Source organism: Hermetia illucens, chromosome 1, assembly GCF_905115235.1.
Source record: "Hermetia illucens chromosome 1, iHerIll2.2.curated.20191125, whole genome shotgun sequence".
In the NCBI taxonomy this organism is placed as follows: Eukaryota; Metazoa; Arthropoda; class Insecta; order Diptera; family Stratiomyidae; genus Hermetia; species Hermetia illucens.
Window position 1 is genome coordinate 146,102,043 of NC_051849.1, and position 252,209 is coordinate 146,354,251.

Here is a 252,209-nt window from a genome sequence, read left to right on the forward strand (position 1 = left end):
ATTATATTATATATCATATTATAAAAGCGGTTGATGTTTAACTCGGGAGATTCCAACTTTCGAAGTCTGCGTGGAATCGCGAAAGTAACACGCAAACAAAGGCCAGTGACCATTAAATGGTAATCCCTTTCCGCCGGCCGGCCGATGTCGGCACCTCTCTTGAAACGCACACCCAGAAGACAACTGCTAAATTTATTGCTGATCACAATGTGGCTAATCTGATTCCTTGTGCCTTGCAGGTCAGTTGACGCTCAACTGACCTTGTGACTGGCTCAGTGTTCAAACAAAGCACCACCAAAGCTGAGGCGGTAGAAGCTGCAGAAATCCACAAAGGTCCCATTATTATTGTTACAGACGATGAGATGGAGTTTCCACATCTCGTGTCAAACCAAGGTATTGTCAGAGCACAGCTTGACATTTGAATTACCCATGATGATCATAATGCGACTTTTAGGAATCCTTTCCCGGAATGCAAACAATTTCTCATAGAAAGCCTTCTCCTCCTTTGAATCGGTGTCCATTGGAATATAATGCTGTATTACTGAAATGTTCTTCACTCTGGCTTGGAATCTCGTAGTCAATAGTCTATCGAAAACCGAGTCTAAAGGAATAAGAGCGCGTCTTGTGGATTCCTTAAATATTAATTCAACACCAGATCCCCGCGCCAGGCTTTCCGGAGTGCAATAGTACAGTCTGGCAAGAGGGAGAAGATTATTCGCCAGAATCTCACCATTTAACCTCACTTAATTCCAGCAGAATACCGTATCGGTGAGCGTACGCATATTCCAAAAACAAACTTCTGTCGTGTTAGGGTAGCCAAGGGCTGCTTGATACTCTAGCGTATCACCCTTGACCCTACTTTCAGTGCTCAAGCATGCAAAGAGGTTGGTGCAAAATCAAGTTAATTCTAGGAGGTTTGTTATATCCTAGCTTAAATTCATATTCAGCCAGTGACAGATCCCTTCCCTATCTAAAGCATAAGTTTGTGTAAGAACATTATGGAGATAATCGGAAGGTGTACCCCACTAAGCTCTCTTCACCAGAAATCATTAGTTTCTTGAAGTGTCGTATTACTACGGCTAATCAACCAAAAATCTACTTGTAATTCCAGGAAGTACATAAGTTTTATCACTTCCTCTACTACCGCTGTCGCTATGGTAACTAATCTATCCTCTCTCCCTCAATACTTCCTCTAACCACCAACATAATAAAAATTGTGGCACTTCTAATACAGCATCTGTATGACGACCGACTCGTGAACATTAATCTTCCAAATCTCCGGTAACTTGGGTCGACAACTGAAAGATACTTTTGTATGTTGGGCGACCACCAATTAAGGTGTTGGGAGTCTAGGCCACCGGATTTATTTTCGGGGCAGACAGAAAAGGTTTACGTCGAAGAAGTTTTGTATCGCCAGTTGTGCATGGAAAGGATACCTTGGAGGCGAAACTTGGACGTGCGCTGAAAGAAATCGATTGTACGAGACTGTTGAGAATAAGCTAATAAAAGGCTCTGTTATAAAGGGATTAATAGCAATTACATACTTCATTCGATTCTTTGATTGGATTTGTTGTGTTTGCAAGAAAATGATTCGCTGGAAGGGATGAGACTTTGTTAGTCGGGTTGGCTTAATCCTTACGACTTGTATGTTCTCCGTGTGCACTTAAAGTAACATTATTATTACAAGTGCGAGTTGGTAACATTTTGTAGTTAATTAGAATCTACGAAATATGACCTGAAAGTTAAGAAAAATTGGGGAGCAAATATCGATTACCACCCAATTCTACATTCAATTTCCATTGAGCCTGACATTTGTATCTACCATTGCGCCCCCATACAAATCTCACAATTTATATTCGCCACCCTCCACACCCCCAAGCTAGTATCTGTAGCTCCTCAAGTAACCAATGCATAAAACATACAAACCTCCAATTAGGGGATTTCTATCTTATCTGAATTTCATCAGCAATAATCAACAATAACCGCCATATTATCCGAAAATTGATTATAGGCCATGACGACTTCTTGCTCCTAAAGTCTTCTCGGTATTGGCGATGACATATGATATCGCCCAGGATGGAATCAGAAAAGTTCAAGATATTTCCGAGGAAACTCTGCTCCATTAGCAGAGCCCATATCGGAGTTCTAAACAACAAACAAGGAGCAAACATACGCAGAAATAACTTCGCAAATTAGATGTTCCCGTTTATGATGGCTAGCAGGGAAACGGTTGACTTCATGAGGTCAAATGCGTCCAGACTGTCACGTACAGAAGGAGCAAAAGGACAAAGTAGATTGACCGGAAAAGTTATCTCAGCGGAACGGGTAAGGCGATTTCGCAATATTTTGTCGTTAGATATTTTTTGGGCTTTAATATTATTCATGAGAATTAGGTTGTGTATTGGAATGACAGGCGATATAAATTGTTCCATTCGGATGAAGTGTGTTTGGTGCTTGGGTTTACTTTTAGGCAATAATGTTTTCTGGTGCCTTTGTCAGCTTAATTGCTGTGAATGATAATCATAGTGTCAAGGGAAGCTGCATTTGAGGAACTATTGTGCTACTTTAATAGTTATAGTATTCCTGTTAACCACAGCATGCCGATCAAGCTTATAACCGACAATAATTTCAAAATGATCTTTACTGTTTCAAGCTGGTATTTGCATAAGTGCTAGATACGGTCCCAGAATATGTACGGAGATTTTGTGGCTCTCCTCATAGACTCTGTCTGCAGATATATCTAGCTGTTTAGCCGTTAAATTTTACGTTATATATCTACCGACTAAATGCCGCGAGAAAATGGAGTCCTAACAACTAGGAAAAGTTTCGTAATAAGTATAATAGTTCGCACTGTAGTTGTCCATCGAAGTTGGTTCCTCACTCAGCGTTGGCTTGTTGTCACCATCAAGATTTATCCTTTGTTTTCTGTTTTTGAATTTTTCATAATTGGCTGCCAATGCCTTTGTTTTACGGGTGAAAGAAAGTGAATTTCATCAGAGCCCTTTTTTCCGAGGCAACGCTAGTTGAAACTGGAGGTCGACTGGTACTCCGAGCTCACTATTCAAGGCCACATTTTAACCCCTGTGACAATTCAGCTCTATAATGTTTCAAAATTCTTGTTGAATGAATGCTTTGGTGTTAGTAATTGGAGATACCACCAGAAAAGGAATGTCTATTTTAATAGTAATAATCGTTGGCGCAACAATCCATATTGGATCAGGGCCTTGAAGTGTGTTAGAGCACTTCATTCAAGACCGTACTGGTACACTACAGAATAGTCTGTAGGAGGCAATGTGGTCAGCATTGCGCTCGCCCGAGATTATTACCCTGATTTGACTCAGGTACTCATTCACAGCTGAGTCGACTGGTATCCGACGTCTAATACCGATACAAATTCCACTGCCACCAGTGAGATTTTAACCGCGACCTTTCGTACGATAGCCTTGTGCTCTAACCACTCAGCTATCCAGACTATGTCTATTTTCCTTGCATTTAAGTAGCACTCCGCCTCGCTGATACCCGCGGACGTTCTGAAGATTGCGCGCTTCGGCAGTATCTGTATCTGAAAATGGAAATCGCTGAACTTATTGTCCCATTAATATATACGCAAGCCACTCTTTTAAAGGGCGCTCTCGGCGTCTCTCAATCTCGCTGCTCTGGGTTCGAATGTCATGGAAGTCTGTGTTCCTCTTGTGTTTGTTTCGCTGCTGTAAGCTTATCACTTGTACAGCGTTAAGCGATGATTGTGAAACTGAAGCACAATCTGACTGTGTGGATGCCCTATTGTCCAACAAGGAGTGAACAAGAAACACTAATCTTTAAAACGTATGTTAATCCCCGGCTCTTATGGAGGTGGGAGTTCTATGCGCCCACCCTGGGCTTGTCCCCAGGTTGATGGTTATTGTTCAAGATAATAGAATTTGCCCTTATCGGCACTTCAATTTACCTGCTAACTAGCTTCCTGACCATCCAGAAAGTTAGGGTTTCTGCGGACACTTTGCTGATTAGGATATCTCGTATTTCTGCAAACAATATTTTGTCGACCGCTCCCATGCCCAAAAACGCACACAACGCTATTTTTTCAGGTTTTATGTAAAACCTTAAAAACCTTACTTTTTTATACGTTGGAAGGTTGAAAGATTCAAAACCTCCTGCCGTACGGTGATGTGAGACTTCTACTGACTAAAACTACCTCCTTCTCCTTCGCTTGCTCCGCGGAACTGCCATTTCGATACTACGTCACGGGGCAGGATCAGTTATGAAGGGGCTCCTGTCGTTATTTGTAACTTTCCTCGAAGCTCCTCCCTCCTCAGCAGATTGTTGATCGGCTTCATTAATTTTTCCACCGCTCTCCAAGATGTTTCAGAGGCTACCATGTGGTCCACGATATTCTCGGGTGCCAAACGTGCCCCGGCGTCAATTTTCGCCTCCGCTCTGTGTGCAGCGAACCACGCGCATTTAAAAACAATATGTTCCGCATCCTCCGGAATTATCACACATCTCGGGCAATGCAAGGAGTCGCCACGTCTGAAGCGATAAAGGTATGCACGGTGCCCTTCGTGTCCGCTTAGGGATTGAGTTAGGTGGTACCTAACCTTACCGTGCCTTCGTTTGATCCATTTAGAGTCATCTGGAATAATCTTGTGTGCCCAGCGTCCTTTTGGTGAATCATCTCATTTTTTTTTGCCATTCCAAAATAGATTCGCTTCGTGCCAATTGCCGACGATAGTTGTAGGACTCGCCGATTGCGTAGAGGCGTCGACCCTCGTTCGCGAAGATGTCGATGGGTATCATGCTTGCTATCACATAAGCTGCGTCGTCTAAAGTTGTACGATAAGAGCACGACGTTCGCAATGCAATCGGTATGGGGCTGCGATTTTCTTCTATTTGCTTCCAACTTCAAAGACGGTGCCCAGACTGGTGCGGCATAAAGCATGATGGAGTTGATAACTCTCGAGATCAGGAGCAGATAGTTTTGCCTAAAACCAGCTATATTTGGTGACATTCTTGTCAACAATGTAACCACTCCCTAAGCTTTGGTTATTAAATTTTCAAAATGGGACTTGAATTTCAGTCTTTGGCCAACCATGATATTTTAGCGTTGGTTGCGAATGTACGATGTGTTCACCAATCCTGATCTTTATTGACGTCTCCTTCCTTCGCTTAGTAATCAAAATTACGTCGGTTTTATGCTCCGCGAGTGTCAGACCAGCCTCCCCTTGCGAAGGCCTGATTTCAAAAATTACCTCGTTTGTGAGTACCTCGATTTCATCAATATCTTGCGCCACGATAGTCTCTCCGATATTGACTGAGAAGCCGATGATTGTCACTCCTTTGGGTAGTTGCAACTTAAAAATTCCGTCATACATTATTATTCACAGGAGAGGACCGAGAACTGATCCTTGTGGAACCCCGCAGGTTGTTGTATACGTTTAAGGTCCATTGTCCCAATCGTAACACGATATCTTTTCCCGGAGAAATTCCATGACTATGTGGATCAAGTATTTAGAAGCCCCCAATTTAACTAAAGCCGCAATTATTCTACTCCATTTTGCCGTATTAAAGGCATTCTTCGCGTCGAGAGTAACTACCGTGCAAGATTTATTGGCCTCCATTGCTTTTTCCGCAATTTTCGTCACCGTGCTGATAGTATTGACAGTAGATCTTACCTTTCAGAATCCGAAATGCCTGTCTGAGAGACCACCCTCCTTCTCTGTGATTGGTATAAGCTTATTGAATATGAGTCGTTCGAAAAGTTAGTAAGCATATAGGTCTATAACACGAAGGATCACCCAAAAGTTTCTTTGCCTTCGGGATTAGCACAAGCTTCTATTTCCTTCACTCTTCTGGGAAAATCACATCTCTGAGGCATATTGCAAATGTTTCAGCGAGCCACCTTGGAATTGTTTCGACGGCCACTGTCAGTGCTTTATTCGGAATGTCATCTAAACCCGGGGCTTTATTTTCGACAATCTTCTTCGCGGCTTCCAGGTTCTTCAGTAGTTACCTCGGAAATTTCACCGAGATCTATCTGGAGAGTGGGTAGGCTTGGTTCACTTGAAGCTTGTGGGAAGAGAGTGCTAATGATATCCCGCAGCAAATCAGGATTGGCGGCGGTGAGCGCTTACCCTTGATTGATACCATAACTGCCTTGTATGCGTCTCCCCATAGGTCGAAGTCCACTTCCTTGGGTAACCTCTTGAAGTGTTCAGTTTTACTTCTAGAGATGGCTGCTTGCAATTCTCCCCTCGCCTTCTTATATCGGTTGTGCAACTCTTCAGACTCAGATCGGTTTCTGCTACGTTCGCTGTGTCTTCTGACTTTAAATCAAACATTACGAAGTTCTTCGATCTCAGCATTCCACCAGAAGTTGAGCATTCGTTTCTTGAGTACCGTGCAAGAACCTGCGCCACCTTTTCTCGTGCATTTCCCACCGGCATCTCTTCAATTTTTTTTTATGTCCAGCGATACTGCAGTTTTCTTAATTAGCTTTGCCTCTGTCGTACGATCCATCTGGATGATGGTCACCTGCCATTAAAGATCCTTAGATAATGTATCGCTAAGAAACGTAAGGTCTATCATCGATCCCATAATCCGTCTTCGAAAAGTATTGACGCCACCAGTTTTTATCAGAACGACATTCAGACGTGAAAATACTTCGAACAATATGCGGCCTTTAGCATTTGTTTCGGGATTACCCCAATCTTCGGCCCAAGCGTTGAAATCACCAGCTATTATTATTGGGTTGTAGCGGCTTGCTTCGGAAGCTAATTTTTCCACCCTCAGCACGAATTCATCTAGCGTGAGGCTCGACGCAGCGTAGCAGCTGACTATGCGAATGCCGTCTACCTTAGCTCGTGCGAATCCGTGTCTGTCCGCATTTTTCTGGGAGACTGTAGCAGCGATTGACATCAAATTTGGTGGAAAGGTGGGAGCTGTGAATGCTCACGCATACAGTAAGTTACATCCTGTTACGTCGAATTTAAGGAGAGGTCCCCATACATGTAAAAGGGGAGTGTAAATTTTTCTTTCACCAAATATAGTCATCTAAGGTATCAAATGAAAGGCAACGATTAGTATTTTCCGGAGCTGGTCTTAGTTTTGACATTTGTTGGAAAGGCGCAGAGTTCGGGGGGGGTCGAAAGTGATCATTTATTTAATGAGGTCATTCTCAGAAATTGCTCAACCGAAAAATCTGAAAAAATCAATAGGCTGCCACTACATAGTGGCTAGGATATTCTCACATAGTATATGCGTATATTACGTGTTACGTACTAATGGGACAAATTGACACTTAAATTTCTTTATAAAGGAAATACACAAAACCTTCCATACCTGAAGCGTGCAGTTTCCGGTTTCCCGACTTGTTTAATCTCTATTGTATCTTGTAATACATTCGACAGCTGAAACAGATCAGTTTCGTTTGCCTGCGCGGTGAGCATGTTGACATGGGTATTACCGTTTTGCGCGTTAGAATACTAGATCTATTATATTATAATTAAACTGTTCAAGACCTTCTCCACGGCTTTGAATACGAATGATGTCAGGCAAGTTGGTCTGAAAAATTTAGTATGAAAGTGATGAAAGATCCTTTTTGCCCGTTTTCATCTTCATGCTCTTTGTATACATATTAAAGCTATATCCCTTAGCAGCCTTAGGAGATGCTTTTAGATGATTTCCACTCCGGGCAATTTTAGTACTAGTTGCTCCAGTTTTCGAGCATACCTCTTTTGTAGTTTCAAATATTTCTTCTTCCTTCTTCTATCTATTATTGGGATGTCAGGCAAGATGTTGTTTGTCATTCCCCATATAACTGGTGTCCTGGAAATGAGCCTTGGGAAGCAGATAAACTCCGTCCTGCTCATTCACGGTACATATTTTTTAATATTTCAGACAGACAGAATATATTGCCCGATTTTCGGCTATAGTTTGTATAACCTGTATGTGTTTGCGGTTTATTCAATCTTTCCACAGAATTTCCTGAAGCTGTTACACTTTGTCTATTTCATTGCGTTTCTAAACGCTGCCAGTGTGTTTTTGTGCCTCGACAATTCCCCGGTGTTTCGTCCGATTGAAGAGTTTTCGAATCTATGTTCTTACTCTGGCTAGGTTGCTGCTCCATTAGGGAACATTCTTTGATGACATCTTATTCGGAGATGTGGCTTCATATGCATTAATGATGACTTTGTTGACTTCTTTGCTATTGCACCTTTGATGTCATGAGTCACTCAGGTTTCTTAGGTGCCTTACATGGAAGTCACAGTCTGTTCTCATGGAATTCCTGACAACCTTTTCTATTTCAAAATTGCCTGAATCTCGAGTGTTATTATTCCCCCGATTCACCTGGCTTTGCAGCATGCAGATTGTTTCGTTTCTTTTTTGTCCCACCATGAGGTTACGAAAGAATCCATTTGCGGGTATACAACATTTTGTCTTTCTCTTATATCGTTTCCATTATTCTCTTTTCAAATTAAAAAAGAGAAAAGGCAAGTCTTTATTATTTGATATTAATTTAATTTCTAGAAACATTGCGAGATTACACTTGGAGAGTGGAGTGCACTTCCCATGTGCTGCTCCCATATAAAATCACAGAAAGAACATTGGCACAGAATAGCCTCAACTTGATCCGCGAAAGCGGACCTAGGGCTGTTAATGCATCGGGTATCATCCAGCCCGGTGCCACCGTTCGCAGAAATCACGATTTCTAGATATACAAATTGATAGACACGTTCGGTGTTGTTTTCCGTTGTCTGTCCGTTAATCTAGATATGAAGAGTACATTGACCGTCTGGCTGAGGACCTTAGTTTTGTTGGTGTTCATTTTTAGTCGAATTCTACTTGACCCTCTTTCCAAAGCGAGAGCCATTTGGCCAGGGTCTATGACCCGGCGAGAAAGCAAACAAATGTCATGAACGTAGTCGAGGTGTTTGAGGAATGTTATTGTCTATTTAACTGCTCCACGGCACAAGGCAGCATGCCATTCGGACGCACGGATGACGGAAGTGCTAGTGGATTGGTCACATTTTATGGAACAGCGACAACTGTATTGGGGGCTACGCTATGCAGTATCCACTCTCCCAAAAAGACGACGAGTGGGTCGTTCCAAGGGCACTTAGCACAAAATGCTAAAGGAGGTGTTCGCTCGTCTCGGGATGTCATAGGGGAGCTGAAACCATTTCAGGTAACCGCGAGCTACGGGGCTGGTTGACGCGCTATAACTCACCAAGCGATGAATGGTAACCATATGTTGTGTTATAGTGCTTCACTTGAGGACAATTAACTTTTCGTCAAAGTGAAAGTTATTTGCACGCACTTCGACTGGTTGACTTTCATCTTTCACATCTGAAGACACTTTGTTTTTGTTTGTTTTTATTTTGTGTAAAACAAAACCTTATTAAAATCAGTTTACTGTCTGTCTGTGTGTCTGTCTCTCTGTCTGCCACGACAATTTTTCTCGGAGATGATTGTAGCGATTGACACCAAAATTTAGTGTAAAGGTGGTAACTGTGAACGCTGGCGAATACAATGAGTTACTTCATTCTACATCGAATTTATACATACATGCAACAGCGAGGAGTACCTTTTTTTCATCAAATGTAGTCATGTTGGGTATCAAATGGGTGGCCAAAGGGTTATAGAGGGGTGGGAGTATAGGTCCCAGCGCGAAACGTCGATTGGTACCCACGATGGAGCATAAAACCTGGGAAACCCTATCTCCATCTCTACGTGGTGATCGCTGGGAGCTGCAGACGGAGAAAGATGCAAGTGAGTCTCCCGCGCCTAAAAGCGCATTTTCTCATAGAACGTACGCTCCCTGTACAGAGATGAAGCTGCCAATAAGCTAGCCAATACCCTGTCCTAATATAGGGCTGATGTAAAAGCGTTACACGAGATGCGTCGAACAGGTATCGGTTTCCTGGAGAAGAGTCGCTACACCATATAAAACAGTGGCCCTCCAGTAAATCATGTGCTCGGAGTAGGTTTCTTAGTCAGTCAAAAATGAAACCTGCTGTTATCGGCTTTGAAAACATAAGCGAAAGGCTATGTACTCTGCGCTTGCGAGGCAAATTTAGAAATATAGGCCTCATTACCGTTCACGCCCCTACAGAGGAGACTTCAGAGTCGGAGAAGGATACCTTCTACGAGGCAGTAGAACGAACCCTCGAAGCCTCTCCCAGATATGATATCAAGATCATACTTGGAGATTTTAACAGCCAAGTAGGGACGGAACCCGTATTTAGGCGATACGTTGGCTTGCACCAAAATACAAATGATAACGGACTGCGGATCATTCAGTTAGCAGTGTCATACGAAATGGTTGTTGGAAGTACCTGGTTTGCACGGAAGGCGGTTCACAAATATACGTGGGCCTCTCCAGGAGGGACCACTTTCAACAACTACGTGCTGATCAAATGCCGCCACCTCTCAGCCTCGATGAATGTCAGAACATATAAGGGGGCCAATATAGGCTCGGATCATTATCTCGTTAGCATGATGCTCCGAGCTCGAATAACAACACCACCCAAAGTCCTCTCTGACAACCTGGTGAGAGTTAACACTGAAGCCATCCACAACACAGCCCTCCACAACACTTATAAGAGGGAAATATATGGGGATGCACCGATCGTGGAAAATCTGCGCGGGAGGCGTCTTCGATGGTATGGCCACGCAATTCGCATTAACCAGAAGTCACTTGCGAAGATTGGTCTGGTATCGAAGTCGATGGTAAGCGACCAAATGTCCGGCCGAAACGACAGTGGCTTTATACGCGGGACGAGGAATTAAAAGCCTCCTGCTTGCATCCAGATCAGGCATTTGATAGGACCAAATGGCGAAAACGATCACGACAAGCCGACCTCACTTGTGAACGGGACAAGGATTGAAGAAAAAGAAAAAGGCTTATACTTTGGCTTATTATGAACCGTGATGATCATGGAAGAATGGCCTGACGACAACTCGTAGATGTTTTGTGCCATTGTACGTTATTGTAAATTTACTATAATAATTCGGGAGAAATATTTCCTGCTATCTTTTTTAGATGTCCGGAGATCGATAAGCCTGGTCAATGCACGCGGTGTAGAGAAAAAGGCCACTTGGCAAAGGATTGCGAAAAAAAAACGTTGACTGCGGCAGAAAATGTCCATTATTTAATAGGAAGGATGAGCAAGTAAGGTATATTCAGGCACACTTCAATCACTGTGAGGCCATACATGATGTTTTGGACTAGTTAGTTCGAGAGCTCGTTGTGGACCTGCCGATTATTAGCAAACCGTACAGAGGAAATTAAGTTTTCGAGGTGTTTTTTGATGTGTTTCAGGATTATTTGAGCCAATATCTTTGTTATAGGGACAACCACTCAAGCAGTTGTTACAGTGAATGTAGATGTGCTTTACTGGGCCTTAACGGTCATTCCTTTCTCCTATTCTTTAGATATCAGTCTTCCAGGATTACGAATGAGTGGAAGTAACAACTGGGCAGAGATTACAAAGAAGGTTTCGCTGGAAGGACGTTAAGGCCAGCGGATAATTTTGCTTGTTTGGAGGAGCAGTTCGTATCAGCCTGTTACGGTGATATCTTACACTATCCACAAGAGATAAACCTTTGCTGGACGGTAAGAACCGGCCTTATATCATGAAGACACGTTTCCGCATCTGTTATCACTAAGCTTTCAAGAGTTCCAAACAGATTGCCGGAAGAGGCCTATATTCCCATAGTTCTCATAGTTAGGTCCCGAATTTGCAACTTAAGTTGCTGTACTTGGAGAAAGGGTACATATTCAGAACCTGATGAGGAGCGTTTGGAAATTCCACAAACCAAACACAAATCCTTTCTATACCGAAAACCCATAGTCGTGGGATCAGTTCCAATCGGAAACACAGCTGGTATTTCGGTAACAATAACGTTTCAAAGCTTGCAGGTTGTCTATCCCTTTTAGTCACTTTTTATGATGATCAGCAAATACTTTGAATGTGTTTTCCTTTCGCATGTCGTTTGCGAATAGAAATATTGGTCCCAGGTGGACAAGTGGATCTGTACCCACGATGGAGCTTCAAACCTGGGAAACGCCTGCGGAACTAACACCACTAGCTCTACTATCAAACCCTATCTCCCCCGCTTCCCCGTAGTGATCGCGGGGGTTTCAGTCAATGAAAAACTGCGAAAAGAGAAGGATGAAGGCGAACGCGTCTAGAAACGGGAAAAATGTACCAACTGGTCCTCCAGGTTGGGGGCTGGGTAGAAGCTACGAAAGGGTCCTCGGGCAGGATGGCTTCTACAACGATGAACCCGGCAACGAAAACGGACCAATGTTTTGCGCATCTTCTCATGGAAAGTACGCTCCCTGTACAGATCGAATACTACCCAGCAGCTAGCCGATACCCTGTCCCAATATAAGGCTGATGCAACAGTGTCCCAAGAGACAGGGACAGATTTCGTAGAGAAAAGGCAATACACCATATATTATAGCGGCCATCCAGTAAACCATGTGTTGGGAGTTGGTTTCCCAGTAAGCTAAAAATTGAAATCTTCTGTTATCGGCTTTGAAAATATAAATGAACCTCTATGCGTGCATTTCCAAGGCAAATTTAGAAATATAAGCCTCATTAAGGTTGAAGCCCCTACAGAGAAGACTGTATAGTCGAAGAGAGATACCTTCTACGAGGCAGTTGTACAGATCCCCCATGCCCGTCTGAAGTATGATCTCAAAATCATACTTGGAGATTTCAACAGTGAAGTAGGGACGGAGCTCGGATTTAGGCGATACGTTGGCTTCCATAGCTTACATAGGGATATCATTGATAACGGTCTGCGGAGTATTCCGTTAGCAGTATCGTACGAAATGATTGTTGGAAGTACCTAGTTTGCACGGAAAGCGGTCCACAAACAATCTCCTCTGACAACCAGATGAGAGGTAACACTGAAGCCATCCAGAACATAGCCCTCCGCAACACCTAAATTGGGGATGCGGATGGAGATGAAGTATCAACAAATAATCTTGACAATCCCTTGAAAAGCGTTATCGAAACGGCTGTTTCAGCGAAGAATGTAAGCTAGCAATGGAATGAAGAATGTTGCATATTGGGTAATGCGGCACCCACAAAAAACGCGAGCACGCGCGGAGGCTCATCGGGATCTCCGTCAATTGGAGAAGCGACTTCACAGACAAAAAAAGGAGAAGCAATAGGTCTGCGAAGTCGAGAAGTACTGGGAAAAACCTCACGCAGAAGTTTTACCAACAAGCCAGCTGGATCAACACTTATATACCAGGTGTTCATCGTGCCGAGATAAAGAGTGAAATCTTATTTTCGACAGAATGGGCATATTAGAGCGATGAGTTGAGCACTTTGATGAACTGCTCAACAAACCAAAATATCAGTGAGTTGGAGGTCTTGCCAACTGACGATGATGGACAAATGTCGCCACCACCCAACATGGAGGAACTGTAATCCGTCATCTTAAAAATCATGAATCGCCAAGAGCCGATGTAATTACAGCTGAATTAGTTAAATATGGAGGCGGCCAATGACACCAACCAGTTCATCAACTGGTGTTCAAGATGTGGGACAGCGAATCAATGCCTGACACTATCAAGGAGGCATTATCTGTCCAATACAGGAAAGGGGCGATGCAGCAATTATAGAGGTATTCCATGACCGGATAGCCCCATATGCCCAGAACATCATTGCCTCATAACAAAGCGGGTTCACTTCAAACAAATCAGCAACAGATAGTCGCAGTGCCTATCAATGAATTTGTTAGAGTCAAAATTAATCGTTTTCATGAACTTTTGGAATATGCAGTTCCACCATTTTGTCAGCGACTTCAAAGCAACTCAGGTTCAGCGTAGAATTATATACCACAAACTATTAGTTATTAATAAGACCAATCAAGTTGATCCGGAGCAATGTGTGAGGCTAGATATGAGCACAAAATCACTCGTTGATACTTTTCACCATTAACAACGGTTCAAGATGAAGGGATTCTGTATCATGCATCCTTTTTAACGAGATCTTAGAAAAGGCCATCTGCGACGCTAATGTAAATATCAGGGACACTGTCCTCTTTAAGTCTACCCTACTACGGGCTTTTGGTGGTGCTAATAATATTATGGGAGAATAACCCGAGATTTACAAATTGTCTTCATCCAGATCAATGGCAATTACTGCAAGATCTTGAACTGCACATTATTGAGGGCAACACGAAATATGAGTACATGTCGGCTACGTCAGCACCAGGAACGAAAACAGCGGCAGCACCGAATTCACGCTGGTCAACGGAAAACAATAAAGATAAGAGAATGCAGCTTTGAAGTTGTTGTCTTCTATCTAGGTATAACCGATAATAGCTATGACGGTGGAATCCGCGAGTGGTTCTGGTAATCCGCAGGGCCTATTTCAGCTTACAGGAGCTGTTCCACTCGAAATATCTTACTATATGGTCAAAACTCTAATTGTATAAGAATGTGATCTTGCCAGTCTTCATGTATTCCTCCGACACTTAGCAAGAAAAATTGTGAACTTTTCTCATGTTCGAGAGAAGGAACTTCCGACCTTGCGGTGGTCCGAAAATTTAACTGGAAGGTAATAATGGAGGCTGGGAAGTCTATGCGGGCAATATCTGCGATTAAAAGAAAACATGGCACACCTTACTTCACAGGAAGAGGTGGCGTATGCCAGCATGACAGACACCTGCTGGGTATTGAATTAATGGACTTTATCGCAAAACAGGATTGGGGAACTGAACCGGCTACCCACTATGGTGTCGTTGATGGTGGTGACGATGGCTATAATATCTGTCCTCTGCCAGCAGCATTTGGCCTGGAATCAGTTAAGGGCTCATAATGATATCAATAAAAAGCCGACCAGTGCCTAGAAGACGTATGCCCTTCACTGAAATTCGTCCTGATAATAACCGAATCCAAAAGCCCGTCTGGAGGTGTTTTCCCTGAAATATCAACTCGAAAATCAAAACATTATTACCAGCGATAAACTCCCGACATAAAGTGAGTTATGTTGAACTTCATATACTCATTGCATTATTTCCCATCATCAGAAAAGTGAAAGCTCCCAGGCACCTGAACACATGCTTTCAGGATTCACATTTCATCCTGCTATACTTGTAGTAAGCTACACGATTTCTTGGATTCCATGAAATGTAAGTTTCGCAGCTCGCAAGACCAAGAATCCTGTCTACCGGTAAACTTACCTACCTTAACAGCTGATTATGCTGAAGCAACAGAGAGAGTGGAATATTTTTAGTCTCACATCCGGAGCATCTCGTTTGGATCCAAAAAAGAGTGAGTTCTCTTAGTTCGGTTGGATTTAGGTTCCACTGGCAAGGATGCTTCCAGCTGAAGGTTGCGCTTGAATCAGTTCCCGATAAGGAGCCTGGCGGTTATGACGTTCCGAGAATGATCCCGAACCCGCACCAGTGCCCGAAACAGGAAACTTAAAGAATCTTTAAAGAGTTCTCCCAGTCAATTTGTGTTTAAACAGGTGGTGGGGCGAGAGTCCTGATCTTCCTTCGAAAGGTGTTGTTTGAAAAGGTCAATTTTCAACTGAAAATTATGTGAATTGTTATTTATATCTTTGATTGGTAACATTTTGAGCACATTCCCGTGTCTGATTTTTGCCAACGGCCGTTGGACCCCTGCGGATGTGTTAGCCTGAGTGATTTTTCCCGGATGTGATGTGACGTTGAAAAATTTGTGTAATAAAGAAAAGTTCATTGGAAGCCAAGCTTTGATGTTCCCTAAGTGAAGGAGTATTTACTTATAAGAAATTAGTGGCGTTCACCTGGATCAACTTGTGCAAGTACTTAATTGAGTTTAAAGGTCATTTGGTGTTTGTCGAACCACCCTGCTCAGGTGCTCGTGCCCAGGCTTGCGTTCGTGTTGATGTTTGTGTTTACCTTGTGAAGCTGACGACTAGACGTTGAACAACATGTTGAAAGTTTGCGCTGCGGAAGTTTTAATTGGCTGCAAACTTACAATTTTACCTTAGGGGTGAGTTTGTTTCAGTGAGTAGATCGTTACTTGGCGGAGGTACGGCTTTATTCATTATGATGTGAATAAATTTGGGGTGGGCTGGACCCGATTAAATTTGTCTCAGGTTTGAATTGTTTAAACATTTTATAAGTTTTCGGCGCCATAAGCTAAGTTATCTGATGTAGCTCAAAGTATCTTAGACATGAATTATTTTAAGTTTATCAGCAGAAACAAGATATTCCGGGAGAAAATCGACTTGAAAAAAAATTAATTGATTAAGAGGAAGTTGGAACGATTAGTTTTCTTTATATTAAACTAATCTGCCCCTAGTATTAGTATCTCAAAACACTGAATAAATTCCCTGCCACTGCTTGTAGGAAAAGTGCTACCTTGGGGGTGATATTCAGCCGCCGAACAGATTGCCTTAACATGCTTTCTTCTCATAAAAATAAGATGAAGTGGTTAATTTGCTCCGGTTTGAATAATAGATTTTCTCGAGCGAATAGAAATCATTTTAGTCTTTATTTCATCAGAATGAATGCTTGGTTGACTTTGATGAAAATCGTAATAGGAAAATTAAGGAAGAAAACATGAAATGTACATTGATTCACGGATTCAAAAAAGCATTATGTGTTGGGTTTTCGGCTCTCAAATATTTTTGTCACTAAAATGAAGTTATTTATTTGATTAGGTTCGAGTTCGCAACGGAAATTGATACTCAAATTGATTCATTCAGACGATTTGAAGTATTCAGTGCTTTGTTCTTGGCATAGACCGTTGGAAAGGAAAAACTAGTATCCACTATAATTTTGTCCTAACTACTATAGGACTTTATTAGAATTGCGTTTTAGTAATACATTTAGAAGATATTAAAGAAAACACATGCATAAAAATAGGAGCATCATCAACGGCGCAACAACCGGTATCCGGTCTAAGCCTGCCTTAATAAGGAACTCCAGACATCCCGGTTTTGCGCCGAGGTCCACCAATTCGATACCCCTAAAAGCTGTCTGGGGTCCTGACCTACACCATCGCTCCATCTTAGGCAGGGTCTGCCTCGTCTTCTTTTTCTACCATAGATATTGCCCTTATAGATTTGCCAGGTTGGATCATCCTCATCCATACGGATTAAGTGACCCGCGCACCGTAACCTATTGAGCCGGATTTTATCCACAACCGGACGGTCATGGTATCGCTCATAGATTTCGTCATTGTGTAGGCTACGGAATCGTCCATCCTCATGTAAAGGGCCAACAATTCTTGGGAGGATTCTTCTCTCGAACGCGGCCAAGAGTTCGCAATTTTCTTGCTAAGAATCCAAGTCTCCAGTAAGAGCCTTGACCCTATGGTGAGACGTTTGGAGCGGAACAGTTTTTGTAAACTGAAATAGTCTCTGTTGGCTGACAACAACCGTGCGCGGATTTCATCATCGTAGCTGTTATTGGTTGTGATTTTCGACCCTAGATAGGAGAAATTATCAACGGTCTCAAAGTTGTATCCTCCTATCTTTATTCTTCCTGTTTGATCAGTGCGGTTTGATGTTGTTGAAATAGGAGCATATTCTATTTTTTTTCTGAAAGAGATGTGAATTCTTCAAAAAAGTAGCCTCTGGGCTAACGTCCCTGGGTATGTGCGATTTTTACCCAATAACACCAGAAAGTTTATTCTTTATGAAAGTGAGTATTTTTGCTTTTACTGATTTCGACAGGCTCGTGAATGAGCGGAGTGCTTTTTATTGACATCACTAACTATCTTTTTCGAAGATGCCTCTACAAATGCTGCTATACTACGCTTCTTAACGCTATGTTTTAAAAAGTTTGCACAATTTTCAAGTTAGTTTCGTTGGCAGAGCCACAAAGTTTTGTCACACTGAAGCCTATATTCAGAATGTGTTTATAATTTAACAACCTGTAGTTAATGGTGACCTCGGAATTCCCTCCTTGCCTGTATTCTATTCAAAGGAGAATATCGCCATGTGAGGTATCCAATGGAAGGGTTCGATTACTACTTTTCGAAACTGAATTTAATGAGCGCTCAAAATATGTCCACCAAAAACTGAAACACGTTTTCAAAACCTATTCAACTGAAAAATCTGGAAAAAAAATCATAATGAAATCTAGGCCGTTCCGATATATATTTTGCAGTATTAGCTAAGTGTACTTAATGGAGAAACGTGCATAGCGAGTTGCTCCCACGAGATGAACATAAGACCTTTATATCTGAAGAGTCCAGCTGCCGGTATCCCGACTTGTTTTTGGTTCTCCTCCAATTGTAGTGTCCGCTACTTCGCGGCAAGTACAATATTTCGTTCGCTTTATCCTGTGACAAGCTGATGATGGACTGCATTTACTAATATGCAACATTTTTCTTTTTTAAATTTTACTTATATTAAAAATTAGTTTTTAAAATAATCGTTCATATTTTCCTTTTTGGAAGGCTAAAGTAATTTATGTTTTGAAGTGTGACGCAAAGTACCTATGCATAGGAACAAGGAGAGCTCAAACTGCTCTGCTGATTACTCAGCGGATGATTTCGGTCAAGTAATGCTCAGTCCATGTTATTAACATAGTATGCTGATCCCAAGCCCAGGTGAAGAGGAGGGTTTGAGGCAACGTACTTTGTACTATCCTCAGTAAAACAAAAATAAAATGCTGAGATCAGGGAAAGAGATAAATAGAGTATAGTTGGATTTATTCTACTATGCTAAATCCTACCTGATCTCTTTTGGTGACAGGCCCCGCGACAGGTTGACCAAGAAAATGCATACAATGTCGTTACAAACATGATGATCGGATTGAGTCACAAGCCAAATGGCGAAGCCGATCTCGACGAGTCGACCCCGCTTGTGAACGGGACAAAGGCTGAAGAAAAAGAAAAAGAATGCTCAGTCGCGAAGTGTTGTTGAATCATCGGTTTTTTGTGTAAGAGCGAAGTTTGGAACAAAATAGGACCTCAAGTGGAGGAATTAATTGCTGTCTTGGGTTTCCACCCAATGGAGGTTGAGATATTCATGACGGTTGTAAATAGTGCATTTTGTTGGTGCAAGTGACTCATACGGTTTGCTAGTATTATTGCGTCGCTGACGGTAGTTAGCGAAGTTAGAAATAAGTTTCAATATACTTTGAAATTATTGTGCAGGGCGTGAAGAGGAACCAATCTTCCATCAAATGGTGGATGTGCTACTACGAGGAGAGTTGTCTGGCATCTAAACTGCATCTTCTTCAATCGCGCGTACCTCCTCTCGAAAATTACAACTTTACTAGACCATATATAAATTCACATTGGTACCTCTGGAGCCTAGGCTATCAACATTCATCAGCCGTAGCTTCAGAATTTTTAGTGTTAAGGAAACGTCAGGCAATTACTGAAGACTCAATTAGGCGCCCACTAAATTTTGTCATTTATTCGAATTTAATGACGAATTTCATCCCTTTCCGAATAATTTCTTATTAGATCTTGACACCAAAAGATAAACAAGTTAACGAAACTAAGTGATTTGAAATAATAAAAACTTGCTTTGCCTATTCGCTATTGTTGATTTATTGGTCTTCCAAAAATCGATATTTCGGGAACCATTTGTTCCCTTCAGAACTCCCCGCAACATCGAACACGTTTACAGAATGGTGTACTTCGGCATGGTTTGAACAAGATTGTGTGAGAGTCCCAGGATATCAAGTGAAGCCGTGAGGGATTTTGGTACAATACCCGTAGCAGACAATATTATGGTTACTAGAACCACCCGCTCCAGACGCCAAATTTCTTTGATTTTGCGAGTCAGTGGCTCATAGTTTACTTTCTTCTCCACGTATTTCTGTTCAATGTTGCAATTATGGGGAATAGGAACATCAATAATATACGCGGAGCGAGCCGCCTTGTCAACTTACAGCATGATAGGCTTGTTGTGCGAAATGTGGCGATCAGTTTGAATTTGCCGGTCTCCATACATGCTGTAAGCAGAACTATCAAGTACTACTTGCGGCTCCAATCGGTAAACCGGACATGTTCCTGTGATCAGTCCATGCTTGTAAGAAAGGTTTTGTGAACTACCTTACGTACAGCACAAATGAGATGAGATACAGAAATGAGATGGTCTAATGTTTCTAACGCTGAGGTGAACCATACGTTCTGTACTGGTCGTTCTCCACCCGTTCCCTTATTATGAGCTTTTTACAAGCTCGTGTTCTGACCACGCCGTCCTGAATGGCACACATGAATTCCTCCGTCTCAGCATGGAGCTTCCCAGCACACAGCCATCTGTTCGTCAATTGCAAATCGACAAATGGGTGCTAGAGGCAATTCACGTGTTTGCCGTGCATTGCCTTCGACTTCCATTAATCGATCTGCTCCTGATCTTACTTCACCCCACTCAGAGGATTGAAAAATCAATTTTTAAAATTAAGTGGAGACAGCCCGCAATTTGGCTTACAAACAGCCGCATGGAAGGATCTTGCCTGTTTTTTGCTGTAAAAATATTGGCTCGTAGCGGGTGGACTTGGCAGTGATGTTGTGTCGCCACTTCAATCACGCCCTGCCGTCGATATTATCTGGCAGGTTTACCTACTCTACGGCAGAGTTTGGGTGATGTATTCGGAATTCTGATACTTCTTCTGATGCTGGACGTTTTCCAAATGGGTTCTCATATACGGCAACATTCCGAATTGAGTACAGGGATAGGGAATACATTCAATTTCCTTCCTTCTTGCTCAAGAGATACAATTTGAGCATCAGCTTTACATGTCGCATGAATTCGAACAGCAGAGCATCCTGCAGATCACCGATTCCTTGTAGAATTCCTAGGTACTCGTAGAAGTCTGTCTCGGTCATAACTGCATGTTAAGGTCACCAATGCTATCATTCGTAAGATCTTCGACTGGGTTTGTTGGAGCATTTTGATGTTAATAATTTTTGGTTGCGTCCCATAATTTAATTCTGTGGGTTCAGATGGGCTTAATAACTTATAGCATACAGAAGTACCTTATTTTCTTGTGATAAACTAGAATTTTGGTTGATTAGCTTCGTTGTGTCGTCTAGAAGTAAGACGTCGATCAAGGAGGAAGTCAAGAATGTTGATTCTATTTTCGATTTGGAGTCCTTTTCCTTTCATTTACACTAATTTTCCATGCCGTTAGCTATTACTTTAGCTTTTTGAGAAATAATTCCAAGGATCTGGTGGCAGCGTTTTTGTGAGAACTAAGGGTTGCGGTAAGGTCCGTGAAAATAGATGTAATGCCAGAAACATATACCAGATACAGTAGTGGTCCTAGTACGTTTCCTTGGGGTACACCTGCTTTGATAGAATGGTCTTTGGAAGTGAAGCTTCTGTATTTTAATCGGAATGACTACCCTTCGTTATAAAATATCTTACCCGTTTTCCAGTAGGAGTTTTCTAATTTTATACATAGCCCTTTAGTCTGGGCAATGTCAAGAAAGACGACGGAGCAACATGTTCTTCTCGTAGTGCACTCTAAACAAGTTTATCTCCAGATAAGATAACAATTTATGTGAACAGTGGGATTTTCCATTAAGTCACAATTTTACTAATGCAATTTGTTGTCGTTTATTATTTTCCTTTGTTGGCAGATCAACCGAAGTACGAACAAAGAAGCGACAACATCAAGTCGCGCTGGCCAAATAAGAACAATAAAAACAGGAGGCTAAAATTTTCAGACCGTTAATAATTTCTCCTATCTAGGGTCGAAAAACACAACCGATAACAGCTACGATGATGAAATCCACGCACGGTTGTTGGGTTTCAGCTTACAAAAGCTGTTTCGCTCGAAAAGTCTCACCATGGGCTCAAAGCTTTTACTGTAAAGGACAATGATCTTGCCAGGATTCCTCGGGCAAACTCTTGGCGGCGTTCAAGAGGGCCTGAGCTTTCTCTGAAGAATTTTAAGCCCCCTACATGAGAATAGATGATTCCGTAGCCTACATAATGATGAAATTTTTGAGCGATAGTAAGACTGTCTGTTAGCGGATAATTCCCGACTCAATAGGTTGGGGTGGACGGGTCACTTGATCCGTAACCTATTGAGCCGGATTTTATCCACAACCTGACGGTCATGGTATCGCTCATAGATTTCGTTATTGTGTAGGCTACGGTATCGTCCATCCTCATGTAGGAGGTCAAAAATTCTTCGGAGGATTCTTCTCTCGAACGCGGCCAAGAGTTCGCAATTTTTCTTGCTAAAAACCTAAGTTTCCGAGGAATACATGAGGACAGGAAAGATCATAGTTTGGTACAGTAAGAGCTTTGACCCTATGGTGAGACGTTTCGAGCGGAACAGTTTTTCTGAGCTGAATAGACTCTGTTGGCTGACAACGCGCTGCGCGGATTTCATCATCGTAGCTCTTATCGGTTGTGATTTTCGACCCTAGATAGGAAAAATTATCAACGGTCTCAAAGTTGTATTCTCCTATCTTTATTCTTCCCGTTTGACCAGTGTGGTTCGATGCTGCTGGTTGGTTGATTTTCGGTGCTGACGTTGCCACCATATATTTTGTCTTGCCTAATTTCATCAGTAAAATGAAGTCGCTCTGCTGTTTCTTTGTGGGCGTGTGCAATATCTCAGCAGCTGATCTCCTTAGAGGCGACATTAATACATTGTGGCTTTTTGCTGACTCCATCTATTCCTCTTACTGATCTTGTAAATATTCCAGGAATTTTGGCGCTTTTAGATTTTTCGGACCTATAGTTTCCTTTCTGACGACGCCGGTTGTCTTAAAATTAGCAAAGTTAATTTTTAATGGTTCGAATCTCTGGCTCAGTTTTTCAAATTTCTCGTTGACCTCCTTTGCTTATTGATCATTCTTCAGCCGAACGTCTCTTATCTTCAAGTTATTTTCACTTGAAACTTATCTAAAATCGCTCGCTTGTTAATTCGTATTGGCATTGAAGTCACTCTTCAGCTCACTTTGGTAACTTTTCAGTCTACTGAGGCCACTTGTTTGATAATTGAAAATCTTTTCTAACATTTTCGACAACATATTTGTCATTCCTGTAGCTTCCTCGCTCTCCTCGGGATCGTCTTCAAAAACGTACGTGCCCGGATCATGTCCTTCCACTTCAATAAACGACTGACAAGCTCAGCCTTACTTCCGGCAGTTCTACCACTTTTAAGCCCTTCACATAACTCCTCTTCCGATATGGAGAAATTCACAACAGTATTTAGAGATAGGAATTTCTTGAGATAAACGCAAGCAGTGCATCTCATATTAGATTCAAGCAGGATGCATTTTTTTCCGTCTTCTTTAATAGTCACTTTCCAATCAGCTTATTTCATATCAAGTGGTTTTGATCCTAAAAGCAACGCTTTCAATATCGCTATGAAACCACCTCGTGGTTACCCTCTTACATATTTTTCTGGATTAATTGAAATTTGAACTAATTTCAATTAAATTTGCTTTCTGGGAAAACATTCTGTGAGATTTAATTCAATTTGCTTAGATTTCTAAGGTAACTTAACGTTGCATAGCGTCATGTATAAGATTCCTGAGAAAAGCCTTAATTTCCGGCTTCCTGAAATCTTTGAGTCATTATTCTTAAATTTGTCACCACCACAATATTCTTGTAAACATTTCGAGCTTCTGTTCCACCAAGTCACCTCAAAATATGAAAGCCACGAAATCACGTTAGCTATCCACTGCGAGCGGGATGATTCCATCATTTTACTCGACAGTATCAAAGGTTGCAGCCCCTCGTTCTCCCTTGCTTATGGCCGGAATTCCCTCGATCCACAAATACCATTTTCCTCTAATTTATTTAAAATTATCAACCACAATGAGAATTTATAATCCCTTAACAGGCAAAGTCTAAAATTAGGACCCGCCGAGCCACGCAGGGCGCCCGGATCACTACACCTCGCCAAAGCTTACGATATCTCTCTTTGATTTCTATAAGTTAACCGCAACGAGGGATTTCTTTATCCGGCAACGAAAAAGTACAAGGAATGAGATTAATTGAAATTCAGAGGGTTTCTAGCAGTGACTTTCACCGTTACCGTATGAAAGGAAATTGAAAAAGGGAAATATTTCAGCTTTTCTTTGTGGATAGTAAAGTGAAATGAGTTTAACCCTGCGGTAAGGTGAGACGTAGTGAGAGGGGGTCTGTCTAGGAAAAAAATGACTGTGTTGCGAGACTTTGCTTCAAAATGGAATTTTAAAATCCAGGATAATATGCAGGATGAGAAGTTGGAAGGTATAATAACTCGTCGATGAGAACTTTCATCGGAAAAGTATAAAAGATTTTTTCAGATTACAATATGTACTTTTGAATTGTATTGAGTATAGCCACATTCCACGTCCAGTACAGATACGGGATAGGGATTTTTGCATGGTTCATGAGATATTTTTAAATTTGCTTAGCAGATGTGCAATGTTTGCGTAAAGCTTGGCATATTGGAGAAATGTACCCACTCGAGAAAAATATTCTGAAAAATTGGAAACTTAAGAAAAGGTCAATTCAGTTTGTGAGTCCTTGAACAGTGAACGAAGTTGCTGGTCTGAAAAGAAGGAATTTCGGAATTCCAAAAGGAAAATATCCAGTCAAGAGGCTAATTAGGGAAAGGCTTTAAGTTAAGTATCTCATTGAAAGAACTATGTAATCAAACTGTTCAAGAAATACGTAAAAGATAAGAAGATCAGAACCTTTTCATATTCAAATCGAGGTAAGAGGTTACGATGAACACTTTCATATACTCATGCCCTTGCTGGCACTCCTGATATTTTCCATTAGCAGGCTTTGGGTTGTGGCTACAGTTCTCTTACAGGCAGCGTGGTTGTTATAGCGAGCAAAGGAGTCGCTATCTTTTCTTAAAGTGTGGTATATCCACTGACACCTCCACTTTCTCATCAACACTGCATCTGATGCGTCACAGTATATGGCGTATCATGGCACATGGCCTGTACATCACTTTCCATATTCTACTCCCACATAACATATTTGATTTCATCACTTCAGCTGGTTTGATGACTGTAAACGTAGGATGCGCCCTTACGTTCATGGGACCGGGTAGAAATGAAGTAATCGACCTAGCATCTGTACTTCAAAGGCGTTACAGCCGATTGCAGACTGGTGGGTGCTGGACCAAGTCTCACTGTCAGATCACCGCTGATTATTGCGGACGAACAGTCTCTAATAAAAGGACAGAACCCTAGGAAAACGGATTGGACAAAGACCATTTAACTTCTTGACTATAAAGTGCAACTCACTAGGCGATTACGGACTCGTTTGGCGCTTGAAGATGGATTGAAAACTCTGAATTGGACACTCTTAGAGTGCTATGAAGAGGCTTGTACTATTTGCTGAGGCCAAAGCGGTAAAATGCTTCCATTGTGGAACCGAGACTGAGAGTACTATGAGGAACTGTCCTTAAGTGTCCAGACTGGAATCATTACAGGTCTTCTTGGAAGTACACCAAGTGGTAGAGAAATTGTAGGGGAGAGAGTTGGCGGTACCTGCAACCCTCCAGATAAACTGGAGCACTGCGAAAGGGGTTGTTACCAATGAAACCATGAGAGCTGCCATTCTGTACTTTGAACACTTCAAAACACATGGCATGGATGGCATCTATCCAGTGCTGCTAAAAGGTGGAATAGAGCACTAAGAGCAGTTTCTATGAAATATTTTTCGAAAATATCTTGCTCTGGGCTACGTGCCGACTTCTTGATATAAGGTTAAGGTAGTCTCCATACTGAAGACTGGGAAAGATGACTATTCAAATCCAAAGAACTTTAGACAAATTTGCTTCAATTCATTCTTCTTGGAATGTTTGGGAAGACTGGTTGAGTGTCAGATTCGAGGGAAGGCACTTGGGTCGCACCCATTGAATGAAAACCAACATGCTTCCCAGCGTGAAAAGTCCTGTAAATCTGCTCTTCTTTCTTTGTGTTCCAAAGATAAAGGATGCCACTCTGAAGGGTGAGTACACGATGGGGTGTTCGTGGACGTGATGCCGCCAGAGCCCATGGTATCGATGATACTTTAATTAACTGGATCTTTATTATCATTGCTGTGTGTTGAAGTGGGTGTCGATCATTACTTAACAGCAGAACCAACGAGAGGCTGCCCCAAGGAATTGTGCTATCGTCACTTCTGTAGAGTATGCTGATCGACTCACTACTATGCGGACTGCAAAATTTGCCAATACGCGCTCGAGCTTATGCTAATGAAATGGCTCTGTTTGTTGGTGGACGAGATCTCGGAATGGCATGTAGAAAGACACAACGCGTCGTTAATTTGACAGCCTCAGGCATGGACTTTCAGTTAGTCGAAATACAACCAAAATGGTATCATTTACAAAAAGGAAAAGTCTGGATAGACTTTGCCTCCCAGAGATGAAGGATACAACCCCCCAACTCTCCGAAGAAATGAAATATCTGCGAGTCACTCCAGATAAGAAGCTTCTTTGGAACAAAGACATAGAGTTGAAAGGAGCTCTCACAGCTCTGCAGAGGGACCTTTGCCTCGGCACAGTGACTCACGCCTTGGGTGGTAATGTGGCTATACGTTGCTATCGTTCGGCCGATTTTCGCTTATGCATCCGGGTTAAGGAGAGATAAAAAAGTTTTTACTGAAAACTAGCCGTACTGCAGAGAACTGTTTGGGAATTAGCGGTGCCATGAGCACGTTTGCAGCCGCTGAATATATTTATTCAATACACTGCAATGAGAGCAGCTGATAGACTAACTTGCTTAGATCTATGTGGAAACATAGAGCATTGGCAGTGTTACTGGCAGAAGTGAATCCAGTTTTTGCAATGCCTTCTGATTCTCGGGTATCAATACATCTGCTTGGTAGAGGATATGAAGTTACCCAGAAGCGTAGAGAGAATTGGGAAGCCTCAGAGATATACGAAAGCTTTCTACACCGATGACTCAAAGAGAGAACAGGGTTCTGGGACCCGGAGTATATCTCCGAATAAAAACGAGAAGTGAGCTTTCCTTTAGGACAATATATAACCGGTTTTCAAGTTTAAGTATATCTTTGCGATCCTAAGGATGGTATACTGGGTGATTGACGAGCGGTTGAACGGTAGGCGCATCGCAATCTGCAGCGATAGCTATGCTACAATTAGGGCGTTAAGTTGTCCTTTTATCACTTCGAAAATCGTTCAAGAATACAGATACCGTTTTTAGTCCGCCTCTAAATTCACTACTACATGAACTACTCTGGGTATCTGTTCACTGTGGTGTAGAGGGAAATGAGATCTCGGATGCATTAGCAATAGAGAATCTGCTAAGGCTTTCTTAAACTAGGAAGAAGTTTCCCATAATGACAGCTGGCAGAGCCTAAATGCTGTTAGACATACCAGCCTAACATTCATACCGCAAAGTTTATCTTGTCGAAAAGCAAGAGAATTATTTTGACAGACGAAAATAGCTGGACAAGATGATACACATCTCTCCTGTAATGAGAAAGCAAAATCCATGGAGCACCGCCAATTGATGCATCAGACATCAGATCTTTGGTGCTGATGTGCTCCAGCTCCAACGGATAGCATCACATCCACTAACGGAAATTCATAAACGAATCCGGGATATCCCGTTAAACGAGGAATCGAGAACAATGGTCCACCATGATCGGAGTGCTCCGTGGCTGTAGCTTCTTACCCACCACAAACCCACACGCATGCACTCACATAACATCACTGAGACAACATTGGCCGGGAACAGCCTCAAGCTGACGATTTTATCGAGGTTCCTGTATTTACAAACTATCGAGAAAATAGCGAAGGCCCATTTAGCGTTGTTAAAGCATGGGGTAATATCAGGCTATGTGATATCGTCAACAACCTCGAGATTGAAAAATTGATGGAAGCCCTCAATATTCTATCCGTTCATGCAAATAGGAATAGTACGATGACACGTTAGACTTATGTAGGTGAATATTTTCAGCCTAAATCCACTGGCTTACTTCCCCACTCAGAAGCCAAGGTTCATGACTCACTAAAGAAAAGAAAAAAAAAACACCTCCACGAGGTGACCGCTGGGAGCTCTTTCTTAACGAAAAGCCACAGACGGAGAAGGATGAAGCCGAGTCTCTCACGCCTAAAAACGGGACAAATAGTGCCATCTGGTCCTCCAGGTTTGGGGTTGGGTCGGGTTGACAACCCTACACGGAAAACAATTTGTTACAAAGCCACAGATGGAGCCTCGGACTGGACTGATAACACAACAACGAATCCAGCAACGACAAAAGAATAACGATTTGCGCATTTTTTGTCATTGAACGTGCGCTCCCTGTGCAGAGATGGAGTTGTCAACCAACTAGCCGATTCCAAGTCATAATATAGAGCTGATGTAAAAGCGTTGCAGGAAATGCGTTGGACGGGGACCGATTTCCTGGAGAAAAGTCGCTACACCATTTGTTGTAGTGGCCATTCAGTAAATCATGTGCTCAGAGTAACTTTCTCAGTCAGCCAAAATAAATGAAATCTGCTGTTATCGGCTTTGAAAACATAAGCGAACGGCTATGCACTTTGCGCCTGCGAGCTAAATTTAGAAATATAAGCCTCATTAACGTTCACGCCCCCAAGAGGAGACTGCAGAGTCGGAGAAGGGTACGTTGTACGTGGAAGTAGAACGAATCTTCGAAGCCTGTCCCAGATATGATATTAAAATTTTACTTGAGGATTTTGTCAGCCAAGTAGGGACGGAGCCCGTATTCAGGCGATACGTTGGCTTCCATAGCTTACATCAAAATATAAATGATAATGGACTGCAGGTTATTCAATTAGTAGTGTCACACGATATGGTTGTTGGAAATACCTGGTTTGCGCGGAAAGCGGTCCACAAACAAAGGTGGGTCTCTCCAGACGGGACCACTTTCAACCAAATTGACCGCATGTTTGAGAATGTCAGAATATTCGTTTTTTCTAAATGATATTTTTCCACATGAATGTTTGTTTTCTTTAGGATCACAGCAAGGGTTCAGTTTTTGGAGCTACTATTGTGCCTTTTTCCCTTTATGCGCCCTTTTATTCCCCAGAAGATCACCATCTTTCTCCCGCACTTTTTTATTTACAAGGCACTACGGCTAGTTATCACCTGATTCGCCTGTGATACTATACCGTAGCTTTCGGCTTTCACCTGAGGACCCTAACGGCTTTCATCACCTTTTTCATAGCTAGGTACTCGTTTTGCTTGTTCTCGCTAAATTCGGACAGATCAATTAGTTTTGGCCCAAGTGTATGTGCACCTCCATGTCAGGGCTCTGTTCCTTATGAGCCCTGACTGGATCACCTTTTTCAAACAATCTGTCTCCTTTAGCATTTTATTTGGTTTCTATCCTTTAGTATGTTCTGAGTTTGTTTCGCATAGCTATTTTAGTGCACCTTAGAGATGATCATGCGTTTGAGCGCAAAAAAAAATACATGAACACACCTTATGAAGCCCTTTCGGGACAAGGCCGACGACCTGTCTAATACTCGAGAAAAAAACATTTTTTATAGTAGCCCGATGCTTATCGATATTATCGGACAGGTTACTCAGCACATCTACGATCCGATCAGCAAGATAGCTGTCCCACTATCGAACGGCAGTTGGATTATACAAGGGTCGCAGGTTCCCAACCCTGTGAGAAGTGGTGGACGCAACACGCAAGCGAACGTAAGTTACCATCAGATGGCGATCGATTTCGAGGCCGATGTTGGCGTTTTTGTTGGTGTTGCCCGAGGCATTAACAGCGCTTAATCCGTTTTAGCTGCCCTGTCTACAATCTGGAAATGCGGTTACCTCAGCACCAAAATCAAGTTGAGACTGTTCCTTATGTGTTGCTATGTGGGAGTAGCACATGGAGAGTGAACTCTACTGTTACTCAAAAACTGGAAGTCTTCGTCAACTCCTGCCTGCATCTTATCATCTGAGAACGCTGGCCTGATACTATTTCAAACAAAGGACTTGGTTGGCGCACATTCCTGGCACTTATATGCACTGTGATTGGAAAGGGCAAGTGGCAGTGGATATGTCATACATTAAGGAGCTACGCAATATAGTGGAATCTACTCTCCTAAGAAGTCGTTGGGAGAACAGAATGGAATTTCAGATAAGCGGAAACGATGATGCGTAGGTGTGCTCACGGGATATACCGCAGAAAGGTATGATTGGCGACCAGATATATGTATATAACTTTGGTAATAATACTAGTATTTCTATTTTACGGGTCTAGGATGGACCCCCAGCAATTTAAATTTACCTTACAATAGACCAATGTTATTCACCGCATATATGAGTATTCACGGTTCCAATCTTTTTACCAAACTTCATGGTGGTAGGTGTTACTGTTTGTGAGAAGACACAGACAGACACACAGATGGATGGACAAATAAACAGATTGTCATGTGCATGTTAACTTGCTGATCAGATGGCAGATGTACTGAGAAACCTACTCGTGAATATCATTGAGCTGCCATAAAAAATGCTCTTTTCGTGGGTGTTAGACAGGTCGTCGGTCTCGTCTCGGAGGGGCGTCATAAGATCTGGCTAACTGCCGATCGACGTACGAAAGGGATTATAGGCCCTATCAATAACTGCGGGTAATAGCTAGATAGATAGATACTCTCGAACTCCAATACCGAGTGAAATTCCGAGAACTTCAGCGCAGTGTACGCCACGAAAAGAGAGAATTTGCTATTGCTGAAGAGGCCGTGAAAAACAATGATTTCAGAAGTGTATACGGTATACATTCATGAAAGAATTTGTATGTGACCGCAAATCTTCCGATGACCAACAACTAAAGAAGTGGAAAGGACGGTTCACCACTTGTCCGCTAGGTTCGAAGGTCTCCCCACAGAGTTATTCATCCTTTCACCTGCACTTATTGCATATACTTCCACTCGCACGGAAATCTTGGGAATCCGAGACCATTCCTAGAGAATGCAAGAAGGGAATGATCGTGAAAATTCCACAGAAGGACACCCGTATTGAGTGTGACAATTGGAGGGGTATCCGCGTGCTCAATGCCACAGAAGGACACCCGTATTGAGTGTGAGAATTGGAGGGGTATCCGCGTGCTCCATGCCCTTTCAAAGATAATGGCTACAATAATCTTGGAACGCATCAAAGAATATCTCGAAATATTGATCAACTGGGGGCGGGCCACTTTCCGCTCCGGATCTTCCTGCATTGATCAGTTTAAACCTTTGTTGCACTTGCTCTTCGTCGATTTCGAAAAAATTTTGGATAGCATGAACAGGGAGTGTGTCTAGAGTGACCTAACAACCATTAACAGAGCGACATCTCTCAGAGTAAAATCTGCCACCAATATATTTTCTTCTTGTTATGGGTGATGTTCGTCATGCTGTCTTATCGGGAGGACTTGGGGGAATTCGATGGATAACGACACCTTTTCTCAAAAACCTCGACTACACTGAAGACATCTGTGCGCTCTTTCACTGGGTCATAGAGGTAACGAAATGGCTCTGGAATTGGAAAGAGAGACAGGTGGCGTTGGAATGAAGATAAGCAGCAACAAAGCCACGGTTCATAGCCTGATGGGTCATCGCCCTCTCCTTATCAGCCTTAGTGGCATCGAAGGCGCAGGCAAATTATCTCTTCTCATAGTATACACTGCGCTAAACTTTTCGGGATTTCGCTCGGCATCATAATTAGAGTGTGTCACGCCCGCCTTGACTCGCAGCGGTTAATAGGGCCTTCAACCCCTTTCGTGCATCGATCCGCTTCTACAATTCTACAGTCAGTGGGAACTTATGTTAGTATATCTGCCACCCGATCAGCAAGATAGCTTTCCCACCGTTGAGAGACAATTGGATCATACAAGCGGTCGATCTTGAACTTTGAGGATCGCAGTTCCCCAACCCTGCGAGAAGTGACGGACGCAACATGTAAGCGAACGGAAGTGACCATCAGAAGGCGGTCGATTTCGAAGTCGATGTTTGCGCCTCTTTTGTTACACGCATCTAGGAGTCAGCTCTTAAATTTACTCCTGATCGGAAAGTTATCGATCTGATTGCTTATACGGTGTCGTTGAGTTTAAAGCGACTTTATGGCAGACTCAATGCTGGAACAATGCGCAACCAATCGCAAGGCAGTGGAGTGTGCAGAAATCCACAAACCCCTCACCATTGTCGTTACGACTGTCAGAACCGTGTTTCTCTGCCACATATCCAAGCAAGGTACTTTCGGAACCCGCTTTCTCATTCAAATCACACATTACGGTCAAAATATAAGCTATGGAAAGCCTTTCCTGAACTGCGTGAAATTTATCGTAGAAAAAAATCCTTCCCCACTACGTCGGATTCCAGTCAACCCGTCGGGGAGTGCCATCCTGATCGATCTCATCGGCGATCAGACCCGAGTCTGCAAGGGACTCATCTGAAGTGGCTCTTGCCCCGAAGCCTCATCCTCTGGCACCGGGAGAACCGCGATTGCTCTCAGAGAGCGTATGCTCCAGGAGAATTCCTGGAGGATGTGCTCTCGGCCTTGTTATTTGCGGTTGGCTCCGTTGTGGGAAGTTTATGGTGGTTGTGGTTATGTCTACATCACGAGCAGAGCTCCTTGGAGCTCATGCATGGAGTTGCGCGGTACAACTCAGGTGCCGTACCTCTTAGTTGTGGTAGAGGTGTTAGATAGGTCTTTCATCCACTGGTATGAATGCTGAGCCTGCACTCAGTGTAAAGCGGCACCGCTGTGCCAGTCATGACGGGGCTCTGATTGGGGTCTCCAAATCAGTCCGTATCCGAACAGGACTGTGGGATTATTCCTACTCCGCAGGTACTCACGTTAAACCCACAGGACCTTCCACTACGTTATGCCTAATTACGTTGATGCCTAACATTATATATTTGTGATGCGCCTTTACCTGCACCGTAATCTTCCAATCAGAAATCTGTCACAAACCATTTTCAGGTTAACAGGGTGCACCTAACGTTAGCCGTTTGAAGCAATCAGAGCTGTGGATTCACGTCTGTTATCACTTAGCTTTCTGGGCACATTGCCATTAGTGTGGCAACAGGGAGAGGAGTACTCTCCAGGGCCCCACCATCCTACTTCGTTTACGCCCAGAAGTTTATTTCGTTGGAAATCTTGGTCAAGTTGGAGAAAGCCAGCGTTCTGAGCATCCTCGCTACCATCGTGGAGGAGCGTGCGTACATTTCAGAAACCAATCATTAGGGGGCGATCATAGTAAAACTGGAGGACAGTCTACCTGAAATTAAATGTTGAAAAACTAACAATGCAAAGTAAGATACTCTGTGGGTTCACATTAGGACCCGAGCTTTGAATTACAGGTAAACTCCAATTTCTTGCAGACGCGAATTTCATATCTAATATTTTAGGTACAAATGCGTACTTGTTCTTCTTTGTAAAAATTTTCCGTATACTCTGAAAAGGAACCCGAATCTAAATCCGATATTGCATTGTATCCGTGTTCACAGTAACCTCAAAGAGCTACTTAGCCCAGATATTTCACAAAACCTGAATCGTGTTGGGAAGTGAAATATAAAAATTAAGCACATTGTGGGTGCTGGGTTGGGAGTGATTTCCATTCAAAAGGACTTGGAAGTTGGGCTATATGCGTTGTTAAGAAGAAAACTTTTGAGGAGCTTCAGTAAAGTTTTCATGAACAGGGCGTTTAACTGTGTTCCAGACTAGAGCATTTTAAGCCTCTTTAAGGTACCTTCCCGGCAATATAAAATATAGTATTCCTACCGGTATGAATTCTAAGTCCCTTCATAAAAAAGCTACGCAGTGGTCCCTGCAGAGCAAAAATGAAACCGTTTAATTTTCACTTTCTCTCTTTATTATGCCTGATGTAACCTTTAAAATCCAATAATGTTTTATGTTGATGAAAAATACGAATATGGAATCCTTTCAGTATGTTTTTATAATATTCCAAGTTTTCTCACCAAATTTCAGGCAATAAACATAAATTCAACCCCAGTAACTAACAACCAAAAATGATATGATAACAACACCCTGTGTTCAGTACTTGCATACATCACCCCGCCATGTACACACGAGAGTTGCACGTTCACCCGGTGCTGTATTTTCCAGGACCATGAATGAAACACAATGCCCTTAAAGAAAGTGAACTTCAATAGTCAAAGCCATAACCTTCGTCATTTGACCAGTTTGGGATTCATTCTGTTTCAAAGGTAGCTAAAGGTGGGAGCACCATTACCCCGCACCTAAAATTGAAAATGGAGAATTCTGGATTTCATATGATGAACGCTTTTCACGACTTCTCTCGTCTCACATCCCTTGCGATAACACGAAAAGCGAAGGGAAGTGAAATTGGATATACTCGAGATGTAGGTAAGAAGGTCACTTACACAAGAAGCGAAATATGTGGAACGAAATCTCCAAAGGGGCGAAAGGATCCCAGCGTATCAGGAGTATGCCATGTCAAAGCAAATATCCGAATCGAAATCAATCTCTTGTTCAATTTAAAGTTCTCCATGCTTGGATTCCAATCGGTTTTTAATGTGGTTAGGATTTAAGAATATCCGAAAAGATTTCGAGAATATATCCGCAAATCCCAAATGTAATTCAAGAAGTAATGTTTCCATGGGTGTATCTTCCACGTTCAAGTGCTGCATGCATGTAGGCTGTGGAATCCTGCTCAGCCAAAACCAAGCCAGACTGCGTCAACATCAAAATATTTTATTGCGTTTCATTCGCTCACATGGCGTGTTCCTTTTATTATCCTAAATGGGATAAAGACTTGGAATGGTCTATCGAAGGATTGGATTTTGACCTTCTTGCCGGCTTTACGGTCCAATCTTTTTGTTGCTGATATTCGAGTATTGTTTCGGATGCAGACTACCGTAAATTTTCATTGTTCAGTTTTGTGGTAATCATGCCGCAAGGACATGTTCCGTTCTGGCGCTCTATGGGAAATTGGTGACCGACTATAACCATTTCAATCAAGCAGAAGAGGCACACAATGAAAGAATATTATTCCTTCGTTGTTTTTTGATGTGTTTCGAGTGACGCGAATAAATTATTTTTCGTTTATTGAATTCGTACGAAATAACAGATGAAATTCCATGAACTATTAGAGCGGCAAAATGGGTTTGGGTATTGAAGGCCTTCTACGCGTTCGTTACTGAGATAATTGGCCACTACGTGCAAGCCTCAACATCAAATATTGCTGTCTAACTTGCAGGATCTTGTTTGCTGAATTATAATTCACGCTGAATCTGGATGGCTGATTTGGATTTGTCGTGGCCAATTAAGAGGCTAGACCTGTTCCATCGACTTAAAGGAAACTGCCAAAGTCGACCGTGTGGGCCGACAACCACCGGAGTACCACACCATTGACATCTCCCGAAAATACACGGGGTGGGGGGGCTCTTTAGTCCTCCTCAGATGATGTACGAAATTGTACGTGTCCTTCGTCTGGAAATATCGCGGAGAATTTTTCACTTTTCAGAAAATACACGCAGAGCGGCAAATTGGAAAAATAAATAGACAATAACCGCTTGACCGCATGTGTCGGGCCGAAAAGCTGGTGATCTGAATACTCGGTTGGAGAGGAAAGATCCACGATAGATAGCACTTCAATCAATGCCTCTTCTATCTCAGATCTCAATGACCTTAGCGGTCTCCTCCCTACCTTGGCGTCTTCTGACCATTACCATTAAAAATGCCCTGTTTTTGTGTGAGTTTCCCGGAGAGCTAGCAGGATTGGCAGAAGAAGCGGATCCCTAAATTAAAGAATTAGTTTATGTTTATTCAAAAATCCATTTGCATACCTAGTTCAAAAATTATAAAGCCCCTGGGCTTGACGTCTCCACGCTGAGCTATTTATTGCTTCACCTGCAATTACTGCAGATTAACTATTTCCACTCGTACGGAAATCCTGGGAATTCGAGACCTTTCCCGGCGAGTGAAAGAAGCGAATAGTCTTTAATGTTCCGAAGAAGAACACCTGTGTGGGGTTTGATGATTGGAGGGGTATTCGTCTAATGCTTGATTCAAGATGGCCGATGAGTGGGTCGTTCCAAGAATACTTGGAGGAGAACACAAGAGGACGAACGCGAGGATTTCGGGGAGTCCTCTTTGTAGCGGAAGTGCATTGCAGTGAGCCGCCTTAGTTAGTTAGTTTAGTTAGTGGGCTCTCAGACTCAAGCTCTCAGACCTTCGTTACGCCCATTGTACTATCAACGGAGATCTCCTATTCAACGGCTCTTCGACTACGGCGTTCGCAGGCTTTCGCAAGTCTGAGAACATTCTTCAGAGACAGAAAGTTTCGTAGACACTTCGTTGAAGGCAACCTAATCAAGGTATCTTCGTCCGAGGTCTGTGGAGGCGGAGTAGCTGCATACGAAACGCAGAGCGGTCTATTCCTCCTTTCCTCGTGGGCTGCATAGAGCCGAGACCATCACTCCAATCTTTTTCTTGTGTTAGTTTACGGAGCAATCGCCCTATTAAAAGGTAGGGGTAGGGTTTTCATGTTCAACTCCCTCAGGGACAACAAAAATGCCATTCTAGCGGCCCCGGGTTCCTTTATTTTCGCCTGCCGGCGGAAGTTCGAATTTCTCCATTCGACCGGGTGAATCCTTGCAATTTCCCTCGTCAAGGTGCATTAGACAGTAGCCGGCCGAATGCGAGAAGCTGTCAGCTTCCCCATTACCAGCAATGTTTGAGTAGCCTGGCATGCACATAAGGAAAGTTTTGTCCATTTGGCCAAGTTTCAGCGGCATCTGATGACAATTCCACACCAACTGCCGTGATATGTCGTTGCTGTTCAAGGCTGATAATGCGCCTGGAACATGGTCGTCATTATTCCAGGAGATCGAGTCAGTTCCATATTCGGATTTCCACCTCTGCGCCCGATTTGTCTCCCATGACTGACCCATCGATGAATGTTATTATGTCTGCAATCCCAAAAGACTCGTGGCCATTCAAGGATTAGTCTTCTATTTTCGTGGTTACGACGGAATATGTATTTTCAAAGACGAATCTGAAGACCGTTAGATGGGCGGGCGTCAGAACCCCCTAGATGATTTTCAATGAATTTCCAGATGAACCCATGACCGTGTTATTGGCCGCCTTTCCACGCACTAATATCAAGCCTATATGCGTCGTTAGCTGCTTTTCGTTTCACCTCCAAAGGAATGCATATTTAGGATGGCTTCGAGTGCTGCGGTCGGCGTACTACTTATTGCTCCAGTAATATTTAGGCAACCGAGCTGTGGCGCGGCAGGATCTGCAGCATTCGAAATTTATTTCGGATGTTGCGGATGCGGACGGGTAGATGGCGCTGAACGTGGAAACTCTCCACTCACGCGTTTTCAGAACGCACCGGGGAAGTGGAGAGCCAGCGGTAAAAAAGTGCCGTTGGTTGGGACAGTAAGGACCGCATGGAAATAAGTCGGTCTCTTCTGTTCCCAACCGCGAGACAGAACACTTCAGCGCGAGTAATAAAAAAAATATTGTAAGAATTAAATAAGTAAAGTAAATCAACTCAAATCAGTACAAGTCCAACCTTTTGATTTCTTTCAATCCGATCTCGACTTTTCTATTTACTGTCCTCGACACCCGAAAGTTGCAACGAAAATTCCCCGGGCATCTCACAAGAGCGAGCTTGTCGTGCGAACGGACAATTTTCGATTCCGCCTCGTGAAGTGTGCAAAAATCCAGTTTGATAAAAGTCTGAAGAGTTTCAGGACTCCATCGGTCAGTCTCCTACAAGTGCAGAAAAAGTCATTTACTAAAGTGGTGACCCCGAGAAAGAACTTTCAAACGCCTTTCACACACCGGACCAGCCATCATTGCCACGAGATTCCGACAATCTTTGCAGGAAATACTATCGGCGCTTCAGAAGTGTTCCCAATGTGTGTGTGCGGATTAAGGGCGTAAAAATCTGACGACGTTCGTCAACAAAAAGAAAGTGTCGACGAGATCTCCACATTGAATTCCTGTAAACGCCAGACATTTTTGCTTATCGCTTTGAATTGTGGCTGTGTCGCTCGCAGCTGTTCCGAGTCCGTGCCCAGCCCGCGATCAGGTTCAGAGCAATTGGGCGCTGCAGCGTTCGGAAAGGATAAGTTGAACAACCGCCCGGTCTCCTCGCCGTCAGTGGCCGCGTCATTGCCGTCGTCATTGAGCAGCAGAATTCTACATCATCAGCATCGACATCTCTAACAACCGGACCGCCAACACTTTCATCATCATCATCATCGTCGTCCTCGTCTCGTCAGACACAGCCACCACCGTTGCCACCGCAGACGTCGTAGCCGCTGCAGACGCCGTAGCCACCGCTACCACAGCGGACAATTAAGTCATTTACTAAAGGTCATTTACAGGTCATTTACTAAATTACTATTTACTACTATACTACATTTACTACTATTTGCTAAATTAAGTGATTTCGTGCATACATTGTAAATATAAAAAAAAAAGGAAATTAATAAAATTAAAGCCGCTGCAAGAGACGGCGTTGAGGTGTTTCAAATCGCAAGTTCTCGGTTTTCCCGGTGTTTTTGGTCTGCGCTGGAGAGCGTCCGCTTCGGTCGTCGTTTTCTTTTTCTCGTTTCGTGCGTGCATTTGTGGGTGCGGCCTGCCGTGTCGGTGTAAATTTCACCGCGTTTCAGTATAAACTCACCGCGTCTGCATCACAATCTCGTACTTCTCGTTAGGAAAAATGTCGTTTGAAAATAAAGACGCGGCAGGCCCATCGGACCCACAAGTGACCGCCCTCGCCGTACGCGTTCCTCCGTTTTGGCGTCGGAACCCCGAGCTGTGGTTCGTGCATTTGGAAGCACAGTTCCAAATGTCCGGTATCACATCGGACGCGACCCGTTTCAACTACGCGGTGGTCGGCCTGGACGAAGAGTCCATACTTCTGGTGTCCGACGTGGTGAAGTCGGCATCGTACGCTCAGCTCAAGAGCGAGTTGATCAGGCGCCTGTCGGCAAGCGAGTCGGCAAAATTAGACCACTTGCTGGCGGGTTTAACGTTGGGTGATCGAACTCCCAGCCAATTGCTTCGTGAAATGAGGCAATTGGGTGGGAGCAAGATCGGCGACGACCTGATCAAGTCGCTCTGGCTGCGTCGGCTCCCGGAGGGCACCCAGGCGATCCTAGCATGCGTCTCCGGTTCCTTGGAGGAACTAGCAGCAACGGCCGATCAAGTACAGGAGGTGTACGTTCGCCCAACCATAGCGGCCGTTCAACCACCGTCGGACGAGGTCAGCGACTTACGGCGCGAGATCGCGGCCTTAACTGCCAGCGTGGCCGAGATGCGGGCGACGTTGGACGCTCAGCGTTCGGGCGCCAGATCGCGAGCACGCTCGCGGTCTGCCATCCGAAAAGGGCGATCAGGTAGCAGGTCGTCAAGACAGTCCACGGACCCAGGGATTTGCTGGTACCACCGCAGATTCGGGGATAAAGCGACAAGATGTACGCTACCGTGTAGATTCTCTCCTACCGCAAAAAACTAGGTCCGCGGGGGGTCTTGGCGGCGGCCACCCAGAACGCAGCGCCACGTCGCCTAACTATTTTCGACCCCCTCAGCGGGCGCAACTACCTCGTCGACACGGGTGCGGAGGTTTCGGTTCTTCCCGTACCCCAGCATCATCAACTTTTCCCTCAACCGCTCAAACTTGCGGCAGCAAATTCCTCTCGCATAAACACGTACGGGTATAGGCAAGTGGACGTGAGTCTTGGCTTGCGTAGGACGTTTTCGTGGCGTTTCATCCTGGCGGATGTCAGCTTCCCCATACTAGGCGCAGACTTCCTGTGTCACTATGGATTGCTGGTGGACTTGCAAAACAAGTCTCTTATAGATTCCACGACCAAACTTAATTCGTCGGGACATATGGTATCTCACCCAGGCAATAATCTTTCCGTTCTTTTAGAAGACATTACCGACTCTCGTGTTCGGACACTTCTCCAAAAGTTCAGCCAGATTACTACCAACTGTAGTCTCTCCAAACCAGTGAAGCACAATGTGCAGCACCACATTATCACTACTGGTTCCCCGATCTTCTCGAAGGTGCGTCCTCTACCACCCCAGAAACTGGCTATCGCGCGGAAAGAATTTGAACAACTTGTTCAACAGGGTATCTGCAGGCCCTCAAACAGCTGTTGGTCTTCCCCTTTACATATGGTCCCTAAGCCAAATGGCGTCCCTGTGGGGATTACAGAAGGCTAAACGCACAGACTGTTCCTGACCGATATCCAATTCCACTCATCCACGACTTCGCGCATCACCTCGCGAATTGCCGCATCTTTTCGACCTTGGACTTAGCCAAGGCATACCACCAAATCCCAGTAGCTCCTGAAGACATTCCAAAGACGGCAATATGCACACCCTTTGGACTCTTCGAGTTCACCCGAATGACTTTCGGATTGTGCAATGCGGCGCAAACCTTTCAAAGGTTCATTCACTCAGTCCTGCGAAACCTCGATTTCTGTTTCGTCTATTTGGATGATGTTTTGGTCGCTTCTTCTACTGAGTCTGAGCACTTAGCCCATCTCGAGTGCATTTTTCAACGTCTCCTTGAGGCCGGTTTAGTCTTAAACGTTGAGAAGTGCAAATTCCTTCAAAAACAGGTGAGATTCCTCGGCCACTCCATTTCCTCTGAAGGAATACAGCCCGACCCAGACAAGGTGCAAGCAATCACAAGCTTCTCGCGTCCAAAAACAGTGAGGGAGTTGAGGAGGTTCTTGGGCATGCTAAACTTTTACCGTCGTTTCCTGCCCAAGGCCGCCCATCACCAGTCCGTTTTGAACGCGTACTTGTCTGGCCCCAAAACAAAAGACACACGAGAGATTGTGTGGTCTGAAGAGGCTGTCTGCGCGTTCAATAAATCCAGACAGCAACTGGCTGATGCTACACTTTTGGCATTTCCTCATCAAGATGCACCCCTAGCCGTTTTTGTTGATGCCTCTGACATCGCAGTAGGTGCTGCCCTTCACCAAAAGGTAGACCAAGTTTGGCAGCCGTTGAGCTTCTTCTCGAAGCAGTTGAATCCCGCTCAACGGAACTACAGCACCTACGATCGCGAACTGCTCGCCGCATATCTGTCCATCAAATACTTCCGTTTCTCCCTAGAAGGCAGGCCGTTCACAGTGTTCACGGACCATAAGCCTCTCACGTTCGCTTTGAAACAGAAGCCCGACAAAGCGTCCCCTCGTCAGCTTCGACACCTGAGCTTCATAAGCCAGTTCACGTCAGACATCCAGCACGTGTCCGGGAAGGACAACATTGTTGCTGACGCTTTGTCTCGTGTCTCCGAAGTCAACATCCCCGCCTCACTCGATTTCTCGGCTATCGCCAAGGCGCAAGTGGATGACGCAGCACTTCAGAGCCTCAAGTCCAACCCCAAATACAAATTTCGGGAGTTGCCCATCTTCGGCTCAAACCTCTCGCTCTGCTGCGAAGACTCGGAAAAGGGACCTCGGCCATACATTCCGGCCACATTTCGCAAGGAAGTGTTCCACGCAGTTCACGACTTGGCGCATCCCGGCATCAGGACAACAAACCGGTTAGTCACCGGAAAATACTTCTGGCCCTCCATGAACAAGGATATCAATTCCTGGGCCAGAGAGTGCATCGCATGCCAGAAGTGTAAAGTCTCCAGGCATGTAAGGAAAGAAGTGGGCTCATTCCCCCGCACTACCAAGCGTTTCCACACAATACACCTCGACATAATAGGGCCTTTGCGAGACTCGCACGGTTACAAGTATTGCCTCACAATCATCGACAGGTTCACGCGGTGGCCTGAGGCAATACCTCTGAAGGACATTACGGCGCAATCTTGTGCCGAAGCCCTCTGCCGAGAGTGGATACCTCGCTTTGGCGTCCCTGCAGTGATCATCACTGACCAGGGAATGCAATTTGAGTCCACCCTTTTCTCCGAGTTAGGCAAACTCCTGGGTTTTAAACGCCAGCGGACTACTGCATACCACCCGCAGTCCAATGGGATGCTAGAACGTTGGCATCGGACGCTGAAAGCCGCCATTATGGCACGCGACGACCCGTCCTGGACTCAAGTCTTGCCTCTCGTCCTACTCGGCCTTCGAACAACCCGCCGAGAGGAATTTGCTGCCAGCCCCGCGGAGCTGGTTTACGGGGAGAACCCAAGACTCCCAAGCGATCCGGTCTTCGACAAGAGATCGGGTCTCACGGAGTCGGGGTTGGTGCGTCTGCTGAGGGACAATCTCCGACGCATCAAAGCGCCACCACCCACTCGACACTCGTCCATACCTGCTTGTTCGCCCAAGGAACTGGACACATGCACGCACGTGCTGATCAGGACGGATGCCGTCCGGAAGCCGCTGCAGCCTCCTTATGAGGGCCCGTACCGCGTTCTCGAGAGGGGAGAACATTTCTTCCAGCTCGAGATCGGTGGTCACAAAAAGGCGGTCTCTTTGGCCAGGCTGAAACCCGTGTGCGCCCCGAAGCAACGTCGTGTCCGCTTTGTGGATTAACGGCGAACGAAGTTCGGGGATCCGTCGCCGAAACCCCCTAGGTTTCGTCTGGGGGCGGAGTGATGTGGCGCGGCAGGATCTGCAGCATTCGAAATTTATTTCGGATGTTGCGGATGCGGACGGGTAGATGGCGCTGAACGTGGAAACTCTCCACTCACGCGTTTTCAGAACGCACCGGGGAAGTGGAGAGCCAGCGGTAAAAAAGTGCCGTTGGTTGGGACAGTAAGGACCGCATGGAAATAAGTCGGTCTCTTCTGTTCCCAACCGCGAGACAGAACACTTCAGCGCGAGTAATAAAAAAAATATTGTAAGAATTAAATAAGTAAAGTAAATCAACTCAAATCAGTACAAGTCCAACCTTTTGATTTCTTTCAATCCGATCTCGACTTTTCTATTTACTGTCCTCGACACCCGAAAGTTGCAACGAAAATTCCCCGGGCATCTCACAAGAGCGAGCTTGTCGTGCGAACGGACAATTTTCGATTCCGCCTCGTGAAGTGTGCAAAAATCCAGTTTGATAAAAGTCTGAAGAGTTTCAGGACTCCATCGGTCAGTCTCCTACAAGTGCGGAAAAAGTCATTTACTAAAAGCCTCCGAATCTGCGTCAGCAGCTTCCCGCTCTTGGCAAAGTTCAGTCTTGGCTACCGGATGATGCATGCATTCATCAAAATAGGTTTTACTATGGATATACACATCCAATGGATCCATTTTTTTAAAGTCCCTAGGTCTTACATGCCCAGAGCAATCTGCAGGATTGCTTGTATTGTTCCTGAGTATGGAGTTTCAAGCATCAACTGCGGATTAAATGCAGTGCTGCATTCAGGTAGTGCACTCCAAGCAAATGGTTTCCCGTTTCTTCATTGCTTCCTACATACCTCCCGCTCTGTACACGTAGATAAACCAGTTGCTGGTTATGTTCTTTGACAAGCATCCGTTTCAGCTTTGAGGTTGCTTCAATAGACATTGTCTCTTCCCAAAGTCGTCTCCATGACGATCGTTTAGCCATCCTTATGCTCTTCTTTAGAGCCTTGAGCCTTTTTGTACCGTCTGCAGTCAGCGGTTAAATCAGACTTCGGAGATCGGTTGAGGAGCACCCTTGTCGTTTTTCTATGTGTCTCTAAATCCGAGTTCCACCATGATGTTTTACACTTTTTTGGCATCTTGAGTGCACAGCTCTCTTCAAAAGTTTCTCTCGTGTTAGTTGTGATCATCTGGACTGTTTTCTTAATCCCAGCGATGGATTTGATGCCAGGGATCGTAATTCCTTGAGAAAAGTGGGTTCATTACCCAAACTGAGGATCTGCAGTTCGGTTCCTACCAGATAGTCCAAGAGTCTCGATCCTCTCCCATTGATGTAGGAACTTCCCCAGCATATACTTTGGGCGTTAACATCACATCTTGCTTCTTGGCATATTGGCTAGCTCTGAAGAATGTTCCACTGGGAACTTCGTCTACCTTATAAGGGAAATAAGCAGAGCACTATAGAATCTCCTCATCTCACTGTTAACTTGTTACGATGTTGTGATGCGGTGTCGCTACCATAAAGGTCGTTAACCAAGATAGCTTCGAAGTGTTTTGAAACCAGTCGGTACATCACTTTCACTGGCATACAACAAGTCAGCATGTCGAAAGTTTAAGTCCCTAATTTCCTTACCGACAACCTATGGCTCTTGAACGAGGTATATATGTACATGTGTTGCAACTATTGATCCGACGACTGACAAGTTCAGCCGTCACTTTACAATGCTGCAAATTTGTTTCAGAGACGTGGCACCTCATCTTCGATTCACGTGAATATGCCAGCTGCACGTTTCCTTCGATGGCTTTAGAACCCGACACTTGTAATGTGACGGCCGCAAGCTCCTAGCAGAGCCGCAGCCCCTTTGTTTCCGAACCATCTTCATATCCGGTTCAGGAACGCTGCTAGTAAGGTAAGTTGCCAGCCTATCGGCTCTTTCCCTTGGTTTGCTGCCTAAAAACGTTCAGGCGGAGGTATTGAGGATATTCCGGACACCAAGTTGTTCCAGGACCTCAGAACCATTACGCCCCTCTTCTGGAAACCAGAGAAAGCACTCTTTAAACGATACTCTTCAGATTTCCACCATCTTACTTCCCTCAGGCTCAGAATGTCCATGTTATATCGTTGGAATTACCCCTCATGTTGGAGGAAACGTGCATTCTGAGGAACCTAACTACCGTTGTCGAAGGGTGTGAGCGCATTTCAGAAACCAATCATAGTCCGTTTTCGATCCCGATTTTCGGCGTGAGATCAGTCATCTTCCAAGGTGTTGTTGGCGTTTCGGTATCAATAAATTTATAAAAGGTTATTCGCCCAAACATTTCTGTCCCCTTTAGTCGCCGCTTACGAGAAGCAGGGCACAGAGCGATTCCAAGAACGTTGAATAATTTTGCACTGTGATTCATAGAATTGTCGAGGTCCATCTTCCCCTAAAGGTTCAGCTTCTTCTTTTCATATGGCAACTGTTTCAAACTGACTCCGCAGTGTTTGAATGGTGTGGTGTGGCGAATTCTGATGTCTAACTCTTTTATATTTTTGCTATTGCGTGCTAGTACCGCTGTTCAAAGTATTTATGTTCCGAATTTTCCTCCAGATGCTCTCGAATCTCCTTGCTCAAAAGTCTCCCATATATCGAAAAGGCCTTGTTCTCTTCGTAATAATTAAGCGTTTTTAAGGTTTTGTGTAAAACAAAGCTCTATAAAAATCTGTTTACTGTCTGTCTGTCTGTCTATCTATCTGTTTATCACACGCATTTTTCTTGGAAACGGTTGTAGCGGTTGATACCAAATTTGTTAGAAAGGTGGGAATTGTGGAGGCTTATGCACACAGTGAGTTACATCATTCTATATTGAATTGAAGGGGGTCCCCATACATGCAAAAGAGAGTGTAATTTTTTTCACCAAATATAGTTATGTGGGGTATCAAATGAAAGATTTCGGTTGGTATTTTCCGAAGCCGGTCTCAGTTTTGACATTTGCGGAGCGGCGGGTCGAAAGTGATCATTTCTTTCACGGACTTTCAAGGACGAAAAACTTGAAAAAAAAGCATGAGACTGCAACTTTATGGTGCTCCATACCGATATCTATTCCAATAAAGTTAATAATAATATCTTACTATAATTTTTAATCGATGGTGGTCTTGTTATCCTCGAACCCCTATCAAAAGGGTTGAACGACGTAATGAAAGTCCCCCCCCCCCCCGGATTTCGTAGGACCGGCCTTCTGAGCAAGTTAATTTTCCAGTATATTTTTTTCAGGTGTAGTGGCCGCTATATTAAAATGTGCGCTGGTGCGCCACTCACGTTGACAACACTACGGATATCTAGTGGTTATATAGGACTAAGACTGACAGGTGTGCGTCGACTGGATTCACAATTAGAAACCCTTTCCATTGGCTTTAATAAGCAAACACCGGAGGCGTTGAATACCGCGGTGTTTCTAAGAACGATGACACTAAACGATATATTGATCATCACCAACGGCGCAACAACCGGTATCCGGTCTAGGTCTGCCTTAATAAAGAACTCCAGGCATCCCGATTTTGTGCCGAGGTCCACCAATTCGATATCCCTAAAAGCTGTTTGGCGTCTTGACCTATACCATCGATCCATCTCAAGCAGGGTCTGCCTCGTCTTCTTTCCCTACTATAGATATTGCCCTTATAGACTTTCCAGGCTGGATCATCCTCATCCATGCGGATTAAGTCACTCACCCACCGTAACCTACTGAGCCGGATTTTATTCACAACGAGACAGTCAAGGATTTCGTCGTTATGTAAGCTAAGGAGTCGTCAATCCTCATGTAGAGGGCCAAACATTCTTCGGAGGATTCTTCTCTCGAACGCTCCCAAGTGTTCGCAATTTTTCTTGCTAAGAATCCAACTTTCCGAGGAATTCATGAGGACTGGCAAGATCATTGTCTTGTACAGTAAGAGCTTTGACCCTATGGTGAGACGTTTCGAGCGGAACAGTTTTTGTAAGCTGCTCTATTGGCTGCCAACAACCGTGCGCGGATTTCATCATCGTAGCTATTATCGATTGTGATTTTCGACCCTAGGTAGGAGAAATTATCAACGGTCTCAACGTTGTAGTTTTGGGATATGAACAGCGCTAAATTTGTTCCCGCTGCTTCGACCAAAATCTGAGAAAGAAGCTAGTTACCACAAATGCTCCTGTGATAACGTTCTCTATATGTTGCCATATGGGAGTAGCATGTAGAAAATGACCACTGCAGTTACTAGAAAATTCCAAAATTTTATGAACTCATGAACTTGAGACAATACCAAAATAAAAGCCTTGTTGACATACCGATCGAATAGCCCTGATGATGATGAGGAGTTCCAGGAGGGCTGTACTGTACTACGATGGTCGATGGCCAGGTCACAGTACATCAAATAAGTCGTATCCACACTAAATGTTCCGGACTTAAAAATATATTGAGGATGCTTATCCGTACACATCATAGTCGCTAAACTTCGAGTGGTATCTACCTGTGGTTTAGTGTGATGTGTAGGGATACGATTCTCCAATTATTCGCAAGTTCGGACTATTTGGTGTGGATAAGACTTATTAGTATACTGGGGGCCAGGTTAGGATAGAGCTAAATGGCATGGGGGGAATAGTACAGGTTTTTTAGAAAGTTTTTTAAGGTGGGTACTGAAGCACTTCGCTAAAAGCCAACAACGATGACGCCTTCTGAGGGTTCAGGCTCTATGTTCACATAGGGGTGGTAGGTAATGCGTGATTTTTAGTTACGTTTAATGAAAATTGTACGAGCTGCCGCCGAAGCAGTTATAATTTCGTGTTTAAATCTCACAACTAAACAACTTGCAGGCATCGATACTGGTTACCAGGCAACTAGACCAGGTCAATTGTCAATGTTTGCCCTTCCAGAGAGAGATGGAAGAGATGCTGAGGACTGCTGACAGCTGGAACCGTGTTGCCCATTACGTTCGGGCCCTTCTCGTTGCTAAGAAGATAGAACTCGACCGGTGGAGGAGCCAGATGGCAGGGGGTTCCTTGAACTGACAGTTCCCTTCCTCCTCTCCCTTCCCGTTGGTGAAAGGAATTCCCTGATTTGAAGGGAGAGTTCGGGGGCTGGCCCGAAGTAATGTGACAAACGGTTCCAGGCTAGCTCTCTGACGATGGGGAGGTGTTTAGTTGGTAGTCCGACGACGTACCGAATCGGGAGTCCAACACTGTGTGCGTAAATGCATTCACCTACCCCCAAAAAAAAAAAATGTTTGCCCTTAAAGTTTTTACTGTTTAAGTATGTACAAAACAAGTTGGGAAACCGAAAGCTAGACGCTTCAGGTATAAAAGGTTTTATGTTTCCATATACGATGAACGATGAGTGCATGACAGTTCCTTGTGTACATAGTTAAAAATTCCATTACCCCATTTTTTAAAAAGACATTTACGCAGACAATTTGGCCTAGAAAGCACTACATTGATAATAAGCAGTCTCATACGCTTTACACTAGGAGTTCAATATTATCAGCAAAAATGAAGATGTTAATCTACTACAGATACAAAAAAGGCGGAATACCGGAAGCTGGACTTTGTAGGCATATTTTTGCATTCGTTTATGGGTAAAAACCCAAAACATTCCTTCACACTTTTTTCAAACTACAAGATATACAGAGGTAGATATTATACTCACCCGAAACAAACAGGCTTTTACCGAATACTATACTTATACATCCACGTATATAAATTGATCGTATCAATGAAAGGTATGAAAGGTTTTGTTTGCTTCTTCTGTGAGTATATTTGAGTGCAGAACTATCCCATTTGTACGTAGCCCGTTATGTACGTGCATTTAGTATGTCAGACTACTCACTTTAGTGTGATATTGTCAACATTTGAGCTACTGTAACTTTCATGTTATATCTATACTACCACCAATTTTTATGACTCTGGGATAAACTGAAGGGGGATTTTACTCAATTTCCTCAAAAATATGGTAATGGACTATTATTAACTTAATTTGAAAAAGACATCGATATGGAGAGTATTTTGGGGCGTGGGCACCATATAGAAGCAGCTTCATGATTTTTTCACCCCATCATCACTTTCCACCCCTGCCACTCCCCACTTTTCTAAGAAATCCTAAAACTAATACCGGCTTTAAAAAGTACTAATCGAGACCTTTCATTTGATACCCAACATGACTATATTCGGTGAAAAAATGTTTACACCTCTCTTTTGCATGCATGCTCCTCTAAATCTCAAGGTAGAAGGATACGATTCACTGCATGTCTCGGCGTTCGCAGTTCCCACCCTTCTCACCACTCCCACCTTCTCGTGTCAACCGTTATAGGTGTTCCTAAGAAAAGTGCGTGTGGCAGACAGAGAGACAGACATCTAACCAATTTTAATAAGGTTTTGTTTTGCAATCAAAACCTTAAAAACTAAAACGAAATGTTTCCCTGCGAACCCCTATTCATATAAGTTCATTTTGTTGTGATATTGACGAATTGCTATACTATGATGACGTCATACATGTTATAGAATGCTCAAAACTAATAATGGATGTTATCCATTATACCAATGCCAAATTTTATATTATTCGCATGAACTCAGAGGGGAAGGGGCGGGGGTTACAGGTTAAATTTCTAAAATATGTTAATATACTATTATTAACTTTATTTATGCAGATATAAGAACGGGATGTATTTTGAGCCCTAGATTTCGTTCAGATGCGCAACTGTTTGATTTTTCGGTTGGATACCTTCTGAGAACGAGCTCTGCTACCCGTTTCACCTAATATCAGAAATATGATCTGTACTAATCGAGCTCTTTCATTTGATACCCCAAAGAACCATATTCTGTGAAAAAAAAATTATGAAAAATATACCTTTCGCATACCCCGCCCCCCTTCAAACTCAACACAAAATGGCATCACTCACTGCATGTAAATGGACACACAGACCACATGTTATCACCAAATTCCGTGTCAATCCGTTCAGCTGTTTGCTAGTAAATCGGGTGTGGCAGACAAACAGGCAGCCAAATGCCCAACCGGACAGACAGTCGTTGAAGCGATTTTAATAACGGTTTGTTTCACATGGTTTATAATGCAGTAAAGTCCCGCGAAATTGATAAGTTTGAATTGATTTGGGTTTGGCAGTTTCCGAAAATGAATCCTGTCTTACTTTAAGTGGCCATATTTTGGCTCGTCACTCGTGGATTTCGAAATTAACGTCAAAACTTAATATCAGTTTCGGAAAGTAATCGAGGTCTTTCATTTGGTATCACGACTAGATTGAATGAAAAAAAAAAAATTAACATCCCACTTCGTATGTATGGGGAGCCCCTCTTTAAACTCCACTCCATTCATGGTTCCTATATGTCCATCAAGTTTCGTTCAAATCGGTTTAGCCGTTGTGGAAGAAAGTGCCGCTGACAGACAGACAGAGAGTGAATCGATTTTAATAAGGTTTTGTTTTACACAAGACCTTAAAGAGCAGCTTTTAACTACAAACCTAATTGTTATAAGTGTGTGGTTTTTTAATAGTAAGTAACAACGGAATATAAAGGATTCGTTATAAAGTACAAAGTCACGCATACACTTGATATATCAATCCTTGCTGTACTTTCCATCATCTTGACAGAGAAACAAAACAACTCTTTTTGTTATCCTGCGTACAAAGCTTGTCATCGTCATGTAAGTTTGTACGTGACAAGTCTGCGAGTATGTCGTAATCCCTGATTTACTTGCAGTGTCAAAATTAATGTGAACCGTTTGCAAGACAGAGTCATTGCAAAAATGAACAAGTACATGTGGTTGCTTTTCAACTTTCCGGAACATAATCGGATCTCCCTTGCTCAGTTCAAATCAAGCAAAAAAGGCAAATTTGATAATTCAAAAATTTCATGGAGAACTTCATCCACTATGCAATTTTCCCTTTTATTTCCAGTTCATAAATTTCAGCTTTGAAATATTAAGTTCAAGTGGAAACTGTAATTAAAACATAATAATAAAATATTGGAGGAAAATGTGGCAATACAATTTGGAATTATGGTTGAATTAATCTGGCATGGAATTTTGACTGAATCGCAGTAAATTCTGTTCAAACATGATCACATGATTCGCTTAACACAAATGAGCTCCCGAAATTCAAATTGTTGTAAATATTTTAAATAAAGATTGCAACAGAGTTAAAGCCGGAGATATGCGGATTTCTACTAGTTGTAAAAAAAATTATTTTAGTTGAAAGATTGCCCACCAAGATATTTCGCGTTTTATAGAAAGATACCACGGGTATCTGTATGTGTGGGAAACACCCTGGCATTCTGGATGGGAAAAATGCTAGAAAGCAGGCAAATAGAAGTACCGACAGGTACAAATTCTATTGTCATGAAAACTACTCGAGGTTGTCCACAGGGCGGGGTACTATCGCCGCTTATATAGAGCATGGTATGGACGAATTCTTGGACATGCTAACAAATAGTGGAATACAAGTTAAGGGTTACGTGGACGACATTGTTTTAATCTGTAGGAGAAAATATGAAGATACCCTACGTGATAGAATCCAAACTGGACTAAGGGTTGCTAGCGCCTCCTCTGAGAAGGTGGGATTGCGGATCAATCCAGCCAAAACCATCATATTACCATTCATTAGGAGACGTGAGCTTGATCACCTGAGAGCCATAAGGTTACTTAACATGGAGGTGGAATGTCAAACAGGGGTCAAATATTTGGGAATTACGTTCCACGAAAAATTACTCTGCAAGACGCATGTCGAAAACGCTAGTCGGAAATCTACGAATCATCTGATGACTTGTACGCCCATAGCAGGAAAAAAATGGGGTTGCAGCGCGAAGATACTACTTTGGATATATACTGCAATAGTAACGACAATGATTACCTATGGAGCGGTAATCTGGGCAGAAAGAACTGAACTCAAAACACAAGCCAGGCAATTACACAAGCTCCAATGAGGACATGCCCAACGGCATCCTTGGAGGTCCTTCTAGTATTAACCCCTATCCATCTGAACATACAGATGCACGCAAGGAGGGCAATATTCAGGATGGCCAGGAGCTGAGAGCTGCCTAAACCTAAGGAAGATTGATATCATCTCTAGGCGGTATCCCGAATTACTGATACCAACGGAATAACATGACAACGGGGTTTTACTTTGGTAAGAAGTATGAAACATGTTAGAGTAACAAGGCGAACTGGGAGAGCATAGCTGAAACATAAGGCTTAAACCAGCAACTGATTACTTGGTACACTGACGGATCCCTCACAACAGAGGGAGCGGGTGCCGGTGTCATTGGTCCAAGCAAAATGTACTTGGAGTCAATGGGTAGGTACACTAGCATATTCCAGGCGGAAATATACGCCATAGACAGATGTGCCTTCTTTGATCTCCAAACGAACTACAGGGGGCAGAATATTGCTATTCTCGCCAACACTCAAGCAGCGATCAAGGCACTTAAGTCCAACCAGGTGAACTACCAGGGATGGAGTTGTCCAGGGTGCTTATTGGGGGATGCGAACCCATGCGCACAAAGAATTGCTTAAACCTCACCAAAAAGAACCTTCGAATCATAGTGGGAATTTTTATTGGTCACTGTCGGTTAAATTATCACCTAGGCAAGCTAGAAATATCTACGGACTCTGCCTGCAGGTTTTGTGCGGAGTGTGATGAAACCTCTATAGATGTCCTGAGACAGTGTCCGGCACTTGTGCAAAGTAGGTCGAGGCATCTGGGAGAACACTAAATAACAGATGCAAAGTTGAAAGATCTGGAAGTAGGTAATGTACTAAATTTCCTGACAGTTATAGGCTTGCTTGAGATACTATGATTAATAGGTACACTATAACCAGTAAAAGGGGCGTAGCGGAAGGTCGCGGTTCAAATCTCACTGGAGGCAGTGGGATTTGTATAGTGATTTGACGTCGGATACCAGTCGACTCAGCTATGAATGAGTACCTGAGTCAAATCAGGGTAATAATCTCGGGCGAGCGCAATGCTGACCACATTGCCCCCTACAGTATACTGTAGTGTAGCGTTACGGTTTTGAATGAAGAGTTCTAACACACTTCAAGGCCCTGATCCAATTTGGATTGTTGCGCCAACGATTATTTTCCTTTGCTTTGGGAGTGGTATACCATGTTGACACTATCATAACTTTGTTCTTTTTAGATACCAAACAAGAAACAAGATGTGTATCTATTCGCTACTAAGAATAGCTACGTGAATATTAAAAATAACCAAACTGGTATTCTCTAAACAAAATCGTATATTTCACATTAAATTCAAGTCATTTGAATAACAATCAAGGATGAATTTTAAGAAAATATTAAGCCGACTGCGGCTTCGTCCAGGGTAGAGGCAACTCATCAGATGCTGCCTCCTGGAATGAATTTCCAAACAAATACAGAAACAACAGGACCGACGACATTGGGATAAATTTTAGATTTGAGACGTTCGTTGATACGTCGATCACAAAGAACGCCAGTTGTAGAACGCCACTTCATCCAGGTTGCGTTTATGCGTGAAGCAATTCCATAAGGCAGTTCGAAAGATATTTAAATCGCTCAGTTCTGAGCAGTCACTGATAGTGCCTGTTGCATGGGGATCGGTGGTCAGAAACTCAGTTTTATTCAGATTCAATCTGAGTACGTGTTGTATGAGGTGATCAATCCATTTTTGGACAAGTTTCTCCAGATTATTTTTGTTATTAGGCGCTTGAAAAATATCATCTGCATAAATCGGTATATAGACCACTAGATGTTGGATGTCCCGTGTGACGGTGTCCATAACAAGAACAAAGAGAAGTGGTAAGAGGGCGTTTCCTTGATGAACACCAACAGAGATACGAAGCGATTTTGATACACCCGCCATATTTCGAACTTTACTTTTCGGATTGTGGTAGGGCAATTGAACCTAGCACACAAGTTCTTCTGGCACTATGTGTTGTCGCAGAGCATACCAGAGGAGTTTGTATGGCATAAGGTCAAATGCTTTCTCTAGATCCAGAAACGCAATGTAAAGAGGACGATGCTTCTCAACTGTTCAGCTGAAATCTGCTCGAAATTTTCTCGCCATCTATCCGTAGCGGCTCCACGGTCGGTAAGCAAATTACCGTTCTTATCATTAATGCATAAGAAGTGTTCGATATCCTGTGTGCTTTCGTTTCGACTTTTGGCAGATAAATACAGAGCTCTTTCGCAATCCCAAGTATACAGTGTATTGTAAAGATTTTTGTAATGGCGCCTTCGGGTGATAGCGATCGTTTTCTTTGTTTCCTGGTTGGTATCATCAAGAAACTTGTGGTAGAGGCGTTTCTTTTCTTGGACCTTTATTTCAACCTCGTCATTCCAAAGCTAAGTATCTCGATTGATGTACCGCTTACCTGCTTTGGTGTTCCCGAGGGTTACAGAGGCTGCTTTGTGGATTGTGTCTTTAATTTGGTTCCACGATTTTTCCACATTCGTACTGGTTGGTAATCGCGTAAGTGAGACAATTTCTTCTTTCTTCTTACGAAATTGTCACCACTTAATGCGCGGGGGAGGGAGCCAGTGCGTTCCTCAAGCTGTTTTTTCGGTGGCTTGATTTGCAGGACGACAATCAACGGTCGATATTCAATCAGGGACGGTGGGAAAATGTCGGCGTTTTACTTTGTACGGAACAGCGTACATACCAGTATATATGTATGCATTTAAATTGAATATCGCCGAATGCTAAGAACATGAATCTGCATCTGGAGTAACTGAGACTGATTTACAAACACTAGAAACACGGTTCAATTTTTAAGTTTTTTTTTGAAAACAAAACCTTATTACCGGCTTACTGTCTGTTTGTCTGTCCATCGCACAATTTTTCTCAGAAATCGTTACACTCATTGGCATGAAATTTGGTGGAAAAGTGGCAACCGCGAATGCCCCTACATGCAACGAGTTACATCATTCTAGGTTGAATTTGACGGGGGTTAAACATTTTTCACCGAACGTAGCCACGTAGGGTATCAAATGAAAGGTCTCGATTAGCATTTCCCGAATTACGTCTTAGTTTTGAAGCTCGTTGCGTTCAGGTTTTTTCGCCAATCCCAATTTTCATCGCCATTTGCTTCTTTCCTTTGGCGATTAGAACTACCTCTGCGTTATGCTCTGCAAGCGCAGATCAACACCTTCTAGCCAGGATTTGATTTCTTAAATTGCCTCGTTTGTCAAAATCTCGATCTTCTTGATGTTTTGTGCCACAATAGTCACTCCGATATCATTTGCGAAACCGGCAACGGTCTCCCCAACCGCGCAGGATTTTGGAGCCTTCATTGCTGCTTCTACAATTCTCGTCACCTTAGCCATCCCATTTACAGTACTTTGCGCCTTTCGGAATCCGAATTACATGCCCTTTTCAGTGATCGGTATAAGCCTGCTGTAGATGACCCGTTCGAACAGTTTGCCGTTGCTATTTAATAGTCACATAGTAGTCGATAGATTGACCAAAGGCTTATTTTGTTTCGAAATTAGCACTAGCTTCTGTTGTTTTCACTTTTCCCTTCTTTGAAACACGCCGTGAATATTTGCGCGGGCCAATTTGGAACTATCTTGACTGTCACTAGCAGTGCCTTATTCGGGACGCCCCTCTAAGCCTGGAATTTTATTTTAAACGAGCTTCTTTCCGTCTTAATGCCTTCTGTGGTTACCTCGGGATCCATGTGAACAGTGGGTAAATTCGATTCACTTGGGAGTTGTGGGAGGAGAGTACTGACCAGCAAATCCAGCAAATCACGCTTTCTGATTGGCAGTGCCGTGGTCGATGCCATGACTGCTTTGTATGCACCTCCCAATAGGTCGGAGTCTGCTTTCTTGCATAGACCTTGAAGGGTTCAGTTTTACTTCTAGAGATGGCTGCTTGTTGTTTTTCTATCGCCTTTCTATATAGGTTGCACAATTCTTCAGACTCAGGTCTGCTACATTGACTATGTCTCCTGGCTTTAAGGAAGACCTTACGACATTCATTAGTTCCGGAATTACACCAGAAGTTGGCTATTCGTTTCTTGAATACAGTGCGACGTGGCGTGGAGGTATCACATGCTTTCTATATTATACACAGCCTGCGTCACCTTTTCTTCTGCGTTCCTGCTTTAGTATTGCTTCGAACATTTGCTTATCGAGTTTCTTGGATGTCTAACCCGCCATTGCAGTTTTCTTAGTATATATATATATTCCGCTCCTACGCTTTAAAGGGAAGAAAATACCCTGCTGGTGGTTGCGCGTGTATTCCTTGCTCACCCACGAATTCAGATACTTGGATAGTATATCTCTAATAAACGTAAGGTCTATTACCGGTCTCTTATCTCGTTTTCAAGAAGTGTTACTCCGCCTGTATATGGCAGGACGATATTCAGACGTGATAATGTTTCAAGTAATATGCGACTCTTGCGTGTGTTTCGCGGTTTCCATCTGATATCTAAACACTACTGTGAAGAACTCTGTATTCCTCGCATATGACAGCGCATTAATTTTCGAGCATATTTGGGAGAGCAAGTCCTGGGCTGCTGGCGATGGTCCAAGTTCAGCTGTGGGAAATTCATTTGCGTAGAGCTGTTATCGCCTTCTTGTACGCCGAACATCTACCACTGCCTCTGAGATGGTCGATGTCGCCGTTTTCTGTTTCATCGCATAGCAGCTATTTGGGATTAATTTTGTAGTCCTTGGCAACCTTCCTATTCGCATCTTTGACATAAATGAGACCTATCAAATTTACTTGGAGGGTTTCTCGCGATGTGTCCAAGTTCCAGACATTTGAAACACTTCTTAGGTGATACCTGATATCTTAACCGACAGTTAACTCAACCAATACGAATTTTGTCAAGAAGAACAGCTTTTTCGCCGCTTCGATTGAGAGGACTATTGTAGTAGTCTGAGTACCATCGTATGAATTCCGTAATCTTATTTGATTGGACAGGATTTACATCGAGCTGTGACTTTAGGGCCTCAAAGATCTCCACCTTTGCAGTGATCTCGTCCAAGTCTTTGCATTCAATCACCATTGAATCTTGATTCACTTTCACCTCCGCGGCTACACCTAAGAATATTTCTATTTTTTTATGGAAGCCCTGTAATTTACCTTCGCCAGGCTTGAGTTCGAGTAATAGATCGCCCTTTTGCTTACACCTTATCCGGTTCACGCGTTCGCCCAAGTCCGATAAAGAAGCGTCTGCCTGTGTGCCTGAAACTTTTTTCAGAAACGGTTGTACTGATTTACACGAAATTTGGTGGGACCTGCGAACACCCATTCATCGTTCTATAAGAAACTAGGTATATGCACATTTTTAAGGTTATGTGTAAACACAAAACCTTATTAAAATCGGTTTACTGTCTGTCTGTCTGTCCGTCACACGCATTCTTCTCGGAAACGGTTATACCGATTGACACCACCACCAATTTAGTAGAAAGATGGGAACTGTGAACGCTCACGCATCCAGTGAGTTACATCCTTTTACGTGGAATTTAAGGAGAGGTCCCCATACATGCAAAAGGGGGCGTACATTCTTTTTTCATTAAATACAGTCATGTGGGGTATCAAATTAAAGATCTCGGTTAGTACTTTTCGAAGCCGGTCTTAGTTTTTACTTTCGTTGGAAAGGTGGGGAGTGCCGGGGGTTGAAAATGATCATTTCTTTAAGGGGCCTTTCTCAAAAACTACCCATCCGAAAAATCTGAAGAAATTCAAGAGGCTGCCACTATATGGTGCCTAGGCTCCGAAATACCTTCCATACCGATATCTGTTCAAATAAAGTTAATAATAGTATTACACTATAATTTTTAGTAATTGGCTGCAAAACCCCCCTTAAGTTCACCCTAGCCCCACGAAATTTTGCACTGATGTAATATAAAACTGATGTGATATAAAATATAGAGCATGATCTTACCAAGTTTGTTAGAAATCGCACTATTACTAACAAAGTTATAATACGTCAATATTGTAGTTTCTTTGAAAATTCGAGACTATGGATGTCAATATCATCCGAAAGTGGATACTCTCACATAATGTATGCATATATTATGTGCTACGCGCTAAGAAATACACAAAACCTTTCGCACCTGAAGCGTTCAGTTTCCGGTCTCGAGACTTGTTTTCCATTGAATAAATATATATATGACGTCTAGGCTCCGCAATACTCTTCATAACAATATCTGCTGAAAAAAAGGTAGCAATAGGATATTATTACATTTTTTGAATTTACTGCCAACCCCCTTAAGTTCATCCTACGCCCGTAGATTGCATGCATTAATATAGCCTACTGTAAAGTTTGGTGGGAATCCTGCTATTATTAACAAAGTTACAGCTGGGCTCTTTTGCGTTAAATTATTACTCCCTAAGAGATAAAATATCAATACCCCATCGAATTGAATGTCGGGTCCTTTCAAACCAAACACACTACGAACTATGTACAATAGGAAACCATCGTGTTCCCGAACTTTATTACATGAAACATCAAAAAATCTTTCATCCCTGATGTGCCGAGAGTTCGGTTTCTCGACTTGTTTATGATTATTTCTAGGGTTTTTATCACCATTACAAACGTTGCTAATTAGGACAACATGGCAATCTTTCGAAATTGCCATGCAGTAGTGGAAGTATAAAACCCCATGATTAGTGCACGCCTTCTATTTATTTGGAAATAGCGATGCAATCCGTGAAGATGCCGTGGACTGCACGCCCCTTCACTGGACTTATAAACCGATATTCATAGCGTCAGGCGCACAAACCAGTAGTACCAGTTTTCTTCCTTATCTTACTTATATCAGGCTCAGCAAAACGGATAATAAGGAAGGTCGACTTAGCAGCTGCTTCTTCTGCTCTGCTGTGTAGTAACATTCAGACGATAATACTGCTTTTATCAATTGTTCGCATTTTCGTCTGCAAAGCTAAGCTGCAACATTTTACGGTATATAGGCGAGTCTCCCGCGCCTAAAAATGGGACAAACTGTACCAACTGGTCCTCCACGTTGGGGGTTGGGTAGGACTGACAACCCTCCACGGAAAACAGATGTTACGGAGCTACGAAAGGAGCCTCGGACAGGATGGACTTTAAAACGGCGGACCTGGCAACGACAACGGATTAAAGATTTGCGATTTTTCTCATGGAACGTGCGCTCCCTGTACAGAGATGAAGCTGATGAGCAGCTAGCCGATACCCTGTCCCAATATAGGGCTGATATAACAGCGTTACAAAAGATGCGATGGACAGGGAAAGGGTTTTCTGGAGAAGAGCCGCTACACCATATATTATAGCGGTCATCCAGTAAACCATGTGCTCGGAGTAGGTTTCTTAGTCAGCCAAAAAATGAAACCTGCTGTTATCGGCTTTGAAAATATAAGTGAACGGCTATGCACTCTGCGCTTGCGAGGTAAGTTTAGAGACTTACATCATTAACGTGCACGCCCCTACAGAGGAGACTGCAGAGTCTACGAGGCAGTAGAACGAACCCTCGAAGCCTGTCCCAGATATGATACCAAAATCATACTTGGGGATTTTAACAGCCAAGTAGGAAAGGAGCCCGTATTCAGGCGATACGTTGGCTCCCGTAACTTACACGAAAAAACAAATGATAACGGACTGCGGATAATTCAATTAGCAGGGCCACACGAAATGGTTGTTGGGAGTACCTGGTTTGCGCGGAAAACGGTCCACAAACATACGTGGGCCTCTCAGATCGGGCCACTTTCAACCAAATTGACCACGTGTTGATCGAACGCCGCCACCTCTCAGCCTTGATGAATGTCAGAATATATAGAGGGGCCAATATCGACTCGGATCATTACCTCGTTGTCATGGTTCTCCGAGCTCGAATTACAATACCACCTAGAATCCCCTCTGACAATCAGGTGAGAGTGAACACTGAAGCCGTCCACAACACACGGCAAAAGGAAGCCTGGGAGAACCAACAAGTCTGTGAACTAGAAAAGTACAGGGAGCAACCGCACCAGGCGCGGAAATTTTACCAACAAGTCAGCAGGATGAAGCCTTATACACCTCGATGCTCATCCTGCCGAGAAAAAGAGGAAAATCTGATTTCCGACAGAATGGGCATATTGGAGCGATGGGTTGAGTACTTTGATGAGCTACTGAACAACCAGAACATCGGCGATTTAGAGGTCCCGCCAACTGAAGACGACGGACAAATGCTGCCACCACCAAGTTTAGGAGAAACAGTCGGTGTAATTCATCGAAGCGACCAGTTACAGCAAGTGGTTCATCAGCTTGTGCTCAAGGTATGGGACAGCGAATCAATGCCTGACGATTGGCTACGAGACATTATCTGTCTCATACATAAAAAGGGAGATATCACACAGTGCAGCAATTATTGAGATATCACGTTGCTGAGTACCATCTATAAGATATTCTCTATTATCTTGCTAGGCCGGATAGCCCCATACGCCCAGAACATCATTGGCCTATACCTAAGAGGCTTCACTCCAAGCAAATCAGCAACAGATCAGATTTTCTCTCTCCGGCAAGCGATGGAAAAACTGTCGGAATATGGACAACAGTTGCATAATCTGTTCATCGACTTTAAAGCCGCCTATGATAGCATAGCCAGGGTAAAACTTTACACGGCCATGAAAGAATTCGGTATCTTGACGAAATTAATAAGACTGACTAGTCTGACCCTGACCAATGTGCGAGGCCAGATAAAAGCAGCAGGATTACTCTCAAGACCATTCGACATTAACAACGGTCTACGACGAGGGGATGCGCTATCATGCGTCCTCTTTAACCTGGCCCTCGAGAAAGTGATCCGTGATGCTGAGGTAAATGCAAGAGGTACGATCCTCTTCAAGTCCACCCAACTACTGGCCTATGCTGACGATATCGACATCATGGGAAGAACCACCCGAGACGTACAAACTGCCTTCATCCAGATCGAGCAGGCGGCAATTGGCGCGAGATCTTGGGCTGCACATCAATGAAGGCAAGACAAAATATATGATGGCAACGTCAGCACCGAAAGTCAACCAACCAACAACATCAAATCGCACTGGTCAAACACGAAGAAGAATAAGGATAGGAGAATACAACTTTGAGACCGTTGACAATTTCTCCTATCTAGGGTCGAAAATCACAACCGATAACAGCTACGATGATGAAATCCGCGCACGGATGTTGGCAGTCAACAAAGCCTATTTCAGCGTACGAAAACTGTTTCGCTAGAAACGTCTCACCATAGGGTCAAAGCTCTTACTTTGCAAGACAATGATCTTGCCAGTGCTCATGTATTTCTCGGAGACTTGGGTTCTTAGCAAGAAGAATTGCAAAGTCTTGGCCGCGTTCGAGAGAAGAATCCCCCGAAGAATTTTTGGCCCCCTACATGAGGATGGACGATTCCGTAGCCTACATAACGACGAAATCTATGAACGATATTATGACCATCCGGTTGTGGATAAAATCCGACTCAATAGGTTACGGTGGGCGGGTCACTTAATCCGTATGGAGGAGGATGATCCCACCCGGAAAGTCTATAAGGGCAATATCTATGGTAGGAAAAGAAGACGAGGCAGACCCTGCCTAAGATGGAGCGAAGGCGTAGGTCAGCACGCCAGACAGCTTTTAGGGATATCGAATTGGTGGACCTCGGCGCAAAACCGGGATGATGTTGACTTGTGATACTAAGAGGCGTTTCTTCCTGAGCTATAGAAACTGCTCACCAAATGAATGACTGGCTTCGTTTTGCGAAATTCATCTCTCGGCTTCGACAGCCTTGGCTAAAAATGAAGACCTAGCTGTTGCGATTCCACCCTTTCCTGTTATTTTGGTTGACAGCTTCCTTGTTAAGTCCCAGTCGTAGCTGCACTCTAAGAACGAGATGTACAGCCAGCGATGTGAATGACAGCTGTAGTTGCAGAGTAGTGCTTCATCCAGTCTAAATAATTTGAATTTATTTTTATTTATTTATCTTATTTATTTATTATGGAACTCGATTACTATCTTGAATTCGAAAATCTATCTGATGAATCTCAAAACAGAACTAGTTTTTGTTAACTTTTTTCTATAAAATACTTTCATACGCGTCGCTCCTGCCTTCTCTTTAGCTTCTCATGGAGATTGTATTATGCCTACAAATGTTCAGTACATCTCCCATTATTTATTTAATGTTAAACACTTTCTCGACATTAGATTCAGGAAGATATTAGGAGGCAGACACTAACATGAAGGTACATAAGAAACGTCTCAGATGAAATATAGTATTTTGTCTTCACAAATTAAATATGAGGCTGAAGCCAGGACTACGGTACAACAACAGATACATACTCTTTCAGCTATTTGCCCCGAAAACGCTACAGAAAAACATTCCCGAGAAGCTGAAAAGTAACTTGAGCAATTCCATGAATTTCGGTATTGCAAATACGTACTTCTAATTAACCGACTCACTTTCTAGTAACTGGATTGGATCCCATCCTAAGACCCGGCACTTTTCTCTTAACACTGAAGATTAACTCGCTCCAACCTGGGTCATGCGTAGAAACAGCATCCACAGGAGTCAAATGCATCAACTCTCTCGATGCAAAGTATGGTCCAGTCAGAATGCTTACCATCAGTTTGTGGATGTCCTTCCAAGGCGCTAGAAGTCGGTTAGTCAAGCTCCTTCCTCGGAAGCAACTCTTGTACTAAGCGATAGTATTTGTGCTCGTTAAGCAACATTTTTAATTGAAGTAAGCCTTGGGACTACTACATTACTGACCCGAGGGCATAGCATGCCTTGTACACCCCGCAACGGTGTCCTTGCTTATTCGACTCTGCTGCTTAGCCATTTCCCAGATCTTGGGGTTGTAATTTGCCACTGAAGTTGCACTTCCTTCAGTCTGGCATCGTTTAAGTGGTTGTCCTTTTCGGGGGGTAATCTCAAGAATTCCGAACGCTGCTGAACTCCATGAAAGGATATCATATAGTGGATCCTTGTGAACTAGTTTCGACTAAGGCTACCTGGGGAGTTTTATTTCCGTGGCTTTCTGCCAACGTTCTCTAAACGCTGCAAGAGCACCATATTGACACAGATTGCTGGTGGAAAGTCGTTACATATGTACTTAAGGTTAAAGCATCCTTTGCTTTTCCGGTGAGGTTGAGCGTATTTCTCAATGTCACTGCTACGGATCGTTTGCCGCCAGTCCCGGAGTTCGCTTCATTGTGCTGGAATGTTGTTATAGTGGGTGTTTCGTGGAAGTGTTTTTGGTGTGGTGCAACTTCGTGCAGACATTAATGACCATATAAATAGTGCATGGTCATTGTTTTTTGCAGGAAGCATTTGTGCAAAAAATAAGCAAATTTATCTGCCCGTATTCCTGCTCTACCATCGAGTATGTACGAGCGTGTGTGTTGATTTTATACAGTGGAGTGTTTACAGTACATCGGTGCCAACTCTACTAAAAGTGTTCAGATTAATGTGTTTGCATATGTGAGCAATTAAAAGCGTTACAATGGGGAAACAGAAAACAAAATGTAATTTGCCTCAAAATTGAATCTATTTAAGCGTGAAGTGTACATATTGATTCTGCTTGATCCAGGAGGAGTCCAGTAAGTATTGGATGAATAGCGACTGATTTGAAAGCTTGTGAGGACAACAATGACTGTATGGAAATGCTTGTGGCAAAAGATATCGCTAAAATCATTCGTAGGAGGATTAATAGGTTTGTTCCTATTGATGTACATTGGCTTTTTGTTCTCCGTTACGTTAATGATGCAGTTGGTGGGGTGGAAAAGGAACCAACCTTGGGACTAATATAGATAACCTACTTTATTTGCGAATCCATGAGTGCTCGCATGAATATAAATATTGGAACAATATCTAAATAACGCAAAAGGAAGAGAGTGTTTGTATGTCCAGTACCACAAGTGAAAGTAAGATGTTTAGCAAAACAATGTCCAAAACGCATCGCTTTCTTCGGATTGAATATCTTCCTTCATTGAGATTAATTTTATCCTAGCTTTATTGGCAAAGTTTTCCGATGTCACCGTTTCAACTAGTTACTTTTCTAGGCTTCTGTTTTCGCCCATAGATTTTTGATAATTCAAAGTCTCACGGAGCATCTACATTTTCGGCGACGGTATAAGTATCTTTTACTGTTTCTTGGAGAGCAAAATGAGATTATAATTAGTTTTCCACAATCTACTGCTGATCACTAAGTTCCTTATGAAAGCCACGCGTTGCTTCATTTGTCAAGATATTGACTCAGAAGGAAGTCGGTCGCCTAAGGAAGAGAGTCTAAAGAAAACATCATCAAAGTGTTATGAATCCTCGTGTCGGTGTCGACCAACTTAGGCTTGCTTATGTATTTCGTCATATGAAGAATTGCTGAGCGAGTCGGAGGAGGAAGACTGGAGGCGTTTCTGTTGTGCCTTGTCACGTGAACTGTTGCGGAGACCCGAGCCTTCGTTGCTTCCTGGTACTGAAGCGGCGGGGGGGGGGGGGGGATTAATCCTTTTCGGTGTTGGGAAATCGAGGAGAGTATGGTGAGTCTCAGATCTCGGAAGTTACCCCTCTGGGATGTCATGTCCGGTGTCTGAATCTTTGTTGTTTATGAGAGGGCTATTTACCTACTTTCTGCAGAACTGCCAGGGTTATTATGCTCCTGAAGTCCCTAAATCAGAATAGAAGTAATCCTGGGTCATACAGGGCTATATCTCTTCCCTTGGCTTTTAGCAAACTCCTAGAGAGGATTATGGTTCAGCGAGCTTCGGAACTGGCAGGTCCGTCGACGACTTCTTAATGAGTGCTAAAAACTTTGTTGTATGTTATGTTAGCAAATACGTTTTTGGCATCTTTGTAGATTTCAAAGACACATTTGATTACTTAAATTAATCGTCCTTGTTGTTAAAACTTTGTTTGGCTGCCAGGAATTAGCTCTGTCAAAGAGCAATTTCCATAGTAAAAAGCACTCATTCATGGCGTCAACGAGGTGCTTGCAAAGATCTATCGCAGGCACATTTACATATATGAAACCTAACGATGGACGAACTGTTGTTGTTTCCGCTCAAGCCATGCCCTAATATTGGAGATGAGGTTATGTTTCCACCGACCCTTCATAGACTCAGCCCATCTGCGTTGCTTGCGATCATTCGACTATGACCTTGTCGTATTCTTGCGTTCTGTGTGCTCTCCATACATGGTATAGCACACTCATTTTTATCGCATGAATGTCAATTGGGATCATCCCCGCCAACACCAGTGCCGCTTCATCGGAGGTGATTGTAAAAGCACTGGAAATCCTCTAAACCAGAGCCGGCTTTGACATGACACTGACTTCAATTTTCACAGTACTTTTTTTTTCGTAAGACTGCTTCCATTTTCGTGTCCACCAAAGTCAATCCAGCTCTTTCCAGCCAGTACTTTACCGCTCTCACTGTTTCCGTCACATAGACCTTCATACCTTTTGGGTGCTCTGTTGTAACAACCACAACTAGATCGTCTGCAAAACCGAAAATGGTAGTCCTCTTTGGGGCGGGAAGAGCATACATCCAATTATACATGATTTGAGTTTGAGTTTTGGCATAAAACAGGAGACCCAGTACCGATGCATATTGCACCCCCGCTTTTACAATGTACCTTTCGGGGTCCTCATCCATCCCTTACCAGAAAGTCCTCTCTGGAACGTAATTTTCAAACAGATTCGCCAAATAACTCAGAACGCTTATGTGAGTCAACGGCCCGTAAATTTTGTTCCAACTGGCCGAGTTGAATGCGGTTGTGACATCCAATACCAACCCGGAACAACAACTGCCAGAAACTAGTGTGCCTATTCCTAGATTCACAACCATGCTTATTGCTTTCACAGTAGAGTAGGAATCAAACTGGCGCTCCGCTCCTCTGCTGTTTTCAACGATGGATAGGAGTCTGTTGCAGATGACTCTCTCTATTATCTTCCCTATTATATCTAGCAAGCATATTGGACGATCTTATGCTGGGTCTCCAAGTGGCTTGCTGGGTTTGGGAAGTAACACGAACTTTTGTATTTTCCAGTGTTCGCGAATAGGTCGGGCATAGTTTTCACTGCCAGCTTCAAAGCTCGGTTAGGAATACCATCCAAACTCTTCGGCCTTGTTGTCGCCGATCTTACCGCATATTTCCCGTACCTTTTTCGCAGTTATTATTCGCAGGTATTATCCTTCGTTCAGCTGAGCAACCTGAGGTGATCTCCGCAGACTTTTCGTTACCAGTGAGTAGACTTCACTCTAAGAGTTTATATCGACATGGTCACACAATTGTCTGAAGCAGTTCTTTTTACTCCTCAGAATGGCTTCTTTTAAGCGGCCACGCAGTTACCTGTGTGTCTCCTCTCGACCGTCGCTAGGGAACTTTCCCTAGATTTCGTGGTTCCAATCACTTCCTGGGCATAGTAGCATATTTCCGTTATCTATTGAGTGTTTTGGGTGACTACTTCTACCTTAGCTCTTTAGTTCCACGAAAAGCATGTGCCCCACCAAAGTTTTCGCCGTCGAGTCGAGCAAACCATGCGGCATTCTGCGAAAGTTTTTTTCGAGCTCGATTTGCTCTTCATTTCTATGTAGATTGCCTGGCGGCTACTGGCTAAAACGACGCTTATATATGTATGGTCCATTATAGTCCCCAAGCGAATTTCCTGAAATTGTATGAGACCTTAACGTTTGCGAGTACTCCGTGACCTGCTATGATTATCGGTCAACGTCCTCTTACATACAAAGCGCTCAGTTTCTGCTCATACTAGGCAAGTGTAGCGGTGGGTGGAACATAGCACCTGTAGATGTGAACTCGTCCCAACTTCGCTTTGAAGAAGTTTTCGTCCGGGTTCTGCAATATTTTCTGGAAAGCTTCTTCTCTGCAAGCCTATAGTGCTGCTTGGCTTGTTTAGTCTTTAATTCAAATGCCATCACAGTGGTATCGGCATGGCTCATTAATTATCGCCACACCGATGTTTTCCTCGCGAATTGTTTGCGAGAATAGGTTCTGCGCCTACCCGGAGTGGTTGAGGTTTATTTGTATCAATCTCATCTGCGATTTGCGTTGAGGCTTTTCTGTATTTCGAGCACTTGCTGTTCCAATGTGACGATAGTCCACTCCCCCCTTCCTTCTCTTTGCACACTAAGCATTTTGGGTCAGCTCCACAGTCCTTGCTAAAATGGATTCCAGTCCGCATCTCCTGCATTGAAGAGGCCTACGATCTAAGGCATCCTTTCAGTGTCCATCCTACTCGTACTCTCCCTGCTGCTAGCAGTCTGAGTGCTCCCTCTCCTGGTAGGCTGACTATGCCAGTTTGTCTTTCCGCAGTTTTTCGCGGCGTTTTTATCGCTGACTCCTGTAGTGCAATATATTTTTACAGATTTTAGTCCTCCCCGCCGTTATGGTAGTTTTTTACATAAGGTTTCTTTCTGGCACCGTATAATGCGCTGACATTGTCTTCCAAATTGGTAAGTTGGGGTCTGTCTTGGCTCCCCTGAGAATACCAGCGTGTGACTCTTCACGCACTTTAGAGGTGATAGTCATCTCCGGTCATATTTTACTCTGATCCTTTGTTTTTCGAGGTGCAATCTTTCTCCAGGCTTCTACATTCACTTTGAGAGATCCACTCCTTTTTTTCGGAGTCGCTCTACGTGGATTTCGCAGGCAGCTTCAGGGTTTGCTTTCCTGTTGATTTGGTCAACTTCCGCGTGGCGTCTTCACCGGTTTCCCCTCTTTCGTTACTCGTATCGCCTGACTCACTTTTTCGTTCGACGCCTTAACCCCTCTTTCATCTTGAGCCTTGCCGTACGCTAAACGGATGCCTCTTATCATGATCCTTCTATTTCGGTGAATATTTCGGGATTCGTTCGTGAATTCTACTCAGTGCGATAGAGGCAGCTCCAGATCGATCGCTGGGTTTTGCGTCCGTATGGGTGGTGGCTTGAGAGGAAGCAAGCTTCTTCAGAATCGATGCGCCGATAGAGCTAGCTCTAGCTCTTTCCGTGCGCTTGTAAACTTAAATGACACAGTAGCCAAAGTTGCCACTGCTGACGGCTGGGAGTCCGTCTGCTCATTCCTGAAAACCGTCAGTATTGGGTTTTTGAAGCCCAGCAACGTAAGAAAAGGAATCAGCCTTCTGCTCCTCCATGTTTGGTTTTTTTTTCTGTATATCCTTTCAAGCGCCATTTTTTATCCACGCGCAGGCTGTTTGCTCTCGCCTACCCGGCCTGGGCATAAGTACGCCCATACACGCATTTTTCGGGAGGGGTGTGCCTTTGCTGCAAATAGATCTATTGAGTGTTGAACGGGAAAAGGATTTAAGTCAAACAGATGTTGGCGCTCCCCTGATATGGCATAGTAGTTTAAATGACTTTCCCTTCGCGCCCCTAGTCGGGGTTGTGGTGTGGGATAGAGGACTGTTTTCCTGTCCTCCGCGTCGGTTAAGGATACTATGACATACGGAATCTAGATGAATCCGCGTTCATGTATGAAACAGTATTTATGATTTGAGCCAGTGCCTCGCTAGCAATGATACGGTCCGATCTGCCAATTCATACAGACAGTGTTCCTTCTCGTTGTTTCATCTGTAGTATGATGGGGGAATGGCCATAGTAGCCGTGGTGGACATCCACCAGTTCCGTGTGTTTTGTATAAGTGTTGCGTTGTGATGCCTGATGTTGTGTGTTGCACCCAGAACCATAGTTAACTGATGGAAAAATTTCGTTACTATGGTGCGCATCGAGCCGAGCCACTTACTCGGGGACCGGAATGGTCCTGTGAGAGCATATGCTTTAAGACAGTTCGTCGAGGATGTCTTCTCGGCTCGATAATTTGTGATTGGTCACTTGTGGAAATTTCATGGTGGTTGTAGTTGTGCCTCGTGAGCTCCTTTTGAATTGAGCTGTACAACTCGGCCTTAGTTGCAAGAGAGATGTTAGATGGTCCTCGCATCCACTAGTGTGAATGCTGAACCTCCACTCAATATAAACCAGTATCGCTGTTCTAGTCAGTGGCTGTGAAATAAACCAATCCATCTCCGAAGAGGATGGCACACGGCAGGTAATCACATTAAATCCCCAGAACCTTCTTGTGATACGGAAGTGTAAACATTTTAAGGGGACACGTTTAGTGAAGCCCCCTTACATGTTACTCCCGGCCGACAATAGGTGTTACGAATTTCATTAAGGTACCTTTGTTTTCTTGATTATGCCTTATTAAGTACTACTCCGTAGGCTGGGTTTATGTTCAGGCTCTTATATTTCGGTTCTAATATTTGATGGAAAAAAAAGCTTTCATCTAAATCCGTTCATTTTTCTCTGGTTGTCTGAATATCCTCAAGAGAAACTCCGGGAGATTACAATCAATCTAGCTACCCTTCCCTAAGTGCTCCAAAACGCTTCTGCTATCGTTCTTTCTGAATTCTTCGGCTGACAGTTGCATATTGCAGGAAACATCCTCTCGCTTGTGCACGCTTCGAAAGACTCAGCAAATTTATGCGGCCTGCATTTCATAGTAAATTAAAGGGTTAAATTCGATACTTCCGCCAGAACCGGAGTTTCGTTGTCGCATATTCCGGTGCAGATCTCCACTAGTTTGTCTGTCATTATTGCTGGATTTTCCATCACGTTCAGAGATATCAGAAAGGTTTCAGCGTTCCTGTCTTACTGATGAAATAGCCCCTGGATAATTAGTGGGTTACCCTAGGCACACTGCTATCAAAGTTTGTTCATTTAATACTTTTTTTAGGCTAGCCTGATGTCCTTCTCTGCCTTGGGTATGCTGTTTCCCTGGAACATGGTTGCCTCCATCGGTAGAAGATCATTGGTGGCCGCTGTAGGTGTAATACTCACTAACGTTCCAGGACTTACCACGAACCCGTGCGGATCAATGCGCGGATAGATACCTCTTATTTTAGTCTTGTTCTTTCAGATGAGAGAAAACCCATCCGATTTGAATTTTTTTTTACCACCACCAACATCTCAGCTATTAAACTTCCAATAAGCTCTACTTCAACTCTCTTCCTTCAGCGCAAATTGTCATTCTAGAACCTTTCCGAATGCCACTTCTTCAAAATTTTGATTCTCTCCAAGGAGTTTCTAACTGGGTCACGTCATCAGTTTGACCCAGCGATCATTTTCCGCTTGGGACATGAGGTCGCCTTTCTGAGTACTTCGAATCTTTTAACCCCTTAGGTTAGCGTGAGCTTCAATCTTTCTTTATCTGCGCGTACGAGAAGCCCCGGGGCGAATCCGCACCTTTGCTCTTCCTTCGCCTTTTTGTTAATGGCTTGGTGCATTCACCATTTTTGTTTCCCTTAGATTTCATTTTGAATGCCGAAACCCGCAAACATTCTCCCTTGCATGCTTTTAGTCCAGTCTTTCGAAACTAAAGGTGCCGTTTTTTCCTATTAGAGGTTGGCTGCCTCTTTTGTTTGCTGACCGGTCAATGATATAATACTTTGATTAGCTCCTATTTCGCCTGCGACACTGTTGGGATGGCAGTTTCGCCTTTTCTTTGGTATTTTTTCCTCCCCTTGTGCCTATTACATTGGGTCTTAATGGTTTTTATGACGTTTTTAATAGCTTGGTGTAGGTTGTCCTAGTCTTCGATAAACTCGGACACTTCAACTGTAAGTTGTATGAAAGGTAGTCACTCCGTGTTGTTTATGATCCTTGACTGGATTACTCCTTCTAAACATTCCTTCACTGTTGGCATCCAGTACAATTAAAGAATAGATCGAAGAATTGAGAATTCGTTTTCCTTACATTCTGGTCACGCGCGAGGGTTAAACTGAATTCTAAATATCGGGGGTCTGACAATATGACTTAGTTTAGCACCGGCCAGTCTGTAAACACCTTCCCTAGTTCAAAAGCGATCATCCACAAATTTTTTAAAAGTATTGAATACGTGCCTCAAAGTAATGCGGCCCGCGATTAAGTAGATAGCGGGCAGAAGACCACTCATCCCAAGATAAAAGTAGGTAGCTTCATGGATTGCCTTTAAATTTAATTCACACATCACAAACATGGAAACATTTCTGCTTTAATATTTTTTGTGCTTAATCTTATAGTGGATCTAGTAGAGGTCTTAACTTTAAGCACGTTGCTTTCGATTGCATATATATGGATATCAGTGGCCGTCCCGAGAAGGTCAGTTAGCAATGTGATGCCAGCCTTGTAACACGTCGCCGGTCTTCCACTATGTTCTGGTTGGAAAACTTTACAGCAAAGATTTTCGTGAAGTTGCATATCGCTTAGCCCATGGGAATGCCCAGAGTTCCTGAGATACCTTGTGTAGGATGTTTCTATCGCCATAGGGTTTTGCAGTCCAACATTCGGACTTACTCCACATTAAATGTGGAGGTCTAGGGGAGGAGCTTTAGGAGTACATTGAGGCAGGATTGCAGAGCCCCGGTTGAACATTCGAACGCGGTTATTTGAAATCTTATTAAGTTTCGTTCTATTGTAAAGAACCGTACATTAGAATGGGACATTCCCGGCTATGTATATCGAGAGAACCATCCTCAACTGGAAATACCATCTCCTTGAAAGCGTCCTCTGGCAGGTTTAGAAGGTTACACAGGCCTTCTCAACTCTCACTTCTACATGTCCTGTTCGATATGGATAGAATTCCGCCCATTTCGTCGCCACCCTGGGGCGTACCTCTGTTCACAGCTCTCGTCACGTGGCTACCTCCCAGATCAGATAGTGTTGTAATATGACAGGCTTACGTCATCTGGGTTCGGATATTTGTGTGCGGAGAAACCGTTTATAGCCCAGCCGATTTTATCCTCGGTAATTACCAATTTAATAGTCCCACACGACTGGGGCTGCACACCTTCCGAGCAAGGCACAGACTCGCTGTTCTACTCACAACTGCAAAGTTTAAACAGAAAATTGCGTCCAGGTGCCTTCGAAGAAAGGATGGGTTCCTATCTTCCTTCGAAAGGATCCTTCTAAGTCTCGCAAATTCGGTGGTGTTTCAAATTTTCTGGCAATAGTCTAACCAGCACAGCCTCCTGGTAGGCGTAATAGCCGAATTTTACTTTTTCAGGTAATTCTGTTGTGCTTGCAGCAGATATTGAAGATCTCCCTGATCGGTTTCTTGAGGGTGAATAGATTTTTATTCCACCACGGCGAAAATGTTTTCTTGCTGTGCTTAGCAGATTACGAGATTTGGAAGAACATTTCGAATTCCTTTACAGAGCCCCGGCCGTCAACTCCAACCGTCACATTTCTCCGAGTGGGGAAAAGGGAGGCATTTATACTGACCGACATTCTAATTAGCCCTTGTTTTGAGGGAAATCCCGACATCGATAGTTTGGGGGTAGAAATACTATGGCTGGTACTTGCTACACCCAATTCAATGGCAGCGGATTCCAAACTGAAACCCCATATTCTGTCAGCGCCTCGCCTCCGGAGGTCCTTGTTGTTATTTGCTGTACAGCAGCTATTTTATTGCCCTAGATGGCTTCAGCCTCCTTGGTGAGTGCCAGCATGTCGTCCTTCGATTATTCACCTGCCATTTCCACATTTTCTTCTATCGGCCGCTTTTAAGGTCTTATTGGAAGCAACACTTTATTAAAATCGGTATACTGTTTGTCTGCCTGTGTTTCCGTCCGTCTATCACACACATCACAAGCGATTACTGAACTTCATGTTAAGGTAGGAACTGGGAATCCCTCTGCATACAGTGAGTGACATCGTTCTAGGTTGAGTTTAACAAGGGGTCCTACATGCACAAGGGTGGAATCAAAATTGTTTTCGCTGAATATAGTCACGTGGCGTATGAAATGAAAAGTCTCGATTAGCAGATGTTCCTTTTTACATTGGTTGCAAAGCGGAAGAATGCAGGTATGGATTTTTAATTTCAAGAGCACTTTCTCAGAAAATACCTAACCTAAAAATTTGAAAAAAAGCACGCTCGGATCAGCATGATCTACTAATACCAATTCAATGTACTCTAATAGACCACTCTCCAGAAGGAACTGGGTCCTGATACACAGTATAACTACCACCTGGACAGAGGCAGGCTACCGCGTCAACGACGGTAAAAAATTGTTCATGACTCCGAGGGCGTGCATAGATACTCGCGGATTATTCACCAATAGATTTTTTCATAGCAACTGCTACTAAGGTGGTGTAGAACTGTTTGTTCAGGCAACCCTCAATCAATCGCACCGATCCGTTAATAGGCCGGGGTTAGATATCTATGTTTGTCTGGAAAGGACTAATGACTGCTGACGTGGTATTAAACCTTCTATAAGGTCTACAAATAAGTTCTGTCGGTTTTCACAATAGATGGCGTAGCTTGTTTTTTATTCCATTGATCCACATTTCCAAACATTCATCGGAAAGCTACTGTCAATAGGCACAAACGTCAGTATAAATTATTTAATTGAAGTGTAAACAACAATACTTTTTTCATAAATGAAAATGGCCACTTTTGTACCAAATAATGTGTTTTTGCGGGGAGTTCTACTTCATTATTTCAATATAAAGAAAAAAGCAACCGAATATCATGGCATTTTGGTGGAAGTTTATGGTGACCATGCTCTATCTGAGCGAACGTGTCAGAGGTGGTTTGGACGGTTTAAAAGTGGCAATTTTGACTTGGAAGATGAAGAGCGCGCCGGACGGCCAACAATTTTTGAAGATGAAGAATTAGAGGCATTGCTCGACCAAGATCCATCGCAAACGCAAGAAGAATTTGGAAAAACACTTGGAGTCACTCAGCAAGCCATTTCCCATCGTTTAAAAGCAATAGGAATTATCCGAAAGGTCGGAAATTGGGTTCCGTATGAACTGAAGCCAAGAAACGTCGAACGCCGTTTTTTCACGTGCGAACAACTGCTCCAACGACAAGAAAGGAAGGGTTTTCTGCATCGAATAGTTACTGGCGATGAAAAGTGGATCCATTACGATAATCCCGAGCGTCGGGCAACGTGGGGATACGCCGGCCATGCCTCATCATCGACGGCCAAAGCGAATATTCATGGTGAGAAGATCATGCTCTGTATATGGTGGGACCAGCTAGGTATGGTATACTATGAGCTGCTAAAACCGAACGAAACGGCCATGGGCAAACTCTTCTGACGTCAAATGATGCGTTTGAGCCGCGAACTCATGAAAGAACGGGCGCAATACCAGCAAAGGCATGATAAAGTTATTTTGCAACATGACAATGTTCGTCCACATGTTGCACAGCCCGTTAAAACATATCTAGAAACGTTGAAATGGGAAGTCCTACTCCACCCGCCGTACTCACCAAACATTGCTCCTTCTGATTACTATTTGTTCCGGTCAATGCAGCATAGCCTGGCTGACCAGCACTTCTCCAATTACGACGAACTCAAAAAATGGCTCGATGAGTGGATAGCGGCCAAGCCGGTAAATTTTTGGCGCGATGGTATCTATGAATTTCCTGAAAGATGGAAGAAAGTTGTGGCTAGCGATGGGCAATACATTGAACAATGAATGTATAACCAATTTTTCACAATAAAGCTTCAAATTAAAAAAAAAACCGACAGAACTTATTTGTAGGCCTTATAACTAAATACTACTACTACTAAGTACGAATTCACAAGACAAGGCTTATTTTCGCGTATGTTTTTGGATTTCTTTCCTAGCAGGAAAGAATAATTGGGATTCAACAAAATTTGGACATTATATTGCCCATATTCCGAGGGATTTTTAAGAATTTTTTTGAAAAATTTGCGCTGAGGAAAAAAGGTTACCTGATATTATTCTGCTGAAGGTCATAACTAGAGTTCTCCAACTGCGGGATTTGTAGGGACTTCAACTTTTATATGAAACCGAAAAGCTTTTAATTTTACATTATCAACTTATTTTTTTAAGGATATGAACCTAAATGTAGGTAAAAATAATCAAAAAAATTGTTTGAAAGTCGCCTTTTGGATATGAAGATATTTCTCACTCTTGCAAACAAAATGCAATTGCAACAAATCCAAATCCACTTGTAGAAAGCACATACGCTAATGTATACGCATAAAGCGAGTATATCCTGGGCGCCCGAGTTTGAGCCTGTACCCTATAAGGGCTCAGTTACACGCTCTTGAGACAGGAACAGGAATTGTGCTTTGGAATTTTTATAGGATATTCTGAGATAGTCAAATTAACGATCTACGCAATAAAAAAAGTCGATTATGAAAACCTCCTAATGTGGTTTCGCCCTTAAGGGGGTCACCCCGTGTGTCAGATCCGAGGAATCGATTTTCTTTTCCTTCAATTGTATCTAGATATAGTGTAGAATAGATGGGCAAAGTGACTTTTTGCTATTCTGAGTCGCTCGGAAATTATAGTGTTAAATACGCCATAAGTCACATGCCAGATTTATGTCGTTCGCCGTAATAAAGCGCGTATTCATCGGTCCGAATGACGTTCGAATGACTTCGCTAAAAGGACAAGAATTGAAGCCAAGGCCATACATGTATTTCTCGAAGAAACGTAAGGTTTATGGACTAGGTATAGCAGATTAATGGTCAGTTAAGGTTTTATGGCTAAAAATCGCATTCTAGTTTTCAAGTGCGTTTTTCTGGAAACTGCATATTGAAAATCGGCTGCCACCATAGCCTAAAATCTATCCAACAAAAACTTTTCATGACTTATTCAGAACATGTTTCTATGGTCCACAAACTGGAATAATTGCGATTCATTCAGTATTTTTTTTTTATTCATTGCCATTGAAGCCTTAAAAAAACACCAAAATTCACAAAAAAAAAGTTTGACACGGCAAGAAAAATTTAGCTTTTTAATATTTTTTAATAATCCTAGTTTGTGGACTGTAGCTAAGTCTACACGTTAAAACGCCGTTTACTTTTTTACTTTAAGATGATCACAGCGCCCTCCAGTGTGGCAGCAGAAAAACACGTTTTTTGGAGAAGGGTGTATAAATTGCTCTGTATTTCAATAACCGACTAAGCGATTCGACTGGAAAAATTACAATGCACGCTCAAGATATTAGTAAATATATGGTGAAAAATTCGTATTTGTATCTTCATCCAGTTCTTCACAAAAAAATGCCAAAAAAAAGCCAAAAAACGACCTTCACGGTGGATGACCCCCTTAAGTCGGTACTTTTTTCGTTGTGTTCATTTCATGAATGAAAATGAAAAATGACATTAAATAAAGAATTGCAAAGTTCGGTCTATATTTCAGATAGTTATTTTTAAATCAATTTCGATTTCTTCAAAATTCGTTGCCTAAATTCGTTGTTCAACGCATGAAGGTCTCCGGATTGAAGGGTTCAACCATGATTGATTTGTGGTTACTTGCTGAGAGAATAAGTACATATCTCTCATATTATTGCTATCTAATTTACGAATGTGTGCAATCTTGCAATCTAATTAATGTATGTTATATTTGTTCTTGTTGTGCCTCTTGTCCTCCGAAAGCACCCAAAAGTATTCATCTTTGCTGGGTAAACTATGCATTCCAAACAAACGAAAGTTTGCAAAGGAAACGCCATTCAAGGCAACGGGGTTAATTAAAATATTGAAGAACACTTGCGGCGGTGTTTAATTTTCCGGACTGAACTGTTGGGAATCTGAATGTTGCCCCGTTTCACATTTGAATGGCAATGCAGCTGCCAGGGGAAAACCGCCTTTGCTGGCAAATTTCAATGGTGAAATTTATAGACGAACAGAAAGAAATGAGTACATGTGCAAGAAAAATAATCACTTTTAGGAAAATGATGTTGAAAACTTTGTTTTTGCAGGAACTTTTCGTGGTTTGACGTGCTGCTTTTTTGGGGTTAGGGAAAACCACCCTAGGGAAACCAACTAGTACAAAGTTTATTTTATTGCACAACATTAGATCATAGAAACGAAAATCCAACTTTGGTATTGTGGAAACCATCGATGAGAAAAATGATGGAACAATGTTTATTGGGGTTGTTATTTGAAAGAACAACAACGAATCCTGATTCCGGCTGACGGAAGACTCTCGCCGAAGAAAAATAAAATCAGATTCTTGCGGATGTTTGTGACCTAAATTCTATGAAATTCAATTTCGAACAACAACAAATGGTTGAACTTTAGTTGATTTTCCATTGCGGAAGTGCAATTTCGAATATTCAGGAACTGAAAACGGATATTGAACTTAGAAAGAAAATTAAATAAATTGAAGCTGATCTAATTGTGTATAAAATTGGATTCCAAGTTATTTCAATCTCAAGGATGAAAACCAACGTATAAGTGGATACCGGTATATCAAATTTTGGAGATAATATTATATTAGGTTGTTGCACATGAAATGGGCGATTTGGTACTAAAATTTGAAACGACTGTAAAGCTTACAAAAATTTATTTAATTAATCAAACTAGGTGCCAGTGGATTCAAAACACTTCTCCCAGCAAGATACAAGAGCATGTATCCCAGTTTCGTAGAAGTCCAATTTTCAGGGCTTGATAAACTCGTCGAAGGCAATTTTGATGACTTCTTCATTCCTCAATTGTTATTCCGCCAAAAAATGATCCAAATCCTTAAAAAACTGGTGGTCGGTTGGCGAAAGGTCCGGTGAATATGGTGGATAAGGCAGAGACTCATACTGCAATTCGTTCAACTTTTGAACCGTTGTTCTGGATCCATGAGGTCATGCATTGTCGTGTAGGAGTATCATATCATCTCTGTTGACTAATCTCGGCCATTAAATACTCAATTTTTGGGTGCATTTCCTCGAGTTTGGCCCAGTATTTCTGTGCATTTATCTTTTCTCCAGGTGCCAAGAAAAAATAGTGGATAAATCCAGCTGTAGACCACCAAACAGTCACCATTACCTTCTTCGGATGGAGGCTAGGTTTCGGCATATGCTTCGGCGGCTCATCAGCATTTAGCCATTGTGCTGGTCGGCGACGATTGTCGTATAATATCCACTTTTCATCACATGTCACTATTCTTTCAAAAAGGGATCGCTTCTGTTGCGGGAGAGTAAAAAACTGTAAATTTCCATTCGAAGAGCCATGTTTTGCTCCGTAAGGGATTGCGGAACCCATTTGTCGAGCTTTTTTACCTTACGGAGTTGTTTCAAGTGCCGAGAAACTGTCGAATACACCAACTTTCTCTGTAATATCTCTCACAGACTGACGTGTGTCATAAACGACTAGTAAGCGTAGCTCATCGTTATCAATCGATGGTCCTGGATGTCCACGTGGCTCACTTTAAAGGTTTACGTCGCCTGACCGGAATTTTTCGAACCACCGCCGTGTGGTTCGTTCGCTTGCCGTATCAGCTCCAAATGCGCTGTTAATGTTCCTGGTCACCTCCGCTGATTTATGACCGAGTTTGAACTCATAAAGATAAAGTATACGTTCTTGGCTTTTTCCCATCCTTTTTTAAGGTTTTGTGTGAAACAAAACCTTATTAGAATCGAGACGGTGTCTGTCTGTCCGTCTGTCCGTCTGTCTGTCTGTCTGTCTGTCTGTCTGTCACACCCGATTTATTCGGAAACGGCTAGACCGATTGTTACGAAAATTGGTGAGAGTATGTAATCTGGTGATCCCTTTACATGCAGTAAGTGGCGCCATCTTGTGTTAAGTTTGAGGGGGGGCTCCCCATACATGTGAATGGAGGGTGCAAATTTTTTTTTCACAGAATGTAGCCATGTGGGGTATCAAATGAAAGGTATCAATTAGTACTTTTCGAAACTGGTTCAATATTTGATATTAGATGAAACATAGGGGAGTGAGGGTTCAAAATATGACCCACAAAAAGTGTAACAGGTCTCGTTCTCAGAACCTATCCAACCGAAAAATCTGAAAAAAATCACAGTGGTGCATCTCTACGAAATCTAGGCCTCAAAATATATCCGGTTCCGATATCTGCACAAATAAAGTTAATAATAGTATATTTCCACATTTTAGAAATTTACCCGGCACCCCCCCCCCCCTTATGTTCATCCCAGAAGTACAAAATTTGGCATACGTATAATGAAGAACTTAGTGCACAGTTTGGTCAAGTTTAAAGAAAATCCAACTGTTATTAACAAAGTTATAGGGAGTGAAACTTTACAATTTTTTGTGAATTTCGTGCACTCTACAACCCGCATGACATCATCACATATCAATTCGTCAATACCACAACGAAATGAGTTCTTATGAATGGGGTCGCAAAGAATCATTCTGTTTTAGTTTTTTAGTTATCTGCTAACCAGACATGTGTGTATGTAGGTATATAATAGATGCGTGCTAATGAACTTTGCGGGTAGTGCCTAATTCAAACAGATATAAGAAGTAAATCGGAAATATGGGTACGATCAATTTATATACGTGCATATATGTGTACAGTATTCGGTAATAGGCAGTTTGTTTGTTTAGGGTGAGCGTGATATATCATATATGGCTGTAATATGTACGTATGTCTTGGAAAATATGAAGGATTATGTTGGATTTGTAGCTATATACGGACCGAAAAATGTGCGTTGAAGTTTCTCACATAATATGAACACAAAACCTTTATACCCGAAGCGCGAGCTTCCGGTATTCCGACTTGTTTCTTTTTATTCACTGTTATCACAACGATGGTCAAATCTGAAATGACTCCTTGAGTATATGTAGGAGTATTTATACTTCATTATCCGATACGAACAGCACCAATTGGTGGTGGTTTGATACAGCGAAATCGCACCTAATTTCACTTGATTGCCAAATCGGCATCATAAGCAACAAAAATACGGAACTATATTAGAACCACTCACAGCTTCACGAGTAAAGCTGACTTTTTTTGGAAAACTGACTTGAAAGTTGCTGGGCTGCTTAATAGAAATGATTGACGACTTCCGATTTTGCATCATTTTTCTAGCTATGAAATGAAGGTGGCAGATTTTTTGCTAGCTTTTGATTTGAAATCTTTACACCAAAAGTCTCTCCTTAGCTAATTCCTTCTGAACTTCAATTCATAAAAGCATCCCATATTAAAGGGTTCAAGCACACCAAATTCAAAAATAGCAGCTTTGACTTTCCCTCCGAAAACTACGACACACCCGGCTTCAACTGACATAATTCACAGGAAAACACAGGAAGAAAACTCAAATCTCTTTGATTTCTTGTATGAGAGTATAAGGTACTCCTATGGAAATCTCCCTTCGCGCCATTTGAAGCTGTCATTTAGCTTACTTTTCAAATTCCTCCTAGAAACTGCCAGAGATTATAGGTACCCTCGGTTTCAACTTATCGCATTTCCTACCATTAGGGAAGCGGCCGTTGGAGGATCAGCAACTGAGAGCAAAGTGAAGGACAATTATCGCAATAGATTCCTCGGCCACTGGGACGCCACCGCAGTGAAAGCTCGCTCGTCAAGTGGCTCCAGTGAGACCTCAAATGCAGTTGTCATTCAAATCAGGCTTGGTCCAACATCTTTCCGTCATTACTTGAGCACGGCTTTCATTCGACGATAGAAGACCAAGCAGCACCACAAACTATCCAATGTGCTTCTTCTACGTACACCACCAATCCATTTCTGCAGGTCGGTTCACTACCAAAGCAATTTTTTATATCCTGCTTGGCTTATTCTAAGAACACTGATGACATACTATATTACATCGGCAGTAAAGCTAAAACATGGCCTTTCTCTTGTGTGATGCTGATGAAAGGTGGCATCACCGGCAGCGTAATGGCTTGCTTAAGGGAAACTCATCCCTTTGACTTCAACGTCAGCCGTCACTCTTCTTTTGCCGCAGAGAAAATTTAGGTTTTGGATTCTGGCCTTTTCGGAGGTTACTCGCTCTTTCTCTGTGACAAAAGTTGATAAGCTTTATGCTATGCCTCAGGCGAGATCGCCTTGATCGCTATAAATTCTCTCTTCCATGCTCAACCCATCTCTTAGTCCTCGTCGTCATCTCCATTACTGCGAGGGGTTGTTTATTATTTTTTATAATTAGCCAACACCTAGAACCATAGTCGGCGACAGGGCGAACGACACACTGGTAAATTCTGGATTCGAGCCGTTCGTTGATAAGCTAGTTCCGGAACGCCACTTCATGCTTGTCGTGCTCATGGTGAAGCAATTTCATAATGCTGGTTTGAGATATTTAAATCGCTCAGCTCTAGTTAGGGCACGGCCACTGACAGTGATTGTGCCTGTTTCATTAGGATCGGTCGTCAAAAATTCTTCTTTATTCAGAATTAATCTGAGACCGTGTTGTATTAAGCGGTTATTTCATTTTTGAACAGTTTGTTTGAGATTAGCTGCTATGAGACGATAGGAAAACATCATCTTCATAAAGCGGATTGTAATTGGTGTAAATTCGTCCTGTGTTGCCCGAGACGACTAAGAAGGGAGAGCCATACCAAAAACCTAAGAAGCCATTCACTGATAATTTCGCCGGACTATAAAATTGAGGAGTTTATAGCTATTTTTGTTGCAGATTATGATACCATACTATCGAATTTCTGATAAAGCGCAAATATGGATGCGTCTTTTTCGAAGGGCTCTTACGAGTTCTTTAGTCTTTACGGTAAATTGCTCAGATTGTTCACAAATTCGCTATGCTGAAAATCCAGTTTTGAAGGTTTGGTGTGTCTTTTTCTTCACTGTATTGAAATGCGGCCAACCTTTCGAGAGCTTTTATACTATTGTATCTAGCCTCTTTTCTTATTAAGTCTTCTGTCAATAGATTGCTGCGCTCTTATCGCTTTTGATTCATAAGAGAGATTCGTGAGTATATGAAGCGACTTTGATTTTACTCACTCTTAAATTTAGAAACCTTCAGAAAATTTACTGACATTTGAGTTCAGGAAAGAGTATTTGACTAGTATTGAGGCCGCTTCTGATCTTTTCTCTCTTCCCCTACTAGATGCAATTTGTCACCATCATATCTGGTAATACTGGACATGTTTGAAGGCATTCCAGGGATTATAGAAGTTATAGACGGTCGAAGTATTGTATTTCACGTAAATTTATTGCACTCTAACACGTTTATGACATATATGGTTACCCTTGACCCCTTGGTGGGATATAGCGCGTCAACCATACCCGCCGTCAAGACTTCCCGAGATACTCGCACTCCTTCTCCACCGGTCTGCGACAAGGGCCTTAGGGGCGACCGACTCGTCGGCCATCTTGGGAAAGTGGATTTCACAGAAGGGCTTTAATGTGTGACCTATGCAATGCCACATCCGTTTTTCGATCGGTTCGCGCATCAGTGTTAAGGCTGTCTCCACTTCGGGCTGATTCCAGTCAACCCGTTGGGGAGTTCCGTCCCCACTTACTCGAGGAGCGCTATCAGACCCGAGTCTGCAAGGGACTCATCTGAAGTGGCTTCGGCCACGAAGCCTCACCGGAGGTTATCTGGTACCATGGGAACCGGGACGGCCCTCTGAGAGCATATGCTCCAGGAGAGTTCCTGGAGGATGTGTTCTCGGCCCGGTTATTTGCGGTTGGCCCCCTAGTGGGAGTTCCATGGTAGTTATGGTTATGCCTACATCGCGGGCGGAGCTTCTCAGAGTTCAAGCGTGGAGTTGCGCTGTACAACAGGGGGTACCCCTTAGTTGCGGCAGAAGTGTCGGCCTCGCATGCACTGGTATGAATGCTGAGCCTGCACTTAGTATAAATCAGGACCACTGCGCTTGCATGGCGGGGCTCTGATTGTGGTCCCAAAATCAATCCGTGTCCGAAGAGGACCGTGGGATTATGCCTACACGGTAGGCACTCACGTTAAACCCCCAGGACTTTCAGTGCCAAGGCTGTGCGCCGACCAAGTTGTTTGAGATACTTTAACGCCGGTGTACTCGGATGATTTGACGCAGACAGCTATTGAGGTATTGGAGCTTTCGGGTAACAGAAGAGTTTACTTCCCTTGTGCTATTCCCATATAGCAGCACAGAAAGAATATTAGAACAGAGCAGTGTCAACTTTATCTTGGTGTTGCCATAAGTACATTTCCAGATTTTAAGGCAGGGCAGCGAAAGCGAGTCTAGCGTTATTTATTCGTCGAGCGACATCTAGTTCGGTGCCACTGTCGAAAGAAACGACACTTCTTACATATAGAAATTGATAGACGCCTGCACTACCCATTATACAGATGGGGAGAGCGTGATGACCCGTCAGACCGAAAGCCTTGGTTTCGTTGATGTTTATCTTTAGTCCAACTCTACTCGCTTCAATTTTCAAATCCAGAGCCATTTGGCCAAGATCCATAACCCTGTGAGAGAGCAAACAGATGTCATCAACCAAGGAAAGGTGTTTAAGGGAATAATGGGAGGGAAAGGGAAGATGGGTGAGGGGAGATGTTATCGGCCATTGAATCAATCCATGTCCTCCGGACAAGGCAGAATGAAGAACGTTACCGATAATAAAAAGAAATAATAAGACAGGATGCAACTCTGTCGGATTCCGCTTTGGCCCTTTGGAGTCAATTGGATTGTTGCGCCAATGACCGACCTCATGGCGACGACCTTTGACTGTCGGAAACGGACTACGATTGGTTTCTGAAATGTGAGCATGCTCCTCGACAACGGCAGCGGTTCTCAGAATGCTCGCTTCATCCAACTCGAGCGGGGATTCCAGCAATATAAGCTGCGGATTTTGGGCCTAAGCGAAGTAAAATGGTGGCACTCTGGTCTATGTTAAGGAGCACCGAAAGTGTACAATTCTGATGTAGTGAAGAAGGATTTTTTCTACGAGCAATTAAGAATAGTTCAGGGAAGGCTCTTTAAAAGTGACATTGTAATCATGCTGAATGAACTGAATGGCAAGTTAGAATCCGGCAACAATTTGTTCGGATATGTGATGGCGAAACATGGTCTTGGTGACAGCAACGGTAATGGTGTCGGGTCCGTGGATGTCTGGAACTCCGCTGCCTCATCATTAGTGACATATTGTTCGAGCGCATAGCCTGCATAAGGTCAGTTGGGGGTCAACTGACCGAAGCCGTTCGTGCAATTAGATAGGACACTTCGCGATCAGCAGTAGCTTTAGGAGTTGCCTTCTGGAGGTGTGTAACAAGAGAGGCGCTTGCATTGGGCTCGAAAGGGATTACCATCTGATGGTCTTTTACGTTCGTTTGCATGTTACGTTCATTACTTCACGCAGGGTTAAGGGGTGGGGGAGTTGGCAACTCCTCAACATCGACCGCTTGAATGATCCAGCTGTCGCTTGACAGTGGAAAAGTTATTTCGCTGAGCGGACCACAAATATACTGAGTAACCCACCCGAGAACATCGATGAACATTGGGAGTCATTAAAAATTCTCTTTTCTTGGATCCTACATAGGTCGTCGACCACATTCCGAGCAGACATTATAAGATCTGGCTGATTGCGGAATCGTGGAAAGGGGTTGAAGAGTACTCTCCGCTGCGAGTGATGGCGGGCGTGGCGGAACGAGAAGTTCAATGTAGTGTACGCCAAGAGAGAATCTGTTATTTCGTTGGTCAGGGAACCGGAAGATGTCGCAGATTAAAATTATTTCATTTTATAATTATTTGGCCGCAAATCTTGTGATGATCCTATAAAGGACGTGAATGGTCGAGTTCTCATCCGCGATAATGAACAACTGAATAGGCGCAAAGAACACTTCATCATGATTATGGAAAAATGTGTAGTCGCCATAACATGTAAATATGGACTGTTGCTCCAAGCAGATCATATTGAAACAGTGGGAGGAATTTAGATCTTAGTTGCACGTGCTCTTCATCCATCTTCAGGAAGCTTCCGATAGCGTCACCCGTATTCTGGAGAAAATAATAACTATTATCAGAGAGACATACTCGTATGGTGACGCAAAATGGCACATGCTGCACCACGGTAAAATCTGGTTGAATTTTGAGGTCCAAAGCGGAGTCCACCAGGGTTGCATCCCGTCACCGATATTATTTCTTCTTGTTATCGTGGACGAATTCAATGCCCGATGGCATCTTTCCTCAAACACCTCGACTACGCTGATGACATCTGTTTGCAATCTCACTGTTCTCAACGGGTCATGGGCCTTGGCCAAATGGGATTTGGAGAGAGAAACAAGTAGAGTTAGACTAAAGATAAATACCAACAAAACCAAAACTGTTCCGCTCGAAACGTCTCCCCATAGGGTCAAACCTCTTACTGCACAAGACAATGATCTTGCCAGTCCTCATGTATTCCTCGGAGACTTGGGTTCTTAGCAAGAAAAATTGCAAACTCTTGGCCACGTTCGAGTGAAGAATCCTCCGAAGAATTTTTGGCCCCCTACATGAGATGGATGTTTCCGTAGCCTACATAATGACGAAATCTATGAGCAATATCATCACCATCAAGTTGTGGATTAAATCCGGCTCAATGGGTTACGGAGGGCGAGTCACTTAATCGGTATGAATGAGGATGATCCAGTCCGGAAAGTCTATAAGGGCAATATCTATGGTAGGAAAGGAAGACGAGGTAGACCCTGGCTGAGATAACGCAATGGCGTAGGTCAGGACGCCAGACAGCTTTTAGGGATATTGAATTGATGGACCTCAGCGCAAAACCGGGAGTTCTTTATTAAGGCAGACCTAGACCGGATACCGGTTGTTGTGCCGTGTGCGATGATGATCTAAACCAGAATTCTCAGTTGGACGGATCCCCGCACTGTCCCTATCTGTATTAGGGAGCAGAGTGTCGAAAGCGTGGATCAATTTGTATATCTAGAAACCATGGATCTGTTCACGATGGCTTCAAACTGAATGTTGCCTGGCGCATTAACAGTGCTAGATCCACTTTCGCTGCCCTGTCTGGAAATTCAGTTATCTCAACAACAAGTTCAAGTTGAGACTGTTCTGTGTCAGTGTTGTTTCTGTGTTGCTATATTGGAAAAGCGCATGAAAATTGAAATCTACAGTTATCCAAAAGCTCGAAGCTTTGGTCAATACCGGTCTGCCTCGTATCATCGGAGTGCGCAAGCCTGACCCAATTTAAACGAAAAACTTGATCGGCAAACAGAGCTGCCAACCGTACGCACTGTGGTCGGAAGACGGAAGTGGCGGTGGATAATCCACATGCTAAGGAGGGGCGACAAATATATCACTGCCATGCAGTGGAATCCACTCTCCCAGAATGGCTGTCGAGTCGGTTACCCCAAACGCATTTGGGGCAGAACAGTAGAGGAGGAGCCTGAGTGTCTCGCGTACCTACCGTAACTTAATATTCTATTTTTCCTGGCTGCGACACATAACTGACCTAAAACATATTCAATGAGCTCTTATCAAAATGCCTATAAATGCTTATTTCACACACCAGTAAGCTCCGCATATTATAATACAAAGCTTGTACCTTTTGCTGCAATATCGATTAAACAGTTGCCGACTCCAACCACCTCAGGTGGATGAAACTTCACTTTATTCAATATTTGTATTTTAGTGTTGGATTCCGTTTAAACTCTGATCCTACTGAACAAATATACAAATTTGGGTCTACTCAACCACTAGGGTGATAGATTTCGCAGACTAAAACTCAGTCAAAAAGGCCCTTTTTTTGACCACATAAAATATTATTCTGATTCGATGGCCGAACTATTTTGGTATATATACAAAAGATGGGATAACATTTTCTTAAACATATCTTCTACAAATGTGTACACTAAAGATTATTATTCGCAATAAAGGTCATTATTCAATCCAGCATTAAATAACGCGCTTGCTGTGGGAACCAGTCATCGTTAACATAGAAGTGCAGAGATATAGCTGTCATCTGCAAAGGAATGTATTAAAAATGTGTTTAAAGTTACTGCAACTTTCAATGCACGAATGTTATAAGGAAGGCATGCACACAGTTAAAACCGTGATGTTCACTAAATCAAACAAATCAAGAGTTGTTATTGTCAGTCAATCAATCTTCATTAATTTCCCTAACAATATCTAATCCCCTGAGTGCTTCGCAACTAGTGTTTCCACCACCATTCAATACTATAATACTTCAAAATAACTTCTGTTAGTCTAACATTTCCGGTATTCAGTATTGTAATAGTTCCGTATCTCCTCCATGAATCTATTCAAATATTGAACAATCCAGAAACGAAGGATTACGGTAGCGTTGTTTACAAGCAGAGGGATTTAACATGACCCCATTCACATCGAGATAGTCATCCCTAGGATCGATAGTCCTCGTCGAAAATATACAACTTTCCATTGCAAATCCATAAAAATAACAACCTCTCTTGAATTTCCAGGCGCCTTTGCTACTTCAAACCTATGTTTGAATCCATTTTTCTTTTCCAGTCCAATTAACTTTTCAACAGGACCAATTCTATGCATTCCCCTCAAAATGTCAAGCGATTGCCATCAATTACGTCTCCCATCAGCGTATATCAAATAGATGTCCTTAGGCAGAGAAAGGCCGAAAGGCAGATGCCAGCACAAGATCAAGGCGAAAAAGTGTGATGTTATGACTTCGCATGGCAATAAGGATACATCAGAGTCCCTTTTATCTGCCTAGACATGGCCATAAAGAATCAATAGCTAAGAGATCCGGATGGCGTAGGATGCAAACAACACTTTATAAAAGTACATATTAGTTCCTCATAAAAAATGAACAATATTTCTTATCAAACACTTGTTGATTCTTATCGGTGAGAAGATACATAAATCCCGTTTGGGAGGCAGAAAATGGGTCTTCTAGTTGGAAAAATAGTGGCGCGATGAACAGTTGGCTAGAGAGATTTATGCTTCCTTTAACTCTTAATGGTACCATTTAAATGAAGGATGTGATCGTTGTTTGATACGGCCAAAAGTTTTTTAAAATTCGGTTTCAGATACTAAACGTGTTATTCGGATTTCGAACATATTGGAGTTTGTTGCCTCCCTTGCAGTAACCGAGTATAAAGTTTAATTCCTTCCTCTTTCTCTTTCACAATTTACAATTTATAATCCATCTGACCCTTGTAAGGTAATTTTTAATTACCAAAAAATGTGAAGACGTCGGCGGTTTCAACGTATGCATATTAAAACAGATCCTTATGAAATCCTTACGGTTTCAACTACTCCCATATCCACAAGATACTTCCTGGCTTTCCTAATGGATTCCATTCCTCTTACCATGCTCCAGTAGGGAATAGACAAGATGCACAGGCGAAGATAGATATTATGTTCAGGAAACCGGAGGGAGAAAGTTTCAGAAAAATGGAAAATTGCCATAAAATGAGCCCCTAATAGCAGACAACTCCAATCTCAATCGAAATTTGTTCGTCTAAACTTTTTGCCTGTACTTCTTGAGTGATGTATGTATTCCCTTGTCTTGATGTCGGTCCTTGAGAATTCTTGCTTTTGAATGATTCGCAAGTTTCCTTTGGTAACGGTTCTGGTACTCGGATCGTTGTTGGTCGCTGCGCTCTAGTTGTTGGAATTGAAGGCCATAAATCCCTAAAGCAAAATTCGATATCTGTTGATTTACGTTTTGGTCTGACATATCAAGACAGCAATGGTAATCTATCGATATCGATGGACCACAATAGCGGCACCCACAAAAATAAAATCTTTCAGAGCAAACAGTTCGGGGGAAAGTTTTTTGTAAACTGGGAGATTCTGAGAGAATATCCAAATTTCGTTTTGCCTGGGGTTGTTTATGTGTTGGAAATAGGAAAAGTTCATGCACTTCCCTAAATTGTGGGCGTTATTTCCTGGGAATAATGACATTCGTGTATTTGATAATGAAAGAAGTCAAGCAGATCTAAGTGCATACAGTACGTACATAGAATATTTGGCGAACTACAGTGCTGGAGTGTTTTCAATCGGATAGGTAAACGTAGTTAGGGCATGACGTAGTATAGTATAGAATTCTTCATGAAAAACAGTAACTACAACACATTACACAATATCGAAAGTTAACCTCTAATGACAACTTTTCGTCTGTGGTGCCTGCCCCAAGCATCTGCTTTTTTCGACCATGTTTTGCGACTTCTGGTTGCACGTCTGCAGGTGTGCTGGACGGTAGCCGTACAACCATTCCTTACCTGAAAGACATCGGAAGGTGGTGCGCTGCGATTAGTAACGTTGAAAGTAATTCTTGAGGATGCTCTCGGGAAGGCTACTGGTACATCGAGAACCTCGTCTCTGAACAAAAAGGCTGCCTGAACTTTTTCTTCGTCTTTTTCTTTATACTCTGTCTCGTTCACAAGCGGGTTCAGCTCGCTGATCGGTTACGCAATTTTGTTCCGCCAAAAGCCTGTGTCCGGATAGCTGAGTGGTTAGAGCACAAGGCTGTCGTACGGAAGGTCGCGGTTCAAATCTCACTGGTGACAGTGGAATTTGTATCGTGATTTGACGTCGGATACCAGTCGACTCAGCTGTGAATGAGTACCTGAGTCAAATCAGGGTAGTAACCTCGGGCGAGCGCAATGCTGACCACATTGCCTCCTAGTGTACCGTTACGGTCTTGAATGAAGTGCTCTAACACACTTCAAGGCCCTGATTCAATATGGATTGCTGCGCCAACGATTATTATTAAAAGCCTGATTTGGATCAAGTCGCGAGGTTTTCAGATCACCATCCAGCATATCAAGCCACCTTTGTTTCCACCGACCTTTTGGTCACTTACCATCGACCTCGATGTTTAGACCAATCTTGGCAAATGAATTATCATTAGCATGCACAATCGGTACAACCCAACGTCGATCGCGGATGTTCTCATTTCGGATGCGATCATAATGTGCTCCCGCCCTGATCCCCATAAGTGCGAGACGCCGTTCATTATATTTTAGATTTGAGACGTTCGTCGATACGTCGATCACAGAGAAAACCAGTTGTGGAACGCCACTTCATCCAGATTTTGCTAATGCCACTGTTAGTGTGATAGTGCCTTTTTTATGGGGATCTGTCGTAAAAAAATCATTTTTATTCAGATTTAATCTGCGACCTGCTGCATGAGACGTATTGAACGTAAGGAAAATATTATCTGCTTAAAGCAGTGTATAGAGCGCTGGACATTGGATGCCCCTACTGACAGTGTCCATAACAAGAAGAAAGAGGTGGTGAAAGAGCGCTCCCTGGATGAACACCGACGGCGATACTCTTCAGATCATGATAAGGTAATTGAACCAAGCGCACGTTGTTTGGTTGCTTTCCTCGATTTATTATTTATTACTTCCGACCTTCCGCTAACAGATGGAATCGCTTAAAATCTCGACAGTGGTTATGCAAGTGGAGGATTTCTTCCTTTGAAATCTGCTCCAAAAATGTTCACCATTTACCCGTCACCTATGCTGACGATATCGACATCATGGGAAGAACCACCCGAGACGAACAAACTGCCTTCATTCAGATTGAGCAGGCGGCAATTGGTGCCAGATCTTGAGCTGCACATCAATGAAGGCAAGATAAAGTATATGGTGGCAACGTCAGCACCGAAAATCAACCAATCAACAACATCGAACCGCACTGGTCAAACGGGAAGAATAAGGATAGGAGAATACAACTTTGAGACCGTTGATAATTTCTCCTATCTAGGGTCGAAAATCACAACCGATAACAGCTACGATTATGAAATCCGCTCACGGTTGTTGTCAGCCAATAGAGTCTATTTCAGCTTACAGAAACTGTTTCGCCAGAAACATCTCACCATAGGGTCAAAGCTCTTACTTTATAAGACAATGATCTTGCCAGTCCTCATGTATTCTTGGGAGAATTGTGTTGTTAGCAAGAAGAATTGCGAAGTCTTGGCCGCGTTCGAGAGAAGAATACACCGAAGAATTTTTGGCCCCTACATGAGGATGGACGATTCCGTAGCCTACATAACGACGAAATCTATGAGCGATACCATGACCGTCAGGTTGTGGATAAAATCCGGCTCAATAGGTTACGGTGGACGGGTCACTGAATCCGTATGGATGAGGATGATCCCACCTGGAAAGTCTATAAGGGCAATACCTATGGTAGAAAAAGAAGACGAGGCAGACCCTGCCTGAGATGGAGCGATGGCGTAGGTCAGGACTTCGGCGCAAACCAGGATGTCTGGAGTTCCTTATTAAAGCAGGCCTGGACCGGATACCCGTCGCAGCTTGTCGATCGGGAAAGAAAGTACCGTTCTTGTCATTAATGCAGCAGAAGTGTTTGATATCCTGTGCGTTGCACGTTCTTATGAGAATATAAAGATTTAGAGAATTGCTTATATGAAGCATATATTCATAAGTACAAGGTCATGAGGCATCTTTCTCGGCATCAGGCCGACCTGTCTGAAGAAGTGAATATTGCAATCAGTTGATATAATGGTGAGCTTCATCAGTCGGTTATCAAATCGTTCGACTTCTTTAATGGCATCATGGAAACCCTCAGAGATTGCAATGCCAACACCGTTATTGAGTTTGGGCTAACAAAACCGCTCGTTCTATGTCGCAGCTTTTGGAAACAGACCATTTGGCTTCCTGTAAAGCGTAAATATCAATGTGCCCTTTCGGAAGAGCTCATGCGAGTTCCTTGGTCTTTCTAGTGCGAGTGTCAATATTTACTGTGTATCCATACTACAAGAACCCTTTCCTATTTCTCGACAGGACCGGGGCCCCGTTGATTGAGGTGAATGCCCTCCAAGGCATTGAAAATCTCAACATTGTGACATTGGATGCATTTTATCTGTCGCGAGACCTGTTACCAAGAGAAATCAAATATATGAAAGAGGTTGTGAGTGTATCGAGTTGTGGGTAGACAATGTCTTGCAGCTGTGTATTGCGGTATGGGTTGCAAAGTCTGAAACTGTTGCCGAGGTTTGTCCAAGAAGTCCAGTGGGCCCTCTGGTTCAGCCTGCCTGGTTATAAACTCACTAATGTCCAAGGGAAGCTGTGACGGTGACCCTTGCGGGGGGATTATTGGTAATAAGTTCACTGCACTACCAACGGCCACGATTTCAGAATTTCATTATTTTTTTTTATTTTTTAAACAGTTGTTTCCATTCGTCGAGAGGAGAAAACCCTCTTCACAATATTTTAAATTTTTTATTTCAATTAATTACCTTGACTTCTTATTTTTATTCTTTAAGCAAAAATATTGAGCACGTTTAACTTGGTGGAAATTATTTAAAAATTTATAAAGTAAAAAACCCAGTGACTGTGGAACTTTTCATTTTTATCTCTCGTTTGTACTCATTGTGCCCCTAAATTCTAGCTTTTCAATATAAGTATCACGACTTCGTCCTCTCCAGTCCATTCGCATGAACTTTGCTGTTTGTAAGGAGCTGGTAGATACCCTGGGAAGTAATTATATCCAGAGTGTCTAGTCTTACTCGTGGATTTCTTGAAATTCGTGCTAACTTTTCGTCAAATGTCACCTACTGCAGCACAAACCTCTCAGACACTCCAACCAACTCCAACTGAAAGGCGCCTGCACAATTCCTAAGTCTCCTTCAGGTGCCACATCCTCCACTCTGTACATTGCTCCAGTAAATTAAACGGTCCCTTGCTTCGCGAGGCGGGGGTGGTACCCTTCACCCGTCAATAGTAGCATTGCACTGCACCGCACATCGCCTTATTCTCATCATTCAGGGCCTCTTCTACAGCCGCCCAATTTTTTCCAGAATGTGAGAGGTCTAAGAACCAAGCTATTAGGCTTCAAATTATCCGCCTTTCATTTCAAACACCAGGAAGTGCAAGTGATACCAGACATTGGCTCGGTATCTGACAAGCGCCTACCTCCGCCGCATATACTGCGAAGAACGGTGGTATTTGGGTGACGGCTTGTAAAGTATTATCACGTCGTTCCGAACATTACAAGATATTATTTATCACAAGAGTAATATCTTCACCAAATTGGAGATGCTAAGTGGTTTTTAATGTTAAGTAATATCGTGATATTTGATGATGTTTGGATTGAGTTCGGGGACTGTAATGTGGTACAACACTTTGAGAGGATATTGCTTTTGTGATACTGCATCGCTTGCATCTTTACTACTCTTTCATTGTAACAGTAATAGCCCGGGGCTGGCAAATATACCTGGCGGAGACGTCCTTATTTATGGAATTCAGTCTCTTATGCACACCTAGCCTAAAGGTCTCGGCCTCACCTCAATCCGTCCAACAGCTACTTTCGCCCTTCTTTTTTATGCACCTTCATAAGCTCCTATTGCTTTGCAGCTTAACCCCACCATAAACCACTTAAGGGGGTCACCCCGTGTGTCGGATTCGCGGGATCGAATTTTTTTTGGCATCAATTGTGTAGAATATACAGACAAAGTCATTTTTCGATATTCGGAGTGGTTCGGAAATTATAGTGTTAAACACGTGATAAGTCACATGCCAGATTTATGTGGATCGCCGTAATAAACCACGTATTTATCGGTCCAAATGACGTTTGAATGACTTCGCTTAAATCGTAAGAATTGTAGCCAAGGCTTTACTTGTGTTTCTTCAAGAAACCTGAGGTATATGGATTAGGTATAGGAGATTAACGGTCAGTTAAGATTTTGTGGTTGAAAATCGCATTCTACTTTTTAAATACGTTTTTCTCGCCCAAAATCTATCAAACGAAATTCATAACATATTTCTACGGCCCGCAAACTAGGATAATTGCGATTCATTCAGTAGTTTTTTTTAATAATTGAAGACGTCGTAACAAAACGCCAAAATTCGCAAAAAAAAGTTTAACACGGCACCAAAAATTTAGCTTTTAATATTTTTTAATAATCCTAGTTTGCGGACTGTAGTTAAGGCTGCATGTTAAAATGCCGTTTACTTTTTTTCTTTAAGATGATTTAAGCGCCCTCCAGCGTGGCAGCAGGAAAACACCTTTTTTGGAGAAAGGTGTATAAATTGCTCTGTGTTTTAATAACCGACTAAGCGATTCGACTGGAAAAATTACTATGCACGCTCAAGATATTAGTAAATCTATGGTAAAAAATTCGTATCTGTATCTTTATCCAGTTCTTCACAAAAAAAATCTAAAAAAGGCCAAAAAAACGGCCTTCACACGGGATGACCCCCTTAAATTGAACTCTTAATCCTGTCCTTTTTAAACCGCTTGTGTTTCGCCTTAGATAATTCTCAGATCCTCCTTCCTACGTCGCTGGTCTCCATTTCTTCAAAACCAATCATTTTCTTCTGTCTGCACATAATTTTTAACAGCGAAAGTTATCAGGATTCCAACACAAAAGAGGCAATCATGCTCTTGCTAAGTGTTACCATTTGATTTTGCTCCACTTCTGTTTTAAAATCCTTGAAAAATATGGCTTTGTTAAACGTCTATCGACTGCCACCAATTTGCTAAACTTTGCCCATTTTGTTACTCGCCTCATATACTTCTAACCGATGCTGTAGCGTTTCTTTTGGTGATTGTGTATCACGTTCGTTTTTTCTTTTTCCATGGATCCATTTTGGCCCACTACAATTTCTATTGTTCGTCAATGATTTTCCTTTTTCCTCATTTCGCTTACTTTTTATGCCGATGGCTCTCTCTTTTCCCCACTCTGGTGCACTGATGCTCCGTTAATGAGTTGGCACTAAATATTAGCAAGCCATTCATTAGAGTACTCGCTACCATCTTCTCCCATTGTATTTGCCTACTCTCTTGGTGGACATTCTTCTAAACTGTCTCTACAGTTACTGCTTTTATGCTTCCGCACTTCCAGAATATCAAGATATATATTGCGTACTTCTTCCGATTTTGACTCTGCGAACCCGCTTTGACGCTCGTCAACTCCCTGATTAGGATCGTCCCCGAGATTGCTCCGTAAGAAAGTTTAGAGTAAATTCACCCCATACCTCTTCTTTAAAAAGAGTGGACTACCCTCGTCTCCATTTTTTAATCTCTCTTAGCGTGGTTCATTTTGATAATTTCTTCACTTGGCGAGGAGAACTTCAATTTGTGTTGTCCGACGTCACCATGAACACCAAAACGTTTAAGCAGGGGCTTGACGGACTGGATGAGGAGACGATTGAGCGTTTTCTCGACGTGCTTCAAGATTACTCCTACGAAAGGCTAAGAAAGCAGCTTATTAAATGGCTGTGAATGAGTTAAATGGCTTAACTAAATCACTTACTGGTAGAGCTACTGCTTGGTGCTCGTCCGTCAAGCTAACTGCTGGGCGAGATGAAGAAAATAGGTGGTATGACTGTAGAGACCGTTGGCCGCCGCGGCCGATTAAATCCATGATGTCTACTGCCGACCCCTGGTTTTCGCAATACCATCAACCTCAATTCAAGTGGTCCAGCTGTTGATCATAGTATCTCAAGCAGGCCTGTGACCGTTAGGAACTTTAGTATGTTCCCCACTTCCAGAAGTTCCAGCTTTGCATCTGGTATTAAGTGTTCTCCCAGATGTATCGACCTACTTTGCACAAGTGCCGGACACTGTCCCAGGACGTGCATAGAGGTTTCGTCCTCCTCCTCACAGAACCTGCAGGCAATGTCCGACAATGACCAGTGAGAATTCCCACTATGATTCGAAGGTTCTTTTTGGTGAGGTTTAAGCAATCCTTTGTGCGCATGGGTTCGTATCCTCCAATAAGCACCCTGGACTGCTCCATCCCTGATAGGCCCGCCCAATATAGTTCCCTCAACCGTTTCTCTTCGTTTCTTAGATTCATAGCCATGAAACCGTTTCCGATTCCACAGAAGGGTTCTGGCCCGTGTAAAGGCATCCCTGCTCCCTTCTTGGCTAGTTCATCCGCTGCCTCATTGCCTTCCAGCCCAACATGGCCTGGAACCCAAAGTATCCAGACCTTGTTGGACGAGCCGAGTGTATTCAGTCTCTCAAGCCATTCCCATACCAGTTTAGAGTTCACCTGGTTGGACTTAAGTGCCTTGATCGCTGCTTGGCTATCGGTGAGAATAGCTATGTTCTGCCCCCTGTAGTTCCTTTGCAGATTAAAGGAGGCACATTTGTCTATGGCGTAAATTTCCGCCTAGAATATGCTAGTGTACCTGCCCATTGGCTCAAAGTACATTTTGCTTGGACCAATGACACCGGCACCTGCTCCCTCTGCTGTGAGGGATCCGTCAGTGTACCAAGTAATCAGTTGCTGGTTTAAGCCGTATGTCGTTTCTTAGTTAGCAGGGAGGGTTGCGTTCGGGAATTATGACTAGGTCACTGTCTACCTCCCCATTCCGAAGAGGGGCGCTGATACGTCCAGGTACCACCGAACGTTCAGCGAAAATGCCTCTAAATGTACCAGTCCTTGCATCTTTTCCCCAAAGAACAAAACTTGGTCAGGTAACAGCTATCCGAGATGCAGTACCATGACACTTAACCAATCCGGTTTATGACTATAGGTAAGTAGATATGGGTTTCGCCTTCAACAAATGTTACTTTGCCGCTTCATTACAAAGGATATCAAAACTGCAAACTTTAACCCCGACTTCCTGTGCCACTATAGATTGCTAGTGGATATACACAATAGATTGACAACCTCTTAACGTAAGATCAGGAAGAATCTCAACATGCACTTCTAACACTCGTTCCATCGTTTTTGAAGACATTGCCACTTCACGTATTCCCTCACTTCTTCAAAAATACCGTTACATTATTGCCGAGCATGAACCAATTAAGTATTATGTTCCGCACCATCCCAACACTGCTGGCTCGTCTATCTTTCTAAGGTGCGTCCATAGCCAGCGCAGTTGCACAGACAGAGTGCGAAGAACTTCTTAAGAACGGTATTTACAGACCTGTTGGTCTTTGCCAGTTTACATGATCACTAAACTCAATGCACTTTCTCGACCTTGGGCCAAGACCAAGAACCAAGTCATATCACCAAACTCACACCTTTTGTATCCTTCTTGTTCGCAAGAATGAATTTTGAATTATAATATTATTTACGCAAATCTTTCAGTGATTCATCTACTCTGAATTACGAAGTCTATACTTCTGCTTTGCATATTTGAGTGAGGTTCTAGTTGCATCCTTCTCTAGATCTGAACATTTAGAGCACCTCGAGTGCATTTTCCAATGTCTACTTGAGGTAGGTCTAGCACTTATTGGTGAGAAATATAAGTTATTACAACCGCAGTTGAGATTCCTCGGCCACGTAATAACCTCTGAAGGCAGCAAACCGAACCCTGTCAAAGTGCAAGGACCTGTGAAGATTCTTGTGCATGTTAAACTCCCTCCTGATTCCCAGAGGTTATCCAGGCAATTGAAACCGTCAAGCGACAGCTGATGGAAGCTACACTTGTGGGAAAATTGTCGTATTCGTCAATGGCTTAGATACCGCTACGGGTTTCACATCGTTTCACCGAAAGGTGAACCAAATCTGATATCCATTGATCCTTTGTTTTAAAGGTTCTTTCTAGGGTGACCCCATATGGAGTTCCTTTAGATGGTGACGCTTGAATTTGCTTTACTAGATCTTCAGACACGCGCTTTCACGGCTGTTCAATTACTGGTCACAGCTGACAACTTCAAATGGGAGGTTTTAAAAGAAGTCAGTTAATTTTGCCTTCGCTTCTGTGGATTATTCTTCACAATTCAGTATTACATGGAATGGAACTGTAATGTTGATATCACATTTTCCATATGGAAAATGGCTTCGGACCTCCTTTTCTTCCTCTTCGTCATTTGAAGATATTCTTACTGTTTATCAGTTCCAGTTCACTGTTATGGGTACTTCTTCCCTCAGGGGTTATCCGCGATCCTTATTGGGTCCCTTACGATCCGTCGCTTGGGTCTCCAGGGTGTCCAAGCAAGTAGTGCTAGCGACAAGACATCAGGATTTGTAAATAAAAAAGAAGTACTGACGTGAATGCGGTATCCAGGACGAAGACGCAATCCAGGCAGTATCACACATTGCTGTTGTTGCGAAAATCGGCACAGTGGAAAATACTGAAACTGAGTAGATGGCTTCGAATGTAAGCCGAGTGGGAGCGCAGTCGACTGTTTTTGCGAATACCGAAGAGGAAATACGCGGCAGTTGTGAGGCACATTTGGTTTTCAACTTCCCTCCAAAAGCAGCAGCAAAGGTGACACCTTTGCTGATAGAACTGGAGGAACTTCTTGATCATATTTCGTACTACAGGCGAACATGGAGAGCTGATGATGCGCGAAAGTAGCAGCAATCGGGCCCCCGTAGAGGGCATTGCAAGCGACAAACGGAACGAAGTGCGAACTGGGGAAACAACAAAAAGAGGAAAGGCATTTGAAGGGGAATCCACCCAGGGTTCAAAACAAGAAGACGAAGCAGAGCAAGAGGCAATTACGTCGTCAGAAAAATCTCTGCTTAAAATTAAGGCGAATACGAATAGTGGAGCACTAGAAGAGATCTAAAGGCCAGCTCTGCCTATTAAGCCGAACGACGGCAAGACCTTTGTGGAAATCCGCAGCGAAATGCGTTTTAGAATCAAGCCTAGAGATAGCGGAGCAGAAGTATCTTCCATGCAGAAAAGTAAGGTTGGTGGAACCCTCATCGAATTAGGTCTGAAGACAAAAAATAAATGTGCATTTTGTGAAGTAGGGAAGGAGATACTGGGAGAGAAAGCTTTGATTTCTAGCTTAGAACCCGCGGGCTTACACAAAACTCGAGACCTTAACTGCCTCACAAGAAACAACGAAGAAGAAGAGGCCATCAGCCGCGACTTTCCGAAAATATCCAATTTCAAATTTTCATCGAATGTTATAGATATTTAGAGCATAGGTAGAGGTTTGCAACCTGCCAGGGGCCTAACAGGAGGGCAAAATGCCGCAGATGGATGCCGAGAGATATATAAAGCGAATACCTACGACGAAAGGGAGGGATGCGCCTTATGCAGGAATCGTAACATGTCTGATGAGCGCGTTGTGAACGGAACTGGAAAGAGCAAGGATGCGGTTAGCACGATCCGCATCCTATAGATCAATATGGACCGGAGTGCAACCGTTCATGAATTGCTAGCGCAGTTCAGTACGGAGATAAAAGCTGACCTAGTGTTCATCATTGAACAGTACCGAAAAAAGGACCCAGCTCATGGCATCCCGATGTAACGTATCATAACACCCACTTTAGGGTTCTTGCCCAAGGCCCAGGGATGGTTTTGTCCAGATTCGGTCGGGGTAACGTTTTCCGGTCTTTATCTAACACCGAATGAGACGTTGCTGGACTTGGGGCGTAGAGGTGGATACCGGAAATTGCAGAGCTCCGGAAAGAGTGTCACAAACTCCGCCGATTATCACAGCGTTTAAACGGCCAGGAAGAGGCGTGTACCACAATGACAGAGTATAGATCAGCGAAAAGGAGACTCCGCAGCGTAACGAACAGAAGCTAGGCTCTTTGCTGGCAGGACCTGGCCGACAAGGTTAATGGAGAACCCATGTGGACTCGGTTACCGGTAACGCGAAAAATCAAGACTCTGACGAAATCCAGTTCACTTAACGCCAGGTAGATGAACCGCATTGTACGGGCACTATTAGCTGCGCATCCCGCACGGGTTGATTACAATAACGTGGATAGCGTCGAGGGCTGCCCACTTTTCTTTATAAAAAATTGGAAGGGGTAGTCCTCTCTATGAAAAACAAGAAGGCGCCCGGAACCGATGTTATCCCAGCAGAGGTATACAAACGGTGTCCCAACATCAGCTAGACACACTGCTTGGCGCATTGAACGTGTGCCTGAAAGAGGGCATTTTTCCTTCCCTTTGAAAGATACGGGGCTAGCGTCGATCAGCAAAGGGACCCTGAGTTGTCGTCTGTAAACCAATCACTTTGACACTGCCGGAAAAGTGCTCGAGGAGCTCATCAGAGGTGGGCTCGCTAAAGTGATACTTGCTGCCGGAGACTTATCCTCTCGGATTACGGTTTTAGAGAAAAGAGATCCACAGCGGACGCTAATACACAGCGGTGGAGCCGAATTACGGGCTGGATCTTCCTCGAAGTAATAGTTCTCTTCCTTCTCTCCTTTCCCGAAGTTGAAAGGAATTTTTTGGTTTGAACAGTCCTTAAGGTGGCACAGCTCGGGGGCTAGACCGAAATAATGTGACAAACGATTCCAAGCTTGCTCCCTGAAGATGGGGGGGTGCTTAGGCGGTAGGCTGGCGGCGGTACTCCAACACTCTGTGGGTAAGTTCATTCACCTGTCCTATCCGTCAAAAAAATTATGGGTTTCGGTGGTTAGTCCCGACGTAATTGGAGGTGGAGATCTCGCAGCTAAAGGCAGATCACTGCTAATCAGGTATGGTTCAACTGAATCTACATATCCAAGTTAATGATAACGGAGCATGTAGCATTCTTTGATACTTCCCAGGATTTGAACGGGACGGAGGTGTTCATGAAATTAACCTGAAAATTAGTTGGCAATATTTGACATTACATTGCAAACGGAAACCCAGAGTTAACAATGTAAATCGTATTTCAAATCATGCTTCAATATAGTGTGTCACGAAAGTTGGGTTCTATTATTTTCTTTGCGGGTAAGAACAGCTACCAAATCCTAGGTAGCTGTTTGTGGGAACAAATGGGCATTTCCCAGATTTTGTCGAAGATTGCTGTACTATATACCATACAATACTTAAGAGCATATTATCCTTGAACCCTTCCCATTTTGTTGGACCGATTCCCATCTTTCGGAATATCATTTTGAGCTGGATAAATATGCAGCAGTCTCCTTCAGACTGTCGTATACAGAAAAGCGATGAAGCTGATTGTTTTCGGGACCACACGTTGTTATATAAATTGAATCTCTAAACCCGCATTTATCCAAATCTTCAGCGTTTTGCGTCGTATGCCACTGTTACTGCGAAGTTCAATAACACGGAGGCGGGGGCTTTGGTACCTTGTTTAATCTCCGTCGTGGAGTATACTTATATACTCAAATCAATTGATCATAAAGTGGGTTATTACTTTAATTTAGACAATTGAATCTTATTTGATTCTAACAGTAAGACAGATAGAGTGCCCGCTGAAATTTGTGTTTAGGAAACAACAAATCAATATCACGCCGGCCCACATAATGGTTGGAATAGACACTCTTAATGTGTACTCATTCGTTACTTTTTTCATTCTTTGAATTGAGTTTTTTCATTACTACTCCCTGCAATGATACATTTTCATTTCTTTCTATTTCAGGTTGAATAGTACCCACAACAATGGCCTCAGCGCAGCCAGCAGGCCGTTGCCAAAATTAGGCGCTCAATAAGCAATATCTCTCAATATGATTATCTGAGTAAATGGACACATCAGCATTATTTTTACCAAAGAGATAATGGTCTCGATTCAATCAAAACCGGATTAACAAAACCGACAGGCAAGATGATTTCTGCCAGACAACAGAGCAATCACCTGTAATACCAGCAGTTGGAGCAAAAACGGGACAAGCCATTAGGATAACTCGGGACCGCAATTACAGGATAATACCAGCGAACAAGGGAGACAATGCTACGCTTTAACCCCCACTGTGCTCTACTAGATTCAATTCTTCTGCTATATTTCATGACCAGCTCCCTTCCTCTGCCCGCCTACTCCACGTATCTAGGACCAAATCTCATTGACCAACATTGTAATACGAGTAGCTGTAACAAAACATCCCAACATGACACAAGTCTTAACAAAAACGACGTTAACAATCTCCTCCGTCCGCCCAGAATTGTCGATGGCGATAGCGTTCGGGTTAACAGTGTCCGGGCGACCACCGTCAGTGTGCATAACCCTGGAAAGCATTGGATAGTACCCGGTGAACTCAACGTGACGTCACGTAAATTACAGGTGTCGGGTGGTGAAGGTGCTAATAGTGCAAATTACAGTGATATCCTTAGGATTAGAAGGACAAAAAAGCTGGCGGCTACGAAGAAAAGTTTCTCATTAGTTCTTGTAAATCCGTTCAAGGTGAATGAGGTTTTCGAGAAGGAGCGCAGCTGGCAAAGTGAAAGTGTAACACGAAACTCCAAGGGAAGAATTGTTCTTTTAGGGCTGTTCGAATTGAGTACGAGAGCGGGGGTACGCCCCGAGGGGTTGAGCGAGTTGGCCGCTGCTCAAATGGCTGTGCAACATATCAATCAGCAGAAACTGTTGCCTGGATACACTCTTGAGCTTGTAACAAACGACACGGAGGTAAGCTTACCAGGAATAATATATTCGGAATGAAAACAGACATTCCCTACGAACTGACTCAGCATTTTCGTATTTGCTTGTGAAAAGTGTGACTTACAACAACTTTCTCTGGACAAGCCTTTGTTAGTTAGTTTGCAAATTATAAACTTCCTTTCACTTAGTTGGAGAAAACCCTAGGAAAGAGGCAGACAGAGAAACCTGTAGCTAGCAATGGATACAATCTAAGTGGAAAAGTTGAATATGTTAGCGAAACTTTAACTGGGTCCAGATGTTGATGATGATTGCATGAGATCTGCGATTTGTTTCTTCCTTGCATGATCTGATAAATATTCCTTCTATTCCCTTTTGAAGAGCTTCATATAATGACTTATTTGAATTTTTGATGGCGACCGGAAAATTTTGCTCTTCCGTTTGAAAGTTTTCAAGAGTTAAAGCTTCATAGTCGGCTGTTTCACTGCTTACTTCAGGATGAAATGATGTTACACAATAGGTGTCTCTATGGTTCGGAGTATTGGCTGACTAACAAAAACAATGAACGGCGTCTTGCGGTAATGGCGACGAAGATATTGCGTTGGGCTAATGGTGGACTATTTCATGAAAAATGGTAGTCGACAGGTAATATACCTATATGCGATAATGGCGTTGGTAAATGATCCCCCTCATCTGGTGTGGAATCTTAATGAATGAGGTCTATTCGATTCGTAAAGGATGCCTTCTTAGTTGTTGGTGGTTTCTGAGTTCATGTTAGCCCCGCTTTGGAGTTCAGCAACATTTTTTTATACCAATACTGTCATTCCTTTAAATCTGTAGTAGCCTCCAACAACGAAACAACGCTATTATCCAATAGACGTGAAACCTCACGTCTTGGAGTCCTTTAGTGGCATAGTGGATGGTAATAATTGGGGCCCCCTATTTGTCCATCACTCTAAAATAAACTGAAGTAGGATAGGCTAAGCCGAATCTATATATATGTATAATGTACAATAGCCTTGTTTGTGTATCCTATCCATCAAAGGATATCCAACCAGAGTTTCATGTATTTCCCAACATTTCGTCATTCCATTCTATTTTGAATGACTACTTGCTGAAATACAAATTTTTTGAGGTTACTTCTGATAAAATGGTGCATTCGTCTTCCCAGGTAGATGTACCTTGAAAATACATCCTGTCCTGGGTGCTATTACAAACCTTTTGTTTTTGCTTCCTAGGTGAATCCAAAATTAGGTGGTGGGTCTCTCGATAAACGTTATAAGTTGTGATGATTAGCTTAGCTTTATTTCCAAAGATGAAAACCCCCCTTCAGTAGAGTTGATATCAAATCGGTTTGTATTTTTTTTATATGGTCTAACTCGCTGAAATCTGTTAAAACGTCATCAAAATAGAATTGTTCGAAAATTGTTAATTATTAAATTGTTCCCCCATTGGTACCTATTGTAACATATGTGTTGCTAAGAACGGGAGGTAGATTGCGGTTCTTAATCTATAATGGTCGATTCGTTTATTTATGTCGCATAAAATGAACTAGTAGTTTCCGTCATTCTTGCCTACTTCATCTTCATCTTCTAATCCTCGGTCGCTTTAGCAAATTCAGGGGATTATTATTGATCGTTAATCCGGCATGGAGTAAATCATTTATTGAGTTTCCTTTACCTCATTCGTTGTGCAGAAAATAAAAGTAATCTCGAGTTTGTTTCTAACTCTCTGGAACCTTTCTCATGTGACCAAGCTGTAATGTCCGTGGCTTTACAGCGTTCACAGTTCGTTCGCCCTTTCATTCCGTTCAATTCTCTATTTCTCTTCCCAACATCTACTAACTTTAAAATATTAATTTTGAAAATATGATTTTCATTCTCAATTGAATTTGCAAAAATTTCTCACCTTTTAACTTCCCGCGAAACCCTAGACCCCTTTAAATAGTTTCAAGGTTAATACAAATATTTTCTAACATTTCGATAACTATCAATAACAGTTTTTGTTGTTGTTTCTACATCAACCTGATTGTGTTGCATATTGCTAAATGTATTTCTAATGGTAGTTCCTGGCTAAGGTTTTTAATATTTTATGTAAAAGAAACCCTCACTAAAATCGGTGATCAGTCTGTTTGTCCGTTGTCTGTCTGTCGTTTGACACCGTTCATAGAAATGGTTATATTTAGTGATATGAAATTTGGTGGGAAGGTGGAATTAAGACCCATATACATGCGGTGAGTAACATCGTTTTACGATGAATTCAAATGAACCAACTTTGGGAACGCAACCCTAGCTGCTTGGAGCTGTAGTCATTATGTCCAGAATGAGCTCGGCTGGTATTATTGACATAATGAATGGTTGATATTTCCAATACCGAAAATGAAAGTGACACTGCAACACTGTTTCCACTATTATTAACGCTTATGTCAACGATGCCCCTTGTTGAAACAGTTTCTTGGCATCCGACTCCAAAAGGATTTAAGAGTCTCTCTGCCATAAGCCAAGAATTATACTACTGTTTAAAAGGCATGTGTTCGGATAGCTGAGTGGTTAGAGCACAAGGCTGTCGTACAGAAGGTCGCGGTTCAAATCTCGCTGGTGGCAGAGGGATTTGTATCGTGATTTGACGTCGGATACCAGTCGACTCAGCTGTGAATGAGTACCTGAGTCAAATCAGGGTAATAATCTCGGGCGAGCGCAATGCTGACCACATTGTCTCCTACAGTCTACTGTAGTGTACCGTTACGGTCTTGAATGAAGTGCTCTAACACACTTCAAGGCCCTGATCCAATATGGATTGTTGTGCCAACGATTATTATTATTATTATTATTAAAAGGCATGTAAAAGGGTGGCTGTGGCATACATACACTTATCTGCACCCACATAAGCAGTATATGTACCTGCCCATTTTCTTTGCCTTGCTTGTGTATTCTGCTATTGAAAAAATTTCATGAATGCCTTAAATATAGAAACTGGTTTGTAGTCGCTGATGGGTTTCTCTCACTCTGATCACGGCTCTGAACTCCGAATCGTAAACAAAGATCAAAAGGTGATCAAAACTGTTGATTTTCAAATTCTGCACAGTCAGCTAGGACCGGGGGCGTAAAAATGCGATTGCCCCTGAAGTGCTATTTACTCCTAGGAGGCAAGAAAGGTTATAGAAGATGATCTGTATTTTCAGCTAGAAAATTAAATCCTGTCATAGTCATGTCTAGTCTAACCTAGCGAGAAAGATAAAACCTGTGTCTTCTATTGCAGAAACCGAACAAACAATTCAGATTGCCAGATTTTTGTTACCTACGGGGAAATCGGTGGAAGATATGATCTTTACTGCAGCGGAAAGCTTTCACCCACTGTGCACGACGCAGCCAGTCAGAAAAGGTAGTACAGAAACTTTCATAAGGCAGGAACTGGAAACCTGACTGCAGAAAACGGGAGAGAGAGCCTCGCAAGAAGGAAATTTAAGCCATAAATTAGAAGGGAGTACAGTCTTAGAGGGGAGAAGCACTTGAATGAACTTCTTGGAGACAAAGTAACAGCAAGTTAACCCAGCTTACGACTTCTTCTGGTACTTGGTGTTGTCGAAGAGGACATCTGAATCTACAAATTCTTCAGTTAATTTCTGCTCAAAATATTCTCGCCATCTATCCGTTGCGGCTCGTCGGTCGGTAAGCAAAGTACCGTTCTTGTCATTAACGCAACAAAAGTTGTCGATAACCGGTGTCTGTTCGTGTCGGCCTTTGACAAATCGATATAAATCTCTCTCGTTATCTCTAGTGTCTAGTTTACCGTCAAGATCTTTGTAATCAATTACTCGGGTGACAGTGGTCGCTTTCTTTGCTTTCCTATTGGCAACTTGAGAAACTAGTAGTGGCGTTTCTTTTCACGGACCTTTATTTCAGCGTCGTCATTCCAAAGCCAGATACCTCGATTGATTAACCGCTTACTTCGCTTAGAGACCCCGAGGATTGCATAGCCTCACGAATGTGTTGGCACACCCTACATTCGCAATCATAGAATCAGCTGAGGTGATGAAATCAAATAGCTCCTCCCATTAAGGCTATGACATTCATCCTCTCGCTATTAATCGGGTATTTTAAGATGACTGTAGCTAGGTCCGAGGAACAGACTTGTCTCATCGGGGTTGCCTCTATCAATTTTAACATGAGGACACTACCTGTCTGAGGTTCCGTCATAGAAAAAGATGCTAGCTCCATTTAGCGATCCAATATCACAGATTTTGTTAAACCGAATTTCCAAGAAATTCCACCTTCTTTCACAATATCCGTTTTCATTGCCGTCGGCTTGAAGGCTTCCCAGGTTCCCGGTGTCCTGTCTTCGAGGATTCATTTCAACATAGCGATATAAGCTCAGCTTCTTTCAAGTAACCAACATGTCTGTCTTCCACTTTTCTTTATAGAAGCGGAAGAGATAATTCTGGTAGGCAAAATTTGGCCGGTACTTCACTCTCCTTTACGGTTTAAGTTTCCTTCTTGAGCTTTGTGGATCGCGTCTTTAACTTGGTTCAACGATTTTTCGTCATTTGTAATGGTTGGTAATGTCGTGAGGTTATTTCTTCTTTTTTTCTGATAAAATCGCCATTTAATGCGGTCGCCGGGACAGTATGATCCTCACGCTGTTTTATCGGTGGTTTTATTCGAAAGACGGCAATTAACGGTCGATGTTGAGGTGCGATGGGCTCATGGGGAACGACTTTGCAGTAGATGCGCGGGTAAAATGCAGTCGTGTTATGATAATATAGTCGATTTTCGTTTTACTATTCTTACTATAAAATGTAGGAAGATGAGACAATAGTTTAATAAACAATATATTCATAATCGCAAAGTGATGGATGTCCCCAAAATCGACTCTCGCTGCCTTCATTGTGCGCTCCAAAGCCTTCTCCCCTATGGCACTTGTTGGGTCTGCCTTTTCACCCATATGACCATTGAGGTCGCCTGCAATGACGACATAATCATCAGTGAGCACGGTACAAGTTTTTGCACCGACATATTGGGGGTTTAGTTCTTCACTTTTTTCTATGCTAGAATTAAAGGGCTAAATAGATGGAAAGTATTCGCTTCGAACCTGATGCCTGCAGCCTCTACCTCGCCGCAAAAGAAAAGGGATTAGCAACCATGCATGAAAAGTTATTATGGTATTTAATTCGTTTGAAGGTAAGGGAAAAGAGTATGCATAAGTCAAGAAGGCACTACCGAACTGACGAGTTCCGTTTTCCAGAGACCTACGGGACGCTCCCTTGCAAAAGCCCCAAATACAACACGAAAACAGTTTCCACTGATTTTCCCTATCTGGTTCACCAAAACGAAACTGGCTACCGGTAAAGATTATCTTTGGCAAGTTGGAATTGGAATTGGTCCGGAGCTAATGAATGGTACACCACATTCGGGTGCCATTTTTAAGGGTTTGTGTAAACACAAAACCTTATTAAAATCGGTTTACAATCTGTCTGTCTGTCCGTCTGTCTGTCTGTCCGTCACACGCACTTTTCTCGGAGACGGTTATAGCGATTGGCACCAAATTTGGTAGAAAGGTGGGAACTGTGAACGCTCACGCATATAGTGAGTTATATCCTTTTACGTCGAATTTAAGGGGGGGGTCCCCATACATGCAAAACGTGGGTGTACATTTTTTTTTCATCAAATATAGTCATGTGGTGTATCAAATGAAAGATATCGGTTAGCACTTTTCGAAACCGGTCTTAGTTTCGACATTTGTTGAAAAGGTGGGGAGTGCGGGGGGTGGAAATTGGTCATTTTTTTAACGAACCCATTTTCAGAAACTACCAAACCGAAAAATCAGAAAAAAATCAGGGGCTGCCACTATATGGTGCCTAGGCTCCGATATACCCTCCATACCGATACATGTTCAAATAAAGTTAATAATAGTACATTACTATAATTTTTAGTAATTGATAGGAAAACCCCCCTTAAGTTCACCCTAGAATTACAAAATTTTGCAACAATATAGACTACAGTATAGAGCCTGATCCTGCTAAATGTGGTGAAAATCGCACTATTGCTAACAAATTTATACTAGGTTAAAACTGTCGCTTCTCTGCAAATTCAAGACTATGGATGCCAATATCACTTGAAAGTGGAAATTTTCACATAATATATGCATATTTTACGTACTACATGCTAATGGGACAAATGCACACTCAAACTTCTTTATAAAAGAAATACACAAAATCTTTCATATCTGAAGCGTCTAGCTTCCAGTTTCCTGAGTTGTTAATGAATTGGGAAGCTGATTCAGCATAGGCAACCTTGATGATCACTTTAACCATGCTCAGCTTTCCCACCTCATTAAATCTGTCTAAGGATTGTGGTGTGGTTTCTTTGAATGGCCTGTCTGGATGTGAACTGGTCATTAGTTTTCTAAGTGTTGCTAGTGGATGTTGACATCGATTAGTTAGCTGGCTTGTTTAAATAATCTGATGATGAGATGGCAAACAATTCAGAGAATTTTTCTAATGATGTCGCAAACGATTCGTTACGCGTCGAAAACAGGATGTGTTAACCGGTCTTTCTTTAACATCAATTAGAAATACATCATCATCATCTACGGCGCAACAACCGGTATCCGGTCTAGGCGAGCCTTAATAAGGAACTCCAGACATCCCGGTTTTGTGCTGAGGTCTACTGATTCGATATCCCTAAAAGCTATCTAGCGTCCTGACCTATGCCATCGCTCCATCTCAGGCAAAGTCTGCCTCTTTTTTCCTACCATAGATATAGCAATTACAGACTTTCCGGGCAGGATAACCCTTATCCATACGGTTTAAATGACCAGACCGCTGCAACCAATTGAGCCGAATTTTGTCCACAACCCGTTAGGTAGGCTACAAAATCGTCCATCCTCATGAAGCTAGCCAAACGAGAGACGTTTCGAGCGGAGCAATTTTTGTAAGCTGAAATAAGCTCTGTTGGCAGCCGACAACCGTGCGCAGATTTAATCGTCATAACTGTTACGGTTTCGATTTTCAACCCTAGAGAGGAGAAGTTATCCACGGTCTCAAAGTTGCAGTCTCCTATCTTCATTATTCTTGTTTTACCAGTGCGATTTGATTTAGCTTTTGGTACTGACGTTGCCACCATATATTTCGCCTTGCTTTCATTGATGTGTACCCCAAGATTTCTTGCGGCGGATGAAGGCGGTTTGTACGTCTCGGGTCGTTTTTCTCATTATGTTGATAACCTTAGCATAGGATGGTGCCTCTCGCATTTACTTCAACATCACGGATCACTTTTTTCAGGGCCAAGTTAAGAGGACGCATGATAAGGCATCCCCCCACATTCTTGAGCCTGGCTGGCACAGTGTCGTGCAAGTATGCGTCAACAGAGGGTTTTGATGGCTGAAGCTCCATTTGCGAGTAGACTTTTACGCTCAACTTAGCCACTTTCTTCTAGGTTTTGGGGTAGCCCTCCCCTCACGCCGTCTTCGGCCACTCGGGATGGTTGTGTGATCATCCTATTCTCGTAAATTCATTACAGGTTTTCGAATAAATTTCAGAAATATAGTAACATACCATTTTTAACTTTATTAGAACTTACATCGGAACGGGATGTATTTTGAGGCCTAGATTTCTTTGCATTATTTTCTGGTTTTTGTTAGGTAGGCTCCGAGAATGGGATCTATTTCACTTTTTGAAGCTCACATTTTGAGACGTCACTCTCCTATACCCATTATATCAAAAGTAGGACCAGTTTTGAAAAGTAATAATTTAGTTTTATGAGTTCATACATCATACGGCCATAATCTGTGAAAAGGAATTTTACATCCCGTATATGCCAACGGGGGGGGCAGGACAGGCAGGGAAGGACAGCATAGAACATATGAATATTGACGGTAGAAATGAGGGAGTATGAAAATGTCCTTAGTAGGAATCTGTTCTCTGAATATCCTGAGATGACATTATCAAACTAGCTCGACTGGAAAATAGAGCCACAAGTGAGGAAAAGGTGGAGAACTCATTGCCACTATATGAAACAGCTAATATGACCGGTTTAAACTCGAATTCTGCCTTCCTCCCCCAAAGTCCATGATTAGACAACCTGCTTACCCAGGAAGCAATGTTGAATTGAATAAGGCCCGTTTTCAAAGAATTTACGGCATAACAAGCTACTTTCATTAGGCCTTGCATCATATTATTGAATTTCTGTAATTAAACGCAACTTAATTAAATGGACTCAAACCAAACAGGAAATGTTTATACATTATACATTCATGGCACAGGACATGAATCTTTCAATTTAAGTGATTTTCCCTTTAACCCACTACTTTCTCTATTTATTTGCACAATTTGGCTCCACTTTATGTTTTCAATTTCGAATAAATTCACAAGGAAAGTTTTGGTGTTGGCTAAAGTAATTGCTCTGGACTACTCCGGATCCTTGCCATAAGAACAAGGGTATGCCGTGGTTCTGCTGTGGTTTCAGTTTGCATTAGCAGCACTTGCTCGTGGTCAGGAAAGCAATGGAAGGATGCTGTACTTTCCTAGTTAACAGTTTAAGTGTATGGGAAGTGGTCCTCAATGCATTACAATGGAACATGCAAGGCAGGCTCCGTAAGACAGCAGCAAGAGGGAAATGGGTTCTTCATGTCCGTCTCGAGGTCAAGTTTTATGATAGGAAAACGAAGCCCCAAGATGTAACGTGCTACATTTTATGGCTTCACTTTTGTTCCATGCAACATTTTATATTCGTCGCACATCATTTGTTAATGGAAGTCGGTTTGAAGTTAGTTTACAGTTTGCAAGGTAAAATTTAAAATGTCGCAAAACTTACACAAAGATGGGCATCAACTTGGTTTAGAAGAGGCTACAAATATGATCAAAAAAACGATTTGAGGATGATATACATACCTACTTTACGAAGCAAAGTATTTGATGAGTTTGGAGGCATTTTGAACTTTACTAGGATCGCTACAAAATTGACATGCGTTCATGACAAACCTCCAAAACTTTCTTGTAAGCGCTTCGTCTCCTCCTATCTAGTCCTTTGTCCTGTTTGAAAGTTTCTGCTACTATCCTAGAGTGGAAACTCAATAGTAACTGTTTGAATGTTGTTAATTTAACAAACAAATTTTATCCAATATAATTATATATAATAATTTAAGAGGCCGTGGGCCACGACATCTAATCTAACCTAAAACCTGGGGGAGCTTTCAGATTAGTGTATAAGTCTAACATATTGTTACGAATTTGCTTTTCTTTACTTCTTCCCCTGTCAATTGTTACGATTTCCTTTACGTAATCCCATCATTGTCACCGATAGTTACGTTCTTAGCTGTACGTACTCGTCACTAGTTCCGTTACTTGCTTTACGTACGCTCGTATCCGCTTAAATCTTAGTTATGCAATTTCTAACTGCTAAATCATCCCAGCCTCCTCTTTGGTTCTGCTCCTCCGGATTAATTGATTTAATTGATTTAATAAGATCTTGTTGCGAAACTAGAGTCATCTGTTAACAATTATTGTAACTAAATTTTCGCCCTACTGTTATACAGTTCTGGGGTCTTGGCTTGGCTTGGTTTACTTTGACGTCACACATAATTTTCCAAAGTGATTTTCGTCACAAGATGTTAGGGTCACTACCTTTTAGTAGAAATAAATCGCCTATTCTGAGATTCCTTTCGGAGAATTTTTAGTTAGTTTTAGTTTTTACTGAGGGGAGTATAAAGTTCACAGTAGACAACTTGCTAGGTAGTGCACTGACGTAAGTGGAATATAGCGGGAACTGTCTGCACTAGTTCATCAAATAGGACGTGAGCTCATGCATCCTTCGATTTGTGCTGCCAAAAAGTTCTTCGAAGGCTACGGTAGTATTCCTAACCACCCTTTTCAAGTGATGATGAATCTGTATCACCAATCTGAAACTAGCCAAAAGCGGCTAGTGTAATTGTCATGTTTGACACTACCTTTAAATACACTTTTCTCGTGAATAAGCAAACGAATATATATACATAACCCGTTATCGAGATTATGCCTCTTTCTTTTGGTTTTGGAAAGGTCTGCAAAATCTAACTCAGTTGCGGTAAAGTGCTGCTCGAAACTAAGACTATCTATTGGGAGGGGTCATTTGCAGACGTAAGCATCGTTCAAAATATCACAAACTCTTTGGGCATTTGTATATGATTTTCCGCGTACAATACACGGCAGAGCATTTGATAAGTCCAAGTCATCCATTTTTGCATTTTCGTTCCAATTAAAGCAAAAACGTAAGACTTCCTTACATTTCGTTCGCACAAAATGAAATATACTAAAATCAAAAGAGCGACGAAGATGGCTACGGTTTCATATCAGGGCGGCGCTGCCTCACCTCTGGCCTGGGAGCAGCGTAACCGAAACGGCTCTTAGCTGTTATACGCTCTCTTTTACAATTCGCAAAGCACGGCAAGGGTGAGAATTATATCCAACGTGAATCCGCCAAAGTGTGGCCGGAGTTAGACAATTTTTGTTTAGGGATTGGAGAGTCCGAGGTCCGCATCCAGGAACAGCAAACAAACTATTGCACATGCGGCAAAACCACAAACACCCAGAAAGAACAAAGCGGAGCTTATAAATATATTTGGTCTAGCAAACTACGCAAGAAGATTGGCGTAAAAGGGACATTTGCTCTACTTTGAAACAAGTTGGAAACCAGATAGTCATCGCTTTAGGTACCAACGGTTTTGTCCACTTTTTCTGGATGAATGTTAGGGTTCTCGATGTTTCCATTTGTTCCATTTGTACGTAGAGAGACAATCTATTTTGTTCGGATACTGACGTTATGGGTACATATGGTGACTTAATGGTATAATAAAAGGCAGCTTTGGTCTACTATAACTTTGTTAGTAATAGTGTGGTGTATTCATTTATTGCTATAGAATGAGCTTTCCATTCCTTTCCAAGAGTGCATATATATTATTATTATTTTTATTTGAGCAAATATATGAACTAGGTCTAAACGTTATAAAAGGGTCTCACCATTTAACTTTTTGGCTAGGGAGTTTCTGAGAATAATATCTTAATTTAAGTGACCCCTAGATGTTATCCCACACAATACCACTCATTAATACTTTACTATTATAGGCTCGAGTAGAAAAACTCAGCGCACCTTGAATTTTAATAAAATGTCTTGATTGAATTGTTGGAATTAAATCAGTACATACATAGATCTGGGACAAAATTTACAAATAAACTGAAAATGTACAAAGTTTACAATGGTCAGAGTTTACAGAGCAAAAAGTTCACAAGCAAGCATATTCGCTGTTAGCCTTCGGTTCTCTAAAAGAGTGCAATGTGAGTAGAAGTTGTTTCTTTTTCGGTTTTTTTTTTCTTATTGTTTTATTCGCTTGTCCGAAAGTTTATCTTATTCAAAATGGTATTGGATTCTATGGTCGCCCAAATCATTACTTTAGTTGAGTGCGGAAGAGCCCAGCGTCACGCTGACGGGGCTCTCAGTATACTGGAATCTACGGTTCGGTGGGTGATCTAGTGCTAAAGGGGGACTGACAGCTACTCGCGGAGGCTGGGACCAGTACATACGAGAGCACCAAACCGGGCTGACGACTGATTCATAGCGATGATGACTCTCCCTCACGGAACCACTTCCAAACATCTGTAATGACGATCCACCAGCTTCGTGTTGTTCGGTATGTGTATGTTAGTTCGCATGTAATACGTATACGACTGGCTGAACTCAATCGACCCCTAATGTTCCTGCTACCGGCCGTCTCCTAACTGTAGCACCCAGAGCAGTTCCACTTAGCTTTGGTCGACAGCATTCTATCTGGGCTGTTGCTAAATGGGCCTCTGCTCCCTTTAAGCTTCAGATAGTAGAAGTAGCGTCTAGCGAAGAAGAGGAGGACGCTACAATGTTGTAAATACAGTACAATTCAGAGGAGGATCGACAATGATGTGGGGACGGATTTCTTTAGAAGCGAAGACAAACCTTCATTTGCTCTGGAGACCACCCCTCAATTTAAAAGCTTACATAAGCGACATCCTCGAAAAGTAGGTAATCTTTTCATGGATCCTAACCTTTTTTTCATGCACGACAATGCCCGACCAATGTTATCAATGTTTGATGAGGTTTGTAGTCAGTTCGCAGCCTGGTCTCAATTACATAGAGCATCTTTGAGACTATCTTAAGAAATCCATCAGAAAACAAAATAAGCCTCAATGAGACCTCTAGTAACTAAGACTGCTACCAAAGAATAATGAAACGATATTCCTCAACAACGAATGGCAATCTTATAAGGAGCGTGCCGGCAAAGATGCAAGCGCTGTTAGTCAAGCAAACGGATGAAAGACTCGATATTAAATTCTAGATTTTTTTGTCTTTCTTTGCGTTTAAATAAAATTTAGATAGTTTTTATTTTTATCTTTAATTAATAAATTAAGTTTATTTGGTTCTTCAATATTTATGATATGATGATATTTTTTTAAAAATTGAATTGAATTTCTTGTCTTTTGGTGCTATATAAACAGAACACTACATGAAACTAGGCCTATTCAGTGAAGGAGCAAAATCCCGTGGTTCAGGGAGCTTCACCAATCCGGCCACTTCTCTGTAACTCTGCTGATTCCATGTGTGCTCGCTCCACAGCATAGGCTCAGTTATCTTGTCCGGAGATTTTCCACTTTTCCATCGAAACGCAATGGCGGTCTCACCTTCTACAGAAGAAGAAGGTGTAGAGGGCAGTTAGCATTCTGGCTGAAGGAACATTTCAATTGGGTCACTGAACTATTCAAATCAAAATGGTGTTCGATATAAAGCAAACATCCACCACATACTTGCAATAAATGCAGTTGGGCGAACGTGAGTTCCTGATCCTAGTGGGGTTACGTAATAGGCAGCGTCTTTGAACCAGGGCCCCAAATCTTTTCTAAGATACACGATCCATCTATCCCTCAAATCTCTTTTCCAAGATTGCTACTATCCTCAAAGAGTACGCGCTCTGCCCTTTTTTGTTGTACATAAACTTCCGTAAGTATCACGGAATGCGATCGAAATAACTCCTGCTATCACCATTACAGCGTATTCCGAGACGGCACGATAGGCGGACACAGTTCGCAAATCCCCTCGGCGTTTGACTTGCGTAAAGCGTTTTCGATATTATGCGATTTGGTAACGATTAGCCAACGCCTTAAGCATGAGGCACCGCTCGCGACAATGAAGGTGTTTCTTACATCTAACGTCATACGAAGCGCACTCGATGACATGCCTGAGCCAGCTTCAGCGTTTAGACCGCTTCCTCAATAACATCAATTGTGGATCACCCCTCTCTAAAGGCATATTTTGTTTTTGTGTAGTTTCCTACGGCATATATTGCGTCAGGCAGGCTTGGTTTGATGAAATTCTCCGGCAGCTTCCTCGCCATGTCCAAGATTATGAGAGGACTGTCCACTGACGATGACTCGGTATCGCCCTACACTTGCTTATCAGCACAAGCCTTGCAATTTTTTACAACCACTCGCTGTCAAACATGTGCTTGATGCACTGAGTAGCAAGTGTGGCTTGTATTCACATACAAGTTACTGCATGTTGCTGGAAATACCAATATAGTCCTAGTGCTTTTTTTCCCTCATGGGCAAGACCGCCTGCTCTAGTTCCGTTACTGGAAAGAATGGACATTCCTCAAGACTCTTCCTTTGAACAACAGTAGCAGCTCTGATGGGGTGGGCTTCGCAACGGAACCATCAACAAATCAACATCGCAATCGTCAAGACGAGGTACACCCTGCCTGAAATGGAGCCATGGCATAGGTCAGGACGCCAGACAGCTTTTAGGGATATCGAATTGGTGGACCTCGTCGCAAAACCGGGATGTCTGGAGATCCTTATTAAGATAGGCCTAGACCGGATACCAGTTGTTGCGCCGTTGATGATGATGATGAATCGTCACCCCAGCAGATAATAAATTTATATTATTAAATAGGTTCCATAGACAGGGAAGTGTCTGGATAGCTGAGTGGTCAGAGCACAAGGCTGTCGTACGGAAAGTCGCTGTTCAAATCTCACTGGCAGCAGTGGGATTTGTATCGTTATTTGACGTCGGATACCAGCCGACTCAAGCTGTGAATGAGTACCTAAATGAAATCAGGGTAATAATCTCGGGCAAGCGCAATGCTGACCACATTGCCTTCAACATGGTACTATAATCCTATAGTGTACCGCTACGGTCTTGAATGAAGTGCTCTAACACATTTCAAGGCCCTGATCCAATATGGACTGTTGCGCCAACGATTATTATTATTATTATAGGCAGCCCAAAACAACGGTGGCTTGATACGCTGGACGGGAATTTAAAAGCCTCGCGATTGCATCCAAATCATGCATTTAATAGAGCCAAATGGCGAAACCTGTATACATTAACCGTCATCGCGGACAGAATCCATAAGGCGATCCGATAACTTTTCCATACCATGAAGATACGCATTCTTGACAACCGTATTCGCGAAATCGTTGAAATAACCGTGAATTAAGCCGGATTTGTCAAAAACTGCAGAACTACTGACGCAATACACGCTGCGCGGTTACTCATGGAGAAACACCGTGAGAAGCATCGCCCTCTTTACATTGCATTTGACCGTGTGCCACACGAACACATGCTTTGCGACAACACTTAATACCAGATGAACTCGTGCGCTGGGTTCAATTGCTCTACCACGATCCGAAAAGTAAAGTTCGAAGTATGGCAGGTGTATCACAACCACTTCGTGTCTCTGTTGGTGTTCATCAAGGAAGCGCCCTCTCACCATTCCTCTTTGTTCTTGTTAAGGACACCGTCACACGGGATATCCAACGTCCAGCGCCCTACATACTGCTTTATGCAGATGATGTTTTCCTAGTATCTGATAGCAGAAATGATCTCGAGCAACTTGTCCACAAATGGAATGTTCGCCTCTTGCAACACGGTCTCAGATTGAATCTAAACAAAACTGAGTTTCTGACAACCGATCCCCATGAAACTGGCACAATCACTGTCAGTGGCAGTGATCTGCCCAGAAGTGAGCGATTTAAATACCTCAGATCAATGCTATCAGCCAATGGAGAACTGCGTTATGAAATTGCTTCACCCGTTAACGCAGCCTGAATGAAGTGGCCTTTCACAACTGGTGTTCTTTGTGATCGACGTCTCAGCGAACGTCTCAGATCTAAAATTTACCGCAATGTCGTCCGTGCTGTCGCTCTCTATGGTTCTGAGTGTCAGCCAACTATAAAAGGCAATGAACCGCGTCTTGCGGTAATGGAGACGAAGATGTTACGTGGGACTAGTGGCGTGACACGTTTTGATCACATCCGAAATGAGGATATCCGCGATCGTTATGGGGTTGCACCGATTGTGGAAAAGTTGCGAGACAGGCGTCTTGGATGGTATTGTCACGCAATTCGCGCTAACGAGAATTTATTTGCCAAGATTGATCTGAATATCGAAGTCGATGGTAAACGACCAAAAGGCAGGATTGGGATTTAGAAACCTCGAGATTGCACCCAGATCAGGCATTCAATAGAGCCAAATGGCGAAACCGATCACGACGAGCCTAACCCCCGCTTGTGAACGGGACAAAGGCTGAAGAAAATGAAGAATGCCGAAAGGTATGTGGGTCCATAGGAGGTTGACTTGTCAGAAAAATGTTCTGCCAGAATTCCAAAGTTGATAATGCAATAATTACAAAGGACTGGAATTTCCGAAGGGTTTGGAAATACTGGGAAACAGAGGTAAGTTTAAGTCCAAGAACTGGATATGAAACGCAGGTCACAACTCCTTAAGGAAAAAAGCTGGAAAAGGATTAGCGGATGGTGTCAATAAGCATTAACGTTACCGGAAGGTTTCCGCAAAAATCCTCTTTATGAAAGTCGGCTGAAGGAGCGAAAATCAACTACGGTCTCCCTACCAGAAGAAGGGTTAGAATGAAACACTTCAACAGTTCAAGCAATGGATAAAAATAACCAAAAAAAGAAAAGATGTGGAAAAAAATTTCTTTGGAAATAAGAATTCAGAAGAATTGAGGACTTCCTCCCTCTCTCTTCCTCCTTGATCCCGCAAAACCTTTACTAGGGATATCCTCTGAAAAAATGGCCTGAGGATACACCTCAATCATGATCTGAGGCAGAAGAAACGATGATCGGAATTGTGATCCGTCGTGAATCCTCCCTCGTGATCGCGGCATTCCGGGCCGGAGACTTACGGCTCCACGCGCGCAGTCGAGCCTTTTTTTTTATTTTTCAATTTTAGCTCGCGTTCTAGTTTTATTTGTTAGGCTGTCGCGAATTCCTTCGTTTGTTGTCTTTTTGAAATCCGGTGCGGACCCATGCATCGGAAAAGACACGTTAATTTTGTAATAATGACCCTACATTCCCGACCCTGGCTAACACTTTTTGATGGAGCTTCAATCTTTGCAGGCGGACTTTCACGGTCAATTTCGGCAACATTTTAGGTTTCTGGAATAGCTCTGCCCTCTAGGTCGTTTTCGGCCACAAAAGATTCAAAAGGATTCGAAGCACTTCTTAAGCAGGGTATTTGCTGATCTACAAACAGTTGTTGGTCTCTACCATTTCACAGGGTTCCTAAACTCAATGGTGAATGGAGATCTTGTAGCGACTACACACGTCTCAATGTTCAGACCATTCCAGACCGCTATCCTATAGTACTCATCTGAGACTTTGCGCAATCTATCGCAAATTGAAGTATTTTCTCGACCTTGGTCTTAGTCAAGGCAAACCATCAAATCCCGGTACTTCCCGAAGACGTTCCGGCAATATGCACACCTTCCGGATTCTTCCAGTTCACTAAGATAACTTTTGGACTGTGCAACACAGCGCAAACCTTTCAGAGATTCATCCACTTTGTCCAGCGAAACTTCAATTTCTGTTCCGTATATTTGGATGATGTTCTAGTCGCGTCTTCCTCCGAGTCCGTGCATTTAGAGCACCTCGAGTGCATTTTTCAACGTCCCCTTCAGTTCTAGGTCTAGTTTTTAATGTTGAGGAATACAAATTTCCGCAATCGCAGGTGAGATTTAAGAGATATTAAGAAAAATAAATATGTTTAAGTAATTTATTGATAAATTTGAATATTGTAATTAATATATTACAATAGTAGTAGTTTTAATTACCACAGTTCGCCAGCAATTAAATTAAGTAAATTAATATTCCTATTCCCCAGCGTTTGTATAAACTGTTGTTTTCAAGGACTGCCAAAACGCTGATATCACAACTTGAAACTTCATTGAGAAATCTATGCAGAGTTCCGGTTTTATTTAGGTATCGGACCTTCCAGGATATTTATTTGACCACCCCACTCATCGCAACTACAGAAAATGAGTGGAACAAACTCTTATCTGATCGGGGAAAATAACTCCACCTGTTAGATTGTTCATGCGTACCCTTCTATCAACTCGTTCACTAATTCACCGGGTTCAACCCGACTACCTAAGAAATTCGACGATACTTGGAGGATATTTATTAGAAAACATTTGCAATGAGAACCATTCACGTTCAGACATTCCAATTCTACTTTCTAAAGGGACCATTAAAAATTTATATCAAAACATAATGGAAGGAAATTCGTTCCAGATTAAATTATACTCAAAAAGGACTCTTTTGAAATTAAGGCGAATGATTTTCTCGGGGAATTAAACATTTGATTTATATTATTTTCCGCTTGGCGACGTTCCTCTTGAGGAGCTTTTCACTTGATATCGATGACTTCAAAAAAGGTCACCTGCGATTATTCAAAATTTATCCAACGACCCTCGTCCTAATAGAAAAATAACCTGTTCCAATGTTTGGCAAGATCCGCACTTCTCGCAAGCAAATATTTACGACAAGCAACTTACAACCTATTGACATGGATCATCTTAAATAAACATTTCATTCTTCGGTACCTTCCCGTTCTCCATTCAACTTGAATTACTTTCAGTGTGACCCGGGCGTAGGAGTGGACCGCTTCTTCCATGCATTATACACGCAACATTCAACAAGGATGGTGATGCTCCTGGGGTCGGCCTGCTCCGAAGTCACCGAGAGCCTAGCAAAAGTTGTCCCCTATTGGAATATCGTACAGGTAAGCCACCTACTCGTAATAGGACGAATAGTAGATTCCTTCCCTTTGAAGCATTCAATTTCGTAAACGAGAGGGAAAACTTTGCCAGGGAAGAAATTTGCACAACCAATTTGTGACAAATATTGATTATATTAAAGGGGGAAAGTGTTCATTCACTTGCGACTAATTTCGAAGGAGTGAGTTTTGTTTGTATGGGTTGTGATTTGAATTTGCTCCTTTTGCTCGTTGGTTTTCCACAAAGTTTTTAAGGAAGAACACGGTTCTGTCGAATAATTTCCCGGGCTTACAAAATACTTCCAGGTCAAATCTTGGGAAATTATTTCGACCCTTAATTTCACCTGGAATTATAAATTTTATATTTCCGGCTTTCATCCTCAGAAGGAAATTTCATTCAATTCACAATTCTTAAAGATAAATTTTGCGGTTAAATTCCGCAGACGAATATCAACCATCCCTGGTGTAGTTCACAAGGATATATTTTGGCCGGCATCTGTTTATTTTCGGCTTGAGTTCATCCTTAGAAATTGGTTGCCGAGTGAATGCCAACCTGAGAGGCGACTTGAAAGGAATCGTTGACTCGGAAACCTCCTCAGAGGCTCCTGAAGAGGCTTACGACATGCTTGGGATGCTGTGCTCCCAACGGGATACACTAACAAACGCTCGGGTCTAACACTAGACCCATCTTGAATTCTTAGTTTTTTTCTGTGCTTTCTTCTCGTTCTAGGTATCATTTGGGTCCACATCACCGGCCTTAAGTGACCGACACGAATTTCCATTTTTCTTTCGCACCGTAGCACCTGACTCCTCACATAATCCAGCCCGGATAGCCTTCATAAGGAAATTCGGATGGGATACGGTGACAACATTCTCACAAAACGAGGAGGTCCACTCATTGGCTGTGAACGATTTGGTTACGGAATTAGAGGCGGCTAACATATCATGTGCGGCAACGATAACATTTGCCGAAACGGATTACAGGGATCAGCTACTTTTGTTAAGGGTCGGTTACACACGAATACATCCAGTGAAATTCATATGAACCAGCGTGAGGGTTTGGTGATGATTTTTGCATTATCATTCGAGATATGGAGGACGTGGAAGATTCGGATATAATTTCCTAAAGTGTGTCATTTTGTGGGGTTCAAGGGAATTTGTTTGCCTATTGATATGACTTGTTTCCGCTAGCCATGTTCCTTTTGTAGATTTTGTAATTCATTCGAATTTATTTATGCAGGTCAAATTCAATTTATTCGATGGGAGACATTGTGTGTTACATATGATTAGCATTTTTTTTTTCAACTCTTGTGTAGATGACAGGTCCTTCCGTTTGTGTATGCAGAAAATGAGATAAAAGGGATTCTATTCGAGATGTAAACATCCATCTTCCAAAGTTGAAATGCTAGGACAACTGACCTATTCCCTTTCGTAACTGCAGTTGCGTTTGGTATGAATGCCTACCAAACATCCCCATGAATAAAGGTTGCAATGAAGCCGCTTGGATTGCTGGATGCATCATCCACGTACACGAAAATGATAGTCTGCATTTACCTACTCCCTACGAAACCGTCGCACTTAAAGATTGACTGTTGATAGCTGTCCTGGGAACCAAGATACCATTGATACAACATGAATTTAGTGCATGCCATTTTGCGAGAAAGAAGAAGAAAAATCTCATTAATAACACCACCAACCAAAATATGATCCAGAAAGCAACCTATGTAACCCTTAGGGTTAGTGTGCCTGGTCAACAGTCCACAAGTAAGTTCTGTGAAAAGAAACGCCTGCATGTAAACTCCTCGCAGATAAAAATTTAAAATTTAAAAGATGGCCAATCAGGAAGCGAAGTACGTCATCGCTGTTTCAGATAAAACTGGACATTGGTCTGTATCGATTTGTCAAAAGCCGTCACCAGCTGACCCTGCATATCGAACATTTATCTTATGTGTTATATACAAAAACGGTACGATACTTACCGATCAATAAGCTTCGAAGGACATATGGCGGGGATACTTCGGGGAGATTTTGAGATTTGCTCTACTTCGGCAGACTCTGCCGATATAGGTATAGGTGTTGAGGAAGCAATGAAGCCAACGAAACCGGGAAACATTCTTCATCCCGTCATCGCGGTCTGCAAATCGTTATGTTCTTGCTATACCAACCAATCATGTGATTAAATTCCACAGCTCACTATTTATGGTTCCCAGATTTGAAGACATAAGTCAACTCATTACAGTTCGACTTATTGTTGGTGTTGGACTACATGCGCAGTCAGCTATTTTATTTTTAAAGCGCCGATTTAAAATGGACCATCAGTAGTATCTCAGTATCAGTATCTCTGCCCTGGAAGTATCCCAAATTGAAAGATACATGCAAGTCGTTACCTACGATGGACATATTTTCAAAAAGTCCTTTAGTATTTTGGTTGATAGAGTGTTTCAGTCGAATGGTAGGTGGGGCTGTGTGGTCGCTCCAAGAAGTCGTTTTGGTGCCACAAACTCCTAAGATCATGACTGCTTCAGTAAGAAAAGCAAAGCCAACGCATGGCATTCACGAAGGATAGCAGCATTCCCACCCTGTTACTAATGATCTCTGTGGAGTCCTCAAAAAGTGGTTTACGTCGTATCCGTAGCCTGGCTCTAGCTAGAGTTGGGCAATTGCGAAAGAAATGTCTTAGGACTTCACATTCATCTCCTCGTCTTCGGTAAAGCGAATTGTAAGGTATGCCTGAGTCTTGCGGTGAGCCCTGTAATCAAGCACTCTACGTAGACCGCCCTAATAGAGTACACATTGCAAATGTTTAGCTAAAAGCACAAAGCCTCAATTGTCGCTGGGCTGTTGGGCTATGGCTATGTTGCAATTGGTGCTCGGATCATGCCCCTCCCATCGACAGGCTTCAATCTTCAGTCTTCAGTACTTCCACCTACAATATAATGGGAAATTCTAAGAGACTACTTGACTACGCTGTGTGCAGCAAACTTCGTCATGAAGTTCGTCTTACGTGTGACATAGTCCATTCGGAATACCCAGAGTTCCGAAGGTACTTCGCCTAGCGTGTAACTATGGCTACAGGGCTTCGCTGTCCAAGATCCGAAACACCATAGTGAAACTACACTCCCCGACAGCTTTAATAATGTGGATGTCCAAGGGAGGAAGTGCAGGAATACATTCAAGGCATCTGGCGGGTAGGACTGCTAGAGTCCCCGGTGGCATCGGCACAGCTGGTTTTTGAATGCGTACCCGTTCAACCTTCTTCTGGCTGGAGCTTGCCTGAAGACTTTGGTACATACGTTGGTCTTTTCAGGAAGGTAGCTAGGGTATATTGCTTGTAGTATAGAGACTGCTCAACCGTGTTAATTACCTCTTGGCAAGCGGTTTCTATGAATTTGCCTTTTAAGTAGGCCTGCTGGGACTTGGTGAACGGTGTTCTCCCCAAAACCATCATTAAGTGGATATCCACGACGTTCTGATCTTCAGGACGAATGATGTGAGGCTGATTAGGGGAAAGTTCTTCGCGGACTCATTGCCGTTGCTGTCCGTTTTAGGTACTAAAACTATGCGCGCAAGTTATGTATAATATTCCAGATACCGAAGATATAAGAAATATTCAACCGCTACTGCAACTTCTTGAGAAAATTCCAGGAACAGAAATCTACCAGACGCTATGTTGCAGTTTTGCATTTACGTATCCGCGAAAATGCTTAACGTCTCATATTACAGAAATTGCAAAGCATAAAAAAATCCCGGTATAAATTCAAAGTCAGTGCTTTTAACTTCAAGCCTTTACATTCTCCAATAGATTAATTATTCTAATCTAAAGTTGCTAAAACGCAACGCAGTTAAAAATATTGGGTTGGGGAAAAAGTAATGTCGTATTTGTGATCGAATTTTAACGCTTTATTTAACATACTTAGAATTATCCGATTTAAGTCAAATATGCACCAAAAGCGTTTTGCATGGACTGGAAGAGATGGTAATCACTTGGCGCCAGGCCCGTATTATACGATAGGACACCCCATCCGAGCTCCGTAGCTTCTGGCGGGTTATCAAAGATGTGTGAGACCGAGCGTTGTCCTGGTGGAACAAAACACCATTCTTATTGGCCAATTTTGGCCGCTTCTGGTTAATCGCCTGCTTCAAACGGTCGAGTTGCTCACAGTATAGGACCGAATGGAGAGTCTGGCCATAGTTGAGCAGCTCATAGTGGATGATTCCCTTCCAATCCCATCAAACACACAGCAAAATCTTCCTGGCCGTCAATCCGGGCGCTTGGCGATGGTTTGGGCTGGCTCGCCGCGCTTCGACCACGATTTTTTTCGCTTGAGGTTCAAAAATGAGTCGAATTCGTTCCGTTTCACCAGTGCATCTCAGGCGTTGATGCGGTCCAAGAGATTTTTTTGCGTCAACTCGTGTGGCACCCAAACATCAAGCTTTTTTTTGGAATCCAATCTTCTGCAAATGGCTCCAAACGGTTTTATGGTCCTTAGGCAGTTCCTGGCCAATCGAGCGAATGCTCACATGCCGGTCTACTTGGATGATTTCCACGATTTTATCGGTTTCTACGACGATTGACCTACCAGTACGGGGTGTATCTTCGACATCCACTACACCAGAACGAAATCGATCGAACCAACGCTGTGCTGTGCGAATCGTTACAGTATCGAACCCATAAACTTCACACATTTTTTCGGCCGCCTTCGTTGCATTTTTACCTCTCAGGTAGTAAAAATGTAAAATATGACAAATTTCTTGCTTGGTGGACTCCATCTTTGACGCGCTATAACTTAAGACTGAAATGTACGATCATAAAACTGTCATAGAGACACCTGTAGGCCAGCCCATTGTCGTCTTCAAATCGCCGTATAGTATGACCCGATGGGATAAGTACAACACAAGATATGTTTAAATGTCGCCATCTATTGACAAAATACGACATTACTTTCTCCCCAACCTAATATAAAAGAGTTTCTCTTTTATTTTTTTGTTTATCAAGATTCGACAACAAAATTCAGCTCTAGGGTCTCACAAGAGGACCCCATCCAGGAGCTTTTCGGATGGACTCCTATGCTTCTTGACCAGAATCTTAGTAATATCGCAGATTCGCTGGTGTCTTTAATGTTCTAACAAAAATCAAACCAGTACAACTTCTTGTCAGCCTGTCCACCTTCTAGCAACCCGTGTATGGCTGCCTCAACATTGGTCCACACTTCCGGGCGACCTTCCCGTTAGCGAAATTCTATCCGGGAGCGCCACAAGTAAATGACCCCTGGCCACATCGCGAAGAGTGTCATATTTCATACCTCGTCGACTGGCTGTTGCTATTTCACTATTGGTAGAGGTTGCTTGATGTTCGGGCCCTTGCACATTTAGGTCTCCTGGCTTTGCTGTTCGACCTCATCTGAAGTTTGATTGGGCTTCGCCTTCAGTTGGTTTGCCTGGTGTTTGTTATGCAATGCTTCGACAATCGCTTCGTATTTAACGAGGTCGATAGTGCCGGCCCTCTTACTCTCTGCAATCTTGGCTCTCGCTCTAGTAGTCCTCCGATGATGCGTCTGAAATTATCATCTACTGTCAGTTTGTTTGTTTTTGTTTATAAATTAGAATGCGTGTTTTGGTCTCACCATTAATCCCAAGAAGTATCTAACCTAGCTAACTCAGCCACCAGGGTAAGGGTCCTACATGAAACTGAAGACGTGTAAGGTGTTTAGAATACGCAGGTTCATTAGCTACACAGTTTCCGGCGTATGCTGTTCCCTTTTGGCTTGGAGTGCTATTGGACCATTTTCAGTGCGAGCAGGACGATTTCCGGATTGTTGTATTTTGTTTTCCCCATGGCCCTAAACATGACTAGCATGTAGTATATAGTCCTCTATGTGGGACCTAGGGCTTCAACCAAAACGGCGGATCTCCGCTACAGGTTCTTGCTAAATTCTTACACAATCTTTAGAGAAACTCGCACTCCTCCTCTTTTCGACGCTGATTGCTCCTGGGGCGATCCACGAGTAGCATTCCGGGATAATGGGTTCAATTACATGGCATAAGAGCTTGAGGCAATGGAGTTGTCGCGCTTCCTTAATGTTTAAACTATCCACTGCTACTTTCGCTTTCTGGTCAACACGTCGACCAACCGCCGATGGAGTTTTTTATCCGATATTGTACTCGACAAGCATAGTCGGGTGACTTGTCACAGACAAAAGTTATCTAGAGTTAACTGCGGTGGTCACTTTCCATGTACTACATCCATTTAATAGCAGAGGGAAAACAGGCGCAGAATAGTCTCAATTTGACGTTAGTGTTAAGGTGGTTACATTTCTAAACTTTGGACAAAATAGCGAAGGCGATTAATGCCTCGTGCAACATTAACCTCGGTGCCGTCATCGGTGGAAACACCTTCCCGTCTTCAATACTGTTTTAAAGCACTCCGCAAAAAAACAAACGATATAGTTTCCACACTCCAGAACCTTTTAATAGTTGTATGACTGATTTAAACCACCAGAAAGTTTCTGACTACCAAAGGCTGCCAATAAACCGAAGGGTGAGGAACTTGAATCCAGCTACCATCTATCACCAGGCGAAAAACTGCGGATGCACATTTGCATTTATTGTGATTTTGTAAATACAGTAAATGGTGCCGATATAGTGTTGATGTTAATGGCGGTATAGTGTTTTCTAATAAAAAACAACGTTCGTTCCACAACACAACTATCTTTGGAGCATCTAAGAGAGCTTAGTGGAATGGTTAGAAAAATTCTTTGGAACCAAGCGCCAGAATTGAAATACCGAAAATGAGGAAATAAACCGTTCCTACAATTTCTCAATTTTTTGGACATTCATCAAACAACGCGCTGCTTTAACTAGGAAATTTGTGTACTCCTACCGTGCACCCTATTGCAGACGAGTCAACGGCGGTCTTTCAATTTGTTCATAATTTCCGCAGTATTTCGTCTGGCGAGCCCAGATAATTTTTAACTGGCAGCCAATCGATTTATTAATCTGTGCAATAGGAAAGCGCCTCCCATTGACATCGACAAATCCAGCACTATAGGGCTTATACAATATCAAAGGGAAATATTAAATATTATACTTGTAGATTAGTTAAACTCAACAGACCAGCTATTCAAATTTGTTGGCAAAGAAAAAACCAACCCTCTTCATTTGACAATACCTTAACAAACGCTTCAAATGCAGCTAAAACACTACGCAGACTAGTCGCCTGCACCCACATAAAATCTTAAGGCTCTGTTAGAGCCTATTCCGGCCTAGGCTAAAATATGCCTTATCGTCCATTGTTAACGGCCCTTGTTGCATTAACAAAAATCCGGCAGCACTGACAGGCCCCTAACTGTGATTCAATGCAGGTCTGGCTAAGTCCACTATGGTACTTTTCTCAATTCTTAATACGAAAAAAATTAAAATATTTCAACAGGAAAGTATCTGAGAGCACGCTCGGGTGATTTTACAGGGCGGGCACCTGTATTCTCTATTAGGGAAATGTTTGCCCTTCAATTTTGCCCAAACTTTAATTATAACAGGTGAACTCTTCTTTTTCTTCAGCCTTTGTCCCGTTCACAAGCGGGGTCGGCTCGTCGTGTTCGGCTTCGCCATTTGGCTCTATCGAATGCCTGATCTGGGTGCAATCTCGAGGCTTTCAAATCCCCATCCAGCGTATCAAGCCACCGTTGCTTAGGTCTGCCTTTTGGTCGTTTACCATCGACTTCGATGTTCAGACCACTCTTTGCAAGTGAATTCTCGTTTGCACGAATTGCGTGACCATACCATCGAAGACGCCTCTCTCACAACTTTTCCACGATCGGTGCAGCCTCATAACGATCGAGGATATCCTCATTTCGGATGTGATCTAAACGTGTGACGCCACTAGTCCAACGTAGCATCTTCGTCTCCATTACCGCAAGACGCCGTTCATTGTCTTTTACGGTCGGCCAACACTCAGAACCATAGAGAGCGACTGGACGGACGACATTGCGGTAAATTTTAGATTTGAGACGTTCGTTGATACGTCGATCACAAAGGACACCAGTTGTGGAACGCCATTTCATCCAGGTTGCGTTAATGCGTGAAGCAATTTCATAACGCAGTTCTTCATTGGCTGATAGCGTTGACCCGAGGTATTTAGATCGCTCAATTCTGGGCAGATCACTGCCGCTGACAGTGATTGTGCCTGTTTCATGGGGAACGGTCGTCAAAAACTCAGTTTTGTTTAGATTCAATCTGAGACCGTGTTGCATGAGGCGATCATTTCATTTTTGAACAAGTTGCTCCAGATCATTTTTGCCATCAGATGCTAGGAAAACATCATCTGCATAAAGCAGTGTATAGGGCGCTGGACGTTGGATATCCCGTGTGACGGTGTCCATAACAAGGACAAAGAGGAGTGGTGAGAGGGCACTTCCTTGATGAACTCCAACAGAGACACGAAGCGGTTTTGATACATCCGCCATACTTCGAACTTTACTTTTCGGATCGTGGTAGAGCAATTGAAGCCAGCGCACGAGTTCTTCTGGCACGAAGTGTTGTCGTAAAGCATACCAGATGAGTTCGTGTGGTACACGGTCAAACGCTTTCTCTAGATCCAAAAAGGCAACGTAAAGAGGGCGATGCTTCTCACGGTGTTTCTCCATGAGTAACCGTGCAGCGTGTATTGCGTCAATAGTTCCGCAGTTCTTGACAAATCCGGCTTGATTCACGGTTATTTCAACGATTTCGCGAATACGGTTGTCCAGAATGCGTTCAAAAATCTTCATGGTATGGGAAAGTAGCCGGATCGGACGGTAATTTGAACATTCTGCTGGGCTACCTTTCTTTTTCCATATTGGAACAGTGGTACTTTCTTGCCAGTCAGATGGTGTTCTTCCTTCCTGAATAACCCGATTAAAGAATTCACTGAGCCACAGTGTTGGGTACCAGCTCTTCGCTTTCCAGAGCTCAGATGCGATGTCGTCAGGTCCTGTTGCTTTCCCCGATTTCATTTGTTTTATTGCCTCCTCGACTTCAGTTGCGCTGACTGGTGGAACTGCTCGAAATGTCGGCAATGATTGTGGAAGTGGAGGATGAGCAAATTCTTCAGTTGAAATCTGCTCGAATTATTCTCGTCATCTATCCGTTCACAACAGAAGTGTTCGATATCCTGTGTGCGTTCATCACGGCTTTTAGCAAGTCGATACAGATCTCTCTCGCCATCCGGAGTGTCCAGTTTATCGTAAAGATTTTTGAAATGGTTCGCTCGGGTGACAGCGACCGCTTTCTTTGCTTCCCGGTTGGCATTCTTATAAATTTGCCAATTAGCAGGCGTTTTATCGTCGAGAAATTTGTAGTAGAGGCGTTTCTTTTCACGGACCTTCATTTCAACATCATCATTCCAGAGCCAAGTATTTCGGCTGATGTACTGCTTACCCGGCTTGGTGACCCCGAGGGTTGCAGAGGCCGCTTTGTGGATCGTGTCTTTCATTTGGTTCCATGATTCTTCCACATTCGTAATGGTTGGCAATCGTATGAGTGAGACCGTTTCTTCTTTCTTCTCACCAAATCGCCACCATTTAATGCGCGGCGGGCCAGTGCGTTCCTCACTCCGTTTTATCGGTGGCTTAATTCGCAGGACGGCAATCAACGGCCGATGTTGAGGTGCGATGGTCTCATAGGGAACGACTTTGCAATCAGTGACAGTGGTAAAGCCTACACAATGACGAAATCTATGAGCGATACCATGACCGTCCGGTTGTGGATAAAATCCGGCTCAATAGGTTACGGTGGGCGGGTCACTTAATCCGTATGGATGAAGATGATCCCACCCGGAAAGTCTATAAGGGCAATATCTATGGTAGGAAAAGAAGACGAGGCAGACCCTGCCTAAGATGGAGCGATGGCGTGGGCCAGGACGCCAGACAGCTTTTAGGGATATCGAATTGGTGGACCTCGGCGCAAAACCGGGATGTCTGGAGTTCCTTATTAAGGCAGGCCTAGACCGGATACCGGTTGTTGCGCCGTTGATGATGATGATGACAGTGGTAAAATGTTGGCGTCTTATGAGAATATAGTCGATTTGCGTTTTATTGTTCCCACTATAAAATGTGGGAAGATGAGACAATCGTTTGATGAACCATGTATTCATAAGTACAAGGTCATGGGTGTCCGCAAAATCGATTATACGCTCGCCACCTTCATTGCGAGCTCCGAACCCCTTTCCCCCATGGCACCTGTTACCGTCTGCCTTTTCACCCACATGACCATTAAGGTCGCCGGCAATGATTATGTAATCGTCAGCAGGCACGTGACAAGTCTTTTCATCGAGAAGTTGCCAGAAGGCATCTTTCTCGGCATCAGGTCGGCCTGTCTGTGGTGCATACGCGGTGAAGAAGTGAATAGTGCGATCAGCTGATATAATGGTGAGCTTCATCAGCCGATCATCAAATCGTTCGACTTCTTTAATGGCATCACGGAAATCCTCTGAGTGTTAGTGTGGGTTACCAAAATAGAGAAGTTTGTAGCCATTTTTACCGCGTTTGCGTTCAATGTCGCAGCTTTTGGAACCAGACCATCGGGTTTCTTGCAGAGCGCAGATGTCAATGCGCCTTTTCCGGAGGGCTCCTGCGAGTTCCTTCGTCTTTCCAGTTAGGGTACCAACATTTAGCGTGCAGACACGTATTTGTTTTGTTCGTTGTGTGCGGACTAACTTGCTTACGTCCTGACGCCGTCCATGCGTCAAGAACCCTTGCCCATTTCTCGACAGGGGCGGGGCCCGTCCTGCCGCGTCGACTGAGGTGGACGCCCTAGCATTTCTCCGAGGCCTGTGACTTAATCCGATCATCATGTTTGTAACGACATTCTATGCATTTTCTTGGTCGACCTGTCGCGGGGCCTGTCACCAAAAGAGATCAGGTAGGATTTAGCATAGTAGAATAACTCCAACTATACTCTATTTATCTCTTTCCCTGATCTCAGCATTTTATTTTTGTTTTACTGAGGATAGTACAGAGTACGTTGCCTCAAACCCTCCTCCTTTACCTGGGCTTGGGACCAGCATACTATGTTAATAGCATGGCGGAGTTAATTATAACAGGTGAACTAGATAGTAACTAATGTTCATAGCTAAATTGATTCACTCGTGCGTGCAATCTGTCTGATATATCGTTAATTAACGAACTTCTGAAATCCGAAATCTACATCAGGGTCACTCCTGCGGCGCCTTCTGTCTTTCTAAGTGACCGACTATCAAAAACAATAAATGGCTCCTTGTTGTAGTGAAAGCGAATATGTTTCGTTGGACCAGTGGCGTAATACATTATGATACCATCCGAAATAAGGACATATGCGATGAGGGGTTGCACACACCGTAGCAAATCTGCAAGAGAGACATCTTCAGTGGTATGCCGCCCAATTGTGCTGGCGGGAATTATTTAGCTGTGATTCGTCTTAGCACCGAAGTCAATGGGAAATGGCCAAAAGACCGGGCAAAATAAAAACGACTTGATAAGCTAGATGGCGATTTGAGAGCTTCCCGAGTTTGCCCGAAACAAACCTAGGAGCGAGGAAAATGGCGCAATATATTTAAAGCTTACTTCACTATTTTTGATTTGAAGGAGCTAATTTTTGTAAATACCGCAAGTAAAAATTTGGATTGAACTTGTTCGACAGAGTCCCAGCTTCTCCGCAATTTGGGAAACCTCCGTGCTGTAGGTTAAATGCGATAAACTTAATGTGATTACTTAGTGTAAATAGCAAACCAGTGAAATGAAACTGGAAGATTACCATTATCCGGAAAGCCGCCGGTATGTAGCCTCATAGACTTGAAATCTAACCGCTTACGAAGAGTAGTCATAGCGAAACCTAAAGTCTTCTTTCTTCTTTTACAAAGAAAGGAAAGAGAACTTTACTTCACACTATGGGGTAGGATTAGTGGTAAAGGAAGGCACTACATGTACACACGAAGGCAAGAAGCCAGTGAATGAAAGTTAAGCTAAGCTAAGCTAAAGTTGTACCTAACAGTTTAAAGCTGAAGTTTGGGGCCTATTTTTAAGACCACCTTCGTGAAACTTACTCCCTTCGTTGGGCATGTTTCAATGATCATTCCAGTTCTCATATACTCATGGGAGATCTGGATGCTTAACAAGACAATTTGCAAACTCTTAATCGTATTGGAGAGGAGAATCCTCCGCGCTTACAGGAGGATGGACAGTTCCGTAGCCTACATCAGGATGGAATTTATAAGCGATACAACAACCGTTTCATTTTGAATAAAATCTGGCTCAATAGGCTACGGTTGGCGAGCCGTTTTAACAATATTGGGATGAGGATAATGCAGGCAAAAAGTAGCGGTAGTATCTACGGTGAAAAAGAAGAACGCGTGAGAAACCCTCCATCAGATGAACAGACAGCTATTAAGAATTTCGAACTTGGCGTAAAACCGGGATGGTTGCAATTCCTTATTGGATGGATGTGGATGACGTAACTTCGGACATCTGAAATTCCAGCAGGACAAAACCTGTACTCCTCCGCATTATGTAAACAGCATGCAGCATGCCCAGGTTAAGCACGAGAATCAGAGACATTTATTTAATACTATCCTCAGTAGAAAAAATAGTTATCGAGGAAAGTGAGAAAAAACTGCACTTAACTACATCAAACCTGATCACACTCCTTCGTCAAGAGGATCTAACCCAGTTGGCTTGGTCCTTCAGGTCTGGGGACGATGGGCTTACAAGCCGGCATCCACCAAATGACACATCATGTACAGAAACTGGATGAACAGCCTGGGATAGAATTGGTACTACCGAAATGATCGCATAAACAAATGAATGACTAGACTCTTGTGTTCTGAAATGTTAGATCACAAAATAAATCTAGTGCTGTCATAGACTTACTTCAATCGGCCAGCAGGTCAGGGTTCTAGAGAGTCTAGGAAACGAATTGGAATGGTTGCGAAATAACCAACATGAGGTTCCACAAAAACTTCCAGAGTGGAGAGCTATTAGAGAAACATGACTTTGGAGTGGCTTTCATCATACATCGGGACTTTAAAGGAAGAATTATTGATTTTAAACCTATACATGACAAGATTGTGTACGTTTCGCAGTTTTTTAATATATGATTTCTCAACATACTTCGCCACTGAAGAAAAAGACGACAAAATCAAAGAGCAAACGATAGTCTGCAAAGACTACACGGCTCATTACCTCCAAATGACGTCAAGATATTCTTCAATAAATTCAGCGGGAAGGATCGGAACGAGGAGACTATCTATGAACGATTGCGGGGTACAGTTTCTAAGATATATCAAATGACAACGCGGAATGAAAAATAACCCATTGGAGGTGGGAAAGCAAAACAATGATTTAAGGGGGTCTTCTACCATTGTGGTTTCTAAAAATCGATTTTTTAACATATTTTAAAAGTATGATGTTAAAAATATGCCATAAAAAGGGTTTCACGAAAAGCACGTGCTTTCATAGCTGTTTCGGAAGGGGAATATGAACACCTGCGGTCTTTTCGAGCACTTAGTGGCGGACGACCGGTTCGCTCATCAAGTGGCATCATGCCGAGAACCATGGGACTTTCACAAGTTTTCAGCATGACAGAATTCCCATTGATCTCAGATTGTACAGTTAATGAAGTCGACATAGTAGGATCTGTCTTTCGGTAGTTTGTTAGAAAGATGCTTGCTGTGTTTGGATTTTGGCTCCAAAACAGTGGCAAACGGGTGGTTGAAATTGCCACCCACTTAGCAGTAATGGTTTTCAAAGAAGGATTTTTGGCCATTTTGCAATTCATGGACGTGATGGGGATTACTTTTGGTGACGAGAGACGCATCGATTGTCCCGAGCGTAGGGTCAGTGACTTGCAAAATCGCCTGGATTGAAAAGTGAGAGGAAAGTGCGGTCAACAAGGAACGTTTTCTTCATCAGGAAGACGGACTCTATAGTCCTGGCATTGCAAATTGAATAGTAATTTTCTGCAATTATGCTTTATACCATACTTTACCTTTAAACGTGTTTTCTTAAAAGTTCAATTTTTATAAATTTTTGCGGTGTCACTTTTACTAGAAATATTTTTCGAATTCAATCAATTTTTTTCCAGAGATTCAGCAAACATCTCGCTATGACTTCCCGAGCCCGTTTTTGAAAACTTTGTCTCTAGCGTCAAAAAAGTGCAAATTACAAACGTTTTATAAAATGATGCACGTTTTTGCCAAATTTCAAATTAATAAAAATCTCGACCCGGAAAGCATAGCCAACGGAACACTTCTTCGTTTTCTTCAGCCTGTGTTCCATTCACATGCGGGGTTGGCTCTTCGTAATCGGTTTCGCCATTTTATTTTATGCCTGAACTGCATGCAATCTCGAGGCCCTAAAATCCTCATTCAGCGTATCAAGGAACCGTTGTTTTGGCCGGCCCTTCGGTCGCTTACCATCGACTTCGATGTCCAGACCAATCTTGACAAGTGAATTCTCGTTAGTGTGAATTACGTGACCATACCATCGAAGACCCCTCTCTCGCAGTTTTTTCACGATCGGTGCAACCCCATATCGATCGCGGACATCCTTATTTCGGATGTGATCAAAACGTGTCACGCCACTAGTCCAACGCAACACCTTCGTCTCCATTACCGCGAGACTCTATTCGTTGTCTTTTATAATCGGCCAACACTCAGCGACAGGACGGACGACTTTGCGGTAAATTTTAGATTTGAAGTGTTCGTGGATACGTCGATCACAAAGAACACCACTTGTGGAACGCCACTTCATCTAGGTTGCGTTAATGCGTGAAGCAGTTTCATAACATAGTTCTTCATTTGCTGATAGTGTTGACCTGAGGTATTTAAAACGCCCAGTTCCAGGGAGGTCACACTTATTTAAGCGGAATGTATTTTTTTTTATTCCGGATAGATAAAATGGATGCCATAAAGTCAGCCATGACATCTTAACAAGGACTATAATAAGGACGTTTCAAGGACATGAGGAAACCGATGGGTATTTTTCAAAAATATTTTAAAAAGTCAAAATATGTGCAAATTAAATAACAAAAAAATCATTAAATTATCTTCAGTGGTTGCTTTGCAATTAATTCCAAAAAATAGGCCTGGGATTTACGATTGATGGTAGAATACCATCTAGCGGGTGAGTACAAGGCAAAACTGGAAAAAAGATTAGGTCCTATTCAAAAGAATCAAGGCATGCAGACAATAAGGGCGAAGGGATCAAGTTACGAAAATCTTCGACGGACAGCTAATAAAATGTTAAGGCAAAAGAAATGAAAACATTTACGACAGCATTGCTAGCAACAACACAAGCTTAGCGTATAAAGCAATGAATAGCCTGAGGCATGGATATCAATCCAAAACCACACTTCATAAAAGCGAAACCGAGGCACTCATCGGGGGCGAAACTGAAACTCCTCCACTCCTCACAAACAACTCAATCACCAGAACTTACAAGAGCTATAGCTGAGCATAATGGGAACCTTGAACCGCCTATATTGGAAGAAACGGAGCCAGCAATCAAATGTTAAGCAAGACGGAATACCGGTAGGGAACGCTTCGGGTCCAATCACGATACAAATCCCACTGCAACCAGTGAGATTTGAGCCGCGACCTTCCGTACGACAGCCTTGTGCTCTAACCATTCAGCTATTCGGACTACATAAATATTATACTCATCCTAAATGAACAAACATTACCTATTACCGTATTTTGATGCTTACGTACATATATATGTACGCATCTGAAACAAACTTCATCAACATCATATGTGTTGCCTTTCATCCCTTGGTGGGGTATAGCGCGTCTATCACACTTACACGCAGTCACTCGCGGTTACCCGAAATGCATTTAAGCTCCCCCATGGCTTCCGCAGACGCTCGCACTCGCCTTTTACTGTTCTTCTTCAAGTGCCTTTGGGGCGACTTACTCGTCGGCCATCTAGGAAGAGTGGATTCCACTGCATAGCATAGCCTGTAATGCAATCGTCGCCCGTCCTTAAAGTGTGACCTATCGACTGTCGCTTTCGTCTTAATGTCACATCGCATGGAGTACCAAGCCTGTGTGCCGACGGAGTTCATCGTTTGAAATAGGTTCAGGCCAGCATACTCCGATGATATGACGCAGATAGGTATTGCCGAGAGCTTGAAGCTTTTGAGTAACAATGGACTTTCTATGTGCTGCCTCCATATAGCAACACAGAAAGAACACTAGCATAGATCAATCTCAACTTAATCTAAGTGTTGAGATAACTGCATTTCCAAATGTTAGACAAGCCAGTGAAAGCGAATCTAGAGCTATTAACACCTCGAGCAACATCCAGTCTGGTACTACCGTCAGCAGAAACCGCACTTCCTAGATATCCAAATTGATCGACGCTTGCGATGCTCTGCCCATTAATGCAGATTCGAAGAGTGTGATGGCCCGTCAGAGTAAGAACCTTGGTTTTGTTGGTGTTTATCTCCAGTTGAACAACAATTCAGACAACTAAAGTCTCTATTTCTAAATCCAGAGCCATTTGTCCAAGCTCCATGACTCGGTGAGAGAGCAAACAGATATCATTGACGTAGTCGAGGTATTTTAGTAAAGATGTCACCGGCCATTGAATTTCTCCACGTCCTTCAGACAGAACAGCATGAAGAACGTCACCGATAAAAAGAAAAAATAATAGGTTCGCATGTACCCCGCCGGTTATTTAAGACGACTTTATATGATGATAAAGTCATACATGCCATTCACATTCAGTTCGGCCTACTAGTTACGCCGGAAGAGCCCGCAATGCACCCGACCGTCAGTTGAATTGAAAGCACCATCCACGTACCAACCGCAATATCACCAGTTCAACTTTGGACGTAGAATGCCTTTAGAAGATAATTTGAGATATTTCTCTGTCTACTAATTCCTCGAAAATGTTCATTAGCGGTAAAGATACCCAGTTTTCGCTCACATCCTATGCAAAGAAACAAAACAAAATCATCTCAATCATTACATATAAAGAAAATCGCACACCGAACCTTCTCACCGAACGTTAGGTCGAGTTCGGAGTAGCTTGGGTGTGACAGACAGACAGACATATAAACGGGCAGATGAACAAGGGAGGGCCACAGTATACTTCTAGGTTGCTTATAGCTCGATTCCGCTATATGCCGCCTCAGTTTGGGGAACGCGATCGTATTTAACGTTCATAAGTTGAGTGCAGTCTAGAAAACGACAGCCCTAAGGATGTGCTCTGCGTTCAGAACTGCCTGCGATGATGCAGCGTTCGTCATCTCGGGAATAATGCCGATTGATATCCTGGCAGATCTGATGACGAACATATTCACTGCGAAATCAATCTCTCCTTTGCCACAGACTAAAAACGCTGAAAGTGAGAGATCTGTAAATAGATGGTAAAAGTGTGGGAAATGCTCGTTTGTTTCTAGTGGGAAAGAGTTCCAAACACTCTCGTCTTCAGGCCAGATTCCACATACAGACATGACATCGGAATTAATTAATGATTGACATCGAATTTTGTAAATAAACAAGTCACCGGTCAAACAAGACATCCCTCTGAACTCATGAAATTAGACGGTCTATGAACCATACCTGCCAAAACATCAATTTCAATTTTATCGCTTCTATCCACGGTTTCAAAAAGATTTTAAATAAAATAGTAATAAATAATTTATCCCATTTTAGGAAAAAACCAACTGCATTTTATTTATATACTTGTCATTTGGCGCTTAAGAGGGCTCCAAGTGGTTAAGAAGACATTCAAAGTATCGTAGGAGGTGACTAAATAGAATAGAAATTCGTGGGCTAGCAACTTTTGAAACTTTATTGCTACCGAAACCCCAACAATAACGTTTCTGCAATGCCCGTACGCTCCTCGATAATGGTAGCGAGAGTCCTTAGAATGCTTGTTTTCTCCAACTTGAGCTGGAATTCCAGCGATATAAACTGGAGATTCTGCGCTGGAGAGTACTCCTCCCCCTGTTGCGGCAATGTGCTTTTGCACTCTGGATAGCCAAGTGGTAGCAGACGCGAATCTGGTGTCGGGTTGTTTCTGACAGCCACGATAATTCTGGTTTAAGGTCGGCCACTTCTCGATCAGCAGTAGATTTAAGAGTTGTTTTCTGAATATGCGTAAAAGAGAGGTGAAGACATCAAGGCGTTGCAGAGCTGCGATCCCCTAAGTTCAACACCGACCGCTTGTATGATCTAGTTGTAGCTCGACAGTGGGATAGCTGTCTTGCTGATCGATAGGCAGACGTAATGACTAATGCGCCCCAAAATATCGAAGAAGATTTGGTTGACTGCACAATGATGGAAGCGGATCGATGAACGGAAGGGGTTGAAGGCTTTACTGACCGCTGCGAGTGATGGCGGGTGTGACGTGCTCGAGCTCTGATACCGATCAATCCAGAGAAGTTTAGCATAGCGTACGCTGTGATTGCGCTAGTCGGGTTAGCGGAAATTGCCCCAGATCGCAATGATTTGAGGAATGCATACCGCATCACGAAACAGTATTCAAGTGGTCAAAAATCTTTCGATGATCCTGTGAAGGAACTCAACGACTCAACATCTTACCCACGATGATGAAAACTGAAGACGTGGAAATAACACTTCACCACGTTTCTTAACCGTATCCCATCCGGGGATGAAATGGCTACTCACAGTAACATGTGGATACGGATTGCTTCTCCAAACAGAATTCCCTTCTGTTTGGAGAAGCAATCATTTTGGCAATCAATTCACTCAAACGGAGTAAAGCCGCTGCATTTGACGGTCTCCCCACAGAGTTATTTGTTGCTGCACTAGCAATTACTACTGATCTGCTGCTGGTACAAGAACAGAAATCTTGGGAATCCGAGACCTTTCCCAGAGAGTGGATTGTCAAGATCTGGGAAAAAGGGACCCGTTTCGAGTGTCACAATTGGAGGGGTATTTGCGTACTCTCTGCCGCTGCAAAGATAATCGCTAAAATACTTTTCCGACACATCAAAGAACATCTCGAAAGCTTGATCCACAGAGAGCAGGCTGGTTCCTGCTCCGGATCCTCCAGCAATGACCACATCAACACGATATGGATCATTCGGAACAGCGTGCAGAGTTTAGATCTTCGCTCTTCATCGACTTTGAGAAAGCTCTCGAGAGTGTGAACAGGGAGTGTATCTCTACGAGGAAGAGGCGTTTCCGAGAAACTAATAGCTACTATCAGAGCGACATATGCGGCAAAATCTCGGCGGATTTTGACGTCCAAAGTGGAATCGGCCAAAGTTACATCCTGTCACAGATATTATTTCTTCTTGTTATCGGTAACGGTGCACTGAGTTGCATTGTCGAGAGGACGTGAAGGAATTCAATGGACAATCACATCTTTCCTCAAACACCACGACTAAGCTGATGACATCTGCTTGCTCTCTCATGGGATCATGGACCTTGGCAAATGGCTCTCGATTCGGAAAGAGAGGCAAGTAGAGTTGAACTAAAGATAATCACCAACAAACCAAGGTTCATTGTCTGATGGGTCTTTACAATCTCCCCATCTGCATTAATGGCCAGAGCACCAGAAGCGGACAGGAAAATTGACAATTAATCATCTATTAACTGTCAAATAGGTGCTGGAAAAATGCCGCAAATTCAACATCAACGTACATCAAATATTCGTAAATTTCAAGCGGACATATGACAATATTGATCGTATGTATTGTGCAAAGTAATTTTTGAAAAAATTCTGATAAGCCTTACCAGAATAGCAATGTCTCACACAACAGCGCAAGGGGTTTGAGACAAACTTCAAATTAAAACAACGAGATGGGCTGGCACCTCCACTGTTTAATCTGGCACTGGAGCAGCAAAGTTGTCTGTGTGCACAAAAAGTGCCCTGCTCTATACCATATGTAAATTCTGTCAAATTGTTACTAATGAGGCCGATATGAACATCATGGTGCGATTTTTCGCGTCGGCAAAGAAGATGTTAATAAATCTCAACAAAACCGCAAACGAAATTAGTCTACAAACTAATCAAAACAAGACGAAAATTATCACGGAGACGGGTAAAACTTAACAATTGTAGACAACTTTATATACTTAGGTGCATAACTCAAAACAAAATACTGAATTCAGTTCGAAAATTGAGGTTTCTATTTGGTGCTTCTGTTTAAAAAAAATCAGCTGCATACACAACAAACCAAAGCTCCGGATGAGAAAGAAGGATCCTAATGCAAACCTCCGAAAAACTGGTCAATACCTTCGAGAGGGAGGTCCTGAAGAGCTTAATATAGGAGCTAAACGAGAGGATGACCAATAGTCAGATACAACCATGAGTTGCACCAAATATTTGACGACCCTGAAGTCTCCAAATTAATCAAACGTTCAACATATGGCCGGCACTCAGAAACTTAAACGGTACTCGAAGTGAGAATAGAAGGATGAAAATCGGCCGAAAACCCCGAAAGCGCTGGCTAGATTCTGTTGACGCAGACAAGCATCACATTGGATTTCGAAATTGCAATTTGTGGCCAATGGATCAAGATGGTTAGAGGAAGGACATCCTAGAGGTCGAGGCCCAACGACGATATTAGCCCGAAACTTATCCACTAGAATAATAACGATATTAGAGAAACCTGAACGACTATAGTGAACCTAGAAATCGAGTTGGATGACCAAAAGAGTTAATCTAAACCAGAGACCTTGACTGGAAGCAATACTTCGAGGGCCACACGAAAGTGCAGATCGTCGTTGCTACAAACTGGCGTAGCTCTGTCTTGTCTTTTGAAATCCTTTCCCAACGCCGACTTCAACTACGGCGGAGATGAATTTTCCCAAATATAGCACTCCATAGTGGTTTTCGATTGTTGCTATAGATCAACTCATTTCCTGTGCTATGTGAACTACTATCGTCAAGATTTTTGCTAAAAGAGAATTAGCAAACCAATGGCATTTTCAGTTTATAGTGACGTTCTCATTCTAATTCACTGAAAAGTTTAAACTCGGTATGCAAGTCGGTGCTTCCAAGATGGGTTGAATACGTTGCCTATAAATGATGTGCCGAAAGGTGGAAGATAACCTCGACACCTGAAGAAGTGCTACAGCCAAAGCTACATTTAATTGGTTGCCACAAGTAGTAAGAATCACTCCTATAAAAGTGGCACAACACTCCGTTTCTATTAACTTCTAAATTTTAATTAGAACTAATAATGACAAATGGAGAGAAGATAATGTTTAATGCGAAGCCAGCGGCATTTCGGGGGTGTAAGATCAAATCCATTAGGGTATTTAGTTTGTCACCTTTGTCCATTAGTGCTTTCCTTTCACACGCTCCAGCTTCCGGTTTGAATTATGCATATCATTGTATTACCACTAGAATATATTCTTCCCATCCCCCATTGCAATAACTTAATTAGGCAATTCTCCCCCAAACAACCCCCAAAATCAGCATAAGTTCTCGCTGGCAACCAGACGAACTGGCACTTTCATTTGAATTTTACTGGGTGTACATCTCTATTAATAATAAATCATCGTTTAGCTCCCGTCCGTGTACTTTCACTTTCCAGGACCTTGATACACGAATAATCATTGGAAGCTTCTCGCAGGAGCTGGCTCCGAAAATCTTCTGTGAGGCTTTCAAACTCGGCATGTTCGGAGCAGATTATGCATGGATCCTGCACGAGAGTATGGGTCCACCGTGGTGGCATCTGGAGGAGCCCGACGGATGTCTCTCGTCGCAACTGGCCCGAACCGTGGAGAATGTTATCATTGTGTCGAGCCACAACAGCATTGTGGGAAACAAGAGCAGCTACAGTGGACTGGTAATTTGTGCTGACTATGAACCCATCCTAACAAATATATATAAATTAAGTAGTAATCCGTAGAGCAACGAGATGTTTCTTAGGCAGCTGAGCGAGCTCCAGGTCCCTGAGCCGCTCTCCAAGTATGCTCCGCAGACGTATGATGCGGCCTGGGCAATAGCGCTGGCCCTGCGAGGCGCCGAGGACCATTGGACGCGGAATGCACTACAATCGAAATTGGATCGATTCGACTATACACGATATGATATGGCCCAGGAGTTCCTACGTCAGCTAGGGAAATTGAATTTTTTAGGAGTGTCGGTGAGTATTCTCAGAACTTTCTTTATTCGGGCATGGTAGCGTGCTCACCTATATCAAGATTTATTTGCTTTTATATGCTCCCATAATGCAACAGCGTGCGTGGGCCTATGATGAATGGAAACAATTTTCTTCCTTCGGCATTAGGAATTGTTTTTAGATTTTATTTCAGACATAAAGGGAGTCTTTGCTGGGCTATTTTAGGAAAATAATAAAACATGGCGGCTCGGGTCACCTCCCCATTTCGTCTTTCTTTTAAAGCCCACATATGACTTCAGTCCTGGTTTATTTGAAATTGCGACCCAAGACGTGGACTTAGCAGTCACAAAACATGCATTAAATTTGAGTAAAATTCTATCAACAATTTTGGGATGAACTCACATTTCCGTCGAATAATGGCAAAATCCACCATCCCAAAGGATCAATTTCCTTCGAAACATAAAAAAATATTTTACGATTTCCCTTGTAAGTATCTTCATATTATTCAAACTATCTTGAAGCCAGCATTCTAACTGCCTTAAGTATAACGGTATCGATCCGTCTTTCATTTCGCTCCTCCAGCCTTACCGACGAGGATAAGGATTTATTATTATTTCGTTGATGCTCCTGCACCACTTGTTGTAGGGATTATATTCTGCCTATAAATAGGTGATATAAAATTTATGAGCAAAAGAAATCCAGGAGAGACGAGAGTGGCTTCCTCGCTTTTTGTGTTTTATTATTGCCTCAGGAGGTAGAAAAGCATTGACGCGATTATATCCTGCTCCAAGTCACGCTTCGTAATTGACTTGATAGTTCTATAGTTCTATCTGGTTGTGAGACTTTTCCCAAGAAGTAGTGAATGAAGCCAAGGAATTGTGCACAAAATTTCGGGGCTTACGGGCTGACGCATAGGCAAGCATAGTGTCAGAACACTGTTCAAAAATTTATTGCTGCCAAAGGAAGAAGGGATCCAAGGACATGAGTCAGTATAAGCGAAATTATAGTTGTACAGAGGAATGGAGCGTAATTTACAGGAGCACGTGTATTCTCGACTGACGCAATCAATCTGTTTTATTCTGGATTCACAAATCAAATTTTCAAATCGGTCCTTTTTGACACCTTCTCTTTAAATAGACACCACGTACTGAGGTCACATAAACTCTCGTCTGTATTCCCAATAATATCCCAGAAAAATAACAACGTGAATTTACGTGCAATCAGATCCATCGAAATATTACAATAAAAAATGAAAAAGTTAAGTAAGTTAAAGTAGTTAAATTGAGAACTCAGGGAGGCCAATAGAGATTAGTATAGAGAATGACTCCAGTTTTTGTTCTGGGCAGATAATCCTTATTGTAGAGGGTAAGAATTTGTTGGAATAGAATGGAACTCGATTTGCCGACTTTCGGCAGCTAAGGGGTTGGTGGATGTGAATGAGGTGACGGAAGGGGCTATCTCCTATACACATTGTACTAGTTATCCCAGATTCTATTAGGTGACGCCGAATTTCCGTTAGAGGATGTGATGTTATCCGCTGTAGCTGAAGTATAGCAGAGGACAACACTCTCCTAGGAAGTGTTCCGTGGATTCTCCTTTTCTGTTACTTTGCACATATGCACAGCAGAATTATGTCCGGTCGCAGTTCCCATAACATTTCTGCATGTCTTCTTGCTTTTCGACAATTGCTGTCTCCGATTTCGGAATAGAAGCAAGCTTTCTATGCACCAGATACTTTGAGAAATTCCGCCGTATTGAATCTAGATATAAAGTTCAAACGATTGCTACATTCCTGAACGATGTTTGAGATGTTTGAAGAACTGTTAAATGCTGTCAATACCGCTTGGCTGTCGTTGAAGTTCTGAGGTGCCTGTCTTGCAATTGCTTGTCAATCACTCAGGTTGTTCTTCTGAGGACCTTTCACATTTCAACCAGAAAAACAGTTATTCATAATCCCAAAGAAAGGATCATTCTTGTTTTTATCTGAAAGATAGACCTCAACTTCAGAACCTTGCTTGCTTCAAACTAAGTCGTGAAAGACATCAGTCTATTTGTCCACACATTCGCCTGGAGATAACTTTAGATCTTCCAACAAACCTTCCACCTAATCATTGGTCCACTCCATTAAATTTTTTGGTTTCGTTTCTTCGAGTTACGATGAAAATCGTAAAAATACGCTGCTCCGTCAAGCTAGAGCCAGATTTGAGATTCGCACCCAGTGAAACCACTCCCACACTTCTCTCCATTTACCGCCGGGCCAAGGTGAAGTGATACGTACGTAGGGACGACTTTTATCTAATCCATTTCCGACATGTTTTTTCAGTTCTTAAAGTTTGTTTGAAAGATAACTATACCAAAGTTTATTCCAATCCGCCTCGGACTGACGTCTGCATCGAAATTGCCTTCACCCCTCCTCTAAGAACCATAATATTCTCCCGGTGTAGCTACGCATTCGGGATAGTTAGGAAACTTATCCAATACGAACCAATGCCAATGCTTCCTATAAATACCGTGCCCCATATTAACTGTGTTATGCCATAATTCAATTCTCCGTGCTTTCGCTCGACCCATTCCTCAATACACGGGATCAACGTGTGGATGCAGCGACCCTTTGCAGAATCATCCTACCTTGGTTGCCATCTTCTGTAAAGTTCTTTCCTGGTGGCTCTTCGGAATTCCACAGCCACCTCGAGCCAATTCGTCCTCCTTCTTGAGAAAAGATTTTGAACCGACTTCCCTAGAAGATACAAGGGGATCAATGACGCAATGAAACATACTGCCTCATACTGCTGTCCTCATACCGTCAGCACGATTGACCGGCATCTTCCCGTCAAGATAAGAGCCGCATATAGAAGAATGTATTTGATAGAGAAAGGGCGGGGAAGAAGGTTTGCGATAAAAAACCAGCGATTATATTTTGGCCCCCGATGCTAGGATTCATCTTTACTAGAGATAAACTACTCTTTGCCGCCTTCTCTGGTGTATAGGTATTTATAGATCGACTTTGAAATGACGTCGTGATTACCAATTCGAGTGTTAACAGTATTGTTTTTCTTTAAAACGCCTAGGTCTTTTCGTCTTCTAGGTCCAGTTACATAATTTGATAGAGTGAATAGTTTATATTCCATATAATCGAGGTTTTTCACAATTACATATGCAACAAAACCAATAAAAATTGCTTTATTTAGCACTCGGAGGCCATGGTCTCCATCGCGCGTGATGTTCCACAGCAGCCGTTCCATTGCAGCATCCTGAGGAACATCTGCTGTCACATTTGATATTTTAGACCCGTCGTTTGTATATCCAAGAAGCCTCTCCGATAGGTAACTCTTGATCAACCGAGCTAAGTGGATAGGGACATTTGGCAAAGGTGTCAACCTCAGTTGATAGAATTAAATGCATTTCCGACATCACCACCGTGTGGCACTTATCAAGTGGCATCATCTCCTAAGTAAGATCCAGAACAATTGCTACCCTATCGATGTAGAACGCGCTCCTGCAAATCCATACTATCGTTCTGATGGATTACTCACAAGCTCGACGAAAGGGGGCAGCACCTTCTATAACGTCTTCCCCATAGGTTAAAAATCAAATAGAACGATATGAAGAAAGCATGCTCGGCTATCTTTAGAGCTTCGGTAGCAGAATTAACTTCTGCTTCACCCGATCAGTTCTAGCCCTAGCAACCTAGCGGGGAGTCTTGTTTGGAATTCCGTTCAATCCAAGAGCCTCCTTAGTTTGAATATGTCCGCAGATCCCCACAGTTCCTCCTCATCGAAAGGGAGGGAATCGAAACGACATCCCGTTGGACCACTGGTTATAATTACTTTCATCAAGAGCCCCGGTAATTTTTGACGTATCTTCTTCATCACACTTCTTCAACCAACGCCTCATGGGCTCATTTTGGCATCGGAACAAAGCTTCTGATAGCAATCAGTCCCGCTTGCTTCTTAATATAGCTTTCCTTAGGTTACTAGATCCCGTAAATCCTCTACCAACTCACGTTGCTCCGACTTCCCGTCTACCCATTGGCAAGTCTCCTTGCTCGCCGAAAAGACCATCTCAGCATTGAGATTTCATGGTTCCACTTGGAATTTGGTTTCGTGCTGCAGTACAATCGCTGTCGAGACATTATATAGTCTTATACTTTTGTTTTACGCTTACACAAATGATTTTTTATTAATTATTTCTTTCGCCATTCCTTTCTGGCCGTAACCTGGAAGGGGAGGCGGCAACGAATCTCGTTTCTCCAAAACTCTCGGTAGACCAGCAAGCCATCCTGGTTCTTTTACTGCCAGTGCACGTTCGATTCCTTGGCTACGATGTCACTTATTGTTTGTCACTCGACTTCCATACACTAAGGTCCCCGCTGTCGATTTTTGACCTATCGAAGCCGACTTTTAGAATTGCCATTGTTTCTTGTATGGCTTGCCTTCTGTATGCCTATACCTCTCATCCAAATTTACAAAGCACTGCCACGTTTACATTCGTTTGTATTAGTTTGAGGTTGACTTGTACTTGTCGGACACCTGCCTCTACCTGTAACGCTCACACCCGGTTTCATAACATGACATTCATAGTGGGTTTCCTGGGCAATTGTTGAGGCGACTCTCTTCACCGAGTTGGCCGAAATGAAAAAAACTTAAACATCATCTTGAAGGTACCTGCACCCTGAGTGTGCGCCTGACGTTACCTATCCCTGGCTTACTCGCGGTGATCGTTTTCTGTCTGTACGCAGACTCCCTCGCATAATTTCCTGACCGCAATCCCGCGAAGTGACCTCTTCTAGTTTCTTGCATTCGATAGTTATCTATTGCTTTCTGGTTATAACTTTAGCTTGTTCTTCCAAATCGTTTGATTTCTCGCAGAATCAATTTAATTCCAAAATCAGATCCCCTTTGTATTTTCGAGTGATAAGACTCGCACTATCGTCTGTGTCCATAAGTTTCGGATCAACATTTTGAAGAATGTCTGCGTAGGACTTACCTGTATTCTTCCAAATAATTAATATTTCTAGGCAAATCTTTCTCCTCCTTTTGCTATCAATCTTTACCTATTCTTCGGTGTGCCCAGTGTAGATTTCGTCCACTACTGATGTTGCTCAGGTCGCAGTCCAGAAACTACCTACTTTCGCGATTATTTTCGCAGGCCTTGTTTTCTTCGGTGAAGATACCTTTCCTTTCTTCGCAGCTTGCCTGGATCCCAAGAACTCAATAGCACATTTCCTACTTAGACTGCTTGCTTTCTCGCCTCTCTTTATCATGAGAAGTTGTCACCTATGTGTTCTGCGTTACTTTGCTACTAAATTTTTGGCTGTGTTTCTTTTCGAGCGTCCTAATATAAGGTAACTTGATGCGCGTCAAGTCTCGATAGTAAAGCCACATAATTAATTTACACGTTACAAGTTGGAGAAATGCTTCTCTGGTTTCGTCAATTTTATCCACATGCTATGGACTAAAAACAAATGTTTTAATGTAGGAACTACTTTAATTCCTTTCCAAGTATCGCGATAAATCCTGGCTGCCAAAGGCCATCGTCGTTTCCGGTGGTGATCTCCTATGGTTTGGGTTCTTTCTGAATAGACGTGGTGTTGATCTAATTTCCACTCTACTTTCATCTCTTAGTAGCCAGGTTTCCCACTAAGGTGCTATGGTCACAGGATATCGAAAGTAGAGAACTCGATTCTGGGTTTCGGTTTGTTCGTTCAACTATAGTTCCCACAGCCATTTAATTTCCGCCTACCCAGCCTAGGCATAAGTAGGCCATGTTCACACGAAGAGGCGATTGGAGATGTTAAATAGTCTCGAGAGTGATGCTGCCGCTTTTATCTGGCCTCGAAATTTGATCAATATCAGCTGAGTTATAGGCCCCCTTGAAATTGATGGCCATATTCCAATAGTTTTTCCGCTGCTTGCCGCAAAGAGAAAATATGATATGTTGCTGATTTGCCTGGTGTACGCCAGTTTCCGACTTCGCTCTGTGTGTGACGACCCTCAGACAGCTAAAACTAACATGCTCCGCACCATCTGCAATTATCTCACATTTCGGGCAGTCGTCCCACCCGAAGTGATAAAGTTATAATAGGTGTCCTCCGTGTCCGCTCAAAAATTGAGTTAGGTTGTAGCTAACTTTCATCGGGCCTTTGTTTGATTCATTTTGAGACACCTCAATAATACTTTGAGTCCAGCATCCTTTAGGTGAATCAACCCTTTTTTTTGGCACTGCAAAATAGCTTCACTTCATACTAATAGGTACAGGACTCGCCAAGATTTCGTTCGGGACCATGCTTGCTATTACACATGCCGCTTCGTCAGATGTTGTACGGTAAGCGCACGACGTTTGCGATGCACTCAATCGCTATGGGGTGACGATTTTTCCTCTATTTGCTTCTAGTTTGAGTGACGACGTTTGAGAATGGAGCTGGATAAAGTAAGATGGAGTCGACAACTTCCGAGATAAGGAGTTGACGGCGTTGCCCAGGGCTACCTACATACGATAACCTTCTTGTTAACGATGTAGCATCCCCCGAAGCTTTTGTTGCTAAATTGTCAATTATGATTCCTAGGTATTTAAGCGTTGGTTGTGTGATGTATTCGCCAATTCTGATCTTTATTGAAGTTTGCTTTCTTCCCTTAGTGATACTAACTAACTACATCGGATTTATGCTCTGCGAGCGTCAACACCATCGTCGTCAAGCCAAAATCTGATTTCGAAAATTGCCTCGTTTGTGAGGACCTCGATCTCCTCAATATCTTGTGCCACGATATTCATTCTGATGTCATCTGCGAAGCCAATGGTTATCAGTCCTTTGTGCATTCACAACTTCAAAATTCCGTCCTAAATTACTATCCACTGAAGAGTGCCGAGGACCGATTCTTATGGAATTCCACACGTCGTTCTATACGTATTACGTCCATCGTCCGTATCGTAACATAATAGCTTCTCTCGAAGAAATTTAATGCTATGCGTACTAGGAATTCGGGAAAGCCTAACTTGACTAAAAGCGCTTATATTTTTTCTATTTTGCACTATCGAGGGTATTTTTCACATCAAGAGTGCCGCACTAAATTTAATGGACTCCATTGCTTTCTCTGCTTCTTTCTTCACAGTACCGATAGTGTCTTTCGGAATCGGAAAGTCTTATCTGAGAGACCGCTTCCCTTTCTTTGATCGGTACAGGCCTATTAAAGATGACCCGTTCGAAAAGTTTTCCGACGCGTTAAATGGGCGTTAAATGATGGTTGAACAATTATGGGGTATCAACTGAAGAATTCTGAACAGTAATTTACGTTTTTTGCCAATAAATTAATGAATTAAATTAGTTTTCTTAATCCGTATGATTTTATTCAGCCCTTTTCTAACAAACCACTTCCTAACTCAAATCATAACACAGTCTGCGGATGAAGGATTAACCCACTTCTGGCTCAAAGTAATTAGAGAAGTGATTATTTTTTAGATTATTGGGAGAAACAAGCGGCCACCTCTGAAGCATTTTCCCCATCCCAGAGAAATACAGAGCCATGTCACTCCATTCCAACAGCAAAAAGCACACTAAAGAGTAACTCAAAACACGAACCCAACCCTCCATAAGTTATTCCATCATTGAAAATTCTGCTTCGAAACGAAACAAGTGGTTAACTTTTCAGAAGAGCTGGCCATCTGAAAAGTTAGTTTTTTTACGGAAGAAACCCGAAGTTACGCATTAACTTCAAAGAAGGTTGCTGGGAGAAGCGAAAAATCTGCTCCTTGCTAACATTTTTCTTATGTTTTCATGGAATTTAGTTTTTAGAGACTTTTATTACTAAGGAAAATGTCTCCCTTTTAAAGACACACATCCATATTTTATGTTTAGCGTCTCCTTTGCTCCCTATGAATATTAGTTTTTTCAGTAAGTAAGCCCTTTCGACAAGGGATGTTCTTCATTGGGGATGCAGCATAAAAGTAAGCTTTTCGCTTCGGTGAGCTCTACCTTTTACCTCAAAGTAAGTCGAGTACTGTTAATTCCAGTTTGTATATGGGAGTTTTTCGGAAATAATATATGTGGTAGTGTCCATGCTTATGGTTAGAATCTTTCCTTTACTCCTTCGACATTTGAATGTTTAACTTTTTATCTGAGCTGTTTACTTCTATCACTTGGAAATTACTTTTGTAGGTAATGAGTAAACTTTTCTTTACAAGAATTAGATAGGAACCATTTTTCAATGTGATTTGAGCTTCCAAAATTCGTTATTAGCAATGTATTGTAAGTTCATGGAAATACCATGTTATTATATTGTAACAATCAAATTGTATAATTAATATTCATTCAGTTGTCACCACCTTACATTTGCTTTTCTTCCCCAGGGTCCAGTTTCCTTTAGCGGTCCAGATCGGATAGGCACATCGGCCTTTTATCAAATCCAACGTGGAAGCCCGGAACCGGTCGCCCTCTACTATCCGGCCGAGCAGAATCTCGATTTTCATTGTCCTGATTGCAAAATGATCAAATGGCACAGCGGACAGGTGCCGATAGCCAAGCGGGTCTTCAAATTAAAAGTAGCCACAATAGCGCCGGTGGCCTTCTACACAATGGCCACATTGGCTTCGTTCGGAATTGCCCTGGCCATTGTGTTCCTGGCATTCAATCTCCATTTCCGGAAAAGGAAGTAAGTAAAGTAGAAAAGATTTCAGTTTTGATTGCGTTATTGCTGATGGGGTCGTATTCTGTCCTTGTTTGAATGTAATTTCTCTCCTGTTTTCTGTCCACTGCAGAACGATTAAACTCTCCAGCCCCAAGTTGAGTAACATCACTGCTGTCGGATGTATTCTGGTTTATACGGCCGTCGTACTTCTGGGGTTAGACCACTCGACACTGCCTTCGTCAGAGAAGTCCTTCTCGGCCATTTGCACGGTAAGTGGATTTGATATTGTTTATTTATGATGGGAATATTGGTAGGATTAGAGGAGCTGTAATGCTTGGAAATAATTTATCTGAACTTTGAATATTTTGGATATTACCTATTCATGCAAATTTCATCTTTGTTTCTCCTCTCGAAGGCGTTTGTTATTTTAAATTAGAGGCAGAGGCAGGTAATATGGAAATCAAATAGGATTAGTATCGACGCCTACTATGAAAGTACTCTGGGGAACATTGAGTTGGATTCGTTTTCTTATTCAATGCTGTTTGACTTTTCTATTCTATTCGGGAAAACTTTTATTTCTATTGAAATTTCCGTATTGTAGTGCATACCGCAGACCGTGCCCGGTTTGCGGGAGTGCTTGCCGCATTCGGTGTTTCATTTGTCTTGAATTGATATCCCTCAAAGGGGTCTCAATGTCACATCACATATTGGTTTGAATGTCCCATGTATATGATTCGTTCACCTAGTTTCCTTCCGAGAAATAAGCTAATATCTCTGAAGGAGTTCTTTTGCTGACAACTCTCCATCAGCTGGAGTTACAGCTATTTCTGGATTAGAAAGTAAATCGATCTGACTTTCAAATTCAACATGAAATTTAGGGTGAAAGCAGAATTTTTAATTTCTTCCCCCTAAGCCAGTGCGGTGATTATGGGGAGGAAGGGAAACTCCCTCCTTTTAAACCCTGGCAAAAACTTTCCGCGATCGCCCCTCTTTAAAAGGTCATAGCCTCGCAAAGTCGGGCTTTTCTGGCATTTACGAAGAATTGTCACGATCCTATCGTCCTGAAAAGCTATGATGTGGTAAAGTAGGGCTATTTTAAAGTGAAAACAGAACGGTTTTATTTCGAAACGGCATTGAATGGGAAGGGCACAGAGCGAAGAGAAAAGGGAGAAGCAGGAGATCTTCTCTTTTGTTCAGAAAATGCGGAAGCATTTTGGTTTTATCATGGTAAAATTTTATTTGACACCCCAACTCCACGAGGTGTAGGGAGTAAGAGGGAGAGAAATTTCTTCCCTTTGGCCCGTTTAAAAAGTTATTCCTCTTGGAAATCCCTTCGATTATTACCCTGGTCACAGCAAAATGTCCCTGTTCAAATCTCACTGGTGCAAGAGATCATCACGATTGGTGGCTATTAATCGTCTCAGTTGAGTATCTAAGGTAAACCAAGGTAACAATCACTAGCGATTACAAAGGTCGTTACGGTCGTGAATGGCGTGCTTTAATAATCTTCCAAGTCCTGATACAATCGGATTGCCGGGCCAACAGCTATTATAACTAGTCGAACCTTTCTCAGGGGGGCCTTTGAGTTTCCCCTGCATAGTTTTCTACCCTCTCCTCCCACAGAAATCATCATCAACGCAAGACAACCGGTACCCGAGCTAGGCTTGCCTTAATAACTAACTTCAGGTAACCCGATTTTGGGCCGAGGTGCATCAATTTGATATCCCCAAAAGCTGTCTGGAGTCCTGATCTATACCATCGCCCTATCTCAGACAGAGTCTGTCTCGTCTTCTTTTTCTACCATAGATACTGCCATCCATGCACATTAAATGACCCGCCCACCGCAACCTGTTGAGGCGGAATTTATTCATAACCTGACGGTCGTGGTATCGCTCATAGATTTCGTCGTCATGTAGACTACGAAATCGTCCATCCTCAAGTAAGAGGCCAAAAATTCTACGGAGGATTCTTCTTTCGAACCCGGCCAAGAGTTCGAAATTTTTTCTGCTAAGGACCCAAGTTTCCGAGGAATACATAAGGCCTGGCAAGATCATTATCTTGTACAATAAGAGCTTCGACCTTATGGTGAGACGTTTCGAGCGACACAGTTTTTGTAAACTGAAATAGGCTCTGTTGGCTGCCAACAACCGTGCGCGGATTTCATCGTCATAGTTGTTATCGGTTGTGATTTTTGACCCTAGATAGGAGAAATTTCCAACGGTCTCAAAGCTGTAGTCTCCTAAATGTATTGTTTCGGTTTGATCAGTGCGATTCGGCGTTGTTCGTTCTTTGGTTCTTGGCGCTGACGTTGTCACTATGTACTCCATCTTGCCTTCATTAATGTGCAGGCCGAGATTTCGCGCCGCCTGCTCGATCTGAATAAATGTTGACTGTACATCTGGGGCTGTTCCCATAATGTCAATATCGTCAGCGTAGGACAGTAGTTGTGTGGACTTGAAGACGCGCCTTGGTGCCACGCGCATTTACATCTGCATCACGAATCATTTTCGCAGAGCCAGGACGAAGGTGACGTATGATAAAACATCCCTTTGTCTTAGACCGTTGTTGATGTTGAATGGTCTTGAGAGTAATCCAACTGCTTTTATCTGGCCTCGCACATTGGTCAGGGTTAGCCTAGTCAGTCTTGCTAATTTCGTTAGCATACCGAATTCTTTCATGGCCGTGCACAGGTTTACCCTGGCTATGCTATCATAAGCGGCCTTAAAGTCGATGAACTGATGTTCATATTCCAACAGTTTTTCCATTGCTTGCCGCAGAGAGAAAATCCGATCTGTTTTTGATTTGCCTGGAGTGAAGCCTCTTTGATATGGGCCAGTAATGTTCTGGGCGAATGATCCGTATCTGGCCTTGCAAGATAGAGGAGAATATCTCATAGATGGTACTCAGTAACTCTACAATTGCAGCACTGCGTGATATCCCCCCTTTTTATATGTGGGACAGATAATGCCTCGCTGCCAGTCGTCAGATATTTATTCGCTGTCCCACACCTTGAGCATCAGTTAATGACCCGCTTGGTATAGTTGGACGCCTCCATATTTAACTAATTCGGCTGGGATTCGATCCGCTCTTGGCAGCTTATGGTTTGGAAGCCATCGTCTCAAGTTGGCGGGACCTCCAAGTAGGCAATATTTTGGTTCGCTCCAATATGCCCATTCTGTCGGAAATCAGATTTACCTCTTTGTCTCGGCAGGAGGTGTGAAAGGCTTTATCCTGCTGACTTCCATGGTAAAACTTCCGCGCCTGGTGCGGTTGCTCTCTGTACTTTCTGAGTTCACGGACTTGTTGGTTCTCCCAGGCTTCACTCTTGCGTCTGTAAAAACGCTTCTTCACTCGACGGAGTTCGTGATAGGTCTCTGCGCGTATCCATGTTCTTTGGGAATGCGACATTACTCGGTATGCAGCATTCTTCCATCCCGTTGGTAGCTTATATTCATTGTCGCGTTTCTCGCAAACCAGGTACTTCCAGGAACCATTTCGTGCGATACTTCTAACTGAATAATCAGCAGTCCGTTATCATTGGTGTCCCTATGTAAGCTGTGTAAGCCGACTTATCGCCCGAATACGGGCTTCGTCCCTATTTGATTGTTGAAATCTCCAAGTATGATATTGATATCAAGATACCCTTCTCCGACTCTGCAGTCTCCTTTGTAGAGGCGTGACCGTTTATGAGGCTAATATTTCTAAATTTGCCTCAGAAACGCAGAGTGCATAGCCTTCCGCTTATAATTTCCAAGCCGATAACAGCGGGTTTCATTTTTTGGCTGACTAAGAAACCTACTCGAAGCACATGGTTTATTGGATAACCCCTATAATATATGGTAAAGTGGCTCTCCTCCAGGAAACTGGCGCATCCAGCGCATCTCTTCCAACGTTGTTCTATCAGCCCTATATTTGGACAGGGTATCGACTGCTGAGCAGCATTCGGCACCGGGAGCGCACATTCCATGAGAAAGTGTGCAAATCGATTTTCCGTATAGGGTTGTCAGCCCTACCCAATCTGGAGTACCAGTTTGTCGACTAAAGTTATGATTTCAGTGCAAATTCAAGACTTTGAATGTCAGTATGTCAAGTGGATATTCTCACATAATATATGCATATATTACGTGCTAGTTTCTAATGGGGCAAATGTCCACTCAAATACTTTTATGTAAGAAATACACGAAACCTTTCATACATGAAGCGTTCAGCTTCCAATTTTTCTACTTGTTTGAAAAGTCTTTGAAAAATATCCCCACTTGCCATCGATGTGAACGCCGGAACTGAATAGGCCCCCGTGGAACTGTCACCCATTAACAACTATCCTCCATTTCAGCAGGGCTATTTCCAGCAACCATTGGTTAACGATTACTTTCCGGGACAGGTTTGGATTTAGGTTTTTATATCTCCAGCTCTTCTAGCTTTCTGCCCTTTGGCTTATTTCAGCAACTCGTTTTGAATCTAGCAGAAGCTACGGCCAACCAATCCCTCTTCTGCTTCAGCATGGCTGAACTTTTACTCCTCTTCAGCGCCTCGTCCATCCTATCACCTTTAAATCTCTGTATGGAATCAGTTTTTTCGCCCACAAACCCTTCGAGGTCTCGTCCGCTTTCTGTTCGTGGCGATCACACAACCCAATATTACCACACTGCCTTCTGCATTCGCTTCCATACGTCTTGTCTAGCACTGCTGTCTCATTTTTCGTGCAAGTATCTTGGCTAGGATCATGTCCTCTACCACTAGCTCCACCTTGTTTGATATATTTTAGTGCTAGCTCCGTGACTGAGTTGAATGCATTTCTAGCATCGAATGCTAATAAGGAGCAACATCTACCAGGATTCTTAGGATCCTTGCGACGTTCCTCATGGTGTGCTTATTGTAAATTAAGTGGTTGCGCTGAAATCCATGCATACCTGTCCACTTTTTCAGATGGCCTCATTCAGGATGCCTCGCAGTTACTTGCTTGTTTTCTCTCGATCACCACCAAGACGTTTAATTCGAAATGTCCTATAAAATTTTCTTGCCAGAAAGCACGTGACTCTCGCAATTCTGATTTGAAATCTCCTTTTGTATTTTGGTTGCCAAATAGCAGCTTGCAATAGGAGCAGTTGATAGTTGGGAGGGATAGTCGCAATGCATGTTACCGTGGGTATTTTGGGTAATATTTTCTTTAGCCGTAGCAATAAATTCACAGGATCGATCACTGTCCACCAGGAATCTCTATGTTCACAATTATATTATAGGAAGAAAGTCGAATGAATCATAATTAATGAATCAAGAATGAAATGCACACCTACACGTCATCGTTGTCGATACTCCGAACTATACGTCAGCTCTTTCCAAATTTTCTCGACAAGCCTACAGCGGTCCACTCTAGGATTGCGGATTCTATTATTTAGTTATCATCATCAACGGCGCAACAACCGGTAACCGGTCTAGGTCTGCCTTAATAAGTAACTAACTTCGATATCCCCAAAAGCTGTTTTGCGTCCTGGCCAACGCCATCGCTCCATCTTAGGCAGGGTCTGCGTCGCCCTCTTTTTCTACCATAGATATTGCCCTTATAAACTTTCCGGGTGGGATCATCCTCATCCATACGGATTAAGTGACCCGTCCACCGTAACTTATTGAGCCGGATTTTATCCACAACCTGATGGTCATGGTATTGTTCATAGATTTCGTCGTTATGTAGGCTACCGAATCGTTCATCCTCATGTAACATATGGGGCCAAAAATTCTCCAGAGGATTTTTCTCTCGAACGCGGCCAAGAGTTCGCAATTCTTCTTGCTAAGAACCCAAGTCTCCGATGAATACATGAGAAGAGCTTTGACCCTATGGTGAGACGTTTCGAGCGGAACTATTACTTAGTATAGTGGACTAATTTGCATTGAAAACTGCAGTACAAGCAAGTGTCTAGCGGACCAAGGTGTAAGACATTAGAGCACTGACACAGCCTCGGAATCGGTGACTGGGAAATCTAAAGAGCCTTCACATATCGAGGAAGGTTCTGCGTTGCTTTAAGTAAGAGAGTCAGGGGGGCCCACCCAGGATAGTTCTTTTTTTCAAAAAAAAAACAGGAAATGAGGTAAAAATGTGTTATATAGGGAGACAATGACAATTGAAAGAACTGGACCAGATGGAGGATCAATACTCATAAATGCTATTTAGGACGCAGTTAAAAATTATTAAGGGGGCTTAGGCCGAGTCAAAGTCAGAGGAAGTACGTGATATGAAGGCCTTACATTCTGAATTCGAAACACATCCTATCATCGAAAGTTGAAGTCTTAGATAAAGCTTCTTTCTTTTCAGATTTTGTTCTTTTCAGTATTGGGGTCGGTTCGTCTAGGTCATTTCCATGGGCCATTTGATTCAGACCAAGGCCTATTCTGGGTGGAGTTTGCAAAACCAGGGAATCAAGTCATGGTTGTTTCGGCGTTTTGATTATTTCCCATCGAGGTTCCGACTAATTTCGGCAAATGAATGCTCGTCAGTGTGAGTTACATGTCCATGGAATCGAAGTTATCTCCCTGACAATTTGCAACAACTACGCACCGCAGATGTCCTCATTCTGGACGTGATCATGGCTTGTTACAGCTTGGTTCAATGCCACATCTTAGATGAAGATACCGAGCTAAGAGAGTTAGGAAACTGAGTTGGGGATAATTTAGATAAATTGAGGTTGACCAGCATGGTTTTTCGTTGCAGTTTGTTCTTATTAATTTCACTGGTGAAGCGGAAGGGATAAGAGCATGGTACTTGTGAAAAAAAGGGACATAACAAGAGTGCAGGCTAGGGAGTACGGTATTAAAGGATTAAAAGAATTGGCCATAAGTTAAAGAACAACAGCAAGACTGCGATTTGAGTGATGTTTGCTGGGTGCTGCACAGTTGCCAATGTAGGCACATAAGGAAAGGAAGGTTGGCAGAATAAGAACTTTGCAATGGTCAAGACGCCTCTGTCTGTTGTACTACCCGAAGCCCAGCAAAAGATAGGGCTAATCGATCCCGGAGCTCAGAACCCAACATCTTATCAACCAGCACAGTTTCAGAAATGTGAAGGTCGATGTCGGTAAGTCAGGACAAATAGACTGAAAAGAGTTAAAATGAGCGACTCCTTTATTTTGGTCGGCAAAGTAGGTTTACTGCACGGACATTTTCTCATGATTTGTTCCTCTAGCAGTTTTGATGAAAACTTCCTGCGGCCAAAATGAAGGTTAGGCGACTGTGTCGATCAGGGATGAAGGGTTTGACGCTCAGGGAGGCTTTTGACGGGATGGTAGATGCCGAGAGAAGCAGGCAGTAAGCAGGAAGCAAAGGAGGGAAGTTGTGCTTCAGAATTGATTCTCAGTGGCTGCAAAATTGAAGGGATCTTGGCGACTGACTTTAAATCGCCACCAAAGTCCAAAGTGGTGTCGGGACAGCAGAATTGGTTGATTTCGGCTCCTCACAAATATCACAGGAAGTAGCATAGACTGGCGGAGACACTGTCATAATGATCAAACTGCAGAACTAGAGTTTTGAAGCTAAATTTCACGACCCTCAGAACGAATATAGTAGAGGGATTAAACAAAAAAAGACGCCACAGTCATTCGTAATTTTTAAGTTTATAAATAATATCTACAGGTACTGGATTTTAACATCTGCGTTAAATATTTTTTATTTTTAACAAAAAAAAAAAAATGGAAAAGGCTATCAACGCATCTGGCAGTATCAAGTTCCGTGCTACTCAGAAACAATGCTACCAAAATAAGTAAATTAATCGACGCCTTCCATATTCTGTTTCTTGATACAGATAACAAGATCACCAATTTTAGTGCTGTTTATCTGCAGTCTGACTCTGTTGGTCTTCCCCTCCAGATCTAGAACCATTTGTTCAGATCAAACCTTATGTCATGATCGTTTTCCAACTGCTTGAGAGAAGATATCACCCCTCCACATAGTCTGAACAAGGTAGCATAAAAGACCCCAGCGGTAGCAGGTAGGGATAGCATCGGCGATAAAATTCAATCTTGTCGGATTTTGGTGTGAACTTCAAATTTCTTTCCCTCCTTCCATGTGCCCAATACAGCACAGACTCCGTTTCGAAATTCGAAAATTGCTGGTTGCGAACCCACAAATCTCTATCGTTTAGTTGCCTAACTCACTCTCTGACTAGCCCCAAAATTCATGTCGAAAAGTTCTTTCTGCATGCGCATTTAATTTTACAACTGGTACGGAATACGGGCTCCGCTGGTAGGCTAATGACCGCAGTCTTTGCCCCACCGTATGCTTATCGTAGCATTTTCACCACTAATTCCTCAAGTCTCGCCTGCTGCATCCTTGGACCTTTTGTGTTTCTATCTGGGATTGTCTAACACAGTTAACATTTTCCCCCCAAATTGACGATCTCTGGATTTGCCTTTGCCCTTCCGAAAATGTCCGTGTATGATCCTTCACCTCTTTTGGAGATAATCATCACCTACTTTCTCCTATCCTTTTCTTCCTTAGGTGTCCCATTTTTCCACGCATTAATTTTTCATTTTCGGTGCCATTCTTTTTTCAGGTACAAAAGTTAAATGTGTTTCGCCAGCAATTTCAGCCGCCCTTCATAGCTGCTCCGCTTTCTTTACCCACTGGTTAATTCTTTGAACCATTCATATAGGCCTTCCTTGATTTTTTTCTTTCCATATTTGAAGGATGTCCATTTCCATATTCCCTCAATGTGTTCATACCTTTTTCATTCTGGGCCTTGTTTAAGCGAAACAACATTGCCATGAAAATGAGCGTGTTGCCTCACTTGAACCTAGATGTCATTTCTGTATTCTACGATGCACGTTCTTGTGTAGGAGGAACGGATCATTATCCAGCAAGGACGAGTTTCTTTGTGAATTGTGCGTAGGTTCCAAATACTAAGTACTCTGGGCACAGCATTCTTGATACAGGCCTAAGTAATAGTGGTCTTTGAACTTCCACATTTCCACATTTTCCATTCTGACAGTGACCTCTATCACAATGAACTTTATTTAAATTTCTACGTCAAAACTTCCTCAGTATATTGAAGAAAGAAAAATTCATAAACCTCAAGACACAGGTTCTTCGAGAAAAGAAACGAATGCATCATTTTTTCAGAAATTCCGAAACACCAGCCTAAAAAGGCATCGTATTTAACGAAGTGTTAAGCCAAACATGTCGTCGCCGGCAAACATTACCAACTTTCTTCTTACAAATCCTCCTAAACTGTACCCACGTATTTTTCCGGGAATAATTCAAAACGAAAACGCCATGATTACATTACACTGCAAACATTGAAAACTTTTCGCATGTAAATTCAGCAACCTGAAAAACGAGAACAGGAATTACTCGTCTCTCTGTATATCTTCCGCTTTCCTTTTGACTAAGACACAGACGTTCTACGCGAATTTCTCCTGAATAATTCAAAGAAAAAGGAAAGTTCCTTTCTGTCATGATTTCGTATTCAAAGACGTTGTATAATTGTTTCCGTTCGAATACATGCAGCGATTAGAGAAAAAAGAAAGGATATCTTCTTACCTTTCCGTTCTCTCTGTAGCGAATCCCGAAAATCATTCTAACGTGAACGGCATGCAGCTAGGAAGGAGCAGGGTGCCCTAGGGGGCCAGGCTTATAGGAGCTAGGAAGTAGTAAAAGTTGCCATAAGTTGACACAGTTGCCCTGTGTGTGGTGTTGTAAATCTGACTGTGAATAGATTATGTCTTATCTCGGGAGTTGGATAAAGGGTTCTATGGGTCCCAAGGAATAGTTTATTCATCCAGATGATGGAAGAGTTTCGCATGAAGGAACATTAATTTTTAATTATATATTCTGGAATCCTTTGAAGGCATTCTTGAGTTGAAAGAGGATAAGAGTATTTCCTTAGCTTAATTCATATTGACTTTCTGTCACTGATAATGCAAAAGCATTTGCCTTTCGCTATCAAATTCAATTTAATTAAAATAAGGTTCAGTAGGTAGCAAAGGCAATATTTTATGTTTTCTCAATGGAATTCATTTGGACCATTGAAAATTCAACCTTACAAAGTGTTAACATACAAAATATGCACGTAACGGATGAATGGAACGCCAATATAATGTAACTAAACTTTACCAAATTCATTTGGTCGCAAAGAAATCCCTTATAATTTTCTGCTTCTTTGTGGTTACTTGGACGCTGCAAATAACATCAACTAAAGAACTAGAAATCCCAAATAATTAGGGTTCTCCAGAATATATTAGGATCTCGGAAAAATAACACAAATAACTAAGGCAAACACCTGTTAAGCATTTTTTTGCACCAGGACTACTGCGCTTCAAAAGTGCGAATAGGTCACCCACAAAGGATTTAATTAATGATGATACTGTGAATCAGTCCATTGGCCACCGACCCTCTTCTGCCCGTTTCCACCGTAGTTGCCATCCGCTCGACGATTCCTTCCTTTCGGCGGGAAATTGAATCCGCTAAAATCTGACTTCTAAGTAAGAATAACGCACCCTACGTTCGCTGTCATCAGACTAGCTGAAGTGATAAAATAAAACAGCTTCACTCCTCAAAGATTACATTTACTATTGTCCTGACAAATATGAGAAGAATTTGTATCGTAACCAAATAAGAGTTCAAGGTCACTGCATACACTACTAATTCCCTTAGTTTCTACGTCGGCGGAGGACAAAGAGAATCATAGGGTGAGTAACCAGAGGTAGAGGTTTCTCCTCTTGGCATTAACCTGGCATGGTAAGTTGGCCGCAACTAAGTAGTGGAAACAAATTTTTCTCAGCATCGTTGCCTCTAACAATTTCGGCTTAAGTCTGCAGGCTCTCAGTCCCAAGGATCCCTCGTGGAAAAAGACCGCGCCTCTTTTGTTGAAACGAAACCATGGCTCTTGTGCGAGGAATTATTAAGGACAGTTCTGTCACATTGCCAGCCTTTCAGCCAGCAGATAGGAAGAGGTTTTAGTAAAATGCATATTAATTTTCTTTCTTTTTCTAATTTTTGTATACATAGTATATGTGTGTAGTCTAATGCGAAAACAGCTGCTAACTGCTGCATCTTCCACCGCTTTCTTGCGGCCGATTTCCTTGGATATTGCCTCACTTGGTGATGTAGCAATGCCTATATTCTTATTCTCAAGAAACTTCGCAGTGTCTTCCGTTGTCGTCAGCTGTGAGCCTCCCCAGGTTCATGGTGTCCGGACTGCATGGATCTGTTTCCATATACTGATATTGGCCCAGCTGCACCCACATCATCAGCTTCATTTTCTACTGCTGTTTCTGTAGTGGCGGAGGAGAAGGTTTTGACAGGCGAGCCTGTTGTCTCCCACCCTTTACGGCTGAAGTTTCTTTTTTGAAATAGTTAACTATCAATGTCAACGACAGGCGGTCGTAGTCAGGTTCCCAGTTCCTTACACTAAGGGAGTTGTTTGGAAGATTGGCCAAAGCGCTGGGTCGTTAGTTTCTGATGACTGCTCAATTGTAAATTCAGCCTCAGCCAATAAAATTCGATTGAAAGTGCAACTCTCGGCAACTCCTAAGGTCTCCTGTATCTAGCCGAAAAGTGGATACTATTTTCCCAATTAATGGTTATTCACTTAATACCCTCGCTCTACACTTCATCAACACTGAAAACACTCCACTGACGTGGAGAGCATGTATTGCATAGAATTCTCCGTGGTAAACATGAATCTGATGAGGGCTCCAACATTCGTACCTCGGCCGGGACCCGATTTCTCAAAGTTGCGGGTGGATTCGAACTTTATGACTCCTTACTACTTGGAGATTTACAATCCATTGCTTCCATCGGGATGTGTTTTCGGACACCCTTAGTGCAATAGTAAACTACTACAATGGGGAAAAAGGGATTCACTGTCTTCAAATCGTGGTTCTACTTTTGTTTTTTATACCCAGTCGAAACGCAGAAATATAAAGAGCGGCAGTATAGACGACAATGCGATAAAATTTCCACTTGAGATGTTCGTGGATACGTCGATCACAACCAACGCCAACTGCGGAACGCCACTTCATCCTGCTTGGGCTAAAGGGTGAAGCAATTTTATAACGCAATTTTTCATTCGCTCAGTTCTGAGCAGGTCACTAGCAGTGGCAGTGGTCGTGCCTGCTTCATGGGGATGGATCGTCAAAAACGTATTGGATGGGGCGATAATTCTGGTCTACTAAGAAAATATCATCTGTATGAAACAATGTATAAGGGGCTGCTGAATATCACATGTGACATTATTCATAACAGGAACAAAAAGGAGTGGTGAGACACGAAGCAGCTTGTATCGAGTCCGTACCTCCGTGGTTCTTAACAAATTAGAACAAATTAGAATTAGCGTAGTGCCAAAAATGCGTTCAAATGGTATGGAACAGTAGCAGGATCGGACGGTAATTTGTACTTTATGCTGGACTACATTTACTTTTCCATATTGAAACGGTCGAGCTTTATTGGCAGTCAGATTATATTCTACCTTCCCCAATAAGCAACGGTGTTTTGTCACAACTCCTTGCTTTTCACAACTCAGATGCGATGTCATCAGTGCCTGTTGCTTTCCCCGATAGCATTCTTTTTATTGTCGAGGGATTTCAGTCCCTCTGACAATTACGTCTCCATGGATGCAATCTGAGCACCTGTTCAGTGGACTTAATACCACTTTCTTCTTAAGACAGGGATTGATTTTGTAACCACAATCAGAGCTCTGCTGAACAAGCACGACGGTAGCAGCTATACTGAGTGCGCGGCTCAGTTTATTTATACTGGCGGATGCAAGACCTACCTAAATCTCTACCGAACTTTGGAGTACGGCACCTGTGTTGAACCGCAACATCGCGTTTGAGGCCCGAAGGTATCTTGTTCACTTGAAGGTAACTAACAACCCTCATGAAGCTCCCACAAGGGAATTAACCACAAACTACTGAGCTGAATTTATATGCTCCAAGATTTCTCCTGAAACATGAAAATTCAGGGGATTCGGTTCCCATGGTACTAGTATATTCCAGTTATGGTTTCGTGACCGAAGCCACTTTAGATTAGTCTCCGTGCAGACTGGGTCTGATCGAACAAATTATGCTAAGAAGCATTCGCTTACCGCAACACGGCCAGGAAACCAAAGTGGATACAGCGCCCATTGGTATTGGCATTTTTCAAGTCGATACAGATCACACCCCCCGCCGCCTGGATAACATCACTTCCCTTGCTTCCTGTTTGACATTTTTCTGCATTACTACGTAAGACCCATGCCAGAACAAAGGACCGCCTTCACAGTCCGGAGGCTGTGGGAGCTCGTTTCATCCACACTTCTACATCATTGTCCCAAAGAAGCTTCTTATTTAGAACAATATGTAATTTCTTAAGTTAAGAGATTGTACCCCTCATCTCTAGCAGGCAAACTTCATTCAGTTTTCTCCATTTCGTAAACAATACCATATTAGGATTTACTGAAAGAACGCGCGTGGGTCACCAACTGTCAATTAAATCAACGGTGTTGTGTAATTCAGCGTAATCATCGTTCTGAGATATCGATCCACATCTGCGTAATCTTTGGCTAGTATTTTGTAGTTTGCTTAGTCGCGAGTTGATGGATATATTCCAGAAAAGTGATAAAAGGGCAACTCTTAGAAAAATGCGCAGTCAAAGGCTACTTCAAAATCCACGAATACCCGCGTCGCCTAGACACTTTTCACATTTAAGTCTCACAGGACTTTCTACGCTGCCAAGCCTTCTACTGGACGTACGTAAAACAGCTGTTCATAGGCATGCCAAACACTGGAGCAGACTTCAAACTGTCACACACACAACAGCCTAGTTTCCTCCAACGACCATGAACAACATCCAAAGGCCAGGCAACCTTGGATTTCCCGAATCCCACAGAATCCGCACAGCTACAGCTGCATTCATACTTAATAGCAGGTAGCGTGTCTAGCACAGAACGTCTCTGACTTTAAAAATATTCTTCCGTACATTCACCATGCGAGTATTCATATTTGCCGGGAGTTCGCGTTACGTTTCCAGCGTGTAGCTTGATTTTTTGTGGCAGAAGAAAATTATCGCGCTTGTATACCGCTCCTCACATCCTAGGGAGACTTCATAGAAGGATTGCGCTCTTGCATCATTGATTTCATCAATGCAAACTAATGGAAAATATAAGTTTGTATTAAAGTTAGCATGGTTTTTATCCTTTCTTTCTGTAGCTGCAGAGGTGGATCTCATCAAACTTCCTCGTTGTAAAGGCTACGGGACCACGGGAGTTATCTCACCATTATCAATCGGTATGCACGGTGCCCCCAAGTATTTTCAGTTATGGATAAAATGGCCTATACTATCGCAGGGGCCATATTCAATACTGGATCTCTATTTTTGGTATGCCTCTGTAATCGCTGCTGAAGGGAACCGTGAAGGCTGTGCACTACCCAATCAAGGCGCCTTAAAATGCATGCTAGAGATGGCATGGCTCCAAGCGCTTCCAGCAGTCCTTCAAAGGAGAGTATAGCGGCTCACACTAGGAAACCACTGTTTACGTAATTCTCTTTGGAGATATTTCATGTTAAAAGGTTTGAAGCTTCCGCTTCCGTCACCTGTTCACCAGGACAATGCACTTCTACGAAAACTCCATATAGACTCAACTTTCGAGTTCATGTAAATTTCATATGGTTTCCCTAAGAAAGTCTAACTTGGCGGAATTTTCGTGTGGGCATACTACGATTGGTGCATAATCAGGTTTCTCTCACACTGTATCGTTAAAGGCTAGATCTCCTCATGACCGATTTTTCGGTTTCGACGTTCCAGTATCCCATTGCATTGGGGAAGATATGGTGCTTCTGCTTCTTCATTTAGTTCTGCAAAAGTAGTGTGTCCGGATAGCTGAGTGGTTAGAGCGCAAGGCTGTCGTACGGAAGGTCGCGGTTCAAATCTCACTGGTGGCAGTGGAATTTGTATCGTGATTTGACGTCGGATACCAGTCGACTCAGCTGTGAATGAGTACCTGAGTCGAACCGGGTAATAATCTCAGTCGAGCGCAATGCTGACCGCATTGCCTCCTACAGGTTATTCTGTAGTGTACCGTTACGGTCTTGAATAAAGTGCTCTAAAATACTTCAAAGCCCTGATCCAATATGGATTGTTGCGCCAACGATTATTATTATTAATATTTAAAGCTATGCCCATTTGGTATAGGGCTGAAGGCGTCGTGTCGGTATCGCGGACATTGTGGCCCTAAGCGTAGTAACATAGTAGAACTGACGAAAGTCCTAATTTTCCCTTTGCCGGGTTATCAATATGTACAATAATAAAATACTTACTTAGGGACTTACACGGGATGCATCTATCTCAAATTATACTGCAAATTGAATTAATCAATTTGTGGGAAAGGAACTCCACATGATATTTCATTCGACCACTAAAATTTACTAATTTCAGGAAATTGCAAAACATAATGGCTTCGCCTTTGAATGCAATTATAAATAATACAAAAAGTGTAACCATAATCTCAACACACTGGTTGTCAGTAATTAGCGGATTAAGAGAACCTCTGGACCAAATAATGCCATTTACGAAAATTCGGAAAAGCGATAATTAGTATTTTGGTATTTTTCAATACGCCAAATCGGGTTAATTCTCAACGTTAGATAATTAACATCCGAAAACGTGATTAAATTTAGATTTAGAAGGAGCATTCGCGAAAATTGATTAAATTAATCCGATTAGGAAGTGAAAGTTTTCAATAATATTCATAGATTTCCAAATGCGAAGTTCTCATTGCTCTCCGTTAGCAGTGACTATCTACATAAACTACAAAACCAATACTCAATCAACTGTTAACCTACCTGGTTTATACGGCGGTTTGAGGAAAGGCAGTAGTAGTGGATACGGCCAGAAAAGGGTCAGTAGACATACATGCTGATCCTTACTATCAAGGGTTTTGGTGAAAAAAATCCTAGAGGCTAGTGTCTTTCGAAGTTTTTCACCACCGTAACAACAGAAGGTGGCTGCAGGGTTTACTGATTATGAGAGTTTTGGAGTTTCGGTTGTCAGCGGAAACAAAAAGTAGTCGGAAAGCGAAAGATCGGTGCTTCCGGTATGAAAGGTTTTATGGACCTCTTATGCTGTAATATTTGGATACACGATGGTCTCATTGATACATAGCTCGTAATGTACATCCGATAAACATACCCGGTATTTAATTTTATGTGGTACTTACTTTTTATGGCTTACTGAGTACCCAATTCGCACAAAGGATTTTCACAAGATTTCCCATTATGATACTCCATATTGCAGCCTATATTCTTCTTCTTCTTTAATGGCGCGACAGTCCAAATCGGCCCTTGGCCTCCAGGATCCGCCAGCCATCTTATTCCTTCGACCGCGTCCTCCAGTTGGAAAATTTTAGCAGCTTTTGAATGACTTCGTCCACTGAGTCATCCCACCGTTTGCGTGGTATTTCCGCTGGGCGGCGTCCTTCGGGTGTAACTTTGAATACCCTGTTACGAAATTGCTTGTCTTCCATCCATTTGATGTGACCCGTCGACTGTAATTTGCATATTTTTACCACCAGGTATGCCGCTAGGTCGTTATAGAGCTGATACAATTCATGGTTGTATCTAATTCGCCAGTGAGTTCATCTTCTACCGGTCCAAGTATTCGACATAGAATTTTGCGTTCAAATCACTGTCAATCGACTTCTCTAGCACTTACGTTAGAGTCCACGCTTCACAGCTCTACAGTAGCACATAGTTAGTTATGGTCTAGTAAATTCGAAGCTCATTTTTCCTGTGCACCCTTTTACTTTGCATTATCCGCAGGACTGTATAGTATGATGTATTGGCCATCACTATTCCTAGCTAAATTTCATCCTTTTTATTACTATCCTTCGGTATGTTAACTCTTAGATACACAAAGTTGTCCCGTTTTCAAAACTAAGGTGGCCCTTTGTCAGATTTTGTTATATTGGCGCCTGTCTTCTTCATTAGGTCATAAATTTTGCTTCCTTTTCATTAATTCTTAGGCTGATTTCTTGTGCTGCTTCATTTAATCGTGGGAATACTTCCTCGAGATCTGGAACTGACTGTACCATAATGTTTACGTCGGCAGCGAATCCCACTATTTGTGCAAATTGAAAAAACAATATTCCCGTGGAATCTAACTCCAGCTTCCGGATAACATATTCAAGGACTCATTTAAAAAGCATGGGGGCGAGTCCATCTCCTTGCTTCCAAGGACCTTTACACGGGATCTCTCTCGTTTGATGCTACCATAAGCTTGAAGGAAGTCGACAGAGGGCTGATGTACATCAGTATTGAACTTATAGCACTTTTCCAGTAGTTGTTTGATCGCGAACATTTGGTTCCTCGGGGATCTTTCTCGAAAGCCACATTGGTACTCCCGAATTAATTTATCTGTATATGTCTCTAAACTAGCTTGGATGATTTTCGTCAAGATATTGCAGAACGTGCGCAAGAATGATATGCGTCTGTAATTGTTTTAGGTAAGTTTATCTCCTTTTTAAGGCTTTGTGTGAAACAAAACCTTATTAGAATCGATTCGATGTCTGACCGTCTGGCTTTTTTTAAGGGGGTGGAAATCTTCAAAAGACTCCGGCTTGGGCACGCCAGAGTGTGCAATTTTTACCCACTAAAACCACCCCCGACTCCCCCTCTACTCCGTGGAGCCACCCTAAGGTACTACACCACGGGGTGGAGTTAGCTTACTTTATCTAGGTCAGGAGGCGATCATGGAATTGATTGCATCCCAATCCTCTGGGCAAGTTACGGTTCTTCGGACAAAGTTTTCCGGTGATAGCACTTCCTCAGAGTCTCCTCTAGGTTCCTTCTTTCTTTCACGAACCTAGGACATTGGAATAGGTGCACCGCGTCCTCTGGGACCCCGTCGTAGTTTGGGCAATTTGGTGAGGTGTCCAATTTAAACCTGTAACGGTATTGGTGGGTGAGATTATAGTTGATGTTCCCATGCTTTCTCTCCAGTCACTCCCCGATGGAAGGGATCTCTCTCTCTCCAGCCACTCCCCGAAGTAAGTCCAGCGACCCTTTTCTGACTGGCCCCATCGCTGTTGCCATCGGCTTGTTTCTTTTCCCTTCAGCTTCTTTCACCCCGCGATAAAGGAGAGATGGACCTGGTTTAATAAATGTTCATCATCTTGGTTGCCAGGATGTCAATCTGCATCATTCCCGAGGTGACGAATGCTGCATCATCTGAAACGGTCCTGAAGGCAGAAAACACTCTTACGGCTGTTTTTCTGTAGACCGTACTCAGTTTATGTCTGTTTGTCTGTAAACCCGATTTATTCGGAAACAACTGAACTGATTGTCACAAAAATTGACGAGAGCGTGTGGTCTGGTGTTTCTTTTACATACATCAAGTGGCGCCATTTTGTCTTAGCTTTAAGGGGGGCTCCCCTTGCAAGTGAATGGCGGGTGCAAAACTTTTTCTGACAGAATATGGCCATGTGGGCTATAAAATGAAAAGGCTCAATTAGCAATTTTCGAAACTGGTCCCAGATTTGATGTCGGGTGAAAAGAAGGGCAGTGGAGGCTCAAAATATGATCCTCAAAAAGTGTAACAGGTCACGTTTTCAGAAACATTCATCCATCCAACCGAAAAATGTGAAAAAAATCACAGTGGTGTATCTAACCGAAATCTGAGCCTCAAAATCCATCCCGTTCCAATAATTGCATAAATGAAGTTAATAATAGTTAGTCTATTACCACATTGTAGAACTGAAAGATTTGACACTTACCTAAGGAATAACATAAGGCATAACTTTGGAAAGTTTGAAGGAAACTATTATTAATAAAGTTATAGAAGGTGAAACTTTACATTTTGTGTGAATTTCGTGAATTCTAAAACGTGTATGACGTCATCATAACATATCAATTTGTCAACAACATACAAAGTGAGCTTGCGGGAATGGGAGGTCGGAGGGAAACATTTCGTTTTAGTTTTTTATTCATTCATATATCAATATCAATTACTCCATGCACACATGTATGTATGTATATATATATATATATATATGTAAATGGGGTAGTGCCAAATTCAGATAAATACATTTGTACATTGAACAAGCGATATTCCATATACGTGCTTTATACGTATGCTTAGTAAATCGGAAATATGTGTATGATCAATTTATATACGTGTTAATGTTCAACATTTCGTTTAAATATAAATGATTTTGAAAACGAAAAATGAAAATGAAAAATTTATATACGTGCATATATAAGTATAGTATTTGGTAACATGCAATGTTTGTTTGCTTAGGGTGAAGATAATATCAACGTCTGTAATATATACGCATTCCTTGTAGTTTGAAAGAAAATATGAACGAATATTTTGGGTTTCACGTAGATGAATACAAAACCTTTATCCCCGAAGCGCCAAGTTCCTATATTTCGACTTTTTTGTGTATAGGACATTTTTCCATTGTCCAAATTTTTAAAATAAGTCTTTTTAGGAGATTATCCAGACAATCTCTTCCTCTTTGTAATAGCTCAGCTGGAATACCATCGAATCCCGAGGCCTTATTTAGTTTTCGATGTCGCATAGCTGCTTTCACTTTTTCTGTAAAAGGAGGTTTGTCTGGTTTATTATTTATAACTTTCGGGTTCGTCTAACCTGTACTTCTCGCTGGCGCTCCCAATGGCTCGAACAGCTTTTTAAAGTATTCTAGTATTATTTCCTTGATATCGTCGGCGTTACCTAGGAAGTTTCCTTAGTTATCCTTAGGGAGACTTGACTGCGGCCCATAGCATCGTACGGAATCTTTCACAGCGCAGTATTCGGCTCGTAGATTTTCATTTTTCATGTCGTTGTCAAGTTTAATATTCTGTCATTGTTGTATTTATGCTGTCTTTTTATACACGTCCAGTTTACTTTTAGGTCTAACCTCATCCTAAACTTCTTGTTTTGCCCTTGTGAGTCGTTCTACGTATTTACTTTTTTTTTGACAATTGACACTTGAATTTTTATGTCGTTTGAAGGCAGTACGTCATAAACTCGTTCCAGGGTATTGTAGAACTCATCCATGGTCTTTTTCTTCCGTCGCTGCGTGGCAGTTCACTAGCCACACGTTAAAAAAGCCTAAATAAAATAAATTTTAAAAATAAGTTAATATACTATTGTCAATTTTATTTGAGTAGATATCGGTATGGAGAGTAATTCGGGGTGCTGGGATGTAGGGGTATTATTATAATTTTTTCAATTTTTCTGGTCGATAGTTTCTGAAAATGGTCCCTTCATTAAAGCGGGCCCTTTATGCCTCCCTCACACCCCGTTTCGCAAGCGACTTCAAAACTAATACCTCATTCGGAAAGTATTATCCAAACCTTTCATTTGATACCCCACAACATTCGGTGAAAAAAAAATTACACCCTCTTTTCGCATGTGTGGGGTCTCCATTAAATTCACCGTGGAATGATATAACTAACTGTATGTGTTGACGTTCTCAGTTTCTACCTTTTCATCGAATTTCATGTTAATATTTGTAGCGATTTCTGAGAAAAGACAGGCAGAGAAACAGCGGATAGACAGACAGTAAACTGACTTCAAAAAGGCTTTGTTTTCAACAAAACCTTAAAATCATGTGTTTGTTTGAGTTTTGTTAATCTTTAGGAAATATTCCTAAATGACATATTTCAGGCATCTTCTCACTAAAATCTATGTTTTCTTAACTGGCGTCCCATGAAACCTCTGTAAGAGTTCTATTCTTTATCATACTCCCGCACTCATAATCGCGCCTTCTCAGTCTTTTCTGTGATAAATGTTCTAATGATGAAACTCTGTTTCCAATTATATTGCAAACATCCAAAATATTCAGAGGAGAGCACCTAGTATTTGTGTTTTACTAAAAGAATAATTGTCTTAGTGGCATAAAGCAGAATGTCATAAAAGGTATAAGGAAGTATACAATTCGCTATAATTAGTTTGCCCGCTAAAGCAAATGCTTAATTAATTACGGCGGGCAAGCTAAAAATAGGTAGATGGCCCCAATGACGTTCTAGTGAGGAGGAGGGAAGTGTCACTACAGTATAAATGACGCTGGGAGCTAGTATTTCATGGCACACCAACATCTTCATCCATTTTTAAGGTTTAGTTCTGGTTCTGCATGGAATCGTTAACCTACTCAACTCTTCATGGGATTTCGGTCTGCTCTGCACTAATGAACACACCCTTTTCAGAGATATAACAGCAGCAGGATTCCCACTAATCTATCGGACGAATCAAATATTCCTCTTTTCGTGAGGCTGTTCGCAGGCAGTTTGAGAATTCTCTAAATGACTGGCATAGTCCAACCGTAGTCATCAGGGCGTTGCTGCATCGGACGCACATAACTGCCTGGACATTGCGATCACATCTCCCACAGTAACTCTGAAAGTTGCCGTGCCAAAGCAGTTCGACAATTTTGATAAGACGTACCCAGATTTCACCCCACCACCGATTAATTCAAGAACACCGATTCTTTCACTTCTGAGGCACAATATGAAGAGATCAAAGAACGGATTTTCGCAATAGCAGAGGGAATGACACGAAAACCTAAGCGCTCAACTCTTCGCTTACATCATTATTGGCGGCGAATAATACCGAAACCTCGTCTTTACTACTGTGAAGGTCTCACAAGTCGGCCACTCAGGATGGTCTTTTGACCATCGCCCATCCCATTTAGTCATTACAAAGTATCATTGTTAATCGTAAAAGACGGCTAAAAGCGATAAATTGTGGCCTTGCAAGTTAAAAATCTTAAATTATTTTATGCAACATAATAACTTTGTAAATAGTGGTATGATTTCCACCAAACTATCCAGTATGATGCCTCTTATTAAAATCTATTTACAGCAAGTTTTACGAAGCTAGGATGAACTAAGTAGATTTTTAAAAGTATTGTATTATACTTTTATTGACTTTTTTTGAACAAATATCGTTACGAGGTGTATTTTGAGACCTAGATTACATGTGTACGCACATGCCCCTGTTGCTTGGATGAGAAACTCAACGTAAAGTGATATTACTCACTGCATTCAAGGTGCTTCACAGTTCCCACCTCTCTACCAAATTTCGTATCATTAATACTGCCGGCAGACATATCGACTGACAGACGAGCGGACAGACAAATAGTAAACCGACTTCAATAAGGCTTTGTTTTTAACTAATGGTTGATGAATGCTCCTTCGTAGCTTTTGAAGAGTACCTTCCCAGCGATTTAAGAAAAGGGTGATGGTAAGAAGCAAATGACAATGGAAATGATGGGAGTGGTGTCCATGTGATTATACAATACTCCCATAGCATTTCCTCCATAAACGCAAATTAAATTACTGATAAAACCAGAAAGGTCATTTTTCTTTGAAGAGCGGAAAGCTTCCTAGAAGAGAAATACAAAAATCTTGAGGATAGAATGGAGTACACAGAAGCGAATGTGAAAGATGTAATGGCTTATGAGAGACTGTCCGAAAAGCTATAATAAACAGGATGTCTGGGCAGAAATCCACCGAGTGCGCCGGCTCTGCCATCATCAAGAGCCAGCCGTTGGCAGCATCTGGAATATGCGCAATTTTTTGCAGTTTCTGATCCAGAGTTTTTCTTCCCATCATACATTTTTGGCAGGGATCAAATGATCGAAATCCTTCGGTACACGACTACATTCAGAATGCTGATTAGTCCCTCGTTTTTACGCTCAATCCATACCCTAATGTTAAGAATGAGCCGATATGCGTTCCCAGGGATCACACGACGCTTCTCATTTGTTTTGGGTGCCTCTCCACACCTCCTGCGTGATACTCAAATCTCGACTGGGATCATATCCTGATCCGGCCGAATTCGGCAACATTTTTTGAAGGTAATGTAATGGTATTAGTGACTAGTGTACTCTAGGTGCTCCCTAAAGCCCAATTCAATCATTATCCGCAGGTATTAGATAGTCGACTTAGGAACGAACGTATATCCACTGAATTTGACCTTCAGAGTGTTCTTCTTTTTGCGATTTATTATTATTACCGCTTCAGTTTTTTCATTCGTAAAGGTCAGCCCCCCGCCTCCGTCGCGTAGACTTCCACATTCTCTGGGTGTGTTGCTGCAGCAACTGCAGCCAGGTTATCGGTAAAGATAATAATCCTTATCTGAAAAAACCAACAACCACCCCATTACACATTCGGGATGCTCATCTTTTTCGCATCAGAGAGACCCCTCTGAGAGATGAACCTCGACCCCTGGGAGCTTGAAATAGACTCACCAAATATCTCGGAACACCAACGTCAGCCACTTGGCCTTTAATTTGAGTCTAGCTTGCGGAGATGAACGCGTTTTTAACATTCAGAGCCAACTAGGCAGTGCCAGTGGTGGTGTCGGAACTTATACTAGCGCTCAGGCAGACCACCGTTTTCAGCGCTGGGGAATAGCATGTCGTAGATAACTCTCTCCATTGTAGCCAACAGGCAAATCGGGTGATACGATGCTGAATCCCCAGGGGTTTACTGAGTTTGGAAAGCTACACCACCTTTTCCTTTTTCCAATCAGCAAGGAAGATTGCCTCCATTAGAGATGCTTCGAAGGTGTTGATGAAAAGGTCGGATCTACTTTCTACTGTGAGCTTTAAAGCTTTGTCCTAAATGCTAACCACTAAGAACTTGTTGTTGCCGATCCCATCATATATTTCCCCCAGTTTCTCCTGGGTAATTGCAGGCATTCTCTGCACTGGTAGTAAGGAATTAGAGTGACGACAATTTCTTTTAGCAGACGCGGGCAAGTCACTTGGGGTGATTTTCGCAGCTTTTTCATTAGCGCTCTGCAAGCCCCACCCTAAGAGTTTATGCTGGAATCTTTGCAGAACTGTTCGAAGCAATTCGTCTTGCTTTTCTCAATGGTGTCCTTTATACGGCCTCACAGTTGCATGTGTACCCTCTGTTGATCATCGCAGCCCGGTTTTCCCCTGAGCTACTAATAAAGCCTTCTGGCCCGGCTCACAAAGTGGCAATTTTTGCTATTCCATCAATAGTTCGCTTGCTTCTTTAGTAAGAGCCGTCTTCTGGGCATGGAAGTAAATGTCACCCATTGGTGATTATTGACTCTTTCGATAACTGATTCCTGAAGTTCGGTAAGCTAGGGAATATTCTCTTTCAAATCAATCTCATCTATTTTCCTGCTCTCCTAAGGATTTCCTAAGGATCTTTGGATTTCTTAAATTCGAACATAAGTTTATCTCCCAAATTGGCGAGTTCAGAGTCTGCTTTCATTCGCCTGAGAACGTCAGGGTGGCCTCTTCATTTAATAACAGCATGTCGGTCCAGCGAACAAATCACCGAGTTGTTGCGCGCGCTTTATCTGTCCTTTTGTTGAGCGAGGCATGGGGTATTGTTGCTGCCGCTGAGGTGGCATGAACTTCGAAGTTCAAGGTCCTGTATAGCGGAATCAGGATGAACGGGACCGATTGAAAGGAGAGACAGCTGATGCATGGGAGATGGGATAGGAGATCGTTTTTCCTCAAGGAGGAAATTGGTTTCGTTGGGTTCGTTGTGCTTCTTGGAGGAAGTGAGACATTTTGGTAGCTTTGGCAAATTATCGAGGTCGGGTGGCGTGTTTAATTTCGGGATTACGTTTGTTGTGAAATACGCGTGAAAATTTCTTCGGAGTAAGATTTAATTTTTGTCGTGCGTTCGCCCCTTAACAAAGCAAAGTGAAAGTAATAAAACTTTTAGTGAAATTATGAAAGTGAATAAGTAGAAAGGAAGTGGCAAGATTTTAACTTGGAGCTAAAGAAATCTGTGCCGTGATAGAATTTCAATTCCAAATCTGTTTAATGTCTGTTTGTTTGTCACACCCAATTTACTTGGGAAAGGTTGAACAGATTGTGACGAGAGTTCGTCAGAAGATGTGGTGTGTATGTCCCTTTACATTCAGTGGCGCCATTTTGTGTTGAGTTTGAACGGGAGCTGCCCATAGATGCAAAAGGGGAGTGTACATTTTTTTTTCTCCGAATATGGTCACGTGGGGTATCAAATGAAAGGGCTTGATTAGTACTTTCCGAAATTGTCTCCAGAGAAAAATTTACAAATTTTTTTTGGTCGAATAAATATTTGTTCCTGACTGATAGCCTAACAGGGCCATCTGCTCCTTTTACTCTTTGCTGGCTTTTGGGGACCATATTAAGGGGGTCATCCCGTGAGAAGGCCGTTTTTTTTTGCCTTTTTTTGAAAAATTATTTTGAAGGACTAAAGATAAAGATAGAAACGTGATTTTTTCACCATATGTTTACTGATATGTCTAGTATATGTGATCAGCTTGATTTCGTAGCTAATTTTCGGAATAGGTGTTAATTTATGCACCCATCTCCAAAAAAAGGTGTTTTTCTGTTGCCACGCTGGAGGGCGCTGTGTTCATCTGAGGGAAAAAACTAAACGGCTTTAGTACATATTTCTACGGTCCGCAACCTAGGATAATTGGAAAATATTAAAAGGTAAATTTTTGGTGGGCTTTTAAACTTAATTTTTTGGATTTGGGTGTTTTTTTACGGCTTTTTTTATGAATAAAAAAAACACTACCCGTCCGATGGCAATTATCCTAGTTTGCGGACCGTAGAAATATGTACTAAAGAAGTCGTGAAAATTTCAAAGAATTTGGTTTAATAGATTTTGAGCTATGGTGGCAGCCGATTTTCAATTTGCAGTTTCGAGAAAAACGCATTTAAAAATTTAAATTTGATTATCAACAGTAAAATTTTAGCCCACCATTAATCTGCTATACCTGGTCCATAGAGAGCACCCCACGTTTCTTCAAAAAAGTCTTGCAAGCTCGATTGTTGTTCTCTGGTGTCAATTGTGGCTCTTTTAGCGAGGTCAGTCGATGGTCGTTCGGACCGCCAAATTCGCGCTTGTTGAATCCTTCATTGAAAATAATTACAGCCAGAAAAGTGGCTATTTCTACGACCTTGGCCCCAGAATGAAGGTGTTTAGGAGCGAAAGTCCAGATCAATGCATTTAACGACTCATTGTTATTCTGGGTCTCTGCTCCTAAACATCTGTTCAAGAGATCATCTCGTGACAAATCTTCATAGATTGGTTTGATGACTGTTTGAACTCCTTCAATCAAAGGTGCCTTCTCGTGGTAAAAACTATCCAGTTTTCCTTTAGCATCCGCTTTGCGCCGTTTGCACCAACTGTCCTCGCCTGCTGGACAATTTTGATGCTGAGGATTTTCGTCTGTAGAACATTTATGGAAGAAAGTTTCCCCAATTTCTTGCTTCATTCGTTCTATCGAATTTGCGTGTCGACGAATAGCTAGCCTAGAAAATGTAGTGAGGTCCTTATCAGTAAGTTTTCCAGCCCCTTTTCCACCAATGCCTTTGTGATTCTTCTTTGCATTTCTAAGCCGCGTTCCCATTCTTTTCTCGACATGTCTTACGTATTCCTTTTTTACTACTACGTATATTTTATTATATGCAGAAATTTGCAGAAATACCGGAGAAAACTGCAGCAAAATCCAATATACAATATACAAAACTTGTCGCAATTGGAACATCCATGTTCATGCTTGCTAAAAGTTTCTTTGCTAATGTTGATGCGAAGTCCTTTTTCTTCTCTGATAACTATCGATTCCCATGAAATACTCGTTTTTTAGTGCAAGCATGACGTTAAACGTTAAAGGGATCTCCCTTCGTACGATCCATTTAAAAAAATCACTGAACACACAAACAGCACAATACTTACAACAAAATATAACTGAGTATAACTTGAACGCCTTTCAGTGCTCACTCTAGACTGGATTATCCTTTTTATTCCAAACAGCAAATAAGTTTACACAATTGATTGGTTTTCCATCTTTTTATATTTATACCTGTGTTCAAATTTATAAGGCTCAGGTAAAAAACTAACAGGTAAAAAAAGATTCGATGCTCTTTCTCATCGAGTACTCTACCCGTGGCTGTAAACTCCTTACCTGTTTAACCCTGTAATTTCTGAAGGACTCGGAATATCGGAAAATCCCTTTGCCCACATATTCTCCACTATATATAGATACATTTCATGCAAAAAAAAATCGATTTCTCCAACCCGACACTCGGGATGACCCCCTTAAGACCAAAATTGTACATCAAGTTCTTAGCCTAAGTATTGACGATGCTACGAAAATACGAATGATTGAGTAACTTTAGTAGAATGGTGAGCATAGCAGAGTAGGGAATCGTGAATGACGTGGCGATTACGGCTCGAAAGATAAATGACCGGTCAAATATGGAACCATTTCAATGTGTTTTTTAAATGAACTTCGTACCCATTAGGGAGGCGATAACTAATATATGTGTAATTGGCCGCCTGTCCTAAAAAAGAAAATCCAATTATTTTCGAAAGGCAATCAATTCGAAAGTGGATAAAGGATCATTAGCTAGCGTTATGCATGTAGAATTTCAAGTTTGTTTAGAAACACGCATCCTATGACAAGAATCTATAATGTGCTTTAAATTTCTCCACTTTATCGTACCTCTAGTCAAAAGTGTAATTACAATGATAGTCCTTGCAGGCAATTGCCGCTGTTCATCCAACAAGAAAACGCAATCTAATTTTAATGACTACGCATCATAATTTTCCAACACATTAAAAACAAAGTACCTCCTCGACCATTTTATAGCACGAAACTTTGCACTGAAAACGTAAAATTAAATCCATTGGCAAGTCATCCCTGGAGTCTCCTGTGCTTAGCACACAATTAGTCATTAAAGTCGTGTTGAAATAAAATGTAAAAAGCATCCTCAAACTAAGTACCACACTGTGCAGTACTTGTCTGCCGAGCACCATCGTACTCGTATTATGGAAATTTATAGTTTAATCAACTTTGCGCTGAAACATGGAGGGGATTGTTTTGAGTGCTGATTCAAATCTAACATTTTTATGGTCCTGATTAGAGAATAAATTACTCTAGATTCCTTTCATCGTTAAACGACGAAATTAGCCGTATTATCTTGGAAGGACACCTTTCCAAAAAGTTAACGCTAGGATGACTTCAATGGTTTTACTTTCTATTTTCTCTTCAACTATTTTGAACCCCATCGAGAATGAAAATAACGCAAAAGGTTCAGTTTTTCTGAATCTGTTCAAACTGGCGCGGCTTTCCCATACTCGTATTTCCAATCAGTTCATGTACCTCAAGTATTATTATCAAATTCTCTATCATTGCTGTCTCTCACGAAATTCTGAAAAGCAAATGGGAGAGGATGGACGAAACTTTCTTTTCTGTGGTATTGGAAGAGAAGCGCAGAAGAGGTCTGATTATGTAGATAGCCAAAAAATATAGACAGTGAATATTCGGTAGTTATGATGCTTACTTCGATTTTTAAATATTCTGGGCGCTGCAAACATGGCACCCAGGATCTACTTCAAGCCTTCATGGAAGATTATCACAAGCCCGAGAAATGATGTGATTCAACCAAATTTTATATTTACTGGAGTGTTTATTACGTTTCAAAAGTTGATGACCTACAATTTCATAGCGAGTATTGACTATGTACTTCGAATGTAGGCCATAGAATCATGAGATAGCAAATATGAATCGAATGTTACAGATAACATAAATAAGGCGAGATTCACTTTTACTATGACTTTGACTACTCTAGTTTAGCCAAAACAGGGGTTACACAGTACAGAGATTAGTAAATTAACGGAGCCAGAAATGCTCGACGGCGCGATGGTTGAGGGGGTAGGCCGTCAGCCTGTTTTCCTCTTCCAAATAAATTTTGCAAATGCAAAGGTGATCGTTGCTAATCAGAATACTAGGAACGTTTTTTAACGTGCCCTGAAAGCATCCTCTTTGGCAAAGCTACTTCTGGAAGTTTCCCATCCAACAGCTTCCTACATATAATAGTAATAACAATTATTCAAGGGAAGTCGCACTTCATCCTAGGAGAACAATCATGCTCCTTTAGTGATTATAGTATGTGCATATACTGCAGTACGTCGTTTAAGCTTATAACTGACAGGAACTTTATGATGGTCCCTACTTCCCCCCTACTGGCGTGTCCTCCACTGCCCTAAGGCCCGGTGGAAAGCCTACCAGACTCCCTTACTCAATCTCTTGCGTATGTGCTTGACTATGGGGCATTAGATGATTTCCACCTCCGCACAAGTGATTATTTACTGCCGACATTATGGCAGTATAACCAATCGAATAGCCTTTCCTGGGTTAGCATAGCTAATGGTGGACCTCCTGGCCTTCAGCTCCGACCGGCGGACCCGGAATTTCTTCACTCTTGGGACCGGTTTTAGGTTTCTCGTGGGCTGATCTCCGTTGCTCCCCTCATCTTCGGTTCAGTTGTTGAAGGCTTAGGTCTGTTCTGAGCCTTCTTTAGGGCGTCTTCTGATTTAGAGCCTTTCTGTAGATAGTGCAGATACCATTTAAAACCAATGAGGTCTGCCTGCGTCTTTCTTGATGTCTGTTATACTGACCTCAAACTTTTTGCTAGCCCCTACCCTCCACTGATGTCGGATATGTTGCAAGTCGATATAAATTTCATTTTCCATCTCAATGTCCACTTTACTACAGAAATCTTTGTAATGGGACACTTTAATGGGTCACAGTAATCACTTTGTTTGCGAAGGAAAGGAAAAGAAAAAGGCAATATTTTCCTTTTCAGCAGGATACGTGAACCTCTATCCGAATCCAATTTACTGGGTCATCTTATAATTGAGCACTAAAAAAAAGCAACGCCCAAAAGCTTTTAAAAATCTCTCAAACAACCCAAAAATCAGAAAAAAATAATGGTTATGCCCCTATATAACAACTAGGCCTCAAGTTTGTTAGAAATGTCATTATTATTGACAAAGCTGCGAAAGATTAAATTTATCTCTTAAGCGTATATCAAGTCAGTATCACAAACTGGATAGTCCACTTACTGAAGACATACACATGTCCTTGCATAAAAATTACACAAAACCTTTCATACCTGAAGCACCGAGCTTCATTTTTTCAATTTGCCGATTAAAACCGGTTCTACGTCCTTCTGTCTATATTTTTTTATTGGCCGAGGTGGAAATCTTCTTACGACACACCAGTGTGTGGGATTTTAACCAATTAAAACTACCCTTTAATGCCCGTCGTCTTCCCCGCCCAAGCATCGCAAATTATTATGTTATTTTGCAACAACAATCACCGCTATGTCATCTGCGTAATCCACTGTTGTAGTTCCGTTGGCAACTGGGATGCTAAGGTTAAGTTCCTTCCAGAATCTTCTACCTGTTAAGTAGGTGCCGACAAACCCAGTTATATAACTATGCACACCATTCGCCCCAAAGACGCCTCTCTCGCAACTTTTCCACGATCGGTGCAACCCCATAACGATCGCGGATATCCTCATTTCGGATGTGATCTAGACGTGTGACGCCACTAGTCCAACGTAGCATCTTCGTTTCCATTACCGCAAGACGCCGTTCATTGTCTTTTATGGTCGGCCAACACTCAGAACCATAGAGAGCGACTGGACGGACGACATTGCGGGAAATTTTAGATTTGAGACGTTCGTTGATACATCGATCACAAAGGACACCAGTTGTGGAACGCCATTTCATCCAGGTTGCGTTAATGCATGAAGCAATTTCATAACGCAGTTCTCCATTGGCTGATAGCGTTGACCCGAGGTATTTAAATCGCTCAGTTCTGGGCAGATCACTGCCGCTCACAGTGATTGTGCCTGTCTCATGGGGATCGGTCACCAAAAATTCAGTTTTGTTTAGATTCAATCTGAGACCGTGTTGCATGAGGCGATCATTCCATTTTTGAACAAGTTGCTCGAGATCATTTTTGTTATCAGATGCTAGGAAAACATCATCTGCATAAAGCAGTGTGTGGGGCGCTGGATGTTGGATATCCCGTGTGACGGTGTCCATAACAAGGACAAAGAGGAGTGGTGAGAGGGCACTTCCTTGATGAACTCCAACAGAGACACGAAGCGGTTTTGATACACCCGCCATACTTCGAACATTACTTTTCGGATCGTGGTAGAGCAATTGAAGCCAGCGCACGAGTTCTTCTGGCACGAAGTGTTGTCGTAAAGCATACCAGATGAGTTCGTGTGGTACATGGTCAAACGCTTTCTCTAGATCCAGAAAGGCAATGTAAAGAGGCCGATGCTTCTCACGGTGTTTCTCCATGAGTAACCGCGCAGCGTGTATTGCGTCAGTAGTTCCGCAGTTCTTGACAAATCCGGCTTGATTCACGGTTATTTCAACGATTTCGCGAATACGGTTGTCAAGAATGCGTTCAAAGATCTTCATGGTATGGGAAAGTAACCGGATCGGACGGTAATTTGAACATTCTGCTGGGCTACCTTTCTTTTTCCATATTGGAATAGTGGTACTTTCTTGCCAGTCAGATGGTGCTCTTCCTTCTTGAATAACCCGATTAAAGAATTCACTGAGCCACAGTGTTGGGTACCAGCTCTTCGCTTTCCAGAGCTCAGATGCGATGTCGTCAGGTCCTGTTGCTTTGCCCGATTTCATTTGTTTTATTGCCTCCTCGACTTCAGTTGCGCTGACTGGTGGAACTGCTCGAAATGTCGGCAATGATTGTGGAAGTGGAGGATGAGCAAATTCTTCAGTTGAAATCTGCTCGAAGTATTCTCGCCATCTATCCGTTCTTGTCATTAACACAACAGAAGTGTTCGATATCCTGTGTTCATCACGGCTTTTAGCAAGTCGATGCAGATCTCTCTCGCCATCCGGAGTGTCCAGCTTATCGTAAAGATTTTTGAAATGGTTCGCTCGGGTGACAGCGACCGCTTTCTTTGCTTCCCGGTTGGCATTCTTATAAATTTGCCAATTAGCAGGCGTTTTATCGTTGAGAAATTTGTGGTAGAGGCGTTTCTTTTCACGGACGTTCATTTCAACATCATCATTCCAAAGCCAAGTATCTCGGTTAATGTACCGCTTACCCGGCTTGATGACCCCGAGGGTTGCAGAGGCCGCTTTGTGGATCGTGTCTTTCATTTGGTTCCATGATTCTTGCACATTCGTAATGGTTGGCAATCGTATGAGTGAGACCGTTTCTTCTTCCTTCTCACCAAATCGCCACCATTTAATGTGCGGCGGGCCAAAGCGTTCCTCACGCTGTTTTATCGGTGGCTTAATTCGCAGGACGGCAATCAACGACCGATTTTGAGGTGCGATGGTCTCATAGGGAACGACTTTGCAATCAGTGACAGTGGTAAAATGTTGACGTCTTATGAGAATATAGTCGATTTGCGTTTTATTGTTCCCACTATAAAATGTGCGAAGATGAGACAATCGTTTGATGAACCATCTATTCATAAGTATAAGGTCATGGGTGTCCGCAAAATCGATTATACGCTCGCCACCTTCATTGCGCGCTCCGAGCCCGTTTCCCCCATGGCACCTGTTACCGTCTGCCTTTTCACCCACATGACCATTAAGGTCGTCGGCAATGATTATGTAATCGTCAGCAGGCACGTGACAAGTCTTTCCATCGAGAAGTTGCCAGAAGGCATCTTTCTCGGCATCAGGTCGGCCTGTCTGTGGTGCATACGCGGTGAAGAAGTGAATAGTGCGATCAGCTGATATAATGGTGAGCTTCATCAGCCGATCATCAAATCGTTCGACTTCTTTAATGGCATCACGGAAACCCTCTGAGATGGCAATGCCAACACCATATTGAGTGTGTGGGTTACCAAAATAGAGAAGTTTGTAGCCATTTTTACCGCGTTCGCGTTCAATGTCGCAGCTTTTGGCGCCAGACCATCGGGTTTCTGCAGAGCGCAGATGTCAATGCCCCTTTTCCGAAGGGCTCTTGCGAGTTCCTCGGTCTTTCCAGTTAGGGTTCCAACATTTAGCGTGCAGGCACGTATTTGTTTTGTTCGTTGTGTGCGGACTAACTTGCTTACGTTTTGACGCCGTCCATGCGTCAAGAACCCTTGCCCATTTCGCGACAGGACCGGGGCCCGTCCTGCCGCGTCGACTGAGGTGGACGCCCTAGCATTTCTCCGAGGCTTGTGACTCAATCCCATCATCATGTTTTTAACGACATTCTATGCATTTTCTTGGTCAACCTGTCGCGGGGCCTGTCACCAAGGGAGATCAGGTAGGATTTAGCATAGTAGAATAACTCCAACTATACTCTATTTATCTCTTTCCCTGATCTCAGCATTTTATTTTTGTTTTACTGAGGATAGTACAGAGTACGTTGCCTCAAACCCTCCTCCTTTACCTGGGCTTGGGACCAGCATACTATGTTAATAGGCAAATAGACATGTACAAAGATAGTTTCTAGGTTAGTTAACAACACTAACCTCTGCCGTTTTCATATTTCAGGAAAGATCCCATCAACCAAGCATACCTCAAACAACTCTACAAATATGTCTGTTCTTCACTTAACGGCCAGCTTAAGGGCTTTGTATGGTATACCGTTGTTTTTCGGTGTTGTAAATCTCCAGTAGTTCTTTCGTCGTTACTGGGAACATTACATCCACATCTAAAGGTGTTTGGAAACCGTTTCCGCTTGTATTGTTCTGAAGAAAGAATCCCTGAACAATTTTCAGTAGGAGATCCGGACATTTAATTTGCGATAATTTGCGGAGCTCCCTGACCTTTGCATCTCCCCATTACAATCCTTTAGGTGCCTTTCCATCGATCTACAACCAGCGCAGAATTTGTTTGTTTCCTTCTTGCTTCGGTGTATAGTTAGCTTCAGTTTTTTTCGAGCTTCCTTGTAGATACGCTGCTCCACATTTTTCACTTCAATCTGTGGCGCGGCAGGATTCGTAGCATTCGAAATTTATTTCGAACGTTGCGAATGCGAACAAATAGATGGCGTGAACTCTCCACTTTTTTAGAACTTGCCACGGGAGTGGAGTGAAAGTCCCGTTGGTTGGGACAGGAAAAGACCGCATGGAAATAAGTCGGTCTATTCTGTCGCAACCACCGGGAGACACACGCGGCTTCCCACGCGGCCCATCAAATAAATACGAAAAACCTTTCAGCGTTCACCGTATAGTTAAACTCGCAAAGGTAAGACGTGGAATCCTGCGACTAAAGTTTCTAAATTGAATAATAATAATAATAATGTTATAAAGTAGCGTTAATTAATATTAGGAACATGAAATGTGGAAAATGAATATAACGGAATATATTGAAAACTCATTTATACAAAAGTGCTTTCCAAGTTGTTTTTATATATATAAATATGAATTTACTGAGTTTGATCACAAGGGTGTAAAGAATCGTAGTAACTGCGAATGCCCAGACGATACTGCAATTTTCTGAAAGTGGTGGAAACGGAATTCGGAAAACAAGTTAAAAATATAAGTTAACCTAGAACATTAGCAATAGCGAAAGTTTGTTTGATTGAAATCCAATCAAACAACAGTGACAGTAAATAACGCTAAAAATCCATTACTCTCTGGGCCGCTCGTCGAGTCCGATGATACGATCGACGATCAGACAATTGGGTCTTCTACTGGGCAAAATATAACATCTCAACATCGGCAATACACTCCGTGATCTGACAGGCATGAATTCTGTTAAATCTAACCCATGGCTATTGCACCAGAAAACTGTATGGGCGGTCCCCTGCTTTGTCAACAGATAGGAAGAAACTTTAGTACGCTGCAGGCCAATTTACCAAATCTTTATGTTTTCGACCTAAGCGTAGTCTAGCATGTAAAGGAACACTGTTAGAAGCATATGTGATGGTTGGCATGTGACCAGGTTTCACACACCATATTATTATCAGACACTGATCACTTTGTGTTTGATTTCTCTGAGAATAGCTGCAAGTGGTGGTGCAGTTTCCATGTCATCATCCACAAAAGGTCTCATCTCAATACGCATAGCATTTTTCTGTTTTGCACTTGACATTATCTGTGGTTTGCGGTATCCGGTTTGTGTAGATCCGATCACACAAGTTCCGTTCAGATCTTTGACTTCTCTCTCGTCGGTATGTTCTGACCTGTGCAGCCCGGTATTCACAATAGTGAACTTGGGGCGACCACTGCAACCCAAACTCGGGATTACCTGCTGGAGCTATTTTCAATTACCTTCATCAGTGCACTCCAACTGAAGGAGCCTATCATGAAATCATTGGTTGTTAAATCTTGGTTTCGTGCCAGGCTCCAGTATTTTTTCACAGGGACTCCCGAAGGATGGTAAACTGTCCCTCTAACATTTTGTCATCCTTATAGGAAACTCCAACGGCAGCGATCTGTAGCTTGCAAATATGTCCCCTTTCCTCCCGCCTCAGTGTCCGTATTCCTGTCGAAGGGACTAGCTTCTTTGAAATCTCTCTCGCTGAATTGATCACCTCCCGGCACACCGGTCTTAATCCCCGCAGGTGGTGTGAATTTTGGCTCTGGTGCCGAGCACAATAAAGCGTTGCCCACCACAGATGTGTTGGTCTTGCGCATTACCTAAACAAGAAATGCACAAAACCTTTCATACCTGGTCACTAGTTGGTTTTTCGTTGACCTGCTTATGAAGAGGCAGTCGCAATATTGTGGCTGTTGTAATTAGAAGATATTAACTAAAAGTTACTATTGGGGGTACCTTACTGCAGTTGTAGTTTAACAAAATTGGCTTCCTTTTGTAGAAAGAATATGGAATACTTTGGCAAGTAAATTCCAAATATTAGCCCCGGAGTAGTATAAACACATGCAAATGTTCCTAGTCCTTAAAACGTTATATTTATGTCTCTGTTCTAATTGCCGCTTGATGTCGTATGATGTGTAGCATAAAGTGTGTACAATACGCGCTTTATGCAAACTTGTCCTCCTAAATATTCACCCTAGAAGCAAATGGAAACAAATCCTCCATTTAATGGTATGAATATTTTACAGCAGCAGAACCCAAAATAGTATCTAATCTTCGAAATGCCTTACCTCACATTTCATGTAATTCGTCAAATTTTTTTCCATTTTTACTCCCTGTGGGAAATGAATACGAAATTACCGCAATCACATTTTGCGTGAAGTGTACGCCTTTGTGCCTTTTTTCAAATGGTTTCCACTGACAGATCTGGCATCCTGTTCATTATGCTACCGTCGGAGCTGTACATGTGAGCTCGTCGATTGTTGTTCACAACGCGGCGGTGGGCAGGAGGAGAAAGGATATCAAAAGGCTGGCATGTCGAAAGTAAACGCACATTTCAGCATAAATTCATCAGGGATTTGTTCCACTTCTCCTAATTCATTTCGTGTTGAATTCTGCTTATCCTTTGAGTAGTGAGTATTATCTCTATCTTGGAGCAGTCTTCGCTGAAAGGGAGGCAAACCACTTTCCTATGATCTCCTTCATATCCTTTCGGGAGTGGTGTTGCCGGTATTGAACTCCTTGCGTTGTTTGGGAGGTTTTGGATGGGACAAGACAGGAACGAAGATGTATGAATTAAACTTAGTTCTCTAAATGGTCTGCCTGTATACCTCTTCACATCTCCCGGAAAGATGCGGTTTTTGACTTTATTAGATAAAGTTATTTCATAGTTATTCACCAGATAACCATCTGTGTCTAGCAATTCGTTGCGGTAACACAAATGGGCGGTTGATTAAAGGGGCAGGGAAGTATACGTATAAAATCTCTAAGAGATCCATTCAGCATTCCAATTTTTAGTTAGGCGAATCTGAATGCTTGATGCTTTCTGCACAATCACCCGGATATATCTAGCTTTGCATACAAAATTTAATCAGGCCCCAGTGTGTTTAGGAAAAAGCGGATTAGATAGAGCATTCCGACTGCCCCGCTTTGAATTCCCTACCCTTTTGCTATTTTGCATTCAACATATTTGTGCATTCAATTGCCCTCCCAGTTTCTGTAAGAAAGCGAATTTTACATTTGTACATATCCCTGAACATTTACAGATATTCTGAATATCATTGTATTATGTTGCGTACAGGAGTTCTCGAAATTAAATCCCATATACACTGCGAATACGCCGACCTCATTGCCATTGAATGAGATATTTCTCCTTCCCTTTTAGTGGACGAGAAATATGTAGGTATTTGGAGGAGTAAGTTAGGTGGAAACTTGTAGGAAAATAAATAAATAATATCGTTTACTAACACTTTCCCGTAAACATGTCCAAACGGAAGGAACGTGTAGGTTTCTATGCTGAAAATTTCACAAATTAATTGCCCATTGTGACGTTAGTAGGACGAATATTTCATATAAATATATTTCATAGACAACAGATGATTAGATAAATAAAAATATACAGGGTCTTGGAATCTTCAGTAAGGTATAAAAGTGTCAGTGGGCTGCCCTTGCAATCAGTCTCTAAGACCTACCAATATCGTTTCCTTCAGTCCGCCAAGAAATTGCAGGAATCCCTGGAAGTGGTTGGTATCATTTAGTTGAACATCAACTCTGTCCTCGATCGAGTTCGCGAAGCCATTACTTGGCGACAAAAACCCCACAGAGTGCTTCTGTGTGAAACCAGGTTGCACTGAATATGATGCAACCTTAGGGATTAGGTTGGGGTCCGCCCGTCCGCAATCGGCTGAAATTGTATCAGTCTAGTTTCATAAAGAAGAACTGTATTTTATAGGTATATGTTCGACCAGTAATAGCTCGACCTCATGTCTACGTGCTCGGCTGATAATCGAGTTCATTCTTAACACGATCAAACTAAAACTAACATTTGGAGGAATTCCCTGGTGAACTGGCGGAAGTCAGGATTGTAGATGGTGGTATCGTTTTTCTATTCGCTAGTGTTATTTACTGGTCTTGCAAAAACAATTATTTCGGGAACCACATCGATGAAGGCAGCAAGTGTTTCCCGAAATAGAAAAACAAGCTTTTATTTCAAATAATTTCATCATCATCATCAACGGAGCAACAACCGGTATCCGGTCTAGGCCTGCCTTAATAAGGAACTCCAGACATCCTGGTTTTGCGCTAAGGTCCACTAATTCGATATCCCTAAAAGCTGTCTGGCGTCCTGACCTACCTCATCGCTCCATCTTAGGTAAGGTCTCCCCCGTCTTCTTTTTCTACCATAGATATTGTCCTTATAGACTTTCCGGGTGGGATTATCCTCATCCATGTGGGTTAAGTGACCCGCCCACCCTAACCTATTGAGCTGGATTTCATCCACAACCGGACGGTCATGGTATCGCTCATAGATTTCATCATTGTGTAGGCTACGGAATCGTCCATCCTCATGTAGGGGGCCAAAAATTCTTCGGAGGATTCTTCTCTCGAATGCGGCCAAGAGTTCGCAACTTTTCTTGCTAAGAACCCAAATTTCCGAGAAATACATAAGGACTGGCCTATGGTGAGACGTTTCGAGCGGAACAGTTTTTGTAAGCTGAAATAGGCTCTGTTGGCTGACAACAACCGTGTGCGGATTTCATCATCGTAGCTGTTATCGGTTGTGATTTTCGACCCTAGATGGGAGAAATGATCAACGGTCTCAAAGTTGTATTCTCCTATCCTCCTTCTTCTTCGTGTTTGACCAGTGCGGTTTGATGTTGTTGGTTGATTCGTCGACGTTGCCACCATATATTTTGTCTTGCCTTCATTGATGTGCAGCCCAAGATCTCGCGCCAATTGCCGCCTGCTCGATCTGGATGAAGGCAGTTTGTACGTTTCGGGTGATTCTTCCCATGATGTCGATATCGTCAACATAGGCCAGTAGTTGGGTGGACTTGAAGAGGATCGTACCTCTTGCATTTACCTCAGCATCACGGATCACTTTCTCAAAGGCCAGGTTAAAGAGGACGCATGATAGAGCATCTCCTTGTCGTAGACCGTTGTTGATGTCGAATGGTCTTGAGAGTGATCCTGCTGCTTTTATCTGGCCTCGCATATTGGTCAGCGTCAGCCTAGTCAGTCTTATTAATTTCTTCGGGATACCGAATTCTCTCATGGCCGTGTACAGTTTTACCCTGGCTATGCTATCATAGGCGGCTTTAAAGTCGATGAACAGATGGTGCAACTGTTGTCCATATTCCAAGAGTTTTTCCATCGCTTGCCGCAGAGAGAAAATCTGATCTGTTGTTGATTTGCCTGCAGTGAAGCCTCTTTGGTATGGGCCAATGATGTTCTGGGCGTGTGGGGCTATGCGGCCTAGCAAGATAGCGGAGAATATCTTATAGATGGTACTCAGCAGTGTGATACCTCTATAATTGTTGCACTGTGTGATATCTCCCTTTTTATGTATGAGACAGATAATGCCTCGATGCCAATCGTTAGGCATTCATTCGTCCCATACCCCCCCCCCCCCCCCCCCCCATGCTTCATCTCCAGGTCCTCTGTTGACTGCAATTATTGCGGCATCCATTTCCCTCTTATAAGTGTCGCGGAGGGATGTGTTGTGGATGGCTTCAGTGTTCACTCTCACTTGATTGTCAGAGGGGATTCTAGGTGGTATCGTTATTCGAGCTCGGAGCACCATGCCAACGAGATAGTGATCCGAGTCTATATTGGCCCCCTATACGTTCTGATGATCAAATAATTTAATCGTCAGAAATACCGTGTAATTACACTCAGATGGTGGTAAGGGTCGCCAGTCGAATACGAGGTGTGGGTACGTACGCTATTTGCAAAGGACACAGATGGTCGTGTGAACACTGGGTTTGTTATTAGGCGGCCCGTAGTTCGGGGAGTTTGAGTGGCAGTGCTCTAGGGACTTCCGGCTCTCGCTTAGCTCATGCAGCCGGTTTCAGTTGAGGTAGCAGTTACTTAGGTGGCAGTTAGCTGTCGCGTAGCCAACTTGCTGACAGTTTCTGCATTAAAACATCTGTTTATACCTGTTTTGTACGAAGCGGACGAAAGTATGCTAAACTAATTTTATGGAGCTGATCTGATCTCAACGGGGCATAAGCCATTTTGGAGTTGACTGTCTTGAAAGTTTTGTTGCTTTTTACAACAACGAACGAAGGTATTGCACGACTCCTCATATTTTGTTGAAGTAGGTTGCTGCGGAGCTTTTTAGTTAGATAAGCCGCCTCGGAAATCATTCGGGTGTGGTGGTGGTGACGGTTGCTCGATTACACCGAACGCCCGTTTGATAGTTGCTTCGAGCGATAGTTGTTTGCAGCCTCCTGTAACTCGGGTGCAGCAAACGGTGCGCCTTTAACCCTCTCATCGGAATCGCAGCTCATGTCGGAGCTATTCTCTCAAGACATGTAGTTGGTTGCGGCGTTGCAAGATTTTTTGTGAGTAACGACGGTGAAGGTGTCCTCTGGCGGATTCGGATTATTTTGATTTTTTGTAGCCTTTTTAATTTCACCAAATTGAATACGCGAGTGGCAGCAAACTTTTTTATTGTTTTTGATGGTGTTTTCTCCCGTGATATCCCCTTTTTATGTATGGGATAGATAATGCCACGTTACCACTCGTCTGGCATCGATTCGGTGTCCCACACCTTACGTATCAGCACAGCTTGGTTGAGATGCTTAGCTTAGAAGCCAGTCAAATTGGGGCAAACCGCACAATACCCCGGATTGGTTGATCAAGCCTGGAAAGTGCGACGTAGGTATGATAGACCATATCCCTACTTCCGGCAGAGTGCTGTTGCGGGAGTCCAACACTCTGTGCGTAAATGCATTCACCCTAAAAAAATATCCCTACTAGGCAAGTAATACTACACAGAATACCGCTGCAATATGGGCGGAAAAGCGGGGGTAGTTTTAACGGTTGAGAATCTGATTTACTACTGCAAACTGTCGCAGTATCGTTTTTCTACGATTTCTACCTCCATTTGTCTCAAAAAACCGCATCCTCCACGTATGCCTCAGTTCGTAGATGGTTGTTTATTTAATGTTAATAATTCATTCATTAGCAAAGTAAAGTCCACCAACCACGTACAGTTCGAACTGCCAGTTAAAGAGTCCCCTTTCGACCGTAATGTAGATGGGAGGCTCTGGACTGTCAGTTTGAACTCTTCATGCGTGATCGAATGAAAGATGATTCGGTCAATCAGTCAAACATGTTTGTTTAGGCTGTGAGCGAGAATTTCTTCTTTTTTTAGGATGTGAATGAACATTTTATGGGAATTTTTATTGCTGGTGGTGAACGCTGGTAAATATAAATAATCGCCAAAATTAAAAACATTACCGTATCAGGAGAATATATCGCCAACATTCAGCCCTACCAACTAACTTCAATAGATTGGTTTGCCTGGGCCTAAACTTCAACACCTTTACAAAATAATTAAGAAGTGATAGATTTCTGTGTACGTCAGAAAACGTCACAAATTAAACAATTAAACAACAATGGCTTACCTTTATTCTTCATTGAAGAAAATCTTGCCTTGCCTTCATCTGATATCTGAGGATGCCGGACAGCTGCGTAAAAAGTGCAGGGCTGTCTCCTCCTCCTCTTCACATTGGCTGCACATAGCTAAAACCACTACCCCTACTGGTAGCTTAAGAAGCATGGTCCCGTTAAAAGCCCTACTAGGGTTTTCATATGCCACTTCTTAAGGAGCAACAAAAATGCCGCTCTAGTGGCCCTAGGCTCTTTCAGAGGAATTTTCGCCTGCCGGCAAGGGTCCAAATTTCTCCACTCGGCTGCGTGAATCCTTGCAATTTCATCCTTCAGGGTAGACTTGACAGTAGATGGTCGGATTCCAAGAGCTGCTTCTGGGACCACCATTGTGGATCCAGACCCTCGGCGACCCAGTCTGTCAGCCTCCTCATTACCAGCGACATTAGAGTGGCCCGGCATCCACATCAGGAATATTTCGTTCAGTCGGCCAAGTTTCAGCAGCATCTGATAGCAACTCCACACCAACTGGTTTGATATGTCGTTGCTATTTAGTGCTGATAATGCCACCTGACTGTCGGAACAGATTCAAATGGTGCGACCTCTCCACTTTAGTCGCAGACATTCTTCTGCTGCCAATGAAATGGCATATATCTCCGCCTGGAATACGGTCCTCATTTTTCCGAGGGGTCGGGCCAGTTCTATAATCGTATTCTCCGAGAACATCTCTACGCTCGATCCACCCTCCATGACTGACCCGTCGATGAAGATTATTAAGTCTGTAATCTGAAAAGACCCATGACCATTTGTCGACCATTCTTCTCTTTCGGTGATTACGACAGTGTCTGTCTTTTCAAAGACGAATCTGGAAACCAACCATCGGTCGGCATCAGGGCTACTGGATATTTTTCAAGAAATTTCCAGGTAGACGCATGACCGTGTGATTGGCCGCATTTCTACAGCACCAGAGCAATCTGCAGGATTTCTGATATTGTTCCTCGATATGGTGCTTCCACGTTAACTTGGAGTTGAAATGTGCCAGCTGGATTTCCGCCCCTGATAAGGTGGGTAGTGTATAGTCGTCCCACCTGACGTTCGTAGTGAACATAATTTCTTCTTCCTAGCTTTCACCATGAGTCCATTGCGGAGGAACCAATTGTGGATTTCATGCAGAGTTGCTGCCAAGCGGTCACATATTGTGTCCGCAAACTTGCCGGTAATTATTACGGCTAGGTCGTACGCAAATGCTTGCGTGAAGACTTTTTTATCCTCCAGGAGCCACAGCAGGGTATCCATTACCAAGACCCATAACATTGAAGAGATAACCCCTCTCTGTGTGCATCCTCTGAGACATCCTGCCTCAATAGACTTTTGGCCGACCGATATGTGGATTTTTCTCCACTCTATAATGTGAAGGGTCCAACTGATTAACAGCGGGACAATTCCATGCTGTCTTACCGCATCACAAATTGCCGTGAATAAGGCATAATTGAAGGCACCTTCGATGTTCATGAGTGCGCCTAAGGCGTATTCTTTTTCGAACATCGCCTTTTCAATGTTTGCCGTAAGTTCATGAATGTCTCCGTGGATTTTCCTTTCTAGTAGAAGTGTTGCCTATGATGAAGTGGACACTTAGGAAGGTGTGTATTCCTTATGAACCGATATACTAGTGTTTCTAGTCCTTTCACAGAGAATCTCTTGTTGTTGCTCCAAGAGCGTTGGCGCCGGACAAAAAGTGAATGCAAAAAAATTGTATTGACTTACAGCATAGAAAAAAATATAAATTGGTCGCATATGGAAAAGGGCGTCAAATCAACGCCAATTTTATTATGCATTCGAGTATACTATCCCAGGATAGCCCCAGAACTGCACAGCACAGAACAATGAAGTGCGAACTTCTCAGAAAGTCTTGGATGAAGTCGACATCTATTACCAAGAGCCAAAAACGAACGGCAACGTAGAAATATCATAAGATTGTTTAATGCTTTGCAAGACATAATTCGAAATTGAAGTTGTTGGCACAGCACGATTAAAATAAGGAATCTAAACAAATTCAGTCTTTACAATTGTTGGAGACCCAGTTTCTTCTTTCACTTCTTTCTCCATCTTAGGCGAAGGCGGTGGTGAAGTTTTAACTGTCGGAGAATTAGTTTCCAATTTTACGTCTGCCGTGGTAACTATTCGATGACCCAGTTGAGGACATAAAATAGGTGAGCTTGGCGGATCTGTGGAATTAGGAGGTTCTACTTTGAGCTCCTTATTACTATCAACTGGAATAATTTGCTCTAAACTGTCAGTCTGTTTCATAATATCATTAGATGATGACGTTTCTTCATTTTCAACATCGACTTTGATCTCCGTGCTAGCATCTTCCGGTTCTATATTTACAATATTTTCATCTTCTCATCGAGCTAAGGGGAATTTATAATATCCACCTCCATTTCGGCTTCTGGTATTTCTTGTTTCATTTTTACTTTCATCATCTCTTCCATATCCTTCACTTCCGTCTTTGTCACATAGATCTTCTGTTGTCAAATTCGAGTCTCTTATTCCTCTCGTCATTGATAAATCTTCCGAAGGGATCTTCCGGTGTAAACGACGGGCCAAACTGAAGGTGTATGGCGGGCTTATGTCTTCTAACAGGCCGTTCAATATAGGCTACCCTTTTACTAGCTTGAGCTGAGCCTTATGTATGGTAAGTATATCATACAGATAGGATGCCCTACGACGATCCACAGAGGGAAAGGTTTGTGGAAGTAGTGGTTTGTAATTTTCGCTTGCATCTTTAAAATTACTTGGTCTAGGCATTTAAGATTATTCGGTACGAAGTCCACATAGTTTTCCGATTTTTACAAACACTGAAAATCAAAATGCACACCATAATTATTACAGTCGCTACAGCCTCTACTCCAAAAATAGCTCGTGGATACAACACCAAACTAAAATCAAAATTCATTGGTCACATTTACCAGAACTGCCGAAAGTGTTTTCCATCTAAATTAATCTACAAAATTCAGCGCCAGATTTCAAACATTTCATTGATGCGAACTACTCAAATTTCCATCGACAGGCTCGAGTATATTTGCTCTCGGCAGGATTTTCCCTGGCGTTCGGATCGATGTTTGCCAAAACCTATCGTGTTCATCGTATTTTCACCCGAGCTGGCGGTGGTGTTTGCAAGGATAAAATGCTGCGGGATATTCAGCTCATATCGCTCGTATGTGCCCTACTTTTGTTGGACGGCCTCGTTGTAACGCTGTGGGTAGTCATGGATCCAATTGAACGTCATTTGAACAATTTAACGCTTGAAATAAGCTCGACGGATCGGAGCGTTGTTTACCAGCCACAGGTAATTAATCAGGTGTATTAGCTCCAAATGAAACTCAATCAATTTAAATCAATACCCATTTGCAGGTATTAGTAGTAATGAGAAATATACAAGTAGTACTATCCAATGAATTAGTAATTTGAATCCCCATTAATCTTGGTAACACCCTAATAACTTCATTAAGCCGCGTAAAGTAAACAACCACCCGATCCTTTTCCTTGAACTCCCACATCTTTCGAAGGAAGACATAAAAAGTTTTCATTTACCACTTGTTTTTTATCCACTATTTCTTCAACAGGTTGAAGTGTGCCGTTCTCAGCATACGCAGTCCTGGCTGGGGGCTCTCTATGCCTACAAAGGACTGCTCCTAATTGTAGGAGTCTACATGGCCTGGGAGACGCGACACGTTAAGATACCGGCACTAAACGACTCCCAGTACATTGGCGTTTCTGTCTACAGCGTCGTGATTACGAGCGCCATTGTCGTCGTCCTGGCTAATCTGATTTCCGAGCGTGTCACGCTGGCATTTATTACAATAACGGCGTTAATATTAGCATCAACAACAGCCACGCTCTGCCTGCTCTTTTTGCCGAAGCTGAATGAAATTTGGGATCGCAGTGAGTATATTTTCTCTCTCAGGCTCATATTTACTGGATGTACATATGTACCTGGGCTCACCTTTGATGTGCCGCCAAATAGACATCCTTGAATGAAAGTTAGTCTTTAATGTTGTGGATGTTCATAAACTTTGCTAATTTTGTTTATTATTTTTCCAAGAATTTGCATAAATGAAGTCCTTTCTGCAGATAATTGACGATATTTTTTGATATTGTTGGACTTACCTAAAAGGACGCATATTTGTTTCTTTTTGATGCAAACTTCAGCCATTCAATCTAATTAAGACTTAATTTTGTGGACTTTTTCCTTGGCTATGTACTTTTCATGTATCTAGCACTGCTTGTTCTGTAGATTGAGCACCAATTTTTATTAAAGTGAGATATATAGGAATGGGATTTTGTAGACAAATATATATCAGTCTTTCTGTGTATAGAGAGGGTGATTTTGGTGAGTACTGGAAGTACTGCTCTATACGTGTTCACAGTATATTCAAGGTGATTTAAGCCACACATCTGTAGCATTTTGGGGTCGTCAGCTTATTGACGGAAAAAGCTGCTCCACCTTGAGTTCCACCCCGCAATTTAGGGGACCAAAAGCGGTGGACCTCGGCGCAAAACCGGGATGTCTGGAGTTTCTTACTAAGGCAGGTCTAAACCAGGTACCGGTTGTTGCGCCGTTGATGATGATGAAAGACGGTCCCACGGAAAAGTTGACCGTTACTGCGGCCCCGATTCCACAGAAAAATTCTCTGGTTTTCTATAAATTGATTTCACTATCGGGTGAAAAAACCATATAGTACCCTCAGTTAATTAACGAACCATGACTGACAAGGATTTACTGCTTGAAATCCTTACTAAAGAAACGTATCTGTTAGGTAAACTTTCGATGGGTCTTCTGTTCGTAGATGTTGAATAGAAAGCATTGTACCGGAGTGATATCGACGACCGGAAAGAGAGCGGGCGGCCATCTACTTTAATGAGATTATTAAACTAATAAATTAATAAATATATTTTAAGTGAAATACTTCACTATTATTCACTATTTCACTAAAACATTAAAGAGTAGCAGAAAAGATTTTCTTGAGGTGTGACTTATGGAACTTTTTGCCTGAAGATGCAATGATGGTTACTTGCGTATCTTTCGTTAGCGTTTATCTTTCAAGCAGCAGAGGACACGGGAACTGCAGAAGCAGTCGCATTTCAGGTGAGAACGCTAAACGGCGCTAAACGGATCGCAGATAGCCCATTTCAAAGTAAACTAGGGGAAATGTGGAAAGAAAAAGTTGCGACGGAAGCAGACTAGTTTCCAGGGCCCAAAAAAAACCATAGGGTCAAAGCTCTTACTGTACAAGAAAATGATCTTGTCAGTCCTCATGAATTCCTCGGAGACTTGGGTTCTTAGCAAGAAAAATTGCGAACTCTTGGCCGCATTCGAGAGAAGAATCCTCTGAAGAATTTTTGGACCTCTACATGAGGATGGACGATTCCGTAGTCTACATAACGATGACATCTATGAGCGGCTCAATAGGTTACGATGGGCGGGTCACTTAATCTGTATGGATGAGGATGATCCAGCCCGGAAAGTCTATAAGGACAATATCTATGGTAGAAAAAGAAGACGAGGAAGACCCTGCCTAAGATGGAGCGATGGCGTGGGTCAGGACGCCAGACAGCTTTTAGGGATATCGAATTGGTGGACCTCGACGTAAAACCGGGATGTCTGGAGTTCCTTATTAAGGCAGGCCTAGACCGGATATCGGTTTTTGCGCCGTTGATGATGATGATGAAAAAAAGAAGCAAAAAAAGACACAAGGGAACAACACGCTACGCCACCAGTGACTATTCTTTCCAAAGACAAGAAGGAGATAGAAAGCCAGTAAAGAAAAGACAAAAAAAGGAAGAAGACTTGGGGTGGTCTTCAATGAAATCGGCTAAAAGATAAAATCCCAAGACAATAGAACAGAAGTTTCTTCCATACGGAAAATGAAGTTGGCGGAGTTCTCGTGGAATTAATAATAATAATATACATATGTATCGCAGTGATTGAAAACTAATAAAGCGTAAAGTCATAGAAGGGTGGCACACCACTTTATCAGTGCCTTCATCTCAGTGTCTCCATACCTCAGAGCCTATCCATATACGGAGGGGCATCTTCCAGGGGGATTCGTTGAGTCCCCTTTGGTTTTGCATGACACTGAACCAATTTTGCAGGCTAGTGAATGATGCTAAAGAGCATGGTTTTGAAATAAAGTTAGGCCTACGTGCTAAATGCAAACTAACACACTTGATGTACTTAGATGACATCAAGCTGTATTCTGTTATTCACGACCCTTTCAGAAGTCTGTTGCCAATAGTGGAAATATTCAGCCGAGATATTCGGATGGAGTTTGGATTAGACAAGTGTCGAATCCAAGCCATCCGCAAAGGTCATCGCGAGCCATATGCCGGACATAGCATTGGTGACCTCCACATCGAAACTATGACCGAGACAGACTTCTACAAGTACCCAGGAATTCTGCAAGGAATCCATGCTTCAGTTGGTGATCTGAAGGATGCTCTGCTGTCAGAATTTCTGCGACGTGTAAAACTGGTGCTGAAATTCCATTTCTCGGGGAAGAATATGATAAGCGCATTGAATGTGTACGCTATTCTTTCACTTGCTTATGCATTCGGAATATTGCCATGGTCGAAAACCTATCTAGAAAACGTCGAGGAGCGGATACGGACTACTATGTCCAAATTCCGAATTCATCATCCAAACTCTGCGGCGGAACGGATGAACCTGCTCGTGACATTGGGGGTAGGGGGTGGTCATCGGCAAGTCGACTCGCTACGCGCTTATTTTTACAGCAAAAAACAGGCGAGTCCCTTGCATGTGGACTAACTCTGCTCAACTTGAAAGATCGATCTTTCAATCCTCTGAGTGGGGTGAAGTCAGACCAAGAGCGGGTCGATGAATGAAAGTCTAAGACAATGCACTGTAAATATCTGAATTGCCTTTGGTAGTGGTTTGTCGAAATGCATTTGCGGAACAGATGGCTGCGTACTGGGGAGCTCTTTGCTGAGACTGAGTAATTCATGTGTGCTATTCAGGACGGCGTAGTCGCCACCCGAGCTTATAAAAAGCTCATCATGGAAGAACGGGTGGAAAACGACTAGTGCAGTATGTGTGGTTCGATGTTAGAGACGTTGGACCATCTCATTTCTGGCTGTACTGTGATGGCACGGGCGCAATACATCACCAAGTATGATGCTGCATGTAAGGTGATTCATCAAAACCTTGCATACAAACAGAGGCTGATCACGGGAACATGTCCAGTTTACCGATATGAGCCGCAAGCAGTATTTGATAGTTCTACTTACCGGAAAGTGCTAACTGATCGCCAGATAAGGCACAACTAACAGTTGACAAGATTGGTCGCTCCGCATATATTATTGATGTTGCTATCCCCCATAATATCATAGCAACATCGAACGCAAATAGGTGGAGAAGAAACTGAACTATGAGACACTGGCCCGAGAAATCAAAGAAATTCGGCGTTCCGAGTGGGTGTTTGTTGTTCCCATAATATTATCTGCTACAGATATTGTACCTAAATCCCTCATGACTTTCCTTGATGTGCTAGAACTCTCACACAATCTGGTTCAAACCATGCAGAAGTACCCCATTCTTCTCCTGGATTCTACCGCTAACCCACCACCGGCCACTACCACCAGCACCCCGTTAGTTTTCAAATAGGCAGGATCGTCCGAGCCTGAATGCTTGGCACTTCGTGTTAGTATTAGGTAAAATCCGGCATCTGCCAAGCTTGCTACAGCTCGAAAATAATAATAATTGATGCAACAATTCATATTGGATCAGAGCCGAAGAAGACCGTAACGGTACACTATAGTACGCTGTAGGAGGCAATATAGTCAGCGTTGCGCTCACTCGAGATTATTACTCTGTTATGACTCAGGTACTCATTCACAGCTGAGTCGATAAGTATTCAACATCAAATCCTACTGCTACCAGGGATATTTGAACAACTTGGACTGGTATCCGACATCGACTCATGATAACAAATCCCTCTGCCACCAGTGAGATTTGAACTGCGACCTTCCCCTACGACAGCCCAGCGCTCTAACCACTTGAGCCACCCGTACACCAAATCTCAACACTAACCTCGTTCAATTGGGCCTGAAAATCATTAGCAAGAGTACATTCTGAAAAGCTGTCAAGGATCTATTGGGGGCGAAGCCTCTCGTTTCTATCCTAGCGCCTATATTCTCTCCAGAAATCCGAAATCTTGGCTGCCTCACAGAAAAAGTCGAACAGAAGAAGATCGGCGTGAATGTCCAGAGGGAATCAATGCCCGAGTAGGTCAAAGGCTCGCGTGGTTGAAATCGACAAGCAATATGCGAGGAAACTCCTTAACGCCAGGAAAACAAAACCGGATGGATAGTATGTTTCGACCTGGAGAACCCCCATCAAGTGTTACAGGTGTCTGAATACACGTCGGCAACATGGAAGGGACCCAACAGGAGGACGCCATGTCGGAGATGCGGTTAGGTTGACTACTAAGTGAAGATCTGCAACGAAAGCAAAAGTTGCATTCTCTGCAAAGATCGTGGTGTGCCTAGTAAAAGCGTTGCACACACTGCGGGTTCGTGGCGGTGTCCAGTCTCCAGGTCGGAACTAGAAAGGGCAAGGACGAGACTTGCACGATCCATATCCTACAAGTTAACAACAAATCGGTTTACTATCTATCTGGCAGCCCGTCTGCCCATCTGCCCATCTATCCGTCTGTATTTCACATTACACACATCGCATTTTTCTCGGAAATGGTTACACCAGTTGGCATCAAATTTAGTGGGAATTCTGACCACTCATGCATACAATGAGTTATTTTGATCGACGTTAAATTGAATGAGGGAGGGGGGCAGGGTCCCATATATGCAAAAGGGGGGTGTACATTTTTTTTTCACCTAATATAATGGGGGGGCTATCCCGAAGCCGGTCTTAGTTTTGACAATTTTTGGAAAGGTGGGAAATGGGGGATGGCAAAACTGATCATTTCTTTCCCGGAATCATTCTCTCAAACTACCAAACCGAAAAATCTGAGAAAAACAAGAGACCTCCACTATATTGTGGTTAGGTTCCGAAATACCCTCCATACCGATATCTGTTCAAATAAAGTTGAAAATAATATATTACTAGAATTTTTAGTAATGTTTCAGTGCAAATCCCATGAATGTCAGTAGCACCGAAAAGTGGATATTCTGACATAATAGATGCATATATATTACGTGCCAGGGGGAGAGATGTTTTTATAAAATAAATAAATAAAATAAATGAACTTTCCAACTTATTTTAATTAAAAATATTCGCATTTTAATCCAAAGGACTTGTACTACTTCATTTTACCCGCTGAGGGCACCCAAGCACTTTCAAAGTCGCTCAAAGGCTCAAAGTTGCTCAATACTGCTATTTTGAATTTCTAATGTAGACTTTATTAGAATCAGACAGTGCCTGGTTATCCAATTGTGTTCTTAATGAAAATACCGAACAACTTCCGGGAAACTTATAATGTTTATTCAGTTTTTCGGCCCCGAGTGTGAAATCGATGGCACTCGTAACACCTAACACTTCCCGCTAATGAGATTTCAAGCCAGAATGAAAGAGTGGAAAACCTCAAAAAATATTTAATTGGACGTGTACATATGTATTTAATTGCATAATAAAAAACCCACCCCATTAGCCCTGTATCCCCCAAACAGTACAGAATTAAATCAGTCCCGAATTTTAATTCGTGCCAAACTCAGTAAGCTCCCCACTTGCCTGTAACTCGGATCTCGATTAAATTCTTTCAACATGTGGCTGGGTTTAATTAATTTACGTACTCAGTTTACGGTCGTGTAGGCTTTAATAGGAAGTTCTCGAGAAAATACGTGCGACATGATATATTGGCGTGTATCTGTGGAGTGTGAATGCTTAAAGGGTGAATGTATGCTGGTAATTTGCATGAATTCATCTCAATGTGTCCTTTAACGTCCTCCGTTTTCCTTTTACGTCAAAGTAAATTTCACTGGATTTTCTGAATAAAAAACGTCCTCTCATCGGCTTTATTTCTCCTCTCGATTTTTTTTTGTGCAGGTGACGTAGTGGATCCCGTGATCCATAGCATGGGCTTGAAGATGGAGTGCAACACGAGACGCTTCGTAATTGACGACAAACGCGAATTACAATATCGCGTCGAAGTTCAAAATCGCGTCTATAAAAAGGAAATTGCCGCCCTCGATGCTGAGATTAGACGCTTGGAGAGACTTTTAGAAGGAAATTCGTCGACGTCGTCGTCAAACGTTTCATTAGTGGGACCACAGAAGGTAAACAGAAAGATTAGAGACTTCGTTATCTGAATTTGTTTTAGACTTTTAATTTTAACGCTTAAGCATGGTTTCAATTGATGATTAGATATACTTTCTTGATTGGCGGGCGAAGGCTGGGTAAATATATACATGTAGGGGCAACAAGGACATTTTCTCGAAAATGGCTAAAAATGATTGAATCGCAACTAACCAATTTTCGACTCTTTGTGGAGGTAGCTTTCCATTTGAGGCTTTTCTTTTGAATAGATTTCTTGGGACAATCGACCTTAATTGAGAGGTTGTTGAAAGGATTTCCTCTAGTCCTCGACGTTAAGTGAAACGTAAGGAAAAATTAATTCTTTGAATGGCACAACGTTGGAGATTTTAAATTCGTTATAGTCTATCTGAAAAGACTTTTAATCAAGAAAGTTGAAAGTGTCCTCTGCTGAGCCCTTTTCATTCCTTCTGCAGTTCAAGACATCATTTTGTTACTATTTTGTGTGTACATGAATCCATCCAATGTTTTTAGTATTTTTTTTTTTTTTGTTAATTCTAACCACAAAATAATAAGGTTTAGTTTCACACAAAACCTTAAAAAGGATATAAGCAATTCACTGCACTATCAAAGGCTAGCCTTACGGATTTTTCCTAGTAAAATATGCTCGAACTCTCTCTTTTGGGGGAAACCATATTAGAAGGCTCATTTTCACGTTCTATTTTGGGAATTTTTTAGTGGAGAAAATTAATTGAAATTCAATCAAAATTGAATATTATATTAGACATATCCCGAACAACTTTTGAAATTCAAAAGTTGCGTGGCATTAGTCCACTGAAGGTCGTAACTGGACAATTGCGGGACAAGTAGCGACTAGAATTTTCCGGAGCATGATATCTGTATTGAGAATTAAAAGGGCGTGTTCCACCGAATGACTAGTTCGATTGGCGAACTGGAAAGCTGGCATAGTATTGTTCTTATCGCAGTGCTTATCGATAATTAATTTGATGGTCTAGAGGCTTAAACATTTTGGCAAAGGTTGGAAGGATTGAGATAGGCGTGATTTGCGCACACTTCTAACTCGCGGCAAACTTGGCGTTCGGCAAGCAGTGGTTGATGAGAGAAGACAGGAAGGGATTGGTGGTTGCAATTTATTTTTCGAGGATGGTGGTTGCAATTTTATCAAGCCCAGTTTGTTTTTAAGGTTTCGTGTAAACGCAAAACCTTCTTAAAATCGGTTTACTGTCTGTCTGCTGTCTGGCTGTCTGTCTGTCCGGGACACGCATTTTTCTCGGAGACGGTTGCAGCGATTGATACCAAATTTGGTAGAAAGGTCGGAACTGTGGACGCTCACGCATATAGTGAGTTACATATTTTTTCGTAGAATTTAAGGGGGGGTCCCCACACATGCAAAGGCAAGTGTAAATTTTTTTTTCATCAAATATAGTCATATGGGGTATCAATTGAAAGGTCTCGGTTAGTACTTTTCGAAGCTGGTCTTAGTTTTGACATTTGTTGAAAAGGTGGGGAGCGGGCGGGGGGTTGAAAACGATAATTTCTTTAATGAACTCATTCTCAGAAACTACCAAACCGAAAAATTTAAAAAAAAATCGACAGGCTGCCATTATATGGTGCCTAGGTTCCGAAATACCCTCCATATCGATACCTGTTCAAATAAAGTTAATAATAGTACATTACTATAATTTTTAGTAATTGACAGGAAAACCTCCCTTAGGTTCACCCTAGAATTACGAAATAATATAGGCTATAGCATATTACATGATTCTGCCAAATTTAGTGAAAATGGCACTATTACTAGCAAAGTTATACTAGGTCAAAGCTGTCGCTTCTGTGCAAATTCAAGACTATGAATGTCAATATCACTTGAAAGTGGATATTTTCACATAATATATGCATATATTACGACAAATGCACACTCAGATCTCTTTATAAAACAAATACACAAAACCTTTCATACCTGACGCGTCCAGCTTGTTAGCTTGCTGAATGGACATTGCGGAGAATATATATTTCTAAATAATCTCCGCGGAAGGGTTTTCTTGTAATGTATATCTTGAAGTATGTCGTTCGGAAGGGAGATAAGATTTCGGTAGTTGAGGGTCCAAGCTGGCACTATTTTGTCGCATACATCCTGAATAGCCTCAGTGTGCTGGCAAACCGTGCTATCAATGACATTATTTGAAACTTGATTGTTTTAAAAAAATGGGATTTTGGATAGCTTCTGTCTAAGGGATTGGTTAATGAGCCGGCCGTTAGCGTTTCTGAAATTAGATGCTCTTAGAACCGTTGGGCGCATGACTGTATCGAGAAGTTGAATATCAAAGATAATGGCATCGTGGTCACTGATGCCAAGCACGGTTTGCAGAAATGTAAACATATTCGGGTGCAGAGTTATATTGATGTTGCTGCTCACCAGGAAATGGTCACGGTATGAGTGGCAGTTCCTTACGTTGTAAACAGGATCTATTATCCGCCAACGGTGGAACTAACCATCATTGTTATTTATATATGAATCAAACCAGGAAGTACGTCTGGCTTTGAGTTGCTTCCCAGGGCTAGGGGCCACGATTTTTCAGTTGAGCCAGATTAGTTCTCACAGAAGAATATGACGGTGGAGAGGTCGTTCAGCTCGAAGTGCTGGTAGGGAACTCTGTATACGAAGCTGGACGCGGTTTCTATTGAGGCGATCGTTACTTCGAGGGATTTAAGAGCGTTTTGGGTCAGAAGAGCTGCGTAACTAGGAATTGGTCGGAGACTAAAATTACAGTGCCTCCAGCAAGGTGTGTGATTGATTTGCTAGGATGGTAATTTTCCATCCGGAGAAGAAAAAGAGGGATTATGACGTTAGTGCAGCCTGGCTTCACACAAAAGGACAATCTGAGGATTGTGTTAACCAAAACACGCAGCGATATTGGAGATGGCAGCTCGGCGTCATATGGTCGACTAGTTAGCTCTTTTTGTACTACAGAATCCATTTGTTTATGATCTGTTCAAAGCGAATCAAAGTGCGGTTTATCGCCTTACTTGGGGTGGGATCATCGATTTCGAAGGTTCCGTCCAAGGTGACTAGGCACAGGCTTATTCCACGGCCCACCACCTTCGCTTTCGTTCGCGATCTGCTGTGCGGAGTAAGTTTGATCTAGACTATTAATAACAAGGAATGTGGCTTTCCCCACGAGGATCGTATAGGTGAAGAACTTTGTCTGGCCATCCACCGCCCAGATTTTTTACCACTGCATAATCCTCTTTGTTCTTGCGAAGGATTTGATTATTAAACCTCCTTGATTTTTTAACCAGGAAGTCCTTAGTTACGGAATTTGCAATACAGTTTTGTGTAGTCCTAGCATTCTCTACGCATTCAATGACAACAATTCAACAATTGGTGGAATTTTGGTACTGACCAGTTGCCTCCAAGATGCCTGTAGTGGTTGTTGTTGTGGCTTAAATAACGTTTGAGGCTGCTGTTTTTTGGCGGGTTTGGCTGGAGCAGTGGCATTTGGTATTTGTTTCTATCGTGCTGTTGGTAGGCATTTGGTCAGCTTTTTTGGGAGTAGGATAGGTGAATATTTTTACGTACAGAGTGTTCGACTCCCGCAACAGCATGCTATCAGACTGTCTACTAAACACCTCCCTGTCATCAGGGAACTAGCGTGGAACCGTTCAACACATTCCTTCGGGAAGGGGAAAGGAGTTGTTAGTTCAAGGAACCCCTTACCATTCGGTCCCGGTTACCCCCAACATAATGCGCAACACGACTCTAGCTGCCAGTGCTTCTCAGCATCTCTCTGATAATGTTGCCTGGAGAGAGCTACCCTGTGCCTGCATATAGCTGTTGAAGAGCCGTCCCAACTCACGCAACAGAAAAAGGTGTGTTCAGCGTCGTCCGCCACTCCATTGCTGAACACACAATCAGGAGATCGCGCCTTCCCAATCTGAAAACCTCCATGCCCACTTAGAGTTGCCACTCGGTGACGGAGCGTTAACGTTCTTCACGGGCAACCACCTCTCTTAAGTTTCCCCTTTACGGCGGTAGATAGCTTTATGCTCCTTGGCAAGGAGGGCAAAGGGAATCACCCCCGCGATCACCATCACGGCCGGTTCGAAGACAGTGCGATAAGTACACGCTAGTTGCAATGTTCCCCGTCTCTGCACTTGAGTAAGATACTTACGATACACCGGCCTGTCAAGGGCATTAGCCCATACCTCCGCGCTATAAAGTAGAGCCAACTGCGTTGCTCCCATAAGAAAACATCTGCTAGTAGATATATTATGCCCCCAAAATTCGCCATTAGCAGGCTCAAGGCCAATACTCCAGCTGCAGCCCTGTCCGCCGCTGCTTTGGTTTGGTCGAAGAAGGCCATCTTCGAGTCAAGCATTCAAACAAGGTATTTAACCGCCTCACCATGGGCCACAGGGTCGGAATTCTCTTTCTAGTCAAGATGACTACTTCGGTTTTGGATCATCCATCCTCTTAGCCATCGCATCAATATACCAAGTTTGCTTTGCACCTGTTTATAAGTGCGTCCGGGAACAAGTGCTGAAACGTCGTCTGCATAACCGACCAGGCGCGACTCTTCGGGCATATCAAGTCTCAGCAAACTATCGTAAGAAGCCTTCCAGAACTCTGACCCTAGGATGGATCCCTGTACTACCCTGATGCGATTTTCATCCATCTCTGGCCCTCTAGCGTCTCATAGAGCAGGTGGCGGTCTTTCAGATAATTCCTTAATATCCGCAGGAGGTAGCTTGGCAAGTGAAATTTTCTAATGCGCCTAGCATGCCTGTCCATTTTACGTTCAGCTTGAAGGTAGGTCACCGTACGTCGACTTTATGGTTGCCTCTAACGAGGCGTCGCCTACAAGTTCCGGATTAAACCCTCTATTTATTTTTCTATTGTATTTATCGAAAATCTCTTCAAGCTTGCTAAGGAGAGCCTAGCTTTGGTTTCTTTTTAAGAAAAGAATCTCCTCTTTTATAGGGCTGTCATGGTCTGCGGTACAATCCATGTTTTTAAGCCGGACTGATTCTGTCGCAGGGGCATTCTCGTCGACGCTTCTTCGACATTATCGTTTGAAACAAGCCCTTAATTGTGGGCGGCAAAACAATTTTTTTTGTCTTTTGCGAGTTTTTCTTCCGCGTCGCGACACTTTGTTCCGACGAGCTTTTGTTTTCGAAATCCCACCAGGTGGCGAAACTCTGATATTTTCTGTGTAGAAGCGGCAATACTAATTTAATTATCGCCTCTCCTTTTTATTCCGTCCTGTCACTACACTAGGCGGTAACCCTGTTCATGGTATCCGAAATAATTAAAACTTGCTTTTGCTTTACGCTAGCATTATTTATTAACCACTAGTGAAGGGAACACGTGGTTCCCGAAATATTAATGTTTGCATGGCTAATAAATAATACTAGCGTAAAATAAAAACAAGTCTTAATTATTTGAAATAATTTAATCGTCACGAACACCGCGAGATTACACTTAGACCTGTTTAGTACGTGAGACTCATGGCACACCGTAGTCAGGGCACCACATACCTTCATGTACACTGACTCACACTTCGATAGAGGCTTCGAAATAATACCGTTAACCCTTTTACTATGTACTTATGCGAAACGCATTTAATCAATACCGGCTAGTGACTGTCCAGCCTTTTTTTAAGGAGGTGCAAATCTTCAGGCGTGCCTAGACCAGTGTATGAGATTTTTATTCACTAAAACCACATTCGACTCCTCCCCCCAATGTCCATGGTAGCAGTATTAAAGTATTATATCATGGGGCGGAGTTAATTCATTCTCAGCTTGGTCTCCTTTCTTCTATTCACGGCCTACGAAACCGCGCTTTTTTCCTCCGTAGTTTACTCCGCATGGATTCTATCGTGGAGTTAATTACAGTCCTATCCCGTAACATCGCAGTATCCTTCGCACCAGATTGTCAGGTAATAGCATCAGCCCTAGAGTTTCGTTTAAGTCCTTCCATTCTTCCGCCAATTTTGGACAGGTCCCCTGGAATTGTATCGCAGTTTGGACATTCGGGTGAGATATTCATTTCACACCCTTACACGGGTACTGCTGATTCCCTCCATGCAGCGTGAGAAATAATTATAATTGATCTCACCGCACCGTCACCTCAACCATTCATTAAATTGTGTGTCCACCGACCCTTTTTCGAGCATTTTCAACACTTTTGTCATCTATATAGAAATCTCTTCCTTTCTCTTTGCCTGCGATACACGAAAGATGAATCTGACGTTAAATATATTCGTCATTTCATCTGCCAGAATATCTTACAGCTCTGATTAAATGATAACCTCCCAGATTCGCCAAGATTATCTTAGTTTTCAGCATGGATATAATCTAATGAATAAGATACTCCTCCAATTCAATCTTGGTCAACGCTTCCTTGATGCTTTGGAACTAACGTTGTTGAATCCTTCCTCTATATCCAGGAAGGCAGCTAGAGTATACTACTCCCACTGCAATGACCGTTCAAGTGTGCGAATTACCTTGTGGAAAGTGGTTTGAGCGAAGCGTGTTGGGATTTAGAGAAAAGCTTTCCCTCCATAATCGTCGGTGAGTGTATGTCCAAGAGGTGCACAAGGGTATTTAATACGAATGAGGGGAGCCTGATTGGTCCAAAGTCATTCACGGTTTGATGGCTACGTCTTCTTATTCGTGCGCGACTTCAAGACTGTTGTACGTAGTCCCAAGGTATACAGCTCCATTAAATCTGGACAATCCCCTGTTTATAACCCAGCCAATTTTATCCTCAGTTATCACCGATTTCATAGTCTCGTTCGAGTGGGGCATCAAAACTCTAACTCACAGTCCTTCCTCTTTGACGGGGACGTAGGTCTCAACTAGTAGCGCCAGGGTTTCACCAGAAAATTCTTACTGAGCCTCGCAGAGTCACTGGTGCGTTCAGTGTTCTCACAATAGTCTAACCACGATCGCTTCTTGACAATTTTGGTGACCGACCTATACTCCTATGGTTATCAATAGTGGTGCCTCTAGCAGATGATGATCATCTCCCTGCTCAGCTTCCTGAGGCTGGACTGGTCTTTACTCCACCGCGGTGACAATGTCTTCTTGTTGTATTTAGTAGGGCACGAGACCTTAAAGGCCGTTTCAAACGCCCTTTTCAGAGCTCCAAACTTTGACTTCAGTTCGTCTGACATGCCAATATTACTAATTTGTGCACCGAAGAGATTGTTCTCGATGACTAAACCTAACTTCCTCTAAGCTTATAGGGTATCTGGAATTTTTGCAGACCTCTGCGTTGAAATTTAGACAGAAATATATCCAAATGTGATTTGGTAAAGATGTCTTGTTAGACACTCTCCAGTTCTACACACTAAGAATCCCATTGTCGTTTGTTAGTAGGAGAATAGCAAGGACCTCTTCCCAACCATCACAATTCTCAGAGCTAGGAAAGTAGAAGGTTGATATACTGTCCCTCCACTAACAGATTTGTTGCCACACTAACAGATTTGTGTTAATAATAAAATCAAAGAATGACTCATTTTTTCGATGGTTTCTGAATTGTCTCAAGCGTATGCCTTGCATTGACATCGCAGCCTATCAACGGCTTGATATTTTCTGCGGCCATGCTAAACGTCAAATGTGGCAGTTCTTCTGGCGGCGCGAAGAGCGAGGAAATATGCACGTCTCCCGTTCCCGTCTGCACCAGCTTAACCGTGACTAGGTCACTGGAATCCAGGACTGGACACAGGAAAGTGTGCAGATTCTCCTGAGAATACATCTTCTAGTTCTGCCCCGATCAACGTCTCCTGTGCAGTGGAATAAATTATAATATTTGCTTTGTAGCCTTTCGATCCAGGGCTTCTGTACTAGTGCGACATCGATGCCTTCTGTTCGAAGACGAGCAGATTAGCTGAGGAGCACTTCGAGATTTATCTGTGCTACCGTCAGCATAATCTGCTTACGTAGGCCAGTTGGCGACGTCGACTAGATCCAGGTCGTCATTCACCTCAGTACCTCCGTTTGTACAGAACAGTAAAAGTTTGCTATTTGCTTGGGGTTCCTCTTCTTTAATAACTACCCAGTCATCCATGGAAATCCCGAGGTTTTAAAAGCGCAGCGATTTGAAAAGCTTTTTTAGAGTTTGTCTACCCTGAGAGTTTGCGTACGAATGACCAAGCTTCCCTTTGGCCACGTGGCCCTCGGCGTAGGCCACCTTGGGGGAAGACGATCCTCGTGCTATTGATTCGACTAGTAGGGAAATAAATCCTCGCCAGTTGGATAAGCGTAAGCCCAGCCCGGCCCATGAATGTGATGCTTCCATGTTAACTTGGAGCCGAGGTATATGTCAATACTTGACTATTTTAATATTTGAATTTCCATTCCAGATAAGTTGTTACGTGTTACTAGTAAACGCAACTAGTCCAGACACTAACTGTGGATTTTCTGGAAAGTTGTATTCAAGCGGTCACATACTATGTGCCAATTGATTAATACCAGGTCGATTCCCCGCTGTACTGCCGCGCGACAAATCGCCAAGAACGAAGAATAATTGAGGGCAGTTTCTTTATGTATCAATAGGCTCAAGGCGTATATATCATTTTCAATTTTCGTTGTCAGCTAATGAATTTGCTCAACAGTGAAGCAGCCAGCGTCCATTTCTTAGTGGTCAAAATGATCTCAGTGCTCAGAAACTCTTCGCATTTGTATAGATAGAGTTCTCTGGTTTGCAAGAAAATGTCGCCTCCACATTAGGCTAGAGAAGAGTCTACCAAAGATGCACGCTATATATTACTAATATGTAGACCCAGGATACCCACTCTTACTATTATTAGAGCGGGAGCGATGTCATTCGGGCCCATATATTTTTGGACTTTTGGATGCTAGCTGGGAAATGCGCTCAAGAAAAATAGTTTGCCGATTCCTTATCGTCTTCGACAGAGATGCGCTTTAATTTTGAAGTTGCCTCGAACTAATTAGTCTGTTGCCAAAAGCGGCTCCATGATCATCGTTTCACTAACTTTATATATATTTCTTCAGAGCCTTTGTACCCTCTTTGTACCGATTTCAACCAACAATTGGGATCATAATTCGGGCGTTTAGTGCTAGTTTGTACGTCACTCAATCTGTCCACGGATTCCGAAGTGGACCGGTTCGAAACGAAATCAATTTCATCTCAGGAGTTGCCACACTTATTCCAAGGGCTCGCCACGTCAAAGTGCGAATTTGGGTTAGGATGCACAGTGAAGACCCTTCACTTTCTGTCCCTCCTATATTTTTCATAGCTTTGGAGTATCTGATCAAAAGAACTAGGGTTAGATACTCAACAATGGGTCAGTTAATTAGCAAAGCTTTTGATAAATTTCTAGAATTACAGCTTAGAAATATGGCCTTAGTTCCTGAAACAAAACTCTGTGATTCAATTTATTGTTACGAAATAATTGCAACCGATCCTTCTCATATGAATATCACAATATGCGGTAATACTCTACTACCAAACTAATCCGCGCATAAATGAATTTCTCTATACTTTCACCGCTTGATTCCCATGAAAACGGCTTTTCCTAACCTCCCATGAAAAGCTATTAAACTAATCATTACAGATTCAAACGCTAACCGGATGCATGGCAGCCTACTCCGTTCAAACACATATTCGTCACTAAATTGATTTACATGCAAATAGTGGTTTTTAATTAATATCACAAGTGCACCGCCCCCGGCATGCTCGCATCGGACACAGACTAAAATTTCCTCAAATGAAAATCTATGCGGAAAATGTGTAGTTTACAAATTCATGAGATTTATCCGACATTAATGGGAAACTGGAGAGGGAACTCGACGAAGTGAACAAGGGGAGAAAACTCCTGTAATAGGATAACGCAATTTCGAATGTTCCTCGCAACCCGTAACGATATGAACTTAATTTCTGAAAAGAATTTCAATTTTAACGAGATTTTCCCAAATTGGATTTGTAATTTTGTATTGCCGTTTGTGAATTCTTACAGAGGTACTTTGATTCGGTTGATGATTATAATGATGTTATCAAATCGCAAGTGATTTCCATTGGAGGATCTGGTAAGGTCAAGTGGTCGGCTTGTGGTGATTTGAGTCTCAGAATGAAGTGAAGGCTTTCACGGGTGGAATATGTTGGAAGTGAAACGTGATCAGTTTGAGTTTCATTCGAGGATGACAGAAAGGTCCTCAGTTGGTGAAAGCTTGATATATTTACAGAAACCTATTAGAGTTCAAGGCTGGATCGCTTCATAGAGGGATGTAGTGAGAAACCGTTTTAACAGATATAATTATATTTTGAAGCAATTTGTATCAGGGAAACCCAAATGAGGGTATATCACATTAGCGCTGAAGTAAGTGGGCTCCCAGATGTAAGGTAATATGTCAAAGGTATTCGCGCCCCAGCAATATTGATCTTCAAACTACATCGTCATCGATTTTACCTTGGGTGACACTCACAATAAGCAGATCTTTTAGCGAGTTCGAAGAAACCTGAAAATATGGTTACTATTTATCCCTTGTGGGGTGTAGGGAATAAACTCATGCCCTTCAGCTCACTGCGCTTCAGCTTCTCTCAAGACTTCCAAGGATGCTCACACTCTACTTGTACTTTCCGCACCAACCGTTCTTGGGATGAACCTTGGGTCAAAAGGTGCCACTGCCTGGCATAGCGAGCAACACAATGGTCGCCCCTTCATAATGTATGACCTGTTCGTGGCCACTTACACCTTCCGATCATCTCGCCGACGGGTGCCAAGCTTGTTCGCCGGCCAAGCTCTTCGTTTGTGATAGTATTAGGCCGATGATCACGGGCAGATGTTCACGAAGCCTTGGAGTTGTTGAGTGATAGTGGTGTTCCATGTATTACTCTCATATTGCAACACAACAAGAACACTAGCACTGAAGAGTTTCAACTTGACGTGGATTTTGTACTTCCAGACAAGACATCGTAGCGTTAATGTTAATGCTTCAGACGATATTCAGTTTGGGGCAACTGTTCTAGATAGACTTGACATTTTAAATAGAAGACTTGACGAGCAACAAATAGTAAACAGACAACACTGCTTAAGTTTATCAACATAAGCAGTGTAACGTAAGGAGACGAAAATATAAGAAAACCAAATTACAAATGTCCAGAAAATCATAACGTGCAATGAAAATGGACTGCAACAGCACCTACCAGAGTTGGAAATCTTCCATAGAAAAGATACATATGTCCTATCTCAGCAAGTCACTTCATGGGGCCTATGAACGCTAAAATGCGTGGCTTTTGCTTACATCATGCAATACGTCCCAGACAATAAGGAAGAAGGGGAACTAAAATCTTCGTTAAAGAGGATATCAGACACAATCAAGAACAGGAAATTGAAGATGAAAAAATGCAGGTTGTGACTATTGGTGTAGAACTATTTAACAAAGTTGTGAAGATCTCCTCAAAATACTGTCTGCCCCGTTCCGGTGTTAAAACTGATGATTTCACTCGACTCTTCCAGTTCATCGGAAGCTCCTTCATTTTAGGGGATCACTTTGACGCAAAATGTGGGGACTAGGTTAACAATATTCAGAGGACGAGCAGAGCAGGAAGAAGAATTTCCACTCCAGCGGTAAGCCTACATACTGGTCGACTGACATAACAAAAACACCCGATATTAATGATTTCTTCTTAACTGGGGGAATCTCAGATGAATGCATCCATGGAAATATAATGTCCGATTACTCGTCTGTTGTGATGCTAGTCAGCGAAAAAGTGAGGAGAGTAGACTATTCCCTCAGGGACTAATAGACAAACAAAGTGGGCAGTATTCAAGAAGCACATCCAAAAAAATGTTTGCATAAATGATCAAATCAACACTGCCTATCAACTTGAGGAGGAGATCGATCTGCTAATGCTAATGAATTGTATATTCAGGCCGCTTGAAAACGCTCCCCTACTCATCATGGACTGAATAAAAACTATTATATATTTACTGTCCTGCGGAGGTTAGCGAACTAATTGCAAAGAGACAGAAAGGAAAAAAACCCTAAAAACTTTCTGACGAAAAAGATAAAGGCCTTAATTAACAAATATATAAACGAGTCCGTCAGCAGATATGTTTCTAATCTTACAGCACAAAAAACACGGGCTAATCTCTGTGGAACGCCGCGAAAGATCTAGAAAGATGCAGACAAAAAATTCCACCTATTAAACAGAGAAATGGGCAGTGAATTCCTTCTGCACAGGATAAGGATTTGGATCTGTTCGCGGAGCATCCAGAAAGTACCTTCCAGTCTCTGGGTGCACAAGCGTCTACATACTTAATCCCAGCTAGTAAAGTGAACGATTACCCAATCCGCCGTGCCAAATTAAATGAGCTGAAAACAGAAATTAAAACAAACGTTCCTTCTAACAAAGCTCCTGGTTATGAACTTATTGCAGAGAGAATACTAAAACTATTGCTATAAAAGGGTCAAATTATTACAAATACTTAATGCAGATTTCTTATTAGAATACTTCTCTCGACAATGGGGAGCTATAATGGTCCCTAAACCAGGGAAGGAGCCAAGTAGAGTCACATTGTATCGACCATTATCGCTATTCCCTACTACAGCCAAGCTGTTTGAAAGGCTTCGCAAATCATTGTGGATCGAAATCTGATACCACCCCACCAATTCGGTTTCCGCGAGAAGCATTCCGATGGAAAATACTTTGGAAAAAGAACAAGTGTTGTTAGCCATTTTGTTGATGTCGCCAGGTGTTTGATAAGGTGTGGCATCAAGATCTTCTTGAAATCATATTTAGAGTGAAATACGAAGGAACCTACTCTGAGCTGAACAAAATTACTGTTATGAAGAAGCCAAAATAGCGACATGTGCGGAGGACACTGCTATCCTTACTACGGGTAAAACTACGGGAGAAGCAAAAACAAAGTTACACACAGCTACTGACAACAGTGTAGAATGGACCAAACAATGGAAAATGAAATTAAACGAAAACAAATCAAAGTACATTAGCTTCACAAACACAAAGGAGAATTCAGCTAAGGCCATCATAAACGGACAAGATGTGCCATAGGTGCGTGAAGTCAAATATTTAAGTATCATCATCAACGGCGCAACAATCGGTATCCGGTCCAGGCCTGCTTTAATAAGGAGGTCCACCAATTCGATATCCCCGAAAGCTATCTGGCGTCCTGACCTACCCCATCGCTCCATCTCAGGCAGGATCTGTCTCGTCTTCTTTTTCTAGCATAGATATTGCCCTTATAGATTTTCCGGGCTGGATCATCCTCATCCATACAGATTAAGTGACCTGCCCACCGTAACCTATTGAGCCGGATTTGATCCACAGCCGGACGGTCATAGTATCGCTCATAGATTTCTTCGTTATGTAGACTACAGAATCGTCTATCCTCATGTAGGGGGCGAAAAATTCTTCGGAGGATTCTTCCCTCGAACGCGGCCAAGAGTTCGAGAAATACATCAGGACTGGCAAGATCATTGTCTTGTATAGTAAGAGCTTTGACCCTGTGGTGAGGCGTTTGGAGCAGAACAGCTTTTGTAATCTGAAATAGACTCTGTTGGCTGACAACAACCGTACGCGGATTTCTCATCGTAGCTGTTATCGGTTGTGATTTTCGACCCTAGATAGGAGAATTTATCAACGGTCTCAAAGTTGTATTCTCCTATGCTTAGTCTTCCTGTTTGACCAGTGCGGTTTGATGTTGTTGGTTGGTTCGTCTTCGGTGCTGACGTTGCCACCATATACTTTGCCTTTCCTTGATGCGCAGCCCAAGATCTCGCGCCGATTACCGCCTTCTCGATCTGGATGAAGGCAGTTTGTACGTCTCGGGTGGTTCTTACCATGATGGCAATATCGTCAGCATAGGCCAGTGGTTGGCTGGACTTAAAGAGGATCGTACCTTTTGCATTTACCTCTGCATCACGGATAACTTTCTCGAGGGCCAGGTTAAAGAGGACGCATGATAGGGCATCCCCCTGTCGTAGACCGTTCTTGATGCCGAATGGTCTTGGCTTTTATCTGGCCTCGCACATTGGTCAGGGTCAGCCTAGTCAGTCAGTATCATTTTCGTCGGGATACCGAATCCTCTTATGGCCGTGTACAGTTTTACCCTGGCTATTCTATCATAGGCGGCTTTAAAGTCGATGAACAGATGGTGCAACTGTTGTCCATATTCCAAAAGTTTTTCCGTCGCTTGCCGCAGAGAGAAAATCTGATCTGTTGATGATTGGCCTGGAGTGAAGCCTCTTTAGTGTGGGCCAATGGTATTCTGGACGTATGGGGCTTCACGATTGTAAGCTCATATGGTAAAGACACATCCTAAAAAAGAAGGAGGTGCTAAATGCCAAATGGAGAGAGATGTACTGACTATTGGCGAGGATTCCCAGCTGACCATTGACAACAGACTGCTAATTTATAAGCAGATTCTAAAGCCCATATGGACGTACGGCATCCAGCTGTGGGGTTGTGTTAAAGAATCAAACCTGAAAGTCATACAAACGTTCCAAAATAAAGTGCCTAGAAGCATAGTAGACGCTCCCTGGTTCATTCGTAATGAGGGTCTGCGTAGGGGCTTGAAAGCCAAACGACTTGCTAACATAAAGGATAAAACATAAAGTGCTGGAGTGGATCACAGGGTTTTCTTCCAACAAAAACGAGACCTAAATATGCAAAGAAAGCTGGTGGATTGGGGAAATCTCAGTCATAGCTTGGCGAGACGTGGTTTTAGTGGGTAAAAATTCGACACTCTCAGGGATTGTGAATCCTGAGGTTAGACTTTTGAAGATTTCCACCTCTTCAAAAAAAATTTTAACTTCATTTGCCTCTCCTCCAACTCCAGTGCTGTTTTGCTTGGTAAACAGATGACATCAGCGTAGTCGAAGTATTTCGGAAATGGCTCCATGGTCCAATAAACTTCTTCGGGCAAGGCAGCATGAAGAATGACGCCAGATACACTCCCTATTACGATGAAGAGCAAGTGGAGCCAAGTTTTTAAATTCTCCAATGTAGCACCAGAATAATCCGTAGGATGTTGATGTGGTCAATCCAAGAGATCCAGAGCGGAAACAAGCCTGCTCTCTGTCGATCAAGCTTTCGAGATATTTGTTGATGCGTTCTACGTTTATTTTAACTATTTTCCTTGCGACTCTTAGGAACATGCAGCAGTTCCTCCAATTGTCACATTCAAAACCGGCGCACTTCTTTGGAGTCTTAACGGTCGTACCCTCTTTCAACCTTCTGGGAAAGATATCAAATTCTCAGTATTTCCGTGAGTGCATTGTCTGTGCCATCGATCCGTTTACGGCAGAATCTGTTACATATTCTTTTTCTACCACAGATTTTGCCCACATAGATACTCCAGGCTGGATAATTTTCAGCCGTACCGGTTAGGTGACCCGTCCACTGGCTCCTATTAAGAGTCGTGATATCGCTTATACATGTTTCCATAATAGAGGCTACCGAATTCTGTAATTCTCATGTAGGGGGTCAACAATTCTTTGGAAGATGCGGCAAGGCATTCGCAATTTTTCTTGATAGAAAACTATGTTGGCTCAGTGGTCTGTCAATAACCGTGCGCGGATTTCGTTATCATAGCTGCCATCGGGCGTGATGACCCTATAGGAGGAATTTTCGCTGGTTCCAAAGATGTTTGCTTTCAGTTTACCAGTGCCACTGGATATCGCTATTGTTCTTATTTTCGGTGTTAGCATTTGATGCGCACATCGTATCGTTAGCCTCGGCCAGCAGCTGGGTGGATTCGAAGAGGATTTTTTACATCAGCATCGTGGATCACTTTTACAGCCCAGGTTTAAAAAATGAGGACTTGATCACCTCCAAGTTTCATACTATTGTTGGTGTGCAAAGGTCTCCAGAGTACTGCTTTTATCTGTCCTCTCACATTGCGTAGGGGATCCTAATCAGTCTTATTAATTTTGTTGGGGTACTGAAATCTCGAAACTAGCAGGGATTTTATTAAGAAAATAGATTTTCTCATAGTCTTAAAAGATTTCTTACGTGAGCTCCGATTGTCTTTTCACGTTGAATGTAGAAATATTTTTCATGTATGGAAAATATTAAACTGCATTTACTATTTACTTTTCGATGACAGTTGTATGTTAATATTGATTTAAATAATCTTTAGAGAGAAGTGGGTCCTACAATGTTACCAGTGTAGTCAAAGGGTGTAAACTAGTTTCGAGTTTGCTTGATTGTTATATTTTTTTCTATTTTATTTGATGAAAATATATTGATATTGTACAACGCTATAACTAAAAATACCCATCTACAGCCCGAAGTGTCAATCATCTCAGAAATATCATATGCAACTCCGCCAGCACCAAAATCTAGAACACCCAGCATCAGTGGTGGCTTACCGTACCTATTACTTTCTGTCCTTCCGCCAGTCATACCACGGGCGAGTTGGCCATCAGCAGAATACATGCAAGTTCCGATGCGTCGTTCAGTAACATTTGCTTCACAACCTCAGCTGGAGGACTCAAGGTCTGTGAACGATGTCTGCTTACCTGCTGCAGACCTCTTCAACCTCCGACTCGCCCATCAACAGGCCACTGAAAACAAATCTGGGATCATGAATAGAATTCGAGGAATATTTACACGATCCACTAGTCATAGGAGTTCATCCAACAGTCTGAGTGGCCAAAGTGGAATCAAAGCTGTTATCAAGAGTCACATGGGTATGTTCACACGCTTTATTCCATCTGCGGAGACTGCGTCCTGTAACGCCCTGTATAATACGCCAGCTATAAAACCGCTTCGGAAAATGTCACTAGCTAAAAGTGGAAATGATATCGATCAGGCTTCTATCGAGCCTGGATTTCTGGCGGAAAAAAAATTGTCGCTGACGACGGTCGAGGAAGACCAACCAAAGTACATTAAAGTACCCGAAACCAAAGTGAATTTTCAATTGCCTGCAGACCGACGACCATCAATTTTTGTACAACCTACCTTAAGGGAGAGAACTCGCGGTTCACCAAGGTTTCCTCACCGAATAATACCAACATGTAGCTTAAGTGCGTTAGAAGAAAAGGAATCTGGCTCAACATCTACGGGTAGACATTTTGATATCAATCAGGCTTCGACGTCACCCAACTGGAAGTCAATGGAGGTAGCGAATACAAAATCGTCCTTTTCGCTTGAGGATCAAACTGTGTTCACAATACCCAGCACCACAAACAGCAACTGCGCTGATCAAATCTATGTATTACCGGAAACACCGACATAACAGCAACCGGTTTTCTTAGCCAAAACTTCCCTATTTCTCGGTGATTTCTTAGATAAGAATGTTAGCGCCGAAATGTAATTCGAAGACGATGGCCCATACGAATATTTGTAATAGCTCAATCTGAAGCCCAAAGATAAACCTGGATCTACAAACAACCATAATTCGACATCGATCACCTACATAAGTGATACTGGTATTCAGAGAGAATTGTGCTCAAACAAACCAAAAATATATAATCTCAGATAGTAAATGTTTCAAAACAAATATCGTGACGTAACCTTGGCAATCAATTCTTGTAGAAACGTAAAGCAATAAAAAATACCGAGGGTTCTTTCAAAGGACCCTCCCCTAGGAACCTGAATTTCAAGAATCCAAACCCTGAACACTGTAAACTTTCAATAAATGTGATGTACCTTCTTCGTTTACGTATACATAATGTAACTAGGATTTCTAATCAATTAGCGAATATAAGCAAACGAATCTCTAAAATAATAGATTGAAAGAAAATTTTGAAGTAAAAATCCAATGAAATTAGCAAGAAATGAATAGCAGAATTAAGAAATCTTATGAACTTTCCTAAGAGAGTAGCGAAGCCTAGACTAAACCTTTAGAAATATTTTTATGATCAAGATCAATTCGGGAAAAATCAATTGTAAATGTCAGAGAGATAGTTGCGAAAGTAAGATCTAAACTTTACGGAAATGTGGAGCAATATTTTGAAAACTTCCGCAGATGTAAGCAATGTCATAAAATAAAATCATTAGGAAATAGCAAAACTACAGTTGGTTTTCATTTTACAATGCATGGAAGTTTAGTGAAGGAGCAAATAGAAGGTAAGTTATTTATCTGCAAGCACATTGATACATTACATACTTAAGGGGGTCATCCCGTGTGTCGGGTTGGAGAAATAAATTTTTTTTTTGGATGAATTGTATCTATATATAGTGGAGAATATGTGGGCAAAGGGATTTTCCGATATTCCGAGTCCTTCAGAAATTAGAGTGTAAAACAGGTAAGGAGTTTGCAGCCGCGGCTAGAGTACTCGATGAGGAAGAGCATCGAATCTTTTTTTTACCTGAGCCTTATAAATTCGAACACAGGTATAAATATAAAAAGATGGAAAACCAATCAATTATCTAAACTTACTTGCTGTTTGGAATAAAAAGGATAATCCAGTCTAGAGTGAGCACTGAAAGGCTTTCAAGCTATACTCAGTTATATTTTGTGGTAAGTATTGTGCAGTTTGTGTGTTCAGTGATTTTTTTAAATGGATCGTACGAAGGGAGATCGCTCTAACGTTCAACGTCATGCTCGCACTAAAAAACGAGTATTTCATGGGAATCGATACTTATCAGAGAAGAAAAAGGACTTCGCATCAACATCAGCAAAGAAACTTTTAGCAAGCATGAACATGGATGTTCCAATTGCGACAAGTTTTGTATATTGTATATTGGATTTTGCTGCAGTTTTCTCCGGTATTTCTGCAAATTTCTGCAAATAATGAAATATACGTAGTAGTAAAAAAGGAATGCGTAAGTCATGTCGAGGAAAGAATGGAAACGCGGCTTAGAAATGCAAAGAAGAATCACAAAGGCATTGGTGGAAAAGGGGCTGGAAAACTTACTGATAAGGACCTCACTACATTTTCTAGGCTAGCTATTCGTCGACACGCAAATTCGATAGAACGAATGAAGCAAGAAATCTGGGAAACTTTCTTCCATAAATGTTCTACAGACGAAAATTCTCAGCATCAAAATTGTCCAGCAGGCGAGGACAGTTGGTGCAAACGGCGCAAAGCGGATGCTAAAGGAGAACTGGATAGTTTTTACCACGAGAAGGCACCTTTACCAGAAAACGTTCAAACAGTCATCAAACCAATCTACGAAGACTGTCACGAGATGATCTGTTGAACAGATGTTTAGGAGCAGAGACCCGGAATAACAATGAGTCGTTAAATGCATTGATCTGGACTTTCGGGCCTAAACACCTTCATTCTGGAGCCAAGGTCGTAGAAATAGCCACTTTTCTGGCTGTAATTATTTTCAATGAAGGATTCAATGGCATTCTCAAAATTCTAGTGACAATGGGATGTCAAGTTGGTCACATATATCAGGTTTATGCCGACCGCCGTAATGAAGCGCGAATTTGGCGGTCCGAACGATGATCGACTGACCTTGCTAAAAGAGCCAGAATTAAAACCAAAGGACGACAATTCGCCTTACAAGACTTTTTTGAAGAAACAGAGGGTGCTCTCTATGGACCAGGTATAGCAGATTAACGGTCAGTTAAAATTTTACTGTTGATAATCACATTTAAATTTTCAAATGCGTTTTTCTCGAAACTGCATCTTGAAAATCGGCTGCCACCATAGCTCAAAATCTAGCCAACCAAATTCTTTGAAATTTTCACGACTTCTTTAATACATATTTCTACGGCCGCATTCATAAAATAAGCCGTAAAAAAACACCAAAATTCAAAAAATTAAGTTTAAAAGCCCACCAAAAATTTAATCTCAACGTGGAAAGATGTCACTCACTACATGTCTGGGCGTTTACAGTTGCCATCTTCTCAGTCAATTTCGTGTCAATCGGTAGAGCCGTTTCTGAGCGAAGTGCGTGTGACAGACAGACAGACGAACAGACAGACAAACAGAGATTGAACCGATTTTTATAAGGATTTGATTTGGAAACAAAACCTTAAGAAACTGATGATTAAATTCACAACTGGTTTATTCAACTTCTAGAACCCAACTGAACTTTTCTTTAACGTTACATATATCACAAGAATGTGAATTTAGTTTAGCCTAAACAATGTTTCGCGTTACAAATGTGATTTAAGGATGCGTTGTGGGAATAGAATTCGTATTCGCCATTATCGCAGAATGGAATTCGTATGCGATATTATGGTAAGCTGGCGGAAGGTGTTGGTGACGTAACTTCGCGCTTTTAAACTGACGTTGTATGTGAATAATTCCTTTCACGGAAAAGGAGCTTTGCCTAGAAACCTGATGGGATTAGATAGAAGACTAGGGCCTGGAATTAGACGCATAGGGTTCAGCCCAGGTTTTATTGTAGTATCCATTGAACAGATACAAAGGAAGTATAATATTAGTACCATGGCAACTCAAGAAATGGGAGAGGAGAGGCAAAGGGTAGTATGTGCCTTAAAAGGGCATGCAAATTCGGCACCACCATTCTCAACAAATACCGCATTACAGAATTAAGAACAATCAATGTCCTTAATCAACGTTCGTGCTCTAACGATTCAGTAAAAGATGAATTCTATAGTCGCCTTGCTTTCGTATTTGTTTAACTGCCATCGAACATCGTAATGATAGTACCTGGAGACATTAACGCAAAGAACGGAGAAAAACTGGTGTTGAATCGTCTTCATCAGATGATAATTGAAATATTGACCACATTCTTGATCATTGAAATATACAATTCTTGTGGTATAACTATTCCACAATTACTAATTGTAAATTGGTTTTCTATTTTTTATTTTTCAAAAATGATTTAGTTGAACTTGACTACCCTAATTCTATTTAAATGGGTGAATATTACATTTGTGTGGTGGTCAAAGGTTAGTATAGGTCCCAGAGCGAAACGTGGATTGGTACCCAGGATGGAGCATAAGACCTGGGAAACGCCTGCTGAACCAACACCAACAGCTCTACTACCAAACCCTATCTCCACCTCTACGTGGTGACCGCTCGGAGCTCTTTCGAAACGAAACGCTGCAAATGGAGAAGGAAACCTGGACAAATTGTACCAACTGGTCCTCCAGGTTGGGGGTTGGGTAGGGCTGACAACCCTACACGGAAAACCAACGTCACGGAGCCCCAGAAGGAGCCTCGGACAGGATGGAGTTTACAAAGACGAACCCGGCAACGATAAGGGAATAACGATTTGGGCATTTTTTTATGGAAGGTGTACCCTCAGTACAGAGATGGAGCTGCCAAGCAGCTACCCGATACCCTGTCCCAATATAGGGCTGAAGTAACAGCGTTGCAGGAAATGTGTTGGACAGGGACCGGCTTCCTGGAGAAGAGACGCTACACCATATATTATAGCGGCCATCCAGTCAACTATGTGCTCGGAGTAGGTTTCTTAGTCAGCCAAAAAATGAAACCTGCTGTTATCCGCTTTGAAAACATAAGCGAACGGCTATGCACTCTGCGCTTGCGAGGCAAATTTAAAAATATAAGCCTCATTAACGTTCACGACGGACGGACTGCGGATTATTCAATTAACAGTGCCATATGAACTGGTTATTGGAAGCATTTGGTTTGCGTGGAAAGCGGACCACAAGCAAATGTGGGCCTCTCTGGATGGGACCACTTTGAAACCAAATTGACAACGTATAGATCGAACGCCGTCACCCTATTAGCCTTGATGAATGTCAGAATATATAGGGGGGCCAATATGGACTCGGATCACTATCTCGTTGGCATGGTGCTTCGAGCTCGAATAACAACACCACCCAGAATCCCCTCTGACAAACACTGAAGATATCCACAACACAGCCCTCTGCAACACCTACAAGAGGGAAATGGATGCCGTAATTACTGCAGTCAACAGAGATCCTGGATATGAAGCATCAACAAATGATCTTCACAATCACCTGAAGAACGTTATCATAAATACGGCCACAAACATACTTGGATCCAGCCGCAAAAAGAGTCGGAACGGCCGGTTTGACGATAAATGTAAACTAGCAACGGAACGGAAGAATGCCGCATACCGAGTAATGCTACATTCTCAAAGAACGCGGGCACGCGCAGAGACTTATCACGAACTCCGGCAAGCAAAGAAGCGACTTCACAGACGAAAAAAGGAAGCCTGGGAGAACCAACAAGTCTGTGAATTCGAAAAGTACAGGGAGCAACCACATCAGGCGCGGAAGTTTTACCAACAAGTCAGCAGGATGAAGCCTTACACAGCTCGATGTTCCTCCTGCCGAGACAAAGACGGAAATCTGTTTTCCGACAAGATGGGCATATTGGAGCGATGGGGTGGAATATTTTGATGAACTACTAAATAACCAGAACATCGGCGAGTTGGAGTTGGTTGTTAATTTAGTTAATAATTTCTCCTATCTAGGGTCGAAAATAACAATCGATAACAGCTACGATGATGAAATCCGCGTACGGTTGTTGGCAGCCAACAGGTCCTATTTCAGTTTACAAAAACAAAAACTAACTTGGGTTCTTAACAAGAAACTCGTTCCAGAGGAGAATCATCCGAATAATTTTTGGCCCCCTACCAGAGGATGGACGATTCCGTAGACTACATAATGACGAAATCTATAAGCAATACTATGACCGTCCGGTTATGGATAAAATCCGGCTCAATGGGTTACGGTGGGCGGGTCACTTAATCCGTATGGATGAGAATGATCCAGCCCGGAAAGTCTATAAGGGCAATATCAATGGTAGAAAAAGAAGGCGAGGCAGACCCTGCCTGAGATGAAACGATAGCGTAGGCCAGGAGGCCAGACAATTTTTAGGGATATCGAATTGATGGACCTCGGCGCAAAACCGGGATGTCTGAAATTCCTATAGTAAAGCAGGCCTAGACCGGATACCGGTTGTTGCGCCTTTCATGATGATGACGATAAAACTATAGATATGTGCACATAAAATGCGTATATTGAGTACCGCTTGTTCAATATACAAATATATCTGTTTGAATTAGTCGCTACTCCCATATGTCTGCCTCGAGTAATTAATATTGATATGTACATAAATGATTAAAGAAAGGGAAATGTTTCCCTGCGACCTCCCATTGACGTGAGCTTACATTGTTGTTGTTTCACTTTCTGTAACTTTGATAATAATAGTTGGATTTCCTTCAAACTTCCCAAAGTTATGCCTTATGTTATCCCTTATGCCTTTTGTAGATCCAGCATAAACTCTCGTAAAAATTTTAAAATATGCTAATAGACTATTATTAACTTGATTTATGCAGATATCGGAACGGGATGTATTTTGAGGCCTAGATTTCGCTTAGATACACCTCTGCGATTTTTTTCGAGATTTTTCAGTTGGATAGGCACTGAGAACGAGACCTGTTGCATTTTTTCGGGATGATATTTTGAAGCGCTCCTCGCCTATGTTTCACCCGATATCAAATATGGGACCAGTTTCGGAACATCTCTAATTGAGCCCTTTCATTTGATCCCCCCACATGGCTACACTTTGTGAAAAAAACTTTGCACCCCCCATTCACATATATGGGGAACCCCTCTTAAACTTGACTTGCTGTATGTAAAATGAACAACAGACCACACGCTCTTTCACGTTTCCGAATAAACCGGGTACGATAGACAGACCACCGGCCTGTGAGGAATTGCCTTTCACTTCGATCACGCGCGACTCCAGTTGGCGGCTAGGGTATATCTATTGATGTGTAAATACGTTTTCGAGCAATTTCTTTTCTGACTGTGCATCGGCTGGTGTTTGCTCATCTCTGATGCGTGGACCAAACTGGCTATGAAAAGGATGCCCAGAACATAACACTACCATAGTGCAGTAGCTCCCGGTCGTCGATATCCCTCAAACGCAGTGAATCAGCGGTGGACAACTTGACCACCGTGGCATATAATCCTACAAGTGATCTGGATCTGGAGAGGGAGGTATTCAAGCGAAGTAACACCTTACCGAGAATACCGGTAACAAGATCAAACAAAGAAAAACTAAAGGCAGATCGTTGGATGACAAAAAGCGTGATAACACCCACCGCATATGCTCTGGTGCGCAGGAGGTAAATGAGGACCAAGAAAGAGACCCATTCAAAAGAAGCTCGTCAACTATAAGATCTCCACCAATGTCAAAGACGGTAAAGGATGAGGTACAGGCTAGGTCAATAAACGCCAAAAGAGCGTATAAAAGGGGAGTCCCGATCCGGAGGAATTATCCTCCACTCAGCTTGGAGCAAAAATATTTGAGCTCTCCGAGTTTATCAAGGGCAAGCACAATGTGCACCAAGCCATAAAGAATATGGTGAATTAGATTCCTTTATAAGAGATAAAGATAAAAGAGAAGAATACTAAGGACACGCCGAATCCTGCTGTGATAATAGTGTCATGAGCGACTCAAGTGACGCCTAACTGTACTGCCATTGAATCACGGCGAAATTAATGAGTACGCGAAAAAAGGGGGGAGGGACTAAAGAAAAACAAGTCGGGGAACCGGAAGCTTGACGCATCAGGTATAAAAGGTTTTGTGTTTCCCTATGTGAGGAGCATAACGTATTGGCTTATAGCATTGGCCCGAGATATTGAAATCGCTCAGTTCTAGGCAGGCTACTGTCACTGCCAGAACTCAGTGATTTAAATATCTGGAGTCAATGCTATCAGCCAATGGAGAACTGCGTAATGAAATTGTTTCACGCATTAATGCAACCTGGATTAAGTGGCATTCCCCAACTGGTGTTCTTTGTGACCGACGTATCAGCGCACGTCCCAAATCTAAAATTTACTGCTATATCGTCCGTCTGCCGCTTTCTATAGTTCTGAGTGTTGGCCGACTATAAAGAACAATGAACGGCGTCTTGCGGTAATGGGGACGAAGATGTTGCATTGCACTGGAGGCGTGACACGTTTTGATCACGTCTGAAATGAGAATATCCGCGATCGTTATGGGTTTGCACCGATCGTGGAAAAACTGCGAGAGAGGTATTTTCGATAGTGTGGTCACGTAATTCACGCTAACGAGAATTCAAAAACCAGTATTGGTCAGAACATCGAAGTCAATGGTAAGCAAACAAAAAGCCGGCCAACGCAATGGTGGCTTGATACACTGGATTGGGATTTAAAGGTCTCGCAATTACATCCTGATCAGGCATTTGATAAAATAAAATGACGAAACCGATCACGTCGAGCCGACCCCGCTTGTGAACTGAAGGGTGAAGAAAAAGAAAAAGATGTGAGGAACGACGAGTGCACAACAGCTAGCCGGGTCACATAGCTAAAAATTTCATTGCCCTCTACTTTTTAGAAAGCGACTTAAATAAATCATTTGATGGAAAGCCCTGTATTGATAATAGTCAACCTCATACCCTTCACACTCTGAGTTTAATATTATTAGCAAATGCCAAGAATTTAACCGACATCAAATATAAAAAATGCGTGTGGCAGACAGACAGACAGACATTGAATCGATTTTAATAAGATTTTGTTTTACACAAAATCTTAAAAAGGTGGACAGGACATTCCAAAAACCAGCAGAAGGAGGCAAAGAAGAGGAAGGGAGAAAGTTAAAACAAAAGTGCGAATCAATCCGTTATTTCCAGTAAGGGCAATCTGTTTTGCGCAGAGATATTCAGAAAGGCCAAAGCTGATCCTGACCTAAAAGATCTGAGCAGAAATGTGAACAGAATCCGAAGAACCTAGAAAGAAGATCTCATATTCGAGCTGAAAAGATTCAACATAGGCAAAACTGATGACTTTTGCACTGGGTGCCCAAAAACATAAGATATACATACAATGTAAGGATCTCGATGAAGTGACATCGAAAGCACGAATCTGTACTGCTCTGAAGGAGCAATTCAAGTTGCCGACGAGTCTGTTGTGGGTTTAGTCTATGGCGATACTCAAACGGACCCAATACGAGTACCAGCGGAGGCAGCACAGGAGCTGTTGGCGGCCGGAAGAGTTAAGACTGGATGGGTTGTCTGCCGTCTAAGAGAACAAACTTCACTAAAGAGATGCTTTCAATGCCTCCTATTTGGGCACTTTGCGAAGGCATGCACCAGCAGCGTTGATCGGATTTGGTTGTTGTTTTGCTCAGGATTTACTTGAGCAAACCACGTTCGAATCTAAGATGGAAATCGCTATTATAAGTGAACCGCATAGAAACTGTCACGGTGGCGTATGGGTCACAGATTTGACTGGTGGAGCAGAGATATGGGCTTGCAGTCGACAGGCCATACAATGCACTGCAACTAAGGCAGCCAGTTATGTCCTGGTGAGTCAGCGAACGCTACACCCACAGCGATCACCAGGCAATCTTCTTTAAGATATGTGTCGAGTCACAGGGCCACAGTTTTGATGAGCAGACCTTCAAAGAGGTGTGGGTAGATCAAGCTGATAAAGCAGCTGCCTCTACGGAAACAGTCGTCCATGTGGCCCAATGTATTGCCAAAGCATGTGGCGCGTCTATGCCTAGGAGGTAGTCATTCCCCAGTTGAAAAACGAACTACTGGTGGAATGGTGAACTGGCCAGTCTTCGGTCAGCCGGCCACCAAGCCAGAAGCACAGAGGGTCATCAGTGGCAAAAAGAGTGCGCCTATAATTCAGCCCGCAAATCCCTCAAGCTCGCCATGCAGCGAAGCAAGAGGAAATGCTTGAATGAGTTCTGCTCAGAAGTGGACGTAAACCCGTGGGGGAGTGCTTATAGAATCGTGATGGGACGATTGAGAGTCCGTCCATTTCCGCAGGTCACGTGTCCTACCCTCTTCCTGAAAATCATCCAGGGATTATTACCCCAGCAGGAGAACCAACCACCTCTGAATGTGACGGGAATTCCGCCAGTCACCAGATACGAGCTGCTGGAGATCTGCAGTAGAATAGGAGACAATATAGCGACAGGCCTGGACGGAGTACCTAATAAGGCCTTTAAACTTGCCGTGAAATTCGGACCGGATATGTTCACTGAGTTTTTCGAAGCTTCCTTGTCGGAGGGGATATTTTTAGTGGCATGGAAGCGGTAGAAGTTAGTACTTCTGCCTAAGCCTGATAAATCTCCACGTGAGCCAACCTCATACAGACCCATGTTTTTTGGGCACTGTGGGGAAAATGTTGGAGAGGGTAATCTATAATAGATTGCTATCGGTTATTGAGAGCCAAGATGGTCTTTCAGATCGGCAGTATGGGTTCCGTAAAGCCAGATCAACCATTAATGTTGTCAAATTGCATATGGCTTGGCCGAAGATGCAATTCACGGAAAGGGTAGTATCAGCACATTATGAAAAACGATGTACTTGATCTTCATCTTACTGTCACAAAGCATTTCAAAAATGCTGAGGCAATCAGTGCTGTTAAAAGTTGGCTAGAGAGCTGTGGTCTGACACTTACGGAAGAAAAAACGGAAGCGGTCCTCATCATTAAGTGAAAGAAGAGAAATTACGCCTGGATTAGAATCGGAAATCAAATCCGAAATGCAGTAGAAGTTTGCCTTCAGACTGTTAATTAATAATTGGGTGGTGCTACGTTGAACGTGTGAGCTCAGGAACGTAGAGTTGAATGTGATAATACTTAAATATATAAGTTAAAGATAAGAGAGAGTGTGGGTTTTTTACCCACTAAAACTACTCCCGACTCCCCCCACGTCCACCACGACGCGGAGTTAGCTTACTTTAGCTAGGTTTCCTTCCGCCTTCCCGTGGTATCATTCCCATAATGACGAACGCTGCATTGTCTGAGACGGTCCTGAAGGCAAAACATACCTTTAGGGCTGTTCTTCTGTAAACCCTACTCAGTTTGTATGCATTGCCTAAAACTTACAGCGCGTTTCCCCAAACTGGGACTGCATTTTGCATGATAGAATTCTCCACCCTGGCTATGAGCAGCCTGCAAGTATGCCGCGGTCCCCGTACGTTCAGCATCAACGAACGTTTCGAACAGCTCCGCGAACATATCCGGTCAACATTTGACGGCAAGTTTTAGGGCCTTATTCGGTATGCCGTCAAGACCTGGGGCTTTGCTGTCGCCTATTGGACTGCAGATCTCCAGCAGCTTGTCCCTGGCGACTAGTGGAATCGGTGTCACATTCAGGGTACGCTGGAAGGTGCTAGAACCCCCTCCCTTGCTGGGGAAATAACCCCTGGATTACTTTCAACAAGAGCATAGGGCACGTGATCTGCGGAGATGGTCGACCTTTGAATCGTCTTGTCACAGTTTTATAGGCGCTACCCCACGGATTTATGTCCGCTTCCTAAGAGAGCTCCTTAAAACATTCCGTCTTACTCCGCTGGATGGCGAGCTTGAAGTTCTTGCGGACTTCCCTACAGGTATGCTCCTTTTGCCCTTGATCGAACCTACCTAATCCTCTCTAAGCCATTCGTCTGGCTCTGTAGCAAGTCGATTGAGTGCTGGCAAGTTCACTATTCCACCAATGTCACATGCTTTAGAGATGGTTTGTGTAACATAGAGAGCTCTATCCATGGTGGTGCCTGCTTTGGTAGGCAGGTCTAGCCACACTTCCATGAATGTTTGCTCATCCATCTCTTTCGCAGACCACTGACTGCTGTGCCCTAGATACAAGTGTTATGATATAGACAGTCCGCGCACAAAAGCTTCATAGCACTAGTACTATTCGAAATGGGGTCAAATATTAAATTACAGTAAAATTCGAGTCAATGATATATATTAGGACAAGCATAGCAACACAATTGGCCCCGAGTCGAGAGTTGTTGATACGCTTTCGTCGAATGGACCTCTTGTGCTTATCAGCCGGGGGCTCTAGGAGATTGCATGGTTAACTTTTATCCCGAAAATGCAGCTTGTACAAATCTTTATGTAACCATAGGTTTTGGTTGTACATAATAGAAAAGATTAATAAAAATCTATCTTTTAGATAAGGTTCATCTTTTATTCGGGCTAAGACTAGCCAGAGCTTACGGAGTAAACCCCAGACGAGACTGGGGGTTACCTGTATAATCATATAAGCTAGAAATGCTAGCAAAATCTTAAATGAGCTGCTGCACATTGGGAGAGAGGTCCTAAGGTACATGGTGGCATTTAATAATTCGTTACCAATCCGGTAGAATTGAGGAAGCCAGCGCTCTAACACATAAGAGCTTGAAAATCCTCAATACGGACCATTACCACCCTCCTCACAAAGTGGTTGCACAGCTGACGTAGTCAGTTTAACTGCAACTTATGTGCAGAAAAAGGGAATTTGCTGAAAAAGTTATTTCGAGAACCGGATATGTCAGAGAAGATATTGATGAAAAACATTGAAAGGGTGGCTACGTAAAGCCAGAAATTTGAACTTTTAGACCAACTACCAGCATAAAGAAGGAGGAGCATTAATAAATAAGTTTTAATTAATCTACGAGAAAGCCGGAGAATTGAATTATCTATTATCTAGGGGCAGCGGCTAGCCACATACAAGCAAAGTTACAAGACTTTGCTATTGGTACATTGAAGAGTGGAATAAATAAACCACATCTGTGTCAATATCTACTCACCGTCGATGATAGAACACTCCCGGCGGGCTCTAGATTTGCGAAAGCTGCAGCTGCCGGCTTTCCGCAGTAAATAATTTTGTACGAGGTATGCAAAATCCATTAAATATTCAGCAATCCAGTAATGTGTATTTGAACTTGACAAATGTCCAAGTAGAAGAAATACAGGCAAAAAATAATCAGTCCAAAGGAGGAAGACAAATAGGCGGCCCCAAAAAATATAACATGTGCTTTTTGTCACAAAAAAGGGATACATACGACGAATGCTTCAATCGAAAAAACTCACCCCGTGCATCCCGTAAGACAATTTCATCGGTCCGGGCCTCTCCAGACGTAGGGGCACGGAGCGAAGTGGAGTTGGCCGTTGACACAGGCGGAGAAGTAAGTATAATAAAGAAGCCATAGGCATAGCCATCCGGAAGCTCCCAACAATTGTTAAGTCACTCGAAGTGACCATCAAACAGGTGTTAGACGCAACCGTCCATCAGTCGGGCGCGATACCCCCAGTACCGATAAAATATATTGAGCAGTCGCAGAGGGTGGCCCCTACAAGCTAAAATCACTACTGCTGCCATACCCAAATTGTAAACGATATCCGGAGCTACAGCCCTACGCTCGTTTAAACGAAAGGCTCCGCAGGAACTTACTTCGACAAAACCAAATAAGGTAAGTCGTAAAATACCTCCACCTGTCGCTGTAAAAAGCAATGACATTTTCAGAATTGCCTAGTCCGAAATTGTTCACGAATTTGCCAACAGTTAGCACAAAAAGTCAGGAAATAAACTACCGATACTGACTAAAGCCGCGGAAAACTACTCGACTGTCAAAAACAAGTTCTTCACATACACCCTTCCGTCCTAAAAACACGCAAGCCTTACACTCCGCTTATGATACTGCTCTCTCCCCTCAGTAGATCGTTGATGAGCTGAAAGCTTAAGTAGCCTCGAACACCACGAGAGAAAAACCCTTTGTCACGACATGGGTAACGATTGACAATGTAAATTTTGTCCTGTGGCTGGTCACATATGGCGCTTCGTGCACTGAGCTCAATAAACTCGATCCAAGACGACATTGCCCGTTTCGAGCAAATTAAGAATAGGCAGGTGCTGCAATGCAGAAACTGTCAGTAAGTGAATCACCCCCATCAATGTGGTGCCATCGAGCTATCGCTCCGTCAAGTGTGACGAGCCCCATGGCGCAAGCTAGTGCCTGAAGTTCCCAGTTCACGCATCTAAGGGCGTAAATTTTGGAAACGGTCGTAACCCTCTGGTGTTCCTGGGTGTTCTTGCGATGCACAGAAACGTGCACCACCCTCCCATCTTACTACCACTTAAACCCTTGGAACTACCAGCGGCCCGATAAGAAACACAGCGATCAAACGACCATCTATTTCCATTACAGATGTTTTATGTACCAGCTCTGCATGCACACCTCACGCCTGACCGGCAGCCTCTACCACCTTCCAATCCTAACTTCCTCCTGTTCGCCACGAAATCCTAGGAATTTCTCCAGATGTTTAATGTGTTTATCCTTATCCTGACTTCTAACAATGGACATTAGGATAATCGAGTTAAACAGCAACTCCATTGTTCACTGAAATCGTAGGCACGAGTTTAAGATGTACTCTAATAATTGGCGGAGACCTGCCACACGAAAAAGCTAATATCCTCTCAAATCACTTCCTCCAAACACACCGCTGCACCCTCTATTTCCATGATCTGTATCTGGAGACGAGGTCAATGAATCCATCCCCAACCTCCTCACATGCGCACGCTTTCTACCGCGCTAAGCCAGCACTAATCCCTTCTCTCAAACGCTTCCTAACCTAACCTAACGTTTCGTGTATTCTGAACACCGTAGCAGCTTCAATAGGTGCATAAAAAAATAAACAAATCGCAAACCGAAAGCTCGGTGCTAAGGTTCTGTTTGTTCCTTATAAGTATTATAGAAGTATATTTGAGTGGAGAACTATTCCATTTGCACGTAACCTGTAATGTATATATATATTTAGCATGCAAACTGCTCACTTTAATGTGATTTTGATATTTAATATTTTGGGTTGTAGTACATTTACACTGAAAAGACAACCTTAAGCTAGGGTCACTTTAGGATGACCCTAAGGTGGGTTCTCGGGGTGATCATAACTCCCGTCTGCTCCACAAACCTCAAATCACCAATGCACTGGGTTGTATCACGGGTGCTTTCAGAGCAATATACCCTGTCATTAAATGCAATATTCCAACGCCCCAGACAGTAAAGCTTTCTTGTTACAAACAGCTCCTCCTCATTTTCTCATATACGCTTAAATACTTCCCATTCCGACTTTACAAACCCTCCCATCACTACCACCCATCGACCACCCCGACTACACCTATGAACGAAAAAGTGAAGCAATGGAGCCAAAGTCAACATTGGTCTACCGCGAAGGCCGCAACCAACAATAGTCTCTGCTCAAAAAGTAGAGTCCAACAAGAGTACGTCTGCGGTCACCGCACATATCAGACGTCCAGAATGAAACAGGCCTCAGGTGCGCAGGGAAATGCTCACTCGTGAGAAACAGGAAATATCTGTGTACCTTATCGTTGTGCAGACGTGTGAGGGATGGAATAAACAGCTTGTGCTCACCAACCAGGTCTTATCATCAATCAAAGATTTTGTGGCGTACCTGCACAGGCGCGCAGGGAGAAACCAAAGATGGATACTTTAGAGGACACATCGAGTTTAAAGCCTACCGAGATCCGTCAAGAAGTCGAAAAGGTCATAGAGGCTAAAACGGTAGGGCTGAACAGGGGAGTGTGTGGGGCTGGCCACAAAAGAAGAGAAGCTGTGCGCCCGTGACCTAGACCTTCTAGAGCTCAAGTCGGATAACTAAACGTAAGTAATTGCCATGTCGAAGGAAGAGGATAATACTGATAATACTCCGATATTAGAGAAGAGCTTCAAGCACTAATGGAGCCAATGGCAACACTCAGGTTGCCAAGCACTAATGGAGCCGATGGCAAAAGCTCAGGTAAATCTCAACTATGCAGTATCTGCAATAATTGCAAGGGCAAGTTCCATGGTAACATTGGAATAGTGTTGGCTCATGAATATTAGGTATACCAGGGCCTGATTCACGATTTGCAAGGAGGAAGCATTCAGGTAGTTTAGGATTCCTTTTGTAAAGAATGAAGAGCTTAGATCATCCTGAAAAGAAACTCAAAATATGTATGCCTTTCACAATTCCTAACTGGAGAACTCGGGCTGTCCAATATCAGTCAAAATCGGCGGGTAAACTCGGGAGGCGGTCGTAGCATCAGCATACTTTTCAGAAGACAGGAACCAGATCCCCCCGCATTCGTCGTTAGCCTGGAAAAGTTCTGCGAATAGAGGGCGCTACCATTTCTCCTCGGCTGCGATGCCAGTGCCCACCATGAGTTCTGGGGAAGCAGCGACATCAATCGAAGAGGTGAGTACCTTCTCTAATTCATCAGTAGCAGTAGGTGAGCAACACCAGGCAAGAGGTATTAAACATAACTATAGGGAACACTCTGATGAGCGACTTGGTCGAGAATTGGAGTGTATCGATTGGTGTTTCTATTCTGCATCACAAAATAATCAGCTTCCACATTGAGAGTAATTCGGAAATAGATAGAATTACAAGGAATCTTAGGAGAACAGACTGGAATTCTTAAACAAGATAGCGGAATGGCAATATCGCTTATCTACAGGTGACATCAAGAGCAAACTCAAACTGGAAATAATGGTGGAAGTCCTCAATAGAGTCGCTATTGAAGCGTATGAGGCATACTGACCGGCTTAGGCAATTAAATCATCAAGGGATGTGCCCTTGTGGAATAGAAACCTAGCCAATCGGGCAAACTACAATTTTAGTTTATGCGTCGCTGGAGGACAAAAAGAATCATAGGGTAAATAAAATAAACAGAGGGAACTATGATGTCTTTCCTCTTGTCATTAATCTGATAATAAAACATGGGCCGTAACTAGCTTCTGAGAACAGAATTGTCCCAGCTTGGTTGCTTCTTACCGTCTTGATATCAGGACCCAAATTTTGGTCTTATGGACCTTTCATTGTAAAAAATCTTAGCCCCCTTTACTGATCTAATGTCACAGATTCTATTAAATCTAACCCATGACTCTTGAACCAGAAAAATGAAGGGGTAGTCCTGCAGCTTTATCAGCTCGGCTGGCAGCAGATAGGAGGAGCCTTTTGCATAATCCTAATATTCGTCGAGGCAACAATTCATTTAGATCAGGGCCTTGAAGTGTGTTAGAGCACTTCATTCAGTACCCTGTAGGAAGCAATGTGTGGTCAGGTACTCATTCACAGCTGAGTCGACTGCCATCAGTGAGATCTGAACCACGATCTTCTGTACGACAGCCTTGTGCGCTAACGACTCAGCTTTCCGGGCACAGACTTTTGCATGCTACAAGTTAAAAAATTGGTCAATCTTTATGCTTTTTGACATAAACTTACTCTAATGTGTAATGGAAAACAGTTAGAAGCATATGCCACGGTCGACGTGTGACGGGGTTTCCCCCACATCATACCGCCGGAGACTCGACCCCTTCGTGTTTTGTTTCTCTAAGAATAGTGGCAAGTGAAGGTTACAGCAGCAGTTCCGATATCCTTATCCATGAAAAGTCTCATCTCATCACGTAGAGCATTCGTCCGGAAACGGATGATATAAGGGTACTTCCTTATTCCGAACCTGCACGTCATTAATATGTACGCAGAGAATAATTGATGACAACAAAAACTGTATGTGAAAACTGTACCCCCGGGAATATATCGGAACATGCATAAGTATGTAGACTCGTAAATACGTTTCTAGTTCAAATTTTGAACATGACTTTTTGCTTTGACTTTGCAGGTTGGAGCTTACCCTTCCAGAAAAAAATCACAGTTTTCTACGAAGTCTTAAGGTAAAATAGATATAATACTTGCAACATAAAAGACAGATCAATTCTGAAATGGTACAGATATCATCGAAAATAAGAGAACATACTTTAACTTTCTACTTCTCAGATAGCTCAGAAAATCCTTAGTTTATTCATATGTAAATAGAACTGCGTAGCGCGATATGGAAAAGTTCATTCCGACTTGAATTCCTTGATTCCGTGTACTTAGCAGAACCAGAGTCAGGGAAAACTCACAAGATTCATGTCTTATTCCATCATTCTGTTTTCCTTGGCCTCCAAGTAAAAGAAGAATCATGTAATGTTTACATCTTCATTTTTTCCTTCAAGTGAAATATATGCGATTACATCATCTTATCCAGATGTCTGCAATCTCTCACTTAGAACCCCTACATCAATGTCACCGTTATCGTCATTTTCTTCGTTTTGTGCACAAATATCTTTTGCCACTTAAATTTATTTTCATGGCTCCATGAACAAGGACCAAGACAACTTCGTCCTTCTGAGATGACACTAAATGTGCGTGAGGTAACTAAATTGTGATTTATGGGAGGATGTATCTCATCTAATAAAATTCAAATAAAAAATTTAGGACAACACGATTTCAACTTTAAGTCCTGGTAGCCACCGTAGCGATAAAACGACGGACGACAAACATTTCCTGCGACTCCTACTAAATCACCGTAACTATACTACTCAATGTATCTGCGAGCGAAGGAAATGAATTGAATTTCAGATTACCACTGAAACTAGCAAGAGCAGGAGGGAAAAGAGAATATGTTTGACCCTATAATAAATCTGTCAAGCCTCCAGTGAATGTTCAAGGAAAACAAACGGAGCGTAGACAAAAGCCGCTAAGGAGAACCGCTGGGAAAAGCGAAGAAAGCATCTTAAGGAGAGTAGATGAATTCTCATTCTAGCCAAAGAATAATAAATGGCAATGACAAAGTAAAGGGTCAGAGTTTAAAAGCAATTTTCCAGTCGAAGTAGACTTCGCAGAAGGTCCTTTGAAATGTTATTCTCTTTAGGTAATAACTCATCCTAGATCTGGGTTTTCGGTTCGAGCTTTTTTACCTATTGTGATTCCGATGTACAAAACTACTAAAGACCAATTTTTTATGTAGAAATATGGGCATCAATGTAGAAGCTAAATACACGTCTGGATCGCAGCCTCAGCCATTGTTTCCTCTGCCTCAGATTTTAAATGAGACGCAGTCTCTGAGGCTTCCTCCCTTCCTTGAAATTTTCAGACCATTATTTATAGGATGCCCATAGGGTCTAAGAGTTAGCGGCGTCAAAGAGGAGGAGAAAAGAAGTAAAATGAAAGAAATTACCTAAAATGCAAGGTATATGTATTCAAGCGAAAATTTTAAAATACTAGTGTCGTAACAACCATTGATAATGCAAATAATATATATAAATTCACAGAAGCAACAAGAAGAGAAAATGGAAAAGCCCCCAACTCTAAAAAGGAGAATCCATCAATGAATATACCCCCCCAGCCAGTCCGAAATCTGAGCCAAAAATGTTCTCCTCTCCCCAGCAGCCGTCTTTCAATCAACCGGTCCTACTTAACTTGGCCTTGAACTTCTCGAGCTCATGTTGCCAGCAGGCAGGCGCAGCAGCGTTGACGGATGCGACAGATCATTCCCCTCCGTCACGATCAATTCACCCGAATGCAGGCAATAATGTGCAATATGTGGCAAAATTTAAGGTAATTGCACATTAGAGAATGCATTATTTGATCAAATTAATTTCGAAACAAGCGAATATAATCCCGCTCCCGTCACGAAGCCGTGGATTCACTACATATTAAGGAAGGTTGACTCGAAATGGAACATCAAGACGAATGCAAGATAAAACCTGCTGAAAGCAAGACTGAATATATCGGAACTTTTTTTTTTGGCTGAGAGCAGATAGACTACCGACTAAAACACCCCTCTGGAACATCTAGGACTCTAGCCCGGAATTGTTTGACACATAACCGGATACAAGGACTATTCGGTATAGGAGCAAAACCCCGTGGATTGAGGGAGCCTCATATGCCCTGGCATCCCTCGAATCCATGTCCCCCTTTTTGCGTAAAAATGCACTGAGTGTAACCTGCCACTCGATTTCACGTGTCCTTGCTTTGCAACAGCCAACCTTTCCATCGAAACGTGATGGCAGGCAACATCCATCACATCTTTGCAATAAATGCAGTCGCGTGATCGTGATTTTCCGATTGTATGCAGGAAAAATTGAAAATACTCATATTCGCTGAACAGTCAACCTCACCGTGCTTTCCATCGAACCATGGCGGCACGCGAACCATCGCAGTCTACTATCCCTCGATTCTCTTTCCCAAGACTACATGTGCAGAAAGTACGGGCTCTTTCTTCACAAGTGACCGTTTCTGAGGTATATAAACATCGACAGCAATCGGATAAACTCCAGCTATTACAATTACTGTTGGCTTCGAGACGATACGATGGGCGGACACAACTCATTGAGCGATCTTGAATCGTAGAACACTATCGCATCAGGCATTCCAAAGATCTGGTCAAGGCTAGATCCACGAGCCGCCCCCAATGTGATCTTCATTCAGTGCTGTCCTTCGCGGGTCCCGTAGAGCAGGACACGGTTACTTAAATAGTGCTTTAATATTCGCAATAGGTAGCCTGGAGTATGGAGTTACTTTTCCTCTGTCCAATATTCTACGGATCCAAGTGTCATCTCGTCTTGACTTCTTACGAGCTGAGACATCCGCAGAAGTCTGAGGCAGTTCCTCGGTAGGTATGCAATTACAGCCGATTTGCTCTTCTTAACAAACCTTCGACAAATCTCATCTCCTTTTGTCAATATTCTTTTCCTGCTCTGGTGGTTTTGGGCAACTTGAAGTTGCACTAGCGATGTTTTTTCCTCAGCTCTTCTTCGACTGTCTTCCATGAGTTTCACTGGTGTGCAGTAAGTCCAGCACTACTTCCATCTCCATTATATCATTTTTCTCATCCGTGATATCTTTGCTGGACGATGGTAGTTGCACTCAAATTACTTGATTAGTCTTTCTTCCTCTACCCTTGTCTTTCGAATGATTTCCATCCTCTCCGGTGAGATTACTTGGATTCACGCCTGGTGGAAGAGTTTGTCATCCTTTTTCCCCGATAAGGCAGTTTGTTAGCTTTCCTCGTCACCCCTTTTTCGAACTTGAATTCGATGGCGTCTCTCCTTTTTGGTCGCCAGGACTCTTAGCCTCCACAGTTTCACTTCCAGTGGCCTCCACCGTTAGAATAGTGGACATTTCTCCTTTTCCGATGGTTGACACAAACCTTTACGGGAGTTTGTATTCAGAGTCGGAATCAGACGCTAGTCGATCACAGCTGAGTCTGCAGGGGAGGGGATTAACGGGAGTCGGAATCAGACGCTAGTCGATCACAGCTGAGTCTGCAGGGGAGGGGATTAACGGGAGTCGGAATCAGACGCTAGTCGATCACAGCTGAGTCTACAGGGGAGGGGATTAACGGGAAGCAGAACAGTTTACACCTAGAACAAGTTAAGAGGGAGAGAACTAAAAACAAAGTAAATCACAACATTATTGATAGCAGTGGGGAAATATTGAGTAAGGTTACGAAACTGCAAAAGTTGGAATCTTGGTTGGTAATAAATTTATATTCAAATAATGGGAACCGATAAACTAATGGGAAGGAACAGTGGAGTTCATGTACCCACAAAAAACAATAAACGGAATATAGCTGGCCAAGTAGACATGAATCGTACTGGTCAAGCGAAAACACTTAAGACAACAACTTTGAGACCATTGATTATTTCTCCGATCTAGGGTCAAAAATCACAACCGATAACAACTATGACGATGAAATCCGCGCACGGCTGTTGACCACCAACAGAGCCTATTTCAGTTTACAAACACAGTTTTACTCGCAGCGTTTGACCATAGGGTCAAAGCTCTTACTGTATCTTGTCAGTCCTGTATTCCTCGTTCGAGAATCCTCAGAAGTATTTTTGGCCCCCGACATGAGGATGGACGATTCTGTAGCCTACAAAACGACGAAATCTACGAATGAAACCATGTCTGTCTGGTTATGGACAAAATAGGTTGCGATGGGGGGATCACCTAATCCGTATGGATGAGGATGATCCAGTCTGGAAAGTCTATAAAAAGAAGACGAGAAGAGACGAGACCCTGCCTAAAATGGAGCAATGGCGTAGGTCAGGACGGCAGACAGCTTTTAGGGATATCGAATTGGTGGATCTCGGCGCAAAACCGGGTGTCTGAAGTTCCTTACCTAAGCAGGCCTAGACTGGCCCCTATCACTACCAATTGTTGCGTCGTTGATCATGATGGTGAAGTAAACATGGAAGACTAGACTGTGATGACTCAGTCACAGGATGAGAAGAGTTGGTGCAGGAGAGATGATTAATGGTAATGAGGGCTCCAAATTATACCTAAAGATTAACCTATTGCTTAATTCAATGCTTAATTTAATGTAATGTTAACTAAGCCTTGCGATTACAGAGGGGAAAGTCAGGATTACAGTCAGGAAAGTCAGTCCCCTGTTGGTTTGACAAAGGATGTAAGATACTTATATAATCAACGTGAGTGGATGTGGATAGGAAGCTTATAGGGGAACTTGAGGCTACTGCGCGGTAGAGTACACAAGTCTAGGGTGATGTCTTCTGTATGGGCGGTTGCATAGAATCAGTTTATCATTGTTATAAATGCTGCCTTGTTTATGGAGATTGAGGAGGTCTATGGGGGATGGATGGATCGTGGGGTTGCGTAGGGTCGGATTAACTCGTTTTCATGGGATTTGGATTTGGCAAGGAACTTAATGAGAGAGTTGAAGAGGAATCTGTAAGTATGGATGGAGTTGACATTGTCATAAAGGAACTGATTGAGATGGAGATTGGAATCGCGCATGGCTAAATGGAAGAACCTCCTCTCGCATAAGCGTAAATGCTCCATTTGGTGTGACGAGAAGTCGCACCAGGCAACGAGACTGTATGCGATTAGAAGTCTTATCGGTTGTTTTGTAGCAAAACTGTTTTATTTCGGGGCGGATTGAGAAATTTTTATTCAGTATGGATCATAGAGTAATTGAGCCGGTTGGGTATTGGAGATGATGGACATGATGGAGTAAACTTGGGGAATGGCTGACTAGCTGGAATTTAGGTGCACTCCTAGATATTTGAAGGAACAAACAAAGGGGATAAAATCTGTCCCAACATTAGTATTAAGAAAAAAATGTCAGGCGATGACGGCTTTACGGCTTCTTACCAGGGCAGAGGCAAACCGTCAGACGCTGCCTCACCTCTGCCCTGGGAGCAGCGTGACCGAAGTGGCTCGCAGATGTTGAATGCTCCTTTGTATAAGTCGCAGAACACGACATGACTACGAATTATATTAGGTGCAAATCTGCTTTATTGACCAGAGCTTGGCCAGAGCTGAAAATATTTTTAGAGAATTCTGAGGTTCAAAGCCCGCATCAACTTAATGCTGGACCGGACCAAATGGGGTGCAACTTACTCCCTTTTTTTGGTCCACGGACCCCTCGACCGCCGGCATCGCCTGACATTTTTGTAAAGTTTGGGTGGTAAGCCCTAAACGAGGGTCCGTGGACCAAAAAAAGAGGGAGTAAGTTGCTTCCCATTTGATCCGGTCCAGCATTAAGTTGATGCGGGCTTAGGACCCAAGAATTCTTAAAAAATATTAATATTAAGGTTTCCGTATGCCTTCCGCGTAAATTTGACTATATCTCGGAAGACGATCGATTTGCATTTACTTGGGCTAAGAACAAGTTTCCAGGAGTGAAGGAATTGTTGCGGAGTGAGTAACTAAAGGATTAAGTCTGATTTGAGCAGCTAGAATGTTACGGAATGCAGTATACAGGATCAGGTCGTCACGTTAGTGGATGGTTTTATCGGCATCGGGAATGTTGGTAGCGTGTTCAAAAGGGATGTCATTGATGTAGACGGAGAAAATGGTGGCTGACGTGACTGATTCTTGTGGGATGCCTGCAAGAAGAGAATGTGGGTCGAATAGTGAGCCAGAAATGCTGATGTGAGATTGGAAGGTGGAGGTGAGGGGGGAATTTGAAAAAGTTCCATAATTTAAAAATGAGTCCTTCGTATATCAAGGAGGCATACATTGGTAACAACGTTGTTGTTCAGGTTCGAGCATATGTCCGTTTTAGTGATAAGGAGGACGTGATAATACTCTGGGTCCGTTTATTAGCAAATTGGAAAGGTGGTATGATATTGTTGCTGGATACGTGTGAGAGGATGATGTCGTGCAGGACATGCTCGAAAATTTGGGATGTGGTGTTAAGAAAAGAAATTGGTCGGTAGTTGTTCGGGGAAACAGGGAGGTGTTGTTCCTTAAGAATGGGGATGATGTGGGCGTCTTTCTAGGGAGTAGGGAAACGGGCTATAAGGAAGCATGATTTGAAGAGTTGGGGTAAGAAGGGATTAAGAGTTTTAGCACACTCCTTCAAGGCAATGATGGGAATCTGTTCAGGGCCAGAGGATTGCTTACTGTTGTGAAATATTATAAGGGACTCCACTGTGTGGGCGGTGACGGCCAGAATGGGGAACAGACTTCGGATGCGTGGTGAGGAGGAGAGACCGGGAAGCGTAGAGAAAAAGAATAGGATGATGTCAGTTTTTTGACGTACTGGTTTACGGTAGAGTCAAAATCGGGGTCAGAAATGTGGAGTGTGGTGTAGTGGGCTGTAAGATAAGTCTCAGCAATTCTGCCTGCGTGAGAGAGAGGGACTTTTGGTGTACCATTTGACCAACCTATTGCCGTTCGGGTTCAAGGGTGTATTGTACCATTAACTAGGTTTGGCGTTCAGGTCGCCACCGCGTTCGTTGTGGGCTATTGGTTAGGTGCGTAATATCGAATGAGATAACGGATTAGTTAGGACAGCAGTTCGGCTGGAGCGGAATGTTATGTAACTGGGGATGGAGAACATATGCCTGGAATCAAGTGTGGTTTCCTTAAGGAGGACGAAGTCAAGTTTATGAGTGAAGAAAAAGTTCATGATGTTTCCGTCTGCTGTCTGCTGAGTTGACATTCAGCAGTGCAAGCTTAGCAGGCATTGCCCAGGGAGGTCTGACAAAAGAACGATAATAATGCTAAGCGTTTTGCCATGGGAGAATAAAGCGTGGAAGGAGGGAGCTGAGTTGAATCTCCGTATCTAGTTCGAAAGCTGTTGGAAAACGAATAGCATTTCTAGCTATCGATGCATAGCATAGAGGGTGGGAGCGTGGAAATGTTTGAAAGGGTTTGGACTGAGGAGTTGGTTTGATGGTATGAATTGTGTTGCCAGATGTGTATTTACCCCACAGTTGATACAGGAGGACTAGATTCACTGGTTTAGGTTGGTCGGCGTATATGTAAAAAAGAGAGATGGTTCCCTTCTTTAAGAAGTGCTAATTCCTAGTCGAAATAATTTTATCGTGAATCGTGAATTTATATGCTCTGGTTAATAAACCACACAAAGAAGAATTGGCGATTAAGGCTAATTCGAGGTCACAAGTCCCTTTAAATCAAGCTACTCTGTGGCTGGAGCAGCTGCCTTATATAAGCTTCGCACATGAGATTGATGAAGATGAGTTAACTTTATTCTTGATGAACTTTGGTATTTCGCTCGAGGAAGTAGTGTAAATTAGCTAGGGGACAAAAAGCTATGTTATTTTTGAGGAGCCACCTCTAACCCGTGGCGACTAGTCCAAGCAGCTGGAGTATAAAGGCTGACCGCAGAGAGCCGAACCGATGCATCTTTAACGCGGAATTAATGTCAGGTGGTTGGATTAATCTTAATTGGATTGGATTAATCAATAGCTAAAAATTTTGTCCATATGAAGGCAAGAGCTGAACTGAGCCTCCTGAAAAAGAAGGGAAAGATGGTCCGTCCTGGGTAACTTTAACTGCTATTGAAGCGATTTTTGATGCTTTTATACGACAATAAAATGTTTTCTAATTATCGTCTACGGCGTTCAATAAATCATTGATAAAAATGCTTGCGCAAACTTCGATTCTGATGGAATCTCAGGAAAAAAGTTTGAAAAGAAGTATGGCTGAATAAAGTAGAATATTTGGGTCAGCAATGATGGTGAAGATTTATATACATCACATAGGCCAATTACTTCAATTACGCAAATCAACCTTCTCAATTCAAACCCCACATCATCGATCCATCAGAGAAGGACAGAGTAGTGGCCAGACATGTCACAAAGCCATGTTGCTTCTAACTATAAGGTGGCCAAATCGAGCCGTTAGGGATTATGGATCATGAAGGGAAATGGAACTGTTATTGTCTGTCAGCACAGGAGCTTTAAAACTTGTTAAAAATAGGAGAATGCTGGCCGGGATTGCAGGTGTGGGACTAGAAGAGTTTCTTTTCAGACGGTCCTTATAATTATTTCTGTCGCTATGGACAATATCCTAATTGTTAGCCGTCATTACTAAATTCAGTCCCTTGGAAATTGGTCTTTCGAATGCTGGATTTGGCAAGCTTGCGTACAACACGGGGATTGATCGAAGCGATTTGGAAATCAAATTCAAGAGCAGGATGGCGAGTATTGGGAGCGACGTGAAGAGGCCCACCTGAAAATTGGGAGTTGTGCCCATGCGCGGACAACAATAACATTAGTGATATTTAATTGATTTCTTAACGTATGATTTTTAACTGGTGAATAACTGGAATATTAGGCCCGGTGAGCATAAGGAAATTAAAACCACCACAAAAAAATAGGGGGCGGGGGAGTGAGGGAGGATATCCGATAATCTGTCGTATATTTTCTCGTACCGTTGGGAGCAGCTAAGACAAGGGAAATACTTCAGTTCTCAGGGGAAATGCGGTGGCTAATACAGTAGCAAGGGGATGAGAATGGTTAATACCCTCTGCCTGAGAACCTTCCCAAGGCTGCATGATTTCTGTTACAAGTACGGGGTCCATTTATTCAAATACTTTTTACTACGAACTTTCGCCTTCAGATAATATAGTGGGAGCGAATATGATTTAATTATGGATAAGACGTGGAAAATAACTACGTACACAACTTTTAAATTTTACTCCTGAAATTTACATGAGTCAACAACCCCATTCAAGCTAACTAAAAGGCTACAGGCCAATAAGCTTTTATGGAACAATTCATTTATCAATTGCCTGCCAGCCAGCAATAATCGGTGGCATATATTGACAGAGAGAGAGCATGTAATCCGAAGTCTTAACAAGTTGCTGTTTCCCGGCACAGGATCAATATTGCTCCATTAATATCTATAAATCCTGCACAGTGTCCGCCCCCGGGGTAATGTCCTGTTGAAAATAGTTAAATATTTACGTCCAATTTCAACGGAAGCCTTCCGAGATTCTGTAATTGAATAACGTTGGACTCTAGTGCAGCTAGCGGAATACCATTCCGGCACTTACTTTCAATTAAAACCCGATAATTCCCTTCTTCCTCTCCCCGTGCAGTTACACAAGTGCCGCAGCAACACCAGCAAATTGAAACACGCGGCCATTGTTGCGGAAAATCCACTCCTGACGCTGATAACGCGATTCCTCTTTGAAAACGAACAATTGCATTGAGAGCCGTACACTTTCCATTTTTTCTAATTAAAATCTGCAAAGTTATTCGTTCTTGTGCTAGACAAGCTGAAACAATTGATTTGGCTGAAACTATTTTCTATTTAATATTCTCCGTTTGTTTAATTGTATAAATTTAATTGAGGTAAATTGAAGTGAAAAATATTAATTGAAATAGGACGATTTATCGAGAGCGTGTGATGACTTATTCATGGGAAATTTTGTGGAAAGTAAGTGGAAACGGGATGTTTCGGACAGGTTGGATCCTTCGTACATTCATATGTACTCGAAAGCACAAACAGTTTCGACTTTCAAATTTATTAATATTTGCTTTGCTTTTATTTTGATTAGCTCACAGGATGGACGAATGGCCGGGTAGATAACTCATGTATGATGGAGTTTTGTGGTTTCATTCCGTAGCCTAGCTTATTCGCTTCTAACCAAACTTCGTTTCCTATTCCTTAGCCAACCAGCCCCACTCGGTAAAGCCCTTCTTTCAGAGTTCTGCTACATAAATGGGAAACAGTCCACTATAATATGAGAGACAATCTTGACCTCCGCATTGCAAAGTCTGCGTGTTGGGTTCACAGTATATGTAGGCAGTCATCATAGGCAGTAGAGTAGAGGAATTGGTTATTTCTCCTATTAGTATCCTTTTTGATTTGATGAAGTTATAGGGTAAACATCAATTTCTGGTTGGGTATAGCGAAGCCAGAAATCCCCTGCAAGGTCTGACAGGAATGTCGGCCATCGGATACCGGTAAAGAAGCAGAGGTTCATATACATATTCAGAACAGGATTGCGAAGTATAAGGAGGCCGGTATCGTTGGCTAGCCAGATGAAAGGGACCGGCGATTGTTGAATATAACAACAAATGCCTGGGAAACGAGAAGAAGGCGAAGCCAATTACATTCAAACGCAATCGCAGGACGAGGTTAAACAGTAACACAAGCGGAGTATATTGTGCATGGGCTCGGGCACCAAGCAAAAGCTGGAAACAGGTAAGCAGCAACAGTGAGCAAGAGTTTAGTCATTCTTTGATTTCAATATGAATATAAATCTGTCGGTGTGTAACAGAGATAGAGGCGATCTTCTATTTCCAGCTTGAAGAAGCTCGTTGATATTACCTTACTAACCGACAATGAGAACCTTAGGGTGGAAAACTAGAGAATGTCTGACCTGAAATTTTTGTGAGATCATGGTTCTTTTCAGCCTAAATCTCGCTGCAAAAGTCTCCAACCCTTTGAGAGACCCCAAGCGGTCGACTGGAGTAGGTTTGGTCAAGTTATCAAAAACGAACCGTCGGGTGTGCAAATGGGTAAGATTGATACGACAGATGTGGCTTGCCGAGATTTGTTCGAACTATATCTCTTTTGGATGCATACCACATCTGATAGTCGGACTTCGTCCAGTACCCGCCAGTCTCTTATCAACTTTCATAACTTTAATGGGCAGATCGTTAGGTCAATTGCCCCACTTCTTCTTGGTTCCACGAACGTATGGGCGCACCCAATGTCCGCGGTCATCATATCAACTGAAGTGGTAAAATAATCAGCTTCTTTAGGATTGCATTTGCTACTGCCCCAAAAAATATGCTGAGCGTTTGCATTGCAACCTATTAAGAGTTCAAGGCCATTTAATTCTGCATTCATTACCAGATCCCTCAGTTCTTGTGTCGGTGGAGGACACAAAGAATCATGTGATAAGTAAACAGCCTCTTGCCGTTATCCTGGTATTGTGAGGTGATTGTAACTAGGTCCTGGGAAAAGAATTGTCTCAGCATAGTTGCCTACACCAATTTTGATATCAAGACACAAGTTCTCGGTCACAAAGATCTATTATCGTATACGATCCTAGCACTTTATGCTGATCCAATACCAGAGGTTTTGTTAAAATAAACCCCATGGTGGTCAAAGGGTGAAACGTGGATTGGTTCCCACGATGGAGCATAAAACCTGGGAAGCGCATACTGAACCAACACCAACTGCTTTACTACCAAACCCTACCTCTGTCTATTTCAGCTTACAAAAACTGTTTCGCTCATGTCTCACCATCGGGTTAAAGCTCTTACTGTACAAGACTATGATCTTGCCAGTCTTCATGTATTCCTCCGAGACTTGGATTCTTAGCAAGAAAAATTGGGAACTCTTGACCCCTCCGAAGAATGTTTGGCCCCCTACATGACGATTCCGTAGCCTTTATAATGACGAAATCTATAAGCGATATCATCGCCTTCCGGTTGTGGATAAAATTCGGCTCAATAAGTTGCTGTGGGTGGGCCACATAATCAGTATGGATGAGGATTATTCGGCCCGGAAAGTCTCTAAAGGCAATATCTGTGGTAAAAAAAGAAGACGTGGCAGACCCTGCCTGAGATGGAACGATAGAGTAGGCCATGATGAAAAACAGCTTTTAGGGATATGGAATTGGGGGACCTCGGTGTAAAACCGTCTGGAGTTCGTTATTAAGGTTGTCCTAGATCGGATATCAGTTGCTGCGCGTTAATGATGTTGATGATGAAACCCATGGCTCTTGTATCAGAAATATTTAAGGGCAGTCCTGCTGCCAGTAGATAGGAAGAGGACGCACGGAAGCGCGGTGACTATGACACCAAAAACAATTTTTGACAGCAAAAATTGTTTTTGAAATTCATGTCAGAATTCAATAGAGTACGAGACAGAAAGAACTAAAGAGAGAATGGACTCCTCGCTTATAATTTATTCCAATAAAGCATTTCTAAAAAATGAATGAAATGAATAAGTAAGTAAACATTATAAAATTAGTATAATTTTGCTACATTATTATGTGAAAACCGATGCTAATTGAAGAGTCTGTTGCTTCCAGTGTGGATGTGACCCAGAGTACCAGCTTGTCCTTATCTTCCACCGAAAGTTCGTCTTTCTTGTATCCGATTTCTCGGGATATTGACACACTTTGTAGTGAAGCAACATCGATGTCCTCATTCTCTACATGTTTTGCCTTCTTCGGCAGTACCTTCCACTATCGTCGGTTGTTAACTTTACCAGTTTCACTTGCATAGATCCGTTTCTGCACCCCGATATTAGACAAATATTCGTCCATATCATCAGTTTCATTTTCTTCCGTTTTTTAAGGGTTTGTGTAAAAGAAAACCTTATTAAAATCGGTTTAACGTTTGCCAGTTTGGCAGTGTGTCTGTCCATCACACATTACTTTTTTCGCGAAGGCGGTTATAGCGATTGACATCAAATTGGTGGAAAGTTGGGAACTGTGAATGCTCACACATACAGTGAGTTACATCCTTTTATATCGAATTTACGGAGAGGGTCCGCATACATGCAAAAGGAGGCTGCATTTTTTTTGTTCACCAAATATAATCATGCGGGACAATAAATGAAAGTCCTCGATTAGTACTTTCAGAAGTCGGTCCTACTTTTGATATTTATTGGAAAGGAGGGGAGTGCAGGGGGTTGAAAGTGATCATCTCTTTAATGGACCCATTCTCAGAAACTTTATGGTGCCACTTTATGGTGCCTAGGCTCCGAAGTACCCCCTATACCGGTATAATAAATAATAGTATATTATACTATTATATATAATGGTATTTTTTTTTTTGCTTTTTTTTGTTTTATGGATGGAGGTGGAAATCTTAGAAAGACGCTGCTGCGCCAGGTTGCAGCAGTATGTGGGATTCACACCCACTAAAACCACCCCCACTCTTCCGCCCCTCCCCGCGGGACCACCGTGAAGTATTACTTCGCGGGGGAGGCTCTGGTTCGCTATACCAGCTCGTCCATGTCACGTCTCCGTCGCGCCGCCTTCCGAGCTCGATCCAACTCCAGGAGTTTTGTCTGCACCACGGCTACTGCCTCATTTACCGCCATCCAGTTTTCCTCCGACTCCAACATCTCTTCCACCAGGTTGGAGGGCTCGACGTCCGCCCCTAACATGCTGTTCAACCTCCTTTTCTGCTGCAGAAATCTGGGACAATGGAACATAACGTGCTCCGGGTGCTCGAGTGTAGCACCGCATTCAGGACAGTTGGGAGACTCGTCCAACTCGAAGCGATGGAAGTACATCCTATAGCCACCATGTCCCGTAAGGAACTGTGTCAGGTGGTAATTCAATTCTCCGTGCTTTCGGTTGACCCATTTCTCGGTGCACGGGATCAATGTATGGGTCCACCTGCCCTTGTCGGAGTTATCCCATCGTTGTTGCCACTTGCCACACAACTCTCTCCTGATGGCTTTTCGGAAATCCGCATTCACCTCGGCTGGATTTGCCTTCCGTTTTTCGTAGAGCCAGTCTGCCTCGCTCGCTAGAAGATCTATAGGGATCATTCCTGGGATAACACACACTGCCTCCGTCGACGCCGTCCTAAATGCGCTGCACACCCTTAGCGCAATTGGCCGGTATGCCGGACATATCTTCCTCCGGTTGACAGCGTGGTTCAACGCTCCCGCCCAGACAGGGGCCGCGTATAGCAGGATCGACCTCACCACTCCCGCTATGAGTAACCTGCGACTATTCTTCGGCCCTCCCACGTTAGGCATCATCCTTGCAATGGATAAGCTGGCATTTGCTGCCTTCTCTCGCGCATAATCCAAGTGTCCCTTGAAACTCAGCCTGGCATCGATCATCACCCCCAGGTATTTGAGACGAACTCGCGATTACCAACCCGGATGTGTGTTGTTCTTCCTACGGTTGGTAATGAGGACCGCCTCCGTCTTTTCGTCCGCCAGGTCCAGCTTGGCCATTCGTAACCATGACTTGATGGTATGAATGGCTTCATTTGCATAAAGCTCCACGTCCTCGGGATGCTTTGCAATTGCAACTACCGCCAAGTAGTCCGCAAAACCAATCAGCGTTGTCTCCTCCGGCACGCGAAGGCCAAGCACTCCGTCGTAAATTATGTTCCACAGCAGCGGTCCCAATACAGAACCTTGAGGCACACCTGCTGTCACAATGTACTCCTTCGGCCCGTCGTCCGTCTCGTACCAGAGAAGTCTGTCCGAAAAGTAACTCTCGATGAGCCGAGCCAAGTAGCTAGGAACACCCAGTTTGGCCAAAGCACCCTTAATCCAGCCCCAGTTGGCTGAGTTAAAAGCATTTTTGACGTCCAGCGTCACCAGAGCACAGCATTTGCCCATGGCCATTGCATTTGGAGCCAATTCCACAACTTTTGCTACTGCATCGACCGTAGAACGGGCTCGCTGAAACGCATATTGCCGCTCTGAAAGACCACCCGCAAGCTCGATGAACGGGAGCAGCTTGTTGTATATCACCCTCTCCAACATCTTCCCCATGGTGTCTAAGAGACAAACAGGGCGATATGAAGATGGCACGCCGGTTGGTTTTCGAGGTTTCGGTAGCAAGACCAGTTTCTGCCTCTTCCACTGGGCGGGAAACAATCCTTCCGCCATGCACGATTCGAATGTGCTTGCGAACCACCTTGGTCTGGCTTTGACCGCCACCTTCAGAGCCCTGTTCGGAATTCCGTCCAATCCCGGAGCCTTGCTGTCCCAAATACGTCTGCAGATTTCCCAAAGTTCCTCTTCGGTAACATCAGGGATCGAGAAGACGTCCTGCTGAGCTGCCAGTTGGGGTTCTCTTTCGTCCTGCTCCTGCTGCGGGAAAAGAGTTGCAATTATTTGCAACAAGAGCCGTGGGCATGTCACATGAGGTGATTTTCGCCCGCGGATCTTCTTCATTACAACATGGTAGGCTGTACCCCACGAATTCGTATTAGCCTCCATGCAGAGCTTCTGGTAGCATTCCCGCTTGCTTCTCCGAATGGCCTTCTTAAGGTTGCTTCGCATATCCCTGTATTCCTCCTCACGCTCCTGGTGCTCCGGCCTCCCCCTTGTCCTGTGGGAAAGTCTCCTCGCTCGGAGACAAGAGGATCTCAAGGCAGCGATCTCCGTGTTCCACCAGTAGTTTGGCCTCTTGCCGTGGTGCAAACGTCGTCGTGGCATCGTAGCGTCGTATGCTTCGGATACACGCTGAGACAGCTGTGTGACCCTTTCCACCGCTGTTCCATCCGGTTCATGGGCTCCCTCCAATGCGGCCAGGAATGTCTCCTCGTCGAAAGCTCCGATAGACCAGCCAAACGGCTTAGCCTTTCCACCTCCAGAGCGTCGTTGGCTGCTTCCCCGGTTCCCAATGTGGAGGAAGATGGCCTGGTGGTCACTATGGGTGTAGTGCTCACTCACTTGCCAAGCCATCCCCCTCACCAGTGAAGTGCTAACAAATGTCAGGTCAACGATCGAACCCGACCCTCTTCCTCGAAAGGTGGGCATCCAACGTTGGCCAGCACGATGTCCAGCTCCGCAAATGACTCCAACAGAATTTGACCTCTGGTGTTCGTCGATCGGCTTCCCCACTCCAGGGCCCACGCGTTGAAATCGCCCGCAATGATTTTAGGGCTGCGGTCTCTAGCATCCAACACCGGACTGTCTAACATCTCCTCATATTGTGCTAAGGTTGCACTAGGAGGAGCGTAGCAGCTGTAAATATGGACACCGTTGACCTTCGTCCTTATAAAACCGGCTGCCGGGGGGGGCCATGACTTCCTGAATGGCCTGTCTTCCGCATGCCCAGATTGCCGCGTTGCCAGACGCATCCACCGCCCAAGTTGCACCGCCGTAGTTTCTGTACGGCTCGCAAACAACCGCGACATCGACATTCAACTCCCGAATGGTTTGCGAGAGCAGGTCCTGAGCTGCCTCACAGTGATTGAGATTGATTTGTATCAATCTCATTTGCCTGTGCGGTTCAGCTCCCTCCTATATACCGGACATCTGCTACTTCCCGCATGATGCCGGCCGTCCACGCCCTCTTTCCCACTACATAACATACACCGTG

At 42.8% G+C, this 252,209-nt stretch overlaps 1 protein-coding gene across 3 annotated transcripts; it reads left to right on the top strand.

Moving 5' to 3' along the window:
• Nucleotides 1–15,409: 15,409 nt before the first annotated feature.
• LOC119647011 (gamma-aminobutyric acid type B receptor subunit 2) lies at nucleotides 15,410–218,812 on the top strand. Of its 3 annotated transcripts, none has more exons than XM_038047748.1 (12): nucleotides 15,410–16,003; nucleotides 100,250–101,230; nucleotides 119,134–119,277; nucleotides 120,002–120,277; nucleotides 140,800–141,054; nucleotides 141,118–141,354; nucleotides 149,674–149,975; nucleotides 150,082–150,220; nucleotides 194,196–194,474; nucleotides 194,752–195,070; nucleotides 201,207–201,436; nucleotides 217,712–218,812. In XM_038047748.1, the coding sequence occupies exons 2-12, from the start codon at nucleotides 100,556–100,558 to the stop codon at nucleotides 218,663–218,665; spliced, it is 3,810 nt and encodes a 1,269-aa protein (XP_037903676.1). In that variant the 5' UTR covers nucleotides 15,410–16,003; nucleotides 100,250–100,555; the 3' UTR covers nucleotides 218,666–218,812. The 3 variants fall into 3 exon arrangements, with proteins under 3 accessions (XP_037903676.1, XP_037903678.1, XP_037903677.1); XM_038047750.1 differs by lacking the exon at nucleotides 15,410–16,003 and adding an exon at nucleotides 62,008–62,089; XM_038047749.1 differs by lacking the exon at nucleotides 15,410–16,003 and adding an exon at nucleotides 62,387–62,948.
• The last annotated feature ends 33,397 nt before the right edge of the window (nucleotides 218,813–252,209 follow it).

Bases quoted from the DNA above. Each gene is read 5' to 3' on its own strand.
- LOC119647011 (XM_038047748.1), top strand. From the start codon at position 100,556: ATGCTACGCTTTAACCCCCACTGTGCTCTACTAGATTCAATTCTTCTG. The intron at 150,221-194,195 runs GTAAGTGGATTT...TTCCATCGACAG, and splicing joins CCTTCTCGGCCATTTGCACG to GCTCGAGTATATTTGCTCTC. The intron at 194,475-194,751 runs GTAATTAATCAG...TTTCTTCAACAG, and splicing joins GCGTTGTTTACCAGCCACAG to GTTGAAGTGTGCCGTTCTCA.